Source organism: Mirounga angustirostris, unplaced genomic scaffold, assembly GCF_029215605.1.
Source record: "Mirounga angustirostris isolate CCGP_5_RB_7025 unplaced genomic scaffold, mMirAng1.0.hap1 SCAF_2, whole genome shotgun sequence".
Taxonomy (NCBI): Eukaryota; Metazoa; Chordata; class Mammalia; order Carnivora; family Phocidae; genus Mirounga; species Mirounga angustirostris.
This window is the reverse complement of record NW_026991710.1, coordinates 185,231,799-185,520,156: the sequence shown is the minus strand read 5'-3', so window position 1 is coordinate 185,520,156 and position 288,358 is coordinate 185,231,799. Positions and strand designations below refer to the sequence as shown.

Genomic DNA, 288,358 nt, shown 5'->3' with positions numbered 1-288,358 from the left:
TTTATCCCATGATCATATTCTCCCATGCGTGCTTACTTCTTCCTTTTTTTTTTTATCATGAAATCTTTTACGCACAGAAACATGCTCAGGTCCTTGTATTTCTAATCTTCTATCACCCTTTAATGCCATCTTTTTTTAAATTATAACCTCTTTTCTTTTCCCAAGTTCATCAACAACTTCTTGAGAAGGTCTAACATGGACCTCAAGGCCTAGCTGAGTTATAACTGCCTCTCTAAATGTTTCTCTGATCATTACTTGGAATTGTTTGCACCATCTAGACAATTACCTTTTAGATAAGAGTTACTGAGTGATTGTTTTTGAATTTAGTGAAGTAAAATATATGCCCTGCCTCACCTGATAGGAAAATAATTTACTATAATACAAAGTTAGAATAAAGCAATAACAGGAGTATAAATATCAGGAAGGAATAATTAGTTCTGACAAGGGTAATCCAGGAAGGCTCTCTGTAAGGAGATGAATTTAAACTGTATCTGGAGGGTGAATAAAATGTTGATGACAGAGACAGTGGGGAGAATAGGAAAGTAAGACGGTTTGAACAAAGATATTAAAATCTAAGATCCTACCTAATTTTGTATATTTAAAGATAAAATATTTAAATACATTTTCACAGTATTATATGGTCTATAATATTTTTAAATACTTCAATATATAATATATAGATTTAGTTTTAATTTACACACTGTTGGCCAGTTAATGTTTAAAGTATTCTTTTTTTTTTTCATTGCTTGCTGAACAAATTTTTATTATTGTCTTTATCTGAAAAAGCTTCATAGAAAATTGTGGTTTGGTTTATTACCTCTCAGCAGCCTGCTCCTGAGTTCTAAGGAAGCTTGCCTTCTTCTGAGCTATCTGATCTTTCTCCTGGGCAAGAGACATTTTGGCATGGTTCCACCTCTTCTTTTTAACTTCTTTCTTAGGCTTCTTCTCATAGACTGGGTTCTTTGGTATAGCAGCGTGAGCCTTCTTATACATTTCCTCCATCATGCCTGGAGTTATATTGTTCTTTATGTATTGAGAGAATTGTTTCTTATAAGCACCCTCATCTTCTTCATTTAGGTAATACATGTAATCAACTTTCTGACCCATGATGTGCTTCTGATGTTCTTCTGTATTGAATTGCTTGCTTTCTGAATCATAACCAGGGAATTGTTTGATACTGCGAGGGAGAGACAAGCTTCCATTCACAGCTCCTTTGAGGGCCCCCCAGATTTTATTTCCAGTAGTAGTTCTGGCAAACCCAGCATCCAAATAGCAGGTGAAGGCACCAGGTTGACCATCACTGCTGTCCACATTGTATTCATCTCTAAGTCACCTCCACTTGGCCTTCATACATCTTGTCCATGCCAAACCTACTGAGAAGCCTGCAGGCCAGCAACAGAGCAATACAATATGCTGCAGCATAATTTTTCAGGCCAACCTTCACACCATACTTTGGGAGTTCACGAGCATGAGCTGCACAAACTATCATTTATCTCCTCTATGGGCATAAGCAGTCGGACAAATGGTGACACGAAGCATCATCCTGTATTTAGGTGTATTATACTTATTTTATCCTGAATTACCAAGCGTTTCCAAGCATAGTGATCAGTTTATCCTCTTGTCATCTTCTAAATGTCACTTGGTATCTCTTGAAACAAGCCTTATTCTTGACAACTTTAACAAATCCCATCCTGCAGAACAGAGACCAGTGTCCTCAGCTAGCCACAGACCAGCAGGCCCAGCAACACTCTTGGGGTGGGGGGGGGTTGTTAATGTTTGAAGTATTCTAACAAGAATATTCCCTATGGGGGTGGTTGGTTAACATGTGAAAAAAAAAAAAAACCCACAATATTACACAGACAGTGACTAAAGTTGCTTCCTCTATTCTTGTCTCTCTGTCTCTCAAATAAAGCAGTATATTTTATTAGATGAACACTATTCATTTGACCAACAAAAAATCAAATATGTGAATTGGGTAGAACCTCTGTACAAGCTTTTATACCTATACTTACATATTATATAAGGATCTAGTGAATCCAGTGCCTCAAGTTCTCAGAATGGCTCTGTATGGTTAGAATTCTTGAGCCAGTCCTGGACTGGAGACAGGAGATTGCCAAGAACTTTTTGTGCCTGACTCAAAATAAAAGACTAGCTGTATATTTCTTCTATAATATTGTAATACTTGCCTGAAGTGATCTTTTCATAGAAGAGGAACTACACTGAAGCATATAAAATAGACTGTATGACTGTTTTGTGCTTGTTGGCTAATAAATGTGTGAGTGGTGGAATTCCATATTACATTTATTCTTATTGTAACATACTCCATGGTAGCAAGTTTATAAAGAGTAATTACACATCTCTCTTTAAATACAGGAGGTTACCAATGTTTACCAAAAATAATCTAACAGTTATGAACAACCAAACTTAGGTAAAGCAGTTTATAATGATAATTGTTAAGAAAGTAAGTGGTCTGTTATTAAGATCAGGCTTCTTGTTACTGTTTAGGAAGATGATAAATCCATGACCCTTTAGCATACATAAGAAAAATAATTTTTTAGCAGACTTTTCAAAATATTACTAATTTAGAATTTCTGACTGAGCCTGTTAATTTTAATTTATTCATTCAACTTGATTTATTGGATCCTACTTCTGTGCTACCCCCTTTCTAGGGGTCAGGGATAAAGTGGAGAATAAGACAGACAAGGTCCTTGCTTTTATGCACTTAACGTTCTGTGCATGACATTCAGTGTTCAAGAATTCTAAATAAGATTTCCAATTGTTCTCTTGGTTTTCCATGAGGTTATTGAGAAATGAAACAAAATTCAGTTTTGGTATCTATATTTCTTTTTCTTTAAAAATTTAGTGCATTACCAAAACACATTCACCAAAGCAACTTTTTTTTTTTTGGTTAAGAAACTGATTATTCTTATCAAACAAATAGAGACTTACCTTCTTCTTTGTGTAAATTATATATTTTCAACACATGCAGGACAGTGTTTATGGAAAGCTTTTTTCCAAATAGGTACAACCTCTGTTGCCAGAATAATTGCAGTCTCAGTAATTATAAATTAAACAATAATAGTAACATGTACAACACACTTGTATATGCAATGCACTTTCCTAAGAAAAGGGAGGATTCAAAAGTAGTGAAAGAAAATTTCCTACTCTACAGTCACTTGTACTTAAGGTGGGTTGGTGGTTCTCTTCAGGATCAGGTCTACCAGCTCACCAAGCTTTTGATCCCTTCATCAACAACATCTTAAAATTTAGCCCTTATATGTTTACAACACTGCCTTTCTAAAGTCATGTCACCTGGATCATAAGATCTGCAAAGATCTTCTTCCTTCCAGTAGGTTGCTTTTTCCTTTTGTTGATAGTTTCCTTTGCTGTGCAGAAGCATTTTATTTTGGTGTAGTCCCAATGGTTTATTTATTTATTTTTTTTGTTAGGTCTTCTCAGGCAAGGGAAACCATCCTGAAAAATGTTGTTATGGCTTATGTCCAAGTTATTACTGCCTGTGTTTTCTTCCACGAGTTATATGGTTTTATGGTTTCAGATCTCACATTTAGGTTTTTAATCCATTTTGAGTTTATTTTTGTGTATGGTGTTAGAAAGTGGTTCAGTTTTATTCTTTTGCATGTAGCTGTCCCATTTTTCCAGCATGATTCATTGAAGAGACTGTCTTGCTATTGCATATTCTTGCCTCCTTTGTCATAGATTAATTGACCATGTAACTGTGGGGGGGTTTTTTTGTTTTTTGTTTTTTTTAAAAGATTATTTATTTGAGAGAGCGAGAATGAGAGAGAGAGAGTACATGAGGGGGGGAGGGTTAGAGGGAGAAGCAGGCTCCTTGCTGAGCAGGGAGCCCGATGCAGGACTCGATCCAGGGACTCCAGGATCATGACCTGAGCCAAAGGCAGTCGCTTAACCAACTGAGCCACCCAGGCACCCCATATAACTGTGGGTTTATTTCTGGGATTTCTATTCTGTTCCATTGATCTATGTGTCTTTTTTTGTGCCAGTACCACACTGTTTTCATTACCATAGCATTGTATATATCTTGAAGTCTGGGATTGTGATACACCTCCAGCTTTGTTCTTCCTTAAGATTGTTTTGGCTATTCAGGGTCTTTTGTGGTTCCATACAAATTTTAGGACTACTTGTTCTAGGTCTGTGAAAAACACAAATGGTACTTTTGTAGGGACTGCATTGAATTTGTAGATTGCTTTGGATATTATGAACATTTTAACAATATTAATTCTTAGGATGACTTTCATTTAACAACCACCTGGCTGAGTATGGAATTTTTGTCCTTGCCTGGGAGCTGTTAGAGGGGCAGAGCTCAGACCTCCTCTCATCCTCTCACACTCTGCCTGCTGGTTTTGCACAATAGTTTGAACAAAAGCAGTAGTTGAGTTTCTTAATCCATCCTTGCTGAGTTGCCATTGCCAGTCATTAGTTCTCCTTCATAGTTTTTTTTCTTCTGTTAATGCAGATATTTTCCCATACACCTCTTTTAATAGGTATTTTAACAAAAATGAGGAATAAGAAGTTCAGCCAGAGACTTTATCTTATGCTGCCATTCTGCATTCTAGAATTTGTTTGATTGACAATTGATCGTTTCTGAGAGGAGGATGATGATTTTCCTCAAAAAATTTACTTCTTTGAAAAAAGAATATTATAAACTTTTCTAAGACAACATAAACCTGTCAAAACCCCAACTGAGCAGACTGCTTTCTATTCTTTAGTGCTTTTTTTGAGAAAAATCCTTCATATGTTTGCATATGATCTCTGATTCCACTAGCATTTATTGGCAGTTTTTACATACAAACCAACACGATTCAAACAGCAACTTCTAGTGACTTCTCTACTGAGCTACTACTTCTCATCCTAAACTGCTCACTTTCTTTTTTAAATTGTGTATACTGTTCTCTCTCTGTTTCTCTCTGTTTTGTGCCTATGTCTGTTTCTATCCCTATCTCTCCTTCTCTTCCCCTTTCTTTCCCTCACCCCAGCTTCTGAACCTTTCTCCCTTCCTCCAAAGCTACTTCCCAGGGCTCTGAGCTTATCTTTGGACAAGACAGAGAAAAGACTTGAGGCAGCTTGCCGGTGTCTTGTAGCCAAAGACTATTCTCCACCCGGTGGAGAATCATTATCACTTAGGAAACCTCACTCCAGTGACATCTCCTCCTCCCTTCTACTCCCCGTTTCCTCAGAGAGAATTACCATGGCACTGAACCCTCCCTCTTCTCACCCTCACTCATAAATCTTATCACCACAGAATGTATTTGAGTTAAACTGTTATAAGACTTAGGTTCCAATTTCAGAATTTTCCTTTAGAAATTTTTATTTTACAAATAAGTTCTTTCACAGAGTTTAACTTAGCCAAATCTCAGTTGAAGAAAAATAAAAGCAAAAAAGTAGTTATTTGGCATGCTGATCACCTTTCCCTGAACAACTTTAATTTTCTCATTCGTCTACTGGTTATTTTTTTCAGTATCCGTTGCTGTATATTGTAAAAGCCTTTCCTGAGTTCTAAAAGGCCTACTTGGAAAAACAATAGAAAACAATTAATAATTGTTATATTGACTGGTTTATATGTTTGCATAAATCCAGTTGAGAAACCCAATATGCCATTATAAAGATGGTAAGAAACACAGAACACTCATAATTATGTACAAATATGGAAGGGGGGTACTTCCATCATGATTTTAGTAGAATTATTAAATGAAGATATATATACAAGAATCTAAAATTTTCTTAACATGTTCTCATAAAATTAGCTCAGTCATCTCTTAATATAACCAAACATCAACATTACATAGTAGTATTTTCTGAAAGAATAGGAGAGGGTAATAATGGGTGATTATCACACTATAGTCCATGCTTCTCAAAGTGACATCCAATAGCTGCTTGCATGAGAATCTGAGTGCTTTTTTAAAAATGCAGAGGGGCACCTGGGTGGTGCAGTTGGTTAAGCTTTCAACTTTTGATTTTGGCTCAGGTCATGATCTCAGAGTCATGGGATTGAGCCCTGCACTGGGCTCCGTGCTCAGCACAGAGTCTGTTTGTCCCTCTCCCTCAACTCCTCCTCTCCCCTCACCCCCATTCATGTGTGCTCTCTCTCTCAAATGAATGAATGAATGAATGAGTGAATGCTTTAAAAATGCAGATTTCTGAATCTTCTGAATCTTCCCCACACCTACTGAGTCAAAATCTCTGAAAGTAGGACCCTGTCATCTTCATTACATGAGCTCCCTGGTTGATTTTTATGTACATTGAACTCTGAGACTTAGTGAATTAGGTAGTATTATGCAAAAGGTAAAATAGGGTAATAAAACTTAAGTGCTATCCCGTTTTTATTCTCCCTTTCTCCCATTTCAGAGGGAGATGTTTTTCTTGAGTCTTTTTAACTGCTTGACCAAAGAACAAAAATCGAACAACCTGTTAGAATCTCCTACTTCAATTTCAGACAATTTCATAGATAAAAATGGCCTTGAGTCTAATAGAATGACTGTTACATAATTTTCTCTGATTCTTTTTTTATGCGTTTATCTAGTCCCAATTATCCTTAGATACATCTAAGTCCTCATAATAAAGCACATATGATTTTCTGTCTTGCCGTGAACTCTTTAAATTCGTATTCTGGATAGTTATGTGAGCAGTGCAATTAATCCAACAATACTTGTGGAACACTGAAACAATTAGGTTAATAAGGATGTAAACTTGATGAAGAAGAAAATTGGATAAACTCATTTGACATTTGCAAATAAAACCACAGGGGAACTTAATAGGCCCCTTTATATATTTTAGGAAAAATAAATCCAAATTGGTCCCAAATTATCAGTCATATTCAAAACACTGAGATGCCACTTACAATTTAATAACTTTGAACACCATTATTTTGTAATTGATTATCATTTAGGTTCAAACCAATGCTGGTGTTCTCTCTAAATTCTTTTGATAAAGAAATGTCAAGTAAATTGATGGTACAACCAAGAACAACTTGTTTTCAAGCATATTTAAATATTCCAAGCAGCTGTTTACATAAAAGCAAATAACACACAAATTATACACTGTTGGGGAGCAAGAATTCCTGTCCCCTCAAAGGTTCTTCTAGATGAACTAAAAATCAAATTGACATGAGATAGATTAACAGGAGAAAACCAAATTTAATAGGTATATGAATGGTGAATCCACACAGACCTGGAAGTTCCAAAGACAGAATGACATATATGTCATTCTGAATTAGGGAGAAGGGGGTAGGGGCCTGAGATTTCAGAGGAAAGGAATGCACTTCACAGGACAATAAGAGCAGATATTGGGTAATTAGATGTTTTCTCTGCCATACACATGGGTCACTCAGATAAAATTTATCTCCGTTAATAACCCTTATTCTGGGAAAGACCCCCCAATTTAGATTCTTCTGTGTGGTTAAGGGAGGAACAAAAGTTTCTTTTGAGCCCAGGGGGTCTCAAGTGCCTTCAGCTCAAAATAATTCACATACCAAAGTGGCACATGCAGAGGGCTGGGGGGAATGGGGCAGCTGTCCTGAATCCCCCCTTCAGTGCTCTCTATCCTTAATTTTGCAATAAAAGAGAATCTTCCAGAAAGTAAATCCCGTTCCAGTTGTTTGTTCTATGAGAATTTGGTTTCAGGGTGTGGTTGGTATATAGTAAAAAGAATGTTTGTCTTCAGCTATCCCCCAATTTGCTAAATTATAAAGGACCAGCTTTTTGATAGATTACTGGGTGGATACTCTGATTGTCAAGACACTCGAAGCCAATTTTGGTCCACAGTTAGAAAGGGTTTTTTTTTAAGATTAATTTATTTATTTGAGAGAGAGACTGTGTGTGAGAGGGGAGAAAGTCAAAGGGAGAGGGAGACAAGCAGACTCCCCGCAGAGTGGGGAGCCCCATGCAGGGCTCAATCCCAGATTCTGAGATCATGACCTGAGCTGAAAGCTAGAGTCAGATGCTTAATCTACTGAGCCACTCAGGTGCCCCTCAATTAGAAAATTTTAACCCTTCTAGCTAGTATATGTTTTCCTTTCTTTTTTAAGCTGCTTTTTTGTTTTGTTTTGTTTTGTTTCAAATTTTTATTTAAATTCTAGTTAGTTAACATACAGTGTAATATTGGTTTTAGTAGTAAAATTTAGTGATTCATCACTTACATGTAACACCCAGTGCTCATCATAACAAGTGCCCTCCTTAACTCATCACCCATTTAGCTCATCCTCTGCCCATCTTCCTCCGTCAATCCTGTTTGTTCTCTATAGTTAAGAGTCTCCTATGGTTTGCACCACTTTCTTTTTTTTCCTTCCCATATGTTCATCTTTTTTGTTTCTTAAATTCCACATAGAGTGAAATCATATGGTATTTGTCTTTCTCTGGCAACTTACTTCACTTAGCATAATGCACTTTAGCTCCATCCATGTCATTGCAAATGGCAAAGTTTCATTCTTTTTGATGGCTGGGTAATATTCCAGTGTGTGTGTGTGTGTGTGTGTGTATACATACATACCACATCCTCTTTATCCATTCATCAGTCCATGGACATTGGACGTTTGGGCTCTTTCCGTAGTTTGGCTATTGTTGATAATGTTGCCACAAACATCTGGCTACATGTATCCCTTTGAATTTGTATTTTTATATCCTTTGGATAAATACCTAGTAGTACAATTCCTGGGTCATAGAGTAGTTCTATTTTCAACTTTTTGAGGAACCTCCATACTGTTTTCTAGAGTTGCTACACTCCCACCTACAGTGCAAGAGGGTTCCCCTTTCTCTGCACCCTCGCCAACACTTCTTGTTGCTTGTGTTGTTAATTTTAGCCATTCTGACAGGTACTCATGGTGGTTTTGCTTTGTATTTCCTTGATGATGAGTGATATTGAGCATCTTTTCATGTGTCTGTTTACCATCTGGATCTCTTCTTTGAAAAAAACGTCTATTCATGTCTTCTGCCCATTTTTTTAACTGGATTATTTGTTTTTTGGGTGTGGAGTTTGATAAGTTATTTATAAATTTTGGATACTAACCCTTTATCACATATGTCATTTGTAAATACCTTCTCCCATTCTGTAGGCTGCCTTTTAGTTTTGTTGTTTCCTTTGAATGTGCAGAAACTTTTTTTATCTTGATGAAGTCCTAATAGTTCATTTATGCTTTTGTTTCCTTGGCCTCCATTGATGTGTTTTGTAAGAAGTTGCTACAACTGAGGTCAAAGAGGTTGCTGCCTGTGTTCTCCTCTAGGATTTTGATGGTTTCCTATCACACATTTGGTCTTTCATTCATTTTAAATTTATTTTTTGTATGGTGTAAGAAAGTGGTCCAGTTTAATTCTTCTGCATGTTGCTGTCCATTTTTCCCAGCACCGTTTGTTGAAGAGACTATTTTATTTCCATTGGATATTCTTTCCTTCTTTGTTGAAGATTAGTTTACCATATAGCTGTGGGTCCATTTCTGGGTTTTCTATTCTGTTCCATTGATCTGTGTCTGTTTTTGTGCCAGTACCATACTGTCTTGATGACTGTAGCTTTGTAATATAGCCTGAAGTCCGAAATCATGATACCTCTAGCTTTGCTCTTCCTTTTCAGAATCGCTTTGGCCATTCAGGGTCTTTTACGGTTCCATACAAATTTTAGGATTGTTTGTTCTAGCTCTTTGAAAAATGCTGGTGGGTTTTGATAGAGCTTGCATTGAATATGTAGATTGCTTTGGGTAATGTAGACATTTTAACAAAGTTTGTTTTTCCAATCCATGAGCCTGGAATGTTTTCCCATTTCTTGGTGTCCTCTTTAATTTCTTTCATCAGCGTTCTGTGGTTTTCAGAGTACAGATCTTTCTCCACTTTGGTTAGGTTTATTCCTAGGTATCTTATTGTTTTTGTTGCAATTGTAAATGGGATTGACTCCTTGCTTTTTGTTTCTGCTGCTTCATTATTTGTGTATAGAGATGCAACAGATTTCTGTATATTGAGTTTACATCCTGCGACTTTGATGAATTCATGTATGAGTTCTAGCAATTTTTTGGTAGAGTCTTTTGGGTTTTCTACATAGAGTATCATGTTGTCTGCAAATAGTGAAAGTTTGACTTCTTCCTTGCTGATTTAGATGCCTTTTATTTCTTTTTGTTGTCTGATTGCTGAGGCTAAGACTTCCGGTATTATGTTAAATAGGAATGGTGAGAGTGGACATCTCTGACTCATTCCTGACCATAGAGGAAAAGCTCTCAGTTTATCCCCATTGAGGATGATATTAGTTGTGGGTCTTTCATATGTGGCCTTTATGATGTTGAGGTATATTCATCTACCCCTACTTTGTTGAGGATTTTTATCAAGAATGGATGCTGGATGTTGTCAAATACTTTTTCTGCATCTATTGTGGGGATCATATGGTTCTTATCCTATTTATTAATGTGGTTTATCATGCTGATTGACTTGAGAATATTGAACCACCTCTGCAGCTGAGGAATAAATCCCACTTGATGGTGGTGAATAATTCTTTTAATGTACTGTTGGACTTGATTTGCTAGTATCCTGTTGGAAATTTTTATATCCATGCTCATCAGGGTTATAAGCCTATAATGGAAATAGATAATTTGAACAGACCCATAGTAGAAATTGAATCAGTAATCAAAAATCTCCCCTCAAAAATGTCCAAGCCAGATGGCTTCCCAGGGGAATTCTACCAGACATTTAAAGAAGAGTTGATGCCTATTCTCAAACTGGTCCAAAAAACAGAAATGGAAGGAAAACTTCCAAATTCATTCTACAAGGCCAGCACTAGCTTGATTCCAAAACTGCACAAAGACCCCACAAAAAAAGGAGAATTACAGGCCAAATATTTTTCACCTCTACTAAAAACTTTGTTGTTGTTTACTGTTCTTATTGTTCTTTCAAAAGAAATTGGTTATGGTTCATTTTTAGAAAAATTAAGGTATTAATAGAGTATATTTTCATGTATGGTCCTAAATATACTACCATGATATAAGGACTTCTTGGAAACTGAAAAACAAGGGTATTTTTTATACATTTAGATACAAAAGTTAATAAAAACTTTGTTCTAATGAGTGTAGGACTTTGATAAGCATTCTTAATCCATTCAGCAAACAAGTACTGTGTACCTACAGAGGGTCTGCATATGTATGCATCCGTTTACAGTGATGCAAATGGGAAAAACAGAGTCCCTGAACCCAGAGTTGAGAGTCAAATGAGATGATTCATATTTAAAAGGAAGATGGCCCCTTTGATACTCAGACTTGGGTATCAGTAAGAAAATGGATACAGTTAGTAGTAAGGAGATGGGTTGCATATAATTACAGAAAAATGAATCAGGAAACACTCAGGCAAGGAGTTTCATGTTCTCTGAAAAGATGAACATGAAAAGATGCAATCATTTGGAGATTTATATGACTGACAGTATCTGCATGTGGCTAAAATCACTCTTATCAATTTTTGCAAAATGTATGAAATACCAAATCTGTTTCTCCTTTGAGTGGTGGGATGTGAGAATGTCAGAGGCAGCTAACATAATGAGAAAAATTTCTCTGAAAGTATGACTCGTGAAAGCCTGAAGCAAATAAAAGCTTCAAGGGGTCTTAGAGCTATAAAAAGTGGTAGAGAAGTAGTGATATCTTTCTCCTGACAAGTGGCATGGACTCATCATTTTTCTATGAAGATGTCAGAAGAGGCTGTCTGATGGTTTGAATATAAATGTCTTGTTGTCTGGCATGATGTTCACCTGAGTGTCCCTGACAAATTCATATTTAATAAAGTTTTCCCTGACATCGAACAAAAGAGTAGTCTTTCCAAAAGGCAAATCTCATCAGTGTAGATACCAAAAATAATTCCATACGGCCAAGAACTGGTTATTTTTGCCCAAGTTATCTGTATAATTCTTGGTCTGTTTAGATATAAACTGTATCCTCCAGTGTTAAACTTAGGAAAATTAAAATTGTAAAGGAAAATTTGTCTTGGAGATTTTCATCCTCCCTTTCAGGGCCCCGTATCCCTTTGGGAGATATCTTGGCCATCAAGATCTGATTTTGGTTCTTCCTCTTGAGACCAGTCATTCATTTCCTATTGTGCATTTATATTTATGTGTTGTCCTCTTCTGGGATTTCTTTCATAGTAAAACTCTTCTCTAAATATGGAAGGAAGAAAAATCAAGCTATGGAGTTTCAAATGTTAACAGGCAGCATTGTCTTGGTGCTACTAAATTTCTACACAGTCAGCTCTAGGCTGATTTATGTCTAATTCAGAACTTTCATTTGGTAAAGATCAGTTACCTTAATTAATGCTCCTTATCTATTAAGTCTAACTCAGGTTTTATTTATCAGCTTGAGTGAAAATAATCCACCTTAACTTGCCTAGAATTTCCATTTCTCTGCTTGCCAGCATGATGAAATTTATTCTTTACTGCCGTAAGTCTGGTAGAATATCACTTGAAAGTCATTCCTTCAGAAATATTTATTGAAGACTTTCAACATGCCAAGGTTTTTATGCATAGAAGTTAGGGGGAAGAGTGGCACAAGGAGCCAAAATAACTGCAAAATTAGTTTTTTGTTTCATGGGGAAATGAACCATGGAAGTATGTTAATTGATTCAGTTGTCCCTCTTTAATGGTAGAGTCTGGGCTGATAAGGAAACAAGAATGGAGAATGTAAATAGAGCACTTAAAATCTAATTCTATTTCAGTGCTTTAGGTTTCTTTTTCATTAGGATCTATCTACAGAAGTCTAATATGTTTTCAACAAGTAAATTCTATGGAGCCACATTTTCTATATTTGAATTAATAGATTGAAGTAGTTTTATAAATTAAATCAATTTATTTCTATGTATTTTGTGTGCCCTAAATTTAAGTCTAAACAGGACATGCAATAAGATGAGGGATACAGTGGCAAACAGACTTTATGTGATGCTCAAAATATACATGCTGACAACTCCAAATACTATTTTAGTGACCCCAAAACAAAGTATTTGTTTAATACAGTATTATTTATATATATATAATTATTTATATATATAATTTAATACAGTATTAAAAAACTGTATTGAGAGAAGAGTTATTTTTTTTATTTGTCTTAACACAGTGATTATCTATGCCCTACTAATATTTTAAAAAGCTTGTATAGAGTCAGAGTTCAACAATTACAAAAAAAGAATAAGAAAACAACTTATTGGTTGTGGTCTTCTGTTAAGAAAAAAAAAAAAGTAGGAGAAACTAAGGTTGGAGAGAACAGGGGATCAGGTGATTCTGGGGACCAGGTCTTTATAAGGCATGATAGCATTCTGGGGACCAGGTCTTTATAAGTCCTACTGCCTAGGACTCCAACCATTTGAGTGGCCATATTCATAAGTCACCCAGGCTGTCTCCAGCACACTGCTCTCTCCAAAACAGTGTGGAGACCACCTGGGAACTGTTAAATGGAGTCAGTTGTGCTAAGCCCCACATCACCAAACTGAGACTTAATTACAGTTCTGCTCTTCCAGAAATGGAATCTTAAATCGGTCTAACAGGAATAGCCTGGTTAGCGCTAGTGAGGTCATCTGCCTGAGAGACCCCTGCCATCCCGTAAAGGAAAGTAATCTTGCCACAGCCAATCTTCTTTGTGCTAGTACATCTTCCTTCTACTCCCTTCTGCCTATAAAAATCTTTCATTTCCTACAGCTCCTCAGAGATCCTTCCTGTCTGATAGATTGGATGCCGCTTGATACATGAACAGTTAAAAAAAGCCAGTAAGATCTTTAAAATTTACTGAGTTGAATTTTGTTTTTTAATAGGACCAAACTACATTTTGCTTCTTTTTTCTTTTATTATTTTTTAACTGAAGTATAAGTTGAACCACTTTATATGCTATGTTTACCACAAGTGTAGCTACCTTCTGTCATATACAACACTGTTACAATGCCATTGACTATATTTCCTATGCTGTACCTCTCATGCCCATGACTTATTTGTTCCATAGCTGGAAGCCTGTACCTCTTACTCCCCTTCACCCCTTTTCAACCATCCTCCCACCCACCCCCACCACTTTGTTCTCTGTATTTATCGGTCTGGTTTTGGTTTTTTTGTTGTTTGTTTTGTTTTTTAGGTTCCACATATAAATGAAATCATATGGTATTTGTCTTTCTCTGACTTACTTCACTTAGTATAATATCCTCTAGGTCCATCCATGTTGTCAGAAATGGCAAGATCTCATTCTTCTTGATGGGCAAGTAATAGTCTGTTCCACATGTATACCACATCTTTATCCATTCATCTGCTAATGGGCACTTAGGTTATGTCCATATCTTGGCTGTTGTAAATCTGCAATAAGGTATGGGTGCACATATCTTTCCAAATTCGTGTTTTCACTTCCTTTGGGTAAATACCCAGTAGTGGAATTGCTGGATCATATGACATTTCTATTTTTAATTTTTTTAAAGACTTTATTTATTTATTTGAGAGAGAGAGAGAGCACGCACGAATCGGGGAGGGCAGGGGCAGAGGGAGAGGGAGAAGAAGCAGACTCCTTGCTGAGCAGGGAGACCGATGTGGGGCTTGATCCCAGGACCCCGGGATCATGACCTGAACTGAAGGCAGACGCTTAACTCACTGAGCCACCCAGGCACCCCTATTTTTAACTTTTTGAGCAAACTCCAGACTGTTTTCCACAATGGCTGTGCCAGTTTACATCCCCACTAACAGTGCACAAGGGTTCTCTTTTCTCCACATACTTACCAACACTTGTTATTGTTTTTCTTATACTAACCATTCTGACAGGTGTGAGCTGATATTTCATTGTGGTTTTGATTTGCATTTCCCTGATAATTAGTGATGTTGAGTATCTTTTCATGTGTCTGTTGGTCATCTGTATATCTTCTTTGGAAAAATTTGTATTCAGGTACTCTGCCCATTTTTTTTTTTTAAGATTTTATTTATTTATTTATTGGAGAGCAAGCGAGAGAGAAACAGCATGAGAGAGAGGGTCAGAGGGAGAAGCAGGCTCCCCGCCGAGCAGGGAGCCCGATGCAGGACTCAATCCCGGGACTCCAGGATCATGACCTGAGCCGAAGGCAGTCGCTTAACCGACTGAACCACCCAGGCGCCCACTCTGCCCATTTTTTAATTGAATTGTTTGGCTGATTTTTGCTGTTGAGTTTCATGAAATCTCCTTTATATATTTTGAATATTAACCCTTTATTGGATGTATCATTTGCAAATATCCTTACAAATTTTAGGATTATTTGTTCTCATTCTGTAAAAAGTACTGTTGGTATTTTGATAGAGCTTGCATTGAATCTGTGGATTGCTTTGGGTAGTGTGACACTTTAATAATACTAATTCTTCCAATCCATGGGCACAGTATATTTTTCCATTTGTTGACATCATCTTCAATTTCTTTCATCAGTGGTTTTTAGTTTTCAGGGTGCAGGTCTTCCACCTCTTTGGATAAGTTTATTCCTAGATATTTTATTCTTTTTGGTGCAGTTATATAGGGGGTTATTCTCTTCATTTCCCTTTCTGTTGTTAGTGTATAGAAACATAACAGATTTCTCTATATTAATTTTGTGTCTTGAAATTTTACTGAATTTGCTTATTGCTTTTAATAGATTTTGGTAGAGACATTAGGGTTTTCTATATATAGTATCATGTCATCTTTACATAGTGAAAGTTTTACTTCTTATCAGTTTGGAAGCCTTTTATTCCTTTTTCTTGTCTGATTGCTCTGGTTAGGACTTCCAGTACTATGTTGAATAAAAATAGTGAGAGTGGACATCCTTGTCTTCTTCCTGATCTTCAGGGAAAAGCTCTGTTTTGCTCCACTGAGTATGATGTTAGCTGTTTTTCCATATATAGATTTTATGATGTTGAGGTATATTCCCTCTAAACCCACTTTATTGAGAGCTTTTATCATGAACTGATGTTGAATTTTGTCAAATGCTTTTTCTACACCTGTTGAGATGATCCTATGATTTTTAAACTTCATTTTGTTAATGTGGTGTATCATGGTGATAGATTTGCAAATATTGAACCCTTCTTGCATCCCAGGAATAAATCCTACTGGATCATAGTGAATGATCCTTTTATTGTATTGTTCAATGTGGTTTGCTAATATTTTATTAAGGATATTTGCATCTATAATCATCAGAGATATTGGCATGTAGTTCTCTTTTTTTGTAGTATCTTTATCTGGTTTTGGTAATAGAGTAATGCTGGCCTCAGAGAATATATCTGAAAGCTTTCCTTTCTCCTGTATATTTTGGAATTGTTTAAGGAGAATAAGTATTTAACTCTTCTTTGGTAGAATTTGCCTGTGACACTGTCTGGTCCCCAACTTGTGTTTGTTGGGAGTTTTTTGATTATTAATTTAATTTTGTTACTAGTAATCGATCTGTTCATATTTTCTGTCTTTTCTTGGCTCAGTTTTGGAAGATTGTATGTTTTCTGGGAATTTATTTCTTCCAGGTTGTCCAATCTGTTAGCATATTATTTTTCATAGTAGTCTCATAATCCTTTATATTTCTGTGGTGTCAGTTGTTATTTCTCCTTCTTAATTTCTGATTTTATTTATTTGAGTCCTCTCTCTTTTTCTTGATGAGTTCAGCTAAAGGTTTATCAATTTTACCTTTTCAAAGAACCAGTTCTTGGTTTCACTGATCTGTTTTATTGTTTTGTGTTGTTGTTATTGTTGTGTTAGTATCTATTTCATTTATTTCCACTCTGATCTTTAATATTTTCTTCCTTCTTCTAACTTTGGGCTTTGTTTGTTCTTTTTCTAGTCCCTTCAGGTTTATTTGAGAATTTTCTTGTTCCTTGAGGTAGGCCTGAATGGCTGTAAGTTTCCCGCGTAGAACAGCTTTTGCTGTATCCCAAAGATGTTGGATCATTGTATTTTTATTTTGATTTGTCCCAGTGTATTTTTTATTTCTTATTTGACTTCTTCATTGACCCATTCGTTGTCTACTAGCATGTTTTTAGCCTCCATATGTTTGTGTTTATTCCAGTGTTTTTCTTATAACTGATTTGTAGTTTCATACAGTTGCAGTTGGAAAAGATGCTTGCTTGATAAAATTAATCTTAATACATTTATTAAGATTTGTTTTGTGACCTAATGTGTGATCTGTCCTGAAGAACGTTCCATATGCACTTGAAAAGAATGTGTACTCTATTGGTTTTGGATGGGATGTTCTGTATATATATGTGACATCCACCTGGTCTTTCAAAGACACTGTTTCTTTATGGATTTTCTGCCTGGATGATCTATCCATTGACGTAAGTGGGGTGTTAAGTCCCCCACTGTTATTGTATTACCCTCAATTTCTCCCTTTATATCTGTTAATATTTGCTATATGTATTTAAGTGCTCCTAAGTTGGGTGCATAGATATTTACAATTGGTCATATCCTCTTTTTGGGTTGATCTTTTATCATTATGTGTATCCTTTTTGTCTCTTGTTGTAATCTTTGTTTCAAGTGTATTTTGCCAGATATAAGTATTGCTACTCCAGCTTTCTTTTCCTTTTCATTTGCATGGTAAAAGTTTTTCTATCCCTTCACTTTCAGTCTGTATATATCCTTAGGTCTATAGTGAGTCTCCTATAGGCAGCATATTGATGGGTCTTATTTGTTTGTTTGTTTGAATTGATTCAATCACCCTGTGTCTTTTGATAGGAACATTTAGGTATGTTTTTATTGCCATTTTGTTCATCGTTTGGGGAGGATTTTTGTTTGTTTGTTTCTTTTCTGTTCCTTTCTTCTTGCTCTCTTTCCTTGTGATTGATGACTTTCTTTAGTGTCATGCTTGACTTTCTGTTTATTTTCTGTGTATCTATTACAGGTTTTTGGCTTGTGGTCACCATGAAGTTCATATACAACATCTTAACATATAGCATTCTATATTAAGTTGATGGTTGCTTAAGTTTGAACACATTCTAGAACTTCATTTTTATTCCCCCTCTAAGTTTTATGTGTACGTTGTCATATTTTATATATTTTATTTTGTGAGTGCCCTTAACTAATTTTTGTAGATACAATTGATTTTACTACTTCTGTATTTTAACCTCCATACTGGTTTTATAAATGATTGTCCTACCTTTACTGTATGTTTGCTTTTTTTTACCTGTGACATTTTTTCCTTTCATAATTTTCTTACTGTGATTATGGCCTCTTTTGTTCCACTCAATAAAGTCCTTTTAACATTTCCTGTAAGGCTGGTTTGGTGGTGATGAACTCATTTAACTTTTGTTTATCTGGGAAACTTTTTAACTGTCCTTCAATTCTAAATGATAACCTTGCTGGATAAAGTATTGTCAGTTGTAGATTTCTTCTTTTTAGCACTTTAAATATATCATTCCACTCTCTTCTGGCCTCCAAATTTTCTGCTGAAAAATCAGCTGATAACCTTATGGGATTTCCCTTCAATGTTAATAGTTGCTTCTCTCTTGTTGATTTTAAAATTCTCCATTTTTAATCTTTGACATTTTAATCATTATATGTCATGATGTGGACCTCCTTAAGTTCATCTTGTTTGGAACTCTCTGTGTTTCCTGAAACTGAATGTCTCTTTCCTTCTTCCAGATTATTGAAGTTTTCAGCTATTGTTTCTTCAAATAAGTTTTTTGCCCCGTTTTCTCTTCTCCTTAAGGAACCCTTGTAATGAAAATGTTTGTTTGGTTGATGTTGTCCAAGATATCCCTTATCCTATCCTCATGTTTTTTAATTCTTTTTTCTTTTTGCTGTTCAGCTTGGTTGTTTTCCATTACCCTGTCTTTCAGATCACTGATCTATTCTTTTGCATCCCCTAATCTGCTATTGATTCCTTTTAGAGTATTTTTCATTTCAGTTACAGTATTCTTCAAGTCTGATTGGTTGTCTTTTTTATATTTCCTATTGCTTTATTGAAGTTTTCATTGAATTCATCCACTCTTCTCTCCAGCTCTGTGAGCATCTTTATGACCATTACCTTGAACTCTTTATTTGGCATATTTCTTATCTCCATTTCATTTAGTTATTTTTCTGAGGTTTTGTTTTATCTTATTCTTTCATTTGTAGCATATTTCTTTGTCCCCTCATTTTGTTTGACTTTCTGTGTTTGTTTCTATGAATTAGCCAGAATAGCTACTTCTCCTAAACTTGAAAGAATAGTCTTGAGTATGGTCATTCCCTGTGTGGACTGTGTATGCCTGGTGACTTTGGCTGACTTGCTGGAGCTGTGTCTGGAATGGGAAGGCAGGGTACTTCATGCTGGGGCCACCCTTGTTGGATGGCCACAGTTGAAATGGGCATAGGCCAGGGTGGTCCCAGGGCTCTTCACACAGCAGGCACCCTGGCAAGTGGGTGCAAGCTGAAGTGACTACAGGCTGGCAGATCCTGGGGCTCTCTATGCTGAGGGTGCCCTGGCAAGACAGCTGAAGGAAGTGGGCACAGGCCAGGGGTTTCTGGGATGCTCCATGCAGGGGGTGATCTGCAGGGCATTTGTTGTTGAGGGAGGTACAGGCTTAGAGGTCCAAGGCCACTCTGTGCAGGGATTGCCCTGGCAAGTCATCTGGAACTAAATGGTGTAGACCTGGAGTTTTCTGGGATGTTTTGACTGTGTCATCTTAGCAAATGGCTGGAGTTGTAATGAGTGCTGACCATGGGTACTCAGTGTGCATGTGCTGGGGCCACCTTTGTGGGATGTCTGGAGCTGGTATGGAGTTAGGGGACTGGGGCTCACCAAGATGATAGGCTAGCTAGGACACCTGGACCCTGCTCCCATCTGCACCATCACAGTGAAGGGGGAAAGTAAATCATGGTGTTTGCCAGTCCCTCTGACACAAGGAGAGTACCAGCATCTCCCCTGCTCTTTGGTGGAGTTCTAGGGCTGGATCTTTTATATTCTATTTGTCTTTTAAAACCATGGGTTGTTTTTTTTTTTTTTTTTTTCCTGTGTCCCAGCAGAGGTTGAATCTGTTCATGATGCTTCATTACTCTCCCTCCCCATTGCAGTTCACAATGTTGGAAGTGGAGATTCCCTTCATTACCATGTCTCTCTCTTGCCATTTTCTCTCTATGTTGTTTCTCTATCTGTTGTGCAGAAATTTTCAGTCAGCCCTCAGTTCTTTTGTAGGAGGAATCACTCTATATACAGGTATGGATTTGGTGGTTCTGTTGAATAGGTGAGTTCAGAGTCTTCCTATGTTGCCATCTTGGACCCTTCCTCTCCCAGTTTGCCTCTTTTTTGTCTCTCATTCTTATCTTCTGGTTCACACCAGAAGACGGGATTCTGATTCACAAGCTAGATCTAGAGTGGATGTACTGGCTGTAATTTTTGATTAAGTAAAACATAACCAGAAAAGTATTTTAGTTTCTACTCTTGTTCTTAAATTGTTTTTCTCAAACATATCAATACATTTTTGGTTAAAGGATGCTATGGTAGATATAATTTACTAACTATACAAGATGTGCTTTAAAAATAATTTTAGTTAGGAATACATAAATAAAAGAAACCTACTAGGATCTGCTTTTTACTTGCAGAAGAATTCTGCCACCAAATATGTGGGGTTTTTTGCATACCAACAACTAATTTTTCAACTCTCTGTATACCACCAGCTTGGGGATTTAATGTTTCGATTCAATTTTGACACTTAGTACCTGGAGTTAGGACAGACCCCACAGTTTAAGGGTTCAGACCCACAAGACTTCCCCTACTTCATATGTCCATGACAAGTCATGGGTCTCCCATACTTCTGACAAACCAGCTGTAAATTTGGGGTTCCCCCATGTCCATCTTCAGTTTCAATAATTTGCTAGAATAGCTGACAGGACTCAGGAAAGCAGTTGACTACTATTACCAGTTTATTATAAAGCACACTTCTCAGGAACAGCCAAATGAAAAAGATTCATAGGGCAGGATATTTGGGGGGAGGAGCAGGGTGTATGTGTACAGAGTTTCTGTGCCTTCTCCAGATGTGGCACCCTCCCAGCACCTCCATGAGTTCACTTATCTGAAAACTCATAGCTTAATGTTTTTTTATGGAGGTTTTATTACAACTGAAATTTCATTTCAATGATTAAGTCATTGACCACTGGTTAGAGGCTGGGGCTGAAATTTCTAACCCTTTAATCACACAGTTGGCTACCTCATTAGTATAAACTCAGGTCTCATTGACAGGGGCTTGCTATGAATAACAAAAGATACTCCTCTCACCCCTACCACTTAGGAAATTCCAAGAGTTTTAGGAGCTTTGTACCAGGAGCTGGGGATGAAGACCAAATATTTATTTCTTATTATATCTTTATATTTTGAACTAGTGAAGGTCAACCTATTCCCTTTAAAAAGTAGCAAAATGTGGAACAGTCCCAGATTCACCACTTACACCAAGCACCAATTCCTACAGCTGCTGGGGAGGCTGACAGGACCAATTTGGCTGCCTTCAATCTCCTGAAGGTATTAATCTCAAGAGCACTCCCCAGTAAACTTCCTGCACCCAAATATCTGTCTTTCCAAAGAATCTGTTGTGTATCTGAGTCCAAGCTACTAAATATAAAAATTAGTGAAGAGCAATGCATCGCTAAACTGAAGCATCTTTCAAATAAATGGGACTAAGGTGATAAACTTGAAAATGATTTTGTAATTGTCCTTAGAATATGCATCCATTTTCTCCTTGCAATTTCATTTTCCATGTAAAACATGTAACAGGTCCTCATTAATTAATTAGGAACTGGAAAAACACCACTATGCTAACACCAGGTGTTATTCTCATGGCCTCGTGTGTCTTGCTCTCTTCTTCATCACTCTCCTCTCCTTGATGGTCTCCAGATGTTCATTTAACTATAGTATGTGTTCTTTTCCTCAAGGCCAACTATTTCCAGGTTGCCTTTTATATGTGTCTCATATGCATAAATGTTGAATGCATATCAATATAAAAGTTAGATAAACTTACTGTTCCTATCATTTCATCTTTCCAAAGCCAACTTTATTTAACAGCAAACATTATTGGTCTCATAACGTCTAGAGACAATATATTGAATAAATAACTTTTCTATGTACCATGAACCAAGGTAATAATACAAGGTTATGTCTAACTACTGGGAAGAATGAGAACTCAGTATAGAAAATAACAGGATATTTGAGAAAACATAGGTATTTTTCAGGTAAAAGAAAATATTAATAAACAATGAAATGTTTCTAACTGGAAGGGTAAAAAAAATTACATGATATTTGGCTATATTAACTGAATTATAATTTCTGATAAAACAGAATCCAGATAAATAAAAAGGAAGTTTTAGAGATTCTTCTTGAATATCTGATTACCTTAAATGTAATACTGTGAGAAATGGAAATGAACTCTTTCACTACATACTGAAAGTTAAGCTTAATGAAGGAACAACTTGATCACGTGTTAAGTAGACAGTAAAGGGAACCAGAACCATTGAGCAGTCTTAATATCCCAGAAAGACAGTACCACCTATGAAGTATAGTTGCAGAAAGAAAGAAAAGAAAGGAAAAAGAAAAAAAAAAAAAGAATAGAGAAAAAAAGAAAGGAAGAAAAGTATTGAATAGAATTTGAATCTGATCAAGGTCCTAGATCTAGTCACTGGTGATAGAGGAAAATGACCACAGAGGGATATAATAAACAAAATCTATAATTGAGGAATGCTATAGGATAAATGACTGGGTTTCTTCAACAAATGGTAAGAAAAAGGAGAGAAGGAAAACTGTTACAGATTACAGCTTTTTTTTTCAGCAGTTGAATTTATTACAGTTTTTTTTAACTGTTACAGATTAAAAGGGCTTGATACATAATCACACGCATGTGATATGTGGATCTTGTTTAGACCCTGATGTAAATAAACCAACTATAAAGCAAACACTTTTAAGAACTGGAAAAATGTGAACCCTAACCAGATATTTGATTATATTAACGTTATTGTTGATTTTAGGTATACTAATAATATTGCATTTATATTAAAGAATCCTTATGTTTTAGGAATATACACTGGCATATTTGTTAATAATAAAATATTTGGAATTTGTTATTTAATAATTCATGGGTGGAGGAGGAGTAAGGAGGAAAGAGATGAAAGAGTGATCACAGGATGGCAACTGTTAAGGCTAGGTGATGGGTATGTGAGAGTTCATCTTTCTTCCATAATGTTTGCAAATTCCATGATGAATAGTTTTTTTAAAACCTCTACTGTAATTAAGACAAACTAAAAGTTTTAATTATAGTTAGTTAAATAATTGAAGTCACAAAAATGCAGTTTTAGAATCTATGCATCTGATGAACATTTAATTTAGAAATCGAACATAATTAAAATTTAAATACATTCTTTTCTAACCTAGGATGCTATTTAAAATCATTTTCTTACAGTGTTTTTCTAAGCCAAGATGCCAACTAATAAAAGCATTTTCGTTATGGTGTTTTTTTATTGCTATACTCTTATCCACCAGGAGAGGGAGTAAAAATTCACTGTAACAGTTAAAATACCAAAAAGAAAATCAGAGAATGATAGAATTAAACAGGAATTTAAATCCTGCAATTTTATAAATTAAGAATCTGAGATCATACAGGTGAAGCAAATTTATAGCAGCAGTTACATGGTTGGCTAACAGCAGGACCAGATGAAGAATTCAAATTTCCTGGCTTCCAGACCAAGGCTAATTTTCACTACAATTATCCTTTCACTACAATTATCACTTCATTATCCTTTGAATGAATACAATATTTCCTTCCTAGCCTGTTAGGTGGTCATATGAAATATTTCAGAAAGTCAAGCTTAGTTTCTTATAAGTAAAGTTGATGTAGTAGTCTCAAAGATGGGCTTTCTCTTTTCTATTTTAGTGTGTTCTGTACGTGTAATGATCGAACAAGGCCATGCCAGGGAATTTGTTATAAGTGAATGTTGCTATTTGCCCACTAGTATGTGCTATACCTTTCCTACATTTGCAATATGCTGTTAGAACAGTTTTTGTGTTTCTGCTTAAATGTGCAAAGTGAAGGAAGATAATTGTATAAACCTTTTCAGCTCACTGAGATTATTTTTTTAATCATAAAATATACAGGCAGATATTTATGTCAAGTGTGCACTTTATATTTAGTCATACTTTTTTCTAAACCATGTAAGATTATCTGAAAATGCTTCTTCATGGAAAAATTTTTAATATTAAATGGATCCAACTTACCTTATTAAATACATTGGAGGTACTTGTCTAAGCACATTTTGAGGCCAAACGGTAAGAATGGTGGTAAAATTTCTGAACCTGAAACAAAATGTAGATCTAAACACCAATTAAAAGCTGATATCTAACCCTTCCATTCTTGGAACTGCTTCCCTGCTATGGTAACTACTACTCAGGCTGGTTGTAGCATATTACTTCATGCTCAGGCTGTCAGTGAACCACTTCCCCATGATGAAAAGTGTAGACATTAGTGGTGTGATTGTATGTCAAAACTAAGGTGTGTGTTAACAGTTCCCGAAGCATTGTCTGAATAAATTCACCATACTCTTAAATATATGCACTAAATAGATAAAACATTCTTTAAAAATGGAATGTATCTATTATTTTCCTCTCAAAACAAGAAAACGTCAAACAATTCCCATTCATTTAAGATGAATTTTTATCTAGCTATGATGAAATAATTGATGGCAAATTCCCAAATAGGGGAATGTTAATGTCCCTAACGTTAATTTACCACATTCGTATACTGAGCAACTAAGTGTGAATGCTAACAAAAGCCATATTGATAGCTAAAGGGAGATAAACTTTCTCTTTGGGTCTTTCAAAAACACAATAAAATATTTGTATAGTAATTTTTATACATGTTTAAACACATGCAGAATGATAACACTGAAATAGAATATAAATCAATGTCAAATTAAATTCATACTTAATTTAATTCATATTTCTGGGGCACCTGGATGGCTCAGTCAGTTAAGCTGACTCTTAGTTTTGCCTCAGGTCATGGTCTCAGGATCATGAGATGGAGACCCATGTCAGGGTCTGCACGCAGCAGGAAGTCTGCTTGAGATTCTCTCCCTCTTCTCTGCCTCTCCCCCTGCTGGCACTCCCTTGCTCTCATTCTGCTCATTCTGTCTGTCTCACAAGTAAATAAATAAATCTTTTTAAAAGAATGTTCAAATTTCCATGTAGAATATGAAATCCATTTAAAATACTTTATTATTGGGGCACCTGGGTGACTCAGTCAGTTAAGCGGCTGCCTTTGGCTCAGGTCATGATCCTGGGGTCCTGGGATCAAGCCCCAAATCGGGCTCCCTGCTCAGTGGGGTGTCTGCTTCTCCCTCTTCCCTTCCCCCTGCTCATGTACTCTCTCTCAAATAAATAAATAAAATCTTTAAAAAATAAAATAAAATGCTTTATTATTTATTTTAAAACATACATTTTGAAATGTATTTTGGATTTTACAAATTTTCTGAAAGTGGCTTTCAATGATTTTCTGAAGCTCAAATGATAGTTTGATGCTAATATGAACACACTCCTACATAGACACCACCAGAAGCAAAGTTGTCTTAATTCACTTCAAGAACAATTAACCTCACTATTTATCAGCATTCTGTGCCAAACCTAAAGAACACCTTTAAACCAAACAGAACTAAATATTCTTTGATAATAGCAGAACCTTTATCTTCTACTGAATTGAATTATAATTCTCTTTCACCTGACAGAATTCTGATATCCTGCTTGAGTCCTAAAAATGGCCTGGCTTATTAAGCCATGGTGGATATTTTGTCTGTAGCATTAGAGTACTGTTTAAAATTTGGAGGTTCCCCCAAGATCTAGAGTAGAGAGAGGGAAAGAGTTAGGACAAATTGATATTTTACTACTGGAGGTAAAAAGGGCACATTCACAGGTCTACCTGAGAAAATTGGGCCAAAGGAAGAGTATCCGAAGAAAGAGGGAAAGAAAGAAAAAAGGAAAGAAAGGAAAGCAGCCCAGAAAGTCTCTTGATTACTAGGTTTGAGAAACCAAAATTCCAACTCCTCTATTTTTTATACTCATACTTTTACTCTCCACCTTACACTAAGCAAAAGCAAAGCCTGGCAGGCTTCTTGGGAGCAGGACTATTTATCCTTATCTATAACTTTCTTTTTTTTTTTTTTTTTTTAAGATTTTATTTATTTATTTGACAGAGAGAGACACAGCGAGAGAAGGAACACAAGCAGGGGGAGTGGGAGAGGGAGAAGCAGGCTTCCCCGCGGAGCAGGGAGCCCGATGCGGGGCTCGATCCCAGGACCCTGGGATCATGATCTGAGCCGAAGGCAGACGCTTAACGACTGAGCCACCCAGGCGCCCTATAACTCTTTCTTTTCCACAATTTCTATGCCTGAACTGGGAGGACAGACCTGTTTCCTGTTCATCCTCATTTCTATGTCCTCTCCTTTTTCTGGTGCTCACAGGAATAGGAGGTGCTATTTTCGCCTCCAGGCCCGTGCTGGGTATCCTAATCCATTTTGAGTTTATTTTTATGTATGGTGTGAGAAAGTGATCCAGGTTCATTCTTTTGCATGTGGCTGTCCAGTTTTCGAGCACCATTTGTTGAAGAGACTGGGCTCTCCCATTGTATGTGCTTGACTCTTTGGTCATACATTAATTGATCATATAAGTGTCGGTTTATTTCTAGGTTCCACTGAGCTCTCTGTTTTTATGCTGACCCCACACTGTTTTGATACTGTAACTTTGTAACAGGGTTTGATGGTTTGAAATCAGGAAGTGTGATGCCTCCAAATTTGTTCTTTCTCAAGGTGGTTTTTACCCCATGCAGGGTATTCTAATCCAGACTTTTATTAAAGAGGTTTGGTAGTTATTAGGTGCTAGCTCAAAAATAAATGAATTATTCTGAAATTCTCATCCTGCTCATTTTTTCATAGACATGGTTCTCTTGGTAAGAAAGACTGAGGGAAGGCAGGGAAGGGTTGCCTGCAACACTTCAGAGTTCCTGGAACCCAGTAGACCCCAATGCACCAGTAAAAGCCACATAATAGCTACATCTAGTCTAAGAGAGAGTAGAGATGTCAAAGATGTTTGGGAAGCACCACTGCAGGCAAGTCCTCAGCTGTAGGGTGTCAAATGAGAAAAAACAGTTCAGTAATGAGTTTTGATATCTTCTCTTTAAGGATTTTATATATGTATTTATTTGAGAGAGAGAGGGTGGGGGCAGGAGCAGAGAGAGAGGGATAAGCAGACTGCTCGCTGAGTGCAGAACCCGACATGGGGCTTGATCTCATGACCTGAGCCGAAATCAAGAGCTGGACGCTTAACCAGCTGAGCCACCCAGGCACCCGAGTTCTGATGTCTTTTATTCCAAGGGAACACAATCCGTGGAAAGAGAGCACACTTTCTGAGGGATTTTGGCCAAGAGCAGCTTTTATAGAGCTTTTTATAGAGCTTTAGAAATGACAGTGAAGAAACAGGGCATGATTGGCTGGGGTTGCATATCTGACCTTATTTAGAAAGATCAGGGACAAGGAATTAAGTATAGATCTCAGCATTGGCTTGGAGTTGGCTGGCCAGATATAATGTTTCTGGTGGAGTATTTACAGAAACACAAAAGTTCAGTTTGCTAACATGTCACCCTGCCCGGCAGGAGCAGCTCCATCTTGAGCTGAGAAATTTGTTTCCACCAGGGGCTAAAAGATTTTCAAAAGAAAGTCAAGGATTTTAAAGAGAGCACACACAATGGAGAGCAGCCTTAGGTCACCCTTAGGGTTAGGTTAAAGCTCTGAGCAGCTGCTTCCTCTGCAGGTCCACACAATCCTGTTCCTTCATTGGGAGTGGCAAAGAAAGGCAACAGGATGAGGGAGGAGAGCAGAGACATAGTAAGCACCCCAGAGGCCCCTGAGTGGCCCTTCCCTCACTAGCTGACACTGAGCCAGTATTACTCCATCAAGTCACAGGAGGGCTCAGAGGATCTGACAAGAACACACTCCTGTACACATTCGTTCTATATTTTGCGGAAAGCTAAGCACCACCCTCTGTAATATGATATTATAATTATCCCTATTATCACTCTTTGATCTCTTGACAGTGACTTTAATAACATCAGGGATTCAATAAACAATCTTCCCAACTGACTGACAAATCAGCCAGCCAGCAAGAAAGTTTCCAAAAAGACTGAGGGAAGCAGAGCGGGCAGGAGGTGAATGTGGGAGAAGTAGGGTCGAGAGAGATAATGGGAGGGAACAAAGGGTACCTGTGGACTTCCTTAAAACCTCTTCCTCCTTGCAGAATTGTGTCTCCCAGTTGCTGCAGGCTGAGCCAAGCCTGAGCAGGATTCTAACATGAGCCAAGGTTATTGTCACTTCCCAGAGTGGTTTCGTGGCTCTCCTGCCAGCTCTAAGGCTATGCTGAACCCCTGGAAAGCATCCATCTGAGGAAGTGACTTACCTTTGGAGTTAAAACATCGTGTTACCCCTGTCTGAAAAATAGCATTGTCAGAGAGGGACAAAAGAAACGAGTGACAGAATTGTGACAACTTTCTTGAGCAGGAAGTCTTGAGGAAAGGGAAAGTGATTTATGGAGGCTGTTATGAAGGGTTTTCTGTGTTCCTCTGTGAGAACCACATGCTGCTCTCCATGATTCCTCCAGGCTTTTGGAGTCACATTGCCAATGCTTTGAATGCACGTCATGTAGAGACAAGTCACCAGGAAACAGTATTATATAGACACAGTCACATTTTGAACCCTTCAGCCTTGCCGATCAATGGCCACCTTCACAGGGGAGGTGAGCAGCATGACCAGCAGGGGGCCCATGTGCACTGGCCCTTTTGTCTATCACACCCCACAGTGGGAACAGCAGGACTCCAGTCCCTGTCCTGCAACTGGGATTTCTGCCAACCTGGTAAAATCCAGCAAAGGCATGGTTCACCGAGGTAGCCTGGGACCTACATGCAAAGTGGAAATGGCCAGGGGAGCCTTCCAGGGAGTTATGGGAGGTGAGGAAAGCAAAGATTCACATGCTTTCTAAGTAAAAGCAAAAAATCAGGATTTCTTTGATTTCCCACCAGTTTTCTACTCTAAAATAGAATAAAAGAGTACAGTGATATATTAATTTTGCACCTCTCCCCTTTTCAAATGAAATAAAGAATACAAGGAAAGTCAGGAAACTGCTCAAGACCTTTTAGCAAGTGGGGGTGTGGGGCCAACTACAAAGAAAGCAAATGAGACACAAAGCATTAATTTTTGCCAAAACCATAAACAACCTTCCTATACCTCAGACTAAAGAGAAATTCTGTTTTCATCACTGCCTCCCTGCAGGAAAGTTAGCTTAAGCTGGATTGAGTGAACAGAGAGAGCATGGAGTTGAAAATTGATTGAACAGGAGCATGGTGTCCAGAACAAAAAGAGTGTCTACAGGATTCACAGACAGTGTGTGCTTAGGGTCCCCAGAGGGGCTCTGGGCTCTCAGTGGGTGGTGATTTGGACAACTCACTTCTAAAGTTGCTTTGTATTTTCAGGACAAATAAGATTAAAGAAACGGCTTTTTTTTTAAAAAAAGACAAAGCACTGCTATGTACAGACATACCTGTTCAAATCAAAGATAACATTTTATTGCCAACTATGGTTTATTCTAGGACTGTAAGATTGGTTCAACCTTTAAGTGATCAATGTAGGTTGGCATATCCTACTAAGAAAAGATAAATTGCATGATCTAAATAGATGAGCAGAAATCATGTGACATAATTCATATCCATTTATAATGAAAACTATCAGCAAATTAGAATGGAAGGGAACTCTATCGACTTGATAAAAAGTCATTCATGAAGAGCTTTCAGTTTTCTCTTTAATGGTGAAAGCCTGAATGCTTCTCCAAGAACAGGAACAGGACAGGAAGGTCAACTCTCTCACTTCTATTTCATGCTGTATTTAAAGTCCTAAACAGCAAAAAGGGCAAGAGAGAGGAAAAAAAAAAAAAAAGAAAAGACACACAGATTTGAAAAAAAAAAACAAAACACCTATGTTTGCTATGATTGTTTACATTAATATTCCAAATAATTTTTTAAATGCTATTGAAATAAGGGAGTTTAGTAAGGTTGCACAATCAAGATCAATATAAATTAAATGTCTTTCTGACAGTGAATAATTGGAAAATCCAAATTGAAAAAATACCATCTGTACTAAAAATGAGTGAATGTATAAACCTAACAAAATATGTGCAAAATTTACATTAAAGATATAAAATGTTTTTTATTATTATTGAAGTATAGTTGATATACAATGTTATATTAGTTACAAGTGTACTACTTGTCAATTCCACAATTCTATACATTATTCAGTGTCACCATAAGTGTAGTCACCATCTATCATCATACAAAATTATTACAATGTTATTAACTATATTCCCTATGCTGTATTTTTTATCTCTGTAACTTACTCATTTTATAACTGGAGTAACTCTTAATACCCTTTATCTGTATCACCTATCACCCCACCTACTTCCCCTCTGGAAACCACCAGTTTGTTCTCTGTATTGAAGAGTCTGTTTATTTGTTCTTTGTTTTTGTTTTTTAGATTCCACATAGAAGTGAAATCATATGGTTTTTATCTTTCTCTGACTTATTTCACTTAGCATAATACCTTTTAGGTCCATCCATGTTGCTGCACATGGCAAGATCTTATTCTATTTTATGGATGAATAATATTCTGTTGTATTTATACATAACATTTCTTTTTTTATCCATTTATCTATTGATGGACACAGGTTGCTTCCATACCTTGGCTACTGTAAATAATGCTACAATAAACATTGTATATATCTTTTCAAATTAGTGGTTTTGTTTTTTGGGGGTAAGTACCCAGTAGTGAAATTACTAGTTCATATGGTATTTTTCTTTTAATTTTTTGCAAAACTTCTTTACTGTTTTCCACAAGAGTTCTACCAGTTTACATTCCTACTAACAGTGCATGAGGGTTCCCCTTTCTCCACATCCCCACCAACACTTGTTATTTCTTGTCTTTCTTGTCTTTTTTATATTAGCCATTCTGACAGGTATGAAGTGATATCTCATTGTGGTTTTGATTTGCATTTCCCTGGTGATGAGTGATGTTGAGTGTCTTCTCATATGTGTGTTAGCCATTTGCATGTCTTCCTTGGAAAAATGTCTGTTCAGATCCTCTGCCCATTTTTAATCAGATTGTTCCTTTGGTGTTGAGTTGTGTAAGTTCTTTTTATATTTTGGATATTTAATCCCTTATTGGATATACCACTTGCAAATATCTTCTCCCATTTCATAGGTTGCCTTCTGTTATTTTGGTGTAGAGTCAATAGTTTATTTTTTTTAATTGTTTCTCTTGATTGAGGAGACATATCCACAAATATGTTCTAAGATCAATGCCTAAGAGATTACTGCCCTTCATTTCTTCTAGGAGTTTTAGGATTTCAGGTTTCACATTTAGCTCTTTAACCCATTTTGAGTTTATTTTGAGCATGGTGTAAGAAAGTGGTCCAGTTTTATTCTTTTACATGTAGCTGTCCTGTTTTCCCTGTACCACTTGTTGAAGAGACTCTCTTTTCCCAATTGCATATTCTTGCCTCCTTTGTTGTAGATTAATCATATATAAGTGTGGACTTATTTCTGGACTCTCTATCCTGTTCAATTGATATATATGTCTGTTTTTGTGCCAGTACCATACTGTTTTGATTACTGTAGCTTCCTAGTAATCCTGAAATGTGGGATTCTGATACCTCCAACTTTGCTGTTCTTTCTCAAGACTATTTTGGTCATTCAAGGTCTTTTGTGGTTCCATGCAAATTTTAGGATTATTTTTTCTACTCCTGTGAAAAATGCTATTGGCCTTTTGATAAGGATTGCATTAAATCTGTGGATATCTTTGACCAATGGAGACATTTTAATGATATTAATTCTTCTCTGAGCATGGTATATCTTTCTATTTGTTTATGTCATCTTCATTTTTTTTCATCAATGCCCTATTTTTCAGAGTATAGGCCTTTCACCTCCTTGTTTAAATTTATTCCTAGGTATTTTATTCTTTTTGGTGCAATTGTAAATGAGATTATTCTCTTAATAAATCTTTTTGCTCTTTTATTAATAGGGTATAGAAATGCAACAGATTTCTGTATATTAATTTTGTATCCTATGACTTTACTGAATTCATTTATTAGTTTTAATAGTTTTTTTGGTGGAGTCTTTACGATTTTCTATATATAGTATCAGATTATCTGCAAGTAGTGACAGTTTTACTTCTTCCTTACCAATTTGGATGCATTTTATTTCTTTGTGTTGTCTAATTCCTACAGCTAGGATTTGCATTACCAAGTGGAATGAAAGTGGTGAAAGAGGACTCCTTATCTTATAACTGATCTTAGAGGAAAAACTTTTTTTCACTATTGAGCATCTTGTTAGCTGTACGTTTTTCATATATGATCTTTGTTAGGTTGAGGTATGTTCCCTCTACATCTACTTTGTTGAGCGTTCTTATGAACAAATGTTGAATTTTGTCAAATGCTTTTTCTACATCTATCGAGATGATCAATCATATGGTTTTTATCCTTCCTCTTATTAATGTGGTATATCACATTAATTGATGTGCAAATACTGAATCCTCCTTGTATCCCTGAAATAAATACAACTTGATTGTGGTAAACGATACTTTTAATGTATTGAATTCAGTTTGCTAATAATTTGTGGACAATTTTTGAATTTATATTCATCAAAGATGTTGGCCTGTAGTTTTCTTTTTGGTAATCTTTATCTGGTTTTGGTATGAGGGTAATGCTGACCTTGTAGAATGAATTTGGAAGTTTTCCTTTTGGAAATGGGGTGTTTAAGTCCCCTACTATTGTATTACTGTCAGTTTCCCCCTTTATTATCCCTTTATCTGTTAATATTTGTTCAATGTATTTAGGTGCTCTTATGTTGGGTGCATAGATACTTAAAGTTGTCATATCTTCTTGTTGGATTGTTCACTTTATCATTATATGGTACCCTTCTTTCTCTCTTGCCTCAGTCTTTGTTTTAAAGTCCATTTTGTGTAATAAAAGTATTGCTACCCCAGCTTTTTTTTTCACCTCCTTTTGCATGGTAAACATTTTTCCAACCCTTCATTTTCAGTCTGTGTTTTTAGGTCTGAATTGAGTATCTTGTAGGCAGCATATAGGTGGGTCTTGTGTGTGTGTTTTAACCTATTTCATCACCCTGTGACTTTTGATTGGAGCATTTAGTTCATTCACATTTAAAGTAATTGTTGATAGAGGTATGTGCTTATTGCCATTTAGTTAGTTGTTTTATGGTTGTTTTGTAGTTCTTCTCTGTTCCTTTCTTGTTCTCTTGCTCTCATTCCTTATGGTTTGATGTTTTTCTTTAGTGTTATGATTGCATTCCTTTGTGTATCTATGATAGATTTTTGATTTGTGGTCACTATTGGGTTTGTATATAACATCTTATGTGTATAGTAGTTTATATTAAGTTGATGGTTGCTTAAGTTCAAACACAGTCTGAAAGTACTAAATTTTTACTCCCCCCTCCACATTTTAATGACATGATTTCATGTTTTAAATCTTTTTATTTTCTGTATCCCTTGACTAATTTTTATAGGTGTAATAGATTTTACTCTTTTTGTGCTTTAACCTCCATACTGACTTTATAAGTAAATAATCTACTACCTTTGTTCTATGTTTGCTTTTACCTGGGAAATTTTTTCCTTTCATACTTTTGGTCTTTTTCTTTGCATGTAAAGAATTTAAAATTTATTTTAAGGGTGGTTTAGGGGTAATGAACTCCTTTAACTTTTGTTTGTCTGAAAATTTCTTTACATCCCCTTCTATTATGAGTGAGAATCTTGCCAGGTAGAGTGTATTGTTATTTGAAGGTTTTCCTTTCAGCATTTTGAATATATCATATCACTCCCTTATGGTTTAGAGTTTTTGCTGAAAAATCAGCTGATTGGGGCGCCTGGGTGGCTCAGTCATTAAGTGTCTGCCTTCGGCTCAGGTCCTGATCCCAGGGTCTTGGGATCGAGCCCCACATCGGGCTCTCTGCTCGGCCGGGAGCCTGCTTCTCCCTCTCCCACTCCCCTTGCTTGTGTTCCCTCTCTCGCTGTGTCTCTCTCTGTCAAATAAATAAAATCTTTAAAAAAAAAAAAAGAAAAATCAGCTGATAGTCTTATGAGGTTTCCCCCTTAGGTAACTGTTTTCTTTTTCTTTGCTGCTTTTAAAATTATATTCTTATCATGACTTTCTGCCATTTTAATTATTATATGTCTTGGTGTCGACCTCTTTGTATTCATCTTGTTAGGGAATTCTCTGTGTTTTCTGAACTTGGCTGTCTGTTTCCTTCCCCATGTTAGGGAATTTTTCAGCTATTGTTTCTTCAAATAACTTTTCTGCCCTCTTCTGTCTGTCCTCTTCTTGAGACCCCTGTAAATTGAATATTATGCTTGCTGATGTCACAGAGTTTCTTTAACCTCTTCTCTATTTTTATTTATTTGTTTGTTTAGCTATTCAGCTTGATTGCTTTCCATTACCCTGTCTTCCAGATTGCTGATTCATTCTTCTTTTTCAGTTTTTCAATTCCTCAACTCTAGTTCTTTTTTAATATTTTCTATCTCTCTGTTGAAGTTCTCACTGAGTCCATCCACTCTTTTCTCAAGCCCATGATCATTACTTTGAATTCTGCATTAGGCATATTGCTTATGTCCATTTCATTTAGCTCTTTCACTGTGATTTTGTCTTGCTCTTTCATTTGGGACATATTCCTTTGTCTCCTTATTTTCTCTCTCTGTTTATTTCTATGTATTAGATAGGTCAGCTACATTTCCTGCTGTTAAAACTAGTGGCCTTGTGTAGAAGAGGTCCTGTGGTGCCCCGCAGTGTGATCTCCCCTGGTCACCAGAACCAGCCACCCCAGGGGTGTCCCCCTTGTGAGCAGCATGCACCTCCTGTTGTGGCTGAGCCATGATTGCCTTCAGCCCAGCTACTACAATGACCCACTTCATCTGCTGTGGACACACTGGGCAGGGTTTTCTCCCAACACTGTTGAGAGGCCTGGCTGTGGCTGCTGAAGCTCATTGGTAGGCAGAGCCAATAATCAGCCTAGCTGACTGCAGTTTACCTCTCTGCCACAGCTGCAGAGCATGGGAGGGCAGGGCTTGCTTCCTGTGCAGCTAGCCAAGAAGCCCTGCTGCAGGAATTGCTGGCATGCTGGTGTGAGGGTTTGCCTTCCCCACCTCCCACACACAGGAGATACTTTGGAGTGGTCCCAGCCAGGGATCCCTACCAGATGTGGTGGGGCAGGAACTACTTTGGAGGGACACCTGTCCAGGTGTGCAGGTTGAGTGGAGTGGGTCCACAGGGAAATGCCAGGACAGAGCATGCAATGCTAGCAAGGTAGATGGAGTGTCTTAGCGCCCGCTCCACCAAGCTTTCAGCCATCTAGGCAGGGGGAGAGACAAAGAAATTGTGCCTGTCAGCTCTTTTGTTCCCAGAGAAATCTACAGATCCTTGCCCCTCCAGCACATGTTATAGGATTAGTCAATAAATCTCCTTCACATATACGCCAGGTGCCTTCAGACCACTTCTTCTGTGCTGGGTCTCAGGCTGAGTTATTTAGTATCTGGCTTTTTAAGGATGGGCACTCAATCTCCTATCACCCTGTGGCTCTCCCAGAGCTAAGTCTCACTGTTTTTCAAAGCCAGACATGATCAAGACTCTTCTGGTGCAGGTGCAGTGTTAGGAGTATGTAGTGTGGGCTCTGATCCTCTTGCTTTGGTATCCCTCTCATTTTTGGTTAGTCACTCTGGGGTTTTGGTTCCCAACTACCTTGGCCACTCTTATCCCTTTCAATGTGGCCTAATCTATGATTAGCTGTGGAAGGTCTATTCTGCCAGTCTTTATATCTTTTTCAGAATTAGTTGTATAGATATAGCTCTTGCCTCCATGTGTCTTTGGGACAAGGTAAGCTCAGGATACTCCCACTCTGCCATCCTCCCTTAGCTCCACCACTATAAAACATTTTTGATAGAAAATAAAGTAGAAATAAATAAATGAAGAGAAATACTATGTTATGAATAGGAAGACTCAATATTGTTAAACTTCTAGTTCTCAAGTTGATCTATAAATTGAATTGCAAATCCAATCAAAATCCCAGTAGGATTTTTTTTTTGTAGAAAATAAATCAAGCCAAATCTAAAATTTATATAGTCCTAACTTTGTGCCATATCCAAAATGTAGCTCAAATGGATAATAGATCTAAATATAACACCTAAAATTATAACCTTTGGAAGAAAATGTAAGAAAAATCTCTGTGACTTATGTTAAGCCAAGTGGGATGTAAAATAATACGATAATTTTGGAAAACAGTTTAGGCAGTTTATTTAAGTTAAAAATACTCTTACTATTTAAGTCAGCTATTCTTTTCCTGGGTGCTTCCATTCAAAGGAGCAAATAATTATGTGTTTAATTATATTTAATATTATATATGCTATATGTACTCTAGAATACAATTAAACAGCAGAGAGAATATATAACAAAAATCAAAGATTGGCTATTTAGCACAAGAGGCCTAACTTTCTGCCTGTCTCAGCTTTGACACATTTTCCTCACTAAGCTTAGTCATTTCTAGCTTTTGATTTAAAGTGAGAGGATTTCATCTCTAAAACAGGGCACCACCTTATTCATTTTTACATATTTAGAAATGTAGTTTATCTCAGAATTCATCCAAGGAGAAAAAGACATAGAACAAGAAGCATCAAACATGGAAAGGAAGAGAGTTCTTATTTAATAAAGAACTATATTCTTGCACTCTTAAGTACTGAGAGCAAGGATATCTCTTTGGCACATCTCTATTTCCATGAGCAATCACTCTCCCTATGAGAGCCATATATTTGTTGTTGCAAACATTTGAGGGACATGTCACTGAACTATGTTTAGAAAAGTAATATGACTTATTCAAGGTTAATATAGGGAAACCTTTCAGTCCTCAGGAAGCAAAAGAAGTATCTTGTCTCCTGACTATAATCCACAGATTTTCCAAAAGACAGATAAGGCAGTCCACTCTGATAAATGGTCAGTTAGTCAACTAACAGCTTTTTTCCTATGCTGAGTAGTGCAAGAGTTCTTTGAAAGAATGATATTTTTTCAAAGAGGTTGAAATACTATTATAAATCATATCACATTTGAAAGAACAGATATCTGTTTTAATGGGTAAAACCACAACAGAAGTAAGAATGTAAGCTCTATGAAGCAGGGGTTGCGTTGTTCTCTGCTGTAACCCCAGTGCATGGCAAATGTTAAATAGTCCATAAATAGTCCATGATGTGAGTACAGGTAATGGTGCAGACAGAATTGGAGCCTCCATGCCTAGTGTCTTTAAATATAAAAAGAAAGAGAGAATATACTTAATCCTCTGCCCCCATAATTTTATATTAATTATATTTACTCTAAATTAATAAACTTGCAAACCACATCTTGATGGATGATTTTATTATTCAACCTCTCATGCACAGTGCCAGAAAGAAAGCTGTCAGTGTATTAGACAAGGGTCTACAGAGAAATAGGATGTGTATGATGATTAATTGTGTATCAACTTGAGTGGGCCAAGGTTCCCAGATATTTGGCCTGGATGTTTCTGTGAAAGCATCGTGTTTGCATGAGATTAACAGTCAAAGCAGTAGACTTTGAAGAAAGCATATGACCCTCCATAACATGGGTGGGCTTCATCCAATCAGCTGAAGGCCTTTAAAAACAAAGACTGAGGTTTCCTGAAGAAGAAGGAATTCTGCAGCTTTACCTCAGAAAGTTTTGGGACTTGAACTGCAAATCAGCTCTGCCCTGGTTTCCAGCCTGCCTGCTCACCCTGCTAATTGGGGCTTGCCACCTTCCATAATCACATGAGCCAAGTTCTTAAAATCAATATATTACCCCCTTCCCCACCTACTGTATAAGTCAGTTCTTCAGAGCTTCTCTTCAGTTTCTCTGAGGAACCCTAATGCAATGAGAGAGAGAGAATGATTGATTTTGAAGAATTGGCTCATGCAATCAAGGAGGCTGGCAAGTCCAAAATCTGAAGGATAGGCCAATAACCTACAGACCCAGGGAAGAGTTTATCTGAAGTCTGCTGGCAGAGTTCTTTCTTCTTAGGGCAGTCAATTTTTTATTAAAGCCTTCCCCATATCAGATAAGGCTTATCCCACATTATGATGGCTAATCAGCTCTATTAGGTCTACTGATTTAAGTGTTAATCTTATTTTAAAAATACTTTCATACAAAGAGCTAGAATAATGATTGACTACATATCTGGGTACCATGATCTAATGAGGTTGACACATAAAATTAACCATAACAGCACACATTTTTTACCTTTGTGAAAAAGTGCAATTAGGTGTCAAAGGCTGAAATCTGCTTTTCGTAACATCTTATTCATTAGCACCTGAAGCCACAGCATATAAACCTTATTGTGTGCCTAGACTTCAATTTTTTCCAAAGAACTTTATTACCATTCTAATCAGGTATGTTCTTCTCCAAACTCAACAACTCAGTCCAACATTTTCTTATCCATCACCCTGCGCTTTTCTACCCTTGAAATTCTTATCAGGAAATTCGAATATCTATCTTTGTGCCTCTAAAGATTCAGCATCCAAATATGATAAAAATCACTATTTTTACATTTTATCCACATGTCTTCCCATCTCTCCAAATAATTCCAATAAAACCATCATAGATTAAAATCTATCATTGCAATCAGCTGCTTTCTTAATGTAATTGAAAGTTCTGGTTCAAAATGGCATCCACCTAACATTCTCAAACCATGTTTTCTTTAGCTTCTAACTAAAATGCCAAGAAAATCAGGGAGGAAAGGTTAAAAATCACAACACAAAACAGGCATCCTAATGTCTGACTGTGCAACATGTTAACAATAATCATGAAAAAAGATGAAGCTGAATTGAGAAGAATCCAAGTCAGAATTTAGCATATCATATCGAGGTTCACTCCATAAGAAATGGGTCACTTTGAAAAGCTGAAAGGTTTATGTTTTCTAAAACTGAAGTATATGTAGCAATTGGTCCAAGTTCCTGGAAAATAGAATTAATAAAAGGAGTCAAACTTTCATCACCTTAGAAAATTTCTTTATGGACTCTGATATTGACAGTATTTGTGTCCCCCAGAAATTCATGTATTGAAATCCAAATCCCCAAGGTGATGGTATTAAGAGGTGGGTGGAGCCTTTGAGAGGTGATTAGGTTATGAGGTGGAGCCCTCATGAATGGGATTCATGCCCTTGTAAAAAGATATAAAAGAGCTTGCATTTTTTCTTTGCTGGCTAAAAAATGTATTCTGGTTACTATGGCCTTGTAACAAATTACACCAAAACTCAGATGGTAAAATACAACAGGAATTTAGGTCAGCTTTTTAGAGAGGACAAAGCTAGAATGGCTTGTCTTTGTTCCACAGTGTTTGTGGGTTCAGCTGGAAGACACACAGGCTAGGAGGTGGAAACTTCTGAAGGTTCTTTACTCACATGTCTGGAGATTGATGCTGGCTATAGGCTGGGGGCCTCAGTTCATCTCCACCTGAGCCTCTCCAAATGGTCTCTCCACACAGCCTCGTTTGGATTTCCTCACAACATGGTGGTTAGGTTCTCAGGATCAAGTTGAGAGAGTGTGTGTGAGAGAGAGATGGTATCACTACTTTTGCTGCAATTTGTCAGAACAGTTGCAAAATCTTGGTCAGAGGAAGGAAAACAGACTGTCTCTCTCTTTTTTTTTTTTTTTCTTTAACTTCCCTTCACCTTTCCCTCCCTTACGCCTGGTAATCACCAGTTCCTTTTTCTCAGTATTTATGAGTCTATTTTTATTTGTTTGTTTTGTTTTGTTTTTTAGATCCCACATATAAGTGAAATCATGGAATTTCTTTCTCTGTCTGACTTACTGCACTTACCATAATGCCCTCTAATTCCATTCGTGTTGTTGCAAATGGCAAGATCTCATTCTTTTTATGGATAACATTCCTTTGTATATGTATACCACATCTTCTTTATCCCTTCACTTCTTCTATATCAATGGACGTGGGCTGCTTCCAGATCTTCACTATTGTAAATTATGCAGCAATAAAACATGAACCTATATCTTTTTGAATTGGTGTTTTCATTTTCTTTGGGTAACTAGCTAGTTGGGGAATTACTAGGTTATATGGTATTTCTATTTTTAATTTTTTGAGGAACCTCCATATTATTTTCCATAGGCTACACCAATTTCCATTCCTACCAACAGCGCATGAGGGTTCCCTTTCTCCACATCCTCACCAACAATTGTTATTTCTTGTCTTTTTAATACTAGCTATTCTAACTGGTGTGAGATGATAGCTCATTGTGGTTTTGATTTGCATTTTCCCTGATGATGAATGATGTTGAGCATCTTTTCATCTCTGGCGACTATCTGTATGTCTTTGGGAAAATGTCTATTCAGGTCCTCTGCCCATTTTTAAATCAGATTGTTTTTTGGTGTTAAGTTGTATGAGTTCTTCATATATTTTGGGTATTAACTCCTTATAGGATATATCATCTGCAAATATCTTCTCCCATTTAGTGGATTGCCTTTTTTTTCTTTCTTTTTTCTTTTTTGGTTGTTTCCTTTACTGTGCAGAAGCTTTTTAGTTTGATGTAGTAGGTTCTGTGTCTTGATGGGAATGGAAAAATTCTGAAAGAACATGTAGGACTAGAAATCTTACTGTGGTTATTTTTGGGAAAATACAATCTGCCACATAATCCATCAACTAAGAGGCTAGATAAAGATATTTGGGGACATGAAAGAATTTGGAAAGTTTACCATAAATAGGTATTTTCTAAAACATCATTTCAAAAATCATTCATAGCAAAATACATGAATTAAGTTTAAGGAAAAAGAAGATGGATATTTGAAAAGGGGGGTGGGAATGGTAAGTTTAAAAAAAAACAGTAAATGTACAGTAATGTCTAAATAATTGCTAATACACAATGTTAAAATCAATAATCTGCAACTAAAATTCCAGATGATTTTAATGTAAACATGTTAGAGTTTTCCTTGATTTTTTTGATGCTAATTTCAGATACTAATGGGAAAATAACATAAAATATACATTAGAAAATATGAGGGTAACTACTGAAGAAATAAACATCATAAAACAACAACAGGAGAAGCAATGAAAATTGAATTAATCTAAATCAGAGGGTTTGGGGAGTGGAAAAAGAAACATGCTCGCCCTGCTTGGAACACTACTGTACAAGGCATGACAGCTGACAAATAAGATCTGTGGGGACAAGCAGAGTCCTGAACTGTGTTTTGCAGTGATAGTGTTGACAAGAAAGGTAGTCAGAAGGCTGGGTTTCTAGGGCGCCTGGGTGGCTCAGTTGGTTAAGCAACTGCCTTCGGCTCAGGTCATGATCCTGGAGTCCTGGGATCGGGTCCCGCATGGGGCTCCCTGCTCAGCAGGGAGTCTGCTTCTCCCTCTGACCCTCCCCTCTCTCATGCTCTCGCTCTATCTCATTCTCTCTCTCAAATAAATAAATAAAATCTTTAAAAAAAAAAAAAAAAAAAGAAGGCTGGGTTTCTACACCACATACACAGTCTTCAAAATTCACAGGAATTACATTTGAAAGGTGCCCTGGCTGGCAGTGGAATGGCCTGTTAACTGCCTATAACATCATCACTGTGTTTGTTGTCATTTGGATTTTAAGGAGAAACGCCATCCCTGAAAACCGGATTACATGTACCTGTAAGGGGGAAAACACTACCAGTTTCTGAAGACTATTATGAGAATGAGATGCTATTTTTTAAAGTCTTGGGACAGGTAAGGAACACAGATGGCAAGCGTGGTTGTCATAATTTTTGTAGCCGTTCTCACAATCTCTGAATTAAAAGATTGCAGGCGTTTTTCTTTTTTGCTTTCTTTTTAATTCACACAAGGAACACGTCGTGCTCAGAGAAGGAATATAATAAAAATGTACAAATTGTAGGGAAGAAAAGAAACAGGGTAAGTCAAAGGCATGGCAGAACAAGCTCAGATACTGGAGTGCTAATAACTTTAATGTTATTTACCTAAAATGCCTTACCTGTCTCCTGGGCTTCATGTTTAGGGTTTAACAAGAAAAGACCGGTTAGGGAGTTTTCTTTTTTTTTAAGGTGTCTAATTTTCTTTCTTCAGTTAGATTATTTACGATCAGCTTATTTCATAAAGGGCCCAGACTGCCTCTTGAAATTTAAGCTGTAGAAATAACTGCAGCTGCGTATTATGATAAATGCTGACTTTGAAAGCACTTGGGAAGAAAATCATATTGATTATTATGGGAAAATGTCCTGTTTGATGTATATCCCAGAGAAAGCCAGGCTGACATTGCTATATTACGTTCATCTAGAGAATGGCAAAAGTTGACTTCCATAGAAAGAAAGGAAGGAGGAGGAAAGAATATATGGCTCTAAGTTGATAAACTTTTAACATTTCCTTTTGAGAACTATGTGCAGACCTCTATTAACCTTTAATCCATCCACCTAATCTTTTTTCCTGACTCCCGGTGTGAATTATTCCAGGCTTTTTGCTGACCCACTAACCCATCAACATATCACTAAGGTTCAGGCTCTCTTTTCCTTCTGAACTCTCCCAGTCCAGCTTATTCTTCAAGGATTAGTACAAGGCTGACCTCCTATATGAGCTTTTCCAGACCACTCAGGCTTACAATGATCTCTTTTCTAACAATAAGGAACACTTCTTGACAAGAGCACTCATTTTGCACTTGTATGAGTTTGCTAGGGCTGTTCTAACAAATACTACAGACTGAGTGGCTTAAACAACAGAAATTTATTGTCTCACAGCTCTGGAAGCTGGAAGTCCAAGAGCTTAGTGTCAGCAGAGTTGATTTCATTCTCAAGCCTCTCTCATTGGCTTGCAGATGGCTACCTTCTCATTGTGTCTTCATACGGTCTTCCCACTATGTGTATGTCTGTGTTTTAATCTCCTTTTCTTAAGGACACCTAATCATACTGGATTGGGGCCCACACTAACAACCTTCTTTTACCTTAATTACCTCTTTAAAGGCACTATCTCCAAATACAGTTGCATTCTGAGATATCGGGGGTTAGGGCTTCAACATAATGAATTAGGGGAGACACAATTCAGCCCATAAGTGTTCTCCAAAACACTATACTTTGCCATTTCACCTTGCTCTTTCATGTGGTTCCTAAATGTTTATTTTCTGTATTATCCTTAAGAAGATGCAAAGCTTCAGGGACTAATATCAAACATTTGTTTCTTTTTACCCTTGGCAGCACTTTGCAGAAAGAAATGGACATCAGTGTTTTTGGAAAGAATGGTTGGAGTTTCTGCTAGTTCCAAATTACTCCTTGAAATCCTTGTCAGCTCTGGTGATACTCTCTTCTTCTGTATTAATGTTGCCCCCTTTAGAGCATTACTGACTCTGTGGGTGAGAAATCATAGAATGGTGGGGGGTTGGGGGGGGGATGGCCAGAGATTTATCTGGAGGATTCAGGAATGAAAGACGACAGTGCATTCATACAGTAATGAACGTGTTTAGAAAAGGTATGTTATTTGGTAGTGAAATAAGACTCACCAGTAATTATGTTCCCAATTAATTTTATCCTATCATGTTCCTAAAAGTATCTAAAGAAGCTACCAAGGACAGCCAAGTTGATCTCTTAAAATGGAATTCCAAGATCTAGAGGAGGTCTTTTTTAAGGTAAAGCTTTAAATGTTTATTTTTGTTATTCTTCTATAGATTGTTTATTTCTGTTGGAAACTGATGCCATGAGACTTTAAGCAAAAGCTTAACAATATTCTGTTGCTTATATAATAGGGTTTGGGTGATGAGGGCCACTTAGATAGGTCAGGGGCTAAGACAGTTTGGTGGTAGGTCTTACCACTCTCTTGGCCCCATTTTTCCATCTGACAAATTCCTATTCATTCTTCAATTAGCCACAACCTTTAGCGCACTTCTGTGTGGATTGTAGTTTATTTAAAATATGCAGCCCTGGGGCGCCTGGGTGGCTCAGTCGTTAAGCGTCTGCCTTTGGCTCAGGTCATGATCCCAGGGTCCTGGGATCGAGCCCTGCATCGGGCTCCCTGTTAGCGGGAAGCCTGCTTCTCCCTCTCCCACTCCCCCTGCTTGTGTTCCCTCTCTCGCTGTGTCTCTCTCTGTCAAATAAATAAAATCTTAAAAAAAAAAAAATATGCAGCCCCTAGCAGATTATGAAATTCCAAGGGCAAAAACAGTCTTATTCATGGTCAGATGAACACAGTGGAATGATGGGACACTGATACGGGTCAATGGATCAGTAAAAATAATTGATTAATGGTAGCCTACATTCTAGGGCAGAGCAACTCAATTTACTTAATCAGTTGCTGAATTATTTAAAATACAGAACCCTTTCCTTTTAGTTACTTGGACATATTTCTAGATAATCTTAGACTGAGGTCCCACTCCATCTAATAAAACATACTTCTTTCAACTTCATATCATATTTACTACTAATGCCATTAAATATTTGCTAATATTCCAGGAAAAGCTTAATGCCTTTATATGCCACCTTGTCACCTATGGGTCATTCTCTCAAAGTGCATAGAAGAATGCCTTCCTGTAGATCTTGTGGCTATTCCAGTTTTTCTGCAGAATAGTAGAATAAGGGCAGGGACTCAGGAGTGTGACTGCTTGGTTTCCATCCCTGCCCCCATCATTTACTAGTTGTATGCCTCTAGTAAAACTACTTAAACTTTCTGGTTCTCAACTTTTTCACATGTAAAATGAGGATAAAAATAGCCGTATGTGCCTCATAGATTTGCTGTGAGAATTAAGTGGCAGTAGATGGGCCAGAGGCACCACTTTATTTATAAGGTGCTTATTTAAAATGCCTGGTACTCAGCAAGTCATACCGATTATTTTGACTGATTGGCTATTTTGTCAGAGACCTTTCACTTGGATGATAATCTATGTACATCCAAGTCTTAAGGCTTCAGGCATCAGTCGCTCCTTATTCCATGCCCAAAGGAAGCCCTACACGCTTTCTTCCCTAGAATCAGCTCTTGAGACCATGCATGAAGTTGGACACCCACTCTACAAGTTCTGATTCCTCATTCACCATCCTTGTCCCCGATCCTGCTCTCTTTCCTTCTTCTCTCCATGGTTGTCTTGTTATGAAGCCTAGGAAGCCTTCTAGGATACAAAGGAGGTATGAGGGATGGGAGACAGGAACAGGAGCACAGAGGTTTGCTTCAGTGTCCAGGAATTGCCAGGGGTCTCTTTAAGGCATTGTTCTTAGTTTTGATTTTCAGGCCTAGGCCTGAGATCTTATATCTATATTTTAACACTTCTTCTATATATCCTGCCAAGAGACTCCTCTCTGGATGATTTTAAGGTAGAGTAGTCACTATTTTATGTCAAAGCTCTAAGGCTATTTATTCTTTTTTTTTTAAAAGGAGCTTCATTTTGTGTGTGTGTGTGTGTGTGTGTGTGAAATATTACACAGCCATAAAAAGGATGAGATCTTGCCACTTGTGACAATATGGATGAATCTAGAGGGCATTATGCTAAGTGAAATCAATCAGACAGAGACAAATACTATGATTTCACTTAAATGTGGAGTCTAAAAAACAAAACAAACAAATAACAAACAAAAAGCAGAATCAGTCCTACAAATACAGAGAATGAACTGATGGTTGCTGGGGTGGGGTGGGGGTGAAATGTGCAAAATGGTTGACAGGGAGTGGGAGATACAGGCTTCCAGTTATGAAATGAATAAGTCACAGGAATAAAAGGCAGGGCATAGAGAATATAGTTGATGATATTATAGTAGCATTGTAGGGTGACAGATGGTAGCTACACTTGTAGAGAGCATAGCATAACACAAAAAGTTGTTGAATCACTATATTATACACCTGAAACTCATATAACATTGTGTGTCAACTATACTCAAATTTTTAAAACGTCCTGAAAAGAAAAGGAGCTTCAGAACCTGGGACCTTGGAAGGGTCAACCAGTGCTGACTAAATAAATAATGGCCTATTTAATTAAAATAATGGTCTATTTTTCATACAACATAAGTTCAGTTAGATTTAAATTTTTTTAAGAAATAGTTTTTAGGGACACCTGGGTGGCTCAGTTGGTTGGGCGACTGCCTTCGGTTCAGATCATGATCCTGGAGTCCCAGGATCAAGTCCCGCATCAGGCTCCCTGCTCAGCAGGGAGTCTGCTTCTCCCTCTGACCCTCTCATGCTCTCTCTCTATCTCATTCTCTCTCAAATAAATAAATAAAATCTTTAAAAAAATAGTTTTTATAAAGAGAAAAATTGACCCAACATTTCCTAGCAGAAAAAAAAAATGCTTAAATATTTTTGGTCCAGAAGAAAGAAAACATGATTTAAATGTTAAAAACAATAATAATGATCTTTCATATATGAACCATTTATAGTTTCAAAATGTTTTTTCATAATTACCCAAATTAACATTGAACATGCCTTACACAGGCAAAGGCAGCCATCACACTTGACATTTTGCAGATGACACAGCTCTAGTTTAAGTTTACAGAGAATTATATCCCAGGTCCTCTGACTCCTGATCCAGTGCTCTTTCCAATAAATCGTACTGCAAGTGAGAGAAAATATGGAGTAAGATCAAGAATAATCTCATTAATGGCATCACTCCCCTCAAAGGTGAGAGTCTAAGAACCCAATATGTAGGTACTCTAATGGCCCACAGACAGAAAAGGGCTCTTCAGAAGGTCTTGAAAGAAAAATCTTCTGTTACACGGTTCCCTCCCACATTGAACAAACACGGGCTTCTAGTGATAATCATATCATTAGTAACATCCACCCTTCTCCAAAATTGTCCATGGAAATTATAAGGTCACTAAAGAACATTGCAAATATTATCAGTGGTTGCTAGAGTTGCAAAGTAAGAAATCCTGATGGGCTGCTCTGTGCTCCAGGGGGATTCTTTCCTATGAAGACTCATTATCTCAACCCAGCCTTTTCAGATAATACAAGAATTTAAAGGTCATGTGTGCTCATATTGGTGGGAAGAAAACCCCAGATGAATAATAAACTAGTAAAAATGCAAGATGAGAAATTTTTCCTTTCTAAGAATTACCAATATATTTAAGAGCATCTTCACTTTTAAGTTAGGAAGTGCAAAAATGTGTGCTATGGTTTAGAAAAAAAAATTATCCTTTGGAAACTTCTTCATTTTTGCAACTAATGGAGCCTTTCTGAATATGGTCAGAGACGTATATACTTGGATTTCTTATGTCATTTAATGTTTTTAAGCTGACTTTTAAAATAAATATAATAATCACATTGAGTTCAAAACCACAAATTTAGCAAAACCAGCAGAAACATGAATCGTGTATAATCAACCTAGATGCTAGAGATATAGAAGCAAATAAGATATTCTCTCTCCCTTCCTGGAATTACAGGAGTTTAGAAAGAAGACAGAAATAGAATAAGAAATTGGTGTTACTGACATTGCACTTTGGTTAGCAATCTCAAGTATACAGGCTGCTATGGAAATCAAGGAGGATTTCACATGGAATAATGTCTAAGCTGAGACTCCCCGCAGGAGTGATCTGATGACCTTTTGAAGATTGATGACTTTCCTGTGATTATTCTTAATCTTAGCCCTTTATTTTCTTCCAGCTGCAACAATGTTTATTTGAAAGAGCAGGCAGGCACGGGACCAGTCAGGAGATGGCCTGGGCATGATGAGAAGCTGTATAATCAGGATTAAGAATCCTGTGTTTTACCTCCTTAAGATCAAGTACTTAGCCTGGTTTAAACAAATTTAGATATGGTTCTTTTTAAATATTGACATAGCTCTGTTTCCAAGAGCGTTTGTTTGTTGGTTGGTTGGAGTTACCCTCTCTGCATACATTTGTAGGAATCAGTACAATCTATTAACAATTTTGGTAGAAATGGGTCAGGGTGTTTCAATCCAGTTTTGTCTCCAAAGTAAGACATTTTTCAAAGTTGTAATGCCAAAGTAACACTATTAAAACAAGGGGATTTAATCTTGTGTCTTACATGGCACAGTGACTTCTCACCTCTAGGTGGAATGTCCTTATAAGCGCCAAAGAAGTTTCACAGGGAGTAACCAAGAATCCACTGTTTGAAAATAGCCATTAATTTAGTTAGCCTATTTTAAAATCAAGAATATAGGGGTCTATACCATTTCTCCTTGCTCTATGATTTGTCTGGTATCATCAGCATATCTAGGAAGGAATTCGATTTTTTTCCTCACGAATTTTTTTTTAATTTTTAGTGTTTTATTTTTTATTGTAGAGAAATATACATAACATAAAATTTACCATCTGAACCATTTTTTTTTATTTTTTTTAAGATTTTATTTATTTATTTGAGAGAGAGAGAGTGAGAGAGAGCATGAGATGGGAGAGGGTCAGAGGGAGAAGCAGACTCCCCACTGAGCGGGGAGCCCGATGTGGGACTCGATCCTGGGACTCCAGGATCACGACCTGAGCTGAAGGCAGTTGCTTAACCAACTGAGCCACCCAGGCGCCCTACCATCTAAACCATTTTTAAGTATACAGTTCAGAGTGGTAAGTACGTTCACATTGCTGTGCCACTAATCTCCAGAACTTTCTGTCTTGCAAAACTGAAACTCTGTACCCATTAAACAACTCCCTATTCCTCCTCCCTCACCCCCTGGCAACTACCCTTCTGCTTTCTGTCTCTATGAATTTAAGTACTCTAGGTATTCGTATAACTGGAATCCTACAATATTTGTCATTTTATGCCTGGCTTATTTCACTTAGCTTAATGTCCTCAAGATTCATCCATGTTGTAGCATGAGTCAGAATCTCCTTCCTTTTTAAGGCTGAATGATATTCCATTGTATGTATAACCATATTTTGTTTACTCATTCATCTGTCAGTGGATACCTGGGCTGCTTCCACCTTCTGGCTACTGTGAATAAGCTGCTGTGAACATGGGCATTTAATTATTTAGGACACCTACCCCAAAATGGAATTGCTAGATCATATGGTAATTCTATTTTTAATTGTTTTTTTCATAGTGGCTGCACCATTTTACATTCCCACTCAAGGAAAAACTTAAATTTCCAAGTAAAACTGTCAGTGAAAGTAGAGTTGATAAAAAGTATATGTATGTACATATTATATGCACAGCTCTTTGAATAATTCTATAGTCTCTAAGTTATTCTAGAGGAATAATCAAATAAATTACATAAAATAAGACTTAAGCAATCATGTCTTTAGGGACACTCATTGAAGCAAATCCTATTTTTTTAAAAAAATGGATAGAGTACATGGATTCTAAGAACACTAAGATTCTCGTGCAGATGAATGGAACAGCAAACAGGGCCTCTGTGCTACACTGGGGAATTATACATGTGGGAGATTGGCTTTCCTGGGAGATGGAGGTTGGTGTGCAAGAAATCTTAAAGAAGTATGGTTAGAATCAGCACCTCTGGGTAAATGAAAGAAGCAGGAACGTGCACTGAATTAACATCACAACAAAGGCCTTGGGCAACCCCACAGATGGGGGTTGGATTTGGGATGGGCCTTTAGAATAGTCTCAAGTTGGCCCAAGGGACCCAGGCCTCTGTACTCCAGCAGTCATAGGACTTGGGTTGTTCTTCAGGAAGAAAGCATAATAACGGGTGAGGCCACCTCTCCTTAGTCTATGGCATGGACCCAAAAAGAGAAGCTGCTGAGAAGTGTCAACTGCTACACTGCAGTCTCAGGATGGCATGCTGCTCGGCCCACCTGACCTTAGGACTCAGTTAGTCACAGCTCCTGATGAGCAGTTCTGGGGGTGTTGTCTCTGGATGTTCCATGGGCAGCGCGTCATCGTTACTGGGGATTAGTAACAGGCCAGGAGCTCTTTTGCAAAAAGTATAGTGTTCTGCACTGCAGATAGCATGGATATGCCCCAGACCCTAGGAGTCTAAATTGTAATTATCCTACTGCGGGCTGCCATAAACTATCCTACTGGGGGCTGCCATAAACTACGCCAGCTCCCTGTTTTTTTCCACACCAGCGGTACTTCTGCCATAGCATCTGCCAAGTTGTATGACCCTCACAGCAGAATCTCTGGTCCTGGAGCCTGGACCTGCTAGAGAGCCGTTTTCTGCTCTGGAAACCACACAAAGTTGGCAGACTTGCTTGTTTATCAACTCGTGTATGGGGTAGAGTAGTAGTCCCAAGTAAAAAGTGAGCTGCCTCCAGAAACCGGAGTTGTGTTTTCTTCTTAGTGGTGAGAGTTGCAAAGTGTAAATGTGTCCTGTATTATTGAGGGGATGTCCTAACATGTCTCAGACCACTGGACCAGTAAAATCTTCACTTCTGTGGTCCTCTGAAATACATGGCTATTGTTGGGTCATCCAGTGTGCTTGCCACTTGGTGCTTACTTGGTCCATTTAACATAATACGTCAATAGAGTAGATTTAGTAGGTTGATGTGATGTTCTGTAGGATGTCCAAGTGATCCCAATCCACTTAGACTATATTATGGGGGGAGGGGAGAGGAGCCCCGGTTAATGCAACCCATAAAACAGGTAATGCAAACTGTTCCTGATCCTTTTTTATAATAGGAATGGGGAAGATTGCATTGATTAGATTAGTGGCTGCTGACTAGGTACCTGAGCCACGTCACTCTGTTCCAACTCTAGCACAGCTGTTGCAGTGGGCTACAGCTAGAGTTTGCAGTAGTCCATTGTCATCTTCTTGAACCTGGCTGGCTCTTGGTAGGATCTGACTGGTGAATTTAACACATCCCTGACAGGGATATATTGTGCATTTCCTGCATCCTTTAGGTTTTTAAGGCTGGCACTAATTTCTATTTCCTCCTGACTTAAGAGGATTCAACCTAAGACTTTTTGACTTCACAGGGGTGTGAAAGCATTCAGTAGAAACCATACTTCAGTCTTTTGATCTTTACCCAGGCTCGCAATATGCACTATGATCCTCGCTCATGATGCTGAATAGCGGCAGTGAATTTCAGCTCCCAGTCAGCCACCCAGTCACGAGAGTCAGCAACCAATACACAGACAACCATTCTGCACCCCTACAGTCATTCTATTTTACACTTTCAGTACAGTATTCAATAAATTACACGAGCTGTTCAACACTTTATTATAAATAGACTTTGTCTAAATTGATTTTGCCCAACTGAAAGCTAATGTAAGTGTTCTGAGCACATTGAAGTTGACTCTGCATTTCCCATACCTAACCCACTGACATCATAGATCATAGATGTTCAGTAGGTTAGGGATAGTAAATGCATTTTTGACTTACTATTTTTTCAATTTATGATGGGTTTATTTGGATGTAACCCCACTGTAAGTTGAGGAGGATCTGTATTGTTTTGATTTAGTATTTTGGCTTAGGGGAGGAGGGTCAAGGACAGTTTCAGATTCTTCTGTTTGTCTTTTCCCACTATAATAGCTCCTACCACTGGCCAAGGGACCAGTGTTGCGATTCTGTCAATTACAGCGTCTGTCCATTCCAGGTATATGTGCAGAACAGAGGAAATGACCACTTGGTGGCCCCCCCTTATGTTCACTCTAAGAGGGAGCATTTATGACACCTTGATGACACATATAAATGTCAGCTAGGACCCTGTATCCAGTTCTCCAAATGTCTGTATATTTCCTTTTCCCCAGTGCACCACTGATTAAGTAAATGATTGCAGGTCTCTTTGGAAAATGAGTGACAGAATCATTACCATATGTATCTGCTGAGGTGTTTCAGGTCTGCTTCTCCTGAGAATCCAGACTCTCCTTTAGTCAATGGGTTCAGAGTCTGGATTCTAGTGTGGAAACTGAACAAGGGACATGGCTTTTTATTGAGCCAGCTCCCGATCATCCATCTTTAATTTCTTTTGATGTATAGATTGGCCAATACCTTTGCTGGCTGATGCTGTGTTCATATTAATCATGACTGTAGCCCTCTGTGGGTCAGGCAGAAAGGGTGACTTTCCAACTTTGCCATGTATTGCGATGATTGTGCCCACCTTGCTTCAAAGGATTTAGTGCTGCCACCTGAACCCTATTATTTTAACATCCTGATACTCCCATTGCTGTCAGAGAGTCCAGTTCTCTATTGGCATTTCCTACCATCTGCTGAGCCTACAGATCTGGAGGCCTACACTGAGCTTCTCCATGATGCCCTTCTCACCAGTGAATTTCTACTTATAGTTTTGGTATATGATGTTTGGTTCAGGCATTCTCATAGGGCATGGTCATCTGGTAGGTTTTCTGCCCAATAATATAGCCACTCCATACCCACTCTCTGAATCCTTTCACACCTTCTCACAGCATTTGCAAAGAAAAGTTGAGCATTCTGTCTCATGCTTGCTATGAGCTATCACTTTCTTCAAGCTTCCAAGGGCCAGACTATCAGTTAGTTAGCACCATCTCCTTGGTCTTTGCCAAGGTGTTAAATGTTCACCCAGGAAAACGGGAGGATGTTGTTATGTTAATAAGCTCTCCCTTTCACAACTTAATGTTTCAGTTCCCTTGAAACAGCAACCTCAGGATCCATTGTACTCCCTGGCCCTTGCCCATACTTGGGCGAACTGCCCTATGGTTTTGGGGGGGAGATAGTCTCTTTTCTCTCTTACTATTCCTAGCATTTTCCCAACCGACTTTTGGTGTGTTTTAACTCTAATTATAAGTCAAGTGGACAGGAGAGAAGATGTGGGTAAATCCTCAGTGGGGCATTTGTTGTCTTGCAAGGCAGAGGCTCCTGCATCACCTTTAGGCAAGGGAGGAACAGTAGATTGAACATGAAGAGTGGACCATTTCTTCATGCCTCACGGAGTTAGGGGATCTGAGAATGATAAGCAGCTTCTAAAATGGCTTCCAGTAATTCCCACCCCCGGCTGGTAGCCATGCCCTTGTGTAATCACCTATCTTGAGTGTTGGCAGGACCTAGTGACTTGCTTCTAATCAAGAGCATACAGCAAAAGTGTTGAGATGTCACTTTGGAAATGAGATTCTAAAAGATCATGACTTCTTTCAGTGTGCCTTCTCCCTCTCTGGTTCTGTTCACTCGCTTGTTCTCTTGTGAGCTTCTCCATGAAAAAGGAACCCATGACAAGGAATGGAAAGTGGCCTCCAGACAAGAGACAATGAGGAACTGACACACTCAGTTCGAACAGATTACATAGAGTGGATCTTGCCTGGGCGCCTGGGTGGCTCAGTTGGTAAAGTGACTGCCTTCGGCTCAGGTCATGATCCTGGAGTCCCAGGATCGAGTCCCGCATCGGGCTCCCTGCTCGGCAGGGAGTCTGCTTCTCCCTCTGACCCTCCTCCCTCTCATGCTCTCTGTCTCTCATTCTCTCTCTCTCAAATAAATAAATAAAATCTTTAAAAATAAATAAATAAATAAATAAAATAAAGTGGATCTTGCCAACAATTCAAGTTCAGAAGTGAATGTTTTCTCCAGTCAGTCCTTGAGATGATTGCATCCTCACGGGACACTTCATTATAGCCACGGGAGAGACCCTAACCTAAAGACCCAGCTTTGACCAGCCCAGCCAAAGACCAGAATTACTGACCCACAGAAACTGAATTAACAAGGGTTGTTGCTTTAAGCCTGTAAGTTTTGGAGTAATTTGTTACACAGCAATGAATGACTGATATGCTGATGATTCAAGATATTTGAATGGACTGACCTAGATGTCCCTATCCTATTTTCTGTTTCACCCCTTCTGAATCACGGTCCCGACGTTGGCATAGCAAAGCTATTGGGGTTGAGAGTCCTACCTCCTCTAAAGCTCTACTACTCTCATAATTAATTCCTGAACCTGATCCTAAGTGTTTTTCTGTCTTCCAGGTAAAAGAGGTGAGAGTCTTGACATTCTGCCAAAGTGTCCTCTGGCTTTTACAGTTAGCTTTCAGTTGGTGTTTAACTTTTCATTGTCTTTCTCCATATTATAGATTGCTCCACTGACAGTGATCCAATTCTGTATTCCTTATAATTTCCTTGTATTTCTTAAACATCTGATACATTGCATCCACCAGTGCATTCCCTCAATAACTCCTTCAAATGCACAGTAGGAAGCAGCTACAAAAACTCTGAAGACCCAAAAAAGCTATGCTTCCAAAGTTGACTTTAGATGTGGCTATTTCAGTTAGCGAACAAGAAAGAAACTCACAAAAGAAAACAGCAATCTGTATGTCTTATATCTGGAGAATCGTACAAGACGCAAAAATTGCCCAGAATGAGCAACGATCAATTCTTGGAGGTTCATTTTAGTTTGGTTTTCTATGCAGGGGTTTTATTCACATGTATATCTGTATTTACTTTTGACCCTTGCTTGAAGCACCTGCCGGTTCTATATTTGAGGGTGGGTTTTTTACCCAGGCTGGGTGCTCCGTGCAGGGCTCAGCTCCTGGGAAGATGGTTTATGTTCTGCAGAGCAGAGCCACCTCTAAGGTCCCTAGCTTATGCTTACCCGTAAGTTCATTGAGACTAGAGTGTTATGTGAACATGAAGTATTTTCTGATAAAACTGATTGGTGTATTTTTACCTACTTCTGGAGAGGGTAAAAAGAGTATAAAGTCTATTAAATTTAAGAGTTCCTATTAATACCCATCACCAGGCTGGGTATTAAGGAGGCATGTGTTGTGATGAACACTGGGTGTTATACGAAACTGATGAATCACTGACACTACATCAAAAACTAATGATGTGCCTTATGGTGGCTAACTTAACATAATAAAAAAATAGTCAAAAAAAGAGTTCCTATTAAGATTAGTTTATGGGAACTGAAGAGTACATATCTAACAAGGAAATCTAACAAGGAAAAAAGAACTTAAATAAATGGAAAAGAAATTGAACTATTTTTTAACTTATGATGGTCCTTTCAAAAAAATAAAAACCTTTTCACAAAAGCTAACAAACCAAGAAGTGCAGCCACTAGTCGCAAAAATAATAATAAATAATGCACTAATAAATCTGAAACACTTCCAAGATGGGTAAACAAATGAATAATTGTATTTGCATCTAGATTCATTTAATACTTTTAATTAATATGAATCTTTGAACAATCTTCATATCTTGGGTTGGGGTGAAAAGCACTCATTTTCCCATCAAAATGGGAAATATGTTTTTTAATTTAATGGCCTTTCAATAGCAGTGGGGTTTTGAGACACAGTTAACACAATTAATCACTGTTTAAGCAAGGAATAAATATAATATACTCCCATATTTTCATTATCCCTTTACAAAATAAACAACTTGAGGTAAATTGTGTTTCCTCTGTGAGCCCACCCACCTTCTCACCTCTTCATTCTGATTAAAGTAAATCACAGATATATCACTTTGTGTGCAAATACTTTATTCTGTGTCTCTAAAAGACATTGCTTTTTACTTTAACTTAAAACACCATTATCACATCCTTTAAAAATGATTAATTATACTTTGTCAGTATTTAGTGTTTGCCTTTTAACTTTGTCTTATATAATTTTAAAAATTTTAGGTCGTTTTAAACAAATCCATTTATTACAAGTGGTTGACGTATCTCTTAAGTCTCTCTTAATATTTAGGTTCCCCCTGTATCTTTTTTTTTTCTTTTAATTGTGTGTTAGAAAACGTATTTTTTTCTGTAGATTTTAGTATAGTTTGAATTTTGCTGATTGCCTCCTGTGATGTTAATATGTGCACCTGTTCCTTATATTTCCTGATAATTTCTAGTTACATCAGATTCAGTTTTGAGTTTTTGGAAGACAAGACCACTTCACAGGTGCTGTGCTGTACTTTCATCTAGTTGTCTCTTTATGATGTTAGCTGCTGTATGACCTACTAATTATGTGTTACCATGCCCTTCCTATGACGTGGTGAGCCCTTTTGAGAGCAAATACTGTAGTATTCATCACTTTATCCCTGTTAGCTAGCACAGTTGCTCAAATATAATAGATGCCCAATATTTCCTAAATGTTTAGTGAATCCAGGAGCTCATGGCTCAGTTCAGCTCTAACTCTTTGTAGGTCATTGGCAATACTATTAATTTTTAATGAATCTCATTTTCATGGTCTATAAAATGAAGGGATTGATTTAAACATGGCCTCTAAGCTTCCTTCAATGATTATATGAAATGATCAAAAATATAAACTATCTTGCCCCCACTGAAGGTTGTAAGAAGAGATAAAGGAACCCAACCCATGCACACACACTAAGAAATACTGTTTTCTAGTTTTTTTTAAAAGAAGCTTTTTACAGGAGTACATTTGCTAAATAGTGCAACAAATTTGGAATAGAATATAATTTGTCAGTTGCTTCTATCAAGCTGGACCAAATAATGTTCAATTAAATTAATACCTTCTGTGATGGATAAGAATATATAAATACATGATACATGAACACATATGAATAATGGTTTCATTGATCTATTGCTTTTTTAGTTTCTCTCTATCATTTATTTCTATTCTAATCTTTATTATTTCTTTCCTTCTGCTTGTTGTTTGTTTGTTGTTCTTTTTCTAGCTCCTTTAGGTGCAGGGTTAGGTTGTTTGTTTAAGATTTTTCTTGCTTCTTAAGATAGACCTGTATTACTATATTTCCCTCTTAGAACTACTTTTGAGGCAGCCCAGAGGTTTTGAATTGTTGAGCTTTCATTTTAACTTCTTTCCATATACTTTTTTATTTCTTCTTTGATTTCTTCATTGACCCATTCATTGTTTAGTAGCATTTTATTTATTTTTTAAAATTTTTTATTGTTATGTTAATCACCATATATTACGTCATTAGTTTTTGATGTAGTATTCCATGATGCATTGTTTCTGCATAACTCCCAGTGCTCCATGCATAAAGTGCCATCTTTAATACCCATCACCAGGCTAACCCATCCCCCCACCCCCTGCCCCTCTAGAACCCTCAGTTTGTTTTTCAGAGTCCATCGTCTCTCATGGTTCGTCTCCCCCTCCAATTCCCTCCCTTCATTCTTCCCCTCCTGCTATCTTCTTTTTTTTTTTCTTAACATATATTGCATTATTTGTTTCAGAGGTACAGATCTGTGATTCAACAGTCTTGCACAATTCACAGCGCTCACCATAGCACATACCCTCCCCAATGACTATCACCCAGCCACCCCATCCCTCCCACCCCACCCCCCACTCCAGCAACCCTCAGTTTGTTTCCTGAGATTAAGAATTCCTCATATCAGTGAGGTCATATAATACATGTCTTTCTCTGATTGACTTATTTCGCTCAGCATAATACCCTCCAGTTCCATCGACGTCGTTGCAAATGGCAAGATCTCATTCCTTTTGATGGCTACATAATATTCCATTATATATATATACACCATATCTTCTTTATCCATTCATCTGTCGATGGACATCTTGGCTCTTTCCATACTTTGGCTATTGTGGACATTGCTGCTATAAACATCGGGGTGCACGTACCCCTTTGGATCTGTACATTTGTATCTATGGGTTAAATACCCAGTAGTGCAATTGCTGGATCATATGGTAGCTCTATTTTCAACTTTTTGAGGAACCTCCATACTGTTTTCCAGAGTGGTTGCATCAGTTTGCGTTCCCACCAACAGTGTAGGAGGGTTCCCCTTTCTCCGCATCCCTACCAACATCTGTCCTTTCCTGATTTGTTAATTTTAGCCATTCTGACTGGTGTGAGGTGGTATCTCATTGAGGTCTTGATTTGGATTTCCCTGATGCCGAGCGATGTTGAGGACTTTTTCATGTGCCTGTTGGCCATTTGGATGTCCTCTTTGGAAAAATGTCTGTTCATGTCTTCTGCCCATTTCTTGATTGGATTCTTTGTTCTTTGGGTGTTGAGTTTGATAAGTTCTTTATAGATTTTGGATACTAGCCCTTTATCTGATATGTCATTTGCAAATATCTTCTCTCATTCTGTTGGTTGTCTTTTGGTTTTGTTGACTGTTTCTTTTGCTGTGCAAAAGCTTTTTATCTTGATGAAGTCCCAAGAGTTCATTTTTGCCCTTGCTTCCCTTGCCTTTGGCGATGTTTCTAGGAAGAAGTTGCTGCGGCTGAGGTTGAAGAGGTTGCTGACTGTGTTCTCCTTTAGGATTTTGATGGACTCCTGTCTCACATTGAGGTCTTTCAACCATTTGGAGTCTATTTTTGTGTGTGGTATAAGGAAATGGTCCAGTTTCATTCTTCTGCATGTGGCTGTCCAATTTTCCCAACACCAGGAGACTGTCTTTTTTCCATTGGACATTCTTTCCTGCTTTGTCAAAGATGAGTTGACCATAGAGTTGAGGGTCCATTTCTGGGCTCTCTATTCTGTTCCATTGATCGATGTGTCTGTTTCTGTGTCAGTACCATACTGTCTTGATGATGACAGCTTTGTAATAGAGCTGGAAGTCCGGAATTGTGATGCCGCCGGCTTTGCTTTTCTTTTTCAACATTCCTCTGGCTATGTGGGGTCTTTTCTGGTTCCATACAAATTTTAGGATGATTTGTTCCATTTCTTTGAAAAAAGTGGATGGTATTTTGATGGGGATTGCATTGAATCTGTAGATTGCTCTAGGTAGCATTGACATCTTCACAATATTTGTTCTTCCAATCCACGAGCATGGAACGTTTTTCCATTTCTTTGTGTCTTCCTCAATTTCTTTCATGAGTATTTTATAGTTTTCTGAGTACAGATCCTTTGCCTCTTTGATTAGATTTATTCCTAGGTATCTTATGGTTTTGGGTGCAGTTGTAAATGGGATGGACTCCTTAATTTCTCTTTCTTCTGTCTTGTTGTTGGTGTACAGGAATGCCACTGATTTCTGTGCATTGATTTTATATCCTGCCACTTTACTGAATTCCTGTATGAGTTCTAGCAGTTTTGGGGTGGAGTCTTTAGGGTTTTCCACATAAAGTATCATATCATCTGCAAAGAGTGAGAGTTTGACTTCTTCTTTGCTGATTTGGATGCCTTTTATTTCTTTTTGTTGTCTGATTGCTATGGCTAGGACTTCCAATACTATGTTGAATAGCAGTGGTGATAGTGGACATCCCTGCTGCGTTCCTGACCTTAGGGAGAAAGCGCTCAGTTTTTACCCATTGAGAATGACATTCACTGTGGGTTTTTCATAGATGGCTTTTATGATATTGAGGTATGTACCCTCTATCCCTATACTCTGAAGAGTTTTGATCAAGAAAGAATGCTGTACTTTGTCAAATGCTTTTTCTGCATCTGTTGAGAGGATCATATCATTCTTGTTCTTTCTTTTGTTAATGTATTGTATCACGTTGATTGATTTGTGGATGTTGAACCAACCTTGCAGCCCAGGGATAAATCCCACTTGGTCGTGGTGAATAATCCTTTTAATGTACTGTTGGATCCTATTGGCTAGTATTTTGGTGAGAATTTTTGCATCCATGATCATCAGGGATATTGGTCTGTAATTCTCCTTTTTGATGGGGTCTTTGTCTGGTTTGGGGATCAAGGTAATGGTGGCCTCATAAAACAAGTTTGGAAGTTTTCCTTCCATTTCTATTTTGTGGAACAGTTTCAGAAAAATAGGTATTAATTCTTCTTGAAATGTTTGGTAGAACTCCCCTGGGAAGCCATCTGGCCCTGGGCTTTTGTTTGTTGGGAGATTTTTGATGACTGCTTCAATTTCCTTAGTGGTTATAGGTCTGTTCAGGTTTTCTATTTCTTCCTGGTTCAGTTTTGGTAGTTGATACATCTCTAGGAATGCATCCATTGCTTCCAGGTTATCTAATTTGCTGGCATACAGTTGCTCATAATATGTTCTTATAATTGTTTGTATTTCTTTGGTGTTGGTTGTGATCTCTCCTTTTTCGTTCATGATTTTGTTGATTTGGGTCATTTCTCTTTTCTTTTTGATACGTCTGGCCAGGGGTTTATCAATCTTGTTAATTCTTTCAAAGAACCAGCTCCTAGTTTTGTTGATCTGTTCTACTGTTCTTTTTTTGGTTTCTATTTCATTGATTTCTGCTCTGATCTTTATTATTTCTCTTCTCCTGCTGGGTTTAGGCTTTATTTGCTGTTCTTTCTCCAGCTCCTTTAGGTATAGGGTTAGGTTGGGTACTTGAGACCTTTCTTGTTTCTTGAGAAAGGCTTGTATTGCTATATACTTTCCTCTTAGGACTGCCTTTTCTGCATCCTAAAGATTTTGAATAGTTGTGTTTTCATTTTCATTGCTTTCCATGAATTTTTTAAATTCTTCTTTAATTTCCTGGTTGACTTATTCATTCTTTAGTAGGATGCTCTTTAGCCTCCATGTATTTGAGTTCTTTCTGACTTTCCTCTTGTGATTGAGTTCTAGTTTCAAAGCATTGTGGTCTGAAAATAGGCAGGGAATGATCCCAGTCTTTTGGTACCAGTGGAGACCTGACTTACGACCTAGGATGTGATCAATTCTGGAGAATGTTCTATGGGCACTAGAGAAGAATGTGTATTCCGTTGCTTTGGGATGGAATGTTCTGAATATGTCTGTGAAGTCCATTTGGTCCAGTGTGTCATTTAAAGTCTTTATTTCCTTGTGGATCTTTTGCTTAGATGATCTGTCCATTTCAGTGAGGGGCGTGTTAAAGTCCCCCACTATTATTATATTGTTGTCGATGTGTTTCTTTGTTTTTGTTATTAATTGCCTTATAGAATTGTCTGCTCCCATGTTAGGGGCATAGATATTTACAATTGTTAGATCTTCTTGTTGGATAGACCCTTTAAGTAGTATATAGTGTCTTCCTCATCTCTTATTACAGTCTTTGGTTTAAAATCTAATGTGTCTGATATAAGGATTGCCACCCCAGCTTTCTTTTGGTGTCCATTAGCATGGTAAATGGTTTTCCATCCCCTCACTTTCAATCTGGGGGTGTCTTTGGTTCTAAAATGAGTCTCTTGCAGACAGCATATCGATGGGTCTTGTTTTTTAATCCAATCTGATAGCCTGTGTCTTTTGATTGGGGCATTTAGCCCATTTACATTCAGGGTAACTACTGAAAGATAGAAATTTAGTGCCATTGTATTGCCTGTAAGGTGACTATTACTGTATGTTGTCTGTGTTCCCTTCTGGTCTATGTTGCTTTTAGGGTCTCTCTTTGCTTAGAGGACCCCTTTCAATATTTCTTGTAGGGCTGGTTTCGTGTCTGCAAATTCCTTTAGTTTTTTTTTGTCCTGGAAGCTTTTTATCTCTCCTTCTATTTTCAACGACAGCCTAGCTGGATATAGTATTCTTGGCTGCATATTTTTCTCATTTAGTGCTCTGAATATATCCTGCCAGTCCTTTCTGTTCTGCCAGGTCTCTGTGGTTAGGTCTGTTGCCAATCTAATGTTTCTAGCATTGTAGGTTACATATCTCTTCTCCCGAGCTGCTTTCAGGATTTTGTCTTTGTCTCTGAGACTCGTAAGTTTTACTATTAGATGTTGGGGTGTTGACCTATTTTTATTGATTTTGAGAGGGGTTCTCTGTGCTTCCTGGATTTTGATGCCTGTTTCCTTCCCCAAATTAGGGAAGTTCTCTGCTATAATTTGTTCCAGTATACCTTTTGCCCCTCTCTCTCTTTCTTCTTCTTCTGGGATCCCAATTATTCTAATGTTGTTTCGTCTTATGGTATTGCTTATCTCTCGAATTCTGCCCTTGTGATCCAGTAGTTGTTTATCTCTCTTTTTCTCAGCTTCTTTACTTTCCATCATTTGGTCTTCTATATCACTGATTCTCTCTTCTGCTTCATTTATCCTAGCAGTTAGTGCCCCCATTTTTGATTGCACCTCATTAATAGCCTTTTTTATTTCAACTTGGTTAGATTGTAGTTCTTTTATTTCTCCAGAAAGTGTTTCTCTAATAACTTCCATGCTTTTTTCAAGCCAGCTAGTATCTTTAAAGTGATGATTCTGAACTCTAGATCACACATCATACTAATGTCTATAGTGAGTAGGTCCCTGGCAGTCGGTACTACCTCTTGCTCTTTTTGTTGAGGCAATTTTTTCCATCTTGTCGTTTTGTCCAGAGGAGAATAGATGAATGAGAGAACAAAATGCTAACAGGGTAACAACATCCCCAGAAAATATACTCTAAACAAATCAGAAAAGATCTGAAGCCAGGGGAAAAGAAAGGGAAAGAAAGAAAAAAGAAAAGAAAAAAAAAAAAAGAAAAAGAAAAAGATAAAAATAAACAAAAACAGAACAAAACAAAACAAAAAAACAGAATATGATCAAATATGATCAGGCTGGTGCATGGATCAGTGCCACACACTAGCTTTTGGGTGTATTTTGGTCTGTTAAAAGAAAGTGCCTCCCAAAATTTTAAAGAAAGAAAAACTTATATATGTATAAAAATAAGGGTTGATATGATGAAGGGATGGAATATGACTGTAAAGATGAAAATTATAAAAAATTTTATAAAAGGAATTGATAAGAAGTTGTTTGAAAAAAGAAAGAAGAGGATTTAAAAAAAAAGGGAGAGAATGTGATCAGGCAGGAGACTAGAACAAAGCCATACACTATAAATTTAGGGCATATTTTGATCTGTTAGAAGAAACTATCTCGAGTCTGAAAAACAAACTGAGGGTTCTAGAGGGGAGGGGGTTGGGAGGATGGGTTGGCCTGGTGGTGGGTATTGAGGAGGGCACGTTCTGCATGGAGCACTGGGTGTTGTGCACAGGCAATGAATCATGGAACACTTCATCTAAAACTAATGATGTAATGTATGGGGATTAACATAAGAATAAAATAAAAAAAAATTAAAATTAAAAAATTAAAAAAAAACAAAAAAAGAAGAAACTATCTCAAAACTTTAAAGAGAGAACAACATATATATATATGCCAAAAATACGGGTAACTACTTTGAAGGGATAGAATATGACTCTAAAAATGAAGAATAAAAATGTTTTTTAAAAAAGGGATTGATAAGATGTTGGTTGAAAAAGGGAAAAAGAAAAATTCAAAAAAAAAAAGACAGTTAAAAAAAATTAACTATGAAAGACTAAAGAATCATGGTAAAAAAGCCATGGTTTCTATGTGTGGTATTCCCCTAGGGCTGGAGTTCTGCCGTTCTCATTGATTGGTAAACTCGGTCTTGGCTGGCTGTTCTCTCTGATCTTCTGGGGGAGGGGCCTGTTGCCGTGGTTCCCAAATGTCTTTGCCAGAGGCAGAATTGCCCCGCCCTTGCCGATCCGGGCTAAGTCATCTGCTCAGGTTTGCTCTTGGGAGCTTTTATTCCTTGCAAGCTTTCCCTACAGCTTTGGAGGAGGAGAGTGAAAATGGTGGCCTCCCAATCTCCGCCCCAGAGGAGCCGAGAACTCAGGCCCCACTCCTCAGTGCACCCCCAGAGAAAAGCAGTCAATCACTCCCGCCTCCACAGTTTCCGGCCACACTCCGTCCTCACCCGGCCTGTGACCGAGGGTTTCTATCTCTGGCACCCGACCCCATGTGGGATCTCCAAACCCCGCAGATCCCTGCGGTGCGCTACCACACCGCTCCTCCCAGGGGAGTAAGGGGAGTCTCCCCGGATCTGCCGCTTGTTGGGTCTCTGCTGGAGGAGCAGTGGCCCGATTGTGCCGCGGATCACGGTTTATGGCAACCCCGAGCTGAGAGCCTGCGCCTCGGCTCTGCCTTGGCAGCCGGCTTCTCTGCTCCGATCCCTGGGAGCTCTGCTGCACTCAGGCACCCCTGGTCTTTCTGTGACCCGAGGGTCCTGAGACCACACTGTCCCACGAGGGTTCCATCCCCCACTTAGCCACTGGAGCAATGTCCCTCAGTGGCGCCGACTTCTAAAAGTTCCGATTTGGGGCTCCGGGGCTCTATCACTTGCGAGAAGCGGCGGTCAGAGGCCCCTCACCCGCCATCTAGCCTCCCAAATATCGCATCAGATTCACTTCTCCGCATGACCTACCTTCCAGAAAGTGGTCGCTTCTGTTCAGAGAGTTGGTATTCTTTTCTTCGATCTCCTGTTGAGTTTGTAGGTGTGCAGAATGGTTTGATCCCTATGCAGCTGAATTCCTGAGACCAGACAAAATCCAGGTCTCCTACTCCTCTGCCATCTTGCTCCACCCCCTAGTAGCATGTTATTTAACCTCCATTTATTTGTGGTCTCTACAGATTTTTTTCTTGTAATGACTTCTTATTTCATAGTGTTGTGGCCAGAAAAAATGCATCGTGTGACTTGATCTTCTTGAATTTGTTGACCTTCGTTTTGTGGTCCAATATGTGACCTATTCTGGAGAATGTTCTCTGTGCTCCTGGAAAGAATGTGTATTCTGCTGTTTTTAGGATGGGATGCTCTGAATGTATCTGTTAAATCCATCTGTTCCAAGGTGTCATTCAAAGCCATTGTTTCCTGGTTGATGTTCTGTTTAGATGATCTGTCTGTTGTTTGTTGATGTAATGATGTAGATGATGTAAGTGGGTGTGTTAAAGTCCCCTACTATTACTGTATTATTATCTATTAATTCCTTTAGGTTTTTTTAAATCATTTTATGTATTTAGGTGCTACTGTGTTGGGCACATAAATATTTAATAATCATCATATATTCTTGTTGGATTGTCCCCTTTATTATTATATAGTGTCCTTCTTTATCTCTTCTTACAGTCTATTTTAAGGTGTATTTTGTCCAATATAAGTATTGCTACTCTGGCTTCCTTTTGACATCATTTGCATGACAGATGTTTCTCCATCCTCTCACTTTCAATCTGCAGGTGTCTTTAGGTCTAACATGTGTCTCTTGTAGGCAGCATATAGATGGGTCTTGCCTTTTTATCATTCTTCCACCCTATGTCTTCCGATGGGAGTGTTTCATCCCTTTACTTTCAGAGTAATTATTGATAAATATGTACTTATTGCCATTTTCTTACTTGTTTTGTTGTTGTTTCTGAAGATTTTCTCTAATCCTTTCTTGTCTTCCTCTCATGTTTTGCTGATTTTCTTGATTTATATATCTGGATTTCTTTCTCTTTATTCTATGCAAATTTATTAGTGGATTTGATATATGCTTACCGTATGTTTGTATATAACATCTTCTGCATATAACAGTCTATATTAAGTTGATGGTGTTTTAAATTTGAACCTATTCTTCTCTCCTTTCCTCCCCACATTTTAGGTATATGTCACTATGTTTTATATCATTTTTTGTGAGTTCCTTGACTAATTTTTACAGAAATATTCATTTTTACTGCTTTTGTGTTTCCTATATTTATACTGTCACTTTTGGTCTCTCCTTTCCATTCAAAGAGTTCAATAATTCAAATAATTTAATATTTCTTGCAGAGTTGGTTTAGTGCCCACAAACTCCTTTGTCTTTTGTTTGTCTGGGAAATTATCTCTCCTTCTGTTGTGAATGATAGCCTTCCTGGATAGAATATTCTTGGCTACAAAGTCTTCCCATTCAGCGTTTTGAATATATCATGGCATTCTCTTCTGGCTTGCCAAATTTCTGTTGAAAAATCTCCTGCTAGCCTTATGGGTTTTCCCTTGTAAGTTAAGGACTTTTTTTTTTTTTTTTTTTTTTTTTTTGCTGCTTTAAAATTTTTTTCTTTTTCACTATATTTATAAATTTAATTATAATATGTTTTGGTGTCTGTCTGCTTTTATTGATTTTGATGATTGATCTCTGTGCCTCCTGGTTCTGGATGTCTGTTTCCTTCCACAGGGTAGGGACATTTTTAGTTATTTCTTTGAATAAGTTTTCTGTCTCCCCTTTCTCTCTCTCCTTCTTCTGGAGCTCCTATACAATGTAAGTTACTACATTTGATGGAGTCATTGAGTTCCCTAAGTCTGTTCTCATTTTCCATAATTATTCTTTCTCTCTTTTGTTCAGCTAATTACTTTCCATTACTCTGTCTTCTAAGTCACTAATTCGTTCCTCTCCTTCTTCCATCCTGCTGTCCATTCTGTCAAGCGTGCTTCTCATTTTATTTATTGTACCCTTTATCTCTACTATGTCATTCCTTACCTCTGTTTTAAAGGTCTCATTCATGTCTTCCACTCTTTCCTCAAATCCAGTGAGTATCCTTATGATCATTGCTTTAATGTCTTTATATATCAGGCATGTCCTTATATCTGTTTTGTTTAGATCTCTGGTTGTGGCCTTGTCCTATTCATTCATTTGGGATAAACTTCTCTATCGCCTCATTTTGTCTGCCCCTCTGTGTCTGTTTCTGTGTGTTAAGAAAGTCAGCTGTGTCTTCTCCTCTTAAAAGTAGTGACTTTATGAGGAGGAGACCCTGGAGCGCCCTGCAGTGCCGTGTCCCCCGTTCACCAGACTCTGGCCCTTCAAGAGCGTGTTCTGTGTGTGTTCTTTACATCCTGCTGTTGTGTCTGGGTCACTTTTTCTTCCTGTGCAGTCAACTGCACTGACTCTCTGCCTGTTGAGGGCTGTGCTTGCTGTCCGTTAGTCAGACCCAAGCAGACGAGCTCTCAGGGGGCGTGCCACTGGGGAACTTGGGAGCAGAGCAGTTGGTGTTAGCAAAAGGCTGCTGGGCCACTAGTCCCCTACCAGGCTCCTGGTGGCCGGTGGCTGCATGCCAGCACACTCAGGGCCATGCCACTAAGCATGGTGGGGTCGTTTGACTCATATTGAACTGTTTTGAATTGTTTAAACATTGATTCTCTAGCTCAATGGTCACAGAGTCAGTGAGGATATTATAGCTTCTAGGCACCAGTCCTCAAGCATTCTTAGAGATTTGTTGAACTCATTATGGAAATAGAAAGTACAATCATTTTTCTATTCCAAACAAAACTATTTTTCCACTCTGTGTTAATAAACCAGATATATTTGCATCACTCACTGGAAAGTCGCAATTCTATCAGAAATTAGAGCACCTGATTACCACAAGAAAAGGCAGGATTGGTATCTGATACCTAAAAGCAACAATAATCAATTGGTTTTGAAATGGGCATATTAATCATAGACTTTCTGTCCTCAAAACACAGAAATGTGTCCTTGTAATAAACTGTTCCCTAGGGTCAGAGCATTATTACTAAAAATGTAGAACAAGGGGCACCTAGGTGGCTCAGTTGGTTGGGCGACTGCCTTCAGCTCAGGTCATGATCCTGGAGTCCCGGGATCGAGTCCCGCATCGGGCTCCCTGCTCGGCAGGGAGTCTGCTTCTCCCTCTGACCTTCCTCCCTCTCATGCTCTCTGTCTCTCACTCTCTCTCTCTCAAATAAATAAATAAAATCTTTAAAATAAAAAAATAAAAATAAATAAAATAAAAATGTAGAACAAAATCTAAATTTTTTTTTTATTCTTTAAAGCTATGGATGCTGTTCATATTCTTGAAAATCATCAACTTTAAAGATAACACAAAAAGCAGCCTATTGGCTAAAACACCCAATATGCACAGGTACACACAAACACCCATACACAAAAGTGTTCTCCCATATTAAACTCTCCAACAGTAAAAAATACTGCTTGAGTAATTGCTTTTATTAATTTAAAATGTTTCTGTTCTAGGGCGCCTGGGTGGCTCAGTTGGTTAAGCGACTGCCTTCGGCTCAGGTCATGATCCTGGAGTCCCGGGATCGAGTCCCGCATTGGGCTCCCTGCTCGGCAGGGAGTCTGCTTCTCCCTCTGCCCCTTTCCCTCTCGTGCTCTCTGTCTCTCATTCTCTCTCTCTCAAATAAATAAATAAAATCTTTAAAAAATAAATAAATAAATAAAATGTTTCTGTTCTAGAGATGGTAAATATTACAAAATATGATTAAGGAACATCATTATATGTTCCTTTATGATTGATGTCCCATAGTTGAATTTAAATTTCTCTTTGCCACTTTAAAACAAGGTGATTGCACAAGTGACTCCATTATCCTTCAGTGGTAGACAAACATGATTTGACCTCATATCCAATTAGAATAAGTCCCAGGATTTCAAGATTTGGCACAGCTAAGATGACACTCCTCTAAACATTATAATTACCAGACAACCTCCTGGTACCCATTTAGTTTGTTACTGAATTTTTACCATGTTTGTTATTGTTACATTATATGTACACTAAGATTTGATTAAACATCTCACCATTTTGGTCTTTTCCTATATCTTACAAATCTAATTGACATTCAGTCTTTGATGTTCCAAAGACCTCAGCTAAAATATGTACTCACTTATCAGCAACATAAATATTGAATATGATTAAAATCACTTTCTTTTCTTCTCTAGATTTTCATCAACCCACAGTTTTAGGAGATTTACAGAAGTTGTGATCAATATATACCATTGTGGAGAACATAGCACTTTTTGTACTGTACAGGATAATTTTTTTAATGGAGATTCTTTATTTTCTATGCATAAAAGTAGAGAAAAGTAAAAAGTGGGAAAAATAAATTACAAAAATTATTTTTAAAAAGAAAACACTGCTTATGCTTAGGCAATTCTTAAATATAATAATTTAATAATTTAAACTGACTAGAAATGTACCTATTTTATTCCAAATGTGTTTGCTTATTCACAGCGAAATATTTGATGATGCATCACAGACAGCCCAAAAAATGGTCAAAATTATTACTCATTACATAACATTCAGGCTGAATGTGTTTACTCAATGAGCAATTATGGATTTAATATCCAAGATTGGTTATCATCTCATATAACTTGCCAGAATATTTAAAATCAGGTAGTTCTGCTGCTTTGTCAGAAAAAAAGTCATATTTATACATGGAAATGATTCAAACATAAATATTTGGAAAGGAAATATACAATAGAATAGACAAACTGAAATTATTCCTCTCTCCCCCCAAACCATTATCAGTTTTAAACAAATAAAATTACATTTTATGTGATTATGTAGCTTATATAGTAAGGTATAGACAGTATGTCCCAAACTAATCTGTTCCAACAGGTATAATAAATAAAATAACATATGTTTAAAAGTGACATTCTCTGGTGGCAAAAAAAGAATCCTACATGATTTAAATTTTTCTTAAAAGAATATGATTGAGGCAGTCCTTCCAGTGGTAATATTCAAATGATATATTTAAATTAGGATGGTCAGATTCTTTGGTCTATCCACTTCAACTGGATATTAGTGTAGGAACTTAAATTGCATAATGCTAACAATTGCACATAATTCTAGCAATTGATTTTAGAAAAGACAATGATAGATGTTTTGCTATCCTTATTCCAAATCAAATGGCCTTGTGTAGATTTGCCTCTCCGGAGTTTCAGATTCCACTGAGTGCTTTGTAAAAAAAGACATTTCCTCCCTGGTATTATCACAGATACTGTTTTTAGCCTCACAAAGTGTCCAGCCAATGCAGTGAAATCCAAGCTATAGGCAAGTACAAATGTTCCTAAAATTTGTAAATATGCCACTCAAAATGTTATTTCTTTTCATTTCCAACCCTCACGTCACCACCAGAACTCTGATAGACAGAGGGAAGCCTAAAAAATTATTACATTGGTAAGTAACTCTGATAGATTAAAGAGGTTTAATTTAACAGAGGTTTATAGCTGATTAACACAACACAGCAAATTTCATTGAATTTGTTTTGAATAATGCAGCACATGTTCGGTCATGCTACCCACATACCAATCTGTACTAAGCAACAGTCATTTGATAAATAGTAATCTCATAGTCTTGAAAGAGTTAATATTCCAGGGTACAAAATAGTTTGTCCACTGGAAATCAGGTACAACTGATGATATATTTGAATTTTTCAGGAGGAAAAAAACATATTTAGCTAAGGACTTTCTACTTATTAATATTATATTGAGGAAGCCAGTGATAATATTTTGAATGTTTATAAAACTTCTACATTGAGATTCCATTAGAGGAAATCTGAGACTTTGGTCTTTATGAGTTGCTATTTCATTGTCAATATTTTACTAGATAGTATTTTGTTGTAATGAAAAACGTAAACCTTTAAGTTACATATCTGATTTTAAGACGAGGTACTCTACTTGGCACACAGTTTTTAAAGGACACAGTTTCTGTTAAGTGTTTTTGCTATTGTATAAATTAAGAAACAAAATTCTATAAAGAGCAAAGGAACATATAGTTAGCAACATAGTAGTTTACCCCCAGCATCAAGATAAAAGTATCCTACCTTTTTTTTTTTTAAGATTTATTTATTTATTTGAGAGAGCGAGAATGAGAGAGAAAGAGTACATGAGAGGGGGGAGGGTTAGAGGGAGAAGCAGGCTCCTCGCCGAGCAGGGAGCCTGATGTGGGACTCGATCCCGAGACTCCAGGATCATGACCTGAGCTGAAGGCAGTCGCTTAACCAACTGAGCCACCCAGGCGCCCCAGTATCCTACCTTTTAAAAAGAGTTTAGGTTACCATGGTTAATTTTTTAAGGTTCAATTATCTGAAATCTGGAACACAGGTTTAAAAATTATCTATACTATTTAGTGTTGGTTCTGACTAGAACATTTACACATAAATGACTTGATGGGTAAAGTTTGAGATAACTTACACACGCGCACACACACACACACGCATACAAACACATACACACACACATCTTCACTCTCCGCCACAAACTATAATTTAGTGTTTCCCAAATATGCTTGATGAAAACAGTTATCAGAGGGACCTTTTAAAACAAATGATAGAACTTTCCAAGGAGATTCTGATTATCTAGATACAGAGATATTCACAAATATATCTTATATAGATGCAAATCACCAACTCTTTCTACTATGTTATAGTTTTGTTGGAGAACTTTAAAACACAAGAAAACATGGCTCTAATTTCTGCAAAGCACTCCAGTAACAAACCTGAGAGTGGTCCTAAATAGCTTTTTTGGAGCAAACTAGAGCCATAGTTTATGAAACATAGTTTACCTGTGCATTTTTTCTTCTCCTAGACTTTTAGGATTATTAAGGCAATCAAATACTGAAATGAATTATTAAAGAATATTGCTTTGAAATATCTATAAAAGAAAAACTATCTGGTTTAGATATTTACTTGTCCAAATAGATTATCAATCTAGGACGCATTCAGCACTGTATCTAAGGATCTATAGCTCTTTGATTCTTTATCAATTATCACTAAACTGATTAGATGACTTCATAAATGAACAGAGAACAGTTCAAAACAGTTTGTCAGTAACACAAATAATAATGATCTTCAGTGACAAAATAATAAAGCCAATGTCTAATAAAGTCAAATAGAGTTTTATGTTTCACTATTGTTTTCAAATACTATGGCTATTGACATCTGAAAAAGAGTTCCGTCATATACTTAGCTCTTTATCTAGTTGAATGTGCAACTTTTAATAGAGAGAGACCACATTTATGATCCTGACTATGGTTACCCAGTGCTACCGACTGCCAACTGAAAACTTTGTTATGGTTGTTGCTATTATGTCAAGGTATTCCCTGGTTTATTTTCAGCCTTTCACTGTGTAATGAATCAATCATCCCACTTGTTTGTTTATAACTATGACACATCATTTGTTTTCCAATGAGAAATCTTCAAAAAGTATAGGAAAAAAGCAATTATTTTGTGATACTCATTTGCAATAAAAGTTTGCACACTCTTTCTCCACTTGAATACACTTAGCATTTTTATTTAAAATTACTGCCCCCGCCCCGTCCCTGAACCATATTCTTGAATTAACATGTAACTCTCTATATGTTCTGGATTTCTTTTCATAAGCAGAATTAGAGACTTATTCAAAAGGCTGATAGCATATGAGCTCATAAACGAGAGGCAACCTCTTAGAAGTGCAAGTTTTCTCAACTATGCTGTGTTTCTAGGCATCTGTCAAGAAGGAAGCAAACATGAAAATGAGTAAGACCTTGAGCAGTGTGTGTATATCTTGCCAGCAGTGCTTTGTATTTTAAACAGAGTCCACTTTTATTAGGTTATTGTTGATCATTAATGGAGAGGGTTTGCACTTAACCCTATGTGCTGCATCATTCGAACTATCCACAAAGAATATTCTGGCTGTACACAGTGAGACTATAATCCTTCTGTATTCCTTTCTGAAATTTTGGTTCAGTAGTCCATATATAATTGCATTGAGGCAGCTGTTGAAATATGCCATATAGTAACTGGCCACAAATAGCCACTCTGGGACCCTGGGCTCCATGCTGACAGGGTCTGAAGCCACGGCGAGCCCAATAAAGTTGAGAGGAGCCCAACAGATGGCAAAAAGGACAAAAACCACAAACATGGTGACAAAATTCCTCAAGTCCTGTGGTTTCATTTTGGGTTTATTGTCAGGTTTCACCCTCCATCTGACCTGAAGAACCAGGATCCATATTCTTAGGTAACAGAAGATGACTATGGTCATGGGAACTATGAAATGGAAAACCACTACGGCTATGGTATATGCTGAACTGATAGACTGTGCAAAGGTGCAGGAGTAGATCCTTGGGTCATACTGCAGGGTTCTGGTTCGCAAGTTGGGCATGACCGCCACGAGCGTCAGCATCCATATCAGGAACACGTGGCAGAGGGAATTCTTGTTACTGTACACCTTGTCGTACTTGAGACTGTGACAGATGTAGCAGTAACGGTTAATGGCAATTCCAGTGATATTGAATATGGAGCCAATGACGCTGAGGCCCATCAGGAAACCACTGACTTGGCAGTGCAAATAGCCCAGATTCCATCCATTGTTAAATATAGATGTCAGCACCAAGGGGTATGGGTAAACAGCCACCACCAGGTCTGCAACTGCAAGGCTCACCACAAATATATTTCCTAAAAGAGAAAGGTTTAGGAAGTACAGGTTATCACCAGTTTTATATGGATTGCATGGGTTTTCTTTCAAAGTTATTATTTTTTTAAAGAGCTGTTTCTGCACCTCCGGGAACCTGGCATCACAGCTACTGCGAATTTACAACTGAAATGGAGGCCACTTTCATCAGGAAGCAAGCCCCCTGTTGCCCCTCGTCAGACCAATTCTCCTGTGCACAAATTCCTGCATTCCTAAGGCAAGGTATAGTCCATGTTCAAAACTGTTGTTTATCAAACTGTTTGGTTGCTGTTCTTGGACAGCAATGAATCCTTGACCCTTGGTACAATAGTTAAGAGAAAAAGGGTTTTTGCATCGACTGTCTGGGCTAGAATATTGACTTCACCCCTTCCTAGCTGTCTAACTGGGGCAAGTTATATTATCTCACCAAATGTCAGTTTCCTCTTCTGTAAGATGGGGTTAATGACAGTACCCTCTTGATAAAGCTATGATGAGGACAAATTGAGGCAATCTGTGTCAAGTGCTGAGCAGTATCTGTCACATAAGTGCTCCATTAATGTTGTTGGTATTCTGCAACACTCTCACCTCAATCCAAAGGAAAAGGTAGAAATACTTCTAGATTTCATAAAGAACTTACGGTATAAAAAATTAAACCCTAAATATTTTCTATGTTAATATAATAACACATTTGAAAGTATAAAAACAAGGAACTCTAGTCAAATTTTCTAAGATAGTCTGCAAAGTATGTTCTTTTGTAGCTCATTTGCCTTAGTTTCTTACTATTCCTTCTGCCTTCAGTGGCTCTTCTAATTTTTAAAATGCTACCCATTTTCCCATCCATCTTAAATGGAAATGCCTCAAGCCTTTACTTATTTGCCCAACTACATGGAAGACCTTCCTCTTTCGCAGGCTTCTAAATCACTTTATTTGTATCACATTTAATTTAGATTAAATTGTAATAAATTTCAATAAAACCTTATTAAGTGCATTCAGTAGGTACTGGGTAAACAGGAAAGAACAGACAGGGATCCTATGATTCTCAAACTGAGAAAAAATTAAAAGAGAGAAAGAAGTGTAAGAGTATATGTAGAAAAAAAGGGAGCAAGGAATGGAGTGAGCTAGGAAGAAGTGGGGAGGAACATTCCAGGAGGAGTGACCATATATTTTGCCTTTTATAATATTTATTTGTAAACTTAAGTTTCCTATATTTCTATACCATAGTACCCTAAGAGTGTGTCCTCCTTGTAATCGGATCTTGAATAGTAGTTCCCAGTGAGACTTTTGCTCAAATGCTTGATGGCAGATATTAAATGTCATCTCCCAATATCTGAAATAAAACCACCTTTGTATCTGAGGTTCCTATTTGATTAATTTTATTCCACATCCCTCCAAAAATTGCAAAGAAATGAAGTAAAAAAGCAGGTGTGCCTAAAAAAAGGGAAGGTTTTGACATATAGGTAGGAATTTCAGATAAATTGTTGTAAAAACAATTTCTTTGAAAACTGGTTACATGAGACCAAATGAAAGCAATAAAAACATATTTATTTTTCCCCACAGAACAATTTCAATCACCAATGAAATATTTAAATTCTAAAGTGGTTTTGTTTTAATGAATTTTTAACTCAAAATGCATAATACTTAAAAAATACTTATAATATATGAAATTCAGCTACAAATTATCATCGAAGAAGTCCATTTTTACCCAGAACACTATGATGACAAACTGACATAGATTTATTTTTAAAGAGCTTAAAAATAAGATCATAAACAATGTCATAGATTTCTTTCATAGCTTTAATCTTCTGTTCCATTTAGTTTATAACAATATGCTTCTTTTTTGTTCAAGTCATTACATTAATTAAATCATTAGTTTACTTTTCTTTGAACTAATCCCCTTTTACAAGTGTCTGGAGAAAAAAAAAATTAAGCCATAGACTCTACTACACAGATGTGGCTATCAGGTAACTCAGCTGGAAGCTTTACCATATCTGCAGGTGTGTGTGTGTTGGGGAGGAGGAGGAATGATAAGAGTAATTAACTTCATCATGATTATACACATTATAATATCATTTCTTCTATCTCAGCTCTATGTACCTCCAGATAGATAGCGATCTATCCTTTTTACAGGCATCCAACACTCCCTATAACCAGCACAGCAATGCATTCTGAAACTTAAAATAATTTCTGTTCATGGCTAGCAATTCCTTTTTTTTTTTTTTAAGATTTTATTTATTTGACAGAGAGAGACACAGTGACAGAGAGAACACGAGCAAGGGGAGAGGGAGAGGGAGAAGCAGGGGGAAGGGAGAGGGAGAAGCAGGCTTCCAGTGGAGCAGGGAGCCCGATGCGGGGCTCGATCCCAGGACCTTGAGATCAAGACCTGAGCCAAAGGCAGTCGCTTAACCGACTGAGCCACCCAGGTGCCCCTAGCAATTCCTTTTCTGTTGGATTTACTTCCAGTCCTTACCACAGAGGAATTATGGACTCCTAGGATGTTAAGATTGAAAGGAATATTAGTGATCATGCAGATTAATTCCTACTTTTTAGAGATGAGGAAAACAGAAATACAGAGTTAAATTGGATGAAGTCATACAATTAATGCAAGACTGCAACAATGCTGTTTGTTAATGTTGCTCAGTGCATTTCCTTAAGAAAGTTCCTGTGGCCAGAAATATGTGAGTGTTGGATATTGGGCCCTCTGGCCAGGCAGGCCCGGGCTTAGAGCCTCTTCAGGCATAATTCCAAAAAAGCATCTTAGAACCAGAATGAGGGGAAGGGTAGGCAGTTCGAGGTCTCTCTTCTGGTAACAAGAAGAAACAGCTGACAGCCTCACGGTGACTAAAGACACAAGCAAATTATAAAATGCTGAGCAAACATTCATTCTGGTGAATAAAACCTTAAATTATAGGGGAAATATGGCACAGATATGAATAAAATCAGTTATTAGACAGCTGAAAAGTTGCCTTGTCTAAACTGCTTCCTTCGGAACTAGTCCCGGGACTTCCCTCTGGGAATGGCCAAAGCAAGGAGCCATTGCTTTTCTAAGTATTTCTCTTCTTCTCACCATCTTCCCATACCTCAAGCTATTAACAGTGCCCATGAGGGCAGTGCCCATCTGAGATGTCTTTCTCCCCCTCCAATAAGACCTGGCATCGAGTTATATCTTTAAACAAAATGCAGAGTGGATGTATATTGTATGGACTAAGCTGAAAGGATGTTTGAATGCAGGGTTCCAGGGTCATGTTCCCCAGCAGAGACAGCTGCGTGAGATGTAAGAGGTGGAAGTGAAGGGCAGTCAGGCTCTCTCCGCATTCCGAAGTCGGTGTGCATCTCCAGGCACCATGGCAGCTCTGGCTCTTTGACTCCTATCCACTGGCCTGCAGTGATGGTGGGGGTGGGGTGGGGGGAGGTAGGGGGCTCGGGGGTGCAGCGTGCCCACAGCTTCTGCTCCTTCTCTGAGGTCCACCCCGGCTTGGGGAAAGTGAGAGACTGGCAGGAATTCAGTTCATCCTCCTGGGTTCCAGTCCTTCCTCCAAGGTTCTCCTTGCTTTCCATTTTGACATCCATCGATTCTTCTCAGCTGCCTTATCTATGGACTTGAGGCTTGTGATGGTTAATTTTATGTGTCAACATGACCAGGTCATGGGGTGCTCAGAGAGCGGGTTAAACATTACTTCTAGATGTGTCTATGAGCGTGTTTCCAGAGGAAATTAGCATTTGAATAGGCCTGGTAAAGTCGATGTCCTCTTCATTGTGGGTGAGCATTATACAGCCCATTATGGGTTTGAATAAAACAAAAAAGTTGGAGGAAAGGGGAACTCACTCTCTCTGCCTGACTACTTGGGCTGGATACCAGTCTTCTCAGCCTGTGGACCATAACTGACATCATAGGTGCTCCTGGACCGTGGACCCCCAAGTGGTGGTGTGATCTGAAAGAGCTCTTATAGACTATGTATTGTCTGAGCCACCCGATCATAAAGTTGGCATGCACGGCATCAACTAGAAGTGGTATAGACAAAATCTGGCTCAAGTATATACTGAGGGCCCAAGTAAACTGCATGAGCAAGTGTCACAGATGCCCATGGCCCACATTCCTGCATCACTGCCCCCTTTTTCTCAGCCTGCACCTATGGCCTCATGAGAAGTCCCCTTTGGTCAGTTAATAAGGAAGAAAAAAATCTTTTGGCATGCTTTGCAGTTGGGTTTTCATGATAGGCTGGTGCTGCCTAAAATTGGATGTTGTAGCACTAGGGACAAGGTCAAATCCAGGGACAAGGATAAAGGAAAATACTCCTAGTGCAAAGAACTTTGAACAGAACTTCAAACTTGTTGTTCATTTTGCCTGGACAGAGACTGTCACAGGTACATGTTTACATTGATTCATGGGGAGTGGCGAATGGTACAGCTAGACAGTCAAAGGTTGGAAGGAACAGGTTTAGAAAACTGGTAACACAGGAATCTGGAGAAGGGGTAGGAGCACACACCTCTCAGCATGGGCACTGAGTGTGAAAATGCTTGTGTCCCACACGAACACTCACCAAAAAGCAACCTCAGCAGAAAAGGATTTGGTTTTGTTTTGTTTTGTTGTATTAGCAGAAGAGGATCTTAATGTCACAACCTGTGGACATTAATCTTTCCTCGGTCACCACTGTCCCTGACCAATAAGCTCACAAAGTCATCATGCAGCAGAAATTTAGGAGTTACTAACGGGCCCAGCCACATAGACTACTACTCATGAAAATGATCTGGTTATAGCCACTGCTGTCCTGATGAATGCCCAACCTGTCAACAACAAAGACCAACACTGATACGGCACTGTTCCCCAGGAATATCAGCCAGACAATGGTGGTAGATTGATTACATTGGACCACTTCCATCATTAAAGAGGAAGTACTTTGTTCTCAGTGGAACAGAAGCATATTCTGGATATGGATTTGCCTTTCCTACCCTTAATTATTCACCAATCTGACATCCATAGAATTACAAGGTGCCTTTTTCTTTATGATAAAAACATTGCTCTGACTGAGGAACTCAATTTGTAGCAAGTGAAGCAAGACATTGTGGTAGAATGGCTTATGAAGGTTTAGTTTCAGCACCAGCTGAATGAGCAGAGGGTGATGTCCCCCAGGGTGTAGTATGTGTTATAAATCAAGGACTAGAGTCACAGATCAGAAAATCAAGTGTGGGAATGGTCATTTTTCCTCTCATAATTATCCTAGTGACACCCTAGCAAAATATTTCCTTCCTGTCCCCACAACTAGGTTCTGTTGTTCTAAAGTCTTGGTTTCCAAGGGAGGAATGCTCTACCAAGAGACATAATAGTGGTTTCCTTAAACTGGAGGTTGAGACTGCCACCTGGCTACTTTGGGCTCCTCATTCCAGGGAATCCATAGACTAAGCGTGGGGTCGCTGTCCCAAGTGGGGTGATTGATCCTGATTCTCAAGGGAAAATTGGGTTGTTCCTACCCAGTAGGAGCCAGCGTGTGTATGTCTGCAGTGCAGGAGCTCCCTCCCCTGGAGCGCCCTGGTACTGCCATGCTCTGTGATTAAAGCCAATGGAAAACGAAGCATCCCAATTCAGGCAGGAATGCCAATGTGCCGGAGCTTTGGGGAGGGAGGTTTGAGTCACCTGGACAGGCAAGAAATCTATCTCCCCATCTCACACTGTACAAAGTTGGGGCCTTGAGTGTGTCTTCATCAGCACGTTTCTATGGCTCTAGCTATCTGGTTCCTAATTTGGTAACCGTTGAATCTGTGTGATGATTTCACCTGAGGACAATGCATTTACTTGTGTGGGCTACCCTCAAAACTCTGGCTGGGGTGCCCGTTACTATGGCAAGCTGGTTTCTGGGTTGTTTCTCACATCCTGTCTGTGTCCTAGGCGTTGGAGTAGATGCTGCCAATACCTTTTCCAAGTGCCCTCTGCCAGGCTGGTGCACTTACTACTGAACTTTGATGAGTCTTGGGTGCCTCCATTTACTTGCAGCTGCCTCCGCCAGAGAATTGCCCTCAGTTGAGTAGACAACAAATGACCAGTTGACAACAGAGTAGAAAAGGCCAGTCCCTTCACCTTTAGTGGTTGCAACTTTGTGGTCAGATTTATAACCAGAGGCCTCGGCTTGTTGGATTGGGCCAAGTCTAGGCTTCGCCTGAGATCCCATCCTTGCCTGACGCTTCCCCTGCCCTCGGCAGCTTCTCTCACCCACTACACGTTCCCCCTGAGAGCACTCCCTCAATAAAGCATGAGTAGCGAAACTGCCACCGCCCTCTCAGGTTCTGTTTGTAGGCAACCTAAGGTGGACCTTCAGCTCTGTGATGAGGTTAGGTGGTTTTCTAAAGAAGTCACCCACTTCTTAGAATAAAAGAGGGACCACTTACTATGCTGTCTTACAGAAACAAACAAACCAGCTGAAGTTCCAGACTTAAATGCTTCTTGGTCTTGCTTTTTAGTCTTTTCGTCCTTGCTATTCGTACGCATGCTTCCAACATCAAACCAACATGTGACTCCACCCATGTGCAAAGAAGTCTGTCTCCCTCTGAGACCTCTTGAGGTCCAGGACTCTGACAGCACAGTGCCTGGCACATAGTAGGTGCTCGGGAATGGTTTGCTGGATGAACTTAAGTCTCTAAACTCCACTCATACAAAAGTAGAAATTAGTTGCTTTCTTTGCACTTATTTGCCAGGATGTTAGTTTTTTTTTCAACAGGCCAGTATTCATTCCTTCTTTCATTTTAGCCTGGACTTGAACTTGGAAAGCAAGATTAGAGACCCACTGAATTATTGTTCATAACTTAAAAAATAAAACCCTGGGATGCCTGGGTGGCTCAGTCAGTTAAGTGTCTGACTCTTGATTTCAACTCAGGTCATGATCTCAGAGTTGTGAGATCGAGCCCTGCATCAGGCTCCACACTGAGCGTGGAGCCTCTTTGGGATTCTCTCTCTCCCTATTCCTCTGCCTCTCCCCCCTCCACTCCACTCACACATGCTCTCGCTCTAAAAAAATAATAATAATAACAAAATAAATAAAACCCTGACTGTGCCTGAACTGTGCCCAACATCAAACAAAGATAAAGACGTTTAAACAGGAAAACTTTGGCTAGTCTTGAAAACATTTTTCATGTGTTTTACATAGCAAATCCACAGACTCAGATCTAAAAAATTTGGCTTAAGGAAGAATCTATTTATTTTGTACATCAGAGCTCACAGGCAATGTCTTACATTCTTAAATTTCAAAGGACTATATTTGAGAAACTTGTCTTTGCAGATTGTTGAGGCAACGTGGACCTTAAGTTTAGAAACAAACACATCTGCATTCAGATCCTGGCTATGACACTTGTTAAATGACCTTGGGTAAGTCGTAGCTTCCCAGAGCCTCAATCTCTTAATATGTAATAAATCAAGATAATAATAATGACCATGGTGAGGGGGCGCCTGGGTGGCTCAGTTGTTAAGCGTCTGCCTTCGGCTCAGGTCATGATCCCAGGGTCCTGGGATCAAGCCCCGCATGGGGCTCCCTGCTATGGCGGGAAGCCTGCTTCTCCCTCTCCCACTCCCACTGCTTGTGTTCCTGCTCTCGCTGTCTCTCTCTCTGTCAAAATAAATAAAATCTTAAAAAAAATAATAACGACCATGGTGAGGGTTTGAGAGAGTGCATAGAACACCTTTGGCTTTAGATAATTACTCATTCCTTCTCTTCCATCTTGATGGAAACTGCATATCGTGCTTCTCCGAATGCTCCTCCCCTGGTCAGATAGCCCCGGCTGAGACAACATCTGTCCCGGCAAAGGCTTGCTCCTCCCCTAAGGCCTGTCATCTTGCAGAGCTCTCCCTTAGCGAATAAGCCTCCTTTTATCCTCCTGTCCTTCTAGCTATCAGCCCTTTCCTCTCCCTTCAAACATATCAGACAAGACTGTCCCTCTGTTTCCTTCCCACCTATTTTAAATTTATCTTCCTATAATATCTGGGTTCTACCCACATCACGTTGCTGAAACTTCTCTCTGGTCATCAGTACCATTCTTCCTGAGCCTTCTCTCAGCCTTCATCCTCCTTAAAGTCCTGAAACATAATACCCTATTCATGTAACACCTGTCCACATACAACCACCCTGTGTGAATAGTGGAAGATACTATGCATGTGGTACTGAGCACATCTACGAACCTCGCTCTGTTGCCTCCTTGACCCCAGGTGCCCCCCTGGCTCTTCAGTCTCTGTATCTCACTGTCTTCCCTGACCTACTCCCTAGCTTGGTGGTGACTCCCTAATACTGTAAGCATAGTTGATTTATGGGTTGTCTTGACTGTTCTGTTACTGTAGCATATGTGCAATAAAAGAGGCTAAGAAAACTTCAGTATATAATAAACAACACACATAACCCTATTGCTCTAGTTCAGTTTTCAATCAATTTTTAAAAGTGTGAAATCCTACCAGGAATTCTTCTCATTTTCTAGATCTGGTTACTCTTTTCTCAGAAGGGTGGTTTTGGGGGATATTTGTAATATGTGAATATCCACATTACAGCCAGATTGATTCAGCCTTTCATCTGTAAGCTAAACACAAACTACTGATGTCTATAGGGAGCTTGGGAAGATGGCAGAGTAGGAGGACCCTGAGCTGACTGCATACCACGTTTACAACTAGATACCATCCACATCCAAGTCAATAAATCAGAGAGTGACCTGAAGGCTGCAGAACAAACTCCACAACTAAATATGGAGAAGTTGCATCTGAAAGGTTAGGAAGGTCAGAAAGGCAGAGGGAGGCTACCTGCAGGAGAGAGGGAGCTGCATATATGCAGAGGGCAGAGAAATGGGCCCTTGCAACAGGGAGCTCACTCAGCGAAAACTAATCTCCACAAGGTTTGGCTTTAAAACCAGAGAGGCTGAATTCCATGAGTTTGTAAAAGTGAGACTTGGAGCCTGGGGCTTTAAAAGTCAGTCGATTCAGCACTGGGTGAGCCAGGAGGGCAAGTGATAGCCAGGTGGCCACCCTTAAAGAGACAGCAGCCTGCATGAAGAGGCAACATAACAATAGCAGTTTATACAACACTGGGGGCAAACGGGAGACATCTGTTCATAATAATTTGGGAGCATGTTGGGGGACTTCTTTGAAAACAAGGGAGCTGGCAGATGCCACTTTCCTCCCCTGCCCCCCAGCATAAACACAGATCCACCTACAGGAGGCAGGACTTCACACACATGTCTAGCTTCAGCAGAGGGCTCAAGGCAAATTTTATTAAAGCTCTGCACATGCCCTACCCCATCAGCAGGGCCACAGCTGCCGCTGGGTCCAGCTGCTGCTGCATGCCTAGTAGTGCATTCCCAGCCACCGTCGCACCCGGTGCCCAGACACTGGGTGCATGGCTACCTCCACACACCATGTTCCATGCCCAGCTGTGCACTCAGCATACAGCCGCTAGCCACCACTGTGCTTCAGTGGATCCAGCATAGAACTAGTGGCCCAATGCAAATTTTGCTAACACTGGTGCCCCACTCCCAAGTTCCCTGCAGACATGCACCCTCCGAGCTGGCCTGCCTGGCATGCACCCTCAGCGCTGGCCAACCAACAACAGGCAAAGAGTCCGTGCAGATTACTGCATGGAAAGGAAAAGTGACTCAGATACAATAGGATGTCAGCAACACACTTAGGTCACTCTCCTAAAGGGCCAGGTTTTGGTGAACAGGGGACACTGCACTGCAGGGGACTCTAGGACCTCCTCTTCATAGTCACTACCTTCAAAAGCAGTGTCATAGCTGGCTTTCTTCACACAAAGAAACAGACACAGAGAGGCAGACAAAATGAGGAAAAATTTACTGCAAATAAAAGAACAAGACAAGGTCATGGCCAGAGATCTAAGCAAAACAGATATAAGTAACATGCCTGATAAAGACGTTAAAGCAATGATCATAAGGATATTCACTGGACTTGAGGAAAGAGTGGAAGACATGAGTGAGACCCTTAACACAGAAATAAGGAATGCCATAACAGAGATAAAGGGCTCAATAAATGGAATGAGAAACACACCTGATGGCATAAATAGCAGGATGGAAGAAGCAGAAGAATGAATTATGACCTAGGAGACACAATAATGGGAAGTAATCAAGCTGAAGGGAAGAGAGAAAAGAATTACACAAAATGAGAACAGAATTGGGTAACTCAGTCACTCCATCAGACATAATAACATTTGTGTTATACGAGTCCCAGAAGAAGAAGAGAGAGAAATGGGAGCGGAAAATTTATTTCAAGAAACAATAGCTGTAAACTTCCCTACCCTGGGGAAGGAAACAGATATCCAGATCCAGGAGACACAGAGAACTCCCATCAAAATCAACAAAAGCAGGGGTACCTAGCTGGCTCAGTCAGAGGAGCATGCAACTCTTGATATCTGAGTTGCAAGTCTGAGCACAATGTTGGGTGTAGAGATTATTTAAAAGTAAAGTCTTTATTAAAAAATCAAAAGCAGAGAGACACCAAGACATTTTAATTAAATTTGCAAAATACAGTGATAAAGAAAAAGTCTTAAAAGCAGCAAAAGAAGTCATTAACTTACAAGGGAAAAACCCATAAGGCTAGCAGGAGATTTCTCAACAGAAACTTGACAAGTCTGAAGAGAGTGGCATGACATATTCAAAATGCTGAATGGGAAAAATCAGCCAAGAATCCTCTATCCAGCAAAGTTATCAATCAGAATAGATAGAGAGAGTTTCCCAGACAAACAAAAAGTTCAAGACCACTGAACCAGCCCTGCAGGAAGTATTAAAGGGGACTCTATGAATGGAAAGGAGAGACCCAAAATAACAGTGTAAAGGTAGGAAACACAAAAGCAGTAAAAAAGAATATTTTTGTAAAAAATTGGTCAAGAAGCTAACTATAACATATACCTAAAATGTGGGGAGAAGAGTAGAAAAGAATAAGTTCAAACTAAAATGACCATCAAATTAATATAGACTGCTATATGCAGAGGAGGTTATATACAAACCTAATGGCAACCATGTATCAAAAACCACTAATAAATATGCAATGAATAAAGAGAAAGTAACCCAGTTATATCATTAAAGAAAATCAGCAAAACATGAAAGGGAGAAAGACAAGAAAGGATCAGAGAAAATCTTCAGAAACAACCACAAAACAAGTAATAAAATGGCAATAAATACATATATATCGATAATTACTTTGCATGTAAATGGACTAAACCCTCCTGTCAAAAGAGAGTCACAGAATGGATAAAAAAAAACAATATTGAGCTATATGCTGCCTATAAAAGATTCATTATAGACCTAAAGACACCTGCAGATTGAAAGTGAGGGGATGGAGAAAACTCTATCATGCAAATGGATATCAAAAGAAAGCCAGAGTAGCAATACTTATATTGGACAAAATAAATTTTAAAACAAAGACTGTAAGAAGAGAAAAAGAGGACACTATATAATAATAAAGAGGAAAGTCCAACAAGAAGTTATAATCATAGTAAATATTTATGCACCCAACATAGAAGCACCTAAATACATAAAACAGTTAATGACAAACATATAGGAATTAATAATAATATAATAATAGTAGGGGACTTTAACACCCTGCTTACATCATTGGACAGATCATCTAAACAACATCAACAAGGAAATGATAGCTTTGAATGACACATGGGAACAGATGGATTTAACAGATATATTCAGAACATTTCATCCTAAAACAGCAGAATACACATTCTTTTCAAGTGCACATGGAACATTCTCCAGAATGGATCACATGTTAGGCCACAAAACTAGCCTCACCAAATTCAAGAAGATCGAAGTCGTACCATGCATCTTTTCTGGCTGACCACAACGCTATGAACCTAGAAGTCAGCCACCAGAAAAAAATATGGGTAGACCACAAATACATAGAGGTTAAAGAACACACTACTAAACAATGAATGGGTAACCAGGAAATAAAGGAAGAAATAAGTAAGTACATGGAAACAAATGAAAATGAAAGCACAATAGTCCAAAACCTCTGGGATGGAGCATATGTAGTTCTATGAGGGAAGTTTATAGCAATACAAGCCCACCACAAGAAGCAAGAAAATTTTCCAATAAACAACCTAACCTTACACCTAAAGGAGCTAGAAAAGAACAAACAAAACCTACAGCCCGCAGAAGGAAGGAAATAAGATTAGAGCAATAATCAAAGAAATATCAAAGAAAAGTAAAAAAATATATAGAAAATATCAATGTAACCAAAAGATGGTTCTTTGAAAAATCTATAAAATTGATATACCTCTAGCCAGACTTACCAAGAAAAACAGAGAAAGTACTCAAAGAAATAAAATCACAAATGAGAGAAGAGAAATAACAACCAACATGACAGAAATACAATCATAAGAGAATATTATGAAAAACTATATCCCAACAAATTGGACAACCTGCAAGAAATGGATAAATTCCTAGAAACATATAAACTCTCAAAACTGAAACAGGAGGCTGGGGCACCTGGGTGGCTCAGTCATTAAGCATCTGCCTTCAGCTCAGGTCATGATCCCAGGGTCCTGGGATCGAGCCCCGCATCGGGCTCCCTGCTCAGCGGGAAGCCTGCTTCTCCCTCTCCCACTCCCCCGCTTGTGTTCCCTCTCTCACTGTGTCTCTCTCTGTCAAATAAGCAAATTAAATCTTTAAAAAAAAAAAAAAACTGAAACAGGAGGAAATAGAAAATTTAAACAGACTGATAGCCAGCAAAGAAATTGAGTCAGTAATCAAAAAAGTCCCAACAAACAAAAGGACCAGATGGCTTCATAGGCACATTCCACCAAATATTTAAAGAACAGTTCATACCTATTCTTATACTATTCCAAAAAATAGAAAAAGAAGGAAAACTTCCAACTTCGTTCTATGGGGCCAGCATTACCTTGATACCAAAACCAGATAAAGACACCACTAAAAAAGAGAACTATAAGCCAATATCCATAATGAACATAGATGCAAAAGTTCTCAATAAAATACTAGTAAACTGAATCCAATAATACATTAAAAAAAAATCATTCATCACAATCAAGTGGAATTTCTTCCTGGGTTGCAAGGGTGCTTCAACATTCACAAATCAAACAATGTGATACATCACATCAACAGGAAAAAGGATAAGAACAGTATGAGCATTTCATTAGATGCAGAAAAAGCATGTGAGAAAGTGCAACATCAATTCATGATAAAAACCCTCAGTGAAATAGGTTTAGAGAGAACATACCTCAAGATAATAAAGTCCATCTATGAAAAACCCACAGGTAACATTATCCTTAATGGGGAAAAAGTGAGAGCTTTCCACCTAAAGTCAGGAACAAGACAAAGATGTCCGCTCTCACCACTTTTATTGCACATGGTACCAGAAGTCCTAGCCACAGCAATCAGACTACAAAAAGAAGTAAAAGGAATCCAAATTGGTAAGGAAGAAGTAAAACATTCACTATTTCCAGATGACATGATATTCTATACAGAAAACCCTAAAGACTCCACCAAAAAACTGCTAGAACTGGTAAACTAATTCAATAAAGCCTCAGGATACAAAATCCATGTGCCGAAACCAGTTGCATTTCTATACACCAATAATGAAGCAGCAGAAAGAGAAATTAAGAAAATAATCCCACTTACAGAAATTAAAAAAACAATCCCACTACTAATATATACCCAAAACAATAAGATACCTGGGAATAAACCTAACCAAAGAGGTCAAAGACCTGTATTCTGAAACCTATGAAATGCTGATGAAAGACATTGAAGATGACACAAAGAAATGGAAAGACATTCCATGCTCATGAATGAGAAGAACAAACATTGTTAAAATGTCTGTACTACCCAAAGCAATCTGGACATTTAATGCAATTCCTATCAAAATACCAACAGCATTTTTCACAGAACTAAAACAATCCCAAAATTTGCCTGGAACCACAAAGGACCCGGAATAACAAAAGCAATCTTGAAAAAGCAAAGCAAAGCTAGAGGCATTAGAATTCCGACTTCAAGTTATATTACAAAGCTATAGTCATCAAAACAGGATGATATTGGCACAAAAATAGACCCAGATCAATAGAACAAAATAGAAAACTCAGAGTCAACAATTACATGGTTAATTAATCTTCATCAAAGAGGAATAGAATATCCATTCGGGAAAGGACAGTCTCTTGAACAAATGGTGTCGGGAAAACTGGACAACTACATGCAAATGAATGAAACTAGACCACTTTCTTATGCACAAAAATAAATTCAAAATGGCTTAAAGACCTAAATGTGAGACCTGAAACCATAAAAATCCCAGAAGAGAACACAGGCAGTAATTTGTTTGACACTGGCCATAACAACTTTTTTCTAGATTTGTGTCCTGAGGCAAGGGAAACAAAAGCAAAAATAAACTATTGGGACTTCATCAAAATAAAAAGCTTCTGCATGGCAAGGGAAACAATCAACAAAACTAAAAGGCAACCTATGGAATGGGAGAAGATAATCAGATAAAGTGTTAGTATCCAAAGTATGTAAAGAAGTTATGACACTCAACACCCCAAATACTAATAATCCAATTAAAAGATAGGCAGAAGACATGAACAGACTCTTCTCCAAAGAAGACATCCAGATGGCCAACAGACACATGAAAAGGTGCTCAACGCCACTCATCAGCGGGGAAATGCAAATCAAAACTACAATGCGGTAGCACCTCACACCTGTCAGAATGGCTGAAATCAACAACACAAGAAACAACAGGTGTTGGCGAGGATGTGGAGAAAAAGGCACCCTCATGCATTGTTAGTGGGAATGCAAACCGGTGCAGCCACTCTGGAAAACAGTGTGGAGGTTCTTCAAAAAGTTAAAAATAGAATTACCCTACAATCCAGCAGTTGCACTACTGGGTATATCCAAAACAAAAACACTAATTCAAAGGAATACTTGCACCCCTATGTTTAAGGCAGGATTATTTACAATAACCAAGATACTGAAAGAGCCTAAATGTCCATCAATTGATGAATGGATAAAGAAGTGTAATATTAATTATATATTATATATAATATGTATAAGTATATATGGAATTATATTAATTATATTGATATATTAATATATAATGATATAATGATATATAATAATATAATGTCTTATAATTATGTTAATATATATGGATTATAATATATAAATTATATATATATTACATATTATACAATATATAGGAGAGGGAGTTTGCTTCTCCCTTCCCCCTTCATGCTTGCTCTCTCACTCTCTCAAATAAATAAAATCTTTAAAAAAAAAAAAGAACTCTGTGAACTCTATTTTGAGATAGTAGTCTTTATTTCCTTAGACACTTTCCTTAATCTTGAAGAACTCCGTGAAAGCTTATATAAGCAAATGAATGGCACTTAATAATATTTCTATTTAATTAGACAAGAGCTCTAAATTGCTAAATTCCAAAAGAGAATTACTGTCTTATTTAAACAGGTACAATCATATTATTGCCCTATTTACACACTAAAATTAAATGGGAGGAGAAATGAAATAAAAGTTAACACTACAAAATTATAAATTAAGATTTTCATAAAGTTCATTTTAGAGAATCAAAATTTGACTCTATTTTTAGGGTCTTAGAATTTAAATACCTAAACCTGTTAAACATTGTACTCTGCCTTAGAAGTAAAAATATATTCACCCATCTTAATTCTACCCAAATACTAAATAACAAAGAATTTACTGTGTTTCCCATTATGTTATATTTAAAGCACAATGAACTTTAAGTTACCAATCCCGTAATCCTTACAGTTATTAGTAGTGTCCTAAATTAAAAAGTGAGGAAATTAAACAAGTAATTTGCTCAAGGTCGTACCCACTGGATGACAGAGCCAGGATTTTATACCAGGTCCTATGGTTCCAGAGCCCACACTATTCAAAGGGTACATATCACCCCAAAAACTTGAGTCTATAATAGAACTAATTTTCCATGGATAAGGATTATTTTGTATATAAAGTGTTGTATATAAAACAACTTTATGTATGTATAACCTTTATGTTGTATATAAAACAACTTTATATATGTATAACCAATATAAAATATAACCTGTTTTGTAAATAGGCTTTTTTAAAAAGCCTATGTGGTAAGGGGCACCTGGGTGGCTCAGTTGGTTAAAGTGTCCAACTCTTGATTTTGGCTCAGGTCATGATTTCAGGGTTGTAAGATCGAGCACTGTGTCAGGCTCCACACTCAGAGGGGAGTCTGCTTAAGTTTCTCTCTCCCTCTGCCCCCCCAAATAAATAAATAAATCTAAAATAAAATAAACCAGTTTGTGTTGTAAGAGAATATAATACCTATACACACAGCCCAAAAATGAAAATAGCCCAAGGTATTACAAACAAAAATATAAGAAATAATTAAAGGTAAACTAATAGGATGAATTAAATAACAAAGGCATAAATGAAATTAAAACTATTTTTTAATTGGCAAATAAAACCCTTAAAAGTAAAAAATTAAAATTTAAGCCAAATCTTAAAATAAGAATGAATTAACTGGAATAGCATTTGTCTTGCCACAGAACTCTGCCTCAAGCTCCAAAATTATCCCAGACCTGGCACAGAGGAGACGTTCAACAGGCACTTAAAAAAAAGGGGGCGGGGGCGGAATGAATGCATGAAGGATAAAAGCACATTATCATTTACAAGATCACATAAGAGAGTTTTATATTTTGAAATGTGTTAAGAAAATTATAAAAGAGGGAATACTAGTTACTGATTAAAATATTTATCATCTTCCATTTAATAACTATGTGAGAAAATGTTTTAAAATTTAAGTTAGCAGGCTGGTTGTCAAACCTCCAAGTGGTATTTTTCCAGGCTATATTGCTTTCTTCAAAAGATACGGAGCCAATGTATTATTTGCCAATAGCTATGCTTTGTCTCCATTATTAACAATTATTTTGAAGCTCTCTCCTTGATTCTGCCCCATGTGTGAAGTAGCTTTCATATTCCCCTATTTATTACCTATTCTTTCATCCTGATGTGGTTTTTTTTTTTAAAGATTTTATTTATTTATTTGAGACAGAGAGAATGAGAGACAGAGAGCATGAGAGGGAGGAGGGTCAGAGGGAGAAGCAGACTCCCCGCTGAGCAGGGAGCCCGATGTGGGACTCGATCCCGGGACTCCAGGATCATAACCTGAGCCGAAGGCAGTCGCTCAACCAACTGAGCCACCCAGGCGCCCCCATCCTGATGTTAATACTAACATCTTTTATTTGTGTATTTTTAATTTGAATTTTAGCTATACTGCAAATAGCTTTTTTAATTATTTTAAATTTTTTCATTTTTAATTGACGTATAGTTGATGTACAATATTAGTTTCAAGGGTACAAGATAGTGATTCAGCATTCACGTATGTCACAAAATGCTCACCAGGCTGAGCGTAGTTACCATCTGTCAGGCAGCATCTTTTAAAACAACTCATGAGTACTTCATCTACCAACCAAGTTTCAAATTTCTCTCGAAAAATTTTTCTGCTAATGTTTGTCTTATTTTTTATTTGAAAATAAAAGAATTTTAAGTGCCTTGATTGAAAGTAATCTCTTTGAAAGTAGGATCCATGTTTTACACAAGCTTAGCACGTTGTCTTGTATTTTGACAAACCAGCAAGAATTTGCTGACAATTTATATTCCATCTTATACTGTAGGTGTGCAATAAATATTTATTTAAATGAATATTCAATCCAGTAAGCCCCCAAAATGCTCCAAGATCAGAGCAGGTAATCATCCTTTTAAGCCAGAAGCTCCACAACTCAAATTCAGTAAGTAGCCTGAAAAATATTCAGCACAAAGATTTATTTGTTTTTCTTTTTCTTTTCCCTTTTTCTAAAACTAATGCCTTCAGTGTGATTGCCAAACGTGGATAGCTCTATAGAAGAATAAATCTTAGAGCACCTCAACCAGAAAATCCAGAATTTTATTCCCCAATTGTAGCATCATTGAATTGCACTGAAATTTCTTGAGACGTCACATAGAGCTGTCATGTGTCAGGTCAACTTGGTTAACCAACCTATCTGAAAGGTGAGGAACTTAGGATGCTGATTAAGGAAGCATCTTAAGACTCTTTAGGAGAGTGGATGATACTGGTGATACCATGCAGAGTTCTGAGCATGAACAACTGCTTCTTTAAAAGCAATTAATTGGGGCACCTGGGTGGCTCAGTCAGTTGAGCATTGGGCTCTTGATTTCGGCTCAGGTCATGATCTCAGGGTCCTGGGATTGAGCCCTGTGTCAGGCTCCACACTCAGTGGGGAGTCTTCCTGAGATTCTCTCTCCTTCTCCTTCTGCCCCTCCCCCTGCCTGCTCACGTGCGTTCTCTCACACTCTCTCTCAAAATAAATAAATCTTTAAAAAAATAAAAGCAGCTAATTGCCTCTGGTAGCATAGAAAATCCTGAGAGTGTATGTATTTCATTTTTAGAAAATAGGGCATTTCTGTCAGCTAGGCAACTTAAAACTCCTTAGGAAAAGGGAGGAAATTCAAGCCACCTTATAAAGACCTTAGTATTCACCTCAAATATTCCAATTATCGTTTTTTAAGGATACTAATAAAGAATGAGCAGAACAAGGTACAGAGACTCTACAGAGTTTTTAAATGAGTTCCAAAGCAGATATTTTTCAAAACAGGTATTTTTTTCCAATGGAAGTATAGTTGACACACAATGTTACATTAGTTTCTGGTATACAATACAGGGATCCAGCAACTGTGTATGTGATGCTGTGCTCACCCCAAGTGTAGCTACCATCTGTCTCCATACATCATTACAGTACCATTGGCTACACTACGCTGTGCCTCTCATTCCATAACTGGACTCCTGTACCTCCCATTCCCCTTACCCATTTTGCCCATCCCCCCATCCCCCTCCTCTCTGACAACCACCAGTTCTCTGTATTTATGGGTCTTTTTCTTTTTTTTATAAAGATTTTATTTATTTATTTGATGGAGAGAGACACAGCGAGAGAGGGAACACAAGCAGGGGGAGCGGGAGAGGGAGAGGGAGAAGCAGGCTTCCCGCTGAGCAGGGAGCCCGGCGCAGGTATTGATCCTGAGAACCCGGGATCATGACCTGAGGCAAAGGCAGACGCTTAATGACTGAGCCCCCCAGGTGCCCCTCTGGGTCTTTTTCTGTTTTGTTTGGTTTGGGTTTTTTTTTTTTTTTTTAGATTCCACATATAAGTGAAATCATATGGTATTTGTCTTTAACTTATTTCACTTAGCATAATATCCCCCTAGGTCCACCCATGTTGTCACAAATGGCAAGATCTTATTTTTTTTATGATTAATATTGCATTGTGTGTGTGTGTGTGTGTGTGTGTCTGTGTATATATATATCCAGATACACTACATATTCTTTATCCATGCATTTGTCAATGGACACTTAGGTTGTTTCCACATCTCAGCTGTTGTAAATAATGCGCAGTGAATATGGGGCATATATCTTTTCAGGTTGGTGTTCCTGTTTCCTTTGGATAAATATTCCAGAAGTGGAATTGCTAGATTATATGGTAGTTCCATTTTTAACTTTTTGAGGAACCTCCATACTGTTTTCTACAGTGGCTGCACCAATTTACATTCCCACTAATAGTGCACAAGGGTTCCCCTTTCTCCACATCCTTGCCAACACTTGTTATTTCTTCTTTTTGATAATAGCCATCCTAACAGGTATGAGGTGATAACTAATGTGGTTTTGATTTGCATTTTCCTGATGATTAGCAATGTTGAGCATCTTCTCATGTGTCTGTTGGCCATCTGTATGTCTTCTTTGGAAAAATGTGTATTCAGATCTTCTGGTTTTTATTCAGATTGTTTTTTTGATGTTGAGTTGTATAAGTTCTTTATATATTTTGGATATTAACTCCTTTTTGGATGTATCATCTGCAAATAACTTCTTGCATTTGGTAGGTTGACTTTTAGTTTTGCTGATGGTTTCCTTCTCTGTGCAAAAACTTTTTATTTTGATATAGTTCCAATAGTTTATTTTTGCTTTTGTTTCCTTTGCCTTAGGAGACATTCCTAGGAAAATGTTACAAGGGCCAATGTCGGAGAAATGGCTACCTGTGTTCTCTTCTAGGATTTTTATGGTTTCAGGTCTCACATTTAGGTCTTTAGTCCATTTTGAGTTTATTTTTGTGTATGATGTAAGAAAGTGGTCCACTTTCATTCTTTTGCATGTAGCTCTCCAGTTTTCCCAGAACCATTTATTGAAGAGACTGTCTGTTCTCCACTGTATATTCTTGCCTCCTTTGTCATAAATTAATTGATCATATAAGTGGGGGTTTATTTCTGGGCTCTCTATTCTGTTCCGTTTATCTGTGTTTATTGTTGTGTTAGTACCATACTGTTCTGATTATTACAGCTATATATTATATCTTGAAATCTGGGATTGCTCTGTTCTCCTTTCTCAAGATTGCTTTGGCTTTTGTGGCCTTTTGTGGTTCCATACAAATTTTAGGATTATTTATTCTCATCCTGTGAAAAATACTATGGTGTTTTGATAAGGATTGCATTGAATCTGTAGATGACTCTGGGTAGTATGGACATCTTAACAATATGAATTATTCTAGTCCATGAGCATGGAATATCTTTCCATTTGTGTCATCTTCAATTTCTTTAATCAGTATTTTATAGTTTTTGAAGTACAGATCTCTCATCTCCTTGGTTAAGTTTATTCCCAAGAATTTATTCTTTTTGGTGCAATTGTAAATGGAATTGTTTTCAATTCAGATATTTTCAGATATTTTTCAAATCAGGTATTTTTAAAAAAAAAACAGAGCCATCAGGTGTTAGTAAGAACTAAATGCAGGAGGTGTAATTTAGGACATTTTACCTTTGATTAACTTTCAGAACTGTCAAGAGAAAAATGATTGTGCTAAGCTCCATCTTATCTGTGATTAATTTAATGCTAAAAACTGCTACTTTCTTATGAGATGAATAGCTGGAAGATCCAAAGATCAGATCCAAATTTAATCATATAGACCCCCAAATCAATGATGTATTTAGGAGTCTTAATCCACTGTCATAATGTTTCCAAGCAATTCTGAGGATTGCTTTGGCAAATTTGGATAAAATTTGGAGTCCGATAATAATATACTACACAGACCAGAAAAAAAGTCATGAAACTTTAAACAGTGGCTAAGAATGCAAGGGGAAAAAGTCAATAAAATGTCTTTATAAATAAAAAATTGCCTTGAATCAATAATTTCAAATCTCATGAAGAGCTATAGGAGGAAAACGTCAACAGTACTGACAAGAACTCTATCAGATTAAGTATTATATTAAACATTGACTTTGTTAGCATGAAATCATTTTCCAAGTCTGTACATACAGTTAGGTCATAACTTTTTGAATGGTAACATACTTGTCTGAGAAAGTAATTGCAGCTTCCAGAGCTGATTCATTTTAAATTAGAGAACAACTTGGATATTGAAATAATCAGCCTCTCAAAGGCTGGATATTGAAACAGTCAGAATCTTGGTCCTACTTGCTGTGGAGAGAAAATGTTTATTATGAAAGGGAAAATTGTAACATCAGAGAATTTGTGTAATTTCCATAATGCTGCAAAAGAGAATTAGATTCTGACTGATTTCACTTCTTACTGTTCGTATTGTCCACTTACTTAAAAAATACATTTAAAAAATAAACATAACATGAAAACTACTAATTATAGAATATATACTAATAATAACATAATAATACCATTATTTCTATAGTGTTTTGCAACTTCAAAGCGATTGGTAGATGGACAGGATGGGCAGAATCTAAACCCTGTGAGAAGAGCACCCCGCTGGACAGATGGAGAAACTAAGGCTTAGAAAGATTGAGTAACTAGATCCCACACATAGTACAAATAAAGGTATTGCAGATATGAAAGACTCAGCCTGGGTCTGATTTTAATTCCTGTGCTCCTTCCACTCTCACACTGGGTTGTGTGCTGGAGTAAGAAATACTGATCATTTATCTGTGAATTTGGGGTTTTAGTTTTTTTTATCTACCTGAGGAGTTTTTTATAAGGACGAATAAAACATAATGTGGGAAATTGCTTTGAAAACTGAGAATCACTCTGTGTACATAAATACAAAGCATAAACATTCCAAATAAGTTATTTTTCTACTTCATCTACAGAAATCAGATCAAAATAGTTGTCTGTGAAAAGTAAACCACAAACTACAATTTCACCAATTGCTTACTTTAATTTTCTCAAGTTTGAAAAATGTTTCAAACACAAATCAATAAATTTTTTTTTAAGATTTTATTTATTTGACAGAGAGAGACACGAGAGAGGGAACACAAGCGGGGGAGTGGGAGAGGGAGAAGCAGGTTTCCTGCTGAGCAGGGAGCCCGACGCGGGGCTCAATCCCAGGGCCCTGGGATCATGACCTGAGCCGAAGGCAACTGCTTAACGACTGAGCCACCCAGGAGCCCACAAATCAATAAATTTTTAAAATAAAATTGAAGGATTGAAAAAATTAAACTCCTTTAATAATTGGGGTTAGGTTGATAAGGGTGCTATAAAATACTCATAATTTTTTTAAATTTTTATTGTTATGTTAATCACCATACATCATTAGTTTTAGATGTAGTGTTCCATGATTCATTGTTTGTGCATAATACCCAGTGCTCCATGCAGAACATGCCCTCTTTAATACCCATCACCAGGCTAACACATCCTCCCACTCCCCTCCCCTCTAGAACCCTCAGTTTGTTTTTCAGAGTCAATCGTCTCTCATAGTTCGTCTCCCCCTCCAGTTTCCCCCCTTCATTCTTCCCCTCCTGCAATCTTCTTCTTTTTTTTTTCTTAACCTATATTGCATTATTTGTTTCAGAGATACAGATCTGAGATTCAACAGTCTTGTACAATTCACAGCACTTACCAGAGCACATACCCTTCCCAGTGTCTATCACCCAGTCGCCCCATCCCTCCCACCCCACCCCCCACTCCAGCAACCCTCAGTTTGTTTCCTGCGATGAAGAATTCCTCATATCAGTGAGATCATATGATACATGTCTTTCTCTGTTTGACTTATTTCGCTCAACATAATACCCTCCAGTTCCATCCACGTCGTTGCAAATGGCAAGATCTCATTCCTTCCGATGGCTGCATAATATTCCATTGTATATATATACCACTTCTTCATACATTCATCTGTCGATGGACATCTTGGCTCTTTCCACAGTTTGGCTATTGTGGACATTGCTGCTATAAACATCGGGGTGCACGTACCCCTTCGGATCCGTACATTTGTATCTTTGGGGTAAATACCCAGTAGTGCAATTGCTGGATCGTAGGGTAGCTCTATTTTCAACTTTTTGAGGAACCTCCATACTGTTTTCCAGAGTGGCTGCACCAGCTTGCATTCCCACCAACAGTGTAGGAGGGTTCCCCTTTCTCCGCATCCCTGCCAACACCTGTCATTTCCTGACTTGTTAATTTTAGCCATTCTGACTGGTGTGAGGTGGTATCTCATTGAGGTTTTGATTTGGATTTCCCTGATGCCGAGAGATGTTGAGCACTTTTTCATGTGTCTGTTGGCCATTTGGATGTCCTCTTTGGAAAAATGTCTGTTCATGTCTTCTGCCCATTTCTTGATTGGATTCTTTGTTCTTTGGGTGTTGAGTTTGATAAGTTCTTTATAGATTTTGGATACTAGCCTTTTATCTGATATGTCATTGGCAAATATCTTCTCCCATTCTGTCGGTTGTCCTTTGGTTTTGTTGACTGTTTCTTTTGCTGTGCCAAAGCTTTTTATCTTGATGAAGTCCCAAGAGTTCATTTTTGCCCTTGCTTCCCTTGCCTTTGGCAATGTTTCTAGGAAGAAGTTGCTTCGGCTGAGGTCAAAGAGGTTGCTGCCTGTGTTCTCCTTTAGGATTTTGATGGACTCCTGTCTCACATTGAGGTCTTTCGACCATTTTGAGTCTATTTTTGTGTGTGGTATAAGGAAATGGTCCAGTTTCATTCTTCTGCATGTGGCTGACTAATTTTCCCAGCACCATTTACTGAAGAGACTGTCTTTGTTCCATTGGACATTCTTTCCTGCTTTGTCAAAGATGAGTTGACCATAGAGTTGAGGGTCCATTTCTGGGCTCTCTATTCTGTTCCATTGATCAATGTGTCTGTTTTTGTGCCAGTACCATACTGTCTTGATGATGACAGCTTTGTAATAGAGCTGGAAGTCCGGAATTGTGATGCCACCAGCTTTGCTTTTCTTTTTCAACATTCCTCTGGCTATGCGGAGTCTTTTCTGGTTCCATACAAATTTTAGGATGATTTGTTCCATTTCTTTGAAAAAAGTGGATGGTATTTTGATGGGGATTGCATTGAATGTGTAGATTGCTCTAGGTAGCATTGACATCTTCACAATATTTGTTCTTCCAATCCATGAGCATGGAACGTTTTCCATTTCTTTGTGTCTTCCTCAATTTCTTTCATGAGTATTTTATAGTTTTCTGAGTACAGATCCTTTGCCTCTTTGATTAGATTTATTCCTAGGTATCTTATGGTTTTGGGTGCAGTTGTAAATGGGATGGACTCCTTAATTTCTCTTTCTTCTGTCTTGTTGTTGGTATATAGGAATGCCACTGATTTCTGTGCATTGATTTTATATCCTGCCACTTTACTGAATTCCTGTATGAGTTCTAGCAGTTTTGGGGTGGAGTCTTTAGGGTTTTCCACATAAAGTATCATATCATCTGCAAAGAGTGAGAGTTTGACTTCTTCTTTGCTGATTTGGATGCCTTTGATTTCTTTTTGTTGTCTGATTGCTATGGCTAGAACTTCTAATACTATGTTGAATAGCAGTGGTGATAGTGGACATCCCTGCCACATTCCTGACCTTAGGGGGAAAGCTCTCAGTTTTTCCCCATTGAGAATGATATTTGCTGTAGGTTTTTCACAGATGCTTTTATGATATTGAGGTATGTACCCTCTATCCCTATACTCTGAAGAGTTTTGATCAAGAAAGAATGCTGTACTTTGTCAAATGCTTTTTCTGCATCTACTGAGAGGATCATATTCTTGTTCTTTCTTTTGTTAATGTATTGTATCACATTGATTGATTTGCGGATGTTGAACCAACCTTGCAGCCCAGGGATAAATCCCACTTGGTCGTGGTGAATAATCCTTTTAATGTACTGTTGGATCCTATTGGCTAGTATTTTGGTGAGAATTTTTGCATCCATGTTCATCAGGGATATTGGTCTGTAAATCTCCTTTTTGATGGGATCTTTGTCTGGTTTTGGGATCAAGGTAATGGTGGCCTCATAAAACAAGTTTGGAAGTTTTCCTTCCATTTCTATTTTTTGGAACAGTGTCAGAAGAATAGGTATTAATTATTCTTGAAATGTTTGGTAGAATTCCCCTGGGAAGCCATCTGGCCCTGGGCTTTTGTTTGTTGGGAGGTTTTTGATGATTGCTTCAATTTCCTTAGTGGTTATAGGTCTGTTGAGGTTTTCTATTTCTTCCTGGTTCAGTTTTGGTAGTTGATACATCTCTAGGAATGCATCCATTTCTTCCAGGTTATCTAATTTGCTGGCATAGAGTTGCTCATAATATGTTCTTATAAGTGTTTGTATTTCTTTGGTGTTGTTGTGACCTCTCCTCTTTCATTCATGATTTTGTTGATTTGGGTCATTCCTCTTTTCTTTTTTTATACATCTGGCCAGGGGTTTATCAATCTTGTTGATTCTTTCAAAGAACCAGCTCCTAGTTTCATTGATCTGTTCTACTGTTCTTTTAGTTTCTATTTCATTGATTTCTGCTCTGATCTTTATTATTTCTCTTCTCCTGCTGGGTTTAGGCTTTATTTCCTGTTCTTTCTCCAGCTCCTTTAGGTGTAGGGTTAGGTTGTGTATTTGAGACTTTCTTGTTTCTTGAGAAAGGCTTGTATTGCTATATACTTTCCTCTTAGGACTACCTTTGCTGCATCCCAAAGATTTTGAACAGGTGTGTTTTCATTTTCATTGGTTTCCATGAATCTTTTTAATTCTTCTTTAATTTCCTGGTTGACCCATTCATTCTTTAGTAGGATGCTCTTTAGCCTCCATGTATTTGAGTTCTTTCTGACTTTCCTCTTGTGATTGAGTTCTAGTTTCAAAGCATTGTGATCTGAAAATAGGCAGGGAATGATCCCAATCTTTTGGTACCAGTTGAGACCTGATTTATGACCTAGAATGCGATCAATTCTGGAGAATGTTCTATGGGCACTAGAGAAGAATGTGTATTCCGTTGCTTTGGGATGGAATGTTCTGAATATGTCTGTGAAGTCCATTTGGTCCAGTGTGTCATTTAAAGTCTTTATTTCCTTGTGGATCTTTTGCTTAGATGATCTGTCCATTTCAGTGAGGGGCGTGTTAAAGTCCCCCACTATTATTGTATTGTTGTCGATGTGTTTCTTTGTTTTTGTTATTAATTGCCTTATAGAATTGTCTGCTCCCATGTTAGGGGCATAGATATTTACAATTGTTAGATCTTCTTGTTGGATAGACCCTTTAAGTAGGATATAGTGTCCTTGCTCATCTCTTATTACAGTCTTTGGCTTAAGATCTAATGTGTCTGATACAAGGATTGCCACCCCAGCTTTCTTTTGGTGTCCATTAGCATGGTAAATGGTTTTCCATCCGCTCACTTTCAATCTGGGGGTGTCTTTGGTTCTAAAATGAGTCTCTTGCAGACAGCATATCGATGGGTCTTGTTTTTTAATCCAGTCTGATAGCCTGTGTCTTTTGATTGGGGCATTTAGCCCATTTACATTCAGGGTAACTATTGAAAGATAGGAATTTAGTGCCATTGTATTGCCTGTAAGGTGACTGTTACTGTATGTTGTCTGAGTTCCTTTCTGGTCTATATTGCTTTTAGGCTCTCTCTTTGCTTAGAGGACCCCTTTCAATATTTCTTGTAGGGCTGATTTTGTTTGCAAATTCCTTTAGTTTTTGTTTGTCCTGGAAACTTTTTATCTCTCCTTCTATTTTCTTTTTTTTTTTTTTTCTTTTTTTAAAGATTTTATTTATTTATTTGAGAGAGAGAGAATGAGGGAGAACACACGAGAGGGGATAGGGTCAGAGGGCAAAGCAGACTCCCTGCCGAGCAGGGAGCCCGATGTGGGCCTCGATCCAGGGACTCCAGGATCATGACCTGAGCCAAAGGCAGTCGCTTAACCAACTGAGCCACCCAGGCGCCCTCTCCTTCTATTTACAATGACAGCCTAGCTCGATATAGTATTCTTGGCTGCATATTTTTCTCATTTAGTGCTCTGAATATATCCTGCCAGTCCTTTCTGGCCTGCCAGGTCTCTGTGGATAGGTCTGTTGCCAGTCTAATGCTTCTACCATTGTAGGTTACATATCTCTTCTCCTGAGCTGCTTTCAGGATGTTCTCTTTGTCTCTGAGACTTGTAAGTTTTACTATTAGATGTCGGGGTGTTGACCTATTTTTATTGATTTTGAGAGGGGTTCTCTGTGCTTCCTGGATTTTCATGCCTGTTTCCTTTCCCAAATTAGGGAAGTTCTCTGCTATAATTTGCTCCATTATACCTTCTGGCCCTCTCTCTCTTTCTTCTTCTTCTGGGATCCCAATTATTCTAATGTTGTTTCATCTTATGGTATCGCTTATCTCTCGAATTCTGCCCTCGTGATCCAGTAGTTGTTTATCTCTCTTTTTCTCTGCTTCTTTATTTTCCATCATTTGGTCTTCTATATCACTGATTCTCTCTTCTGCCTCATTTATCCTAGCAGTTAGCGCCCCCATATTTGATTGCACCTCATTAATAGCCTTTTTGATTTTGACTTGGTTAGCTTTTAGTTCTTTTATTTCTCCAGAAAGGGTTTCTCTAATAACTTCCATGCTTTTTTCAAGCCAGCTAGTATCTTTAAAGTGATGATTCTGAACTCTAGATCCGACATCGTACTAATGTCCATATTGAGTAGGTACCTGGCAGTTGGTACTACCTCTTGTTCTTTTTGTTGAGGTGATTTTTTTCCATCTTGTCATTTTGTCTTCCAGAAAGTGGTTGCTTTTCTGTTCAGAGAGTTGCTGCTATTCTTTTCTTCGATCTCCTGTTGAGTTTGTAAGTGTTCAGAATGGTTTGATCCCTATCCAGCTAAATTCCTGAGACCAGACCAAGTCCAGGTCTCCTACTCCTCTGCCAGCTTGCTCCACCCCTCCCAAAATACTCATAATTTTAAGTGGAAATGTTCACCAAAAGATGACCAGTGGCTTTTGCAAAATCAGTTATGGACGAGAATAAAAAAAAAAAAAAAAGGCTTAAGTTTTATCACAAAAGATTATGATTTTCAATTAATATAGCAGAGCAGATTGTTGAGGAATACCGTCTATCTGTTTTAATTGCCCATGTCCCAGAAGTGAGACCTTTGTTACAATTCTATTTACCTTTTATATGATGTCCATGGATATTAAGTGAATCACAGGAAAGCATTACTTACAGTAAGAAGAGACTATAGGATGCAAAATGAATCTTTATGAAGAAAGATTTCTGAAAGGATAAACTGCCTTATTAATAGTGTTGTCCAAAACGCATTTTCTTTTTCTTTTGGGATTTGGGCAATTGGTTCATATACAGATATTTTATTTTGTTTTTGGCTTTAACAATCCCACAGAACACTGGTTTTTAAATCACCAGTAAATCATGTAACTAGTCACCTTTGGACCTCAATAGAGACATCGTGAATTGATTCTACAGGAGACATTGTCTGATTCTTTATTTTATAATGTGGTGAAGGGCTTATCTTCCATAAACTTTTGAACACCTAAGTGAGAGTGATGTGCTCACTCGAGTGAACCCCCCATGTTCTTTAGATGTGTGTCATCACAAATGGAATGGCCAGGCTGGCTGCCAATTTAGGCTGTTCCTCCTGAGTGGTTACATTTTGAAGGGGTAGGCCTAGAAGAGCCTATCTGACCATAGGGTCACTCCCCTGAAGAGGAGTGTTCACTCACACACACCACATGTCAGCTCATCATCAGTGTCTCCACCTCATCCTACCCAAACTCACAAAAACCTGCCTAAGTCCCAGAGGACCAACCCATTGCTTCTGTGTAGTTGGTTACTTCATTCTCTTCCAAGAAGGGAGAACTATATGGGAAATTTCTAAAACTTGTGTACATTTCTTGGGAAATAAAACAGGGAAATGAGATGTCTTTTCCTGCAGAGGTCTTCTTCTCTAGCAGATATGAGACAAGTGATCCAGATAGTTTAGGACAAGTGAGGCACACTTTCATGAGCACACCATTTCCTAGGTTTGTGGTGTCTGTCATCACTGCATGTGTCTGTGTCATTGTACCCACAGTTCTTATTGCTAGTCACTTTCATTGCGTTCTAATCTCCAACTCCATACTGAGTTTAATAATCATGTAAATACAAGGATACCAGAATCAAAAAGGACTCCAGATTTTGTCCAACCCCATTAGTTTACTGATGTGAAAACAGTCCAGGGAGATGATGATTTATCTGCAGTCGCAAATCCATTCAGTAAAGACCTGGAGTCCAGTTTCTGGATCCATTCTCTCTACAAACTCCTCTCACACTTCCCTGGAGGATCTGGTATGTTTGTCCCCAACACAGGAGCACTCGACTCTGAGCAAATGGGTATACTTATACTTGTTCCACCCCATCTCTGATGCTAAACCCACTCTATCATCATGTCTTGCCCCTGAGTTCTGTGCTGACATTTCTAAGTTAGGAAAGGAAGCTTCTACCTATCCCTTCCACACCACTCTTCCTCATTCTCACAGGATCCCAAAAGGGTCAGAACTTAGAACAAGGCAGCTTGATTTCAGGAGCTCATGAATGTCCTGTGACCCAGCAATTCCAAGTATTATGTCAGCCATATTATTAGTTTGAATAATTTTCTGATCCAGCACTGAAGCCAAATACCATATCATATATTCTTTAAGACATTTATAAGTGAACTTCTAGAATAAAATATGTTTGTAAGTTTGGGACTATCTTTTTTGCTGATGCACAATAGACACAATTAGGAAACATACACATGTGACCTCTACTAAGAGATCAAATCTAATGATGGCGATTAAAAGGTATTGAAGAACAGGGAGTAAGAAACAATGGGGAAGAAGAAAAGAAAAGGCAAAGGACAAGAAGGAAAGAGAGCAAAGAAAAAATGAAAGCCAGGATACGGTGAACAGAATGGCGATGGGCTCAGTCAAGGCAGCTATGAAGACACTCACTGGGACCTTGTTCCAGTCAAGTGCACAAAACAAAGACCCTGCTTGATGTATTTTTCCTTATGTATGTACACGTGACCATCACTTCTGAGAAATGAAATGAGGCTGTTGGTAGATGGTAGTATTATTATTCTGTCCCTTCCACACCACTCCATGACCCATGGCCACTCTCACCATCAGTTTACCAGTACTCCAGGCTCCAGGCTATACTGGTGAACTGATGGTGAGAGTGGCCATGGGTCATGGAGAAGGCAGTGAGCCTCTTCCTTTAGTATCGAGCAGTGGCTACAGAGAGAGAAAGAGCCAAGTTCAATACAGACAACCATCTGCTTGCGGTTGGTAAAAGAGAAAAATGGACATGGGTGGTTTCCAGTACTTAGACTGGGCATAAGTTCTTATTCAAGTTGTGAATAATAATACTACCATCTACCAACAGCCTCATTTCATTTCTCAGAAGTGATGGTCGCGTGTACATACATAAGGAAAAATACATCAAGCAGGGTCTTTGTTTTGTGCACTTGACTGTGTTATGCCTCAATTTAAAAACAGCCTTTTTTCAGTAGGCAAGCATGCCTGAGACTGTAACATCTTAAAAATAGCCCTGGGGTATCCCTTCAGATCTCTGAGACCCTAAGTCCATGTTCTCTCCATACTCTTTGTAGCTTCTCTGAGTAGAAATGCAGGATGGAGAGAGAGAACATTCAGTGTAGGCCTGAAAGAAACAATTGCAAGCATTTTTGCAGCTAACAAGAATCACAATCAAGCACGTAACACAGTGCTGATGCTCCAGTCTTATGGTCATTCTGGGGAACTTTTTATTTTATTTTCTTTTTTTACAATACTGAGAGTCTACCCCACTGCGTACCAGATTTAAAAATAATAAACTACTTTAGATAGGTAACTTTCTAAAATCTTATGGCCCTGTCTTCTTAAAAAGAACACACTGGATGTGACTGGACCTTTCCTTGAGTGCTCAGGATCACAATTAATAAATACATTATTGGACTATGTGTTTTCAGGAGCAGTTAATTGTGAGCAGTTATTTGCTTTACAACTTGCCTCCCAAAGGTTGTGCTTGTTTTTCAGACCTCCTTTTAATGAGTCTATTTCAACCCATGTTGTTTGCTACATGTGCTGTTCCTTTAAATGTGTCAGTCATCCCCCTAATTTATGACAATCTGGACACTAGCCTCACTCTGTAGGGTACTCTACAAACAAATCAGCTATGGGAGAAAGCCTGTTATTTTTGCTTATTTTCATTTATTGGCTGTATTCTAGATAGGTTCGATTGCCAGATAATTGAATTTTGAATAGACAAGATATTATTGTACTCCTGCTTTATTTTTTTAGTAAAAGTTTTAGTTAAGCATGATGTACATAGAGAAAAGTATACAAATCATAAGTCTACAGTTCAATTGTTTTTAACAGATTTCAACAACAACAAAATAGGTTGTTTGGGAGCGCCTGGGTGGCTCAGGCTGTTAAGCGTCTGACTCTTGATTTCGGCTCAGGTCATGATCTCAGGATCCTGGGATTGAGGCCTGTGTCCAGCCCCACTTCAGGCTCCATGCTCAGTGGGGAGTCTGCTTGAGATTCTCTCTTTCCCTCTCCCTCTGCCCCTCCCCACGCACACTCTCTGGCTCTCTCTCTAAAATAAATAAATAAATCTTTTTAAAAAATTAAAGTTGTTTTTGGGACACCTGGGTGGCTCAGTCAGTTAAGCGTCTGCCTTCGGCTCAGGTCACGATCCCAGGGTCCTGGGATCGCGTCCCGCATCGGGCTCCCTGCTCCGCAGGAAGCCTGCTTCTCCCTCTGCCTCTGCTCCCCCTGGTTGTGCTCTCTCTCTCTCTCTGACAAATAAATAAAATCTTTAAAAATAATTAAAGTTTTTTTTAACATACCTTTGTTAGGTATACCTAGGAAAAAAGAGCACATAACATTACCCACTTTGTCCTTTTCAAAATATGCATCATTTTCCATATGCAAAGTATCTTTTCCCATATGTGCGAGGCTAAGAAAATAGATATTTTCTGTATTTGACACGTGCAAGATAGAGGCTTGGATCACCATAATCTACCATTATGCCAGATCTCCAAAAGAAATTTCAAAGCTTAAGATGACTTAGCATTCTTATTTCCTTATCTCATTTCTTCTATTCTCTTCTTTGCATCTTTTATCCCTAATGCCAACACAATAATTTAACTGAAAGGGAAGGATTGAACAATCATAAGAACTTTCGATAACCATCCCAAAACTCATTGGAATCAGCTATTTCTCTCCCTGTTTCAAATTACCATCCATTCTAGAAAGCCTCACATGGTTTGAATTGGAACAGTGGTACGTCTGAATAAAAAGTCCCAATTATACAAATATGAAAGCTCAAAAGCTTCACAAACTAAAGCTCACTCCAAGTCTCCCATTAGCTACAGAAAGGCATTTTATAGACTGCCCTGCTGAAAAATTGCTTAACACGTAACAGAATACAAAATACACAGTAGTGTGGAAGGTGCACTTTTTATCATTCTTTTTCATGAAACAGAAGAAGTAGAATTATTTGGGGCATGTGAATATTTTTTTAAAATGAAAGTTCCTGCAAGATTCAAACTTTCCAAGTGCTGCAATTGTTGCTACTAACAGAGCAGAATGAGCTCTAGGGGCAAGCTCTGTGTATTTTCTACCCTGCTCCACCACTTAGGGGATGCAGGACCAATCTGTGTCCTCAGTTCCTCCTTTGTGAAGAGGCTCACGGTGGCATTTCCCACCACAGGGCTTCCCCAAGAATTCAGTTAACATAGCCTTCAGAACTGTGTCTGGCCCACAGAAAACTGCTTTTAGTGCCAGAAGGGAAGGAGCCTCTTTTTTGTTTGTTTTTACAAGGGAACAAAGGAATGCATCAGACAGGTCAAAGCAAAAATCCTATTATCAAATCCTAATCTAAGGAATTAAAATAAGCGGTAATGCAACATGGAGATTGCAAAGCAGATTAACCTGTCATAACAGCCAGCTCTCCCGGACCCCAGAGATAGAAGGTACAGTGGAGACTGGCAAGAAATCAGCCATGATGAAAAAGCAGGCTTTCCCCACAGCTTCGCTCCTGGGAATGAGACAGATAATTCTTTTTTTTTTTTTTAAGATTTTAAGTAGTCTCTCCACTCATCATGGGGCTCGAACTCACAACCCCAAGATCAATAGTCGCATGCTCTACCCACTGAGACGGCCAGGCGCCCCAAGACAGATAATTCTTATACCATGCTCCTAGCACTGTGTTCTCTCATACCTTCTTTTTCTTTTTCTTTTTTTCACCCAATGTGTTTAAACTAGACCAAAAGCAAAACCAACTCACCCATTTCATCCATCTATATCTATGAGCTTGTTTTTCTATTTTTTATTTCTTAGATTCCACATCTAAGATTATATGGTATTGGTCTCCCTCTGACTGATTTCACTTAGCATAAAAATGCCCTCAAGGTCTATCTGTGTTGTCACAAATGGCAAGATTTCATTCATGTATATATATAACTTCTTTATATATGTATGTATATGTGTGTGTTCATATATGTATGTGAGTGTGTGTATATATATATATTAACATTTTCTTTATCCATTCAACTGTTGATGGACACTTAGGCTGTTTCTGTATCTTGACTACTGTAGATAATGCTACAGTGAACATGGGGGTGCAGATATCTTTTTGAGATAGTGTTTTTGTTTTCTTTGAATAAATACCTAGAAGTGGAACTCCTGGATCATAGGGTAGTCTCCTGTTTTTAATTTTTTGAGGAACCTCCATATTGTTCCACAGTGGCTGCAGCAGTTTGCATTCCAACAATTTACAACAGTGCATAGGGGTCCCTTTTCTCCACATCCTCACCAACACTTGTTATTTCTTCTTTTTGATAATAGCAATCTGATGGGTGTGAGGCGATAGCTCATTATGGTTTTGATTTGCATTTCCCTGATGATGAGTGATGTTGAGCATCTTGTCATGTACCTGTTGGCCATCTGGATGTCTTAAAAAAAAAATGTCTATTCAGGGGCGCCTCGGTGGCTCAGTTGGTTGAGTGGCCAACTCTTGATTTCGGCTTGGGTCCTGATCTCAGGGTCCTGGGATTGAGCCCCTGAGTCCTCTGCACTCAAGCAGGGAGTCTGCTTGAGGATTCTCTCTCTCTCCCTCCACTCCTCCCCACATTCAAGCTCACTCTCTCCCCTCTCTCTCTCTCTCAAAAAAAAGGTCTATTCAGATCTTCTGCCCATTTTTAAATCAGATTTTTTTTTTTTTGCTGCTGAGGTGTGTGACTTCTGTATATATTTTAAATATTAGCCCCTTATCAAATATGATTTGCAAATATCTCCTCCCACTCAGCAGGTTGCCTTTTCATTTTGTGGATGGTTTCCTTTCCTGTGCAGAAACTTTTTAGTTTGATGTAGTCCCACTTCTTTATTTTTGCTTTTGTTGTTTTGGCTTTTGGTGTCAGATTTAAAAACTCATCACACAGACTGTCAAGGAGCTTACTGCCTATGTTTCTTCAAAGAGCTTCTTCTTGAAGGCAGAATTCCTCTAGTTTAAGCCAATCATATATGAAATGAGGTTATTAAATGGACTAACTCAAATTCAGTTCATGTTATCAGGTGACAATGAAGTTACTTCTTAAGCTACTCACTGTCCCAAGCATTAAAATGAAAAGGGAGGCCCTCTTGGGAGAAAGCTAAAGAAAAATCACAGCATTGATCAACTAACTACCTTATTAGAACAAAAATAATGCTTTTGACAAACATAGGAGTGCATGGTTCCTCCTCCTCATCGCCCCCACCTCCAAAATGTCAGCTTCTAAATAACTAGGCATCTAATCATCTCTTAAAGATCTGAACATCCAGTGTCCTATGGAAAATCATCCCTGGCCTCCCACCCAAGAGAAACCAATTTCAATTCATTGCTTGGAGGATAAAGCAAGTTTAATTCAAACACAAAATTAGTTTTAGTAGTATATTATAGGAAAATATACTCTTTACTGTAGCATTTCTATTTTAAAATGGAAACTTGTTTAACTTGGAGGAGTAATAATCATGTTTAGGAGCCTTGGGAATCTTTTAAATTGCACGCTAAAAACTGAAAACTACTCCTGACAACAAAACTAAAGTAAAGCTTCTCATTTCACAGGCTTGATTATTTTCTCCTATTTTAACCAAGTTGGGGGGAAAATTATATGCAAAAGCAAGCAGTTGGTAAGTTCACTGATCTGATTTGAAAGACTTCTTGAACTTTCTGCAACCTGTATCTGATGTCTGTCAAGCCAATAAACCTCAGAAACTGATCATTGTACAGTGAGGTTTTCCCCTAAAATAAAGAGAACCTGACTCTGGCAAAGTGTTCTATCCCTTAGGGACTTAAGACTCCTAGTTTCATTGTGGGGGGTGGGGAGGAGGGAGAGAAAGAAAAAAAAAACTTACACAGGCAGGTTAAAGGAAAAGTAAACTCACAGTCTTCTCCCTCTGGTGGGAAAAAGAACTCAAAGTTCCCAGGTTTTTTTAAGAAAGAAGTCGCTTTTTTAGAAAAAGCTAATTGACAGCTGAGGAGGGGGTTGTGTTCTGGAAAGTGGCCCCGGAAAGCGGGGGAGGCGGCCGCCGGGTGAACGTTGGGGGCTGCCCGGCCCCGGGAGCCCCTACCTGCGTTCCTCAGCTTCTTGTTCCGATACACGGACAGGATGACCAGGAGGTTGCCCAGGATGTCCACCACGATGGTGAAGATGAGGATGAAGGCGAGCGTGCAGGCCCCCCACGAGGGTCGCGGCCGCGCGCCCTCCCCGCCGCCGGGCGCCCACTGAGAGGCATTGAGCAGCACGCTGCCATTGCCCCGCGGGGACCCACCCGGCGCACCGCACGGCCCGTCCATCGCGCCCTCGGAGCGCAGCGCCACCCCTTTCACCACGGCTTATGGCTCCCCGCACCTCTCCCCGCGCCTACTCCCCATTGCAAGTGCTCCTTCGCCGCCGCCCTGCCCGCTCCGCCACCTGCCGGGCGGCGGCACTCTGCACCTGCAGCCCCAGCCCCGCCCGGTGACACCTGGCATGTGCCTGGAGGCTTCTCGGCCTTGGGGCTCCCTGTCGCGTCCCCGCAGCCCGTGCCGACAGCACCCCCGTGCGGGGTGCCTGCACCGTGCGCCGCCTGCGCTCTAGCCGGCCAGGGAGTCCAGGCGAGCCAGAGGTGAAAGAAATCAGGGACTTTTCTCAGGAATTGCACCATCCCTGGAATGGAAACCATTCCCTCCCCGCCCCCCGCCGCCCTACCCCTACCCCATAGACTGAAAAGGCCAGCCAGATTTTTCATAATCTTCCCCCCAAAGCTACTTTTCTTTTGATATTTCTTGAACGCTGTCCTTAAAATTTTAGTATGCCAACTATATTTCAATTAAAATAAAAAAAATTTTTCCAATTTAAAAATTCCAAGTTCTTGTCCTCAACCTCTGTGCATGCCCCTGGTTGCTGCCCCAAGTAATCAGAAGGAGAATGAGGACACTTGAAATGTCAGCTTGATGACAGAAGAGTCTACTGGGCAGGCAGATTCAAAGCAACTCTAAACTTTTCATTTCGATTTCAAATGTCAATGGTTGAATAGTTTCAAAGTAGCCACAGTCTTGCTTCAACACCCAACACAGGCAGATATTCTCTAGCAGATTTCTTCCAGGAGTCGTACAGATCTGAGACACCTTTAGCCACCACACCCTGCTCGCTCTCCCTGTAGACATCCAAGCTTATCTCCTCCTCCTCCCTTTCCCCCTCCTCCTCCTTTTTTTTTTTTTAATGAACTGAAGATCTTTTTAATATGGACACCAACACACTCATCTGTTTAAAACATGTACATGTTAATCCCATGCATATATTCAGAAAAATTTAAAAACCCCACAACATTAATAAAAAACTAGTACTTATATATGCAAATTTGATATAAATGAACTTTTTGACTTTGGCGTTTCTGAGTGGAAGACCTGTCTTTATAAAGTCCCACTCTGGAACTGAGGCTTTTAACTTTATTTACAATGCCCTCTCTATTTTTTTTAAATAATAGCTTTATAGAGATACATTTCACATGCCCTACAATTCACCCATTGTTGGATTCAGAGTCATGTGATCATCATCATAATCAGTTTTAGAACATTTTGATTACCCACCCCCCAAATTCGGTATCCATTGGCTATTATTCCCCATTTCTTCCCAGCCCTCCCTGACCTAGAAAACCATTTTCTGTCTCAATGGATTTGCCTATTCTGGGCATTTCATATAAATGGAACCCTACAATATGTGGTACTTTGCAACGGGCATCTTTCACTTAGCAAGATGTTTTCAAGGTTTGTGGATGGTGAAGCATCTATTGGTACTCCCTCTTGTTTATCACCACGTGATACTCCATTGTATGGATATACCACATTTACTTACCCGTCCATCAGATGATGGACATTTGGGTTGTTTCTACTTCTTTGCCTATTAACATCAAACATTAGTTTTGCCACCTTGGGAACTTTATATGGTGGATCCATACATATATAAATGTTTGCTTTTGTGTCCAGCTTCTTTTGTTCAATATTAAATTTGTGAGATTGGGGGCGCCTAGCTGGCTCAGTCAGTGGAGCATACAACTCTTGATCTTAGGGTTGTAAGTTCTAGCCCCAAGTTGTCACCCTATAGCTTTTAAAAACAATTTCATTTGATCATTGAAGGTGTCCAGGAAATCTGCAACCTCAATATGTAACTACCAGTCACCAGGTCTTGGAAATCATTCCAAAAGAATTTGAAGTGTGGCAAGACAAGGGCAGCCTGGAACTTTTCAGTAAAGCAGCCAAAGACTGGTATGTCACTTACCGAGGAAATAAATAAATCCCCACCTATCCCAGGGTACTACAGCTTCCACTTTCCCTTTTAGATCTCTCCTGTATCCGTGCCTGAGCAGGACCGTCCTGGGTTAAATCAATTCCCTTGAATTCATTAATGTACTTGTTCAGGAAATACTTTACATACGTGGCTCTATGCTCAAAACATAGTCCTTACCCTCCAAATGGCAGTGTGGGTTGTGGATGCAGATGTGAGATGCAGAAGTGAAATGCAAACTCCACAAAAAAGGAGAGCATTGAGGAAGGAATTTAGAAACTAATAGACACATTAAATGAGTTGAATAAGAGGGTTTTTTTTTTTCTTAAAGATTTTATTTATTTATTTGACAGAGAGAGACACAGTGAGAGAGGGAACACAAGCAGGGGGAGTGGGAGAGGGAGAAGCAGGCTTCCCGCGGAGCAGGGAGCCCGATGCGGGGCTCGATCCCAGGACCCTGGGATCGTGACCTGAGCCGAAGGCAGACACTTAACGACTGAGCCACCCAGGTGCCCCGAATAAGAGGGTTTTTAATTAATTTTAATTTTTAGAACAATTTTAGGCTTACAGCAAAATTGAAAGTACAGAAATTTCCCATATATCCCCATCCCCACACATGCACAGTCTCCCCCACTAACTACATCCCACACCACGGTGGTACATTTGTGACAATCTGTGAACCCACACTGACTCATTGTCTGAAGTAGTTTACATCAGGGTTCATTATTGGTGTTCTACATTCTGTGGGTTTGGACAATTGTATAATGACACGTATCCACCATTATATGTCCACTGCCTAAGAATCCTCTGTCCTTTGCCTGTTCTTCCCTCCCTCTCCTCAGCCCTCAGAACCACTGACCTTTTTATTTTTTTTTATTATGTTCTGTTACTCACTATACATTACATCATTAGTTTTTGATGTAGTGTTCCATGATTCATTGTTTGCATATAACACCCAGTTCTCCACTCAGTACGTGCCCTCTTTAATACCCATCACCAGGCTAACCCATTCCCCCCACCCCCCTTCTCCTCTAGAACCCTCAATTTGTTTCTCAGAGTCCATAGTCTCTCATGGTTCGTCTCCCCCTCCAACCTTCCCCCCTTCACTTTTCCCTTCCTGCTATCTTTTTTTTTTCTTTAACATATAATGTATTATTTGTTTCAGAGGTACAGGTCTGTGATTCAACAGTCTTACACAATTCATAGCACTCACCATAGCACATACCCTCCCCAATGTCTATCACCCAGCCACCCTATCCCTCCCACACCCCACCACTCCAGCAACACTCAGTTTGTTTCCTGAGATTAAGAATTCCTCATATCAGTGAGGTCATATGATACATGTCTTTCTCTGATTGACTTATTTCACTCAGCATAATACCCTCCAGTTCCATCTGCGTCATTGCAAATGGCAAGCTTTCATTCCTTTTGATGGCTGCATAATATTCCATTGTGTATATATACCACTTCTCCTTTATCCATTCATCTGTCGATGGACATCTTGGCTCTTTCCACAGTTTGGCTATTCTGGACATTGCTGCTATAAACACCGGGGTGCACGTACCCCTTCGGATCTCTACATTTGTATCTTTGGGGTAAATACCCAGTAGTGCAATTGCTGGATCATATGGTAGCTCTATTTTCAACTTTTTGAGGAACCTCCATACTGTTTTCCAGAGTGGCTGCACCAGCTTGCATTCCCACTAACAGTGTAGGAGGGCTCCCCTTCCTCCACATCCCCGCCAACATCTGTCATTTCCTGACTTGTTAAGTTTAGTCATTCTGACTGGTGTGAGGTGGTATCTCATTGAGGTCTTGATTTGGATTTTCCTGATGCCGAGCGATGTTGAGCACTTTTTCATGTGTCTATTGGCCATCTGGATGTCTTCTTTGGAAAAATGTCTGTTCATGTCTTCTGCCCCTCTCTTGATTGGATCATTTGTTCTTTGGGTGTTGAGTTTGATAAGTTCTTTATAGATTTTGGATACTAGCCCTTTATCTGATATGTCATTTGCAAATATTTTCTCCCAATCTGTCATCTTTTGGTTTTGTTGACTGTTTCTTTTGCTGTGCAAAAGAAATAAAATTATGAATGAAAGAGGAGAGATCACAACCAACACCAAAGAAATACAAACAATTATAAGAACATATTCTGAGCAACTCTATGCCAGCAAATTAGATAACCTGGAAGAAATGGATTCATTCCTAGAGATGTATCAACTACCAAAACTGAACCAGGAAGAAATAGAAAACCTGAACAGACCTATAACCACTAAGGAAATTGAAGCAGTCATCAAAAATCTCCCAACAAACAAAAGCCCAGGGCCAGATGGCTTCCCAGGGGAATTCTACCAAATATTTCAAGAAGAATTAATACCTATTCTTCTGAAACTGTTCCAAAAAAATAAATGGAAGGAAAACTTCTAAACTCGTTTTATGAGGCCACCATTACCTTGATCCCAAAACCAGACAAAGACCCCATCAAAAAGGAGAATTACAGACCAATATCCTTGATGAACATGGATGCAAAAATTCTCATCAAAATACTAGCCAATAGGATCCAACAGTACATTAAAAGGATTATTCACCATGACCAAGTGGGATTTATCCCTGGGCTGCAAGGTTGGTTCAACATCTGCAAATCAATCAATGGGATACAATACATTAATAAAAGAAAGAACAAGAACCATATGATTCTCTCAATAGATGCAGAAAAAGCATTTGACAAAGTACAGCATTCTTTCTTGATCAAAACTCTTCAGAGTATAGGGATAGAGGGTACATACCTCAATATCATAAAAGCCATCTATGAAAAACCCACAGCAAATATCATTGTCAATGGGGAAAAACTGAGAGCTTTCCCCTTAAGGTCAGGAACACAGCAGGGATGTCCACTATCACCACTGCTATTCAACATAGTATTGGAAGTCCTAGCCACAGCAATCAGACAACAAAAAGACATCAAAGGCATCTGAATCGGCAAAGAAGAATTCAAACTCTCACTGTTTGCAGATGATATGATACTTTATGTGGAAAACCCAAAAGACTCCACCCCAAAACTGCTAAAACTCATACAGGAATTCAGTAAATTGGCAGGATATAAAATCAAGGCACAGAAATCAGTGGCATTCCTATACACCAACAACAAGACCACTGACATTTTTAGTGTCTCCATAGTTTTTGGCTTTTCCTGAATGTCCTCTGGTTGGTATCATACACTATGGGGCCTTATCAGTTTGGCTTCTTTCACTTAGTAATCTACTTTTGAGTCTCCTCAATGCGTTTTCATGGCTTAATAGCTCATTCTTTTTAGTGCTGAATAATATTCCATTGTCTGGATGTACCATAGTTTATTTATCTGTTCACCTAATGAAGAGCATCTTCATTGCATCCAAGTTTTGGCAATGAAGAATAAAGCTTCTCTAAATATCCATGTGCAGGTTTTGTATGGATATAAGTTTTCAGCTCCTTTGGGTAAATACCAAAAAGCACCATTGCTGGAGTGTATGTTAAGAGTATGTTTAGTTTTGTAAGAAACCACCAAACTATCTTCTAAAGTGGCTGTACCATTTTCCTTCCCCTGCCCAAATGATGAATCCACATCTTCATCGGCATTTGGCATTGTCAGTGTTCCAGATTTGGGTCATTCCAGTAGGTGTGTAGTTGTATCTTATGTTGTTTTAATTTGCAGTTCCCTAGTGATATATGATGTTGAAATCTTTTCATATGTTGACTTGTCATCTGTGTGTCGTCTTTAGTGAGGTATTTATTCTGGTCTTTTGCCCATTTTTTAGAACACATTATTTGTTTTCTCACTGTTTTAAGTATTCTTTGTGTATTTTAGACAACAGCCCTTTATCACATGAGTCTTTTGCATATATTTTTTTCCAGTCTGTGGCTAATCTTCTCTTTCTCTTCATATAGTTGTTCACAGAGCATAAATTTTTAATTTTAATAACATGTACCTTATCAGTTATTTCTTTCATGGATCATGTCCTTGGTGTTGTATCCAAAAAGTTGTCTCCACACCCAAGGTCACTGAGGTATTCTCCCATGTTATCTTCTAGAAGTCTTAGAGTTTTGCATTTTACATTCAGGTCTGTGATCCATTTGCGTTAACTTTGTGAAAGGCATGAAGTCTGTCCAGTTGCTCCAGCACCATTTGTTGAAAAGACTATCTTTGTTCCACTATATCTTGCCTTTACTCCTTCTCAAAGGTCAGTTGACTGTATTTATGGGTCTATTTCTGGGATCTCTGTTCTATTCCATCGATGTACTTGTCTATTCTTTCACAAATACCACACTATCTTGATTACTGTAGCTCTATGGCAAGTTTTGAAGTCAGGTAAGTGCCATTCCTCTGACTTTGTTCTTCTCCGTTAATACTCAGTTGGCTTTCTATCTTTTGCCTCTCTGTATGAATGTTAGAACTGATGTGTCCACAGACACAAAATAACTTGCTGGGATTTTGATTCACACTGCGTTGACTCTATAGATAAAGGTGGGAAACTGACATCTTGACGATATTGAGTTTTCTAATGTACAAACACAGACTATGTCTCCATTTTTTAAGTTCTCCTTGGATACCTCTCATTACAATTTTATAATTTTTCTCATATAGGTGTTGTACATATTTTTTTAGATTTATACCTATTTCTTTTTTTAGTGGCATTAATGGAAATGGTAAAGTTTTTTTCTTTTTGTTTTTTTTTTTTCAAATTTTGGCTTGTTCATTACTGGTATGTGGGAAAGCAATTTAACCTTGTAGTCTGCAACCTTGCTATAACTGCTTATTAGTTCCAGGCATTTTTTGGTGTGTGTATTCTTTTGGGTTTTCTACATAGATGATCATGTCATCTGTGAAAAAATACAGACTATCATGTCTGTATACCTCTTATTTCCTTTTCTTGTCTTACTGAATTAGCTATAATTTCCAGTATAATGTTGAAAAGCAGTGGTAAGAGGTCATATCCTTGTGTTGTTCCCATCATAGTAGAAAAACTTTGGGCTTCTTACCATTAAGTATGATGTTAGCTGTAGCTTTTTTGTAAATATTCTTTATCAAGTAGAGAAAGTTCTTTCTATTCATAGTTTACTGAGAGTTTTTATCATTAATGTGTATTGGATTTTGTCAAATTCTTTTTCTGCATCTATTGCTGTGATTGATTTTTCTTTTTTAGCTTATTGCTGTGGCAGATTCCATTAATTGATTTTCAGATGTTGAGCCAGGCTTATATATACCTGGGATTTATCCCACATATATGCTATAAATTACCCTCTAAGCACTCCTTTCAGCATATTCCACAAATTTTGATGTTTTCCTTTTCATTTAAAATTATTTTTAATTGCTCTTGGGATTTCTTCTTTGACCCATGTGTTATTTAGAAATGTAATGCTTAATCTCCAAGTATTTAGAGATTGTCCAGCTATCTTTCTATTATTAATGTCTGGTTTAATTCCATTGTGGTCTGAGAGTAGATAATGTATGATTCCTATTCTCTTAAGTTTGTTAAGGTGTATTTTATGACCCAGAATGTGTTCTAACTTGGTAAGCTTTCCCCGTGAACTTGAGAAGAATGTGTAATATGCTCTTGTTGGATGATGTAATCTGTAGATGTCAATTATATCTAGTTGATTAATTGTGCTCTTAAGTTCAAAAACGTCCTTACTGATTTTCTGCATGTTGGATCTGTCCGTTTCTGATAGAAAAATGTTAAAGTCTCCAACTATAATAGTAGATTCATCTATTTCTCTAGTTTTATCAGTTTATGCCTCATGTATTTTGAGACTCTGTTGTTGGGTGCATACATGTTAAGGATTGTTAACAGTTAAACCCTTTGTCATTATGTAATGCCCCTCCTTATCCCTCAAAACTCTGAAGTCAGCTCTGTCTAAAATTAATATAGCTACTCCTGTTTCCTTTTCAGTAGTGTTAGCATGATATATCTTTCCTCATCCCTTTAATTTTGATCTATACATGTCCTTATATTTAAAGTGGGCTTTTTTTTTATCCTCTCTGACAATCTCTTTTAAGTGGTATAGTTAAACCATATATGTTCAAGGTGATTATTGATACAGTTGGATTAATATCTACCATATTCATTATGGTTTTTCTATTTTTTGCATTTGCCCTTTGTTCCTACCTTTGTCATTTACTCTTTTTTCTGTCTTTTGTTTTAGTTGAACATTTTATGTGATTTCATTTTCTCCTTTCTTAGCATATCAATTCTTCTTCTTTTTTTTTTTTTTTTTTACTTTTTTTAGTGGTTGTCTGAGAGTTTGAAATGTACATTTATAACTAATCCTTGGGGTGCCTGGGTGGCTCTGTCAGTTAAGCATCTACCTTTGGCTCAGGTCATGATCTCAGGGTCCTGAGATCAAGCCCCTCATCCAGTTCCCTGCTCAGTGGGGAGTCTGCTTCTCCCTCTCCCACTATCCCCTCCCCCACCTTGTGCTCTCTCACTCTCTCTCTGTCTCAAATAAAAAAATAAAATCTTAAAAAAAAAATAATCCAAGTCCACTTTCAAATAACATGATACCACTTCATGGGTGTGTAAGTACTTTATAATAACAAAATATTTCTAATTTCTCCCTCCCATCCTTTGTATCATTGCTGTCATTCATTTTACTTAGATATAAGCATACATAAGTATATATGTGTACATAAGCATACATAATCAAATACATGGTTGCTCTTGTTATTTTGAGCAAACTGTAATCTGTTAGATCAATTAAGAATAAGAAAAAGAAGTTGTTATTTTGTCTTTATTCATTATTGGATACTCTTCTTTTCTTTAGGTAGATCCAAGTTTCTGACCTTCTCTCTAAAGAATGTCTTTTAACTTTTTTTTTTTTCTTTTTCAAGATTTTATTTATTTATTTGACAGAGAGAGAATGAGAGAGAGAGCACATGAGAGGGGGGAGGGTCAGAGGGAGAAGCAGACTCCCTGACGAGCAGGGAGCCCGATGCGGGACTCGATCCAGGGACTCCAGGATCATGACCTGAGCTGAAGGCAGTCACTTAACCAACTGAGCCACCCAGGCGCCCCTTTAACTTTTCTTATAAGGCAAGTCTACTGGCAATAAATTCCCTCAATCTTTGCTTGTCTGAGAAAGTCTTTGTTTTGCCTTTGCCTTTAAAGAATAATATCTCAGGGTACAGAATTCTAGGTTGGTGGTTTTTTTCTCTCAACACTTCTAATATTTCCCTTTACTCTCTTTTTGCTTACATGGTTTCTGAAAAGTCAGGTGTAATTGTTATATTTGCTCCTCTATAGGCAAGACATTTTTTTCCCTCTTTTTATCTTTAATTTTCTGCAGTTTGGATATAATATGCCTAGATACTGGGGGCATATTATATGCCCCCTAAAATTGTTGTTGTTTGCTTGTTTATTGCTGGTGGGGGGAGTGGGGTTTGTGGGGCAGAGGTTGCACTTATCCTGCTTGCTGTTCTCCAAGTTTCCTAGATCTGTAGTTCAGTGTTTGACATTATTTTGGGGGAATATCTCAGTCATGACTGCTTCAGATATTGTTTCTGTTTCTTTCTGTCTTTCCCTTCTGATATTCTCATCACACATATGTTATGCTTTCTGTAAGTATCTTACAGTTCTTGGACATTCTGGTTTTTTTCAGGATTTTTTTTCTATTTGCTTTTCCATTTTAGAATTTTCCACGTCATATCCTCAACCTCAGAGATTCTTTCCTCAGCCATGTCCAGTCTACTAATGACCCCATCAAGGACATTCTCCATTTCTATCACAGTGTTTTTTATCTTTAGTGTTTCTTTTCTGTTCTTTCTTAGAATTTCCATCTCTACGCCTACATTATCCATGTGTTGCCTCCTTTTTCCATTAAAGCTGTTAGCATATTAATCATAGTTTTAAAAAAATTCTGATCTGATGAGTTCCAACATTCCTACTATCTCTGACTCTATTTCTGATGCTTCTTCTCTTCAAGCTGGATTTGCCTTTTAGTATGCCTTGTAATTTTTTGTTCAAAGGTGGACATGATCTGTTTTATGCAATAGAGAAAAGTAACTGTGGTAAATAGGCCTTTAGTAATGTAGCAGTAAGGTGTGAGAGGAGAGAAGTGTTCTATAGGCCTCTGATTAGGGCTGTTAGTGAGCCTGCACCCCTGAACTGTGAACTTCACTCATGCTTTTCACATTCCCCAACATTTTGTGGGACAGGATGGCCCAAAGGGATTGTGGATTTGTATTTCCTTTCCCCCACGTAGAAGTCTAGAGCTGGCTGGAGTTGGGTATTTCTCTCCTCCCAGGTAGGTTAGGCTTTGATAAAAACCCCAGCAGCTTAGAATCTGGTTAAACAGTTTCTCCTGAGGGCAGGCCTTGTTAAGAAGAACAGAATGCTCTGGCCTATCTCGAAATGTTTTTTTCCCTGGCCTGTTGGAAGCGGTAGAGAATTTTTCTGTGATACTCTCTGTGAAGGCCTGGAAGGACTCCCGGAGGTAAACTCACAGAAGTGTGGGGGCCCTCTGTAATTGAGTCCTTCCGGCATTTTTAACTCTCAGACTTGTCCACACTGAGCCTCTACTAATTCAATTACAGTTCAGATTTTCCTGTTGCAGCTGGTGGGTTTCTGCTCTGCTGAGTTGTGATTCTCTGTATCCACCTGTCTCTCTCTTCAATTTTGGGGGCATTCGTTTGCCTGTGCCCTCACTTCTCTTATGGCTCTAGGAAGAGTTGCTGATTTTTCCTCTTGTTTAGATTTCTTACTTGCAGTTAGAATGGAGTGGTGACTTCTAAGGTCCTTATATGCTAGAAATAAACAATTATTACAAAAATAGTTTATTAAGGCCAAATGGGGTTAATTCCAGAAACCCAGGGTTTGTAGAGCATAAAATATATTAAAATAAGTTACCATATGGATAGATCAAAGGAGATAAACCACACGATCATCTTAATACATGCTAAAATGGATTTAAAAATTCCCTATCCATTCCCAATTTTTAAAAGTCTCTATAACTTCAATAAGAACAGAGTGAATACTATAAAGAATATTTCAAAATAATGTCTATCTTAGACTTAAAAGAGAAATGAGAGGATTATTTTCCTTTAAGTTGGGAAGAAGTAATGCCTGCTAACATCACACCTATTTAGCATTGTGTTTCTGATAATGAGATGATATTAAAAGAGAAAAATGTAAAAATCAATATTTGCAGATAGGAGTGTATGTACTTTCTTAAATTCCAGGAAAAATGAGAGCACATAATGAGCAGATCTGATATATAATAGTAATCAGTGTAAAATTACTAGAAACTGGCCTCATTAGCAGTGTGCAGGGCAATGTGTAAAATTTTTTTTAAAAAACTCAAAACTTCACTGAGAGTCATGAAAGAAACTTTACAAAGGGAGAGACACACCATGTTCCTGGATTGAAAGCCTGAAAATTAATTTCCGAAATACTTTTTGCCAGCCCAACAAAAATACCAATAGAGATTAAAAAAAAAAAAAAAGTCGTGAAGTTCCTTGAAAGAAAGTGTAGTAAAAAGGATTTGAATAAATGAGGGGGAAAGGGTGTTAGTTGCCAATATTAAAACATCCATTAAAAGTTACAATAACCGAAAGCATGTGAATGTCTTCAACAATTGAAGATAATACAAGATAAAGGTTTGATAAAGTTAATGGGGGAGGGTTAGAATATAAAAACAAAGATTCATTTAAAGAAAATGTAGGTAAAAAAATAAAATATGTTAAAAAACAAAATAAAATGTAGGTAAATACTTATGTAACCTTGGTGTGGAAAGAACTCTGGCATGGAAAAGAAGATACGACAGAAAATACTCATAACCATAGAAAGAACAGTAGTAGCTACTGTTTGCTGCACATTTAGCATGTTCCAGCTCTAGAATAAGTATTCTCCATGCATTATCCCACACAGTCTGTTAGTGGTCCTAAAAGGTTGGGCATTGCTAGGAGTATTTTATGGGACGAGAGACTGGTGGCTCTAGAAGGTCTTGTGGTGCACCAAAGGCCCACAGCTAATAAGGGGTAGAGGCAGGATTTGTATTTTGGTATCTCAGGCTCCAAAGCATCCACCCTTGTGATTCAGAGGTAGTGTTTCTCAGCCAGGATAGATTTGACTGCATGAAAGTTAAAAGTTCTTCTGTCTTAAAAAAAAAAATGCCATGAATAAGTAAAAGCCAGATAGACCAGGGAAATGATTTGCATCCTATCATACAAAGTATCAATGACCTTAATTATATAGAGGATTTTTTCAAATAAGAAAAATGATAGAAATATATTTAAAGGATGTAATTAGAGAATTAAAAACTAAAAACACACATGCAACCTCTCTTTGAGAAAACAAAAATCAAATGTATGGGAAGTTACCATTCCAGCTACCACTTTTGAAAATATTAAGAGGAATGGTAGTTCCAAGTGTGATCAAAAAAATATTAAAATCTGAGAAAAAGCATTCCTGTGCACTACATGTAAGTCTTAAAACTGCATACTCATTTGACCCGGTAATTCCACTAATAGAAAATAATTGGACACATGTTCAAATGTGTATGCACATGTGGTTGTTCCTCACAGCATTGGTTGTAACATTTAAAACCTAAACCTCCTATAATTGGGGTTTTGATAAATCAATGTAATCAATAGATGAACAGAGTGGCATAGATGGCTCTCTCTCTCCCCCACACAATGAGGTGGGGGGGGGTGCATATGGAAAACCCCACAGTGTTTCTGACTGGGGATGAGGAAAGGGAAGCTGGGAAACCATGAATAGGCAAAGAATGGGAAATCCCCAAAAGGAAAGAGCCAAGGGGGTGGATTCCCCAGACTCTGACGGCCCCCATCAGAAAGTGAGTGGTGTCCAAAACCACACACATAAGGAGTCCACTCAAAGCAGCCCAACAGACAAGGGCTAACTCAGACTGGAGCGGCCACCCTTCAATGATGCCCCTTGCTCCTTGACCTTGGCCTTTCCAGCCTTGACCTTCCTAACCATCCTTTCCTTCAGCCAGGGCATCTGGTCCACCCTCCAACACTTGAACTTTCTCCCATTCCTCAAACACCCTATTACCCATTTCCTGTTTCCCACACATTCCTTCTGCATGAAATGCTCCTTCCACACCCTTCTCTGGAATCGCTTTGCTCTCCCCATGAGGTCAGGCCCCACATCTTGCTTATGCTTTCCTCCTTTGTGCTTCTGCAGATCACAGTATGCCCTGTAACCGAATACTTACCACAAGCCATACTGTACCTGTTTTCTTGCTGGAATCCCACCACAAGGCTGTTAAGCTGGGCCTGGGGCTTGTTCTCTGTTTCATCCCCAAGACTGAGCACAGCATCTGGCCTGCAGTAGACACCAACAATTATTTGTTGAATAAAATGAGAAAATAAATGATTCCATTATTGCCTGCTGGCTTTAAGATGATGTAATTTCCATGAAATTATGTCTTTCATCATATTTGGAAACTTCTAATTTATCAGAAAAAAAAACTGCTATTTGTCAGACTAATGGATTTTTAATGCATTTGTCACCCTCAAGTAATGAGACATTTTCTCTATATTTCTCCAGTTAATAACAAGAGGGAGGAAGTATGTTTTTCAAAGAATTTTTATGTTGCATTATAATAGACAATATGGGTTTTATTTCCTGGCCTGCTCTAAGAAGAACATTGCAGTTAAGTACTCCAGAAGATGTAAAACAACACAAGAATTTAAATTTTATTTAGAGTATATATATTTTCACTAAATGTACCTGTATCCTAATGTCAAGAGCTAAATATGCCATTAAAGAAATAACTTCTTTACCATTACTTTATGTAATTCACAGTTTCATTTCATACTAAGACACGAGAAATATTGCTTGCAGAAGAAAATAAATAGTTCAAGGATTATTAGGAATAGTTGAAGTTTTCTTGGGGATGTGTGTAAAAATACCCAACAGAATAGTAACTACACGCACCATGGTGGGGGTTATAAAATAAATGTACCCCATGATTTCGGCTGGAAATCAGTGGAGTAAAGGGAAAGGTAGGTGCTTGTATGAGAACAGACCAGCTGGAATGGGAACTGGCCAGTGAGGGGTGGTTTGGCCAGAAAGTCCTGAGACTCCCCTCCTGACTCAGGGGCTTCCTGTGCAGACCCCAGGGGTAGCTATGGTCTGAGGCACCATGCTCGTGTGTTTCTTGGGTCTTTGGGAGGCAAGTTGAGAAGGCAGAGAAATGCCAGTCAATTCACGATCAAGTTCCAAAGTGTGTATTATAACATTTCCAGTAGTAGGGAGGAAGGGAAAGCTGCATAAAACTGAATGAATGAGTGAATGAATGAATGAATGAATGAATAAGGAAACTTCCCCCCCAAACTGTAGGAATATAGAAGGAGATAGGCAGAAAAGATGGGTGTGGCGCCATCTGAAAAAGAGGGGAACGCCGTTATCAAATGTGCAGGGCAGCGCCTGGGTGGCTCAGTTGGTTGAGCGACTGCCTTCGGCTCAGGTCGTGATCCTGGAGTCCCTGGATCGAGTCCCGCATCGGGCTCCCTGCTCGGCGGGGAGTCTGCTTCTCCCTCTGACCCTCCCCCCTCTCATGCTCTCTCTCTCTCTATCTCATTCTCTCTCTCAAATAAATAAATAAAATCTTAAAAAAAAAAAATGTGCAGGGCAGGGAGCGAGGTCAGTGCAGAGGGGTGGAGAGGGCTCTGTTCTCCAAGGAAAGGTGAGAAATTGCTTCATTCATTTTTTAAAAATTTACTTGCCACCCTCGGAAAAATTAACACAAGAGCGAAATACCTTAGAACACCTTTTTTTTTCTTCTGTCATCTAAGGAGAAGGTGCGAGAGGCAAAGATACAGACTTGCACACGGCCTGCCGTACTCAAAAACAATGACGACAAAATGGGTGCAAAGGCGCAAACACCCCCACACGCAGAATTCCGCACAGACGACAGTCATGAAGACTCTCCCTGGGCAACGCCACCTGCGGAGTCGTCAAGGACGCGGGCTCGGCCTCCGTCCGGTGGCCCTTGCTGGGAGCCCTGAGTTCCTCGCGGCCGGCCGAGCCCTCCTCTTCCATCCAGCCCGCGCCCGGGGCTGTGGCCCTTGGATCTGCGTGGGGATCCTGTTTCTCCAGGGGTTCTCCACCCGCTCGTATCCGGACCCGGGCCTGCGTTCCGCGAGCGATTTCAGGGCAAACACTGACTGAGCACGTGTGAGAAATTGCAGGAAGTCAGAACACGAGTAACCCAGAAAGAACGGCTGTGTGAGCGAGGTTTGACCACACGCCGCGGGGCGGGGGGAGGGGGTGCCTCTGAAACGGCCGCGCGCGCGCATGCGCCTGGGCGCTGGGCGAGGCCCCTCCGGGAACGGAGCCCGCCACACGCGAGCGCTCCGCCAGGCTACGGGTGATTTCGCGGCGACCCAGCGGAGCTCCCCGTTCCCGCTCTGCGGCTGCGCGAGCGCTCCCGGCTGGAGGGCGCGCGCATCGGCCCCGCGCCCGTGCTCCTCGTCGCTGAAGAAGAGGCGCCGCGCGTGCTCGCGGGGCGTTTGTGGAGCACGAGCGTCGGCAGCCCCGGGCCGAAGCTGGGTTTGTTGTGCCGTCGTTCACTGCCAGGCGCTGACGGACAATCCCCTGGCCCCCCCGTTACGGTCCCTGCCGAGGTTGTACAGTCAAACGCGACAGAGTCAGATCACGCTTCTTCAGCTTCGGGGCAACGTGCAGAAAACCCTGAAGTCGCTAGCAAGTTTCTGCTCTTGATTTACCCTGTTACCTCCAAACGTGCGCCTGCTGTTGCCGCCTTGACATACTCTGGTGTTTGAGGCGTTGGGAGAAGGAGCGTTCAGCTTCGTGGGTCAGTTTCTATTCGGTACGTTTCTGCGTAGCCCACAGCCCCTGACCACACTGAAATTCTTTTTCTGAAAGGCCGCATGACTGCTCGTGAGCCAAGTTTTCACTTTTATGCGAGCAGGATGTAGCAGAGGGTGGACTAGACCGATACTTGTTAATGCAACCCGGACAATAATTTGAACTGAGCGAATGAACGAACGAATGAGTGAATGAGTGGGTGGGTGGGTGGGTGGAGGCAAGGGGCAGAGTGTGAGGAGGGGCACTTGAGCCTCAGGAGCACTCTCTGAATCCCAGGTGAATGGAGAGCATTTTTTTATCTTGTTAAATGGAGCAGGTGGAAAAATAAGACACAGGGTAGGTAGGAAGCTGTAAACGTGACCCTGAACACTCATCTCATTCCTAAGGGTCGGACTTAGTCTTGTTCGTCCTTCACCGAATGGCAAACATGATGCTTCTGGCCTTCATTTAGAGCAGATACTCAGGAACAACTTTTGGATGAATGCACAGCGGAAGTGGGTCCTGAGACTTCACTTGCACCCACGTCAGCCAGTCTCCAATGTGGAATGCACGGACTTAGTGGAAAACAACCAAGATGCAAATGGCCAAACCTCTCCTGGCTTGGAGGCAATTAGTCAAATCTAAACTAGGTTAGCAAGCTTCTTGGAATTATCGCATGTTCTATAAAGGCACTAAGAAAATGAAACTTTCAGGGATGCCTGGGTGGCTCAGTCAGTTAAGCATCTTGATTTCGGCTCAAGTCGTGATCTCAGGGTTGTGAGATTGAGCCCTGCGTGAGGCTCTGCTCGGGGCATGGAACCTGCTTAGGATTCTTCCTCCTCCTCCCCCTCTGCCCCTCCCCCCTAAAAATATGAAACTTTCATATGATACATTTTAAAAGTAAACTATTAAAATACCTATTTGAAGATTGGGATGGCAGTGAGGGAGGAAACAGTAACAGCAGTTAAAGCATTTGGTGAACATTGACTTTGTGCCAGAAAGCTGGTGTGAGGAACTTCGCCGTCTGCGGGTTGGTTCCTTTCAGAGACACTTCAGAAAGAAGGCCTGGGGGATGGAGCCTTGAGACCAGAATCAGGGCTTTGAATTTCAGTCCCAACACTGACCTGTGGAGTGACCTTCAGAAAATTACCTAGCGCCTGGGTTTCCTGATCTGGAAAGTGGGAATAATGAGGGTCACTGGAGGGATTCAGAGTTATAATTGCAGAACGTTTGGAATGTAATAAGCTCTCCTAAGAACCCTCATTTAGATTGTTGGTTTGATTCCGCAGAACTCCCGTAGGGTATTTATTAGTCGCTCCTTTTCAGTAGAGGAACCTAACTAGAAGTAGTTGGTTTAACATCATTCAGCTAACGAGTGGTAGGGCGCAGCTTTGAACTGAGGTCTGTGACTCAGAAGCCAGCAGTCTCCACCTGCCACCCATGCTGGAAGGCATGGGAGTTTGCGAGTATACCCTGAGGCTCCACGGTTTTAAAATGGTGCCTTCCCGCCAGTGGAGTTAAACCAAACCCGAAGGTTGCAGAGCTACCTAAGCGGCAGTGGGGACTGCGGTCTGATCCTGGAATGCCCTGCCTGAGGGAAGCAGGGCATCTGCTGGGTGGGGCAGCAGGTCCTGGTCAGGAGGGTGGACTCTGGCCTCAGACCCCCAAGGTCGAATGGGGCTTTACTGCTTGCCAGCTTCGTCACAGACAAATGTTTCTCTTACATAAAATGCAAACAATGATAAGAGATACTCCCCCCCGACACACACACACGGTGGTCGGTCTTAAGGATTACGTAGCCACAGCTCTTAGAATAAAAGCATGGTGCAGACATCAGTGTTTGTTGCGGTTGTTAATCCAGCAAAGACCAAACCCAGCTCTGACATTCATTGTGAGGATATCTCCCAGAACCCCAGTGTGACTCAAAATTATGGCACAGAAATTAAAGGTCAGACCACAGTTTTCAATGACCGGAGGGTATTTTTAAATCTTGTGAAATTCCCCATTAGAAGTAAAAACTCAGCATTTGAGATCATTATTAAAAACGATCTCAAGCCAGTAAGAGCTTTTTAGTTGGAGAACCTTTGTACATTTTACACATTCGGTTTAAAGAAATTTTAGTAAAGTCTACAAATAAAATTTTATTTTGTTCCAACTTATCTTGAAGCATCTATTTAAAGTATTATTACCTTTGAAAGAAGAGAAAAAGACTCATTTAAGGTAATTATTTAAAAACACAAATCACAAAAAAATAAAAAAATAAAAAAAAATTAAAATAAATAAAAACACAAATCACGAGAGCATTGTCGAAAAATGTTTGCAATCCTCGTCTGCAGGGGGCTAGTATTCTGTATTTGGCAAGGAAGTGGGGCTGTGCTTCTAAGTCTTTGACAGCCGGGAGGAGGGTGACACACCATCGGCGTGGATGATTTGTTCTTCTTCCTATATTCTTCCCTTATCCTAAAACTGTTAGGTGGCATCTACAAACATTACAGTGAATTGAAGCAATCGTCATCAGACATTATGAGAATTTCTTTTTACCCCTTGAGACAACTGGATAATGGCTCTGGCTTAGAATCACGGAGTTCCTCTTTGTCATCTCGCCTACAGACACCCTGTACTCGTAGCTCTTTGTAGGATCTATTTGGTCCAGTGACCTCTGGATTCAAATGTTACACGTTTTCTATGTCTAGCATCCTTTGAAAACCTAGCCTCTCCCAGGGCCACACTTTCTAACAGCACAGGGACAAGTGCATTCATTCCCTAAGTGTTCACACAAGCGGAGGTTTTCTTGGGGGGAAAAAATTACTTGTCCTTCTTTCCGAGTCACTCATTCTGTTTGCAGTAGAGGCAGTAAACTGCTGGTGAGGAAATGAGATTCTGACGAATAACTTGCTCTCAGCTGGTGCACTAATTGAAATTGAACCTAATGCTGCTGATGAAGAGCGATCAGAAAGTACACAACACCAGACTGCAAAAGAGAATGAGCAGCCCACTTTGACCTTCAGAAAGTTACTGAGCCGAGTCAGTGGGCTGGGAGAAGGCAGAGATTGCAAGCAGAGGGGAACCTGGAACCGGAGAAAGACTGGGGGCGGTAGATGGGCGTTGGGGTAGTTTTTCCAGGTCTGACAGATTACAAACCTAACCGCTACATTTCTATGAAGTCACTGAAAACTCAATAGGAATTCAAGCTAATTTTGTGAGGATGATCCAGTTCCTGACTAGACTATTTTTCACAGAAAACAACTCACAGGAAGAGGAGAGCAGGATTTCCCAGAGTTCTCTCTACCAAAGCTTCCTCGCATCGAGATGCTGACCGTGCAGCCCTCGGGGCAGTGGGGAGGAGCCTGGGCATCACCCCACGCAGCTGGTACCTGTGGTCTTCAGCAGCCTCCCCCCTTCGCGCCACTGGGCCATAAAAATAAGAATGGTATCCTCTTCTGCCTATGCCGTGGACAGGGAGTGGACAAGGTAGGGAGTTTTTGTCTTTTCGTGAAGAATAACATAGAGTAGGTGACCAAAAAATGTGTTTGGGATAAGTTAATGAAATAGTCACAGATTTTAAAAAGAAAAATTAAGGCAGGCAACTGTTTCAGAAAAAGGGAAAGTAGCAAAGTAAATGGAAATAAACAACATATACTACACTGAGCGCAGCAGTGAATATTTATACCACCAAAACAATGAGAACCGTGTATGTGGATTAATCCAAAAGTTAGGATGTAACTACATGGAGGTGGGTTAGGTTACATGGCCTTCCTCGAACATCACACTGAATTAATACACAATTCCTAAAAAAAAAAAAAAAAAAAAAAAAATCAGTGACTAGAAACAATATAGAGACCTAAAAATATGAACAGGAAACAGAAAACAACTTAGAGTTGTAAGTGGTTATAGCAGAAGGTATGAGCGTGCTGGTTTTTTGTTATCAGAGCTAGCTCTGGTGTTTAGACTGTGTATCTAGTCTCATCTGATAAAGAAAAAAACTATCTTTCTGAAGTTCTAAGAATGCCTGACTGACACATAGTAGATAATAAATATTTGTTGGATGGATGGATTTCACTGTATACACATGGAAAATAGCTTGATTTCACACTAAATCATACACAAGTAGTTGTTCTTTGATTACAGAAGATAAAAGGCTTTCTACTTTGTTTTTGATAGAAGTCATAGGTGAAGACCATAGAAGCCTTTAAATGATACCCAATAAATACTGAGAAGATGTATAGAGTAAAAGTTTCTTGAAGTGTTGGCTGGAAAACATAAAAGAACGTAGTTTTCTGTTTCCACCTGTAGTTCTGAGCAGGCTCGAGTAGCCATGTACTGCCGCCTAGTGGCTACATCTGTAAGTACCTCCTGGTTGGGCACCTGGACCCTTCACATTTAAGGCCACAAAGAGCTAACATCTACATCCATCCAGCCTTCTCTGTCAACTCCTTAACTGAATCCCGAACGAGAGTCTAAATCCAGAGGAAAAACAGGCCGTAAAACTAAAGTATTTTATTAATAATTTATTGTCAGTAAGAAAGACTGGCTAATGGTAGTTTTCAGTAAAAACCTTTACAAGACCGTTGCATCACAAATATACAGACACTATAAAAACTGTGTCGTGATGGTTTTGGTTCTAAACAGGTATGCAGAAGGTCCCCATTACACTTTCCAGTAATGAAAAATGTTTATAATTCTAAAATACAGTAACCCATTTAAGACATGTCCATGTAGAAGATCTTTCCTCCTCCTATGTACAGCTAGAAATGAAGGACTAATACTGAAATGTCTTAATGGAATGTCATACTTCAATGGAAGAGGACACAATGAAACCCTGGTTATATTAAAAAATCAGGGTGCTAGGTAATGACGCTAACACCACCAAATTTCGGTCAAAAACAAATGCACCATATGTCTTGAAAATCTAGTTAAAACTATGAAAAATCAAATCTGTACATAAAATTTACAAAAAAAAAAGGAAAATTAAAATCAAATCTATATAAATACATGAATCATGCTAACAAGATGATAGGGCTGATTTTTCGTTTCATTATTTTAACAGACCAATGTAAATGCACACAGGTGTTCGGAAATGGCACGGCCAAAGGAAATCCCCCTCGCGTTACAGTAGGTTTGGACACCGGAAATGGCTAACTTGTCAAGAGGTGCGTGACTCAGTGCAGCCATGCCCATTTTAGCTCACGGAAAAAAAAAAAAAAAAAAAAAAAAAAAAAAAAGCACTGAAGCACTGCTGCAGAGAACGATGTGGAAGATCATTTATATAATAATCTCCAGGTTCGTTAAAGTCCAGGCACTTTGCGGGGGAGTCTGAGCGTCAGACCTGCGTGTGTTGCTGGGCATCCAGCGGAGGGACCGTCACCTCTTCGAAGTGACCGTCATCCCCGCTCTCATAGTCACTCATCATGACCTCGGACTCCGCTTCACAGCACGCCGACACATCAGAGCAGGAGGCCGTGGAGGTATACACAGACATGGGCATGTTTTCTACAGGAGGAGCTTCAAAGTTTCTGGGATACCCTGGAGGGTAGGGGGCATAGGGTTCTCTGCACGTACTGTTCTCGCCGGGGCCTGCTTTTTGAGGTTCAGACATATCGACGGGATAGAAATTGGGCAGATACTGATTCAAGTGGAACCTCTGCCGGTTTCTCGAGGAAGAGCCCAGACTACCTGCGGCGGGCATGTCTCTGGGAGGGTGTATGGACTCAAACTGGTCGCTGAATTCCGGAGGCAAGGGGGGCAGTTCGTCAGGCACGGGGAAGTCTTCTGGTGGTGGTGGGAAATCGCTCTCAATGTCGTAGCCTCCAGGGTAATAGTCTGTGTCGATGGCATTTGGATCTGCTGAGTACAGAGGGGTCTGCTCGTCAATGACCTCGTAATTGGGGAACTCTTGTATATCTGGTAGAGGAACGCTGGGCATCCAATCCGATGTATCCCAGTGATACCCTTGGTAGAAAAGAGAACAGATTTCAGTGTCTCTTCTCCCCAGAGACTGTGAGAGTGGACTAAGAGCTCACTGTAACACACACAAATGCAAAGGCTTCCCACGGGTTTTTCCCTGTGGAAACCTCTGCTCATTGTTTGAGGGCCTCCCCCACCTCCAAGTTTGACAACCTCTTTGAACTAGGCTCTAGTTCCAAATGGGACCTAACTTTCAAGGAAACAAAACAAGTCTGAACAGAAGCAGTGTGCTAGCGTCTAAAGGACATGCGCTCTTCTACAAGCGATTCCCATCACCCCCCTTCAGCTCCTGCCCGTCATTCAGAACCCACTGCTCTATATGAAGGTATCTGTTCAGGCTCAGGACACAGTGAAGAAGTTTGGTCCTTTAAACGCTTGATGCAACTGTTTAAGGTAGTAAAAGTTATCTTTAACATGCTAACATTTAAAAAAATTCCTTTATAATCATATAAGCTTTATACTAAAAACTACGAATGACATTAATATAAGTATGTAACAAAGCATGCCTCCAAATCAAGCAAAATGCAATCCGACACTGAAAAACAGAGCACAATTTTGATCAACCAGTTTTTGTTACTTTTACAAGGACAAAGGATCATTTTAGGCTATATTTTTTTAAAAAACCTCCTGATGTGGGAATGCCCCCCCCCCCCCCCCCCCCCCCCGGCAAGGATTACGGAACTCCTCTGACACACAGGCGAGGCGACGTGTTTAGAATGCAGCATACAAACAGCTCTGGACTTAGTTACTGCGGCAAACAAGTGAAGCAAGTCAGCCTTGGGTCAAATTTTACCAATGTTTTTTAGTGAGTATCAATGAACAACTGGCATGCATAAGTCACCTCTTGATTTGCTGAGGTCAGGAGCAGCCAAAGACTCTTTTGGTGGCAGAGTAGAGAGAAAAGAAAACATTTGTAATTAAAACAGAAAGACGGCTGAAAAGGCAATCAAGATCAGTACATAATACAATGCCAACTGTTTATCAAGGCCCAGTCAGCCATGGACCAGGCCTCTAAGCCATGATCTACAGAAGTTCCAAATGGCTGAGAAATGTACGTAGCACAAATGAAACGGGACAGGGGAGGACAGGAAAAGATCGGGATGAGGAACTTTGCCAGGGAACTCAAACATGAATTTACTTTCTTTTCCTTTTTTTCTGGCAATCTGAACCTGAAAGCACAGGTTAAATAATTAAATTATTATTTAGTCTAAAGTCTAAAGGCTCTCTACTAAATGTAAATAGGAACTTAAATGACACCTTCATGATACTGAGCAATATGATGACAGAATCCAAATACATCTAAAGCTACCTAAGACACACCTGACAGCACATTACAGCGCTCAAATGTACGTTACGTTCAGACAAATTCACCAACGTAGGGACTTGTGAATCGCTAGAAGAAACTCTCTGCAAACCTTGCCCATTCTGAATGTGACTTGACATTCCCATTGTCCCCTTCTCCTGGGAGAGAGCATGAGCTGTGCTTACTCCTGTCCCCAGCCCAGCACTGCAAGGCCGCTCGCTCCTTCAGAACTCCCATCTCATACCGGAACTCCAGCACGAAGACCGGGAAAGAAGATGTAAATCCCACGTCAGTCAGGGCTTTGGCCCTGGGCAGGTTGCTTACCCTGGCTAAGCTTCAGGTTCTTATATTTGAAAGGGGAGTGGAAATCCCTTTATTAGGAGGATTAAATCAGAAAATGTAGGTCGAGCCCGAACTCCTAGGATTGTCGTGATTCTCATTCTTGGAAAGTAGTAATCATGGTAGAAACAGGGTCACTGCAGTGCTTTTCGGAACAAAACCAATGCTTTCCATGCATTCTACAATGTTCCTGAAAACCCATGTAATAAATTTGGAACAAACAGGATCTGATTGATTGATGGTTCTCTTCCAGGAATTTAAAGCTAAAACTGAAACGACCATGGTGGTTCTAAAAAATGAATAAGCCAGTATTTAGTCAATGTGTATCTACAGAATTGTTCTTAAAATCTACTAAAAATGTGGTAATTTCTTTGAGAGGATTGACAACCTTTGTGACTCCAGAGGCACTCGATTCTTAAAATTCAAGCATTCAACTTTAAATACAGTTTCTATTATTTTTCAATGAAGGAGATCCCATGAAAGAACGGTTTTAAAGTTCTTTTTAAAATTCCATCAATATTTATAACTAAAATCCACTAGACAAAATACAGATTACTTTCTGATTGACCAAGACACAGTACCTGTTCTTAGGAAGGTACAACCCTCGGCCTGGCCTGCCCTATCCCGAAACCATCCTTCCTTCTCAACTCAATCCTGAAAACATACATGTCCTCCCAAAGACGATCCCCTATGCCTAATGCACTCTTGATGGTGTAATAAAAAGATAAATTCTAAACCCTCCTGGGGATGGGATTTACAGTTTAAAAGCTACTAGGCTGTGCAATTTACGTGTGATTACTCAAATTTCAGTGCATTAACAAAGGGCTGATTTAATTTAAAGTAACTTTAGGTGCAGATCAATGCCCTTTCACAGAATTGTGAACAGAGAGATAAAAGCTTCATATTAATTTTCACTAAACCATATAATGAAAATAATTACTTTCTGCCATGTTCTATCATTATCCTTGATCACACTCAGGTAATTATAAAAGCTGTGTGTTAGTGTTATTCCTATGAAGAGGGTTTAAAAAAAAGTGTTTAGCTAGAATGACTTCTAAGCTTCTTAATCCTGTGTCATGTAAAGCCAAGTTGTCAAGATCCTATGGGTCATTTCTGGTATCTACACAAATTCACTGTGAGTGGAAAAAGAGACAAAGACGCAACACACATCAGAATATCTTTGTAACGTACCTCGATTATGAATATACATACACACCTGCACAGAAGTACTCAAGCCCGTCAAAACCACAAACGACTTTTTTTATAACACTACATACAACAGGCGAAAGCACTATTCTAGTGGCAGTCAGTATGAACACAAACACACAGCACACTTATCGTGACTATACCTTCTTCATCCACCGTGTCAACGACAGCGTTGACAAGGTGTATTACAGTCACTATGGAAGCTTGTGAAAAGGTTCAAAAGGAGTAAATTAGGAAAATCTTCAGTTAGAAAACAGTGCATTAAATAGGATTTCTTTACATTATATAATCTCTACCTAATTTAAAAACATGAAAACTTTAGCATAACACATAATATAATTATGCAGGACCCCTATACTCTCGCTATTATATAGCTTAGACATTTTTCTAATCAAGCGATACATATTTGTTATTAATCAAAGGGACAGAGTAACCACATTATACTATAATTTAAGACATATTTTAGCTCTAAGTTTTCTCACCTACAGATCTAGTCATGCCAAAACAATCCTTATTTTAATATCTCATGGGCAAAAGACTTCACATTTAAACAGTAAAGTGCTTGCTAAGCCAATTTGCTGGGTTTAATGAATTTGTACATTCCAAGAAAAAGTGAGCGTTACATAATAAGATAAAATACGTAACATAAATACAAAACTGGCTTTAATTCTGTTCTGTGTGCCCCCAACTCCAAATTTCTTATCTTTTTTGCAGACAGGCTAACAGCTGGGGAGCTAACATACTAGCAGAGAAATGCAGACTGTCTGCCTGGCTGTTTCCTAGGTAAATTCCCTTTTATTTGTAGATCAGACTGTTTTAAAGCATCTACGCCAAGATAAACATGTGTGCGTATGGTAAACTGAAAAATGGCCCTCCAAGACGTCCACATCTAATCCTGGGAGACGGGGAATATGTTAGCATCCCTGGCAAAGGGACCGACTTGGCTGATGTGATTAAAGATCTGGAGATGGGGAAGATTTTCCTAAATGGTCTGCAGGAGCCCAATGTATTCACAAAGGTCCTTAAAAGGGCAGAATCTCTCCTAGCTGTGGGTGTAGGAAGCAAAGACTACAGGAGAATGGCTGAAGAGAGGCAATGCTGTCTTTGCAAGAAGACAGGCTTCTAGAAGCTGGGGAAGGTCAGGGAGCAGGATCTCCTCTAGAGGGGGCAGAAACACAGTAGCCCTGCCAATACCTCCGTGTGAGCCCACTGACCTGTGGTGGGATTCCTAAACTACAGAACTGTAAGATGATAAATGTACCTTGCTTTAAGCCACCACATTTGTGGTAATCTGTTACAAAAGCCTCAGAAAACTAAAAATATAATTAACAGACTTTATGACTGATAAAAATTAAAATACAAACACTCCTGGATATGTTTTCTTTCTCACACTGCGTTTTCCAGAAATTAACTTTCATAACTAACAGACCACAGTTTATTACAAGTATTTAGGACTATTAAGAAGAATGATGTTTCGAGGAAAACACTGACAAGATTCTGAAATGTATTTATGAAGAGCATTTTAGGAACCAAAATATAAATTACATAAACTGGCAACACTACTGTTTTAAATTAAACCTAATGGAAGAAAGGATTCTATTCTTTTGGTTTAATGAGCAAAGCTATGCTCAGAGACTCCGTTACTAAGTAATAAATAATAAACACAGGTGAACTCTGATCCGACACATAACAGGCTTGGAATCATAAATGAATGGAGTCAACTCATGGCCATCTTTAGTTTGGAAAAAGACTGCAATATATTATGAACTGTATTACTCTGGGTTTAGAAATAAATGATAATGGGTTATTTCTTTCCACCAAATATTTGAAATGGTTAAACACATTACATTTTTAAGGAAAAAAAAAAAAGTCAAACTTACTAATTCTGAGCTGCAAAAATTTCCACCAACAACTATTTTATTACTGAATATTGACCATTTTCTCTACTGGTATGTGTTAACATGGCAAAGCTGGTTATTAACGCAGTTTACCTAGGGAAATCAGATCAACATAACTGGCATCAAAGATCCCACTGTCAAACTTTCTTCATTAGAAATATAATCAAACTTACTAGCAATCTCTTAAACTGCGCTCTCAGTCAGTACGCTCTGATCCAAATGGGAGCTGGGGCCGCAGGGGAGTTGGGGGAAGAGACAAATAAAACCTTGTAATAGCGAAGGAGCTACCGGAGCTGAACATTTCCGACTACCGCTTTGCCACCCGGGGGGCACAGGAGTAGGAGGATGGGTCGGGGGCTGTGCTTAAGAAAGCTGCTGCATTTTTTTTTTTTTTTACCCCCACAAAATCTCTAGAACATTTACTGTTGTGGGGAAAAAAAAACCAAAAAGCCCTAATCAGAAAAGATCTTCAGTATATTTTCTTCCCTATTTCTGACCAGCTGCTGCAGTTCAAATGCCTATCCCGTTAGGAATGTCTGAAATATTTTCCCCCGCAGATGTTCATGCAGGTTGTACAAGGGGCTGTGGGCTGTGTACCGGTGGTCCCGAGTGGGACGTGACCACAGTCAGAGCCTCCACGAGGGCACTGGGCACATCCGCAACATTCCACACACTGCACCACGCCCACAGCGCGGCATTTCAAAACTCTTTACTCACCATTATCATCGCACGACTCGGACTGGAAGGAGCTGAGGGACTGCACCTCCGACAGGCTTTCCCGGGCGCTGTATGGGTGGGAAGGCTTTTCCTCCAGGGGTTTCTTGGAAAGACAGGGATCGAGGTCCACTACCTTAGCTAAAAGGAAGAGGTGACAACGGTCAGCCCCGTGAGGGTGAGGCCTCTGGGTGGTTCACTGCTGTGTCCTCACACAGAGCAAGCAGCACCCAAATACTGCCTGAGCCCGACCAACTATGGGAACAACTGAAAGAAAAAAGGAGCATCCGAAAAGCAAACCAAAAACCTACAAACCTGCAAGCATTCTTGCAGATTCACAGCACAGAAAAATTCTCAATAACCCCGCTTGTGGAGATCACGAGACAGTATGGGGACTTAAAACTTCCTCTTAAAAAGGCATACATAGCCATTTTTAAAGCATCAAAAGATATGGTAGGCCACTGCTATAAATACTAGCACTTCTGACTTTAAAAATCCATCATGCCAAATGCCCTTCCTAATTTGTCATAAAAAGCCCCCAAAATCCTAATCGAGAGCCCATATCCATCCCCAAAATGACAGGCTCTCTCCCGAATATTAGTGTGAGCAGGACTAGATTCAGGTCCTCGATGCCCAGGACATCACAGCCCCGGCGCTCCGCCAGGGCAAGCTTCTCACATCACACCCAGGGTCTCTGGAGTGTGAGCCTACATATCAACACCACAGGCTCCACAACGTGACTGGACCCAGCCGAAGCTCTGGCAAACTGTACAAGGTCACCGTTCAGCTCAGTGACATTTTATGCAGATGCAAAGGGCCACTCTTACTGTCGTAGTCGAAGTCCCAGCTGGGTTTCTGTATGGAGTCGCTGTCGGAAGGGGAGTTTGAAGGCGGCGGTGGAGGCAAGTTTGGGGCCACGCTGCAGACGGCCACGGCTTTCCGGTGTCCGTGCACAGACTCGGGGTTAAAGGTGCTGAACTCCGGATGCTCTGGGATGGCAGATCCTTCAAAGGAATTGCGGTCCAGGTTGTTCCTGGAGTCGCTCGGAATGCTTGGAGTGTAGGAGATAGGACGGACAGGCACCTGGGGGGGTATGTCTGAGTAAACGTTCTTATTGAGCTTTGCATCGAAATACGGTCTTTGCAAGAAAGCGGCGCTGGGGCCCAGGTGCTTGTCCTCGGGTTCAGCCTGCTGTTTCTGCTTCCGACTGATCATCTTGCGGCAGAGGACAAACACCACCACCAGCAAAAATATCCCCGTTACGAAGACGAGAATGCCTATGCCCTCGGCCAGTCCGATGTTCCAGGGAGTGGACACGTACTGATTGGGCGAGGCGTCCTCACAGTGTCTGCCCTTGTACTCTTGGCTGCAGTTGCAGTGATAGGAGCCGTGCGTGTTCTCACACAGCGCCCCGTTGCGGCAGGGGCTGGTGGCACACTCGTCAACGTCGCTCTGACACCTGCCAAGAACGAGGACAGACACTTGCCACACACGTCGCGCCAGGCCACGCCCGCGGTTCCCAGAGACCAGGGACCGACCGAACCCAAACAAAACAGAGGCGGTAACCACCAAAAACACTACCAACAACAGTCGTGACCACAAAACACCTCTCGAGGAGTAATTAAGCACGAGAGTCTATACTGGGGACGTCGGGGAGATAAGCATCATGTCACGCCCTATTTAACTGCGAGGTGACTAAACCAAACTCCCGGGCTAAGCATTCAGTCTGTGTCTGATTCTCTTTGCTCAGAATGTGCATTTGGATAAACCGTATGCTGGAAACTGTCCTAACAGGCTGGGCTCAGATTTCGCATCTCCCTGCTTGGAAATACAACAGTCGCATAAAACATGGGAAAGGTTAGAAAACTGTTTCCCATTTCAAGACATTTCTCCTGCTGAAAACCTCCCACGGCCCCTCCCCTGACGGAACCTTCCTGGGCCTCTCCACGCCCTCTGCTCTTCCAAGCGGGGGCCCTGTGCAGATGTGCCCGGCCTGTCTCAAACCCTCCCTCCTTTAATAAAGTGTATCTACTGCCCCCCCCATACTCAATGGCCATTCAACATTTGAGACATTTTTGTCAAATATATTAGGTATCAGTTGGCTGGAATTAGGAAGGTCAACTTAGGAACGGAGACCACGTGACTGATGGCAAAACTCACGACTCTAAGCACCGCTGAGCAAAAGCACAGGCAGATACCTACACGCAGCTCACACTCAGAGCCTTCACACAAGACCGACGGTGCACACTTCAGGGAGGCATGAGGCACGTACAAAGAACATGTACAGAGTCACTTTATAAACGGAATGAGTGAAAGGGCATCTGGGAACTAAAAACTCGCCGCCTTCAAGGTGTACGCAAGCCCCGCTGTGCCTCATTTTCCTCCCCTGGAAAACGGGTGCTAGATGCTAGATAAATGTTAGTTACGGCATATTCTGAAGAGAGGTCACGGTCATCCCACTCCGAAGACCGGTAACCACCTCCATGCGTGTCTGCCTTAATAAAACCATCATTCCACAAACACGTCCTGCCTGCAAGAACCTTGCTGATCCAAGATCTCTGAAGCGCAGAAGTAGGTATCCTCAGGCACTACGCTGTGTTTACCTGCTCAGTATTTTAATGAGTGAAAGGATAAAGTCTACAAGGACCTAAGGGTGGGGAACATGAAAGTCTAAAGCAACGTCGCCCAAATGAATAAAGTTCTGTCGCATCTGCGAATTGACGTGACACGACAGGGAGACGCAAATACAAATGTTGGAAGAGGCCAGTTACCTTTCTCCCCTAAAACCCGAATCACACTGACAGACAGCACCGTCCAAACTGTCAAAGCACGTTCCACCGTTTTTACAGGGCTCATCCTTGCAGTAAGGGCTAAGCTGGCACCTGGAGGACACGGAAAGAGGCATCAACGTCACACTTTCACTGCAAAGGAATCCAGCACAACAGAGAACAAGAAGTAAACGTAGTCCTACGTATGAAAGGGAGGCATTTTAAGAAGTTTCATCCGGAGGGCTACACCGACCTCTGACCGGTGTATAATCCTCTGCACTGACACAGAAAGTCCCCGTTGTCCACGATGCACGTGCCACCATAAAGACACGGGTTGGAGGAACACGGGTTGACACTCAACTCACAGTATGTCCCGATGTACAGGGCGCTGCATTTGCAGTAATAACCTGCAGGAGCGAAAGGGAACAAAAAGGTCCAATCATTCAATAACTCAAAGAATCTATCTCAGTATAATATTGGTTTTGACTTTTAAGAGAAGCCTTCGTTCTCTGAGACCCATAGAAGTTAGTACAATTCGTATTCCCTCTGGGTACGATGTCGTCGTTATCAACAAAATCTAACTTCCACTGTTGGTATAACCAAACCAAAAGAGCTGAAGAGAGAACTCATCATCAGCTTGACTTAATCATAATTTATGTAAGGTCACTGGGCCAAGCGTAGAGAGCAGGGAAAAACAGTCCTTTATTTGAGTGGCCATGCCAACTAACAACACTTACTACCAAACATCCCCATTTATTTGCAGCTCCCAAACTTTTAAAGGCTGAGATAATAATGTGAAAGTATTCGGAAGACTATGAACTACCATCAAGGGAAGGTGATTGTCCAATGTGTCCAAAGGAGCACAAAGAATGTCAGACTTTTGCAAAGACTGTGACATGGGACAGGGTGGTAGACTTTTTCCAGCTGTTTCTGGGGCAGGACTGCACTTCCCTGCTGCCTCTGAAGGTGGGCACGGCTGTGGGAGTTTCTTTGGCCAAAGATGCGATACTCTAGAGAGCTAGAAGCTTTAGGAGCCCGTGTGTGGCACCACTTTCTCGCCCTCCTGCTGCTACAGGGATCGTGCTTGCACGTTTCAAGAAAATGCTTCTCTCAGTCTCATCCCTGAGTCAACGAGGACAGCGTCCTTGCTGACCTGACTTGGACATGGAACATGAGCACAGGATAAACTTTCATACTTTCATGCAGAGTATTATTCTGGGGATAACCTGGCCTGTTCTTTGTGTGGCGTATGCACAAACACTTCCCAAAGAAAATAACACAAAGCCAAATCCTTGGAAATCCCAGTGAAGTGCTATTCTGATTTTTGCTCCATTCATTACACAAAGCTCTCTCCTGATGAGGCACCATGACTGTCCTTTCATAGCTTCTATTACTGGGAAGGGGACAAACAGGGCAGGTTAACAAACGCCACAGAGTACTCTACTACGCTAAGGCTTCAGGACACGACTGGCGACACTTCAGGAGGGCTCAAGGCATTCTGGAAAACCAAACCCCGTCTGTAGCAAGGCCAGCAGTCCCTAGGTGCTGAGCCATCAGATCTAAGGGAGCTCTCAAGGAGGACTGAGCGTACGGTTCTGAGTCCCACTGGCTCAACGCCGATGTGGTTGGAAGAAGAGTGCGCAAAACAAACACACAGCACAAGGAAGAAGAGGGCAGGGTTAGCTGTGGTTCACCAGTGGTTCCTGGTGCAGAACGAGGAGGTCCTGCAGCCTGACTGGGGGAAGAATCCTGAGTCCAGCCCTGCTCTGGTTTCCCTCCATTCCAACACTGACTGCAGGATCTGACACCATCGTGTGAATGGGAAGGGAAAACAAAGACTTGAGGAACTTGCCAAGGGCCTCCGCGCGTAACGCTCTGAAGATGACTAGCATGACGAGGCCTACCTCCAGGAGGTGAGGGGTGGCAAATGCCTCCGTTCTGGCAAGGGTCGCTTGAGCAGTCTTCGGTAGCTGTTAGTAAGCACCCAGGAGAGACGTCCACCCATTCTTCAATGTGCGCGTGGCTTCTCGGCTTGTTATTCAGAGGGAGCTCCTGCCCATTCAAGTAAATGGAGTCCATACAGCCCCTGAAACCGTTCCCGACTTGGGGGCTTCTCCCGTGCCTGGTGCCTTGCTGACGGATATGGCCACCGAAAAACACATGGTTATCCAGGTTTAGGGTTTTCAGGGTCCCGGGGGCTGTGCCTGACGCCGTGTGAACTTGGTCCAGAACCAACCTAGCATAGTTTCCATTCACTTCTAGAGACACGGCATGCCACAGCCCATCATTGACTTGAATGCTCTGCACAGACACGATGCCAGGACCACTTCCACAGTCAAACTTGTACTGTAGCCTTCCGTTATGAATCTGTGATAAAGACAATCACCGCTCACATTACCCTCGCAGGATCGTCAACGAGGAACGCTGACCAAACATCCAAAGGAGAGGTAGGTTTGGCGACTGAAGGGAAAGTGAGTGAGACTGCATTTTAAGCACTGCAGAACACACGCTCGTCTCATCACTGCGCCAAGAGTAGAAATGAACCTAACGCAAGTTCAAGTGCCAACTGCACCTCCAAAAAGCATCATGGAAATCACCCACAATTAACTGTTAACTGAATACCAACCAAAAATAGCATCAGGTAAAATCAAAAGTGGATCATGCATTTAAAAAAAAAAAGGTAATTATCACTTACAAGCACTTGTGAATACTCTCTATAAACTGTCTAACATTAATAAGATATAATACCACTTGGAGTTTGAATGTTAACTGTCACATGACCTAAAAAAGTTCTGAGACACTGAAGTCCATTTCTATACTACTGCAGAGCAAAAATAGCTTTTTAGCCCAAGAGTCTAAAACTCATAGAGATATCAAGGAACTATTTAAGTGTGGAATAAAACCATTTCCCTTAATTTTTTTTTTTTTTTCCAAAAATGGACAATGTGAACATGAAATGGAATTCCGTGTTTTTAAGGTCTTCGGGTACAAAAACGTACCTCCAAGATGCTGTAGTCAGTCCCACGTGCGTACATCACAACCGCGTGAGCCGAGTACGTTCTGAGCCTCATGGTCAGTTTCATCTCCAATTTGTTTTCATTTTCCATTAGACGGTATTTCACAAAGCTGTTTCCAGTAAATGTTACAGATGAACTCCCTGTGAATCACAAAGAGGAAAACATAAATCAGAACCAAGCTGAAGCATATTTGTAAAAGTGAGATTCCCCCCAACACTGATCCAAGTTTTAAGGTTACAACATTACAAAATTCAATTCAATGGAAAATGTCTATTTGCTTTAATAAAAAACACATCATAACTGGATTTCCTTTTGGAAGAGAATTGGACTACTGTATCAGAGAGAAATGAATTCTAGAACAATGAAAGATCTAAATATAAAAAGGTTCAATATAAAATTATTAGAAGACAATTAAGGAAAATATTTACATAGCCTCAGGTGGTTTGGGGAAACTTTTCAAGCAAAATACAATGAAATTTGCAAAAATGATGAAAATAATATCACTCACCAGAGGTGGAAATAGTTATGTAAAACTATACAGAACCGACAAAAATTAAATTTCAAAATGACAAGAAATACTGTAAACAAATCAAAACACCAATAATAGACAGTGGGATGGAGATAACATTCATGCTCACAGCACACAGAATGTTCTACACACTAAAAACAAGAAACAGACAAATAACCCCAACAAGCAAGCAAAGAATATGAACAGGCCAGTCCAAGAGAGGAAATGGTAGTAGGAATAAATAAAACTTTCACAAGAAGCTGGAGCAATGCAAACTAAAATAACCAGGTATCATTTCATGCCCACTGGATGGGGGAATTTGTTTTTTAATTGAAAACCATATGTTGGTAAGAGAATGGGGAGTGAGACGGTCACACATGACTGCAAGAAAGGAATTGGTGTAACTTTCTGGGAAACTAATATAATGGTATATTTAAAAATTAAAAATATAATTAATCTTTTTTTTTTTTTTTAAAGATTTTATTTCTTTATTTGACAGAGACACAGCGAGAGAGGGAACACAAGCAGGGGGAGCAGGAGAGGGAGAAGCGGGCTCCCCGCGGAGCAGGGAGCCAGACGTGGGGCTCGATCCCAGAACCCTGGGATCATGACCTAAGCCGAAGGCAGACGCTTAACGACTGAGCCACCCAGGAGCCCCCAAAATGTAGTTAATCTTTGACGTAGTAAATCCTAGTTTTAGAAAGCACCAATAAATAAGACTATATGTATAAAAGTACTTTTTAAAAAATTAAAAGTATAATTAACATACAATGTTATATTAGTTTCAGGACTACCACGGAATGACTCAGCAATTCTGTCCATTCCTCAGCGCCTCACCATGATTAAGTGTAGAAAAGGATTCATTTTTAACACAAGAAAACATCTTTATAACCTCAAGCTCTATGAATAAGGACAAAGTTGGAAAACCATGGTATAACCACTGGAAAGCATTAGGTTTATGGCCACGGACTTGGGAAGATGCCCACGACATACGTTAAGCCATGGAAAAGCAAACAGCAAACTCTGTGAGATGTGGTAACTTTTTTTTTTTTTTTTTTTTTGGTAAAGATAATGTGGGAAAAATCACTCTGAATGTGTACATATGGGACTGTATGTTGACATGACCACAATCACAGAGAAGGAAGAGTGTCACTAGTAACTCAGGGGTGGGTTGTCATACGTAAGAGGAAGGAAAAGTGACTACTGCTCTCGATTCATTTGTATGCTGGACTTGTTATAATAAATGCACTTTACAACGTCTGTTAACCCCAATAAAGAAAACGATGGCAAGAAACACTTGAAAGTGACTTTTAAAAACAGGAGCGTGCTTCATCACTGAACTCCTACCTGGGCACTGACCAAACCTGCCACCCGGGCAGACACAGGTGTATCTGTCGTCTCTGGGATCGGAGACGCACTCAGATCCCTCAGGGCATGGACTGTCTTCACATCCGTGATGGACAAGTGGGCATCTTCCCTCTGTTTCAAAAACAGAGGGAAAATATAGTTCAAGAAAATGATCGTTACTGTGTAGCCTGCAAAGGCTTCCCGTGAAATGATCTGTACCCCTGCTTTCATCTACTTCTGTGTGTTACCTTTGCAGAGACACACGGCTGTTCTGTGGTGATGCGGAGTCACAAAACTCAGTCTGGCCGTGCTATGCGTTGACATAACGTTTTCATCCACGGTCACCTTCTCGTCACAGAATTTCCATGGGCAATCCAGTCCTGCACAGAGCTTCTGGAATACATCCAGTATCCTGACACCAATGATTTCCTCAATATCGGTCACGGAAGAATTAATCTTGTGCAGAAGCTGTTTGGTTGAAACCGGGGCACTACCTGATTTCTCTACGAAAAGCAAGACATCCAGATGTGGATGAGGTTCAGAGGGCTGCAGACTGACAATCTGTATGTCGTTCCTTCTCACACCCAAGACGTTCCGTAAAGCCCGCTGAAAGTTGCGCCAGTAGTCACCAACAAATTCTTCCGGGGTGAGATTGGCGAAGCGGATAGCAACGGTGTGGTTCAGCATCTCCTGTGTGATCTGTCGGATGTGCACTGTGACGTCCGCCACCGTTGTAAATTTCCCATCGGTGACGCTGACGTTAAGAAGGTACTGCCCTACATCTAGCTTTTTGTGGGCTATCAGCTTACCCCCGGTGCTGGAAACAGAGAAAAGCTTGTCCATTTGGGGATCCAGACTGTAGCTTAACGTGTCATACACGTCTTGGTCCGTTGCGTGAATCTTCCCAATGACGCCGCCTGAGTATTCCTCTCCAAAAGCAGTAATGAAAATCTCTAGTGGTAAGATTGCAGGCGGATAAATGCTCTCCTCAATGACCCTGATGTCAATATATGTCAAAGATGACAAGGGAGGCTTTCCATTATCTGCCACCTGTGAGAAAATTAAAACAAAACAAAAACTTTGTCGTCTTTGTCATTGTTTACAACTTCTTACTCAAAATACATTTATATTGTTCATGTTTTAAAAAATTACCAATTACTAGTTATTTCTTCATAAGAAGCCTACAAGGAAAAGGATAAATGCTTCTTCATAGCCCTTTCACTAACTCATAAGGAAGCTTAGCTCCATCAATGTCCATGATGAAGTAACCAAATGAATAAATGAGACCCCTCAACGTGCCCTGGGATAAAACAAAGGTATGGCAAAAAAAAAAAAAAAAAAAAAAAAAAAGGACCACAATTCTATTCATTTTGTTTTATCATGAAACGTTAAGCTATTTACATACAAGGAGATAGCCCCCAAAGGATCTCTCCTCTAGGAATCCACAGCAAAATCATGAAGACTTTCATACCTTAACATGCAGTAGGTAATGATCTTTCACCTTCCTCTTTATGGCAGCTGATGTCAGGAGGACCCCTTGCTGGTTCACTTCGAAGGCCCCGTGGTCATTCCCACTCACAACAGTAAAGAAGAAGGGTGGGCCGTTATGCGAGGAGTCCTTGTCGGTCACGACCAGCTGCAGTACGCTGAAACCCACCGGCTTATTTTCCTGCAGGGTACAAGAACCAAAAACGCCTCGACTTTCAACAAAACCAAATCTATACGGCAGGAGACACAGGCAGGTTTTCTGTTACGTGATGTATACAGAAAACAAAGCCTTGCTGTGTTCCACTGGATAGGAGAAGAGAGAACAGGGGGTGGGGGTGGGGGGCAGTGATGGGGAGGAGAAAGGGGCGAAGGGGAAAGGTGGGAGCTTGGGGAGGGCACATGTGAGAAGAAAGGATGCATGGGGAGCAGAAGTGCGAGAGGGATGGAGTGGGGGAGGAGGAAAAGAAAAGTGGATTAGATTCTCTGATGCTCAAATACGGGACAGCAGAAAATCAGATGAAGGATCAAGCTAGTGAGAATGTCTTAAAAAAGCAAAGCACAAAAAGGAGAGAGAAAAGCTTGGCTGGATCTTGAAAACACTCATTTTTTAGTATTGATGGACTCATTTTACTCTTCCTGTTTTTCTAAAAAGTAGTCTTTGGAAAAGAAAGATATTTCAAACGAACAACTGAGGCCAATGGAAGAGCTCATTTCAAAAGGCATGGGCTCGATGAACCACTAAGCATCCCCGAGATTACCTGGATAATGACACTGTAGTTTCCCTTGGAGAAGACCGGAGCATTGTCATTGACATCCGACACATCGATGTTCACGGTGGTCGTGTTGACCCTGGGCGGACTGCCATTATCAGACGCCTGAACTGTGAGTGTGTAACCTGAAATCTTTTCAGACACAAAACAAAGAGAACACATGTCCACTTCACAAGGCCCAAACACAGGGTTTCATCAGAAGGGGACTGAGAGCCTGGAAGGGCAGACCTGTGTACCCGTCCTCACTTGCTGTCTTGTATGTGGGCAATTCCCCAATCTACAAACAAGCACGCTGCAAATATCTACACAACGGAACGTATGCGCTCAACAGGAAAAGTTACCAATGGTGGTTAGATTCTCTGATGCCTCTCTAAACATACTCATTCCATCTTTAAAAACCTGCAGATTAACAGAAATTACGACAGAGAAGTAATACAAACAATGAGAAAAATGTTAACAGGGCTCGAAAGCAATTGCTTTTGTAAGTAACAGGGATGGCAGCTTTCTCTAAGGCCCAAGTGGGACTGTCAGCCCAAAGCCAGAGGAAGTGGTCTTCCAGCTCCGAGGGCTCAGTCATCTTCAACACCTCAGGACACGCCAGATCACCCTCCCCCATCACTCGTACACTCAGATTACAATCCCCTGTCCAAATCCCTGAGGAGGAGTTCTTTGTGACCCCCTACAAAGGAAAGTGCATCAAGTGACGTGGGCTCTGTTCAAGGGCAGTCCCCTGTGAAGCTTTCTCCTCAAGAAGGAGGTGGAAGACACCAGAAAGCGAGCTAAACCCCGGAGTATGTTCTGCAGAATATGAGCCCTGCAAGATGCTCCAACGGGAAAGGGCAAATGGCCTGGGACACACCGCACGCCATCACACCGGACATCAGTGCACCGAAGGAGCTAAAAAGCGCATCAGTCACACTCAGTTTTGTTTGGCCAGCAGTCGTGCTTCCTAAGCTCTTGCAAAGTCCCTGCTCAGAAGTAACAGGACGCAAAAGGAATGAAAGAATTGAGACTTGACTGAGGTAGCTCATCACTATCTTCCCAAATTCCTCTCAGCTTTACCTGTTAGTGTTCTGAAACTATACTCCATTACCACCAATGTCCTTTGAATTCACTTCTGGACTTGGTGACCTCGCCAGGCAGCTCCCTGAGTGTGAGTGGACGGACGGAGAGACGGAGGGATGGAGGGACGGGGGTGCAGCCCGGCTTTCCTCTCTCCGGTTGCTCACATTTACCTCACTCCCTCCAACTGCCTCTGTCATCATCTCCAGAGGTCTGTGCCATATCTGTATTTCCAGCTTTCAGGTCTCTTAAGTTTGAGTAAAATCTCCAAATGCTGGCTGAAAATCTTTCCTTCATGCGCCACTCTCCTCTAGAACTCGACTCATCAGACCCCACCGGCCACCACCACTCCCAGGGCAAAGTCAACGGCCTCCCAACGCCCCGGCTCTCCGGGAGGGCGGGCCCCAGCCACGGCCAGGCAGGAGAGAACCGACATCTCGGACGCCACTGCTTTCTATGCGGGGCCATATCGGAGCTTTGCGGACCCGGATTTCTCCTTCACGAGGTCTCTGAATTTGTCTGCTCGCTCACTCGCTCGTCATGGCACCTCCCAACCGGGCTCTTGCTGCCTCACGGTACGGTACCCGGCGCTGGTGAACACCACGCACTCCCACTGTGACACCCTCACACCAGTCTCCCCGGTTACCCCCAGGCTCCCAACTGCTCGCTACCTCCCTGCCGCCTGCAGCATCCAGCCTGAGCCTCTGATCCGTTCCTTGCACACCTTTCTACCATGTCCCTCACTTCTTGGTGGGATTCCTCTACTCCAATACAACCCAAAATAATCACCTAAATACACACCACGTCCTCCTTGCCCCATGCCTCTGTTCACGCAGTTCCTCACGGGGACTCCCAGTCTCTCAACGACTATGTTTTCTGAGTCTCTGCCATTATTGAAAACCCAGCAACTAGCTCCATGAAGGGCCTCCAAACACTGGAGCCAAGAGTAGTTTCTTCCTGAAGATAAACCTTTTTATCCAAACTTCTATCAGCATGAAACATGTCTCTTATATTCTTGAGATTTTCCTACTGGAATTGCTTTTCCAAGTGTTTGTACCTCGCTTGTCAGTACCGGAACAAGGCTGGTTCTACCCTTCTCGTACGTCCCATCATGTGACAGATGGGAGCACAAGGAAACTCTATGTACTGATTTGGTAATTTATAAACAATTTAAGCCAAACTTTTGCACGTACTGTTTCCCGGTCTAGAAGCTTGGTCACTTTCACCTCTCCTCTGGTAGGGTCAATTGTAAATGGACTTCCTTGGTTACCATCTGTAATTGAATAGCGAATGTGGCTGTTTGAAGGTCCATCAGCGTCATCAGCCATAACCTAGAAAACATCACACTCCTGCTTAGGAGACAGCTAAGGAAGGGGCGGGAGTCTACTAAGCCAATTTCTGATATCAACAGCCAGCTGTTATAAGGCAGTAATTTATAACAGAGCCAGTAATTGATTGGGATAACAAAAGACATTTCCACATCTTCCAATTATTTTCGATTAAGGCCACGACAAAAACTGGATGGACCCTCCGGAAATTTCCTTCAAAGATCCAGAAGAAGAACATGGTAAGGGAGAAAATACACACCGTGATGACAGACTGCTCGAGAGGGGCATCCTCACTGACCACTGCCGTGTAGGTGTCTTGGCTGAACACAGGGGAATTGTCGTTGATATCGGTTACGTTAATGCTCACAGTTGCAACATCACTTAATGAAGGCGAGCCTCCGTCAGTGGCCTCGACAGTCAGGTAATATTCATGAGAGCTTTCATAATCCAGATTCTCAAGGATAAATATGGCCCCTAGATGGAAGAGCAAAATGACTTCCAGGACTTTTAAATGTTACCACTTCCTCCTACTGTGATGGGAACACACTTCCAAACAAACACTTCCATTTCTGCCTCAAAAGTCTGCTTATCATTTATTTAGGTTTTCTAATATCTTAGTTCAGCAATTAAAAAGTATGAGTTTGCCCATCCCCGGATGCTCATTTATTTCTCTGTGGTATTTAAATTGCTCCTGCAGTCAACACTACCCACATCCCACTGTAAAAATGATTATATTTCTCCTCTCTTCCAAACCACCATCTCCTATAGACATCCCTCTAATAATGTAGAAAGGAAACAGAAGAATTCTACTCTTGGGCTTTTATTTTCCTTTCCCTTCTCTCATTGTTTCTCTTTTATAGAAATGTGTATCCTTTTTTTAATATCTCCAGAATAACTATTTACATCTTGTCACTAAGAAAGAATCCCTTTTTGATTTAACAATTCCTTTAACACCCTTCTTTATAGTCCATCCTATAAAGGAGCCCTAAAAATAATAATTCTATGATATGCATTAAAAAAAGGTTTTAAAATAGCATCGCCACACACCTACTCTTCATCTGCAATAGTCACACGCAATTAAATACGGTGTGAATGGAGTGACTTTCTGCAAGGTTAGGAGACTTACCGCTGTTTTAGACCACAGGTTAACAAGACAACAAAAGTGTTTACGCAGCAAGCGTCAACAGCTCCTACGACTCTTGACCTTGTCGACAGTCATTCAGTTTGACTCAGAGTACTTCGGCTATTCTATGTAACTAGCATAATGAAGACGCCAATTTTAATGAATTATCAGATGCCCCCTATAGAAATGAAGATCAAAGGGGTCGAAACCACGGTTTCATGTAAGAAGCTACTTTCACATGGGTTCAATATGGGAGCGAGCAAGGAGCCCTTACACAAGATCCTCTTCCGTCATCTACGCTTTATCTTTACTAGTTTACGACCTCTGACATCTTGACTGAATTACTAGAGTGTCATTCTTTAATTTTCCGCTCAAAAGTTCTAAACCACTTTGAATCCCACTTAAAGTAACAACACAAAGAAAAGTCGAGTTTTCTCTTTCCAGAGTAGCTACTGCCGATGTCTTGATCGGTCTCTTTGCATCAGGTAAAGTGCTGGCGAGCTAGCCTTTGGGGTAGAATAAAGGGCTTCCTCTCATTCACAGGGTAGGTTACCTGTTTTAGAATCGATACTGAATTTTCCGTGTTCATTTCCACTTATTATCGAGTAGGTGATTTCTGCATTTGCTTCAATATCCCGACTGGCCGCGTACACTTGAAGAACTTCTGTTCCAATGAGAATGTCCTCAGACACGGCAGCACCATATTCACGGTACTCAAACACAGGAGGGTTGTCATTTATGTCCAAAACGGACACAACAACAGTGCCCGTTGCGGTCAACCTCCTTGGCAAACCCTGGTCTACAGCTTTCAAAGTAAGGGTGTACACAGCCTGCTGTTCTCTATCCAAGGGCTTTTCTAACTGAATGATTCCAGATAATTCATCAATGGAGAACTGCCCGTCAGCAGAGTTAATCAGTGAGTAGGAGATCTTCCGATTCAGTCCTGGTGACACATGACCATACGTCAGATTGTTTTATTTCGAGAAATTTAAACTTTTTTTTTTTTTGAGAAAACATGTAGCATATTAGGGAAAGTGCTAACATGCATTACTTAGACGTTCTTATGACTATCATCTTTAAAAAGCAAACGTTTTCATTAACAATTTACTAACTTAAATATGACTTCATCGTTATCTGGCTTTTTAAGACTATGCGAATGTATGCTAGAATACCCAACAGCTCTTTTTAAAATGAAGTCTATTATTTAGCCTGTGTCAAAGATCTGAAAAGTAACATTTTTGTTATTGCTCTAATTCTTCAGTACTATTATGACTTAAGAAATTATTTTTATTCTCTGCTACGGAAATGTTATAAATATGTATCCTAGAGGATTATACTCTCCATAAAAACTGTGAAAGGTCTGTAAAACTATACCAATGTAACATTTGCTTCTGTTCTATTTCCACATCAATATCTCCATCACTAATGGTTTATTCACAAAATAACACTTCACTTAATTAATTCAAATGGATATGAAGATCAGTTAATATAGTCACTAACCATAATTTTAGGGACACCACAGATGTCTTACGATAGTAAGTACACGGAGCACAATTTGGGGACTTCAAATATTCATTAAAAATGAATTCATTATTCTAAAAATTTCATTCCACTTTTAAGGCTGAGGAATTACATAATACAACAATGAGTTATTCGATATGCCTAAGGTAAGATAAGTTACAGAGACTGAATTTGGGATGTGTTTTGGACAGAGGTTCCTGCAATCTTCGAGCACGGCTTAAAGGCAAAATACATCACCTAGACAGTACCTGCGTCCGCATCTGTGGCCTGCACCCTGGTCAGCAGCGTCCCAGGCTCTGTGTTCTCAAACACGGTGATGGTGTGCGGGTCGGCGGAGAACTCAGGGGCGTTATCATTCACATCTTCTAACGTGAGCACAAGATTAGCTTGACAAAATCTGCCCCCTCCATCTGTGGCCTTGACCAGAAGGTTATAAACTGCTTGCTCCTCACGATCAAGAGGGGCCGATGTTTTCAGTTCACCTAAAAACAAACAAAAATAAATGGATTCGCTTGAAATGTAAGATGTGAACTGCAAACGCACATCTTATTTCTTCCCCTTTTCTCTTACGATGACAGAACTGGGGGGGGGGGGGGGCACGATGGTATCAGTGACAGGAGTCAACATCTGAGGGCCCCAGTGAGACCCAGGTTTCCAGACCCTGCTGGCTGCTGGCTCTTCAAGTCATAAAGATTTCGAGGCTAGGGCCTCTCAGATTATATATAATGTCACAAAAACAGGGGGAAAAAAAAAACAACACTGCCTAATTTACCAAATTTAAATATTTTTAAACTGACTCATAGCTTCATATGTTTACAATTAGTTCTGGGAAGGGTGGCTGCCTGAAAACTGTAATTTTAACAAAATACAAATTATAAGAGGGAAAACAGTCAAAGATTTACATACAAATAGAATACTATTAATTATTTTAAGGAATATGCTAAATTATTAGTTTATGCCCACGGACTCAAGAAAACAAACTATATACAAAATGGATGAAGCAGAAAGTTTGAGATATACTTAAATTTCAGAACTATTTTTTAAAAAAGAGAAGTTGATATTAATCTAAATTTTAAATCCTTGGTTCAAGTAGGTGATGTTGTTGTTAATTTTTTTTTAATCTCACCCCAAGTTTTACACAGCAAATTGCTGTGTAGATTTCTAAAAGATGCCGATTTTGTAGTATCAGAGTAAATTTTATAGGAACAGAACCTAATTTCAAATTTTACGTGGGACCTAAAACCACCCACATACGTGAGATGACTTTATTGGAACGTAGTTAATTTTGCCCCAAGTCCCATCTTTACCTGTGTCTGGATTTAGTTTGAATTTCTCTGCACCTGGACCAAACAATGTGTAAGTAATTTCGGCGTTGGAGCGGATGTCCGCATCTGTGGCAGACACCTGCATGATCAGCTTCCCGGGAAAGGCGTCTTCTGGAATCGTGTCTGAGTATAAAGTCTACAAAGATTTTAAGCAATGTCGTGAACACATAATATGAAGGGTTAACATGACTGCCAAGGGAATAACGGAAAAAAAAAGACGTTTAACTTTGGTCACAGAAAACATGGGAAATGATGGAATTTAGAATCCAAGGAGCTTTGAAAACTATTTTTCTTATAAAACACATTTAAAACAAAACGGGAGTCAGGTAACAGGTAACAACTCCTCCGTGTCACTGGAAGAGTCTAATGTGGCATTTACCTACAGAATTCTCAATACCTGACGTCTTTGAGTTGGGTTCATGTCTAAGTTAAGTTCTTGTAAGAAAATATAAGTAGTATTCCATATTTACCCCAAAACTGGAGAGTAAATGCCTGTTACATCAATGTCTCCTTTTCAATACAGAAAATCCATTACTTGCAATCCTTCCCAACACATGACCAGATATAACTGCAGTTGAGACATCGGTCATCCCCATGTCACGGGAGAAAACAAAGAATCCCCAAAGGTCCCCAGGGTGGGGGGTGGGGGGGGCTCTTGTGCTAGCCTCCATCACCCCCTCCCTCCCCAGCTGACCGACTCAAACATAATGAACGGTTAGTTCCAGTTCTAACTAATTAGAAACTCCTGCCATAAACCAAAACATAAGACAAACAGGCTGAGATTTTGTTGACTTTTTTTTCTTAATGTGAGCTCAGTTTTAGGTAAATGACATTTTATGGCTCATGAAACAGGATATTTTGCAATACTGGTGATTTCAAATGATCTAATGTCCTAATTTTATTATTCCCAAAGATCACAAGGCATTGCATCCAAGTAATATGCCAAGCGTTAAAAAAAAAAAAAAAAAAAAAGGCAAAACACACACATCGATTTTCTGTAAGACACACACAGACATCCTCCACCCCTCCACCACCCACCCACACAAAACCCTGCTGCCAGAAAGTCTGCATGTGGATCGAACTCCTCATTCCTCTGGAGCTTCCCTTCCCTCCTGAGCACACTGTACGTTCCAGAGAACAGCTCTGTCCCCTTCCACAGAGGCGACACTGCTCAGTTTCTCTGTCCCTCTTCAAGACCGTTGTCCCTCACTCTCCCCAGCCTTCCCTTAATCTACCAGTCCTTCCTTCCTCCGACTCTCCTGTGTGTGCAATTCACACACACCCTCCCTGCCGTCAGGCATCCATCCGCATCTGGATACAGAGCCCACGGTCTCCAAGCCAGTCTCCGAGTCCCGGAGTCCTGTCCCACATCTCACTCATCCGCTTGGCCGCCAAACCTCCACTCGCTGTCCTGCCTCCTAAAAGTCCTCTCCTCCTGCGCGCTCAGTACCACTGCCTGGTATGGTTCTCCTCCGCCCGCCTCTGCTGCTCCCTCCCTTCTCCCCAGGAAAGGAAATACGCCTATGGACTCTCTGTCTCTTTTTGTTATTATCCTCCCAAATGGATTCCGCTCTCCATAGAAACTGCCAAGTTTACATCTCTCCCGATCTCCATCTTTAGTCTTGCCATCTCTAAATGTCTACAAAACCTATTCCACTGAATGTCCCGTTACCTAACACCAAGTCTGAAGTGGAACACAACACGTTTCCTCTTAGACCAACTCCACTCCAGGCTTGTATCTTTGGTCTCTCTCCCTCTCACCTCTGTAGGAAACAGCAGAGTCCATCCTGATTCGACACGCCTGCCATGCTGCCCCATGCGGGCAACACCAAGGGCACCAGCTTGTCCTTTCTTCTCTTTGGCCACCTCGGCCTCCCCTCCCACCCCGTGTTCTCACACGCGCCCACCTACATGCACACGATCCCGCCAAACTCATCTTCTGTAAGGAACTCTTCGTTCAGGTCCTCTCCACCTTTCAAATACAAAAGGAGGCCGAGTCCCTCTTTTCTCTAGGATAGAGTCCCAATCCCTTTGCTTATCCCAGTACCACCTCCCCCAGGCTGAGCTGCTCCTCACCTCCCCCCCCCACCCCCCAGGCAGCAGGGAGCATCGCTGCTCCAGGCCTCCCCCAGCAGCCCCGGACAGGAACAGCTCCTCTCTAGTCTGTTCTCCTAGGAAATGGGCGCCCCAGCTGCGAGAGCACCCTCATTAACCTGTTTCCGTGGTGTGTGGAAGAGCAAGTGCCCCCCAAAACCAACTTGTTAAAGCAAAATGGAGCTTTGTAGATGAACTACTGCTCATCCCCCAAGAACGAGAATGATAAACGTCACAAAGCATTTTTAGAGTTAAACACACACTGTAAGCCTGCCCATAATTTACGGTATTTTTGAATGAGATTTTAAGCTACTTAGCAGTCCCCCAAATAGTTCCTGAGCTAACGCTACTCTTGCTCCACTGAACACTCAGCTCTGCTTAAACAGTAAGAGGTTATAAAATGAAACGCAGCTGAATTACACCCAGCACCACAGGACAATCCTACCGAGAGGGTGAAGAAAGGAATCCAAATTCATAATATAGAAACAAAGAATAGCCCACCTTTTCACACACTGGACTGTTGTCATTTGCATCAAGAACTTTCACTTCGACTATGGCTTTTGATGAGAAGGTCCCATCAGTTGCTGTGATGGTCAGAAGATAACTGTCCCTTTTTTCCCTGTCTAGAGGTTTCTTTACATAGACCTTCCATTCATTCTGTATAGTTTCAATAGCAAACTGTCCCAAAGGATCTCCTCCTATTAAATCAATAGAGAAAGAGGACAGTCAAAATTTGTTGAAATAAGGAATGATCTAAGTAACAGAAGAAATAAACTGCTCAAAATATATATGTAATATTATGGTTTAGAAGAATTAAGGTTTTTTAAAAAAAATTACTACAATTAAATTTGGTATATTAGCTTTCCCACTTACCACCCCCCTCCCAACATCAAGGCATTAAAATGAATATTGAAACACAGCACTAAGCTAAATAAAATAAAACTTAAAGCAATACTTCAGCCTATATTGAAACTAGAGTTAATTATAATATACCTATCATATGCTAAGCCTAAAGTTCAACAGAATGAGTCCTAAACATCAAAAACAGTCGAATAGGACAACTCTTCGCTTTCCTCAGGCGAAGAACTTGAAATGTAGCTTAATAGCTATTTCTACTTATTTTAGACATAACTAATTATGTCTAAATAACAGATTATTTCTACTTATTTTATTTCTACTTACTTTAGACATAACTACTAAAATCATCCCCTTAACTCCCCATTTCCCTAAAACATGCACTTCAACATGTATACCTCTAGTACAATTTATTTTTAACTTACACCCTTCCGTGTAAATGTTTTTACCTGTGATGTAATATTTAACTTGTCTGTTCATCTCTTCAGAGTCAGCATCTGTGGTACTTAAGATGGCAATGACACCGCCCGGGGGATCATCTTCGCTCACAGTCCCTTTGTAAATCTCCGCCGTGAACCGCGGGGGGCTGTCGTTGACGTCAGTGACTGTAACAGCCACAATGGCTGTGGAGGACAGTTGAACCTTCTCACCATGATCTGAGGCAACCACTTGAATCTGGTAATTGTCTCTCTTTTCATGGTCAAGTTCCTTCAGGGTTGTAATCCAGCCTGTCTCCACATTAATGGCAAAAGATTCGATGACTTCTACACTTTGTGACTGATCTAGACTGTACATGACCTGGCCGTTGGTTCCTGAATCTAGATCAGATGCCCGAATCTGGAGGACTCTACTTCCCCCTGGCAGGTTTTCAACAATAAATGCCTCGTATGGGTTCGACTCTAAGACAGGGCTGTTGTCGTTGGCATCTTTCACTTGGATGCTAACATCCACAGAAGCCACCACTTCGTAGTCATCGTGAGTGCACCTGGCAAGTACGGAAAACTGGTACCACTTGGTTGTCTCGTGATCGAGACTCTTCTCCAGCTTCAGTCTGCCACTCTGCCTGTCGATCACAAAGAACTCATCCCTGTTACTTTCGGGAGTATTCCCTTTGATCAGGCTGTAAAGAACAGTCCCACCATGTTCTGCTCGGATGAGATCGATCTCTGTCCCAATAGGCATGTCTTCTGAAACTGTGTAGGTATAAAATGGCTCGGAAAATTTGGGAAGTTGTATTTCCGGTGGAAGTATTTTCACATAGACGGGAACAACAGATTCTTTGGATGGAGACCCACTATCCACAGCTCTCACGAAGAAAGTGAAGAACTCATTTTCCAAGCCAATTAGGCTCTCTCTTGTAGTTATTACACCAGACATTTTGTTAATTTCCAAATTCTCTTTGACGCTTTCAGAATCTGCTTCGATGGCATACGTGACGTCGGCATTGGATCCCTCATCAGCATCACTCGCAAGCACTTTCGTGACTGACGTCCCTTTGGGAGCACTGGATCCGATGTCCACTTCATACTTGGTTGCTCGAAACTGGGGTGCGTTGTCATTGTCATCTGTAAGGATGACATTAATGGTGCAGAAAGCAACCTTTCCTCCAGCATCCTTGGCCATTAAACGAACCGAGATCACTTTCTCCGCTGGGGTTTCTCGATCAAGTTTCTCCAGAGTAAATATCTGTCCTCTCTCATTTGTGTAAAATCGGTCTTTGGCAAAGTCATTTACAATATGGTAAGTAATGTGACCGTAGATACCAGAATCCCCATCAGTTGCTTTAACCTCAATCACCAGGGTGTGTAAGGGAGCATTTTCGGCTAACTCCACTTCATATTCGCTCTGAAGAAAAGCAGGGCTGTGCAGATTGCTTCCAATTACAGTTATGTGAACCTGAGCTGAACTCCTGAAAACTCCATCAGAAACAGAAATGTTAAGACTATAAAATGGCTTCAAGGTGTGCCGGCGCAGGTTGGAGAGTGTGATAATCCCCGTTTCACTGTCAATGACAAAATTCTTATGATTGTTGCCAGACAGAATGGAATAGTCCAACTTGTCTATGTCTGAACTGTCTGCATCATAGGCTTTAACACAGGTCACGAAATGCCCATGAACAGCTTGCTCACTAATTCTGGCTTCATAAATCTGCTGGTCAAACAGTGGCGGGTTATCGTTGAGGTCCGTGACATCCACGGTGACAACCACATCACTGCTCAGTGGGGGCATGCCACCATCCACAGCCCTTACAAAAACCTTGTGCTGCTGGAACTGCTCATAATCCAAAGTCCTAACTAGTGAAATGAGGCCAGTGCTGCTGTCTATGTGGAAATGATCGTGACTCTTGCTATGATTCCCAAACATGTGGTACGAAATTCCCCTATTGGGTTCTGAATCCGAATCTGTCGCTCTAACTTGAACGACAGACGTGCCAATGACGGATGCCTCAGACAGGGTTGTGGCGTAAGACTGCTGAACAAAGACAGGAGGGTTATCGTTGATGTCTTCCACGATTATGTCAACAAACACCTCAGCATGGGCGCCCGTCAGGGAGTCGGTTGCTCGGATGCTCAGCTTATACGCTGGGTGGGACTCAAAGTCCAGAGGGGCTATGACATTTATGACTCCAGTGTTGAAGTTAATGGTAAACTGGCTGAAGGGATCTCCATCTGTGATGCTGTAGAACACTTTCAATCCTTCTGGACTGTTGGCTTGTATGTGGGCAACCGGACTGTGCATCTGGATATTCTCTGGAACCGCTGTGCTGTAGAAAGGCTTTTCAAACACAGGCATGGCTTTATTCATAACAGTGATGGGAACTATAACTTCAGCGGAAAAGGCTGGGTTCCCTCCATCTTTGGCAACCACTGTGATGAGGTATTCTTTATTTAAGGTGTCAGGCTCAAATTGCTTTTTCAGTGAAATTTCGCCGGAGGATCCAATTTGAAAATGTTCGTGATGTTCCTTCAGGTAGTAATGCACTTCCCCATTTCTGCCGCTGTCTCGGTCCACGGCGGTAACGTAGCGAATCACGTGGCCCACCACGGTGTCCACTTTGACGACAGCATAGTAAGGAAGGTTGACAAACACTGGTGCATTGTCGTTCTGGTCTTCGATGATGACCTTGACGACTACGTGGGCCACCGCTGAAGGCTTCTGTTCTTGGGTCACTTCTACGACCACATCAAAGGCCTCCTGCTGTTCGCGATCGAACGGTATGCCAGTGGTTGACAGGACTCCTGACGTCCGGCTTATTTTAAACCTGCGGTCTGGGTTGAGGATCTGATAAAACAAGGGCTCATTGATTGGGTTCCCAATGGCAGTAATGACAGCTAATGTTCTGGCTTCGGTGGAATTCTCTTTCACTACTGCGGAGTAGAAATCTTGGGTAAATTTCAGTTGACTTTCTTTGCTTTCTTTCACGTTAATTTTCACAGAGGTAAAGCTTACAAATCTGCCATCAGAAGCTCTCACAGTTAACTCGTACCGGCTTCTTAACTGAGTTGTGTTCTGTACGGTTATAGTTCCTGTCTGGGGGTCCATAAAAAACTTCTCCCCAATGTTGCCTTCGGTGATGGAGTACATTAACTGTGAGAATGCACTCGAATCGGCATCTGTAGCATTTACTGTGATGACTTTTACTCCTCTGTATGTTGGCAGCAAGAGAGAAGCTTCATATAATGATCTGGAGAACACAGGAGGGCAATCATTAATGTCGATTACACGGATGGTCACGTTAGCCGCGTACTCAGCGAACAAACGTGGCATCCCCATGTCATGCACTTGTACAGTAAAGTGAAAAGAACTTGTTTCTTCATAGTCCAAACTCAGCACTGTATGAATAGCACCAGTGCTAGAATCAATAGCAAAGTATTTGTGTATAGATGGTTCAACAATGTGATAAACAAGCAAAGCATTGGATTCTTTATCAGCATCAGTTGCTCGAATCACTAATGGGACATTCTTGTCTGTTAGGACCACACTGTTGATTGAAGCTGATTCGCTAACGAGTCCCGTATATTCTGCCTGCATAAAGACCGGCAAGTTGTCATTTTCATCCTGTAGGTGCACTAGAACAGTTGTGTTAGTAGACAAACCAGCCATGTTAGTTCCTTGGATAATCAATGTGTAAGTGGGCAAAGTCTCAAAATCCACGGCTTTCTGAGTAATGATACTTCCAGAATGTGGATTAATATCAAAAGCATCGGCTACATTTCCATCTTTTATTTCATACACCACCGATGACTGACTGTGGGCCGTAACCATTCCGACAAAACTCCCAATGCCGACAGTTTCACTGATTTCCACAGAATATTCTTTTGATGTAAACTTAGGAGAAGCGTTGTCCGCAATTGTGACAAAGATGTGCACAGAAGCTATTTCACTCATTGGTGGATTGCCTTGATCTGTAGCTTTTACCATTAAGTCATATTCCACTTGGCTACTTCGATCTAATTCTTTGGCAGTTTTTATAGAGCCCAAGATGGGATCAATTGTGAAAGAATTGCCAATATTTCCTAGGAGGAGGGAGGAAAAAAAAAAAAAACATGTTAGAGAAAAATACAAGGACCAATCAATACAACTCATAGTTGGAGATACAGAAACAAAGCTATCTCTAGAAGTGATTTTCTAAAATTAAACAGAAATTCGGGGGTTATCGACATTTGAATGGAACTCATTTCATTTTTAGCCACCTAAAATGCCACAGACTTTTCTGAGTTTTGTCCATAAATTATGAAAAGCAAGAAACAGAAGAAAGATTACTCTATAAACCTAAAGCCGGAACTCACTTGCTATCGGTTGAGCCAGGGATGTGTTGTGGAAAGTATGGTTATCCTTTGGTAAGGCAGATATGAATTTTCCAACAGTCCCCCCAAAAACCCTTTGAAACATACTTCTGGTTTCAGCATTTATCACCTGTAAGTTCTCAAGATTCTTATTCATTATGAAAGGGAAGCTGTCAATTCACCAGAAATTTTAACAAGCTTCAAGAGAGTTGTCCCTTATTTTAAATATTCAGGGAATTGATGAATGAGCTTGTGTATAATCTGCCCCACTATGTACATTTCAAAAATTTCAGTCATATTCCCTTCCTTAATCTTTTTCAGGTCAATCTGCTCTCTATGTCCGTGGTTCTCTCTACTGAGGGAGGACATGCAACAATGTCTAGACACATTTTTGGTTATCACTACCTAGAGTGTGCTAACGCAGAGACCAGGGATGCTGCTGAACATCCTACAAGGCACGCGCAGCCCCCACAACAAAGGATTTTTTTGCGCCAAAGTATCAACAGTGCTGAGACAGAGAAACCCCACTCCAGAACAGACTGTTGCCCTTGCTTCTCTTTGGACCTTTTCCAGCCATACTGTATACAGATATTTAGCTTCAAATGCAACTCTATAATCGTTCCTGGTTTTGTATCATCACGGAAATCTTTCGGAAGACACCAGCAGTTTATTCAAGTTTAGCACTTTACTATCTTTTTGGATAGATTCAGGCAGTGTTGTGAGGGTCCTCAGCTTTGACCCACCTACCCACGCTTCATCCCCATTCTGTTTCACACCAGAGTCCAGAATCCAACATCCTAGTCACAGAACTGAATTTATTTTCCCCAAATGAACTATTACACTTCCCCGCAACAAAGCTGACGTGCCCCTTAACTGCTTTTTCAAGTTCTGTTTTCTAGATCTGCAACCGCACGGGGTACTTCATAGGCCAGAATGACTCACCGTGTGATTTGCAAACCAGGAGACCGACCAAGCACTCCTTTCCCCACGTCATTACTAGTAAACACTTCCTCTACAGCCTTCGTTTCCTTCTGTTAATACATTTTCCAAAAATCCATGATACAATTTTTTCTGAGGCCAGGTCCAGTCTGGTTTTCATCAAGCCTGCCCGGCTCTGAAACAGTGCAGAGGCCTGGGCTTTCTCCGGGCCCCCAAGTTCTGAGCTGAACCCTCACCCACAAACGGGTCACACTGCCTCTACCATGCCTCGTAGACCCTAATTTCTGCCTGTCTGCATTTATGAGTCAACAATCCCAGATTCTCTCATTGTGCTTTAGTCACTCAGAATTCCAAGGACCTCTCTCTCATCCTACGTGGGTGTCACCCTATCTTTCAAAACCGTGACTAGTTGCCCGGGACTGACAGGGTGACCACGAAAACCTGTGGATGACAGTCTTCATCCCCACCCCTTGGGCTATCCGATGTCTGTACTAATAAAGCAGCCAACCTACCACAGTTTACATTCAATCATCTCTATCCCTTTCTCTCATTTTGTACAGTGAAATCTTAAAGCTTCAAACGCGAAAGGCCCTAGAGAACGGAATGAATAGATTTTACCTGCGTTAAAGCAAGCTGGCGGCATTAGAACCCACCACTGTCCACACAACGTAGTCCCTGCCCTCCAGCCATGCTGGCTCCTCACTCCTCAACCAGGAGAGCACATGCTCATCTCAGGAGGACTGTATTTGGGGGGTCCTCTCTGGAACAGTCTTCCCCAGCTATTCTCATTGCTTCTCATTCATTCATTCACTCAGGTTTTACCCAAATGTTCCTCTGCTTAGAGAATGTGATGGTGAAGCCTTCCTTTACCTCCCTAATCAGGATGGCTGTTTCTGTCCCCATACCCGGTTTTTTCCTCTATAGCGCATATTGCAACCTTCTTAGCCATTCTCCCACTAGAACGTTAAGTCCCCATTTAAACATGGCTTGTTTTATTCATTATTTATCACCTGTGCTTAGAAAAATGCCTGACACATAGGGGACACTCACTGATAAATTTTTATCAGCATGTAAAATTCAGAAACTTTACTACCTGGAGTATCTTAAGAAGGTTAAACAGGAACCCAGGGAGTCAATTAACAGACGGCTCCTACATACATCTATCCTGTGGCAGAAATCATCAGATTTGCAGATGGGCAAGCAACATGTTTATGTGGAAGAACACTAAGGGTCGCTGCATGGCTTACACATGCCCCTGTCTGATCCAATAACAGGTACATTCATCAAATACTGAAATACACATGCGGTATTTGTGAGGGAATTAATAGGGCAAGCGGTAGAGTCTGTACCAGGTTGGGGGCTTAGTCATTCACTTGAGCGGGAGATACTGGTGATTTCTAAATGGCCTTAGATTGTTCTATTTGAAGGAGGCAATTATCCAGACAAACAAGTGAATTTGTGCACATTAGCAAGGACTGTATTACGTACAAACACCCCAAAGGGCATGTCAGAGCCGTGCGCAGAAATCCTTTTCTTCCTACTGTGCACGTGCTGTGGACGCTCAGTGAAGTGCTGGCCGCCCAACTGTTAGCAGCCTCAAGCGGGAAACCTGAAGTTTCACCTGCAATTATATTTAACCTACGTTTGGGGAAGGAAATCAATTCTAGTTAATAAGTACATACACTGAGTGTCTTCTATTTCCAGGCATGATGATAGTTTTGAAGTTACAGCAATCTACTTTAAAAAAAGAAAGAAAACACCATACAGTCCAGAGTATGGCCCTGACTGTCTCTAAACACATAAGTCAATTGTTCCGGAAAATATCCTTTAATTAATTCTTTTCCCTAAAGACTCCCAATCAGACCAAACCTTTCGCTCAGTAAATTGTTGCTAATTAAACATGCAGTGTTACAGCCTGAATCTATAACTAGTTTTTTGAACTTCATTAAATGTAATCTGACACAAATGAGAAGTGGGTGAATATAAATAAATGAAAGGAGGTATGACCATTTTACATTTCCTATTGTTTAAACAGATTCACATACACACTTCTGCATTTTAATGGTAGCTGTTGCCTATAAAGTAATTCTTTAGCACACATTTTGTATTAACAAATCTATAAAGAATATCCTCTTAGAAGTCCAAATTCTATATCAAAAGAGGCCCTTGGTATCATCTATTCTTTGAGGGGAGATATAGTTCCATTCTTGGAATACCAAATTACTAATCCCATCAGTCATTACAAGCATTTCAAGAATGCACATGCCTTCAGTCAGGCACCAACAATCATATTTTAACCACCCAGTTGTTGAAAATTATGTGAAAGCTAAGGGAAAAGTTTAACATTTTCTCCTACACAAACCCAGGCGGTTTGTCTATGAGAAAATTATTTTGCTGAACTGCTCAGGCATGCACAAATGGAATGCACTGGTTTTTTTTTAACAGCTAAATTTCTGACCCAGTGGAAAAACCTTCATCTTTGTTCAAGGCGCTAACTATACTACATTTTAATCCTGAACCCCGGGCAGTACAGAAAATCTTATTTGTGGGTAATGGACTAAATTTGGTTGGTTTGGGGGAAACAAATGAGGCTTCAAGTGTATTAAGAAATAAAAATAGTTTAATCACATAAAACACACCAATTAAGTGGTTGTTGTTTTTTTTTTTTTAAATTACTCCCCATGCTCAGCTTTTGATTATATGACCTAGAGTTAATTGATACCTCTACCAATTCTAATGTCTAGGAAAGGCACAATTTTTAAATACGCAAAGGAATGGACTTACACAAATCAAGTTAAGTGCATGATATTCTAAAATCATTATAAAGACAAAAGAATGAGAGAGTCTATATTCTTTGTACTAACAATTACCTTGAGAAACATGGAAAAATGGAAGCAGGCTTCTTGATACTTAATCACTTATTCACTATATGTGGCATGAATAGGGAAGGTCCCAAAACAAAATGAATTCTGACCATACAAATCATATACTCTAAAGCAGATCCCTATTTCAATCAGGGGCTTCCCTTTTGCGCGAACATACATTTGTGGACCAATGATAGCCTCTGTATATATCACGCTCCTAGCACGGCACGTGATACAGAAAATATGCTTCATTAGTCCATGGAATGAATAGATGAAAGACTGAATAGCATTATAAAAGAGAACAGAGAACAAAACATTTCACTTTGATCCTCCTTGTAACTACCAGCAAGACTCTGGACCTCTTGCCCTGTCATACGTAGAAGAAATGTTGAAGGCCTTCCTTGCCCAACTCTCCAGCAGACTCCTTGGGCTTTTCAACATCTCCAGTCCAAATTGCAACCCTGGGGCCCACTGTTAACAGCCCAATTCCATGAAGAAACTCAACTGTTAAAGGTGCAGGGGGGTGAAAGGGGCAGCACAGGCATGACACCTAGTGCTCCGTCATGGAAATTCCTACTGTGCCCAAGAGAAAATGCTCTAAAAGTTAAATTACTGAGGCCAGTGGTTTCTCAAGAGTGTTTCATAGTTAACAAATAGTATGAAGGAAAATGCTGCATGGTTAAAACATTGTGGAAATACTGAATTCGATCAAACAGAGTTTTCTTCACTGCAGAACTTCTCAGAGCCTTGAACTATATGCTAATTAATGTGAATCCTTTTATTAAACGTAGGACTCTCTCTCTTTGCTTTCTATTGAGTTAAAAGCTTAAAGGACAAAAGAAGCCTTCTTTCTCCTAATATGAAAAATGGTAGCTAAAGATCAATTTAAGCAATTTTTACGGTGACATGCAGAAATGTTCCTACACACAGAACTAGTTTTAGAAAATAAAAGTACTTTTTAAAGTTAATCTACTAAGTCCTCCAAAAATACCTGATTCAATCGAATACAGCACTTCAGCATTCTTCCCTTTGTCCTTGTCCAGAGCTGTAACCTGCAACACCACTGAGCCGACAGCCGCTGATTCATAAACCCGCCCTTCATAGGAGGAACTCGTGAACCAAGGGGCATGGTCGTTCGTATCACTGACATGAACAACAACCCGTGCGTAGTTGCGTTTTACAGGGACATCTTGATCCCGCACCTGAAAGAATCAGTATGTTAGCAGTGCTGTCGGGGGTTTCCCTACAATTGATTAAAAGTCACTCTCAAACATATGAAGCCCTTCAGAATCTGAATGGTGGCCGAAGAATGAGCAGAAAGCCGTACCATGACTGTAAGAACATGCTGGTGGTTGGCTTCATGATCAAGTGTTTGAGAAGTATAGAGAGAGCCTGTTGCAGGATCAAGTCGAAATTTCTTGAGACTCAATGGATCGATGCTGCTCTGCAGAGTATAGATTAGCTTGTTTTTCTCATCCTTATCCATTGCACTGATTTGCAAAATTTCTGTTTCTGGCACTGTGTCTTCAGGAATAACAACTTCATACTTTGATGCAGAAAACTGAGGACGATGGTCATTTGTATCTATCACCTTGATAAATACCTATAAGGACAAAAATGACTCACATTATAGTAATATCCTTAATAATGATATTTTATTATTTACAGAATCAAGGGGAAACATGAGATGCATATTGAAAAAAACACCGATTTTTTTTAGCAAAATGAAACAAAATGAGAAAAGCAACAAAAATTTAGAATAAAAAAAATCTTTAAAATTTTCCATTGATATACTGCCCATATGAGTTAAGATAATGAACTTTCTTAATTCTTGAAACTAACTTTGGAGGACATATGTAACATCTTTCACACACTTCTTTCTGACTGCACACTTAATTTCTCTCAGGTCTCCACAGTAGAGAGATTTCTAGAGTACTCATTTAAGGATAACAGAGAATTTACTTGACCAGGATTTACAGAAGATAATTTCCTGTATCAGATTTGAATCTGCAACTACCAAGCTAGCAAGGTGAGTATGGTACTAGATAAATACCATATTAAAATTTCTTGTTCTAATCATTGAGACTCCAAATTCCTACCAATAAATTAGAAATGTGCTTTAAAAATCTTTACTACATTTTTGTGATCATAAAACCTACATATAAATAGTAAACACTTTTTTTTTTTTTAAAGATTTTATTTATTTATTTGAGAGAGAGAGAGCACATGAGAGGGGGGAGGGCCAGAGGGAGAAGCAGACTCCCTGCCAAGCAGGGAGCCCGATGTGGGACTCGATCCCGGGACTCCAGGATCATGACCTGAGCTGAAGGCAGTCGCTTAACCAACTGAGCCACCCAGGCGCCCAGTAAACACATTTTCTAAAAGCAATTTAAGTATACTGAAAAGATAAGCTCTCTTAAATAAATAAAAACCTTAAAGGGGGGGAAAAACAGTATTAAAAAAAATAGTCCTAAGCTGAATTAAAAAAATTTTTTTTTTTTTTACTTTAACACTAAGAGGATTCATTTTCAGATTGAAAAGATGTGTGTGGATAAGGCATAGTAGAAATCAGTACTGATTATAAAGATGGTTTATAGTTACGAGCAAGAAACCTGAGCTTCACTGGCACGCATGAAGTAAAGAGTTTTGCTAGTCCAAATGGCACAGGAGGCCAAAGTCGCAGGAATGCACAGGTTAAGCTATTAACCACCCTGGTGCGGGCATATGAGCTGCAGGTCTTTCCACGAAGACTACACCAGTGTTCTCATAAAACACTGCAACGTCAGTGATGGATTTGTAACGTTAAACTTTATATACACACTAAATGCATTTGCTAAACCACAGAAAGGTTTTATGTGGAAGTTATATAAACATTTAAAACTACAGACCATTTTTAAAGGTCAATGATGATCCAGAAGGGATGGCTTTATAATTTCTCTAAGTTAAATCATTATATATTCATTTCCACTATAAATTTATAGTACTTTTCTAATGGAGTGAGTGTTGGGTAGAGGTAGTTTAATCCTGCTGTGAAGTCAATTAATCACAACTAAATAGGAACAAGGAAGGTAAAAACAGCCAATTTTGATACAACAATTCAAATTAAGCACATTCACAGGGCCCTTATACACTCAGCACGTACCTACACATTACTGGGGTACAAATAAAATGAATGTACAACAATCCCTGCCCTCAGGAAGCTTTCAAGCTTGGCAGGTGATGTCTTACACATACGAGGCATAATGAGGTTCCACATATTTTTTTATTTTATTTTATTTTTTTAAAGATTTATTTATTTATCTGAGAGAGAGAATGAGAGACAGAGAGCGTGAGAGGGAGGAGGGCCAGAGGGAGAAGCAGACTCCCCGCTGAGCAGGGAGCCTGTTGCAGGACTCGATCCCAGGACTCCAGGATCATGACCTGAGACGAAGGCAGTCGCTTAACCAACTGAGCCACCCAGGCGCCCCAATGAGGTTCCGCATATTATCAAATGAGTTATCAAGTAAGTCTTTACGAGTCCAGAGACGGCGTGGGACGTTCCGAAAGCTTTCAAGGAGGAGGTAATAAGGCTTTGCTTGTGTAGGTCTTAGGTTGGTGGATCAGTGTATACTGAGATGGGAGGCGGGGGGAGACCTTGGTCAGAGACATGAAGGCAAGAAGTGGCATCAAACACCCTGTCTTTCTGAGACTGGAGAGAAGGACGTGGCACTAAGGGATGGTAAGGGAGCAGGGGGAAGGCGGCATCCAGGACGCGGAGCCTGGACTCCCAAGCAGAGGCCCGAGAGCTATATATCCTGTACGCCCTGAACTAGCTGATGCGAGGAAATTCACCTGCCCCTCCTCTTCCCAACCGGGCAGACCCCTCTGGTAGTGGGCAGTGCGAGATGAACTGCAGGGACAGAGAACGGAGACAGGGAGGGGACTGAAGTGTCCAGCAGGAGTCCACACCAGTGCTCTGTGAGCATGCGCGGACACTTTCAGCGCCAGCGCCCATGTGCTACACCTCACTTACCCTCAGAGTGCCTGGGGGGACAAAATCACTAAGCCCAGTTTCCCGATGACCAAAGGGAAGCCCAGAGGGTTCCAGCCACCTGCCCAGGGACCGGGTAAGAGGCAGAGCCAAGATTCCCAAACCAATTGACCTGGGCGTAATGCTGACGCTCGAGAGAAACCAAAAGGAAACACGGAAGCAAAGCTGTTTTCAAAGAGAGGAACAAGCCCTAACTGGATTTGGGAAGTTACCTCGAGACACGAGATAAAGCGCAGCGACTTGAATTAACAGTGGTCAGCATCCCGAGCAGCAAACGGCAGGACAGGAAAGCGAGGAGCAGCGAGCACTGGGGACCGCACTGGGACCCCGCACCGCCCCTCTCTGCTCATGGTGCAACCATGGCTCAACCCCACAGCGCTCCTCGAACCTCCGACCTGCCGTCCGCTGCTCCTGACCCGCCCTGTTGGGGCCCGAGTTTTACCTACAAACCCGAATCCACCCCATGGTCCAGGTCCTTAACCCAATTCTTAGCTCCGCGTCGCTCTTCAGGCGACATTTGCCGTGCTGTTCTCATCCCCATGCCTACCGCCCTGTCCTCGGCCCCATGTGGAAATCGAGACCTAATTACTGACCGTCTCCTTTGTCCCACACCTCCCCAGGTGAGTCTGGAATCTGGGACCACTCCTGGAGATTCTGAATCCCCCTCCCTGCGAGCAAGTCATGAGGATATTATCAAGACCCTCTGAAAAGGACTCAAAAGAATTTACAAAGTATAAATGAAGCACTAAAACTTAAGATACTTCTATGTCCCTGGAAAGACTGTAATTTCTTTCCTGGGTTTTATGAGAAATTTTAGTCAATCTACTCCACGTTTCATTTGAAGCTTTTAGTGGTACTCGCTAAAAACTACAATTATTGGGGAAGGGGCACACTGCTACTTAATTATTTATGTAATAAGCGATAAATGCCACAGGTAAATAGATCATCTTCATTAATGAGAATGCTTGGCACAGTGGGGCATTTCTACTGCTTATTAAGTTCCTTTTGCTAGATTTCTAGTTAGATTATTTGAACTGATCCACATACAGTTACACTCTTTAAACCTTTCAAAATTTATCCTGTTACATTTACTACAACTCCGTGTTTTTCTCATTTTCATGCTCTAAAGTCTAACTTCTATAATGAGAAGTTACCAACAGAAATGAAATTTTAATACTGTACTAAAACTTTTACATGCAATCTCAAAATGACCCCAAAGCATCATACATGTGTCAATTTTAAATACACTAAAAATCACAACCATGTGGAGAAAGGAAGAAGGTCTTTTCATAACTGGCTCTGAATCATCTACTCATTTATTAATTGAAAAGACATCACAGACTCTAACTTTTATTCTTCAGTGCAACTAAATGATTTAACAGATGATCTCTCTCATTTGAGATTTAAAATAGTATCATCTAAAGATAAAAAAAAAAAAACTGGAATTCGGAACATTTTATCTTCTAGTATTTAATTTCTTCTTTTGTTCTTTAGGACATAGCAGATTATATGTAAATCTCAGCTTCCACCATCCTAAGGTAAGCTCTATGAGGGTAGGATTTTGTTTCCCAGTATTCAGTTTCTAGAACAATACCTGGCATATAACAAATGTTCAACAAATTCTCAAACAGTCCACACTGAGAATCAAAGAGAATTTAATGTATTCGGGTTTTAACATTTAAATTTGAAATCCCAGTAATCTGGCTATCTCTTAATCACCAGATAGGAACAAATAAAGATGTTAAAGGAATTATGAGAACAATTTTTATCAATCATTTTCTACAACCCTCATTAAAGTAGTCAAAAGGGAAAAAAATTCAAAAAAGTGATTTAAAAGATCATTAATCACTTTAATGACCTTTAATGAAAATGACTTGGACAACTCATCCTCAAGAGTGATACAATTTATACTAACACTGTTCAAAATCAACATAAAATTGAAAGATTCTGATGATCAAAAGTGGGTTGTTGGGGCGCCTGGGTGGCTCAGATGGTTAAGCATCTGCCTTCGGCTCGGGTCATGATCCTGGAGTCCAGGGATCGAGTCCCACATCGGGCTCCCTGCTCGGCGGGGAGTCTGCTTCTCCTCCCTCTGACCCTCCTCCCTCTCCTGCTCTCTGTCTCTCGTTCTCTCTCTCTCTCAAATAAATAAAATCTTTAAAAAAAAAAAAAGTGGGTTGTTGTTTTTAAGTCTTCTTTCAAAATTTCCAAAACTGGTTAATTACAGGCCAAACCTACACCAAGATTTGCAGTCAATTTCCTTTCCCTAAACACAAGTCCTTGGTGTGCATATGTGTAAGCTCTATCAACATATAGTAACTCTGCTTGGGAGCCTCCGAGGGCTGAATCAACCGCTCACGCTGCCTGTGCATCATACAACCAGAAAGTTCTATCAGTCCTCCTCTGACGAATGCATCGTCGGTGATTCACTTACCTGTGTAAGGATAGTGGTGGTTCCATCTGTAGCTTCAACTGTGAGGTTATAGTTTGATTTCTGCTCTGCATCCAGAGGTTTGGCAACAATGATGGTCCCGGTGCCCTTGTCCACATCAAAGTGACTGTCGTAGTTGCCACCTAGTTTAAGTTAGGACATACAGAAAAGTATGAGAAAAAAAAAAAAAAGAAAAAAAAGAAAAGTATGAGAATCTGTCATTTCTTTTGTGGTCTTCTAATTCTTCAGGACAGGGGGAAAAAAAAAAGACCCACTTCTGATACACTGCTTAAGGGGATTCCAAGGAGCTTTCATTTTGAAAGGCAAGAAAAGAAGGGCCGATTAGAAAGACAGTGGCGGGCGCCTGGGTGGCTCAGTTGGCTGAGCGACTGCCTTCGGCTCAGGTCATCGTCCCAGGGTCCTGGGATCGAGCCCCGCATCGGGCTCCCTGCTCCTTGGGAGCCTGCTTCTCCCTCTCCCACTCCCCCTGCTTGTGCTCCCTCTCTCGCTGTGTCTCTCTGTCAAATAAATAAATAAAATCTTAAAAGAAAAAAAAGAAAGACAGTGACTACTATGCACACTTGAGCCCTAACTGTCAAGGGAAGCTACTGAGAGGAAAGCTAGAAAGCAACTCCCAAGACGGAAAACCACTGCCAATATTGCCAATGAGTTGCTTTCCATTTGCTTTTTCAGGGGTTCTGAATAGGTCTTTAATTTATATATCCCACTAGCTATCTATAACATCCTGTACTAACCAGAGTCAGCCATTTAAATGTTTAATTACTCAAAAAAAATCTGTGACACTTGAAGCATTCTGCCCTAATAAATTAACTATTAAAAACAAATGTTAACTCTGGAAAAAAATCGTGGCAGTTAACATCAATTAGTCCTGGCTCTTCTGTACTTAAAAAGAAATTTTGGCATCTTTGTTGCCAAACACCAAGTTAACGAAGCAAAATTTTCTGTGCTGCGGACATTATCCAAATGCATTCCCAATTATGTTCTAGATAAAACTCTTTCCACATCCACTAAACTTGAGATACTTTTATCAATGAAGTGACATGGAATGAAAATAAAGTCTTAATGCCATGATGAGGTTCTATTACTCAATCTTACCAAAAAGTAAAACGACACACACATAAAAAAAAAAAAAAAAAAAAATCTTCGGTGAAACTTAAAACTAAGGATGATCCCGGGATGTCTTAGCAGTCAGCATGTTTGCAACTGGAATGGGTGACCATGGGCATGCCACGAAAACAAGGGCAATGGAAGATAGTCACTGGAAATAAAAAAGGTTTTAAAAACTGATGCTTTTCTTTTAGATCTCATAATCTGAGGCAAATTATGGGATCTCAGCAGATACCTTCTGCTGTACAGTTCGGGTCACAAGTCATCTGAAAGATGGAAAACACTTCTCTAGCAAGTGTGTCTCCTGGCATAGCCACAAAGAAGCAAGCAAGCATGGAAGGCAAGCACAGAACAAGGGAGAGAATCAATCAGACCAGTTCCAAAGGTGGTCAGCATTACACATGGCACAACGGGGAGCCTGGCTCGCCTGCAAGTGGACAGGAGTTAACAGGGAGCAAACAAGCGATTCTGGTTGTAGTTCATTGTGAAAATCACCTTTCTTCTTTAAAACTGAAGTAAGGGATTCAGAGGTGTGGATGACCTCAACGATTGCATACAACGCCCCAAGCTGGGCATGCAGCCGAACCATGTTGGGGGGGGCGGTAAGTGGGAGAGGTAAAGCCCGCACCCCCGGCGCCCCCCGGCCCCACGTCCCAGCCACTTCAAATGCTGATACGGCAGTTCGCGGGGAGGGTGGCTAAGGGCTGGAAGAGGGAAAAGGAACCTAAAGGACCAACTAGAGATGAGTCACAATCCATACTTAGGCTTTTAAAGATCCTGATGATTAAAATAACGTAAGGAAATAGCATTTTAAAAACGAAGACGTCGAAGTTTAATGTGAATTTCTTTTAAGTATGGGAGAGTAAGGGAATACGTTCTATGTCTAAACTCAATTAAATGAAAAAGAAAAACGAAAAACTGACGTAGGCATATGATCTTTATCACAGGGTCAATGAATCCCCTGACCCCTGCTTCCCACATTCCCAGAATGTGGTAAATAAAACTGAGAAGGCCATAGTTAGCACTCTCGTATAAGTTACGCAACTAAAATCTGTAAGATTATTCCCTATAAAATACTGACATGTGACAGTCACAGTTACTTCAAGCATTCAAACCATATTCACTAAAAACAGCAATGTGCCATATGTTATGTATCAAGAAGGAAAATTAAGAAGTTGTGCTTTTGGACCAAAACACTCAGGTTTCTAACTCCTTCATGCACTTTTAAAAACCTTATTTTTACATTAAGGATATGGTATATGCACAGCCCCAATTTTAAACAAGTTTAGTACACGCTGGATATTATAAAACATTTTGCAATCAAAATACTGCAATTTAAGACAAACTCTCCATTTCTAAGTCTGACTCCCAATTTTAAGTCCGGAGATGTATACAAAAGTCAGGAAACCAAAAAACAGGCTCTCCTCAGCGTTACCTGTGCAAGGATGGTGAGAACTCTGAGGAACACTCACCAGTGATGTCAAACCACAGAGGTGTGCCGGGAGGCTCCGCAGATATCACGCCGATCATGTGAGCCGCCGGGTCGCTCTCCACGACAGTAAAGGAGAAAAATGGTTCTTCAAATGAAATCGGCTCCACTGATGGTTTGGGTTTGGAGATCCATTCAATATGGAGTCGAGTGGTTGACGACTTTTGGGGGCGACCATTATCAACTGCCTTAATCTATGAAATAAGCAGAGGGGATGAAGGGAGCAAATTAGAAGTTACATCCTATAACCAAGGCACAGATTGGTTTGGTCTCAAACCGAGCCAATTTCAAACACTTAAGTTTCTGTTATTCGTATATTCCCCATGTTTAAGGTTTGATTAAAAAGAGCAACCTCTTCATGCCACACGCAACATAGGTAATAACTGGAGCGACAGCTGAGAAGGCAAAACGAAAGCCACATTTCCCGATGTTAGGTCACAAACACCGAAGCCACTTACTGAAGAGAGAGAACGTTTTCAGAGAAGTGACATTAAGACCAGATGAACAAAGCACGTGAGAAAATCAAAGACTAGATCCTAACTCACTGAAAGAATATCATATTCTCCAGCTCCAGAAAACTTCTTGGATGAAACCACTCCAGTTTTTGGCTCAATAAAAAATCTGCCATGTTCGTTTCCATCTTCAATGCTGTAAGAGATTTCCGCATTGGGACCTTCATCTTTGTCTGTAGCTATCACGCGATAGATGGGCTCGCGCTTGGCGTTTCTTTCTCGTTCTGGTCTTTCCCGCTCTGGGAGTCTGATTTTGTAGAACTTCTGTAGGAACTGAGGTTTGTTGTCATTTTCATCAAGGATTTTCACAATCACTCTTGCAATGGTGGATTTGGGGGGGGTACCGTTGTCGGTCACAGTAACCTGTTTTTGAAACGTAACAGATCAACAGATGTTTTTAAAATACAACTATATAAAAAGTGACGATCTTCCTCCTAATGAATGATAAACCGCATCTGCAGAGACCTGCAGAGTTCACACACAGTATGACACACACCACCTTCTCTCCTCTGACAACAGCCCTGTGGGGAGGCAAGACGACAATGTGTCCCGTTCCAGACAGGACAGGGGGAGCGAGGCGAGGGCCAAGAAAGAGGCAGCGTGAGCCCTTGGCTCTCCCCTCACCACACCACCTCTCCCTGCACTCCTGCAGCTATAACATGAATGTCGCCGAAATGGCAAGCTATCAAAAACAACTTATTTTTATGCCAAACAGAGTCGGCTAAAGAATAACATACACTCTATGCACTTAAAAATCAAATCTCCAGGGGCGCCTGGGTGGCTCAGTCATTAAGTGTCTGCCTTCAGCTCAGGTCGTGATCCCAGGGTCCTGGGATCGAGCCCCGAGTCAGGCTCCCTGCTCCTCCCTCTCCCACGCCCCCTGCTTGTGTTCCCTCTCTAGCTGTTGTCTCTCTTGGTCTGTCAAATAAATAAAATCTTTAAAAAAAAAAAAAAATCAAATCTCCACATGCTGCATTAAAAACTTTCATTTTTAAGCCTCAACAATAAAGCAAGCTAAATCATTAATTTAAAATATATGTGAAGGAGCATGCCTTTTAATATTAGCTATCATTCTGTTTTGTTTGACTCTTTTCTTGTTCAGAAGTCCTCCACATTTAGTACGGCAGATACAAAAATTTTCATTTCAGACCCACTTAAGATTTTCAGTAAAAGAAATGTAAAGTAATGGTCATCCTAATTATTCATGTATTCAGTTTAGGAATAAAAATCCGAGTCTTAAGGACTACAGTGGTGAATGCTTCCATATGCATGGTCTCCACCCCCCCCCCCCCCGCCCAATCAAATGTCCACTTTTACTTTGGTGTGGACATTAAAGCAATGACCTTTGGAATAGCTATTTTTCCCTCACCACATCCTCCAAAAATAATGGTTGAAATACTAAAAATATTAAAGTATACTGAAGTTTTCCGTGGCATTTTTTTTTTTTAAAAGCTTGGTGAATATAAATCCTGTTGTTTATAGAAATGTGAATATATCCTGATGGTACTTGCCAAGACTATTTAAGCAGTTGCTTCAAGTACAGAATTTACCTCTCCACATTCTCAAAATAAAACAAAATGTACAATTATTACTTCCTTTTGATCAATTCTCATATGATCTTCAGGGAAAAGAGCGAAAATTAAAGAGAAATAGAAGCGAGCACTATGTTTTGTGGTAATCATCACCAAAATGTTCTTAAGGCTGGGTTCAAGCATCAGAAGCCAGTAACACAGCTTTTAACATGGGATTGGGGAAAAAACTCTTCTTTAAGACAGTCAAATCAATGCTGCCGTTGGCCCTCAAATCCACCACCATAAAGGACTACAGAAAACATACAACATACGTATGTGACAACCCATTACAAAGGCTTATTTCCCATCAACATCTTCATAGTATCCACCAAGCCCTAAGTATCTTGTACTTGCTCCCATCCAGCCTCGGACATTTCCTGCAAAAAGGCAGCTCTGGAGGGAGGCACACAACAAACAGGTGTCCAGTGTGGTTCTAACCAGGGTGCGGCCGCAGCAAGAGGCCAATGCCTGGCACCTGCCACTCAGGACAGCGCACCACCTGCTTCCTTTCTTCGGGAACCATATTTTCCTTCTGTCAATCACTGCAGGGACCAAATCAAAACTCTAAACTCTGCTCTAACAGAAAGAAAATGAATTTAAGGGAACTAACGGTACGACTTATGACTAACACTCAGATGTAACACATGAAGAGATCACGAACTGTAAGGGCGCCTGGGTGGCTCAGTTGATCAAGCATCCGCCTCTTGATTTCGGCTCAGGTCATGATCTCGGGGTCCTGGGATCGAGTCCCATGTGGGGCCCTGCGCTCAGCAGGGAGTCTGCTTAAAGATTCTCTCTCTCTCTCCCTCTGCCCCTCACCCTGCTCGTGTGCTCTCTCTCGCTCTCAAAATACATAAAATCTTAAAAAAAAGGCAATTACTAACTGTAATGGTGGCTGTGAAACCACCTTTTCTAGACAGGATATTCATGTGCACACACTATAGAGCTATAAAAAGTAAATATTTTATTGACAAAGTTAGAAAATTGACTAAGGATGAAATGAAATTAAGCAGGTAGCATTATGAATAGCGATAATATAAAAAGGGAGAAGTATTAATAAAAATAATTTAATAAACCACAGTTATGGACTTTCTGAAGTACCCACACTAGTAGAATGGAAGACTCATGCAGGTAACTCACAACTCAACAAGCACTTGGGTCTTCTGGCTCCCATGATCAACAGTGGCCTTTAACGTGCGGTGGAGGAAAGTCAAGAGGTTATATGTCTGCTCTGCTCAGTTTCCCTCTCCAAAGGAAATTCTCCCAACTGCCTCTTCTCAGCCTCTTCCTGGCTTGTAGATCCTGGCACCCAGCAGTCACATCACACCTGACCTCCACATGACCCTCTACCTTCCCCTCCACGTGATTCCTATCCCTGCTCCTGAAACGTGCCTACCATCCACCAGCAAACCAGTATATGGCAAGCTGTGTTTCTCCTTTCAGGGACTAGAAAGGCATTTTAAATTAGCCATGAGAACGAGAAGCCCATCAGAAGAGACCATCTTAGGGCGCCTGGGTGGCTCAGTCGGTTGAGCGACTGCCTTCAGCTCAGGTCATGATCCCGGAGTCCCGGGATGGAGTCCCGCATCGGGCTCCCTGCTCGGCGGGGAGTCTGCTTCTCCCTCTGACCCTCCCCCTCTCATGTGCTCTCTCTCTCTCATTCTCTGTCAAATAATAAATAAAATCTTTAAAAAAAAAAAAAAAAAGAGAAGAGACCATCTTAGAAAAGCACGTATCAGTCTTCAATCTTTTATTTCAAAAATGTTTAAAAATCACAAACTTTCTACAATTCAGTTTAAAATGCAAAAACAATGCAATTATTTAAGATCGACGAAAACCAGAAACCACAGCTGAATTAGATCTATTATTATCATAAAAATATCCCGAAAACAGAATACTAAGGAAAAAGATGAAGAAGGCATAAAGAAAAAGTATCTCTTATGTAAATGAAAAGAAAATGTAAATAATATTGTTTCCAGTTTGTTTGCTCTGTATGTGCGCACAAAAACTACAGCGGAACTTACCCAATGATCTTGTGTTTTGGGGATAGAAAGGGATTTAAGGGGACATGAACTACACTCACAGAAGTTTCCTTTCCCTTTTACTTCCCTTGTTAATAATGACCAGGAGCTAACATAACAAAATCATAACAGTTATGAATACTAGTGATTGTGAAGAAGAATGCTCCTTCCCATGATATTTATAAAACTTTTAAATAAGTAAAAAAAAAAAAGAAATGCTTACTTCTAATATATGTTCATCTTGCTGCTCTCGGTCTAGTTTCCTTGACGTCGTTGTTATAAGACCTACAAAACGATAACAGTTCATTAATCCTTACAGATAAAGTCAATTTTGTAATTGACTCAAGTGTCACTGACACCACATTGAGTTTAAAAGTCTGAGCAAATCTCTGGATTCTGAAGGGGAAAAAATTATTAATCCAGGTTCAATTATTTTATTTACAAACAACATACTTTCTCATTTTAATGATTCTTAAACACAGTAGACAAATGACAGAAGGATGAAGAAAGTGGCAAAACTAACATCAGTTACATTTTTTGTTTGTTCAGTGGTTTGAATAAACATTTTGTCACAAGAGATTTTTAAAAAGATGAAGCTATCCAGGATTTCAGATTTCTCTAACTGCTGCAGTGATGAGTAACAGTTGACAGAAAAATCTTCTGTAACTATATTAAAAAGGACCACCGGAAAATCTAATGTTGACTATGATTTATTACCTTTGAATCATTTACCCTCATAAAGTGAAGAACGGTTATAAAAGTAATGTGATTTTCCAGGAAATACTGCTCAAGTATCAATTAATTTTCAATGAAAGAAAAAACATAAATACTCCTCAAAGAAACATTTTTCTATCAAACTAGAAAATCTATAGTTTCACTCTCTCTCTAGAACTTTAATAACAGTCGGCTAAACTGTCAACATACGTTGGATCCTGGAAGACCATTTAAACTGATTAAATATGTTCTCTACTTCACAAAACACAAACAAAATTCCCCCAACCGCTAAAATATCCTCTACAGCCTGTGTTGAATGAATCCAATGTCAGATTTAAAGCTCAGGTAAAACCTTACGTGGCAAGACAACTGCCAAGAACAACCTTTCTCCTGCCCAGCTTTGTGTTTTATTCCCCACAGGGAAATATTTCAAATAATTTATATTTAAGAACAGACTCCATCGCTATAATTTATTTTCCCCTATTATCCTAATTTCAGGCAACTACCAATTAAAGGCTATTCAAAATGCTTCTCTAAAATTTGTAAATGAAAGGTTCGTGTCTTCATTTAACTTGAGGTATTTTTTTTTCTCACATAGTTACGAAGGATCTCAATCAACATTATCTTCCCCACAATTCAACGAAGCAACGCGCTCTTGTTAACAAGAACGACGAAAGGCTATATTGTAGACTAGAATCTGGGGTTTTTCCCAAACCATCCTTCTAGATTAAAGGGGTTCGAGGAAAATGCTTCGCCGTGCTTAATGGTGTGAAAACGCTGCTTAATGTGGCATGGGTTTGATTTTCATTAGTCAAAAACCTTTTACACTTAATCCCTCTTGTTTCCTATCAAAAGTTTACCATTTCTGATTGTGATTTTAAGTAGTTCGAGGAGGACAGGAAATCACTGGGATTAGTCCCCTCTAATTGTCCTAATGTGCCCATCAGAAAGTTGTTGTTATCAACGGTAACATCAAGGGCAGCAACTTGGCATGTTCACAGCAAAACAGTATCCTGCTCCGTAGAACATAATCATTCCTCGCACGAATATCTGAATATCCATCAGCAAGTAAGTTTCTGCAGCAAGTAACTCTCCATTAGCAAATAACATTGGCCACTTTACAGTTTACTTACAGCACACCAGACAGCTCGCAAAGGAAGTGCCCACCTCCCTGCTACAAATTCAACATAGACACAAAAAGCAAACCCAGGTTTGTAGTTACTTGCACTCTCCATATGTTTCAAGTTAATTCTCCTCCGTTAACGCAAATGGAACATTAATTTCATTCGAGTGCGATGAATTCTAATGTTCCTTTCTTACACACTTTTTTTTTAAAGATTTTTTTTATTTATTTATTTGAGACAGAGAGAATGAGAGAGAGCACATGAGAGGGGGGAGGGTCAGAGGGAGAAGCAGGCTCCCTGCCGAGCAGGGAGCCCGATGTGGGACTCGATCCCGGGACTCCAGGATCATGACCTGAGCCGAAGGCAGTCGCTTAACCAACTGAGCCACCCAGGCGCCCCTTTCTTACACATTTTTTTTTTTAAAGTATTTTATTTCTTTATTAGAGAGAGAGAGCATGAGCAGGGGGAGGAGCAGAGAGAGGGGGAGAAGCAGCCTCCATGAGGATCATGGAGCCGGAAGACATGGGGCTCGATCCCAGGACCCTGAGATCACGACCTGAGCCGAAATCAAGAGTCGGACGCTTCACCGACTGAGCCACCCAGGCGCCCCTTTCTTATACATTTTTTTAGCCTAGTTGCTGCTATCCACTCCTTCCCCTCTCAGCTTGGACACCATTTCTGAGGCCTGCCCTGACAGGTGCGGCCTGGGGCCCTGCTGCTGAGCGCCGGGCTCTGACATTCGCTCTATCGTAACCTCATCCCACAGTACTACAGTCACTCATCCCAAGGTCTTCATGAGAGCAGAGACTGCCTTCCTTGTACGTCCTGGTCATCCTGCTACATCTCTGTTAGCCTAAAAAAATACTTAAACGTGTGAACACATGAATTCCTTAAAACCATAAAAGAGCAGCACTAAAAGTACGTGTCTGAGTGACACACACGCAGAAACTGCATGTGGAAATAATGATACACATTTATAGCTTATACGTGAGCTCACAGAAGATGATTTAATGTGCATTTAGAGGCCAGGGGACACGGAGAGACACTGACCCCAAGTGCAGGGTAGCAGCCGGAGGTGGACAGATTCAGGTTACACCACAAGAGGGTGTGAAGAAAAAAAGAGAATGGTGGGCCAATCTCACGAAAGTAGGGGAGGCCATGTTTAGAAGCCATGAAGAAGCCGAGGAAGCATTTGGCTGAAAGAAAACCATGTGTCCCAGATGCCAGGGACAGAGAATCTGAGGGAGGAAGTCCCACCGCCAAGTACGCCAGAGAAGCTTAGAAGAGAAGCTAAAACGAGAGCCAGGGAGGCAAGAAGGAAGGAGACCAGGAAAGGGAGTTCTTTTACGAAGAGGAGACTGTTCTGCAGGCTCACGTGGAGCGATGTTATGAGTGAGCACAAAACCTGGAGATCTAGACCCGAGCTAAGCAATACGGGAGCCACCGGCCTTGTGTGGCAACTGACATGTAAGTTACAGGTAAAATAGCTCACGAACACAAAAGACATTTCCGACTGACAAGATGACCTTTTCTCCTAGATTCACAACACTCCTGCCAACAGAAATCCCACCGAAAGTGGCACCGTGTTCTTTTCCTAATACTACCCCCGGGGGAGGCTGGGCATGTGCGTTTGGGGGGGAGGTGGCAGCAAGACGTGCTGTGCCCCCTAAGAGAGGGGGAAAATTCATGCCTCTTGTGGAATTTGCATACAAAATGAACCCTAATGAGAAAACACAATTTCCTAATGAAGCAGGACAGTACCAGAGGAAAACTGTGGATACTCCTGGGAAGTACGTTTTACCTTACAGCAGTGGACCGCACCACGAGCCTCTCAAATATGCCGCACTCTGGCCACAGCAACTCAACGGTGGAATTAGTCGTGCATCTCACGTTCCTTTCCACTTTAATTCTGTACCTCTCAATCCTGCTAATCCTCCCGCCTGGCCTACTCGACAAACACCTGTATCAAAAGATGAATCCAAAGTATACTTTTCCTAGAGCTACCATACGACCCAGCAATTGCACTACTGGGTATTTACCCCAAAGATACAAATGTAGGGATCCGAAGGGGTACGTACACCCCGATGTTTATAGCCCCAATGTCCACCATAGCCAAACTATGGAAAGAGCCAAGATGTCCATCCACAGATGAATGGATAAAGAAGATGTGGTGTATATATACGATGGAATATTATGCAGCCATCAAAAGGAATGAGACCTTGCCATTTGCAACAACGTGGATGGAACTAGAGAGTATTATGCTGAGCGAAATAAGTCAATCAGAGAAAGACATGTATCATATGATCTCACTGATATGAGGAATTCTTAATCTCAGGAAACAAACTGAGGGTTGCTGGAGTGGTGGGGGGTGGGAGGGATGGGGTGGCTGGGTGATAGACATTGGGGAGGGTATGTGCTATGGTGAGTGCTGTGAAGTGTGCAAGACTGTTGAATCACAGATCTGTACCTCTGAAACAAATCATACACTATATGTTAAAAAAAAGAAGAAGATAGTAGGAAGGGAAGAGTGAAGGGGGGGAAATCGGAGCGGGAGATGAACCATGAGAGACGATGGGCTCTGAAAAACAAACTGAGGGTTCTAGAGGGGCGGGGGGTGGGGGGATGGGTTAGCCCGGTGATGGGTATTAAAGAGGGGCACATACTGAATAGAGCACCGGGTGTTATACGCAAACAATGAATCATGGAATACTACAGCAAAAACTGATGATGTAATATATGGTGATTAACATAATAAAATAAAAAAATACAATCTTAAAAAAAAAAGTATACTTTTCCTACATACCCAGGACATGTTATTAACCCTGTAGGTATTAAATATCCCAATAAGTATATCCATTTCTTTCATTTTAAACAGTTGTGCTCATCTGTAATGTTTAATACAAAATCCCAGGAGGACATATATTTGATAGAAACAGCCCAATGATAGAAACAGCACAATACTTCAGAGCTAGAGAGAAACCTTCAAGATTATCGAGCCCAGCTGCCTGAGCCAAAGAGAAGTTAAACCGTCTCAAGGCCACCAGCAGCAAGTCATTATCAGAGGCGGGATTCGAGTTTAGTTTTCCCGAGGCCCTGATGAGAGTGTTTGGGGTTTCTTTTCCTCCCCATCACCTCACACTGCATAATTTCCTGCACTTTGGTATTTCAAGGATCCATAAACTCTGAACTACGACTTATATAAAGTTTGAGACACACACACACACACACACACACACACCAGCAAGTTAATCATTATTCATGTAGTAGGTCAAAAAAGCAAATCAGAAAGTAAAATAGAGTGGACAAAAGCAAGAAAACGTACGTTCAAGTGCTGCCTTTGGTAACTCTGTGCTTTATCTTTACTGCGGAGCACTATGAAATTAAAAATAGAAATGAAAAGAGAGAAAGTTTCTTTCCTTGGCCTAGAAAAACATCACATTGTGTAGACCAATACTATTACAAATGTAGGTGAACTGAGGTAGCAAATACATAATCAACCAGTAGCAGCTACCAATTTACCCCAAAAATGTATGTAAAACTAAGAAGCCAACCTTTCCTGTGTTTGATGATCATTAAAAAAACTATTCATAGCTTTCCAAGGCCACATTAGAATTTAGAGAAGAGAATCCATTTAAGAAAAGAATGTTAGATTAATGTTTCAATACAAAATTTTACTCTTTGACATTTCTTATAAATACCAAAAACCATCTCCAAACTTCCCAGAGTTGAAGAGATCAAATGGACGTCACAAAGCAGGTAGCACAGAAAAGTGAACAGCACAGGATTAGTAGGTGAGGATCATGTGAGACGGTCCACAAAGGAGGAGCTGTATTTAGGTATTCTTTCAACTGTTCTGTGCGGTGCACTAAGAATGCAGAGATGATTAAGACAGTCTTGTTTTCACGAGACAAGGGTGAAGGCAAAGACCACATTCAGGAAACAACACAAAAGTTAGACTAGAGTGTAGGGTTCATACAGAACACAGGGAGAAAGCAAGGGCCCTGTATTCCAAGAAAGCTTTAACTTGGCAGGATGATGAGACACTTACAGTCTAGCCATCTACTGTTCCAGCAGACAACCAGCCCACCACTCAATATGCAAGTGAGGCCATCCAGGACCAGGCAGCCTCAGAGCCAGCCAGCCAAGTGACCACCACTGCATGAAAGACGGGTCAGGCCTGGACAAGACCAGACTGCCCAGCAGAGTCCTCCACTAAACGTGGCTGTTTTAAGCCACCAAATTCTGGGACGGTTTGCTACACAGCCAGAGCTAAATAATGCATCCGATGACCTCATCTCCAATTGTTACTGGACTTACTACATGCCCAGGTATTGTGCTAGGAGCTTTAAATAAGTTATCTCATTTAATCCAGATGTATATAAGTGGTGATATCTGTATCATAAAAAATAAATTTTAACATTTTTACTGGCTCAGAGAGATTAGATTGCTTACTCAAGGTCTTTCAACAAGGTGGGGGAGTTGGGAGTTCAATACACCCAGAGCATCAGAGTCTGAAGTCCACAGTAAGAATGAGAGAAACGTGGAGAGGAACTGAAAGATTTGGTTCTATAAAAAATGGTTTGAGGCATCAGTGCTGCAGATGTAACTAGATAAAAGCCAGAGAAGAAGGAGGGGGAAAACATTTCTGAATAGGCTTAAGGTGCAACCACAATGAGAGCGCAAATACTGGTGATCAGTGATAGGAGTTTTTAAAGAAACAACACTGTGGGGGGGGGGGGGGGGAGTCTTGGTTTTAGAGGGAAAAAAGTACGGCCTTGTGTTCACCTTGCTTGGCAGGAAATTTACTTTGAACCATTTTCCAATTACTCTACTTGAGAATAAGCAGAGGAAGGGGAAAGATCATGGAATGGGGGGAAAAAGTCTACTCCCCTAATTCACATTTCCCATTACTCTGATTATTTTCCTCTAACCCCTGCAACTACTTTGGCTTTTGTATCCTTTTGCTCATTTTATAATAGTGCATGAACTACAGCAACATATATTCTAGAAAAGCAGGTGTCCAACAGAACTTTCTGTGATGGGCAAGTTCTTCAATTTGCACTGTCCACTATGACAGCCCCCAGCATGTGTGGCCACTAAGCACTGGACATGTGGCTGAATTTTTAAGTGGGCTTAAATAATTTAAATAGTCACAAGTTATTTCTGCTCTTTTAGGGAAGATCCAATTTTCAAAGTATCCCTGTCAAAACCAAAAACTGACCCCTATTAATGCCCAAAATCTTGTCCTGTGGTTAGAATTTGAAGCATTCATTCAATGGCAAATATATTTGCTATCAAAATCTAAATTCTGGGGCGCCTGGGTGGCTCAGTCGGTTAAGCGACTGCCTTCGGCTCAGGTCATGATCCTGGAGTCCCGGGATCGAGTCCCGCATTGGGCTCCCTGCTCAGCAGGGAGTCTGCTTCTCCCTCTGACCCTCCCCCCTCTCATGTGCTCTCTCTCTCTCATTCTCTCTCTCAAATAAATAAATAAAATCTTGGGCGCCTGGGTGGCTCAGTTGGTTAAGCGACTGCCTTCGGCTCAGGTCATGATCCCGGAGTCCCGGGATCGAGTCCCGCATCGGGCTCCCTGCTCGGCAGGGAGTCTGCTTCTCCCTCTGACCCTCCCCCCTCTCATGTGCTCTCTCTCTCATTCTCTCTCTCTCAAATAAATAAATAAAATCTTTAAAAAAAAAAATCTAAATTCTGTAAATATCGGTCTTAAAAAGTGAAAAAGCGAACGTGTCCAAGATTCGGACATGCCATTGCCACCACGCCACAATGCTTCCCCCTTCCTTACATCCCTTCCCTTTCACTGGTCTCCTTTCTCACGGGCTCAGCTGGGGACGAAGAAACCTGGTCCTTGCTGGTAGTTTACAGCTTTACCTAAACACCTAAAAATCAAGTCTCTGTGTTTAAAGACTTTGGGGGTGAGGGGGGGAGAATCAATATTCTACCAACTTATATTTTTGGTTTCTGATGATTTCTAAGAACTAAAAATTAACCAAGGACATGTGTGTTCCTAAGCAGTGATGATGCTGTCATAGGCTTACTAACTCCAAGTCACCCACTTGTTCAGTCTGTTTTAAAAGTTATTCAAACTGTTTTTTTCAGACGTCTTCCCCAAACATATCACTCTGAGACACACATATAAAAGCCATGTCCTTGAAGGCATGCAATTCATTTAAGGAAATAGCTCTTACACCTAAAAGGTACAGACAAGTATTAAACTATGGTCTCACAGCTCACTTTTTAGGCAACCTAATGGTGTGCGCTTCCAGGGATCTGGCTCTGGGCTAAGCATTTTATATAGGTCATTGTCGATGAATAATCACAGCAACCCCACAGGGGAGCTACTAATAGACTATATTAAGATATTTGAGGCTTTTGAGGGGGTAAAGTCACAAGGCTAGTAAGTGGCAAAGCAAAAGATGTGACCCTAAATCCATCTGACCCCAGAGCCCAAACTCTTAGCTCACACAAATAACTCTTGAGTGTGTAGATCATAATTACCTAAGTTAATATGTATAATGATCACACCACAAAATTCTTCAGTGAACACACAGGAGTTTCTTACATTATTCTAGGATTACCTCTAGGCATCCAGTCTGGCTCCTTTTGTGGATGTCCTCAAGACTCTGTATCCTTTTCACAATGGTTTACTAATCACAGCAGTATTGTGACTAGCCCTTGACTGTAGGCATGCAATTTAGGTCTATTATTTTCAACCGTTTTCTCCACTGATTTTGCTGGAACACTTTAATATATTCTGTTCTTTACTAAATTTAAGAACTTTAATGTGGCATATCTGGTGGTAAAACGAGTATTTAGTTTAAGACTTGGGCATCTTCAGTGAGGACACGGTGGTTTCTTGTGGAGTTGTTACTACTACGATCTGGAAATCTGATTTCTACCTTTCTACTTCCAACCCCTACCTTAGCAAGGATTGCTCCCAGGACATTCAGTGTGCTTTAAGAATCAGCAACACTAAGTACAATTAAAATAAAACCGTAATACCCCAGTGAGTAGGCTATAAAAACAACATTGCTCAAGCAAGTTTTAGACAAGATTACAAAAACTAGAAAGGTAATATACGTATCTATGATACGTAATATGTGTACACACCTTCATAAAAGGCTAAACCCCAAATTACTAGTGGGTGCCCTCTGAGAAATGGAACGAGAGCCAAAGGAAGAGAAGAGAAGGTACTTCCATGTTTTACTTAATACAGTTCTTTATTATGGAAATCTTTTATTTTTAACAAGTGTATTATTTAAAGAAATTTAAACATGAAAATAGTTTAAAAAATCAGTGTGAGACGACAGAAATGTTTATTGGTTGAAAACTAATTTAAGGCTGGAAGGTCTTAAATAAAGGATTTGCTTTTTAAATCTGGAGTATCCAGCCACATATATAATAAAAAAATAAAACTTAGAAATATGACAGTAGTAGATCTTTTATCATTTTCCCCAATACTTCCTTTTATAGAGAGAGGGGAGAGATGGAGGGAAAGGGAGAGAGCGAATCTCAAGCAGGCCCCACACACCCAGGGCAGAGCCCGATGTGGGGCTCAAATCCTACAACTCATGAGATCATGACCTGAACTGAAATCAAGAGTCGGAGGCTCAAGCGACTGCGCCAAGGTGCCCCTCTAATACGTTTTTTAAACAAAAATTTAATGAAGTGTATCATACTTCCTAAAATGTACTCTTACTGTAAAAACTAAGCTTGCTAGAGCCAAAGGGTGTTTTAAAAGGAAGGGGAAGCAGGCTCTCAGTTCTGGCGGGAACCTCTTAAACCAGTTTGAGAACCACACGTGAGGGAAGTCTTCTATTTAATTAATAATATAAAATATGCAATATAATAATGTACATCAGTTTTATCTTTATATTGTTTTTCATAGTCTTTCCTCCCCCATAGTAATAGTGAAATACAAAAATGCCTAAATATTTTTCAATAACCCTATTAATAATTATAAATACGAGCTTAATGCCTATAAAATAGAAAGTCCTATTAGGAACTTGTTTCAACTAAAGACCAAGATAGAAAAAAACCTTTTATTCTGAATAAACCAGAAAAATTTCTCGCTGCCTTTTTCTCCCCCCTCTCTTATCTTCCTCACTGCTAAGAGTTCATTTAACAAGCACCACGGGCCTCAGGGTACCATGAGAATAATAAGAGAAAATGTTTCAAAAACCATTTACCGAGTAAAATATTCTTTATCAGAAAAAATTTACCTGTGCTTGCCCTAGATTTGCCACAACGATCCTTTCTAGTTTAGCCATAATGATCTCTCATTCCTCTGAAATATATTATAGACTAAGAAAAAAACCAAAACAGTAAAATGCCTACTACCAGGAAAAATTAACATAAACCCTACAAAATAAATAGAGAAGATATGAGAGGTCAGAAGTTAAACAAAAGCATTTTAGAACTTTATGGGGTATTAGTGCTAAATTCTGGGCTCCTGGATGATTTTCTTCTTTTTTAACTTCCACGGTGCACTACTAAAATATAGCCTGCTTTAAGTTCATTAAGCTACTAAAGAACTACAAGGACTAATCACGCATACAGAACACTGGGGAGGAAGCACACAGTACATATTCTCATTTTTTGTTTTTTTTTTTTAAAGATTTTATTTATTTATTTGACAGAGAGAGACAGCGAGAGAGGGAACACAAGCAGGGGAAGGGAGAGAGGGAGACGCAGGTTTTCCACTGAGCAGGGAGCCAGACGCGGGGCTCAATCCCAGGACCCCAGATCATGACCTGAGCCGAAGGCAGCTGCTTAAAGACTGAGCCACCCAGGTGCCCCTTTATTCTCATTTTTTAAATGAAGTATTAAAGCCAGGCCAAACAGTGAGACAGGGAAGCATGAGACAGTAACCACAGAATGTCATGTAGTACATGCCTGTCACTCAGTAAACGGTTTTCCATAGAACATTCTACCTCACAGATCTGTTCCCGACCAACTTTAGGAAAAGGAAAATGTGGGGCACCTGCGTGGCTCAGTTGGTTAAGCATCTGCCTTCGGCTCGGGTCATAATCCCAGGGTCCTGGGATCGAGTCCTGCATCGGGCTCCCTGCTCAGCGGGGAGCCTGCTTCTCCCTCTCTCTCTGCTGTTCCCCCTGTGGGTGCTTGCTCTCTCTGCCGAATAAATAAAATCTTAAAAAAAAAAAAAAAAAAAGGAAGGAGAAGAAAAGGAAAGAAAACAAAAAGAAAAAAGAAAATGAAAATGTTCTCAGAACAAGGCTGATGACTGCAGTTTACAAAGATCCCAGCTCGAGTCCTGAGGACTGCCACGACGTGGGTAGACAGAGGGTACCGCAGGCAGAAGGGAGGGAACCTAGACCAAAGATAGCATTTCTCTGCTCCAACTTTAAAGACTCCCCTTCCAACAGGTGAAATGAAAACCATTTGAATTCCACCATTTTTTAAATCTTTGTCGACAGTCAAGGGAGTCTGAAGCAGCAACCACATACTCGGTACCACATGTGGTTCCAGGACGGATATAATAAATGAATACGGGTTGGTCCCAGCCCTCAAGCCCTAAGCCAAGACTGAATGCCCACCCCAAGCCGGCAGACAAGCACCCACATTGACAAGGCAGAGTGGACTTGGAGAGACAGGCAGGGAGGCTGGGCATTGCTACCCCAGCCCCATTCTAAAAATACAGATCTCCTGCTAGGCCGAGAGAGAGCGCTCCCTTTCCCCCAGACTTATCACTCCACGTGCATCCCCTTGGAGCTTCAGACCATGAGCTCAGAGACCCTCTGCGGGACTGCGCCGCCTTTATTTAGGTGGTGCTGGAAGACGGGGCGTGTAACCGCACCCTGTCAAGCCCCCCTGGCAGCCGCGGCCGTCTGAGCAGCTACTGTTGTGTCACTCGGGTCCTGGTGCTGGCAGAGGTAGGCTCAGAGCCAGGAATGGAATTCTGTTCACAGGCTGTCAAGGCTGTCAAGGCCGCAAAGGTGCTCGGAGCTCACTCCGCTCAAGTTTTCGGAGTCGCAGAGAAAACCCTTGGAAAATGAATCAAACGACCAATCTAAAGTCACACGCAGGTAGTGGCTGGGTAGGAATTTATACCAGTTTATACCCTGACGTCTCCAAGACTTCTCTTCTGGCTTTAATGCTATTTCACTAACTGTTGTTTCTTGTTGAAACCTCATGGTATTAAAACCTAAGGTAAACACAAGATCAAAAGCCAAACGCAATTTATTGGGAATTGCCTTCGACATTCCTATAAATGTCCGACAGAGCAGAGGCAGAGAGGGAAAGAAACCCAACCCATTTCATAAGGTTCACATCACGTTGACAAAAAAGGCACGTAAATGGAAAATCTTAGAATAGTGGTCCTTAAGGTAATTTTAACAAATGATATTCAGCAACATATGGGGGAAAAAAAAACAACCCAGAATACCCCTTAATAAAACTTATCCTAAGGATTCAAGATTAACAGATTTTAGGAGGAAAAGCATATCTACTTCAACATGTGCAAAAAAGGCACTGAATAAAACTTTACTTCTTTCAGGCTCTTTCTTTTTTATTTCACTATAAAATAAAAAATAAGCAGGAGGAACAGATAAGAAAAATCTTTTAAAATATCTGCATGTCTTTGGCAAAAGACCACAAATAGGTAAACTTTTTTTTTCCCCTCCTTAAATGAATTCCTGCCTTTGTAGAGTGACTGGCCCTTTATTTCCTTCCTTTGTGGCTAACAAATGTTACCGGAAACCCTTGGAACTTGTTTGCAGCTGGAGCGACTTCCTATTGCACTTTGTTCAGACTCCGTTCCAGCCACCATAAAACGCCATTGACTTTGACGAGGAAAAAAAAAAATAGAGAGAGAGAGAGAGGGGCCGTGTGCTACTGGACTAGAACACGGATGAGTACCCAGCATACCTGCAAACCTGTGAGTCACAGAATTTTAAGTCTTCACCACACGTTACGGATTACTAACACATAAACGACACATGCACATACACACATATATGTATGTATCTGATTTATATAAACACCACCAAATCTATCTGTAATCAAATAAACGTCTCCTACTGAACTTAAAATAATTCTATGTTAAATAGTCCATCCTACATGTAAATACATGAATGAGAAACAGGGCCCTGTATAAAGTGGTCCTCTACAAAGCCCAAGAAGCTGTCACCTGGTACTGGGAGCCATGAATTTCTTAACTCAGAATGAGGGAAGGAGAACAAAAAACAAAAATGGAGGAAGTGGTCAAGATTTGATAAGTATACATACAGTCAACTCTGAGAGCTGGAATTTCAAGCTCTGAAATACTTTTAACAGGATACAACACCCTCAAGAAAAAAAAAAAGTGTGAGAATCTCAAAACCTGGAAATACTTTTTAATGAGAAACAGTTTTTTTCTCAGAGGAGATCTAACAGTCTGTCATCAACTTGCTAAATCCTACCTGAGCTTTTACCTGTGATAACTAATACCCTAACTACTATTCTTTGAAGAATAATTTTAATAACCTGGAGAAGAAAAACACAGATTGTTTTGTAAGTATTCACTGCTTAGCAGTGGGGAAAATTCTCAATTTTTACTTGATCAAATAGTCTACCCTGAGAAATAAATCAACAACTTAACTAGTCCAACCAGTAAATACTTCAACATATCAGGAGCCAGAAAACTACCTCAACCTGTTTTTGAATGGCTTGCAAGCTAAGAATGGCTTTTACCATTCTTAAAGGGTTGGGGGGGGGGAACACAAGAAGAATATATTGAGATACATGAAAAATACATGAAACTCAAATTTCAATGTCCATAAATAAAGTTTTATTGGAACACAGCCGTGCCGTGCCCATTCATTTGCATTTTGTCTATGGCTGCTTTCACTCAGTGACAGAGACAGGATGGCCTGCAAAGCCTAAAATATTTATTACCTCGCCCTTTACAAAAAAAAGTTTAATGTTCCTTGCAGTACACGGTTAATGAAACTAAGTTTAAACATCTAGTGCTATTTAGGAACTTCATGCTTTTTGGTCTAAAAATATTACACAAATAAGATTAGCCTAAAAAGCAACCATTATGTCATGCAGGAATTCCTCAATACAAAGAACAGAGAAGGTACAGAAAAGCTGGCGCCCAAACCATATTTACACCCCAAACCCAAGGGCACAACAAGTGAACGTGGGAGGGACCGTGGTCCCAGAAGCAGGAGTTATGGAATTTGTCTTTCTGGCGCCAACCCCCAGGTGACCTTTACCTCTCTGAAGTCGTAGAACTATTTGTAAAATGGGAAAAATACAAATGGGGAACACAGCCGACTCTTGGTAATGTTGGCGGTCTCTAGCCGCCTCACAGGGTTTTTCTTGTAAAGTATGTGAGGTTGTTTGTAATCTATAAAGCACAATGCACCTAATACATAATAAGCTACACTTGTCACTGGTTCTCTGACTCCTAATGGAAGTTTTGTTCCAGCTTGATCTAAAAGTGAGGTCAAGGGACGGCAGCAGGGTGGAAGAGGGGTCCAGGAAAGATCAGAGAACAACACAGAAGGGGACAGAAGAAGGGAGGCCACAGTCTGCTGGTTTCTCTCTGGCGGTCTTTCTCAAGCTTGAATCTCAAAGGTAACAGGCATGAGAGCGCCTGATGGAAATCAGCCGAAAGAGAGAGAACCAGCAGGACTTACAAGCTCCAGATCCAATAATGAGACGAGATCAGCCTCGAAAGGAGATGACATTTTAGCTCTACAGAACTGATAAAGGAAAAGCTAAGAAATAGCTGAAAGCCTCTAACTTTTTTTTAAACCATTTAAAATCCCAAGTGGATGGAAACGGATCCAAAAGCTGTCAAAGAGCCTAAACCCTTTTAACTATGCACATGTAGACACACACAAATCACATCCACTCACACGCATATATTCAAAAAGAATGCCTCTACTTTGACTTAACATTTCTGATGCATTTATTTTTAACCATAAAAACTGTTTTCAGTGTATTTGTTCCCAAACAGGAAGATGCACATCAATAGATGAGAAGATATTAAAAATATATTTACTAGACAGCGTAAAACCAGCGGATCAGCAAAGTGGATGGTGAAATTGACACAGATATGCACATATATTCCTATAATACGGTGGCAAAGTCCATCGATAAATAACACCGTTTTCCTAAAGCACAGCATCATCTACTACGGTTAAGAGAAAAACCCGAGATGAATATCACTATGGGTCCGATGCCAGTACCTGTTTAGAAAGAGAAAAAAATGTCTTCTTGCTTGTATAGGAGGGAAAGAAACTGCAGATACTAGTTGCCTCCAAGTGTTTCAAAATGATGATTTTATTATTCAAGTATGGCCAGGCCAGCAAGCCAGGAGACCAGGGTCACTGAAGAGATGGTTACAATTCCCAGAGAGGGGACACGCCATGCCACACCATGCCACAGGAGGGCACCCCAGGGACGCACCAGGTTGGCCAGGAGGAAGGAACGAGGAGAAAGCCTGGGCAAGAGATTTTGTTGTGGGTTCCACAAAATACACAAGCAAAGCAGCAAAAGCAGCTTTAGGACTGGCTAGTTAGAATTATTTCAGTGGGCCCTGGAGCAGAGAGGGCTGTGCTGCCTATCTGGTACCTGAGCCTGGGATATGAAGGCAGGTGGACAGACAGGGGCTCGGATAAACAGCAGCTCTATAAAGGAAGTGACTCCAAGTACGGGTTCCAGATTGGCTAGTGTGCCTACGAAAAGTGGGTCCTTTGCTATCTCTAAAGCCGGCTAGTCCCGTGAGGGACAGTCTCTGCCCAGGTCAGGGGGGCCCTAGACACGAGAGCATTAAGGATACAGAAAATAAAACATAGTTAACATATTAAGGAAGAAAACAGGGTGTCTATGGAACTTGAAAAGGAACAAAAATTTTCACTGGATGTTTTTTGTAGCTTTTGAATTTTGTATTCTGAATGCATTACCTATTTGTAACCAGTAATGTAATTTTTGAAGTATGTTATACACACGCAGGCATGCACGTACCACACATAGGCTTTCCAGTCCTGGTAAACAGAATACAGTGATAATGAATGGTACCAGCCAGAACTTGAGAATCACTGTTCTGGGCATTAGGTACAATACCGTGATACAATTTTGTGGACAAAAGTGTACAGTGATCTGTATTTCTATAAACTCTAGAAACACACCCAGGATGTTGCTAAGTTTCTGCTTAAGATAAATCTAGAAACTCAATTTTCACTCCTTAAAACACACACACAAAATGGTTAAGAAGACTCCTGCTGGGGCGCCTGGGTGGCTCAGTTGGTTAAGCGACTGCCTTCGGCTCAGGTCATGATCCTGGAGTCCCGGGATCGAGTCCCGCATCGGGCTCCCTGCTCAGTGGGGAGTCTGCTTCTCCCTCTCCCTCTGCCTGCCTCTCTGCCTACTTGTTCTCTCCCTCTGTCAAATAAATAAAATCTTAAAATAAAAAAATAAAAAATAAAGAAGACTCCTACTACTTATTACATAAGGTTTTAAAGGTATAGACATATTTATGGCAGTTCTAAATTTAATAAGCCCTTTTTTTCCTTCAATTAAAAATAGTTGTGGGGCGCCTAGGTGGCTCAGTCGTTAAGCGTCCGCCTTTGGCTCAGGTCATGATCCCAGGGTCCTGGGATCAAGCCCCGCATCGGGATCCCTGCTCAGCCAGGGGCCTGCTTCTCCCTCTCCCACTCCCCCTGCTTGTGTTCCCGCTCTAGCTGTCTCTCTCTCTGTCAAATAAATAAATAATAATAATAAAAATAGTTGAACTTCTGCTTCCAGCCAGGAGATGAGATTTACCCTCCTATCAGACAATCATACCCTTTATTATCAGACAAAGATAGCAAGCCATCCCTGAGATGGGAAACAAAAGGAGGCAAGACCTACAAATGTCCCAGCTTAAGAGCCTCAGAAGTTTCCAGACCGCTGTCCACTCCCAGGCGAAAGCAAAGAGAAATGGAGGTATATGTCCGCATGGAGACTTATTCTCAAATGTTCACAGTAGTCTGTAATAGCCATAAAGCGCAAGAACACAAATGCCCATCAACAGGTGACTGGATAAACTGTAGTGCACACCTATGCAAAGGATATTCAGCAATAAAAAGGAACATACTTTTGGTACTCACTACAACATGCGTGAATCTCAAAGTAAATACGCTAAGTGCAAGAAACCTTACCAAGAAAAAAGAGTATACATTCTATGAGTCTATTTCCATAAAATTTTAGGAAATGCAAACTAATACGCAGTGACCAAAAGCAGATGAGCGGTTGCGTGGGGATGGGGGCAGAGGGGAGTTGGGGGTATACAGACAGGCCAGGGAATCTTCTGGAAGAGACGGACGTGTTCACTGCTTGCGTGTGGGAATGGTTTCATAGCCATACTGTTACGTCAAAACTTATCAAATGGCTGACTTTAAATACGTGCCAGTTATAGTTCAATACAACCTCTTAAAAATAAAGAGCACTCCTTGCTTCACATCCAAAACTTGAAAAAGCAAATACACAGATAAGAGAATAAAACTCTGGTCTTTTCTAAAGCACGCCCACGCACAGAAGTAACACTGCAAAATCATCTGCCGATTATGAAAGTAGCATATCTATCACTCCTCAGAAGTTAAATTGTTAACACTGAGTAAGAAGATATTTTGCTGGGGTGGTTTCAGTTTCCTGAGGCTACTTGTGAATCATGAAACCTGTGAGGTGCACACTGGTCCCTATTGTTCAGGACCCCCCTTCTTCTCTGTCCTTGACCTGAGAAGCTGTAAGGTATCTGCAGAAGGAGGCTCAGACAATTTAACAGTCTCTGCTCTTTTCTGTCTCCCTCTTCAGCAAGGGCAGGATTTATGTTAAGAGCACCAAATTTAACAAAGACTCTTAAAGACAGAGAACGGATGGTTGCCAGAGGGGAGGTTGTGGGGGGGGGGGGGGTTGGTAGGGAAAGAAAAAAAAGAAAAGGAAATTTACCTAGAAATTGGACATAATCAAACAAAACATGTTACAAAAATTCACGGTGTCAAAGAAGTGTGTGCTCAGAAAAGGAAAACAGATCAAGTCTCTTCTGCTTGTTCACCCTGAGAAAGAAAAGCCCTGCCCCCCTACTTAACGTCTGAAGAACCATCCAAGATGCAGGAGGATAGTTCCTGGCACCATAATCAAGCACAAAAACAAAACAAAACAAAACAAAACAACTTTGAAAGATTTAAAAAAACCATTCAAAAATGTTCAGTCAAACCTGCCGCCTAGAACCCAAAACTCAGAGCATCAAATCCAGTCCTGGGAAGGATTTTTTGTTTTGTTTTTCAAAAAAAAAAATATTTTGTCCTACTGTGACAAAAGGAGGGAAAAAAAACACCAGGGACAGGTTTCCCTCCTTCCCAAAATGACTTGGTGATGTCATCGGATTTAGATTTCTATCAAACGTTCTGAGGAATTATAGCCACGTTCTTGAAAATAGGTCATTATTTATAAAAATAAATATTGGGACTCCTGGGTGGCTCAGCTGGTGAAGCGTCTGCCTTCAGCTCAGGTCATGATCCTGGGGTTCTGGGATCGAGTCCCGCATCGGGCTCCCTGCTCAGAGGGGAGCCTGCTTCTCCCTCTGCCTGCCACTCTCCCGCTGCTTGTGCTCTAACAAATAAATAAAATCTTAAAAACAAACATAAATATTGTCTTTGAGCCGTTCTGCTGGTTTTGATGGTTTTCCAGCACGCGTAGCCATTCTCCCACATACTCCTCTAACTTGACAGCTTGGCCGCTGATAATCATCACGCCATCAAACTGTCCCCCAATATGACAAACACCCCCTACCTCTTCTCCAGCCATCCACTTTCACCACCTTCAAAACCAGCCCCGTAACCTGTCCAAGGGGCCTCATCCCCCTAACTACACCCACCCCATCAGTCTGTTTCTCACTTCCTCCGGAGGCGTTCATCCGAGCCCGGGGCCACACTATCCCGTACCCCACAAGTTTCCCTTTGCCATTTCACTTGAGCAGACTGTGAACTTTCAAAGCGTCTCTTAACGTGCTGTATACAGAGGAGAGGCTCAGGAAGTTCTTGATGGGAAAACTGACCGAATGGCAATGGATTTAGGCTTTCTCTAGTCTGCTGGACATTCTGATAAATCCAGGGTCCTAAACTGATCTTTACCACCAAGGAGCAAGTAGTTTCATTTTACTCCATCCAATGTGTTTATCTTGGATCAATCTACTAAAATCTTGATTATCTTATGCACAGCGAATAGAGCAAATGTAGCACATGCAAATGGAAGAGGCAGAAGCATCTTTCCCATAAATGATTCCAAGTGGCCTGCACTCTGCGTAGACATCCCTCAATAGGCATGCAAAACGCTCATCACTAATCACATGACGGAAGGACCGGGAAGCCAGTTTTCCCCATGATCCCAGAGGTGTAAGCCTCACTACTGCCCAGATCTCTTATTTCCAGCCCAGTGATTTTCCCACTCAGCCATTAATTATTAAGGAACATGATTTAGGGTCTCCAGGTGGTGTTATGGTCAGTAAATCATGGGAACATTCTTCTGCTAGACTCTTTCATCAGTTTCCACAATCTGGCCCCCAATAATACCAATCTACCCATTAAAAACAGGTCTGCTTTAAATGTTTTGAGCAAGATGTACACTTTGAAACATTGCTATTTGGGCCCTGAGGATCAGGCTCAAAGTTTCTGCTGAGTTGGGGGGGACAGAATCATCTGGAGAAAGGCCTTGTAAAGCTCTTATTTAATCTTTAATAATGCCCAAGCTAAAAGATGCTTATTTCTTGATCTTTAGAGACTTTACACAACGTGTGAAATCGTTAGACTTCTTTACTAACCATACAGTTTGTAATATACTTCACAACAAAAACATTCTGGGTTCTGACGGTAGTTATCCTCCACTCTTATCTGTCTTCAACTCATAAAAAAAATAAAGCCTCCTTGTAATCCTTCCGAATTTGCTCCCGTCATTCTGCCAGCAGGATCATGTGCTTCCCACCCAGGGGTTGCGGAGGGGCTGTGGACTCCTGGAGGGGATCTATTCTCCCTGAAGATCAAGAAGTGTCTGCCGACATCCCTGCCTAAGAGCGGTCAGAATCGAGAGCTGGGAGAGGAAGCCCCAAGGCCACACGAATCACATTTCTGTGACACCCGACAGCAGAGCAATGGAGTGGTCACTTCAGAGGCCCCGGAGAGAAGCAAGGTTTCGAGGCTGTCCTGCAACGGCTCTAAGCAACATCAGTTCTTTGCCTCCTTCCTTCTCGGTAATTACACATCATGCCCAGACCTACAGTCCTGGCTCAGATATTCAAAAGGACATTTATTGCTCACTTGTCTGCCTGTCTCTGCCCAGAGGACTCACCCTAATCTAGAAGACAGAGATAAGACATAAAAGCATTTTAAAGTCTACTTCATTGAACAACTGTAAAATTAGAGGTAGTTCTATTCCTGAATTATCACCTCAAGGCTTTAACTTCTAGATTTTTCTCGTCTCCCAGTTTGACTCCGAAATCCTGTGAAATTTTTATAAACTTACCTTTCTCCTTTTAGATTTCATAGTGCCTTCTAATTTTTTGGCTTCGTTCTCTTTCATTTTATTTCACAAAAATGAAGCTGAACTCGGTTACCACTTGTGCAGTAGAAAAAATAGTAGGCAACTAGGCTGCCTGAACAAGCCTCTTGTGAATCATTTACAGATGCGGATTCTAGGCTTCATGTTCCTATATAATCTCTTAATTCCAGCCCTCCTTCATGGGCTTGGGCTCTGGCACCCTCCCCCCAACTCTTCCAGAACAACTCTCAGATCCCGTTTCTCTCTTCTGTAATTAAATTTCTAGATGGCTCAATTATTCTTTTTAAATTTATTTTTTGGTCTTTATTTTATTCTATTTCATCATGATAAGTGTACTCTTTAATCCCATCACCTATTTCACCCATCCCCCCACCCACCTCCCCTCTGGGAACCATCAGTGTGTTCTCTATAATTAAGAGTCTGTTTCTTGGTTTCTCTCTCGCTCTGTTTTTCCTTTGCTCATTTTTTTTTAAGTTCCTCATATGAGTGAGATCATACAGTATTCATCTTTATCTGACAGATTTACTTTATTATACTCCCTAGCTATATCCATGTTGTTGCATATGGCAAGATTTCATTCTTTATAGTTGAATAATACTCCACTGTGTGTGTGCTATTTACAAGGCCTTTCTTCATCCATTTATCTACTGATGAACAACTGAGCTGCTTCCGTGGTTTGGCTATTGTAAATAATGCTGCAATAAACATTGGGGTGCACGTATCCCTCTGAATTAGTGTTTCTGTATCTTTTGGGTAAATACCCAGTACTGCAATTGCTGGATCATAGGGTAGTTCTATTATTTTTTTAACTTTTTTTTAATATTTTACTTATTTAGGGACACCTGGGTGGCTCAGTCGGTTAACCGTCTGCCTTCGGCTCAGGTCATGATCCCAGAGTCCTGAGATCGAGCCCCGCGTCAGGCTCCCTGCTCAGCAGGGAGCCTGCCTCTCCCTCACCCTGCTGCTCTCCCTGCTTGTGCTCTCCCTCTCTCTCTGAGCAAATAAATAAATAAAATCTTTAAAAAAAAGATTTTTTCCTGTTTCTAGGAAACACTGTTTTCCACAGTGGCTGCAGAGTTTGTATTCCCACCAACAGTGTAGGAGGGTTCCCTTTCTCCACATCCTCACCAACACCTGTTGTTTCTTGTGTTGTTGACTTTAGCCACTGTGACAGATGTGAGGTGATGTCTCATTGTACTTCTGATTTGCATTTCCCTGATGGTGAGTGATGATGAGCATCTATTTTTTTCATGTGTCTGTTGGTTATCTGGATGTCTTCTTTGGAGAAATATCTGTTCATGTCTTCTGCTCATTTTTAAATTGGATTATTTGTTTTGGGGGTATTGAATTGTATCAGTTCTTTATATACTTTGGATACTAGCCCTTTATCAGATATGTCTTTTGCAAATACCTTCTCCCATTCTGTAGGCTGCCTTTTTGTTTTGTTTCCTTTGTTGTGCAGAAACTTATTTTGATGTAGTCCCAACAGATTAGTTTTGCTTTTGCTTCCCTTGTCTCAGGAGACACATCTAGAAAAAAGTTGCTATGGGTTCCTGCCTGTGTTCTCCTCTAGGATTTTTATGGTTTCAGGTCTCACACTTAGGTCTTTAATCCATTTTGAGTTTATTTTTGTGTATGGTGTAAGAAAGTGGTCCAGCTTCATTCTTTTGCATGTGGCTGTCCAGTTTTCCCAACACCATTTATTGAAGAGAGTGTCATTTTTCCATAGGGTATTCTTTCCTGTTTTGTCGAAGATTAATTGATCATCCAGTTGTGGGTTTATTTCTAGGTTTTCTGTAGTGTTCCAATGATCAATGTGTCTATTTTTGTACCAGTACCATACTGTTTTGATGATGACAGCTTCGTAATATAACTTGGAAGTCTGGAATTGTGATGCCTCCAGCTTTGCTTTTCTTTTTGCTATTCGGGGTCATTTGTGGTTCCATACAAATTTCCAGATTGTTTGTACTAGTTCTGTGAAAAATGCTGGTTGGTATTTTGATAGGGATTGAATTAAATGTGTAGATTGCTTTGGGTAGTATAGGCATTTTAGTAATACTTGTTCTTCCCATCCATGATCATAGAATATCTTTCCATTTCTTTGTGTCATCTTCAATTTCTTTCATTAGTTTTTTATAGTCTTCAGAGTACAGGTCTTTCACCTCTTTGGTTAGGTTTATCCCTAGGTATCTTATTATTCTGAGTGCCACTGTAAATGGGATTATCTTCTTAATTTTTCTTTCTGCTGTTTCGTTATTGGTGTATAGAAATGCACTAGATTTCTGTACATTGATTTTGTATCCTGTGACTTTGCTGAATTCATTTATTAGTTCTATCAGTTCTTTGGCGGAGTATTTAGGGTTATCTAAACATAGTACCACATCATCAGCAAAGAGCAAGAGTTTTACTTCTTCCTTACCAATTTGGATGCCTTGTATTCCTTTTTGTTATCTGATTGCTGTGGTTGGGACTCCCAGTACTATGTTGAATAAACACAGTAAGAGTGGACATCCTTGTTTTATTCCTGACCTTAGGGCTCACCGTTTCACCATTAAGAATGATATTAGCTGTGGGTCTTTCATATAAGGACTTTATTATGTTGAGGGATATTCCCTCCAGAGCTACTCTGCAGAAGGTTGTACGTTGTCAGCTCAATCATTCTTAAGTCATTCTTAAAAATTTTTTTAGAGTGTGCATGCACGCATGGGGGGAGGGGCAGAGAGAGATCTCAAGCGGACTCCATGCAAAAGTAAATCTCATATATTCAAGATAAATCTTGTACTTAAGTTTACTTTCAACAATCAAGACAGACTACGAATGACAAGAGGTTTAAAAAACCAACATTTTAACTTGTTTTTTAAGAGACAAAACATACACACTGATCTCCATCTGGTATCTTACAGTAGCTGTGGTACCCAGACACTGACCTCAGGCTTCTTTCTATCTCAAGAATTGCTTTAAGTTCAACAAAGAACATTACAAAGTAAGAATAATACAAAAAGAAGGGAGGGGGACAGCAAAGACTGGTAAAGAAGTGGAGAATACCTCCTTAATTTTGCTTTTTGTATATTACTTCCTTAATACATGAAATAGACAATCCAGTAACTGAAAAGGCCAGCGCCCCCCTCCCCCCCGCCCCCGCCACCAAGAATAAGGAAAGACAGAATTAGCAAAGACACGATGGGGGAATGTACGTGCATTACAGTCAATCTCCCTCTTCAGAATTTTCTGTTAACTAGATGCTACTGAAAAGTACCGCATCACTGAAACATCCCTGAGTTCAAAGGCAGTGATCTGATAAGAAGTTTTCTTTCCTACAAGTAAACTGTCCTCTCAATGTCATACGGCGATTCTGTCTTAACTGTGATCAGGAAACCAAAGAGTAGGACACAAATGATAGCTAGGTGGGAGCTCTTTTTTTGTGTGTGAAATGAAGCAAGAAAGGAGGAAAAAAAATCAGAGGTGCTGTCAAATGTAAAAGAACAAAGATTAAAAGTTGATAAGGATTTTGGAAGAGGATTTTGGAGTCAAGGAGCTAGCCACTTACAAGCAGGGGGTCAGACCCTGGGGAAACAGAAGGAAAACTTGATGTGTCAGTTCAAGAAAGTAACTGCTCCCGATTTGAAAACTGTTTAATCTTGATCCCCTCCCGCCTGCAGAAACACAGCACTGCTCTACGAAAAAATTCTAAAACCACACAGAAAAATACTGTGAATTGTGAAATAAATTCCTCTCATAATTCTTCATAAAAGCAAAGTTCAGAAAATTGGAATACTTAGCAGCAGAATTTGCAGTGAGTTTAAGACAGATCACTAATTTAGGAGCTTTTATGGCAACACTGTATTTGTTTTTTTACCTGAAAGTGAAATTCTACTAATGAGCAAAGCCATAAAATAAGCTCTATAAAAACAAGTTCAAAGGGGGGAAAGGAAAACATCTGGACTAAATTCTCATCAGGAAATAAAGCCTTGTTTTGAATAACTCAGAAGGGAAACGACTTATCAAAATAAAGAAAAGTGGTAAATTAAGAAAATTCTTAATTTCCCCGTATCAAGAAGTGTAAGCATGAACATTTCACACAATACTATTACCACGTACCTGTTTTAGGATGTATTGAAAAAAATCCTTGTGGATTTCCACTCGTAATTTTGTACATCAGCTTGTCGTTAGAGCTAGAATCTGGATCAAATGCCTCTATTTGGACCACAGATACATCCTTGGGGGAATTTTCTATTATTTCTGGATAATAAACAGGTTCTGACGTCTGTGGTGCATTGTCATTGACATCCTCAACCTCTATGTAGATCTCTATAAACGAGGAGAGAGGCACGACACCCCGATCCGCTGCATAGACGGTGAGCCAGTAATGGGAGGTGGACTCCCGGTCCAGTCGCTCTGAAGTCTCTAGGACACCTGTAAAGAAAGACAATGACATGTCAACAACCAACTGCTGCGCCACCCAGGGTCAACCCAAATAACAACTCTCATTTCTCAAGGGCTCATGCGTCACTTAGAGCTGCGACCTTGGGCAAGTTGCCTAACTTCTTCCTATATGTCCACAGGCTGATTAAACGAGCAAATACATTAACCATCAGAAGAGCACTTGGCACGTAGCACTAGCTATAAAAGCGTCCGAGCATTAGGCATCAGGCACTATGCGGAACACTCCACAAAGAGTATGTCATTTAAGTCTCAAAACCACCAAATGAGATGGGCACTAAGAGATCAGCTAATGGTCCAATACTCTTGTGTTTCCAAAGACGAAATTTATGACCAGTTGAGATGTACGGATTTTTCCAGAGGTTAATCAGGGACCCAGAAACAAAGTCAAAAGGCAGTGGCCGAGCTCAGAGTCCGCACAGTCTAGCAGCTCCTGCTTCCCACACTGCATTCCCGTGAGCAGGGCTGGAGTTTACAGATAAACAGGCTGCATCAATCCTCCCCGACACGCCCTAGTCTGGTATACGCACCCTTTATAGTGGCCAAGAAAACAGAGCACAGCATTTCAGAACCCAGAATAAAGGTTTGCTCGAGTCTCTTGTGCACGGAATGAAACCCTCTAATCCCCTTAGGCTAATGGCAAGACAACCAGTGTGCTAAAAATATAAATTCTCCCACCACAATATGAGCTCCACAAGGGCAGAGGCCACATCCTTCTTGAATACCTGTACAGCACCTGACCCAGAGCCCAGTAATTATTTATTAAATGAACAAAAATTAACAGATGCCTTAACTGAAGGTGGTACAGAAAGTCCCTCAACTGGGACCCAAGCTAGAACACATTTCCTACTAAGTCCACCAGTAAAAGGTGAGTTATGGGATTACAAAGACGACGGTTAAGGGGTCGGTCATGTTCTGGCCTAGCCACTAAAACCAGTCAAAACCTTACTTAATCCCAGCATTAGCCACTTCTCAGGATGATGATAAAATGGAAATATCCATTACTCTAAGGCAAATCCCATCTTTTTATTCAATGGTGTGATCCTGTCCTTTGGCTTTCCCAAAATATGTCACTGCATTTTTTTCCTTGTGCATTAATCATTCTGAACGAATGCTACTTTTGGGGTTTCAACACTATGGTCCAGGTTGGACTTTGGAAATCCTACAACTCTAGCGTTACCGGTTTCCCATTTAATGCAAAATACTACAGGAAAAAGAACAAATGTCAATTTAATCTGCACTGAGAAATGAAACAGTATCTCAACCAAACATAAATCTGTATTTACTTTTTGATCGCTGCATAAATGTAAATCTGTTTATGTGAATTAACATCACAAAAACTCATTTGTTTTGAATGTCAGATCACTGTATCTAACACTTCCCAAAAGGTTTACAAGTTATAAATACCAAACTCAACTAAATATTAAAATGTGAAACAGATGATCATGAATGAGTACCGCTATTCAGAAAGCATTATTATTTACAATTGTTTCATTAATTCTTAGCAAATGCTCAAAATGGATCTGTAATACTCCTAGAAATAACGAACAAAGCCTCACAACTCTCCCTATGCAGCAGAGGTAAGAGTCAGAAAAACTGAACATATTTTCCTTTTTGTCTCTTCCAAACATAGTCTATGCATACCCAATCTGTTCACGAAATTAGTAAAGTTCTACCTGTTTTTAGCCTGAAAGAAGAGCGTCCTTAGTGACCAAGGAAAAATAATCTTTTCCAGTTTCTCTTTTCATCACCCCCATCAAGGGATACAAAGGAGGTCAGGGAATAACAGAATGTTCTCTCTACTAGGACTGCATATTAATAAATGAGTATACATATGTTCCTCTGTGTTCTGCCATTAAAATGTAACATAATTCATTTGACAGGTGAAGTGTTAGCAAATCTCAAGAAGACAGCTACATGGTGCTTGTATTCACCTCTTTCTGATTCTAATACTCAATTCATGCTGCTATCCACTTTTTAAAATTGTGTCCCTTTTAATAATAATGGTAATTACAGAAACAAGTTTGTTCAGTGTTTACTACCTACACACACTACCTTATTTAGTCATTATAGCCAACCTAACTAAACATGTGGTCTTATTATGCCCACACCACAGATGAAAACCTCAGATTAAGAGAGATGAGCACCTTCCCCAGGGTCATAATAAATGACAGAACCAGAGTTCAAACACCACAAGTCTCTGACCTCAGGGTCAACAAAATGCCACCAGTCCATGGTAGTATGATGAAAGTGTAATAAACAAAATTTAATGTGAAAACTCTAAAAAGACAAGTGAAACCTCTTACTCATTTTTTTACACATCAGGATTCAGAAGGACTCTATTAAATGTTCATTCACATATAATAGCTTTCTCCAGTTTCAAGATGGAAAGAAAAAAGGAAAATATATAATATTTGCATTTTATAAATAAGTATATAATATAAAATGCAAGTACAAGGTTTAAATCACAGACAAAAGCAGCTATTTCTTTTCCATCAAGTTCTGCTTCGAGGCTAGTCTGTGAGCACCCAGACTGCAGTGTTCAGTTATAGGATGCGTTCTGTTGGGGGCTACCCTTCTCTTCCCTATCACCTGGCAACTAGAGGATCAACCATATCCTTCTTTGCAGGATCTCCTAGCCACCGTTAGGAGGGGAAGTTTCCAAGACTCAGGTTAACTTCCAGATATTACTAAACATTAAAAGTTACAGAGCGGGGGTGCCTGGGTGGCTCAGTTGCTTAAGCGCTGCCTTCAGCTCAGGTCTTGATCCCAGGGTCCTGGCATCGAATCCCGCATCAGGCTCCCTGCCAGCGGGGAGCCTGCTTCTTCCTCTACCTGCCGCTCCCCCTGCTTGTGCTTGACAAATAAATAAATAAAATCTGGAAAGGAAAGGAAAAGGAAAAGGAAAGAAGAAACACAGCCCCGGTCAACAGTTACGAGGCAGAAGCGGGATCTGAGTGGGTCTGACTCCAGAACTCATGGTCTTCACCACAGGCTGTACGGTCATGATCGGGTCCAGCACCACAGTCACACGCTCCACAGCACCAAGGACGCTGGGAGCCACAAGGGGCTGAGGCCACGAAGAGAGGCTACAAGTTTTCAATTGCTTAAGTAAGGGTCCTCCTTAAAGGACAATAAAAGAGAGAAGATTCAAGGCCCCTGCTTGGTCACAGATGTTCAAGGGCAGTGCCCAAGTACTATTCTAACTGCTGATTGGAATTCTAAGCACTATTTTAAAAGCAGAAAGTAGGTGGGAAAAGACCACACATATGCAAAGCTATTTTATGTTCTGCTTTTTCATCTGTCTGCTCAGTCACCAGATACATCTGGTGTATCTGAAGACACCTGTATGTGCCCAAAGGCATAAAGCACCGTACTGAGGTCCACCTTGAACCTAGAAGAGCAGACCACTGGTCCAGGACCAGCTAGAAGCCGTCCACATAATACAGCAAGAGAGACGGAGTAGCAGGTCTAGCCTTGGCACCCTCAAAAAAATCAACAACGGTAGACCAGCAAGCCCTCAGCAATCCAAGAGTGCAACTCCCTTGTTTTTACAGAAAGCTGAAAGGATGTGCCACGTGTAGGAAGCTAAGCAGGTACAGAGTTTAGAATCCAGCATGAGGCACAGAATGATCATCAGAACTGATCATTCTTTACAGGGGTCCTGGGCTCTGAGATGACCTGCGGCGTCCACCCTTCCAGTCACGGTGTCCATATTCCTACCCGTGTTCCCAGTCCTTCTGGGAGCCACTACCAGCGTGGACAGACGGACTTCTGTAACTTCGGCAGTACCTTCATTCATTCATAAAAGTCTTCAAAATTCCGCACGGAGGGCTTCGAGTTAGTACCTTTGACTCCCTGCCGGCACTGGAAGTGAATCTCCGGTTTACTCTCAAATCTCCACCTCCCCCCTCCTCTCTCCCCATGACCCACCTTCCAATGACCACTTCCAACAACCAGCTTCCAATAACCGCAGTTTCCGCACTCGTTACAAACTCCCTGAAGCAATTCTCTCAGGGACCAACAACAATTATAAATATGCACACTCCAGTCCCTAAGGTACTTCTCACTAACACATACCACAGTGATGCCATACTCAATGGCACAAACAGACACCGCACACAAACTCTTCCCCAGTGGTCTTCCCCGGGCCTTCAAACTTCTTCCCTTCCTTCTCGGTCGTCTCTGCTCCTATTTTTTTACTCCGCTCTCACTTCCTGAGAGAGCAACAACGGCATGCAAGCAAACGACCTGTGAGCCCATCCTGCGAGAGAGAGAAGCGGAAGCCCAGACTTCCACAGCCGTCCCTCCAGCCAGACAAGGAGAGATCAGTGCCCTAAGTACCAGTGCAAAAGGTAACGTGAGAAGGACACCTCTCTAATCACCAGGTTCTGGTACACGAGCGGTGGATGAGGTAGGGGTGCTGCTTCGTGATTCCGGGGTGTACATTTTGAGTACGGAGACAAGTTTAGACAAGCCTGTTATGTGCACCACCCAGCAACGTTACAAGGAATCATCCCTTTGCTTTAATGAAACATGACAGAGGCAGTAAATGACTCGCTTTCGAACCTCAAGAATACAATGAAGACATTTTCAAGAAAGGTTGTTAATAAGCTGAAAAATTTGAAGGAAGCCGGAAATCTGGAGCTATTAAAGTAAAAATGTTTATCATTCCAAACATACTCTCCAGGATTTCAAAGCCACCACCAGATGTCACTATGGAAACTGACTTTAAATGTGCATACAGTGGAACAGCTAGACTGAAAGGGGGAATAAATGCGATGTAATTGCTAAAAGAGCTTGACCAATGTGGCTGAAAATGGAGCTCACAGCAGAAGTTCTAGAAGATTCACGCCTGTCCATATATAATAATTTAGACAGGTACTGACGCTGTCTTTCCACAGCCTGATTATTCCAAGGTCAGAGTGTACGGTATTAGTTGCTCAAGTAAATGATCCATAAGTAGAGAAAGGTTTCCAAGAATAATTCCTACTACCCACCACTGATGGCTAATGATGTCGTTAACTCGAATATTGTCCTTGAATAGGAAAGGCCAGCGTGTCCTCCAGCCGACATAGGTGGAACAGGGTGCTTTCAACACAGTCATTTTTAAGGCAAAAGTAAAATTATACAGAGCCACTTTACTGCCAAAAGTATTTGAACTAACTCAAATTTCCATGGCCACAGAACATCTTTCTTCCTGGAATTTTCCTATTTTCTTTGTTGAACAGGTCTTGGCCCCTTATCAAGCCCCAGTGCCAGAAGTTTCAACAAAAACTTGCTATTTCAGATTCTTCAGCTACTCCAGCTCAAAAATACTTATCATCAGAATTGGCCTGGCAACATAAATTTGCAAACTTTACTCTTTTTGGTAGATCATGCCACATGATTGTTATTATTTTTTTTTTTTTAACTTTTCTAGAACCAAACTTAAGACAGCAACTATATGAAAAGCCTCTTTAGTCAATCACAAGAAAAACTTAAACATGAAATATAATTTTGGATAATATGTTCCCTACAGGGAACAAGCAACTGGTCACTCCTTCTTCCAATTCTTAGTCTTCTCATACACAGGGCAACTCTTCTGGAGATAAATGTTTTCCCAAAAACAAAAGCAATACTCAATTTTTTTTTTAATTTTCTTTCAACAATACACACTTTAAAAGAACAGATACCTTCTACACACTAGAGATGCAACATCTATGTGTCTGCAATTAATCCATAAATGGTTACTCAATTTTTTCCTAACTAGGGAAAAATCAGAAGTCCCACAGTTGTCACATTCAGCATTAATCTGCTATGAAATTAATTTTAAAAAGTAGACTATAAGCTCCCTCTTAAAATGCAAACCTTTGAAGGCAGAGATGTTTTGCCTGTTTTGTTTAGGGCATGGTAAATAGTGGGAGCTTGTTAAGTGTGGGTTGTTGAAAAACGGATGTCTATCACCAACCAGGTAATTCTGATAGTCACAGACAAAAGGAGCCGAGGAGACAAGGGGACTAAATGTAATGGGGGAGCCTGCATAGGATCCTGGACCAGAAAAAGAACATTAGGGGGCGCCTGGGTGGCTCGGTCGTTAAGCGTCTGCCTTCGGCTCGGGTCATGATCCCAGGGTCCTGGGATCGAGTCCCGCATCGGGCTCCCTGCTCGGGGGGGAAGACTGCTTCTCCCTCTCCCACTCCCCCTGCTGTGTTCTTTCTCTCACTTTGTCTCTCTCTGTCAAATAAATAAATAAAATTCTTTAAAAAAAAAAAAATTTCTACTGGGGCGCCTGGGTGGCTCGGTCGTTAAGCGTCTGCCTTCGGCTCAGGTCATGATCCCCGGGTCCTGGGATCGAGTCCTCATCGGGCTCCCTGCTCGGCGGGCAGACTGCTTCTCCCTCTCCCACTCCCCCTGCTTGTGTTTCTGCTCTCGCTTTCTCTTTGTCAAATAAATAAATAAAATCTTTAAAAAAAGAACATTAGGAGAAAGCTAAGGAAATCTGAATGAACTATGGGCTGTAGTTAGTAAGAATGTATAATATGTGTTCATTAACTATAACAAACAGACATACTAATATAAGATGTTACGAGGGTGAACTGTGTGTGGCCACAGGGGCGCTATGGGAATTCTGTACTATCCACCCAATTTTTCTGTTAATCTAACTGTTTCCTTCTTTAAATGATAAAATTTTTCTGAATCTGTTTTTATCTCATTTTCATGAAATACTCAATTTTATATATATACACGGATATGTGTGTGTATACACACACACACGTAAATCCATCTTTTTTTTTTTTAAGTAAGCTCTACACCCAGCATGGGGCTTGAACTCACGACCCTGAGATCAAGAGTTACAAGCTCTACCAACTGAGCCGGCCAGGCTCCCGCCCCTATAAATCAACTTTTTAAATACAAATAAAGTATATATCCCATGCTTTTGATAATAAAAAGGTCAAAATAAGTAAAATGAACTAACCACACAGCACCCCTCACGGACCAAGCCAACTGCCAGGCAGCGCACCAGCAGACCGCACAGCTCAACAGGCACCTCTTTGCCCTCTTACTGCTAAAAAGTAAGTCGTGTTGTAAAACTCTCTCTCCAGTTCACTTAAAGACATGGTCCTGATATTGCCATGACCTGATCTTTCAAAACCAAGGACCTGCTGTGTCATTTGAGGAGAAGCCAGTGGAGACTGGAAATACAGCAAGCTCAGTGAAATGTTAAGGACGCTGCCAACGCTTCTATAACCACAAATACATATGCAGGGCTCATGATGTGCCAAACACGATTTCAAACACTTCTCCTATATTAATTCATTTAATCTTTACAGCAACTCTAAGGAGTAGGTAATGTGATCAACCCTATTTCACAAGGGAGGAAACAGTGTCAACAACCTGCCGAAAGTCACCGTTTGATCATATGGAACTGGGATTCAATCCCAAAAACACTGGCTTCAGAGAATCATGCTACAGCACCTCCCAGTCTCTGTCTGTGTCCTCTAATTAGAGAGAAGCATGAAAGCAACTGAACACAGCCTGCAGTTTCCAGAGAAAAAGCCTTGGCTTCAGTGGAATGTAAAAAATGTAATGACCAGATGGAAAAAAAATTGGTTTTGCTGTCTTCACAGCATTTGGGGATCTAAGTAAAATACCTGATGCTACAGAAACCTTGTTGTTCTGTGCCATTAAGACATTAAGCACATTTCATAATTTCAGGAGAAAAAGGAAACCATTTTATACATACTAGTATGTATGATATAGCTTTAAAAAGAAAAAAAAGATGTGTATTGGGGTCCCTGGGAGGCTCAGTCAGTTAAGTATCTGCCTTAGGCTCAGGTCATGATCCAGGAGTCCTGGGATAGAGGCACATGTCAGGTTCCCTGCTCAGCGGGGAGTCTGCTTCTCCCTCTCCCCCTGCCTCTCTCCCTCCCCACTCATGCTCTCTCTCAAATAAAATCTTAAAAAAAAAAAAAAGAGGTGTATATTAATTACATAGAAAAATGTTAGTGATATACAAATTAAGAAAACAAATGAAAAACCTTTATAAAAGTATATAAAGTATTACCTTAGTTTTGCTTAGTTCTGTTTTAAAAATAAAAACCGCACAAGGGGTGCCTGGGTGGCTCAGTTGATTAAGCGACTGCCTTCAGCTCAGGTCATGATCCTGGAGTCCCAGGATCGAGTCCCACATCGGGCTCCCTGCTCGGCAGGGAGTCTGCTTCTCCCTCTGACCCTCCCCAGTCTCATGTGCTCTCTCTCATTCTCTCTCTCTCAAATAAATAAAATCTTAAAAAAAATTAAAAAATAAAATAAAAAAAAATAAAAACCGCACAAATACACAATTATATGTGCGGGGGGTGGGGGTAGGCCTACAAATAAACAAGATGATGGAGGGACAATAAAGAAAATCAACCCTGTGAACCAATTTTTTTTGGTCTTTAAATTTCTGTAACAATGACTTTTAAGCCGTATTTAAAATGCACATGATAAAAAGACAAACCGTTGAGTACCAGCAGTCCTTTAAAAGTTTTTCTAGTATAACCTTCCCATCTTATTTTCCCTTTATATTTTTAGATATACATTTTCTTTCCAAGTATTTATCTGTTTCATTTAATGTAAACAGATGTGTAACAATGGACAGTCTGACAACTTCAACAACTAAAATTCAAAAGTATTTATATATGAAATAACTTACAAAGTTTTAGGTCTAGGAAATTCTGTAATTATATTGCCCAGAGTTAGGTCATAAATTAATGATTAAAGGGAAAGCTTTTTATGCAGTAACTGCCAATCTGTTTTTTCATTATTTAAACTGCCTATTTAAATCATCTTAATTAAAATGTAGATCTATCAACTCTTTCAATTAAAATTGTTGCAATAACTTTAAAATTAGCTGAGGAAGCTTTCTGACTTGCAAACTTACTAAAACATATTAATTAAGTTCATAATCAGATTTTAAGCATCATGTTTCAAGTCCAGGGATTTCTCTAGCTTTGCAAAGAGTCATTCCCATGGCAAGCTCTGCTAAACCATGTTTTCATGCTTTGTTGAGAAATGATTCCAAGTTCTGATCTCCATGTCAGAATCATTAATATTGTTAATGAGGGCTTTCATGGATAAGCTCTCTTAAAGAGGATCATCCTTGGGTATCAAAAGTAACATCTGAATACACATTAATTGGATAAAACTACATACATAAAACAGCCTTTGGAGGCATTAAAATTCAAAGGATATATTTCACATACTTATGCCAATGTTCCTAGTAGTTTGTCGTGCATGTTAAAAGCTGTACAAGTTCACTGTTGATTAGGGAGAGGGGGAAAGAGAGAACCCCACGCGGACTCTGTGCTGAGTGTGAAGCCCGAGCCAGGACTCGATCCCGGGACCCTGACATCATGACCTGAGCCGAAATCAAGAGTCAGATACTTAATCAACTGAGCACCCAGGCACCCCCGCCATATTATTTAATCCTCACAATTACTCTCTAAGCTGGGTGGTCATTTCTCATGCTCCAGATGCAGAGGTTTTGAGCTGAACAATCACCTGTCCAAAGTCATTTACTCACCATCCTAAGAGGAATACATTAATCAATGAATTAGTGAATTCCCTTACCAGTTAGCCATTACAGCACTTACATTTAATAACTTGTTTAAGCCTCAAAAGTTAAGAACATTGCCTTAAATTACCCAACTAGTTGCAGAGAATCCAAAACTTAGCCTACTAGCTCCAGAGCCCAAACTCCTAAGCACCAGGGTGATTTCCTCTGCTTTTCTTACTCCTATGGGGTAGCAGAGCTGTGATTCAACAGGGAGGTCTGACTCTCAAGCCTTTTGGCTCTTTTCTGTAAGCTTATGTAGGTGATCTTCATTAATCCATCACTATTAATGAAAAGAAAAATTAACACATAACAGAAGTTTACCCGCATTTGCCCATGGAAGGACGGACGGACAGGACTTAAAGTATAAACCCAACTAAACGTGGGCCAAACAGATCCCTACACAAAGTTTAAGAATTCCATCTGACTACGTTTAGGATAAAAAAGGAAAAAGGACATGAAACAGAATCTAACACTGTTCTAGATTCAGAAAGTTAAAATATACAGTTGACCTTTGAACAACACAGGTTTGAAATGCACAGACCCCCATTTACATGTGGATCTTTTTCGACAAATGCAGTTTAGTGCTGTAAATGTATTTTCTCCTCATGATTTTCTTAACATTTTCTTTTCTCTAGGTTACTTTACTATAAGAAAACCATACGTAATACATGTAGCACACGAAGCATGTGTTAAATAGACCACGTTATCGGTAAACCTACTGGTCAACAGTAGGCTTTTAGTAGTTAAGTTTTGGGGGAGTCAAGTTATATGTGGATTTTCAACTGCCAGGAGGCTGGGGGAGGGGGGCGGCAGGACTCCTAATCCCCACCTTGTTCAGGGGTGAACTGTATTTTTCCTATCATCTTGCTACAAAAAAAAAAAAACCAGACTAAATTTATATTACATGAAACATAATAGAGGGTATATAAGGCATTATGTAATACTGAAGATCACTGTGAGATCATAACTGAGCTGTGAGTGCAGTTAGTAACTTTAAAATACTGAGTGGTGGGTAGTAGGGCCAGAATTCTAAATGTTAAGCCAGCTATAACTTTTATATCAGATAAAAAACTGGTATTTTAAGGAATACCCCTCTTTGCAAAAGAAATCTCAATGACTTTTTAATGTTTGCCAAGGATGGTATGAGGTGCTAAAGAAACCAAGACTAGTAAAATAGGGTCTTGTGAGGAAGATAGTTAAATAGAAGAGTAATTTATTCCCTGGAACAGTGAAGAGAAAAGGGGAAGAAAGCACAAGTATTTGAGAAGGGCAACAAAGTAATTTAACAACTAGGTATATCTTAATATTTCTATTTATTTTACAAATACGTTTTACACAAAGGTCAGCTAAATTTTTTCTTAGGAGTCCCTGCCTGAATTTAATGATGCAACATGTAATTGAGTAATTAAAAAAAAAACAAACCAGACTGAAACAATTCCATTTTGTAAGCTATCTAAAGACAGGGAGAAGAGGTATGTACACGCTAAAAATGCTGGGCTATAGGGATGAATTTTCTGTGATAGTATTTTCTTAATTTTTCTACAAGAAATACACATGCAGTGCATAATTTTTTAAACCTGCATTTGTGAAGGATGAATCCAAAGTGTCCTCAACAGAACTTAGGAAATGTCAGCAATGTCAACCTTTCAAAGTGAAGAGTGACGGACAGGTTTCCATAAGCGGTAGAACAACTGCCCGAAACATTTGTATTGCAAAGTATGTTTAGCCTGAAGAAGACAAGGCGCTATTCAGTGATTAAAATGTCAGTTGAAATGACGGAGCCTCATGCCAAACTCCTTCCAGCACTCCCTGGCTAAAGAAGGAAAGGAATGAGCTCCCTCTGCTACAGTGGAGGATTTACACGGGTCACTATATAAACACAGCTCTTTCCAAAAGGGACAGTTGTCTCCCGAGTCCTAGAATGCACCAGGCTGGTAGAAGAGCAAGTTTTCCTTTTTCTAAGGTTTGTTTAGGCTTTCTATAAAACAGATTCTAAACACAGAAAACTGCACTATTTGTTTTTCTTAAAATAAAACCTAAGACCCACATGCAGTTCAGCTCTGCCCAAAGGTAGGTACATTTTACATGAACTGAACACCAGTGGAAGCAAATACCAATCCCCCCTCCCTTTCCTATCCATTCCAAAGTCACACTTTTCCTCACTTTTGATCCAAAAAAAAAAAAAAAAAAAGTTCTGTAACTTCTATTTTAACTCCAAAGCAGTTTTTAAATTTTAAAAATTCAAGTTATTTTACAAATTTAAAAGGTGTAATTTAGAGGCAATATTCAGCTACTTTAAATATCCACTCTGCTGCCAAACCCAATACCTGTAAGAACCCCGGAACTCAAGTTATGCCTCAGTTCCCTCATGTATAAAATAATAAAGGTAATTACTACTAATAACCTATTGTGTTGCTTGAGAAACTAAAGCAAAGTCAAGATTGAGGAAGACTCTTACCGGAATTGTAACACCTTAATTCCCAACCCTCTGTACTTACAAAGACACTACCAGTACTCTAGGGAGTAAACTGGCTAATAGAAACTCCATCATGATAAAGTAGTATTTGAAACAAAACTGTTAGAATCACTTAAAGACCAGGTGACCAAAATACTCCTAAGTTGAGTTCTGAACTGAATGCTGCAGAGCCAAAGAAAGTTAGACCACTGTGGCAATATTTTCAATAGACACATAAATAATTTCCATTGATGGTATAAAAAATATGTTAAACGTGTGCACAGCACGCATCAGTGCTGCTCAAGCAGCTTTGAGATCTGTCATTAACTCTCCCCCAAGCCCCAATAAAGTACAGAATGACTTTTACGAGACACTATAAAGTCCCAATTTCAAATATGGCATGATAGTCAAAACTAGGAAGAATCCAATTAGAAATGGCTGGAGCAAAGAAAGGACATTATGTCCATCTTTGCCCCAAATACTATCTCTTTCCCCACTTATTTTCATCAAATTTTGATCAAATTTCAGCAAGGTTCCAGTAGTCATTACAGATTTATGAGTTAAAACTAACCAAGTTCAACAGAAGTCACTGCTAGAATGCACCATGATCGCTAAAAAAAAATGTATTTGAAGCATAAACCTTTTATTTACATAACAGTTAACCCTTAATCACCATATCTATGGAATGATTAGCATCATATGGAGATGAGGCTCGTCTGAGTGCCTCCTTAACTAAGACCTGGAAAGAAAAACCTAAGATCCCCACCCAGGTAAAAGAATATGAATCATACACCTCCTAAGATTTCTCTCAAAATATCAGTAACTTACATACTGAACTGCTAAAAATCGTAAATGTTTCTAACTCAAAGTGTTTTATGACCTATACGTGCAAAGACTTTTTTTTTTTTAAACAAAAAATATGCTTCTTGAGAGAAAAGAACTGGCTTTTAATGATTTCCTTTATACGTAGTTAGAAACAGCAATCTCATCCAAGGGTTTTTATCCAAAAGAAAAAGAAAGTCTATTACCAAAGAGGAAAATTGGTTTGGCAAACCATCAGAATTGACAGGAGTGGAAAGAAAAAGAGGAGCATTTTCCTTCCTTTCTCCTTGTTACTAGTGATTACCTGCTATCACAGCGGTCCCCAAGGAGCCAAGTGTAAAGCCTGGACTGGGAAACACAATGAGCAATAGGACTTGCAGAACGGTTAAGACGTCAGCAGTAGGAAAAAAAAGGAGGAGCATCTACCACAAAACTGGAGGGAGACAAGCGGCTGGTCCCCCCTCCCCTGTAAGGCAGGGCTACTCCCATCCCTGGGACTGAGCGCCCTGGACCCCCGCCATTCACCTTCAGTCACAGACCACATGCCTCTGCATGACCTGGCTCCTGCCTTTCTCACCTACCTTATCTCAACTTCTAGCCACACAAGCCTCTTCATATTTCAGGGGCTGCTCTTCCCTAGGGTCAAAAATTGCCCTAAAAGGCCGGTTCTCCACTCTTGTCATTCAAGTCCCAGCTCACACTGCCTCCTTAGAAGTCTTTCCCTGACAACTCGGTTTTAAAGAAAGTCTCATCAACAGCCTACAAAAGCCACCATGCTGCCCTGTTTAATGTTCTCCATAGCACTTGTAAGCTGAATGTGTGTGTCTGCATCTTCTTCGGCGTGTGTTTAATTAGCTGTCTCCTCTCTCCAGAAAGTTCCACGGAGTCCACAGGATTGTGTGCGTACCTTGTACGGTACAGAAACCCCAGCACCTGCACGCTGGCGTGTGGGAGACAGTCACTAAATGGTCATCGACAAAACAATAAAAAATAAATAATCAATGGTTTTCAGCAAGTGAATGAATGAAGGAACTCGTCATCAAGGCCTTTTTCCACCACCTGTAATCTTGCTTCTATGAAATTCTCCCAAAGCTTCACTTGCAAAGGCCACTGGTGATTTCTCCAAAGTCCTCACCCTTTGGGGAGCCAAGCAGGATCTGAGACTGCTGATGCACAGACTCCCGGGCCACAAAGACTTTCTTTCCATCCCCTTTTCCGTCCCCACGTTCTCATTTCCCCACAACCTCCTGCCAGGCTTCTATGAGGGTCCAATAAACTCGTTCTTCTCCCTAACAAGATCACAGACCCATCAAGGATCCTGAGGGCTTGTTGTCTGGTTCTTCATTCTCTGCTCACCCTCTAGAGTTATTAATCCTTTTAACAATCAGTGAGTCCCTCTGAAAATGGTTACATTCCCGCAGTGACACCCAAAATTTTCACTGAAAAAAATTTTAACAAAATTTTTAAGAAAATACTGCATATCAAATTTTAAAAAACTATTTTCCTGTTGTTTTCAAGAGTTATAGCACAGTAAGAGGACTACTTAATTAATTCCACTGAGCTAATACATAGGCATTCTGTAATTCACTTAAGCAAATAATTGAATAAACAAATAATAGTTTAGTAAACTACTGATATATGCTTACCTACTTAAGAAAATAAGCTAAAATTAATCATGTTTATTTGTATTTAAGAATGTATTAAATCTAGGGGCACATGGGTGGCTCAGTCGGCCACTCGTCCATCTTCGGTTCAGGTCATGATCCTGGGGTCCCGAGATCGAGCCCCATGTAGGGCTCTCTGCCCCGCAGAGAGTCTGCTGAGCCCTCTGCCCCTTCCCACCCCCACCTGTGGTCTCTCTGTGCATGTTTTTTCTCTCTCTCAAATAAATAAAATCTTAAAAGAAAAAAAAAAAAGAACGTATTAAATCTTTAGGAAATTCTTCATTCCGTAGGAGCCCTATCTACCCAATTAGGTCATTATGAACCATGGGTCTTTGACAATAATAAACTAGATCATCTCCTTTAAAAAAAACAAAACAAAAAAACAAAAACAAATTTTTAAAAGATGTTTTTAATTACACCTTTTTTTTTTTTTTTTTAAGTCTGTGATCTGGACTGAACCCCCTCTCCAATTATACAATACCCACCCCAGATGGGACGTTCCACCACACAGTACATATTAGTGCTTTGTGCTGGACACTGAAATGAGTCTGCAGAAAGGCCACGCCCGGCTGTGAAAAGGAGAGTATGCTTCTGCAAATTTCCTGTTGGCGCTCATACAAGACTCACTAGCTACTGTTACCTGTGCTTCCTCCTGAGAAGAATGTGCCTGCCTTCCTTCCACACCTGAACATTCCAATGCACAGAACGTAGAACTGACATCTGGCCTCTTTCCAACAGGATGAAATAACTATGAAACTTCTTTCAGAAACTTTAAATAATTACCATGTATTTTCCAAAGCAATCAATATTCTTTTCACAAGTCAATGACTATACGTTAATCATCAGTTTGGGGTTAACAGGGGAGGAAAAAAAAAAAAAAAAACCCAACACAGGTCCCTTTACCCCACCAGTATTAATTGCAGCAGGTGACATTTCAGATACATAATTTAAATAGGGTAACAAAACAAAAATGTAGTAAATCTAAACTTAAAGGGTAACCTCTGGATACTGGAGCTGTGGTTTTCATTTACCATTCTGTGTTCAGTTTGGACTAATTGAAAATGTCAATCTCTTATTGTTGTTGGCAACTTCTTTCATGTCCAAAAATCAAGTCATGAATTTCAGGAATTCGGCAAGCAAGCCCCATCTGTGCATGAAACACTGTATCTAAAAGGAAGAAAAGTCAACCAGCATCCTAATCCCTTGGGAAAAAAATATAAAGTAGACAGCCAAAGTCTCAAAACCAAAATGACAGAGAAGTAACCAAGAAGCACATACCCTTCTTATCTGGCCTGTGATTGACCTCACCTTTCTTTCATTCCTGGAAGGGCACTCCAAGGGCATCACCCCTTAGATGAAACAACGCATTCCAAAAAGGCAGAGGCAATCACATGAAGCTCTTTTCACAGGGACAGCAAGAACAAGTCTTACATTTCATGAATGAATAAGCTGTAATGAAGCATTTCTGTCTGTCCTCAAATAAAATTTCAAATAGCTGATAGAGCGTGGGATGGCAGAGAGCATTAAATGACCACGACGGTGAGAACATTAATAGGAAAGCCAAACTTCCTTAAGTTTCAGTTAGAACATAAAGTATATGAAGGCCTACAATTTACTTCAAATGAAAAATCTTCATTGAGATTTTCTTGAATCACAGATTGACAACCAGCAAAGAGGCGCCTGGGGGTTGCTTGACCGCTTCTAGTTACTCCTCAGGTAAGGACTATGTGTTTAAAAAAAAAAAAAAAATTTTTTTTTTTTTTTTAACTTCAGTTAACTTTTCCTTTGAATACATCCCAGAAGTTCTTTTCTTTAACTTTTTGAAGCATTTAGCCAGTAATTTTCAACCTGAATAATGCTTTCTATATATGGAATTCTGTAATTAACACAGATTTCTGATTTCCATAAAGCCAACCTACATTTGGTTACTTTAAAAAACAGGGAAGACTTTTTTGTTAACTTCTACAAGAAACTACCTGATTCCCTCCAACTTAGGTAAGAAGCACAGGCCCTCTACTAAAATGGCAGACCCTGTTCTATCTGGTAGGGAGGCTGCACCATAAACCCATCCAAGTTCACCGTATGTATTCACAGACAGAGGTCCATTTCTAAGCAACCAGGTTGGGGGGATCTGCCGCTATAAGGAAATCTACTTCCCTTAGTTAAACAGTCTAACTGTAATGTTACCAAAAAAACTAATATTAATCAAATCCCTACTCTAAATTCTTTGACTCTCTGACTCACTTTTAACAATCCCTAAAGCTTGAATTCAAATATGTACAGGAAGTAAGCACTGGAAGCATTGGAAAATAAAGCCCTGAAGAGCTGTAATCAACCAACTGTTCCATTAAAACAGACAACCACTGTCTGGTTTAGAAAAATAATGGATTTCTTACTTCCAGATGATTAAAGATGCATCCATTCTGTACGGCCGCCTTAGAATGAGTCCCCCAAGGCAAATAAGGCAGAAAGTTTGTGTATCATAATTATTTGTGAATCCTCTTCTCCACCAAACTCTGAAGAAACCATGTAGATATTTTTTTTTTTTGCCTCCCGACTTCCTCCCATCTTTACCCTTTTACTAGTAAATTGCACTCTAAAAATACAGTTTTTGTAAGTTAGTGCGATTATAAGTATGCAATATGAAGCAAACAAAAAATAAAATATTATTGGATTTCTAAATGAGTATTCTTTTTTCCAAGGGCTCAATAAAATCACCTCCGTATATTCAGATCAATGTATTAACCTCATAATACCTGGGCCTATATTATAATTTTAATATTTAACTCTTAGATCCATTGCCTAAATCATCAACTAAAACTATCATTTTTTTTTTAACTGTTACTTGCCCAATTATGTTTTGAATAGAAACCTGTGTGTTTTACCTGCTTCATACTCTTTCCTGGGTCCTTCACTTGAGTTACTAGCTGACAAAAATTGCTTGTTGCCTGATAAAAGATCTTTGATAATTTGTTCTGAAATCATCCCATGAATAAAATAATTTGTCTCGATTCAATCACTATGGACTTGGGTTAGTGAATCAATTTACAAGGACCACTTAGAGAAGAAAGACAGAATCTTGGTTCTAACAGTAAAATCATTTTTTTTTTGAAATTACTGAAGCCTAGCTGACATGCTTGTTATATCTGTTTCAGGTGTCCAACAGTGATTTGACGATTCTAAAGATTACTCACAATGCTCACTCACCACAGTAAGTGCAAATCACTGTCACCATCCAAACTTATTACAGTATCACTTGACTATATTCCCTATGCTGTGCTTTTCATCTCCGTGACTAATTTTATAACTGGATGTGTATACCTCTTAATCCCATTTTTAATCCCATTTATTTGGAAACCCTCACAGCAGCTCAAATTAGAAATTCATACTAAACAGAGGCTTTTTATAAACAGTAGCTAACCAAGTGAAATAAAAAGTCTCCATTTTGAGAGGTCTCCCCCACAGGACAGTTATCTGACACACAGGAGACACCCATTTTAAAAAAAGACAAGTTCGGGGCGCCTGGGTGGCTCAGTCAGTTAAGTGTTTGCCTTCAGCTCAGGTCATGATCCCAGGGTCCTGGAATCAAGCCCTATGTCGGGCTCCCTGCTCAGCAGAGAGCCTGCTTCTCCCTCTCCCTCTGCCTGCCGCTCTGCCTACTTGTGCTCTCTCTATCTCTGTCAGATAGATAAATAAATAATCTTAAAAATAAAGTAAAATAAAATAGACAAGTTAAAGAAATAAGTCTTAAGAGGTCAAAAAATGGGGACAAAATTGGGGACAAAAATCCAAAAAAAGCTAAGCAAATCAGAATATGGTCTCAAAAAGTTGGTTTATAAAAAATAAGAATTTTCAAACATACAACCAGACACAAAACTAACAATCCCCATTTCAATTATGATAGTTCCCTGAAGTTTTTTCACCAAAAATAATGGCACCTTTCTGGTTCCTGTTTTTAAATCCAAACAGTGTCAGCAAGAATGCAGAGAGATTAATATTCTCAAACTGCTAATGAGACTTTTCTTTCTGGATGAAAATGTGGCAATTTGTTTTGTATCAGAAAGCTTTTTAAATTTTTATTTTCTTTGACCCAGTAATTCTGCTTCCTGAAATTTACATGAGGGCAAAACAGAAATACACCAACAAGAAAACAATTTAAATGTTCTAAAATTGGGTGTTATTATACATATGAGAGTTTATCTCTCTGATGACATTCCATATAATCCAGAATCACATTATGTAAGAATACTTAAGAATCATAAAAGCTGTGGGTATGTTAAAAGGAAGTCAACAATATATGTGCAATATATATTTACTTTTTTTTAAATCTAGTACCTGGAGCTGTAGGGGTGTGTGTGTCTGTGTGTGTCTGTGTGTACGCAATTTAACAAAACTTCTATGGTGCTCTGGACAGAAGAATTTTAAGATGATTTTTCCTTCTTTATAATAGTCTACATTTTCCCAGACTTCTACAATGGTGATATATTGTTTTATTGGAAAATAAAGCTCATTTTAAAATGCGGGTTAGGTCTCTGCCAATTTTGCCCAAATGCTCTAACAGAGAATCAACTCTTCAAAGAGAAAAAAAAAAAAAAAAAAACATTATATAATCATTTTCAAACTCCCCTTCCATGACCTTTAAGGGGACTTCTAAAGCTAACAGACTCCCCGGCAGGAAATAAATCTGCTGCTGAAGGGATGTACCCACAGAGATAGGGCAGGATGCACCATCAGTGGCTTTGGCAACAATTTCCTTTTATTATTCCTTTGCTCCCAAGTGCTTTTCAATTCCAGGAGAAGCCTGAGGAAGTTAATAGGTCCTTGATATGTGCTCTGCTGCCTGAATGGATTCCTGTTCACAAGGTAATAGTTGAGACCCCCACGTGGCCCTTTCACATGGGCTTTAGCAAATACCCTGCAGAGAGGCGGCCCCAGGGCATCTCTGTTTTCTGCAGACCGGGCTGTGACCTAATCAATGGGGTCCCCAGGAAGACAATCCCTACATTCAACAGTCCTGAAGAAATGAATGGGGAGCCAGGAAGAGTTCAGGCTTTACTGAGGAATGCTATTTACCTGTCACAGTGATGGTTCACCCAACAGGGGTTTAAGAAAAAAAAAAAAAAAAAAGAAAGAAAGAAAGAAAAAACCTCCAGGCGTTTCAGCAGATTCCTGGTCAGCAGCCAGCACAAAATAAACATATTTGCTTAAGCTTCATTCACAACTTTTGATGTAGAACTGTGGTGGAAGCCCAAATGGAAACAGGTAGATCTGTGATCTCTAAGGGCAGCACTGCTAGGACAGATTTTAAGTCTGTGGCCATTTAAATGCCATGAAAAGGGTCATGACTAGAATAAATACAACTAAAAAGTCATCTCGGTGCACACATCCCAAAATTTACACAGAAAACTCCAAAATCTAAAAATGTGACTTTAACTCAGAAAAGAACATGGAAACAACACAAAGAGCAAGTTTATGTAAGAGGGACTTCTCATGACTGCCCATAATTCTAAAGAGATGTATAAAAAATAAGGGCTTTGAATTTTACTTACACAGGTTAACAATTCTGTAAACCCACAGGAACTTGTTTGTTAAAATTAGTAAAGGTTGCTTTCACTTGGAAATGGCAGGCCTCATCTAATCAAGTCTTGTGGAAAATAACTGTAAATCTGTCTTAAGACATCATACTTTCAGAGAAAGATTTACATCAAATTAGAATTTCTACCAACCCCAAATATGTCTGCGAAAAAGCAATCTGAGTGGGGCAAACTAAATGACAGATGTGTATCCTAAAAAAAAAAAAAGACCCCTGATTGAGTCAGAATTTTATAAAAGCTATCACTGGACAATTTTTAATTGAAAACAAAATTCTAATTTGAAATTAACTGTTAGGTTAGGTTTTTCCTGCATCCATTAACACAAAGCAAGAGAGAGCCTGAGTCAAATGATTGCAAAATGAGTTTCCATCTGGCTCTGACGCTAGTTTAACATCACAAGAATTGCTTTACTGTAATATTTTAAAAGCCATGCCAGGATCTAGGCCATCAGCATCTTTGACAAAGAAATTTTCTGCAACACCAGCATAATGGGTTTTTAACATCCTCAGTGAATACCATTAGAAGAGGGTATCTGACTCCCACGCGGCACTGAACTCAGCATGCAAAGCCACTTAACCCTTTCCACCTGCCCTTCCCGCAAGGGCATGCCAGCCAGTCTTGGAGGGACGGACCACAGGGGCTGCCCACTCACCCGGGGGACTGAGCCTGGCTTTACATCCACAAATAACTCTTTAAAGAGGCTGAACTCTACACAGGTCTCTAAACCTCTGCTGTGGTAATGGACACTGGAAATGGGGCTGGGCCAAACTGAGATGTGTTCCTAACTACAAAACACACACTGACTTAAAGAGGTCACGCGCGTTCAAAAATGTAAAAGATCTCATTAATACTTTCCTATGTTGATTTCAAGCAGAAATGACCCTCTTTGATCTGCTGGATTAAATAAAATTTATTATTAAAATTAATTTCACCTGTGTCTTCTTTAGAGTGGCGACTACAATATTTAAAAACACATACGTGGAACGGTCTTACTGAGCAGTGCTGCTTTAACTTGGCAGCACTAACTCCTTCGGAGATTTGAAAAATAAGAAGTAAAAGTAAACACCGCCAGAACTTACACAACTGTGCTAATACAGACCGTGAAAATCCGCTCACTTCTTTCACATGGATACTTGGATCTAAATAACAGAATCTAAACAATGGAATACTTCCAATAAATGGTTTAGGGTGCATTCTGGGACAGGAATTGTTCTGTTGTGTTTCTTGTCATTTATCCAGGCTGTATGGATTAGGTATCTATAATGCAGGATCATCTCTAATCCCAAAACAGAATTTAAGACTGTCATTCTCTTAGATACTCTGCTCTTCTGTAGACCATATTCACGATTCACTATTCATTAAAGTATCAAATTTTAGGTCAGCACCTCTAGATTAGGTTTCTCATGAAACCTATATTTCTGTTATAGAACCTCAATTTCAGCCCATGAAAGTGTTTTACTTTTTTAAGATTTGAGAGAGCCTGCACACATGTGCACGCGCACGCGCGCACACACACACACTCGTGTGCATACACCCATGCGGGGGGTGTGGGGGGTGTGGGAGGAGCAGAGGGAGAGAATCTTCAAGCAGACTTCCCACTGAGTGTGAAGCCCCAGGCAGAGCTCAATCTCAGGACCCTGAGATCATGACCCGGGCAGAAGCCAAGAGTCAGTCACTTAACTGACTGAGCCATCCAGGCACTGCCCACCCCCACCACCCATGAAAGAGTTTTATTAGAAACTTGACCGTTTTGATAATGATCACTGAACTCTCTTGGGCAGTAAACAATGGCAAACACACTTTACTGAGGTCACTTATTTTTTTCATCTCTAACAATATTTTTACTTGCTTGTTTTTCTAATGTCTTTGAGATAAAAAATACTAACTGGGGTTTCATTATATCTTCTCTAGAAGAACCCTGTGAAAGATACAAATTTCCTTTTCCATATACAGGTCAACGGGTTCAAAGACATTAACTCCCAAAATTTCCAGACAGAAACATCAGAACATTTAGTGCATCAGTGCAATTAGGAGTTACTGTTTCAAACCCTGTGATTTCTGTTTCAACTCATCATGGAGCCCTATTTCCTATTTATTCTGTTGCAAATATGTCCCCTAACAATTCTAATACAAGCCAAATTTAACACAATAGTAAGCAGCACTAAAATACAATTTTATTTTTAATACAGCCACTGAAGCTGAAACTCAGCAGAGATATCAGGATGTGTATAAAGCCAAAAGACACCAAAGCAACACTCTGGTATTCTCCCCTCTATTCCGGTTTCTATCTTCATGTCCCCCACATCTTCCACCTACTTCTCATTCCATTTCCCCCACGTCTTCTCTAAGAAAAAGCAATAAGTGAGTGAAATAATTTGTGACAAATTAATTAGCAAGAAAGGCGGTGCTAATGAGCAAAAACAGGATCTGCAAGAAAAAGGCCATTATGAAGAACTCCCTGCTGCCTCTTACTCCTCAACCCATCTCTTCCTTTGGCATTAAAATGCCCTTCAAAAACTGGGATCCTCTCAGGGGCAAGAAACTTAAGAAATCTTTGTGATATAAAATGAAATAGAGAAGGAACAGAGGGCCACTGCCTTAGTATCTTTAGACCTCATGCAATACTCCTGGTATCTCTTACTTAAAAAGTTCTAGCTTAAGTGGAAACATATTAAAAAGAACTTCAAGTATTTAATACCACTAAATGTTTTAACAGTATTAAAAACCTGAATACACAGCTAAGGTAGAAATTTTTTAAGACACCATAGATATTTTCACAATTTTTTTTTTTTTAAGATTTTATTTATTTATTTGAGACAGAGAGAATGAGAGAGAGAGAGCACATGAGAGGGGGGAGGGTCAGAGGGAGAAGCAGGCTCCCCGCCGAGCAGGGAGCCCGATGCGGGACTCGATCCAGGGACTCCAGGATCATGACCTGAGCCGAAAGCAGTCGCTTAACCAACTGAGCCACCCAGGCGCCCCGATATTTTCACAATTTTCAAAAGCCTTTAAATTCTTGTGTACATTTAATATCCAAAAGGAATGTCCTCATCAAAGGGGAAAAAAAAATCAGATAAAGTGTCTCTGCGGTAGATTGATAAATGAACCCAATACTTTGCAACTCCTCCCATCAAGAGGAGCAGCCTATTTTCCCACTTGCTGAATCACCTTACTCAGCCAACGGGATGGGAGAAATGAGTATATATGAGCTCTGAACCTAGGCCAGGAGATCTAGCTACTTCTCTCTTCCAGCTCTTGGAACCCTGACGTACAGGCTAAGCAGGTGAGCGACACAGAAACAGGCCCCAGGAGCACCTGCCCGCAGCCAACATCCAGCCAACTCCCAGAAGCCAAGCCACCAAGCTGATTGGCAAGGGACCCAGCAGGAGCAAATCCAGCTGAAACTACCAAAGGACACACCCAGCGGGGGTCCAGCCCAAACGGCCAACCAACTGAATTGTCACCTAAATAAAAGGTGGCTGTTTAAAGCCACTACATTTTAGGGCAGTTTATTTCCCAACAAAAGGCTAAATAACACAGTTCTCTATAATTTCCTTCACAGTATTTATTAGCAGCCCACACAGAATAAAAGTCCCAATTGAGATTTGGACATGCCTGCACTAATCTCCCTCATCAAATCTAGAACCTAGCTATCATCTCTCCGTTTCTGTAACGCTCACCTGTTCTCAGGTGCCAAATGTGCCTCCTCAAAACAGACCTCTACCCAAATACACAGAGAAAACTTCCAAAAGGGTTTTCAGACCTTCCTTTGATCATCCTAAGGAGTTCCTTATAAATCAGAAAAACACAACTGACCAAACAGACTCTTGCTGTCGATTCACATGGATGAAAGGTTCACAGAATTAGAGGCCCGGGTAACAAAGGCAGACTAAGACCAAGCAAGAGTTTTTTAAAAATCTGTTATTTAGATGCATTCATTTAAGTGAGAAAAATATTTTTAGTTTTTGCATACTTTATTCTCCTTCAAATAGCCTCATCATTGGATTTCCCTTAATTCAACTAGGCTTTAAAAGAAAGGTTTGCTTATCAGTAAATAGCACCCCATCAAGAGAAACAACCAAAGACTTACAATGAACACAAACAGCTTTTTACAAGGTTACATCTATACTGCTCAGTTTAATCCAGGAAAGGGACAGTTTTAAAGACTCTGTGAATCTCTAGAAGTAATCACTTCTTTGAAGCTTTAGGAAATTCACCAATAGTGATACTAACAAAAATAGATCCTACTAATCTGAGAGTCTTTCAAAAGTTCAAAATTTTGCCATATAATGTATGATGTAAATGGAGATTCATCTTTTATACTTAGAAGCAGAGGCGTCTGAGTGGTTCAGGCGGTTGGGCGGCTGCCTTCGGCTCAGGTCATGGTCCCAGGGTCCCGGGATCAAGCCCTGCATCGGGGTTCCTGCTCAGTGGGGAGTCTGCTTCTCCCTCTGCCACTCCTCTCTGCATGTGCTCACTCTCACTCTCTCAAATAAGTGGATAAATAAAATCTTTAAAAAAAAAAAAAAAGTGAGGGGTGCCTGGGTGGCTCAGTCAGTTAAAGCATCTGCCTTCGGTTCCGGTCATGATCCCAGGGTCCTGGGATCAAGCCTGCGTCTCCCTCTCCCTCTGCCTGCAGTTCTCCCTGCTTGTGCTCTCTCTCTTAAAAAAAAAAAAAAAGTGAATAAAAGTGGATCTTAAAAAAAAAAAAAGTATTTTTCAATCTAGAGGATGCTAGAAGCAATAGCGTCACTTTATAGCCCAAGAAAACAGCAATGCCTCACCCAGTATTATGTACCTGCAAAGTCACAGATTTTAAGATGTCTAATTCTAGGCTTTGGTACTCAGTCTGACATATATTAAGTTGCTTCTACAGAGAACGAAATATAAACAGAAGGAAACTGCATTGCTATATTGTTACAGAGTGTTGTTATGGATGTTGTAATTTTCTTGTTGTGAGCCATTTCAGAGGTACAGAAAAAGAGGACATTTGAAGGGGAAGAGCAGTTTTAACTGCACTAAAAGAACATCCAGCACCCATGACACTTCCACTGGATACAGAAAGGAAATTCTAATTGGGAACAGAGAACAAATTTAAAAGGTCTTTCCCAGTCATAGTTACTTTTGGGTTTCCTTTTAATACTCTGGAATCCTCTAACTCACGTTCAAATTGGACTCATCTGTCAAGTGCTTGCTGGGGGCCTATCACGTGCCAGGGACAGTTCCAGGCACCAGCAATCGGAGCTGAACAAAGCAAAGTCCCCACCTGTGCTCATAAGGCTCACATTGTGGAAGAAAATGACAAAAGCAGATTTTTAATATGCTAAAATCACTCATGACATATACTATATGTAAAACACCATGTAAAAAATCATGAGCCTTAAATTATAGAACTTTATATTCTATAGACATGATGATCCTTAGTTTGACTTCTTTCTAAAATCAACAGCACCGAGCTAATTGAAGCCAAACATGGGTATTCATGTTCATGCTTTCCTAATCAGCTTTCATCTTCTACATGAGGCTCATACACTATTAAGAAAAAATACTTGTTAAAAAAAAAAAAAATGTTTAGATCAACCCCTGAAAAGTAACGGTGTTCCATTCTGACACTTCACCCAACAAACCAACTCAGTATCCACAAAGCAAATTCATCTTTCTTCCATTAAAAATGTAAACACCTTCAGCTGAGCAAGAGATCAAAAGAACAACATTATGGGACAAACATTTACTGGGTTTATCAAAAGATGAACATCACCAACTATTTACTAAATACCAGCTGTGTGCCAAGCACTGTCAGAAGACAGAGATGTCTGGAACTGCCTGATGTCAAGCAGCTTTAGGAGTAAAGGCACAAATAAAAATATTAAGAACTCAAAGCAAATGAATTTCAGAGGACCTTTTAACTAAGAATTTATGGTGGGACTGCTTTAAAAATAAAGTTAACCCAACTTTAAAGTCATTTTCGGGGCATCTGGGTGGCTCAGTCGTTAAGCATCTGCCTTTGCCTCAGGTCATGATCCCAGAGTCCTGGGATCGAGCCCCCCACACTGGGCTCCCTGCTCGGCGGGAAGCCTGCTTCTCCCTCTCCCACTCCCCCTGCTTGTGTTCCCTCTCTTGCTGTGTGTCTCTTTCTCTGTCAAATAAATTTTAAAAGAAACTTAAAAAAAAAAAAGTCATTTTCCAAAGAGCTGTTTTTGCTTTCAACTAACAGAATGTCTTCAACTTATGATAAAGAAAACATGACTTCCTGAAAGATTCCAAAATCGCTCTTTACAAAAACTCATACTGAGTTTTCAGGGTCAAAAAACATACTGACTTGAAGTGGTATGAATATCAAGGCCTGGAAGTCACAGATCAGAACATTTTGCCACATATACATTATTCCATCTATCACTATAAAGTTGTTTAATGCTCCTTTTACAACAACAGGAGAAAAACCACCCTTTCATTATGAGAAGAGCAACCATTAAGGACAGGCACCATTTTTCAATTTTTTTCTTTTGTACAGAATGAGGGACTATTTACACAAAACTAAAATGGTTTATTAATTCCCAAATACTCTGATTTTTTTTAAGTCCATTTAAATAAAGTCCAGTCTGTGAAGAAAGTTAACTTTATGATCAAAGTCTGAGTTTGCTGACAAGATTATTTTACCTTAATAGAGGCATACTAGCCGAGCAGCAGGTTTCCATGGTAAACTGGCAACACAACAGATCAGATCCTGGCCTGGAGGGCTGCTTAACTTAAAAAATGGGTATCCTGTGTATTGTGTGTATTGCAATTATTTTATTATAATTGTCTTGTACACTTACACAGGGAGACAGGGCTGAGGATGCAGGTTTGTAGAGAACTACAGACTACTGTATCACTTGGAAGGAGTCCTGAATGACAGACTGTCTTGAATCATTTCCAACACACCTGTAAGTATACAGGAAAGTGGCTGCTACTCATCTACTGTGCAGGCTGATCTACCTCACTTATAAAATAGCAGTGACGCCTACCATGTAATACGCACATGTTAGACTAAGAGCCATGAAGTGTATATAAAAATAGGTGCAGGCTGTTGAGCCTTTTTCAAATGCATGTCACTACTGTTGTCATTGTTGTCGTCATCATCACCACCACCACCACCACCACCATCACACCACCATCACCACCACCACCACACCACCATCACCATCACCACCACTACCACCATCACACCACCACCACCATCACACCACCATCACCATCACACCACCACCACCATCACACCACCACCACCATCACACCACCATCACCATCACACCATCACCATCATACCAACACACCACCACCATCACACCACCACCACCATCACACCACCACCATCACACCACCATCACCATCACACCACCATCACCATCACACCACCACCACCACCATCACCATCATCACCACACCACCACCACCACACCATCACCATCACCATCACACCACCACCACCATCACCATCACACCACCACCACCATCACACCACCACCACCACCATCACACCACCACCACCATCACACCACCACCACCACCACCATCACCATCACACCACCATCACCATCACCACCACCACCACACCACCACCACCATCACACCACCACCACCATCACCATCACACCACCACCACCACCACCATCACACCATCACACCACCACCACCACCATCACACCACCACCACCACCATCACACCACCACCACCACCATCACACCACCACCACCACCATCACACCACCACCACCACCATCACACCACCACCACCATCACACCACCACCACCACCATCACACCACCACCACCACCATCACACCACCACCACCATCACACCACCATCACCATCACACCACCATCACCACCATCACACCACCACCACCACCATCACCATCACACCACCACCACCATCACCATCATCACCATCACCATTATCATCATCACCACCACCATCACACCACCATCACCATCACAATCACCATCACCATCACCACACCATCACCACCACCACCACAATCACACCACCACCACCATCACCATCACCATCACCACCACCATCACACCACCATCACCATCACACCACCACCACCACCATCACACCACCACCACCACCATCACACCACCATCACCATCACCATCATCATTATCATCATCATCACCACCACCATCACACCACCATCACCATCACCATCATCACCCCACCACCACACCATCACCACCACACCATCACCACCACACCATCACCACCACCACCACCATCACCACCACACCATCACCACCACCACCACCACCATCATTTTCCTTGCTATCTGGTCCTCCTTCAGGAGTACTCATGAGGTCTGGCAGCCCTGGAACCTCTAGAACAGAGGGACATAAAACCAGGGATCCAAGGACACAGAGGTCAGCTCTTTACAAGCCTCCCACTATTACAACCAAATCGTGGTCTCTGAAGACAGAATGTACAGCTTTCAACAGATTTTCAGAAGTTTCTGTAACATCAAAACGATTAAGAACCACTGCCCAGAAGTCTAGAAATAGGTGGTAAAGGAAAGGTTTCTCTCAACCTTATGTCTACCATCATTAACACGGGACAATCAGTTTGTTGAGCAAACAAGGGCTAAGCACTGCCATGTCAGCCACTGCACTTAGGAGACGCTAGGAAAGGAGTTAAGACTACTCTGTCCTTGAGTTCGGGGAGGCAGACAAGAAAGAGAAAAACAATACCCCGACATGTGACAGAAGAACATATGGAAGGTGCTCCTGGAACAAAGCAGACTACGTGTTTCAAGAGAGGCAACAATGGCTTGTGAGGCCGACCTAACCAGTATTTATTGAGTGCCTCTTCTAGGAGTCCAGTGGTTAAAGACTTAGCATCCACCCACACAAGAAGCTGACAATTTAGAGGAAAAAGGACAAACATTCACACAAGAGTGATACTTACAGTAATATTAAAAAAGTACATACAAGAAAAGATGAATGAGCTCCATAAGAAGGAGAAGGCTTGTCAGGAGAGATTTATCATGCAGAGTCAGGGTTAATAAGAGCCGATCAAGTGGTCAATGTGTCACCCAAGGGCAGGGAGGTAGGACACAATGGGGTGGAGCCGGGGGGAGGGCCTGGCTCCACTTGGCTAAAGCACAGGGGATGAACGGGAGCACAGGAGTGAGCACAGACAAGTGGCAGAGGGAGGCTCGTCAGCCTACGCTAAAAACCTTGGGCTTTATGTAAGGGAGACACCAATGGTTTTAAGAAAGATCCGATGAGAGATGGAACACCTCTGCTTCAAAAATCATGTCTATACTACCACAATACCCTCAAAGCACACACTTCAAACCACATCAATCTCTACTACATCACTTACGCACACTCACACACACACGATTTCAAAATTCAATGGCACAAGATCAGTATGTACCATCATCCCTATCACTGTCCTATCTTTAGAATTTCATACAGGCCCTACATGAACACAGCCTGCTACCCTCTAATTTTGCTCACGAATTACCGTGACGATCTAGGGAGACAACTTAGGAAAAGAGATTGAAATAGCACTCATTTACAGTAAAGCATTCAATTAATGTGGCCTATAATTATATACGGATGATGATAAAGAAGAAAAAGCTCACCAGCGATCAAAAGATAATATGGTTAAACAACCACAGACGAGAAAGAAATCTTAAGAAACTATGGAAATTGCTGGGTAACTTTTATCAAAAAAAGAAAAAAAAAATCAATTAGGCTGAAACTAAAAAGACGACAATCCTGAAGAATCTCTTCCAGGTCGGCTCAGGCAGCCACGCGGAGGCCTCGCCGGGCAATGGGTTCCCCACCATTCTCGGATATTCTGGAGAGGTCACCGTGTAACCGGCAAGACAACTTCACCGGGAAGTCTGACCCTGGAAGTGCACGTGTGAATCGTTTCCTAGACTTACTATCACTACCGTGACACCGGGTAACTGCCAGTTCAGCATGTACAGGCTTGTGCCCTCGCAGAGGAAGCATTCCAAGACCAATCATTGCCAGTAACAAAGACATGAGAGACGGTGCTTCATGGCATCATGTCTTGGGCAGCATGCACTATTTATAACCAGGATGGTTTGATTTTTTTTAAAAAGTAAGTGCCATAAAGGTAAATGCAAAGTAACAGTGTACAAGATACTAGCGAGTAGGTAATCAAATCTTGACAAATCCAGCCTTATGAATTAAAATAATCCATAAAAGTCAAAACAACAGGGACTCAATGGTTAAAAACCAAAATCCAACAAGGGACAAACCCCTAAAGTTCTAAGATCTACTTATTTTTCATAATTGGGCAAGGCAGGCAATAGGGGGAAAAAAAACAAACAGGCCAGATATTAACTGAGCATTAAATGTCTATACACACAGAGGCCACTCATCAAGTTATGAGCGCTCAAGTCTTCAACGAGTCTTGGAATGTAAAAATGATTCCTTGCCAAGAGGGCTGAGAAGGAAAACAAGCTCACTGGCACAAACCAGATGGCCTGTGAGAACAGCTGCTGAAGCCAAGACCTCAAGGAGGACAATGCCAGAGAACAAGGACTATCAGGAACATGATTCAGTGGGGAAGTGGGGGCCTGTAAGCTAACGTCAGCTTCAGTGGGTTAAAATTAGTTTTAAAGGTTAGCCAGGACCCTAACAACCATCTAAAACATCATCTTGACGAGAAAAGGTTCCAGTTAACATCCTGTACAGTTCAGACCAGCAGCATTTTTATTTATGAGATGATTGGACCTTCACAATTGCAAACCCGTCCATCTCCACTAGACGGTGAAACTCACTGAACTCAGCATGATTCCCCCACTACTAATCACTTCATTGGAATAATCTTAAATTGCTTAAATGCCACCCTATGTATTTCTTAAATCCTGTTTACTTCAATGTGGTAAAGACCACTATGCCACCTTGAGAAGAAATGATCGAAGAAGATCATTACATGCAGTAACTTCTTCAAGACCAAGCCTCAAATCTAGGATTCAAGTCTCCAGCCCAGCGCGGCTCAACCCAATGCAGCCCAGAATCCCACTCAACTAGTAGTTTTCAGAGGCAACCTGGTGGCTCAGTTGGTTAAGCGTTTGCCTTCGGCTCAGGTCATGAGGTCATGATCCCAGGGTCCTGGGATGGAGCCCCACACGGGGAGCCTGCTTCTCCCTCTCCCTCTGCCCCTCCCACCCTGCTTGTGCTCGCAAATAATTCATTCAGTCAGTCAATCTTCAACTAGTAGTTTCCATTTGGGCTCCCTTAGAGCATCTTCAGATCACTCTATAAAGGGTGAGAGGCAGTAAAGTGTACTGTTGGCATGCCCAGGCCTGCTGGTTCTGCCACTTAGTACCCAAGTGGCCTTAAAAACAAGTGACTTAGCTTCTCTGTGAATGTTCCCTCATCAATAACATAGGGATAACAGTCTCTACCTGGTAGTCATGACAATTAAATAAATGAATACACACAGAGTGCTTAGAACAACACCTGGCAGTAACAGTAAATATCTGTGGCTTATTTTACTGACGCCCTTCATCCTTATCATCATAACCACTGAAAGCACACAGCCAAAGAGAGCATGTTTTAAGCTGTTTCTACTCCATCCGGCCCAGGTTCTGGCCCTTACACATGCTTCAGGACTATATAAAGGCACTGCAGAGCTCCCCCACATGTATCCAGCCCCACCTGTATCTCAGCCCTGAGAGAGTTACAACCCAACTCTTCCCCAACCAGGATTCAGTCAGGACTTAAAGCACCAACTTGCTAAATATCACACAAATAACCAAAGAAAAGCGTGTCCTGTTTTCTCTTAAAACAAAAGGAACTTCCTTAGGATTCCTAATTAAATTCTATTTTCACCTGAACATTCTCCAGCTTTAGAGGAGGCTCCTGTCCCCAGTAGAAATACCATGCCCTCCTGCCTGGACACCGATTCACTCACACACGCACACACGCACGCGCGCGCACACACACACACACACACACAGATTGTTACTCCTAAACACAGCAAGAGCACATTATAACATAATTTCTGCCAAGCCCTGATTTTCAACCTTTCTGTGGCTAAGAAATTGGTTTCTTGTCTGTTCGACTTTCTGAGGACGAGAACAAAAAGTAAGAACAGGCCAGCAGCTGCGGCCACATAAGACAGGAGATGCCAACACCAAAGTCCCTTCCCCGACATATCGGGGAACTCCCTTACGGGGCCTCCCCCCCAGTCTTGGTTCAAGTTCCTGCTGCCAGGAATTCCAGACCCAGCTCCAGCAGAGGTAAGGGGTCCCTCCACAGTAGACCACACTCCAAGGACTGCCCAGCTTTTAGCCACTCTTACAGACTTTTGGGTCCTAACACTTGGGGCCATTAATAACCATCCTTTGCATTCTACTTCCTGTCAGGACAACAGGCCCGGGGGAAAAAAAAAAAAAAAAACAGGTCCCTGGTTGTACGCATGATATCCTACTTTAAAAGTTGGGGGAAAAGTTTTGTTGTTGTTTTTTTTTTTTAACTTGGTAATTAAGATAATAATTAAAATATTCAGACTTCTGCCAGACCAGAAAGAAGCCCGAGAAACACTGTCCCCTCTCACTGAGGTCAACAATAAGGTTAGCCTGGATTGGCATTCCCTTCCGGTCCCACTACACAAATCTGTTCATTCTGTGTCCCCTAACAAAGAAGAGCCAGGAGCTAGTCCCCAAATGGGTAATCCAGGAACCGTGCAATACCACTCCCTCACGATGTGAATGTAACCATGTTCTCTTCAGAAAAATGTCCCTATTTTCCCTCCCATATTTCATGAACGGTGATTTATCTTGTTGCAACAGCTGTACTTCCATATTAATTCTTCCCAAGTCTTTTCACCGAAATGTAAATTTCAATTCTGAAACCACAATTGGGATTCTAAGAGCAACACAGCATTAGTACGTTTAGAAATTGGTCTTATCTTAATGAAAAACATGGTCTCCCCAAATAAGTAGAAGTGGAAGGGGGAAACACTCTTACTGGGCTGCGTTATACTAACAGCCAAAAACTGAACCAAAGTACCCTAGAGACCAATGGGAAAACATACTTCAGGCATCCCATTACAACACATACACCAGGGGACTAGACCCCAACGACCAACAATTAAAAAAAAAAAAAAAATCTTTTGGCCAAGCATTTTTCCAGACATTACCTCAGGTTAAAGACTAACAAGAAGCTGCACCTTTTTACGGATGCTCAAGTAATAATTAACTTGGCTATGTACCTATCGGCCAAGAACACTAACCTGAATTTATTCCATAAATCTGCAAGAGGGATACTCCAGATTCTATTCTGCTCAACTTTGAAGCTGACAACAAAGCAACTTGCACATACTTGAAGTGACAATGGGGGTGAAGGCTGAGAAGCATAAAGTCAGACAAATCAAAATCTGTGAAATTACACATGCTTCAGAGATCCTCCACTAACATTTCAGTTAAATCTGCTTTATGATCACCCCTGTAGATTTTTCAGCAGACAAAGGGTGGGGGGGGATAATTTTAATTAGAGCCCTGGAGATTGGCTCTCTAACAAGACCACCTATTTCCCAAACTGTTTTTCATGGAACCTCCAAACCTGAAATGGACGAGCAATCACGTGGGCACGGATTTGTCAGAACAGTTCACCAACACCCAGAGGCCTCTCCAGGAAAGCATGTGATACAGTGAGAGATTATCAGAGAAGTCAAATGACTATCACCCCCACACTGCTAATCTATGTTACCTCCCTGCAAAAGCCAATTAGCAAAATATGTACAAAATGCAGAGCTAACAGGACTGTACATTTGGCTACATATTTTAGGTAGTTCATAGAATTTCTAGTTCAAAAAAAAAAAAACCCACAAAAACTACTTTTCAGGGGATGTTTCAAATTTAAGTAGATTTTTTTTTTAAAGAACAGGACCATAAGAATAGTAAGAACTAAATTCAGATTGCTGATTATATTCTCTGTTCTATGAAAAGAATGCAAATGATACACCTATTTGACAATGCTAAAATAGGTACAATACCCAAAAAACTTATTTATATTATTCAACCAACACTATAGTTTAAAGTCAAGTCAAAGGCAAAAAGCGAACAGTTAAGTGGGCAAGTTCTTGGTCCTGCACCTTGTCAATCAGCCCAGTATAACACGCGTCACTAGAAGACAAAGTAACAGCACAAAAGAAATGGGCAATGAAGAGCATCCGAAGTTCTAGAAAGGTGTTATTAAAGCTGACCTGAGCTGGGCCATCTCCAACTCATGCTGACTTCAGTGTCATGTCCTATGGGCACCCCCCACCTTGTTCCTGAACTTCTCCTACTTTTCTTCATCTGACAGGTACCTCTCCTTACTTTCGACCTGCACTAGGAATTCGTTGGACAAACCCCCCAAAAGAACATACCAAATTTTACTATTTTTACTGCACAAAACATATTGACTTTCCCTGAAAGAATTCTATACTACGATGCCAACTGTCTTGCCAAAAATCTCTAAAATAACTTGGGCTGATAATTCTATTGCCTCCAAAAACACATCTTACAATGTATAACAGGCCAATGTGTAAGTACGATTAAATCACTTTGATTCAATTCCAAAAAATACACAAACATTAATCTACTGTAATATTAACTACTTTTTTCTGTAAAGCCAAAGACTACAGAACAGGTGACCAAGAAATCTCCAACTTTGCACCTTCCAATCTCAGTATTTCCAGAGATGCACAACAGTTTCTGCCCACAGTCTCACTTACTTCATCCCCTCATCCCCCACTAAGTTACCACTAGAAAACTCCAGCACTGCCATTCAGCTCCGAAAACTACTACAGATTTCAGAACACGGCCTTGTTTGGTTGTTTCCCCTTTCTTCCTGGTAGTAAGAATATCCCAATCTCTTAAATTTATATGCAAAAAAATACTCATTTCTAAATGAGTCTTTAAAAAGCAACAAAAGGGGTGCCTGGGTGGCTCAGTCAAGTGGCTGACTCTTGACTCCGGCTCAGGAGATGAGCCCCGCACCAGGCTCCATGCTGAACGTGGAGCCTGCTTGAGGTTCTCTCTCCCTCTCCCCTTCCCTTGCTCACATACGCTCTCACTCTCTCTCTAAAAAATCATACATATATAAAAAGCAACAATAAAAATACTCTTTCCCCTTGAAAGAAAAATCCAAAAGAGGCAGTGCTCACATAATTTAAGTCATCAGGTAATGTGTACATTAATATGGTTCTATTTTCTGTCTCAACTTTAACTTGTACCAATTCTTTTTAGGCTTTCCAGAGCAAAAAGGAAAAAGGAAAAAAGAAAAAAGTAGGACTAACTGTCCTTGGGAAATTCACAAACATATTCATTGTTTCAGCTGCAGTTCTTAAATTTTGGATACTCTTGCATGTTGACGCTGTACCTGAAAATTCGAATTAATATTGGAGAGTATGACAAAATAGACATATATTCTCCTCCTCAGAGGAGTGACTAAAAGAAAACAGCATAACCAACAGCAGTCCGTTAAATTATTATTTAAAAATCTGGCTCTAGTAGCCATCTGTGTTCCCCAGGGCTGAGCACCTAATCTCAGCTGGGCCACCTGAGACCCACCCTGAGCACTAACCCTAGTGCCCCGTCCCCGTGTCGTCCCCCTGCCCCCCACAGTCCCATTTCCACTTCAGCAAGATGAAAGAAAGGCTCGTGAACCAGAACCCGGAGAATTCCACCAAACTGGAAGCACCAGTGTGCATCGGTGGGAAAGAAAAGGTGGTTCACAGAACAGCTACAGCAGATGATAAAAAACTTCCGTTCTGCTTGAAGAGGTTAGGGGGAAACACTACTTCCAGTATTAAAGAAGTGACTATGGGGCGCCTGGGTGGCTCAGTCGGGTGGGCAACTGCCTTCGGCTCAGGTCATGATCCTGGAGTCCCGGGATCGAGTCCCACATCGGGCTCCCTGCTCGGCAGGGAGTCTGCTTCTCCCTCTGACCCTCCCCCCTCTCAAGTGACTATGTTCACAAACCGAGGAACAGGGATCCAGTTGCCCAAAGCTGCCGGGAAGGCATGCCCGTTACAGACCATACTGACACAGAGCCGCTGACAGAAACGCTACCCAGCATCTTAAATTAAAGCAACTGGGTGCAGACGGTCTGACCGGCTCAAGACGACGGGCTTACGCTCTGCCCACACAACCTGTGGACGGAAAAGCACCACTTGCTGCTGGGGACCAGCTTGATGGGGACGTTCCAGATCGTGTGCAGAATTAAGAACAAAGCGAAGGGAACGGAGTCAACTGCTGAAGAAGACAGAACCTGAAGAAGTTACTGGCAACTGCTATTTTATATTAGCACTCCTTTTTAAAATGTTGTTCAGGGGTCCGATAAAATCTAGAGCTCTAATACTTTTAAGACCAAGCCCCTTGGACACTGCAGCTCTTTTCAGTTTTTGCTTAGACACAATTCATTCTTTGCAGCTAATTAAACTGAATAAGCCTGGGAATAAAGTTTGAAACAAGGTTAATAAAATTCTTTGCCTAGTATAAGGTTTTATTTTTTTATGCCACTGACACTGATTTCTACACAGAAAGCAAAGTTGTTTATAGAAAGCTAATCATGGCATGTCATATGGCTGACAATCTCATGAAATTTGATTAAAGATTTTAAATGGCAGTATAATGTGAAAAAATTAAAATGTATTTTATACATTACATTCAAATTAAAAAATAAAAACAAAAAACAAAAAGAAAAAATCTCTGGAAGGAAGGAAGGAAGGAAGAAAAAAAGAATCTGGTATTTTAGATGACTGGTATATAATCCATAGATACATCTAACACATGCGAGTGGTATAGAACTCATTAGAAAAAGAATCCCTTGAATAAACAGAAGTACATTAACAATATTATAGCCTCTAAAATAACTCATTTCCAGGATAATTATATGCTTCTTGTACTTTATACATATTAGTGAACGCATGGTTGGTGCAGTGGGTGGTAACTAAAGAATTTATTTGTGGTATTACTGAGTATAAACTTAAAAGTTTCAATGTATTAAGAAAAGCACCTTTTTTAGAATGGATATGTTCATCGAGGAAACATTAAGGAGATTAATAAACTGAACTCCATGTAGGGCAGTTCATCTAGCACTGTGATTACTACCCAGTTTCCTTCTATTTCCACTACCATTCTCAGAGGGCAGGACATTCAAAGCCAAAATAATCATTAATTTACTCATTTGTTCTTTTAACATTTAATGAGCAGTTTCTACCTGCCTGGTACTTCTTGCTAGGGCTGAAGACAGAAAACGTAGGAGCTAAAAGCCTGTCCTGGAAGGTGGTTTGGGGCTGAACTGTGTCCCCCAAAATTCATGCGTTCAAGTCCCAATCCCCAGTACCTGAGAAGGTGACTTGGAGATAAGGCCTTAAAAGAGATAAACAAAATGAGGTCATCAGGGTGGTCCCTAATCCAATAGGACTGGTGTCCCTATAAGAAGAGATCAGGACCCAGACATACACAGGGGAGATGGCGTGAAGACAGGGAGAAGACAAGCCAAGGAGAAAAGACTCCGAGAAAACCATGCCAACACCTCCAATTTCGACTTCTAGCCTCCGGAACTGTGAAATCAATGTCTGTGGTTTAAGCCACCCAGTCTGTGCACTCTGCTATGGCAGCCCTCAGCAAACTCATACAAAGGCTTGTACTCCACCAGGGAGACGGACATACAACCGTAATATCCGTGAAAAGCAGCTACGTTCGAGATCTGCACAAAGTGCGAAACAATACACACTCTAGCCTACACCAGCTGTCTTGGATGTTCTGGTTTCAGGCTCTTATTCCAGGTGGAAGAGTATCGTAACAAAGCATTCCTACCATTTCCAAGACATGAACAGACTAACACATGCTGGGCAGCCTCCCCATGTCATTTCACTTTATCTCCCATTCATCTTGCAGCCGTTGAGTGTCCCCATCTTACAGATGAAGTCCGTTTCAGTGAGATGACTAACTCGTCAAGATCACCCTGGAAGAGCCACGTCCCTTCAATTCAACATGGCACTGCCCTGCTTCTGCCTCTCCCAACAAAACCTGAAGGACCTCCCAAGGAAAGCAGCCCACATCATGGAAGTCAGCAGAGCGTTCTCTCTGTGCACGGCATCGCTTCACAGGGGTACGATGATCTCTGGAAGGCATGCCAGGTAGTGGGAAGGGCTACTCTAAGTCTGCAAACAGTCTGCAACAACTTCTCAAAGTTGCAGCAAAACCACCATGATGGTTCTGATAATACAGAGCACAAACGTAAAAGATCAGTATCAGTGGTGATGATGTCAATTTTCTCCTGGTTGTTTCTGTTTTGTTTTTTTAACTCATTTTATGCCAAGTCAGTCAGGTTCCTTTGGTTCCAAACTCACTCCTTACTATGCACAGAGACACCTGCAAAAGGACAAAAAGCATGCACACTCACCTCTGTGTTGAGCCCTGAGAGGCCGAAAGGGAAAGGTAAAGCAGGTAGCACAGGGCAGATATTTCCTTTAGGAAAACCGGACTAAAAAGAACATATTTACCTGTTTCTTCATCTATTTTGAAAACACCAACACCGGACCCATCTCTAATAGAGTAGCGGACCTCCCCGTCTCTTCCTGTGTCCTCATCGTGAGCAGATACTGTCATTACGGAGGAACCAATAGGCACATCTTCTTTCACTACACCCTTTTCCACGAAGCTGGAAAACACCGGTGGGTGTAAGTTCTCATTCACGTCAATGACCTCCACTTCAACATAGCAAGTGGAAGACAGAGAAACCGGCTTCCCTTTGTCTTTGGCCCTCACAGTGAGATTATACACTTGCTTCTTCTCAAAGTCCAAATGCTGTACAATTCTGACTGCTCCGCTGAGTTTATCCACATCAAAGTGTCCTTCTCCGTGGTCCAGAAGACTGTATCTCACTTGGCTAGACTGACCTAAATCAGGATCATAGGCCTCCAACCACATGATAATGGTTCCTTCCGGAAGGTCCTCTCGAACTTTCACACGGTAATTAGGTGGGATGAATTTAGGTGGGTTGTCATTAACATCCTCTAATGACACTTTCAAAAGCACAGTGGAAAGCAACTGGGGCTCTTCTCGGGCTTGATCCCTGGCCTCGATCTTTAAGTAATGCACATGCTGTACTTCTCGATCCAAAGGGTACACAATTTTAACAACTCCAGTCACGCTGTCAATGGAAAATTTATCTGTGTCTGTAAGAATAGAGTAGGTCACGTGTCCATTTGGCCCTAAATCTTTATCTGTGGCTTCAACCTGGATGATTTCGCTATTTATCTCTTTGTCTTCGCTCACTTCAACAAAATAGCTCTCCTGTAAAAACTCCGGAGGATGATCATTGGCATCCAGAACTCTGATGTCTAGGAGGCGCCAAGCGGCCTTCTGTGGTATACCAAGGTCAGAGACTGTAATGTTCAGGGTGTACTTGTCTGTTGTTTCACGGTCAAGGGGCGATAAAATCTTTAGCATGCCAGTTTCCATGTCAACAATGAAGCAACTATCCTCATTTCCTCCAGAAATAGCATAGACCAGTTTTCCATTGAAGCCAGTGTCAAGGTCACTAGCATTCATGAAAATCATGTTGGACCCCACTGGATGGTTTTCCTTTACCTCCATGCCAGCTGGAAGGGTACTTCTGAACTGAGGCGCGTGTGCATTGACAGAGTGGGAATCAAAGAAAACATCCTCGACGTCTCCCTGACTGTGTAACTTATTTGCCTGCAGGAGTTTCTCCGCCAGCATTTTGGCAACACCAGTCTCTTCACACTCTAAGTGTACTGGCTTGCGGGTGGCCGCCACGGTTAGGTTGATGTATAACGGTGTGGCGAAATTTTCTCCATCTGTAGCTGTGATTCTCAGGCTGTGAAAGGACACCCTGGTCCCTAAGCCATCCATGAGCGACTGCTTTAGGGACAACACCCCAGAGTTGGGGTTTAAGCTAAACAGATCTAGTTCATTTCCGGCTTCGATCTGGTATCGGACCAACTGAAGTTCGTCGGCATCGATGGCGGAAACGGTGGTTATTTGCTCCCCCACACCCAGATCCCTGGGAATCGTCCCCTCGCAGTTGATTTTCTCAAACAGGGGTGTGTTGTCATTCAAGTTATTGAGAGTCACCGTGGCAAGGACTTCTACTTCCCGGCGGTAGGGCAAGCCCCAGTCTGACGCTCGAATCCTCAGAGTGTAAACTCGAGGCATCAGCTCATAGTCCAAGTCTTCTGAAGTACTCACAGCACCAGTGAAATGGTTAATGACGAACGGCACGTGATTTAAGTTTGCAATACTGTAGGTCACATACCCGTTCTCACCCTCATCGGGGTCTGTGGCAGTCGCACTCATGACCGTCGTCCCAATGGGCACATTCTCATCAAAAGATGCTTTGTAAGCGGTCTGGGTAAATTCAGGGGGATTGCTATTTGCACCCAAGACTTTAACCAAGACTCTAGTGGAGGCTATTCGGTCACTTGTTGTTACCTCAAGTTCAAAATGGGACGCCTGCTGTCTTTTAACTGGTTCTAAAATAGAAATGAGACCCGTGTTGTGATTTAAACTGAATTTAGCTTTTCCGGGTGTACTTTTAAAAACATACCTCAAATGAGAATAACTAGGCGTGGCCTTCACCATGACCACGGGTGTATTGGAAGGAGCAAATTCACTGATCTCTGCTCTATAAACATCCTTTTCAAACTTGACCGGGCCGGCTTTGAACTGCGGAGAAGTCACACGAATGACTTTTACAGAAGAGAACTGGGGAGGAGTCCCTTTATCTTTAGCCTGGAGTGTCAGACTGTAGCCAAAGGGATGACTGTCCCAGTCGACGGCACCCACTGCTTTGACCTTATATTCTTTGCTCCCCGGGGAGGACCTCACCGTTCTAAACTGTTGAAGGAGGTCACCGGCCACAATGCTTAAGGAAGCTATTTCCCCATTGGGACCCTGATCGCAGTCATCCACGGTTATGATTGCGTATGTTGGGTCCTTGTCCAGCTCTGACGGGGACAGCGTCACCGCCGTGATTACGGGAGCACATCTGTTGGCCTGCTCCACGTGCACGGTCAGCTTGGCCAGGCTGCTGATACCACTGCTTCCGTAGAGTTTCATCCCACGGTCCACGGCAAGAATTTCCATCTCATAGAGCTTGGTCTCTGCGTAATCGAGTCTACCAGTTAAAACGACTGCACCGCTGGTTGGGTGAATCGCAAACATGTCTGTTCGGTCTTTGAAGCTGTAGTAAAACTCTCCATTGGTTCCTATGTCTGCATCCGTGGCACTGACCCTTGCAACGCTGGTCCTTATGGCTGTGTTTTCAGGTAAGGAAACACTGTACGAAGTGGGAGAGAAGAGAGGTCTCAAGTCATTTGTATCCAGCACTTGCACCCTGACCTTTGCTCGGGCTTCAGCATTTGAATTTTTTTCAATGGCTTTGACGATCAGTGTGTAATGGTCTTTCACTTCTCTATTCAGAATAGCTGTATTTCCCCCTTTGGTCCTTATTCTTAAAAAGCAAAAGTCCCCAAGAATGTACTCTTCAGCTTTGAAAAGGTTTTCATTGTCTCCGGAGACAATTTTGTACCTTAACTCCCACAATGGATTTGTAAGGTAAATACCCATCTTCACAGGATGCCCGACATAGGTTTTCGCTGCGGAGTTCTCATGCACCGTGACGTTGTACTGGAAACGTGTAAACTGGAGAGGCGTCTGGGCAAGTGTTTGGCTTCCGTCACCATCTCCAAAATGCTGCAGGAGGAGCAGAAGCAGAAGCAAGACCAGGGGTCTCCCCATCGCTTAACCCTCAGGAACCTAAAACAGAACAAAGAAATAAGAATCATGACCTCAAAGAAATAAAAACAAACAAAACAGTGTAAATTTGTTCTGTTAGTTTGTCTGGGACCTTACATTTTAATAAAGTATTGTACATCTGTATGAAATGTGAATAAATGCAATAGTTACTAGGTTGTTTTTTTTTTTTTTTCTGTTTTCCAAGTATCAATACCTCTAACACGTTTGGAATTACTAAGTTTAGGAAAAATCTTTTTCTCATACTTCAGTGACTCGAGTTAAAGAACTATAAGGAACATCAGATCAAAGACTGCCAAGTGTAACAGCTAAGTTGTATTCGTATTATACTTATATCTTCAAAGCAAATATAACCAATTGTTAACAAAGCGAGACAACAAACATTTTTTGGGTTTACTCATATACAATAAATTAAATGCCCCAAAGCTCACAAATTTAATGCCATTACAGTATCCTAAGCACAAAAGCTTTGATTAATTTAGAACAACAAAAACTCTGAAAGGTGGTTTCATATGACCTCCTATAATGACATTCTGTCATCTCCTTTCAAAATGTAGCCTGAAATTATTTCTTTAGAAGAGTAATTAAGTTCACTCCCTACAAAATGTAAGGGTTTATTGTCTCATTTAGCACTATATAACTACTTAAGAGTATTAAAATAATTATAAAATAAATAGATCATTTTGATACTGAGATCACCCCTAAACCAACATGAGTCAAAAAGGAGTCCAGGGCGCCTGGGTGGCTCAGTTGGTTAAGCGACTGCTTTCGGCTCAGGTCATGATCCTGGAGTCCCTGGATCAAGTCCCGCATCGGGCTTCCTGCGGCAGGGAGCCTGCTTCTGCCTCTGACCCTCCCCCCTCTCATGTGCTCTCTCTCTCTCATTCTCTCTGTCTCAAATAAATTAAAAAAAAATCTTAAAAAAAAAAATTAAAAAAAAAAAAAAAGGAGTCCATTTAGGGATGCCTGGGTGGCTCAGTCGTTATGCGTCTGCCTTCGGCTCAGGTCATGATCCCAGCGTCCTGGGATCAAGCCCCACATCGGGCTCCCTGCTCAGCGGGAAGCCTGCTTCTCCCTCTCCCACTCCCCCTGCTTGTGTTCCCTCTCTCACTGTCTGTCAAATAAATAAATAAAATCTTAAAAAAAAAAAAAAAAAGAGTCCATTTACCAATGGGAAACCAGCAGCTTAATATCAAACAGAACTTTTAAGTCAGCAAAGCAGATTTCACCAACCACATCAATGTTTTCTCACCACTGCTGTCAACAACCAGTGTTCACAACTAAACACAAGACACACACATACACACACAGCTAAAGCATCTAAGCTAAACACATGGAGAGGGCCCATCAATGCAGCAAGATGGCGGGCGCTGTGGGAAGGTTGGAGGGTGAGAGAGAAGGCAAGGGGGCATTTGAGACAGGGTTGCCTTTCACGTGGGAAGAAAGGCAGGCCACTGGGCTGGCCTACCAGGTGAGCAGGACGATTTCTTCAGACCAACTGTTCCTCTCCATGCCAACAAATTCACCCTGCAAGTCAACGGAGCCTCACAAAACATCCCAGTACTCAGTAGAGGACAGCACCGCACCTTGGCAAAGTAACTCTCAGATGAAGATTCACGGGATGGGAGTCCCACCCAAAGGTGAAAGCGGCAGGAGACTGGAGGGTTGGTTTAAAGGTCAGCTGAAATTAGCACCGCGGCATTAATTTACAGTATCCTAACTGCATCACTGCCAACACTGGCCCAGTAGTCATTTCATGAGGGGAAAAAGGAGAGAAGCACTGCTATGCGCAAAGCAGTAAGAAGCCTGACCGACACTGAATTACGCAGCAGTTGCGCACCCTACCTGATTCTTTGGCCATCATGCCATATCCTCAGCGGATAAAGTCAGGAGATTTACACAGATTTTTGGCTTCCAGGAGAACAAACATCATTTAAATAAAATAAGAAAATGGTTTTCTCCCCAATCTCTTCATTTGGTCCACAGTTCTAATATTCAGGGAAGTTTTAATTATGTAATGACCCAATAATTTTATCAAAACAAGGGAAAACTTCAACCTACAGGTATTGAGAATCTGCTACCATGTAAGATACATGGAACTAAAGACTATTTCCTGATCCTGAGGCATTTACAAACTAGGAATAATACGTATGTGTATATATATGTATGTGTGTGTGTATATACACAAACATAGAGAAAATACTTTTAAAAACACTTAAAAAGCTGTTAAACAAGCACGGTCTATTGTTTTACAGGATTTATTACTGCTATCTACTTTACAACAAAGTATTATCCCCGGATTCTACTGCAACCAATTAAAACTATTTTTGCTTAATTCTACATATAAAATATTATGTAGCCATTAAAAAGAATAAGACAGCACTCTACATGTTGCTATGTGAAGATCGTCCAGATAGGTTACCTGGCAAAACGAAACTGATCCCATTTATGTTTGTAAAAAGGGACGGGAGATGAATTATGTGCACAGGACACGAATGTGCTGAGAAATGAACAGAAAAATTCTGGATGGATAAAAAAATAAACTGTCAACAGTGATAACTTCTGGAGAACAGGCAGCTGGGGGAATGTTCACGCTTCATTTTCACTTTCCTATCTGAATTTTTTAGCATAGGTGCACGGTATCTGTATCAATCATTCACTGCCCTCGCCCAATTATTTGATTCATTCAATGAGTATTTAATGAACCCCTGCTATGTGCTAGGAATAGTTGTAGATGCTGGAGATACAAAAGTGAGCCAAACTAGCAACAAATCCTCATGGAAGACATGTTTCCTGGTGAGAAACGAAGAAAGAGTGTATCACACGCTGATGATGAGGCAGTAAGGAGAAAAATAAAGAAGGGCTAGGGACTATGGTCAGGAATCTGAAGGGAAAGAGAAAACCCTAAATTCAAAAGGCCTAGGATGCATTTTAGGATGTTCAGTATTATCCTGGTCTCTACCCAACTAAAAGCCTGTTGCATCTCCTCTATCTCACTCCACACTCCCCCCACCCAAAAGAAGTTTCCAGATATTGCCAATGTTCCCTGGGGCTCAAAATCACCTCCAGTAGAGAAGCAGCAGGAGTTAGAGAAACAGCAGAGACCACTGTGGCTAGGGCATCGGGGGGGGGGGGGGGGGGTAGCAGTAAGGGAGATTTCTTTTCTATAAAGTTTTAATTTTAGAAGCATTTTAGATTTACAGAAGAGTTATGAAGATAGTTTCCCCTGCTGCTAACATCTCACATTATTATGGCACACTCGTCACAGCTAGTGAACTAGTACTCACACACTGTTACTAACCAGTTAGAAGGCTATTGCACTAATAGAGGTGACAGGCCTTGGTGGCTTAGCCCTGAAATGCTAGTGCTGGAGGTGGGGAGCGGCAGTCAAATTCTGGATAAATTGGAGGGGCAGCGAGGGGAGGGGAAGGAGCAAGAGGAGAGAGAGAGAGGGGAGAAAGGAGACAGGTATCAAGATTCCAAGGACTGGGTGCTGAGCATGGAGAAAGGAGCTGCCAGGCACTCCGAGAGGAACAGAATCTAGAGATTAGGATCAGGAGATCAGTTCGGGAAAGCTGAGGTGGAAATGCCCACTGTTACCCAAGTAATGATTTCAAGTGGGCAGGGAGATGGGTGGGAGAGGTCCAGCGTGGAGACACAAATTTGAGAGTTGCCCGAAAATACAGAAGATGCTATTTAAAGCCACAAAACTGAATCAGAAGACCCAGGGAGCGAGCACAAAGAGGGAAGAGAAGAAAACCAAGCCCTGATGCTCCCCAAGATTTGGAGGACAGAGGAGGAGAAGAACCAGCACCAGAGACAGGACACGGTCACTGATGTAGAAGCAGAAAATGGTGGCATGGTAAAGGCAGGATAGGTCCAACAATCTTTGAGTCGCCGAAGCCTAACGTGGAACGTGGAAATGACCCATAAATACTGGCTGGTCCTGGATGCCCTCTCAGCCGGTGAACCCCGCCCAAGGGGAGACCCAACACATCCCCCCTTATTGCATCTGTTCTCTCCCCACCACAGCTCGGCCACTCGGCAGGACCACGGGCTCCGCCCACGCCACTCCTCTCTCACAGCCCCGTTCCCACGCCTGGACCACCCTCCTCAACCCACCCGCCAGTTCTTCTCAGGGACGCCTCAAAGCTGGAGGACACCTGCTGGACCACACTCATCACAGAAACCTTTCCGACCCCGGAACGGACTCTTGACAACCCGGCTGACAGAATGCCGCTGTGACAGAATCAATGTTAAAGGCAATCCTTTTGATCAGCGGGGGAAAAAAATCCACTTTTAAGCAGGAGATATTGTTAACCTTTAGTAACACGCCCCAGAACTGTGAACTCAGGTTCTGCTATAAAATGCCACGATCCAAGAAACGGTGGTTGTTCCTCTATGCTAAATAAACCGTAAGGTTGAAGGGGGAAGGAAAAACCCCAAAAAGATACTAACACCATTTCATCTGAAAAGTACATTACCTAGACTTCAGGCTTATGAAAATTAAAATGATTTTAGCTGAAGGCTACACTTTGATATTCAGAAGGTGATCATACTCCTTGAACTCACAGTAAGTTAGGATTTCTTCTATGCATTTTCCAAAGTGAAAACCAGGAGTGTTTCCTTAGTTCAGCCCTCACAGAAAAGGGCCTCAAGTCCAAAGCTGAAATATCTTTAGCATAGATTTCTGAAAATCCATAAATAAGAGAGAAAAATGACTTTTCTAGTAGTAATCAGGTATTAAGATGCTCATATTTCTTCATTAGGGAGACCTTCATGTCAAGTATTCCAAGTCAATGACCGTGACCGCACATTCTTCACAAAACAGAACACAGCCCCAGCCCCGGCACTGAGAACATAACTGCATCAATTCAAATACTTAGATCTAAAGCTGAAGATTCAGAAACGTTTCAACTGCTCCCGAAACAGGATTAGGTGGGGTGCAGCATTACACAAGCATAAATTCTATTAAATATTGTACATTTTTTAGAGGTCCCAATTCTTAACAGCCCGTGAGTCCTCCACGGCATAGGGAAACAGTATCAATTCCGCGCGTGATGACAAAAATACACAAAAATATTCACACGAAGAACCGTGTTCTCCCTCAGCGTGCTCTCCCACATACTCCCATTTTGTATCAGTAGCAGTAAGAGCATCACTGAGTTGAACTATTACCGAAATTCAGAGCTTGATGTTCAGTTTGACTAGTGTCAGATTTTTAAAGTATTTTTGAAGAGGTCTAAACTGCATGGAAGATACCCACATTTTCAAAGAAAAATGTCCCAAAGTTGTTAAAGAAAACAACACGAAATGTACCTGACTCTTGTTTATTAAAAATATAGTACATTAAATAAATATTTAATGGCCTCTAAAATCATTTAATAAGAGTCAGAAAAAAAGATTGTGTCCTAACTAAGGAAGTCTGTTATTCAGCTATGACCAATTCGCAGCTTCATAACATTGACAAGAGGAAAAAAAAAAAAAAAATCACTTTCCTAATAAATTATAATAGCCAAGCACAGGACTTTTAAAAGTTTTCATTGTGGGGCGCCTGGGTGGCTCAGTCGTTAAGCGTCTGCCTTCGGCTCAGATCACGATTCCAGGGTCCTGGGATCGAGCCCCGCATCGGGCTCCCTGCTCTGCGGGAAGCCTGCTTCTCCCCTCTCCCACTCCCCCTGCTTGTGTTCCCTCTCTCGCTGTGTCTCTCTCTGTCAAATAAATAAAATCTTTAAAAAATAAATAAATAAAAGTTTTCATTGTTACACTGAAAAATTAATGGGTGGGTCTTTATTTTCTGGGTGCATACCAGATCTTTTTTAAAGCCATGTTAAGACGTCTGTCAGTAAAAATAGGGGTGGAGGGCCCAGCTTTGAATCCAGAATGGAAAAGCAGCCTTATCAGGCTTGGTATATATATCACTTAGCTGCTTCTGGTAATTCTGCATGTTGTTAGTTCTGATTGCAGCTGCAGTACGTCTGATTACTCTAGCAATGACTTGATTTAAATATTGCCTTCAAATGATCAACAACCGATTCCAATCTAACTCCGAGTGGTCTCCAAACAACTAATACTGACAAGTGAGAACTCCACGTCTCTCCCCTCAGCACCTGAGAACTCTTTTCCAGTACTTAAAACCTTAAGCTAAGGAGACCTTTTAATTTTTAAGTAGCCTCCATATAAAATCTGCTATGTAATTCGCCTTCTGTACGAATCTATAAAACATGTCTGTGGGTCTCCTAAGAGGATGATCTCTGGCTGTTCTGAGCTACTGTGACATAAAAGACAAGCCAGGAGAACACCTGCGGCATATACATTTCCGGATGGGCTAGGGATGCCTCGCTATTCACTTCTCTCTCCTCTTTTTCCAGACATGACCACTACCCGTTACTCACCCTCCAACCACTTTCTCCCCACCCACGCTCCAGGGCAAACGGTGCTCACCGAGAAGCTCCAAAAACACAGTTCACCCCGTGATTTAAGATCATCTCACCTAATGTATTTTTCTCTGCAAACAGAAATCACTTAAATGTCACCTTGGCAGGGTAGCCAGTAATTAATACTGGCCACTTCCTCCACTCCCAAATTAGTAAAGTTTTACTCCTGGCCAAATTAGGATTATAATTATTTTCAAGTGAACGTACAGGTATTTCACTAAATAATGGATCAGGAATGTGAACGGTTCCCTATACAGTAAGAAAATGCAAAGTCACCAGGGAGACATTCCCTCCTCTTCCTCTCCTTAAAATGCTCTCTTCCCGGGGCGCCTGGGTGGCTCAGTCGTTAAGCGTCTGCCTTCGGCTCAGATCATGATCCCAGGGTTCTGGGATCGAGCCCCGCATCGGGCTCCCTGCTCCGCGGGAAGCCCGCTTCTCCCTCTCCCATTCCCCCTGCTTGTGTTCCTTTTCTGTGTCTCTCTCTCTGCCAAATAAAGAAATAAAATCTTTAAAAAAAATTTTTTTTAAATGCTCTCTTCCCCTATTCTCCCTTCTTCCCACCTCTCAGAAGAGATGGGACCCACCCTAGCTACAAATAAAGACACCCTGTGAGGCCATAAAATTCTGCCTCTTCTGATGCTCTTCCCTAAATTATCACTCCCTCTCAAGCATCACTCAAATGACCCCTTCTCAACAAGCCCCTTTCACAGAGTCCACACACACACACACACACACACACACACACACACACACACACACAGTTTGTCCCTATTTGAAAATAAACTTCATTCAAACCTTCACTTCCTTCAAACTCACATCTTAGGTTTCTCTTTCTTGTTCAGGCAAAGTTTTTAAAAACGTACCTGCTCAGGGCTACCTTGACTTCTGCCTCCTGTCAAGAGGCCATTTCTCCCCTCAAGGGCTCTCCAGGGCTTCACAAACAGCTTCTCCCGGTGTCACAAGCCAAAGCCAATGTCAAATCAGATGCCCTTTTCTCAGCACTCCGACTCAATGTCACACTACCCACACCCTCCCCAATACCACTGTGTCCTTTACGTGTCACAAACTGCCTAAAACATGGCAATCCACGACACGTCAAACGATGAATGACACTAAGTTTTCCTCATTCTCTTCAACACTCTTTCGCCTTCAAGTTTGTCATTACAGACTTCTGTCTTCCGACTCTTTTTACACATGCACAAGGTATCATCCTTAAAGACCTCACCCACTACACCCTGGCTGTAAAGGATCACTTTGGAATCCCACATTCCAGCCTTAACCTCCCTCAAGAGCAGGAACACCCCTCCTGAGATTACCATCAGATCTCTGGGACCCAGCCTTTCACCCACTCCCAATTGCAAAATGCCAGCCATTCCACTCTATTATTCCATTGCACATTTCTAGGCCAGTGAAGTTTCACCACTGCCCAAGTCACAAATCACTCAGGCTTGCGACCTAAGAAATCAAATAAGAAAAAAGGGCCTGGCAGACATAAAAACTGTGATCTCGCCCAGGCTTTGAGCCCTAACCAACTGTGTGGATTCAAGGAAGTTACCTAATCCTTGGATTCCATTTCTTTATTTGGAAAGCTGGAGACTGTACTAAAATCTTTACAGCTTCCTCCCTCCAGGGAGACACTTCTCTCCTCCCTACGCTGCCCCCACCACTTCCCTCTCTCACACACAAGCTGATCTTTTATTTCTAACTACCAAACCTCCATACCTAAAGTTATCGAGACTGGACATTTGTTTCCGCTCAATTTCTCAAAATTGTTCCCTTTCCGTTTCAGCTGCTGCCACCTAGTTCTTATTTGTATTTGCTCAGGCACAGCATATCCTAGCTTTCCAGTATTCCCGCTTTCTGGCCCCCTTACTAACCTAGCCTGTCAACGCTGGGCAATCACATTAATCTCACAAAAACTTCTTTGCGACATTAGTTCCTGGTTTGCAAATATTCAGTATTTCCCCCTAGCCTGCTTATTAAATACATTCTTCTTAGCCCTGTATCAAAGACCTCTGATAATTTTACCTCTACCTACTTTACTAACTGAATCTCTAATTAATTTACTTTCTATTTCAAACGAAAAAGGCATACTTCCACAGGCTGGAACAACCAAGCTGTCCGGAGCAGATGACACCACCTAGTGGTGAGGGTTCTAAACCTGCAAGATCTCCATCGCCTGCCTTCTTATAAAAGATAAACTAAACATTGTTTTTTCTGCCCTTCACTCCTCACATTTAGTTATTGTCACCTCTGTCTTCTACATTTCTTTCTTTCCTTCCCTCCTTAACACCTGCCCCCCCAAAACTACCCTCCCTCTCTATAAACCAATGTAAGCCCAGGTCACGGATTTTCTATGTTCTACTTGCACCAAAAAAAAAAAAAAAAAAAAAAAAAAATTCTTAAGTCATGTAAAAACGGGATCGAAGAGGCATTTATAATCAACCAACCAACCCTTTTCCTAACGATAACATGGTATGCTTCAGCATGCCACAAATCATGTCACAACTAAGGTTTCTACAATTTGTTTTACACACGTCATTTCCTGTCCTTGAATTATTCCCTTCTGATTCACTCTTCCCTCAGAGCTCAGCCTAATATCCACCTCCCCGCCCCTACCCAGCTCACCAAGGTGCTAGGATGAACTACTCTGCTCTTATCATGCTGGATATAACCGACTGCTTATTTGTCCTTCTCCCCCACTGGACTGTAAGCTCCATGAGGGCAGGAAATGTGAGCTCTTCACCCTGTATCCTGTGTCTGGCCCAATATTCGACACAGAGGAGATCCATAGTTGCTGAGTTCATGAATGCATGAAGAATGGGAGGCAGGACTCCAGGAGGGGAGGGAAGGGAAGGAGGGATAACATGGGAAAATATATATCCATCCTTCTGAAATTAACAGAAAACCCAGGTGCAACCACCAGGCCAGTTACAACAGTGCAGATGGCTACCCTAGAGATAGCTCTGATTTCTAGCAGCTGAGAAAGAGGTCACCACCCACCTCAAAATGCTTCCAAACTGGCTACAGGAGATGCCAGATCAGTTTCTGCGATGCAGAGCTTATGGAAGCTCTCTGTTCGAATAGTCTATGAAGGATAACGATTAAATATTGCCTGATTTTCCTAAATACCTTGTAAAAGAGACAATTATAAATATATATCCACACATATAATAAGCCTTTGGGATTAAGCAAGAATTTTGGCAATATATTTAAATCTGGGGCTTAAAGAAAGGTTACGTTTTTTAAAAAGTTTAAAATGTGAAATACACAGATTCTTCATCTGATGGACTACATTTTGAAATCAGAAGACAAAATGGCAACGTATGTATCTTAAATGAATGACCTAGATCACTCATTTCAAAAACTCCTTTCCAGTGCCTAAGGATAACCTAACACTTGCAAATTGACCAATTAAGTGAGACCAAAAAAAAAAAAAATAGTTTGGCTTCATCATCTATATAATTTGGTCAAAAGAAAGCTTACCTACTGCAATTTCCCACTCATAAAGATTAAACAGACACCTTGCCTTATGGCTTCCTGCTATTAAGTCAGGTCCTTTAGGCCACAAATTAGGCCACTGAGACAACATTTAATGCAACAATGCACTAATTTGTTTCAGTTTACTGAGTCTATGTAAAATCAGCCAAACTTGGGTGGAAAACAGGTGGTGGCCAACTTGATAGGGAGGTTAAAATAACCGGTAAGATCCCTTTCACCTCTAACATTCAAAGAAATAACTGCTTCAGAGGTGGCTCAAGAGCTAAGTCTACAGACATACACACTAGAGAGGCAGGGGAGCTAGGGACCGAAAACAGTTGACGCGTAATTTTCAGATTCCCCTTCTGGCACTTGTCCACACATGGACTAAATGATCTATTAACGTGATGATAACCCACTGCAGGGACTTTAGTAACTAATTAAAAGATACAAGGAATATACAGGTGGCCTGAATGCTTTTATTAAGTCCTCTAACAATCTTGCTTCCTTTCAGAGTTACAAAAGAATCTGGCTCATTTAAGATATTCCTTTTTCAAGAAATGGGTACACAAATGCACACTTTATTGAAATCCAACCTTATGCTGAGCTTATTAAATGCCATGTTTGGTTTAACTTAGAGTTATATCAATTGTTTTTTTAAAAAAATTATGTAATGCTTCAAGTATTTTTAAATCCATCTTGAAGTTTAATACTACAATAAGGAGGAATAGTAATTCTAATTGTGGAACCAGAGCTCTTCTTTTAAAACTCAAAGCCAAATATCATATATTTTATATATACTAACCTATACAACTGCAGAAACACATTTTCATGAATAACTAACAACTGGACATGTTGGGTAACAACCACAACTCTAAGAATATGAAAAAACACTACCATAGCCTACTTTTAACACGTGCAGATACCTCCAACTATTGAAACCCGAGTCCGAACATACAAAGCCTTAAGAAGCTGCCTTTATTTAAAAAAAAAAAAAAAAAAAAAAAAACTGCCTTTATTAAAGATAAAAAATGAAGATCATATGCCTTTTAATTTTTTTTCCGATTTTAATACTCACTATACATATCCGGTAAAAAATGAAAATAAAATCTACCAAGCATCAGAGCTGTTTAACAAAAGACACTTAATGAAACCGTAGTTAAAACACATGCAAAAAAAAAACTTAAGTGCATAAAAAATAGAGTTTACTTTCCTAATGCATACAATTGCGTCCTTGTTTTCAATGTTCTGCAATTCACATCAGTGGGAACAAAACTCACGGAGACAACAAAAAGTTAGCTTCCTGGAAGAAAGCACTGTAAGAAAAAGCAGTGAAGAATGAAATTCCCTTTCTTTAAAAAAAAAAAAAAAAGACCTTACAAGTTTCTCTTCTAGAAAAAAAAAAAACTAATAAAAGTTCAGCCCCGCAATTTATCAATCGCACCTATTCTATCTACATTCAACCAGTTCGTACTTAACCCTCAGAGCGGCGCTCCCTCGGGGCACAAAACATCGGAGAGGACGCTGGGACTCCATTTCCAAGATCCCATCTCTTTGGCTACTGGCCTCTTTCATCTCACCTACGCTGGGACGCTCTCATAAATTGGAAGAATTAACCTAGGGGCGAGGTCAGTTAAGTCCTTAGCAGGCACGAGAGTGACCGGGGACGGCGAGCGGGGCGCGGCGGCCAAGTTTCCAAGCTCCCGGGCGCAGCGGGAGTCCTCGCCCTCCGGCCGCCCCGCAGCCCCGCGCCACGGCCGCCGCTGTGGTTTCCAGCAATGGCTCCGGGACCGGACCCCTGCAGCCCGGGCCGCCGCCGCAGCCTGCACCCGGCTCGAAAATTACCATTCGGTTCACGCTGCAAATTACCCCCCCCCACGCCTCCGCCCCCGCGTCCTCCCCGAGCCGTCCGAACCCCGAGCCCGCCCCGAACTCTCCAGCGGGCAGGCGCCGCCGCGCTGTACCACCTTCCAGCGGAGCTTGGCTGCATCCCCTTCCCAGAGCCCCCGCGGGAGCGCGGTCCTGGGCTGGACAGCGAGGGAAACGCACCAGTGCAGCCCAAAGTCCGCCACCCCGAAACAGCGAACCGCATGCCTCCCGGGCATAGACGGCCCCGGCCCCGGCCGCGCACTGGCGGCCCCGGCGCCTCGCTGCGCCCCTCGTTCACCCGCCCTCCGGCCCCAACTTCGTTTCTAGCGAACTTACAGCAAAGTTGGCCCCAAGCGGCCGCGGCGCTCTCGAGGACGCGCGCCTCGTCGCCTCAGCGCGCCCCCGAGTGGGGGCCGGGTCCTCAGGGGGCCTCACTGGGCCGGCGGGTCCGCATGGTGTCTGCGGCCCTCCCTCGCTCCCCGCGCGCCCCGCTCCGAGGCCGCTGCTCGCCGCCCGCGCGCCCCGCTGCTCGCCGCCCGGCTCGGGAGCGGCGCCTCACGCGCCCGGCGCGGAATATATCCCTCCGCCCGCAGCCACGCCCGCGAGCGCCGGCGCTCGTTTCTGCCGCGCGGAAACTCGATCTGACTTTCCCTGGCGGCCAGACTCTGAGCTCGCGGGCCCGGGGCAACGGCTCCCCGCCACGGGTCAGTGATCCCCTGCCGCTACAGCGCCAACTCCTCCCGAGGAGAAAAGCGAGTGTCCAGGGTGATCTTGCGACACTCCGAGGAACAGTGTGGGGCTTGCTCTAGTGCGGCTGTTAGTTACGGCTAGTACACAGATTTGGGCAGGGAATTAGTATGGAGTGTTTCCTGCTAGGAAAGGGGAAACAGTTTAGCTTTAAAAAAGAAAAAAAAAAGAAAAAAAGCCAGCTAAGGCTACTAAAGCTTCCCCCGGCTCCCTTTAGATTCTCTAGCACCTTCAAGGAATTCCTAAATCTGCATTTGAAAGCCTCTGTTCTGGGTCTGCAATTGCTCCGTGGAAAAAAAATCTTCCAAAAGGTCTCAAAAAAGGAACGCGGTTAGATCGAATCTACTTCCTTCTTCAGTCTACATGAAGATCCAGGGAAAATGAAAGCGCTTCCTCCGCCTCTTCATTGTGCAGAGGTAGTTAAACCCCATAACCTCCCCGACCCTGGTTACGAACCCCAATGCCGGCCTCTTCCGGCGGCCACCCCAGACTCCCACGTCTGCGGGACAATAGGCTGCTGTGCCGCCTCGTGCGCTTTGCCAGCCGGCAAGTCCACCCCACAAACTGTGAACCGAGTCTAACGTGAAACTACAAGTTCCCTAGGGAGAAGGGGAAGCCCCGGGCGTCTGGACGCCCCACTCCGGGAAGGCCCCCACGCCCGAGCGCGCAGTCCCGGGTCGCGGGGCTCTGAGCCCATCCTCAGCGCCCGCAAATCTCCAGACGCGGGCTCCGCACAGCTGAGCCTCGGCCTAAGCCCGGAGTGCTCCTGGGCATTGGAAAACAACCCAGACAAGAGGGCGGACATGACCTCGGAAAGTTTTTGGGACTCGAACATTTAACACTGTGAGGACAAAGAGATCTGATTTCCCCGGAACCGGTGGAGGGGGCTGCAGGGGGAACTGCGAGGCAGATGCGGGCGAGGGAGTCTAGGGTTAAAGAGAGAAATTCCTTGGTTCAAAGTTAATGCAGTGTCTTCTTAAACCATCCTAAAGAAGGTGTTCGAAAAAATAAAGGTGTCTAGCAGGTTATGGCTGCGAAGGAAAAATAATGCCTGCAGAATGAATGTGCTGATTCGCAGCACCAAGAGTATGTGAGTATGTGGTGTATTCCCTGCACATGATTTGGAATACAGATAAATTCACACACCCAGCAAACACCATCATCCAAACACTTGGCCATGGCCATAAATGCGCAAAGTGCTCCTGGAGGTACAGGTCAATTTTATACTTGGAACACCTCGAAAATAGGTGACCTGATCTCCAAGCTCTACCGGTTTGCGCCCCTTGCCGAATTCTAACTCAACAAATCGCAGACGCCAACAGTTTGCTGGGGGAGGGAGGGAGAGTTGGAGGGGAAAGAAGAACAGTAAAAAGTAAAAAGACATCATCCCGTAACATAAAATCACAAGATGTCTTAAGTGGCACACACACAAAAAAATTCCTGAAGAAAATTACCATTCATTAATAAATAAAAACCCTCACTCGAACTAAAACGTGTTTGGGAATCCCGATTTTCCAGGCTCACTGCGAAACCTAATTGCCTGGAAGAAGTTGCACTTTTTCGCCACAGGAACAGCCGAGAGCCAGAGATGGAGATTTCAGACTCTGGCGCTGCTACGTTTTTCTACTCCTTTAGCCCTAACGAAACGAAATACCGATGCCTCTTTGCTACCATCGAATTACCTTCACAAGAGAAATGTAGTTCAAGCGCCACGTTTGTCCTTTCGATTGTTGGCCCTCCCTAACCCTGTCCCCAAAGGCTTTTGGAAATTAGGGGAATAGGGGACGGTTCCTGAAAACAAAAACGCTTTCCTCCAGCACCGCCTCTCCAACCAGTCCACCCAAGCTAGTATTTGAAAATTAGATAGCGAATGGGCCGGAGTGGGTGGTAAGTGAAGGCTGCGAGCTCACGCCCACGTCCCAGGAGCGCCCGGGAGGTCCAAGTTCTCTGTCCGCGCGCGGAACCCGGCAGGGATCGCGCGCCTTGCCGGGTGTCCGGACTAGAGGGCGCTGCGCCACTGCAGATCGCGCGGCCCCGAGTTGCGCCCTCCCTGGGCACCATTTCTATAATAAGTTACATTCAAACTAACGCACAAACAGCATAGCTTTTCAAGTTCTTTTGAACAGTGCTATGTATGTATTTTATGAATTCCAGAACCTGTGCAGACTGATCTTTCCATTCCCGAGCCATGTACAACCAGAGGGGTGTGCGGCTCGCCAGGCAGAGAGCCTGTAGGATGCACACGCTTCCCCGCACTAGCTCAGGGTCAAACACCCCATGTAATTTCATTTACGTTTAAACTTAAATACAAAAGGCTTACACTAAACAAAGAACTCACCAGTCCAGCCACTCGAGTCCTTGGGTGCCGGCTTTAAAGTCCTCGGCAGCTCCGTAATCCCCAAGCAATTTGGATATTTGTTAAAAGCCGTCTCTGAAGTACCAACTTTGCCTCCCTCCGATCTTCAGCATGTCCCCAACGAGAGTGCGATCCGCCCGCGCTGCCCGGACCCAGGTGGCCACATCTCCGGAGGCTCCCGTCCTGGGTGGAAAGTTGAGCACTAAGAGGAGGCGAAACGAGAGTGCGCGAGGGCGACGGAATAGGGCCGAGGAGAAGCCAAGTTTGTCAGGACATGTCCAGGCAGCAAGCCCCTGAGTTCTGGAGTTGCGACCGGGAACTGCGGCGGATCACTGCCTCTTTCCCCACTCCCTCCCTCTTGGTGAAGGTGGGGGAGGGGAGGTGACGTCAGCGCCCCGCCTCGCCCCCCGCCCCGCGGCGCGGACGGGATTCTCCTGCGGGGTCCGCCTCCCCGACAGTAGCAGCGAGCGAGCTCGGGGCTGGGGCGGCCTCCAGTGTCGCAGCGCCGTCTACCCGGAGGCGTGTATCCCTCTCCGCCGTGCGGCGTCTCCCCGGCTCCGCCGAGCGCTGCCGTTCCTCGCCCTCGGCACCGGAGCTGCCCCGGAGCGCCGCGGCGCGCACCTCTCTGGTGCCCTTTCTCGCAAGCCCCTTCCCGCAGCGTTTCCCACGCGTCGAACTGCAGGTGATGCTCTTCCTCTTCTGCAGCTGAAATTCGTCGCGGCGTGTCGCCTGCCGGGTTTTTGCAGAGCGGAAGCAAGAACAGTCTCTGCAGACTGGCCTGGACGACTTGTACTTTGCAGCCCTCCAACTTCTGGATGTGATCTATTTTTAAATAGTTCTTGTGCTCTAGCGCTGTTTGTGGTCTTTGTGTTGAAAATCACAGAGCCGTATTTTAATTTTCAAATCCTTTCCCAAAGCGCCTGTTTTTACACGGTACTCCGAAGCGTGTAAGGTTCCGAGGAGTGTGGGGAAGAGATGGAGGAGGAGCCAATTTTTAATGTGTCTTAAAAATCGTCCCTAGGGATAGGGGCCAATACAAAAATCAGTCGTCTACTCGTAATGTAGACTAAGATAAATGCAAACAACCCTGAAATAAAATTTATAAATGAACGCATCGTTTTTATGTAAGCGTCCAGACTCCAGGAAAAATATCTACTGTGGAGTGTGTGTGTGTGTGTGTGTGTGTTTAATGCCGCTGAAGTACCAAAATAAAGTCAGGAGAGATCAGCGTGAAATTCCCAGGGAGCCATTTCCGTGAGTTGACACTGTCCACATTAGGTTGGCATTAAAATTCAGAGAACCCTGGAAAGGGCGAGGACGCTAGGAGTGGGTTCTATCAGTACATTTGCAGCCATTGATGTAAATCTTCTGGTCTGTTTAGCTGGTCGTTCTCTGGGCAGGGTAGAGAGCAAAACCCTGAGGACACAGGAAACAAGGCAAGGGGTTAAACAGTGAGGACACAAGGAAGATGAAATGTTGGAGTATTGTGTATGAGGAAGTCGTATAACTTCCCTAAATTTCAGTTTCCTCATCTGTGATAAGGGATCGTATTTGTTTCACACGGTAAGAATGCATTCGTGTATTTATTCATTAAAAAACAAATGTATTGAATGCCATGTGTTTATCAGGGAGAGACATCCATTCTTGCGGGCAACGCTTTCACTGAGCATCATCAGAAGTGTCTAGCAAGCCAAGCACACAGTAGTCAATCAATAGCCGTTTTCTTACTCTCCGCATCCTTCGCGGTGTGTCAGCTTTCTCATCTCTAAAAATCGGAAGAGTAAAAGGGAGGTTATCACAAGTAATTCAAGATACGTTTTGATTTAAAAGGGAGGAGAGAGGGCAGTGAGAAGCTAGGAGACAGAATTTTGGAAAAGGACCTTAGGGGCCTCTGCAGACCAGAGGGCAGCCGGAAGGTGCCAGATTCCTGAGGAGGGAGGAGGCAATCAAAAGAAAGACTGGTTTGGGAGGCCACCCTGTCAGTGCAGAGGACACACTTCTCATGCTTCACTATTTCCAATATACAATGTTGATAATGACTATAAGTACACAGGCTCACTCCTTTTACGTCAATAGTTGAAATTAGAAATTGATCACATATTACAAGTTCTTATTAATGAGGCACATAAATTTTTCCCAGATGCTGCTCTGCAAGTCAATTTGATCTTTAGAGTTATCATAGTTAAATCAAAGTATTTCCATTAAAAAAAAAAAGAAAAAAAAACACAAACAAAAGGAACTTATTTAGAATTGATGGTATCAATCAAAATAGCTATTTTTAAAAACAAAGTGAGAGGGGCAGAAAACGTTTAACAACCTCCAGACCTGCATGCTCCTACACCATAGGTAGATACTAGCCACAAGTGGTTGTTTAAATTAATTTAAAATTCAGTTATTTTGGTCTCACTGGCTACATTTCAAGTATATAATATCAGCTTGTGGGTAGTGGCTACCTATTGTCCAGGGCCGATGAAATAATATTTTCGTCATGACAGAGAATTCTATTGTACAGCATTGTTATAGACTTTGCTATTGTTTTTGGAACACTACATCAAGTATTACAGTTTTTCATGCACCCAATATTAAGTTACTTCCAAAGTAAAACACAAATGAAAACAAAAACAAAAACAAAAAAAACAACCAGAATCACAGGATTCACTCATTCTGCAAATATTTATCAAGTACCAACAAAATGCTATGAGAAATTACAAAGGACTCGAATTTTAATGAGTTAGGTGTGTTTGGTGATTAAGAAATATTAACATGACCTAACATGGACTTTTAATTGTTTGCTTTCGTTGCCAAATACTAGAACCAGGGAAAATCACTACACTTAAAGCAGAAAAGACTTCTAAGACACTTTTAGGCCTAGTCCTAGGATTAAATAATTCTGAGTAGTCTGATTGACTTCTCTGTTCCTTGTCCCTGCTCTCACATCCACCTGTGCTTCCTTTCTGCCTACACTTCCGGGAGTTAATACCCTCTTCTGCCCTCTCCGCTTCCCCAGCTTTGGAATTATTTCACTCTTTGCATTCAAATACAGCTCTCCTCTGGGATCGTCTTGTACTCTCCAAGGGGGCCATTAGAACAGACAACTACTCAATCTGATGAGAATAAGTAGTGGTTAACTATGGGTATGAATATGTTACTATTCCTAGCCCCTTCCAAGTGCCCTGTAATAAGGGCTTTCTTAAAGCTAAACCTCAATTGTAAAATTTTATTCTAATGGTGAAATTCCAGATGCTGTGGCCAGTTGGGCAAATATTTGGAGGCATTACAAACCACTTACTGGATGACCATTAAAAAAAAAAATGTATACCTGCATTTTAGGAATAAATACATAGTAGAATAGGCTGGTTGTGGACATTCGGTCCCTATAAAGATAAAATCAACATCCCCAAGTGCTTTGGGAAGGGATCTGGCTGGATAAATGTAATTCTTAACAATGTTTTCTCAGCTCAGTGACTGAAGGATCCCAAGTCTACCTTTTTGAACAGTAAGCAATGAATCTTTCAGAAACTGTTAAAACACTTTGTCCAAAAAGGTAAGAGAAAGAACATTGCACTCAAGGTCAGTAGATCTGATTTGAGTCTAATCTTTGCCACATAAAATCTAATGTATTTGGTTATAACTGAATTTGGGAGTCTCACTTTCCTTTATAAAGGTGCATCTCCAAGAAAGCCAAAAAAAAAAAAAAAAAAATCTGCCTTGACAGTTGTGAGAGATACCAATATACAATGTTGATAATGACTACAGTATCATTATTCTCCTCAAATTTACCCACTATTTCTCACCCTACCACTCCATCCCAGCTATGAGGCTTTGTATCCAATAGTAAAAAGTAACCTTGATTGAAGCCAATTGTGCCCCAGACTCTGCTCCAACTTCTTTATATGTATCATCTCATGTAATTCTTACAAAATCCTATAAGGTATTATAGGATCACCTTGTTCCAGATGAGAAACTAAAGTTTAGGTAGTTTAGGTAGATTAGGTAACACTCTTTATCAATTTAATACACTAATCCCTATGCCCTGCACCTCGTTTGAGCCCTTTATGAACCAAGGTGGTTGTTGGGGTTCAAGAAGCAACCTAAGAGGAGAACAAAAATCTATCAAATGATGGCTGGAGAACGATGCTCCTTTGCAGCAGCTACACTAAGTATGGAGAAGAAATTGTTTAAAAGTGGGTCCTTTAATCACAGAATGAGACCATCACTGATTGTGTTTAGGAGTATCTATATGTGATACACCCATTATTTGTTTGGCTTTCCTATTTTTCTAGGTAGATATACATACTCTTTTTTTTTAAATTTTATTTATTTATTTTTATTTTTATTTTTTTAAAGACTTTATTTATTTATTTGAGACAGAGAGAATGAGAGACAGAGAGCATGAGAGGGAGGAGGAGCAGAGGGAGAAGCAGACTCCCTGCCGAGCAGGGAGCCCGATGAGGGACTCGATCCCGGGACTCCAGGATCATGACCTGAGCCGAAGGCAGTCGCTTAACCAACTGAGCCACCCAGGCGCCCAGATTTTATTTATTTATGAGAGAGAGAGAGAGAGAGAGAGAGCGCGCACATGAGAGGGGGGAGGGTCATAGGGAGAAGCAGACTCCCTGCTGAGCAGGGAGCCCCCTGTGGGACTCTGTCCAGGGACTCCAGGATCATGACCTGAGCTGAAGGCAGTCGCTTAATCAACTGAGCCACCTAGGTGCTCCTAGATATACATACTCTTAAACACATTTTGATTCAAAATCATTGTCTGGCTTTTAACTTGTTTAGTCTGAACAGCAGAAAAATACACACCAATGGTTCTCAATGAATTCTGACAAGGACTATCTCACAGGATTTCCTGATCAGCATTTCAATTTATACTTCACTTTTCCTTTTCCTGATCTGCAACTATGACTGTGTCCTTTCTTTTTTACTTTCCCATATGACAATGTGGGAAATTCCCTCTACTAATATTTCTTGACCATTATGAACCCATCCCTTTTCCCCGTGGAATTTTTTTGGTCATAAAAGCTAATATGAGACTAAAGGATCCCATTACTATTGGGAATGGGATCCTTTAATGAGAATTGTAATAGTCCCGCAAATCCGTTCTCTAAAAGATGATCTATCTAAGCCCAAGGGGTAGTTCTGTAGCCTTGGTCGTGGGTACGTGGACCAATTGCAGCCAATGAGATATTAGAGAAAGTTTGCCGGAGGCTTCTGGGGAAAAAAAAAAAATGTTCTCTCTCCTCAGAGAGATCCACAAGAGACATTATGTCTTTCTTTGGACATTGTCAGATTAGGAAGTCACGCCTGGGACTATTATAGTTATCTTACTTGCTGAGGATGAGACCTAAACCAGGGAAGGCAAATAAAGGTTCTCAATGACATAGAATCAACCATCTCTGAAGGCCATATTAACTCAAGACTTCTTTAATGGGAGATCATAAGTTTCCATTTTATTTAATCTGGATTGTGTCAGGATTTGGGGTGCTTGTACTTGACATCATCTCCCACAGCTAGATAATCCTTTTTAAAATATAGGTGGAATTGTTTGAAAGAAAAAATAAGTGAATATACCTCCTCAACTCATTGGTCAATAGGAATTGAGCCTAACTCTAATGACAAGATGAAAGGACGCTTGGAGATTTTTCTTTAATGGTGAGAAAGAAGTTTTTAGATACAAAATGATTCAGTCTTGCACACTGTCCATTTTTCTACCATAAGGAAGATGAATATAAGAACATGATATTTTATTTATTCAACTGAAATATTTTCCTTCATTCCTACTGTTCTTTCCTCTCAAGTGCCAAAATCTTTTTAGCATATTTCCCAATATTTTTTGTAATTAACTCCCAGAAGTAATTTCTTAGAATCTACAGTGAATGTTAACCAAACTAGAATTTCAAATAATTATCAGAGGATAAAGCAGTCAGCTGGATTGCCCACTGGCAATAAATCCGTGACATTTGGAATTTGTATCTATTTGTTCCTCTAATTGCCAATATCCCAAGCCAAGCCCAAAAGTAAAATCAGTTTATATTCACCATGGCCCACTTCGTCCACACTTTGCCCTTTATTAAAATGGAATCATTTAAAAAAAATTTTTTTTTTAAATTAACATGTGTTATGGTTGAAGATATGGTGATCATCAGCTTTATTGTTTTATATGTTTAGGAAAGAAGATAGTCTCCCTTTCCTAAGCAACAATGTGTAAAAAGCCTCTTCTGTTCTCCCGTGTGAGTAGACAAAGAACAAAGCAATCTTTGTAAGGTAAGGGGAGTGAGAGAGGATTCTGGCCAAATGGATGGGACAGGATTCTTGCTGAAGGCAGCCAAGGTGATCCAATATTACCTGGGAGACGGTGGGGATGACGGCATTTGATCAGATATCCAGGGTCGGGGATTCTGACTAAGCCAACTTAACAGATTTCTTGCTACAACTGAGTGATGCTGGCCTGACAAGGGCAGATTCCAAGGTCGAGGCCTAGAGGGCTTAAAGAAGCCTGTCTAGAGTTTGGCCCAGGAGGGAGTCTGTCAGTAGCAGGCTCCTTCTGTTGTTTCTACTCTCCTGTAATCATTTTTCCTGGATAAAGCAAAGGAGAGGACAACTGTTATTAATCAAGCTTCTAAGACCTTTTGAATCTCAGCTGTAATGTTTGCAGGTTAACGTTATTAGTCTGTGTCACTGGTTTATAAAAAAGCCAAACTGTTTGAAGAGGTTGAGACAGTGCCTAAATGGCTGGAGAAGAAAGAGGATTTAAGTGAGGATTTTGCCTCTAACATTTACTGGCCAGTTGCTGAGCTTCATAAATAGCGATGTGATTTGCTGAACTACAAGATGGGCCCCAGTGATCCCCACTTCTGACATTCACACCTTTGTGTAATCTCCTCCCACATCTTACCAACCAGGGTCTGTGACAGTAGAATAAGCCTACGTGATGGTATGTCACTTCTGAGATGAGGTTATAAAAGACAATGAGCTCTCTTTCTCTCTCTTTTTCATTATTTGCTCTGGGGCAAGCCTAAAACCCCACAGTGCAGAACTGAAGGCTTCTTCCAACAACCACGATTCTAACCAACTTGGAACTCCAAGACTGAGGTGGATCCGACAGCCCCAGTTAAGGCTTTAGATGCATGCAGCCCAGGAGATAGCTTGACTGCAGACTCATGACTGACCCTGAGCCAGACCACCCAATGAAGCTGCTCCCAGGCTCCTACCCCTCAGAAACTATGTGAGATAATAAGTGTTGGTTAATTTAAACTGCTGTGTTGGGGGGATTGTGTTGTTCAACAACAGATAAAGAAATTTGGAAAAATGGCTTCCTAGCAATAACACAGTGAGGGCTCGGTAGAAGCATGGATGAGAAAACCTTAAAGTACTGCGTGAATGTTAGAACCATACAAATACAGTGGAAGAAAATGTCTAGAACACCACTATCCAAAAGAACTTTGTGTGCAGGTGGAAATGTTCAATCTCTGCCATTCTGTATGGTGCTGAGTACTTGACATATGGCTAGTACAGGATGAGGGACTGAATTTTTTATTTTATTTAATTTTGAATAATTTATATTTAAATAGTCATAGGCGGCTAATGGCTACCATTTTGGACAGAACAGGTCTAGAGGTTTCTAACCCAACAAATGCCTATTCCAAAACAGAGTCAAAAGGGACACAGTATATAAAAATCGGTCTTTACTAGTTACGAATTTCTAAAGAAAGTCTTGTGTTTTTATGAAGTCCAGAAATTATGGGTTGAGTTTAAGTAATATTTCCTTCCTTATATGAAAAAAAAAAAAAAAACCACAATGCATTTTGTAAAACCGGGTTTTTTGAGACCTCAGATAGATTCCCCCTTATGTGTATGCAGGCAATTTATTAAACATGAAATTATCGATTCAGTGGACTGTCTACACAACTGGCTAATTTGCATGGTTGACTGAACAGGCATGAAATGAACCAAATGTGCCCACGGTTACCTTAACTGCACAGGGCACTGCTGACTCATTCCCCTGATGGGTGAGAAAGAGTTAATGACCTCAGTGTTTCTTGGCACCACTTTATTTAGTGATGTCATTTGGTAAATCTGAGACTCCAAATTCCAAAACAGCTATTGTAAGTTACTTGCAATGATAGTTACACCTAACGAGAGACAGACTTAAGTGTATACAAGGTCGTATTAATTGGGGCTTGTAGGACGACATACATGTAATGCTGTTAGTAGAGCAGGAGTGGATCTTCTTATTTCTAACTGAAATATGTTGAATTGTGCTCTGTAATAAAGCTGAGGTCACTCAAATGTTGACTGTATCCTTAACATAAAATCCCTTTGTCATGTCAGATCATGCCTGATAGCCTCAAGCTCGCAGTCACGTGATGGTAAGCGACCCGCTCCTGTTCCTGCCACTGAGACAGGATGAAGGGGAGTGGTTATCCCCCTCCGCAGAGAAAAGTACAATTAGATTCTTAGCTCCTACTATGCACAAAATTTTTCCCTTGATGAATTAAAGATGTAAGGCTCTAAGGCCAATTGTTAAAATGTTTAGAAGAAAATGTAAGAAAAAAATTTACTTAGGGCTATGGAAGGATTTACTAGATGAGACACACTATGTTCTAACCATGAAAGAAAAGATTGAGAAATTAATTCATAAAAATTAAGAACCTCTGTCTATCAAAAGACATCATTTTATTTATTTAAATTTATTTATTTATGTATTTAAAGAGAGAGAGCACGAGCAGGATGGGCACAGGCATAGGGAGAGGGAATCTCAGGCAGACTCCATGCAGAGCGCAGAGTCCAACTCAAGGCTTGATCTCATGATCCTGAGATCACGACCTGAGCCGAAACTGAGTCTGACGCTTAACTGACTGAGCCAGTCATGCGCCCCAAAAGACATCATTTTATTTTAGTATTTACTTATTTTTAAGAATTTTATTTATTTATTTGAGAAAGAGAGAGAGGGCATGAGCAGGGGGAGGGGCAGAGAGGGAGGGACAAACAGACTCCCTGCTGAGCAGGGAGCCCCACACAGGGCTCATCCCAGGACCCAGAGATCATGATCTGAGATGAAGTTAGATGCTCAACCAACTGAACCACTGAGGCGCCCCCAAAAGACATCATTTTAAAAAGTGTAAATACAATCCATGGGTTGGGATAATGCTCATTTAATAAATATAATTAAAAAATTAATATCTTTAATATAAAGAAGTCCTACAAATCGAAAACAAAAAGACTCAATAGAAAAGTAGGAAAGATTCAATAGAATAATGGGGAAAATCACAAACCGGTAATTCGGAAGAAGACATGAATAGTGATCGTACATGTAGTGGGTTAAATCGTGGCTTGCAAAATACCTGTCCATGTCCTAATCCCTAAAACCTGTGAATGTGAACTTTTTGAAAAAGGGTCTTTGCAGACGCAATTAAATGAAGCATCTTGATCGTTTCAAATCATCCTTGATTGTTCCGGTGAGCCTAAATCCAATGGCAAGTGGATTTATAAGACATTCAGGTAAGAGACACACGGAGCTAAAAGACCACAGGAAGGCAAAGGCAGAGATTGGGTCCATGCAACCACAAGCCAAGGAATGCCTGGCGCCACCAGAAACTGGAAGATGCCAAGAAGGATCCTTCCTGAGAGCCATCAGAAGGAGCACAACTCTACCGACACCTTGATTTTGGACTTCTGGCCTCCAGAACCATGGGAGAATACATTTTTGTCATTTCAAGCCACCCGGTAATGGTAATTTGTAAAGGCAGCCCTCCGAAACTAGTACAGTACCTAAGAAGAGAAACTTTCATTCATTATTAGAGAAATGAAAGTTAAGTCCTCAGTGTAATACCCTTATACACAAACCATATTGGCAAAAATTAAGATGTCTGATCGTATCTGAGGTGGTGAAGATATGGCTCAATAAGAACTCTCATCCGATACTGGTAGGACTCTAAATAGGTGCATGTATGTTGGAGAACAATTGGGTCTTGTCTTGTGAAGATGAATCTGCACATATCCTCATAATTCAGCAATTCCACCACCAGTTTAGCCCACCACAGGGGCACTCTAAAACACATACCCAGGAGATACCTATGAGAAAATTTACAGCAGTTTTTTTAAAAAGATTTTATTTTTAAGTAATCTCTACACCCCACATGGGGCTCAAACTCATGACCCCGAGATTAAGAGTGGCAGGCTCCACCAACTGAGCCTGCCAGGTGCCCCCCAAAATTTATAGCAGTTTTTTTTTCATAATAACAAAAAACTGGAAGCATACATACAACAAGAGAATGCAACAAGAGAACAAAAAAATAAATTGCAGCATCTTCACATTGTGAAATTTTCACTGGGAAAATGAATGTACTATTGTTACATGTAACAATATGAATGATTTTGAGAGTATGGAGTGAGAAATAGAAATTGTAGAAAATTTGTTCAAAATCCAGCAAAGCTAAATAATATGTTGCTTAGGAAAATATGCATAAGGTATACCATATGCCAAAAGGTTGGCTACTTGAGAGAAGGCTGGTGGATGTGATGGGGAGATATATTCTGGTACAGAATATTCTAGTCCTGAGACAGGGAATGGGTTCCTAGATGCTTATATTTGTTCTGTGCTTATTAGCTTAAACATATTTTATGCAAGCTCTTAAAAATATTTTACTTTTATAAAATAGGTAATACCAAAATGAAACAAGCAATGGAAAATGCTGTAATAATTAGGGCCACATAGAGATCATCTATAACCTAAAGCTATCAGTGTGTCTGTTGAATACCTTTTGACAGGTATTTGGAGAAATGGAGGGTAGCAAGAAAGGATATAACCTCAAGTTCAGAAAAGGAGAGAAATAAAATGACCCTGTGCCCATGTGTTGAAGTGAGAATAGGCTGTTACTGTAGGTTGTAGGGAAATGGGCCATAGCTCAGACAAAGGGAGACAGGACTACCCAGATAAAAGTCCGACCCATCACAAAAAGCTTTCCTAGACACTGAAAATCCTACGAGTCATGCTTTGAGTAAAGATGAATTAGTGGGATCAAGAGGCCAAAGCTACCAGGTACTCTTAGGAAAAAAAAAACCCAAAAACAAAGTTGCAGAATATACAGCTAGGCTACCTACCTGGGCCTTTCAGCTGGAGTACAGATGGATGTAACCTCTTAACTTGACCTTGTGTCAGCTATTTTAAATGAGTGTGTGCGGGGATGAGCAGAGTTCAGGTTTTTTACCTGTGTGCTTGGGTCTTCGGTACAAAACCCCAGGGCCTAACAAGCTTTGCACGTTCACGTACTGGCTGCAGGGAATTATCCTATTTGAAGTGTTCCATCTGTTTCCATTTGGGACCCTAACTGATACAAGCAGGCCTATTAATTATCTCTCTCAAACCAGCTGTTGGCAACCTTGAGCGTGGTTCCCTGGCAGCTATTAGCAGACCCCATTTGCCTATATTCTTTGTAAACAAAGGTGTCAGTACAGAGCAGTGATCCTCAAAGTGCGGGCTCCGACCAGCAGCATCAGCATTACCTGGGAACTTGTTAGAAATGCAGAGTTTGGCTGCACCCAAGACCTACTGAATCCAAAACTCTGCTAGTGGGCCACGCAGTCTGCTTTAATAAACCTTTCAGGTGATTCCAGTATGTGTTAAAGCATGAGAACCATTAGCCTACGGGGATCACAGTGGACAGTGCAGAATCCTGAAACTGATAGCAACTGAACTTTTAATTTTAAAATAAAAGCTGTATATTGTGTACATCATGATGCTTTGATATACGTGCACATAGTAAAATGATTACTAGAGTCAAACTAATCAACATACCCATCTCCTTGGGGCACCCGTGTGGCTCATTGGCTTAAGGGGGCTTTACCCTTCGGCTCAGGTCATGATCCCAGGGTCCAAGGATGGAGTCCAGCATCTGGCTCCCTGCTCAGCCGGGAGTCTGCTTCTCCCTCTCCTTCTGACCTCCCCCGGCCTTCCTCGAGCTTACTCTCTCTCTTGCACTGTCTCTCTCAAATAAATAATCTTAAAAAAAACCCACAAACAAACATACCCATTTCCTCACATAATTACCTTTTTTGTGTGTATGTGCTAAGAGCACCTTCTGAGATCTACTCTGAGCAAATCTCCGCTATACAGTAAGTACTGTTAGCTCTAGTCATCATGGTGTACATTAGATCTCTAGAATTTATCCATCCCACAAAACTTAAACTTTGTACCCTTTGACCAATATCTCCCCAATTTCCTCATCTCCCCACCCTTGGTAACTATCGTTCTCCTCTCTACTTCTATGATTTCGACTTTCTGTAGATTCCACGCCTAAGCGAGATCATACAGTATTTTTCTTTCTGTGTCTGGCTTATTTCACTTAGCAAAATGTCTTCCAGGTTCATCCATGTTGTTGCAAATGGTAGGATCTCCTTCTTTTTAAAGGCTGAATAATATTCCTCATATATATAAACCACCCTTTCTTTATCCATTTAGCTATCAATGGAGACTAAAGCTGTTTCCATATCTTGGCTGTTACCAATAATATTGCAGTAAACATGGGCATGCAGATATCCCTTTGAGGTATTGGTTTTTTGTTTTTTTTTTTTAAGATTTTATTTATTTATTAGAGAGAGAATGAGAGAGAGCGAGTACATGAGAGGGGGGGGTCAGAGGGAGAAGCAGACTCCCCGCCGAGCAGGGAGCCCGATGCGGGACTCGATCCAAGGACTCCAGGATCATGACCTGAGCCGAAGGCAGTCGCCTAACCAACTGAGCCACCCAGGCGCCCGAGGTATTGGTTTAATTTCCTTTGGCTATCTGCCCAGAAGAGGGATTGCTGGATCATATGGTGGTTCTACTTTTTATTTTTATGGAGGAAAACCTCCATACTGTTTTCCATAGTGACTGCACCAATTTACATTCCCACCAACAGCACCCAATGGCTCCTCTTTTTTCTCCACAGCCTCACCGCATTTGTTATCTTTTGTCTTTTTGATAACGACCACCCTAACAAGTGTGAAGTGATCTCTCACGGTGGTTTTGATTTGCATTTCCCTGGTGATGAGGGATGTCAAGCATCTTTTCATGTGTCTGCTGGTCATCTGGATGTCTTCTTTGAAAAAAAAGTCTACTCAAGTCTTCCGTCCATTTTTTAACCACCTTATTTTTATTATCATTATCATTCTTGCTATTCAGTTGTATGAGTTCCTTATATATTTTGGATACTAACCCCTTATCAGATATATGGCTGGCAAATATCTTCTCCCATTCTTTAGGTTGCTTTTTCATTTTGTTTTCTTTGACATGCAGAAGCTTTTTAGTTTGATGTAGCCCTTGTTTATTTTTTGCTTTTGTTGCTTGTACTTTTCATGTCATATCCAAAAAATCATAGCCAAGTCCAATGTCAAGAAGCTACCCCCCCCCCCGTGTTTTGACCCGTTCCAGGTCTTATGTTTAAGTGTTCAACCCATTTGGAGTAGATTTTTGTGTACAGTGTAAGATAAGATCCAATTTCATTCTTTTGCATGTAGACATTTAGTTTTCCCCAGCACCATTTATTGAAGACACTCTCTTTTACCCATTGTATATTCTAGATGTCCACGTTGAAAATTAGTTAACACTGGGGCACTTGGCTGGCTGGGTCAGTGGAGCATGCGACTCTTGATCTCGGGGTTATGGGTTCGAGCCCCATGCTGGCTGTGGAGATTACTTAAAAATAAAATTAAGAATAAAGAGTGAACACTGCATGCTTGGGTTTATTTCTGGGCTTTCTGTTCTGTTCCATTGGTCTGTTTTTGTGCAAGTACCATAGTGTTTTGATTACTATTACTTTGTAATATAATATAGCCTGAAGGGAGGAGGGAAGTGGGATGTTCCGAGAAACCAGGAACCTTGAGAAAGAAGTGACTTGCCATTGAAGAACACAGGCAACCCAAGGTAACTGCACAGGGAGGGAACCAGAGGAACAAGTACCCTGGCTTCATTAGCCTCCCTCCCCCAGTTTCCATCTGAGCTCCTCAGGGAAGCCAAAGAGCAAGGAAGGCCATTGATATAATCCACAAGGCCCAATCTCTGGGACACAGAGCCCAGTGCAGAAAGGTAGCTGGTAGAGGGGCAAGTGAAAGACACGAGGTTCCTGCCAACTCACTCTTTTATTTAGCAGCCCTAACTGCAAGTGAAAGTTAATGGTGAAATGATGGGACCAGAGACAGGCAACACACATCCTGGGTTCTTGTCCCATTTTCTGCTATCATGTTAGGAAATAGCACAGTCTGAGTCCGGGATGGCTGGCATTTATGGAATTCTCCAGCACTGCAGAGGTAGAAGAGGTTAGGAGGGAAGCTTAGACACCAGGAGAAAAACATTCCCTCTAGATTAATTTAATGTGGGGTGAGTCTCAGGGGGAGCATTATACCATTGTGTTTAGTGATCAAGGCTATTCTGACAATGTCCTAAATAGATTACTTTATTGGAGATTAATGAACTGAAGGATCCTGTTGAAGAGATTTATGTTAATGGGATCATCATCTAATTTGACAGCTCATACCCTCCCCAAATTTCATAGTGAGTGGAAAAAACAAAACAAAACAATTTCAGTGTGAGATAATTACTCTCCCTGCAGTAACAGGGCAGAGGCAGGCCAGGGTCTAATAGCTCCAGTTCAAGGAAGAACTTGCTAGCTTATTGGATGTTTATTATGGGTTTGTTTTTTTTTTTAAGATTTTATTTATTTATTTGAGATACATAGAGAGAGAGAGAGTGAGAGCACAAGCAGGAGAAGGAGAGGGAGAAGCAGGCTCTCCACTGAGCAGGGAGCCCGATGCGGGGCTCGATCCAAGGACCCTGGGATCACGACCTGAGCCGAAGGCAGATGCTTAACGACTGAGCCACCCAGACACCCTGGATGTCTACTATGTTAATTTTAACATGTTAAGTTAAAACTGTGACAGTGGGGAGAAAATTGTCTTTTATCTTGCAGCAGGATTTACCATTGGAGAGAGCGCTTCAAGGGATCTCAGTGATCCCTTCTACACTTCAGTACATTGTTGAGAAGTGACAAGCCAACAGTGTAAGTGGGTGACATCACCGTGTTGGGGAGAATATTATAAGAGCTCAAGGAATGGTTCTCTAAAGCCCTATACATCTTAGATAATAACTAGAAATGATCCTATGAAAAACTAGTTTTGTCACGACCTCATAAACCATTTATAGCATAATATTCCAAGATTGCTACCACGACCACCTGGTCAGCTCCTAGGAAGTACGATCTTTTAGGGGTTCAATATTTAATGTCTACCGCACAGCGCATAGCGCTTATGCAAAAAACCTATCAAAAACCTCATTGCTCAATCTTTAGTTTGATGGGAGTTACTGGTTATTCATTTTTAACATTTCTTGATTTTTTTTTTCTTGGAAAGCCTCCTTAATCATGTCTCTTAATGATTCGCTGAGGTAAAGTGCATTTTGATTAAACAGTCTGCCATAAAACACGTTTACATTGTGCTTCATTTGGCACTGACTCCCTGATATCATATTGCTTGGATATGAAATGAAATGTTCTGGAAATGAATGAAATACTTTGACTACAGAAGCCAAAGTGACTGGCTTACCTCTGTTTGTTTTTTTCTTTTTCTTTTTTGAACTTGTACATTTGTCATCTATGGTCTGTTTATTTTCACTATGAAGAGACAACAAAGAGATAGGTTTCTAAATTTTGTCTGGAATAAAGGAGAGAGATATAATACATACAAAGATATTTATATATATAATAGATAAGGTTATATATATTATATATTATATATAATGATATAAATTATATTATATAGAAAGATATAAAGATTATATATACTATATTATATATTATAGTATATATATGTGTGTGTGTATATATATATATACACACAAGGATACCTATTTCCCCCAGAAATGTTCTGCTTCTGAAATGTTCTATTTAAGTAAAAATGTATATAATTTGCCTTTAGACTATGTGTATGTATTTTGGACAGGTTTAGCGATGGGAATGTATTCTGGACTACCTTTAGGTCCAGATACTTCCTGCTGAATAGTAATTTTTTAATAGTGTTTTTATTTTAGTGCATATTTTAAATATAGTAAGTGCTTCTGTTTTAAATATAGTAAACACTAACTTTTTGGTAGACTTTAGTCTACCAATTCAAGTAAATCCATTTCTGAAAATCTTCAGGATGCCCCAAACTCTTTCTTTGTAAGTTTAATGTTCTTCTGAAATGGATAAAAAGTTAGTTTTTGAATTCCACTATAAAGGCAACTTCTATTCCATATTGCATTTTATTTTAACCCTTTATTCTGTCAAACTTCAGCTTCACTGCTCCTATGGGAAGCAAGAGTTATTATTAACAGCATAGCATTTAGATTGCTGAGTATCACCTTTCCTTGTGCCGTCCCAGACAGGCCTCATGCAGAGGACACAGTGACTCTGATCACGATACTTCTTGAGAAAGGACAAGGCAGACACAGCATCCAGGAGAGTGGCCATGAATCCTTGCCTTTTCTCATTAAGCAGCTTTTTCAGAACAAATTGTGCCACTGTAATCATTATCTTGACATGCTGCACTAATTCATTTTTGGACAAGATTACATAGCCAAATGTAGAGAGCTAATTTGAATGTTTTTCATTTAGTGTTAGAAAGTGGTGAATGTTTTTACACATTCTATGAACTCACCTACCAGTTAACTTTATTTTAGGCTCAGATTTGACCCTTTGGTTGGCTAAACTCGTGCTGCACTTTCCATGTGCCAAGACTCCTTTTTTAATGCATCTACCCAGTCATTATTCATTGAAACGTCATGGAAAAAATGTTTTGTTGAAGTATACAAGTGATACAGAGGAAAGAACACGGGATTTAGGCTGCCACTTGTAACATGGGACAAGTTACTTCGCGGCTTAGAGCCTTAGTTTTCCTAACTAAACACTTCCATGATAATATTTAGCCGATAGATTATTGAAATAACATGTGTAAGTACCCAAAAAAGTCTGAAACGTAGCATGTCCTCAAATATAGGTTTCCACTTTCTCCCTTTTAAAATATATTTGTTATCTATTAACTGTTGTAAAATGTATTCAGTTTCTATTTATTTGAGCAATAACCTAAAAGTCTGTTTTATATCTTTTAAAAGCATGGATTAGAAAATTGTTATATAGGAAATTTTATCTCCTAGCATAATACAACTCTTCATGCTGAACTCTAATATGCTTCTTCCAAAGACTTGGGCCTTTTAAACTATCTTTAGCCCTGTTATCAGTGTTTCAGATAGGGCCATTTGGATGCAAATTAGCCAGAAAATGAACTCCAGTGGAAGTATTCATTTAGAGACCAATATTGTAGTACTCTGATCCAAAGAACTTCCTCACAAAATGGGATCACACAAAGGTCAGTGGTAATAAAAACAAAAGCATAAATCAAAGTAGAATCTTCCTATAAATCAAGAGCAATACACTCCGTTATCACATCAATCAAGATTATTTATAAATATGTCGATAGGTAGTGTAGCATCTCTTGGTTTCTCTTCATGTTTCATAGTTTATACAATTTGAATACTTTATAATGTAATCCATAATGTACAAAAGAATCCCATTGTTTGATAAACATCCATCCGTTCACCTACCTTAAGGAAATTAAAGGGAACCTCCCGTAGGATGTTAATAACTGTTCTTTATTCTTCTGTGCTGGTGGTTCTCAAACTTTTATCAGGTATCAGAGCCACTATGAGCTTGTTGAAACACAGACTGCTGGACTGCACCCTCAGAGCTTCCAATTCAGTAGGTTGGGGTTGGGGCCTGAGAATCTGCATTTCCAACAAGCTTCCAGGGGTTGCTGAGGCTGCTCTTGCTGTGAATAGGAGCGCAGGAAAGGGAGTGCACATGCTCAGAGCGAGGAGCGAGCCCCGCCCCTTGTTTTTCTCTCCCCCGCCCCCTTTTTTTAAAAAATGATTTTATTTATTTGACAGAGAGAGACACAGCGAGAGAGGGAACACAAGCAGGGGGAGTGGGAGAGGGAGAAGCAGGCCTCCCGCAGAGCAGAGAGCCTGATGCAGGGCTCGGTCCCAGGACCCTGGGATCATGACCTGAGCCGAAGGCAGACGCTTAACGTCTGAGCCCCCAGGCACCCCTCTCTTCCTTTTCTGGGCGCTCTCCTGCCCTGGTCTTAGAATGGAGCTGTAGCTGAACCACTGTCCCAGTGATAGAAAAATAAGTGTTTTGTGTTGGAAGCCTCTGAGATTTGGGGGTTGTTTGTTACCCCAGCATAAGCTGACCAATGCATATCCGTTCATTGTGGCGTTGTTTTAATAGGGACATTTGGAGATGATCTAAAGATTCTTTAAAAAGAATAAATAAATTGTAAAATATTCAGAGAGTGGAATAAAAGTTAAATGGAGTGAACAATCGCCTTCTATACGAATATATAAATCTTAAAAACAAGGTTAAAGAAAAAACCCTCCCTGCAAAAAGCTACATACAGCATAATATAACTTACAGAAATTTTAGAAAATGCCAAATATTAGTCCATGTTCCTTATGGATATGTATGTAGTGAAACTATTATAATGTGATTAAATAATAAATTCCACATTCAGAGAAGTGGTTACTTCTCAGAGAAGAGTGAAAAGAATGATATTGAGGGGTAGAGAATAGAGAGCTTATTCTATATCTATGAAGTTTTTGTTTCTTAAAAAACAGAAGAAGAATAGATGTCAAATCTAGTGGATGTGCTGTCCTACTTGCTTTCCTTTATGGTTGGAGTTGTTCAGCACAACAAAAAGTATCTTTTAAAGAAAAGTGCTGGTTTATTGACAGCTCCTTGGGTCCAGCAGCTTTCGGCGGGTGGCAGGTGAGTAAGGCTGGGATTTTGAGATTCTCAGATTAAAAAACCAAAACAATAGAAATAAGCAGTTCAGACTATTTGCGGGTTGGCCTTGTATGTTAAACACGGACAGATCTCAAGCAGTGTAGTGTCAGTAAGCATTCAGGACCCGTTATCTCCTTTTTCTTGAATGCTGTTTCACTTACTTGGTTGGAAAATTTGATTTGATTTGAAATCGGTAGAAATGCTCGGACAGGCTTTGAGAGATTATACTTGATGCCCAATTTCCCCTCATTTTGGTTTAAGTGAAGACAAGAAAAGAGAACAACTGGGGTGGGTGTGATTATTTCTCACCCACTCCTTCACCCACTCCTTCCCTTCCCTTCAGGAGGAAGGCAAAGGTATAGCATTGCCTTCAAAACCCTATAGCACATCAGAATAATCTGGAGAGCTTTGGGGAAGCCCAATTTTCCAGGTCCCACCTCGGATCCTATCAAATCTGAGTTTTCCAAATAAAAGGCAGAGAATCTTTACTTTTCTTTCTTTCTTTCTTTTTTAAAGCTTCCTACAATTACTGTTATCTTCAAGGAATCACAATCCCCCAAATCTCTACCAACTGAGAGTTTCTCTTATGGATTTGTTCTTCACTGCTGGATATTGTCCATTTTATCTATTATATAAAGCAGTAAGTAAGTGTTAAAAACAAAGCAAACCAAGAAATACAAAATTATTAACAAAAGTAATAACATTATATAAAAATTGATTTGCGCAAGTATTATAAACTTATGTGGATCTGTTAGAAGAAGAGCAACCCAGTTACAGAGTTACCCTACTGAGCCTTGGGTTTTGAGTTTCATTTACAAGTTGGCATGTGTTAAAGATTTCCTCATAGCTGTGCTAAGAGTATTTGTGTTCCCTGGGTGTGTATGACTTCTACCCAAAGTATGTACCATAACTCCTACTCAAGGTGTAGGATATGGAGATGCAAAGCCTGGGAGAACATTATTTTGGCAACTGGTATCTTTCAAACTGAAATTGTTGTAATGATAACCTTTTACAGGTTTTCTTTTAAAGATAATTGTGTTCTTAATTGACAATGTTTTTCTGGCATTTATTAAAATATTAGTATATTTGTATCACTCAAACCTATATGCCAACTCTTAATTGATGTGTGTGTGTAAGGGTTGCAACCCAGGGAAGCAAGAATAAAAATAAAACAGAGAAGAAGCAGAAAAAGGAGGGAAGTAAATACAAGATAGTGTATCACCAACGAGCTGCAGTTCCACTAGAAGACACAGCTGGTCGCCTGGTCATGAGGGATATCTTCTGAGAGGCCATATGGAACCACTGCATCTTGGAACAATGTCAAGGAGGAGGAAGGGTAAGGCATTTGCCAACTCCTTCCCTTCTCCCTTCTTGCATTGGTCAGAGTTTGCCTGAGTACCTGGTTCTCTAACTGAGGCCCCTCAAGCATCCTGGGTAACAGAGCCACAGGAGGCAAGGCAAACTTGTGAGCAGGCGCAATTTATGACACCACTGTGGGTAGCCTGCAGCCTCGAGGCCAGCTACGTGAGCAGGTGCACTTGAGTGATGACCTCGAAAGTCCAGGTGGGAGGGTAGAGGCATGCGGTCTGAGGCATAAGGTGAGGAGCTGTGGGGTCATGCCCCCAGTGACTTGGAGGACCGGGAGCCCAATGAGGCAGTGCGCTCCAGTGATGGGCCTCCACCATGCAGCTGCTGATGAAACTTACTGAGCCTGTCCTCACCAGAGCCTCTCTGCGCTTTAATGCCAGCTTGGCCTTCTTGGATGGCCTTCAGTAGCATCGAGCCAAAAACTTACAGCCAAGCAAATCCAGGGAGGCACATAAGCAGGGTCTGCAACTCCAGATCTGCAGCACAGGTGGTAGAGATGATGATTCTGAGGGCATCTTGTGTCAGAAAGTAAGGAGGCTGCCAAACCGGGGCCTTGTCAAAAGGACACAGGTGCCAATTGGAAAGTGCCTGTTGGCCAAAGACATGATAGTTTCAGCAGCGAAAAGAAGTACAATGGATTGCACCACATCAAATATATAAAATAAAAATTCCTAAGTTAATAGTGATACTCCAAAAAATTAACTGTGGTTACGAGAGGCAGGGGTGGGGGTGGTGAGAATGGGTGAGGATGGTCAAAAGGTAAAAACCTCAGTTATAAGATAGATAAGTACTGGGGACATAGCGTACAACATGATTACAGTCAGTGCTGCTAGATGGTGTATTTGAAAGTTGCTGAGAGGGCAGATCCTAAAAGTTCTCATCGCAAGAAAAAAAGTTGTAAATATAGGAGGTAATGAGTTTGGATGAGACTTACTGCAATAAATGCATGTCATTTTGCAATATATGCCTGTCAAGTCATTATGCTGTACACTTCAAATTTATTCGGTGTGATATGTTACTGATATCTCCATAAAACTGAAAATAAATGAGTGAATTAATTAATAAACAAATAAAATGCAGAAGAAATAATAGAATATGAGAATGTTCATTTTGCAAACTTTAATAAAATAATGGATCTAGGCAGTAATAAACAAAGGCTCCTAAAACCATCATGTAGAAACTTAAGGGGAAAACTTTATAAGGGATGGAGCAGCCTGATAATATCTGAACCCATGGATCAATCTTATCACTAAAAATGCAACAATCAGACATTAAGTATCTCCTATGCAGTATTCGTGTCTCAAAAAATTGAGCCTGAATCTAATTAAGCATCTTGATCTACCAGTTTATAAGAAACACGAGGGAAAGAGGAACATATAAATTGATACCTTGAGGATACAATCTGCCAAATTCAGAATAAGGGAAATCTTCAAAGACAGAATAACCCATTTCTCAACAAACAAATGGCATAAAGAAAATGAGAGCGGGGACAGGGAGACAGTACATATCTAAAGAAGCTGAGAAAACATGTCAACCAAATACATTTTTAGGATCTTGTTTGGATTTTGATTCAAACAAACCAACTTTAAAATACATCTTAAAAAAATCTGGGAAAATCGAACACAAACTGGGTGTTAGATGATATTAAGGATTTGCTGCTAATTTGTCAAGCCGTGAGCATGACACTATGATTATGTTTTTTGTTCAGAAAGTCCTTATCTGTTAGATATATGTAACTATCTCTGTAGGTGAAATGATATAGTGACTGGAATTTGCTTTTAAAAAAACAGAAGGGGGCAAAAAAAATGGGGGAAAGATAAATAAGAAAATACGGACAAAATGTGGCTGGCTTGTTGAACCAAGGTGGGGACATGGTGGCATTCATTCTACTGTGATTTCTCCTTTTGTGTATGTTTGAAAATGTCTATAATAAAAGGCTAAAAAATGAAAATACACAAAGAAGTTCTTTTTAAACAAACATACAAGTGCCCCAGTTGGTCCTGATGAACCAGCCAGCTTTGGGAATCATTTAGGTAGAGAAGGCCTTGGAAGGGAGGAGAGGCAAGTGTAGAAAAGCTGAAACAGGCCCCCCCACCCGCTGTTCGCAGGTGCTTGCCCACTTCCTGTGACAGCCCTCCCCAGAGTTGGGCACCAGGTTATTCTCAAGGACTCACAATCTCAGTGATGGGAAGACAATGTAGAAGAACTCAGGATGCTTGATGTGATAGCTAGCGGTTCTATTAAAATTCCTTCTCAGATATAAGAAAAAGATTAATGAGTGTTCATATTTAGCTCCTATTTCCATGAGAAAGCCTGTGGAAAAGCATCTATGATAATCAATCTGGAAAATAAATCAAATTAGTCACAGTTGAGGCTTGCATTACAATCCAAAATAAGATATCTTTTGTTGTTGTTGTTGAGTGGCTTAGCTTGAGGGTAGAACTTTATGGTGGGTTTTATGACACAAAATTTACTATTAAGTATTTCAGAGTTAGTTTAGTTCATACTCTAGTATAATTCTATGGAAATAGCACTGAGCTGGATGTCTTGAGACCCAGGTTTTGATTCTGGGTCTTCCCCTGACAAGCTGCGTGACTTTCTTCAGTTTACCCTCTCTGAGGCTTAATTTTCTCATTTCTAAACCAAAGAGGTCTGGGGTCCTTCCAAGCTTTAAAATTCAATTTGTGAATAAATTCCTCATTCCTCATTGCTCAAAGAATCTATTTTATAGAAATGCTCTTATTGTATCATACAAATGATGGTTTGTATTGAGAGGCAAAATTATTATAATGGTTAGAGAAATCCAATTTTTCTAATGTTTCATTCCTCATATTCCGTTGTATGAATGTTCTATAATTGAATTAAATTTTCTTTATGGTTGGGAATTTTGGTTATTTACAGTTTGTTTTCATAACTAATACTAATTTCAACATTCTTATGTAGACCTCTAGATGTTTTCCTTAGAAAACAATTTTATCCTGAAATTGTTGGGTCAAAGTATGGGAATATTTTCAAGAGTTTCTCACTACTAATCTATAAAAAGAGGAAATTTCACAAAATCGTTATCAATGCTTACCATTATCATTTTAAAAGTATTTCTTCCTCTAAAAGCAATAAAAAAAATTCTAATGGGGGCACCTGGGTGGCTCAGTTGGTTAGGCGACTGCCTTCTGCTCAGGTCATGATCCTGGAGTCCCGGGATCGAGTCCTGCATCGGGCTCCCTGCTCGGCGGGGGGTCTGCTTCTCCCTCTGCCCTCTTCCCTCTCGTGCTCTCTGTCTCTCATTCTCTCTCTCTCAAATAAATAAATAAAATCTTAAAAAAAAAATTCTAATGAGATCTAGCTTAAAAACAAATGTACTCATTCCTTTGCATGCACTGTTTCATTTACTCCTAACAACAAACTTATGCCGTACTTGACAGATGTAGAAATAGAATTAAAGAGAATAAAATTCTGATGAAGTAGATTCTCAATAGATGTTGAACAATGCAAGTTTAGGGGTGCTCCAGTTTTTATTCTCATAGAAGTATCCAGTCATTGACTTTTCATGTGTGGTAGTATTCATTTTTAGTAGTTGAGACTCAAAGGATTTAGACATTTGAAGTCTTTTGAAGCTCTGAAACGTTAGAAAAATTGGATTTCTCTAGCCATTATAAAAATTTTGCATCTCAATACAAACCATCATTTATTTGTAAGACACAATAAGAGCATTTCACAGAACAGATTCTTTTCCATCTGGAATTTGTGTGTGTATGTGCATGCATGGGTATAAAAGTAAAGTCCTTAAAATTTCAAGGGAATTAAGTGAATCAATAGTATGCATTAGGGCGCCTGGGTGGCTCAGTTGGTTGGGCGACTGCCTTCGGCTCAGGTCATGATCCCGGAGTCCAGGGATCGAGTCCCGCATCGGGCTCCCTGCTCGGCGGGGGGCCTGCTTCTCCCTCTGACCCTCCCCCCTCTCATGTGCTCTCTGTCTCTCTCATTCTCTGTCTCAAATAAATAAATAAAATCTTTAAAAAAAAAAGAAAAGATTGGGGCGCCTGGGTGGTTCAGTTGGTTAAGCGACTGCCTTCGGCTCAGGTCATGGTCCTGGAGTCCCGGGATCGAGTCCCGCATCGGGCTCCCTGCTCGGCAGGGAGTCTGCTTCTCCCTCTGACCCTCCTCCCTCTCATGCTCTCTGTCTCTCATTCTAAAAAAAAAAAAAGAAAAAAGAAAAAAAAAATAGTATGCATTAGGTCTAAGGTGTCTTATAAAATAAGTGAAAGTTCCCTAAATTTAAAAAGATGAAATTCATTCATTTAACAAGTATTTAGTAAGCATTTACCATGGACCTCTTTGTTCCAAGTGAATCTAAACCTTTAGTGTAGTTCAAGAACTACCTGGACAGGAGTGGGGTCAGCTCTCGTGTAGGTGCCCTGGGATAGAGCCTGGTGTTACCTGCCTGATTTCCAGAGCCATTGTCCTTTAGACCACACACTATGCATTTTGGCCCTGTGGGCAACATCCCGGCATCCATGAGAAAGTTCGAAATGCCGAACCAATTGTGGTCCAGAACAGAACCTTGCACATAATACAGGTACTCCGTGAGTCAACACTGAATTAAAGCTAACATGAAGATTTGCTTCTCGAGGAAAAAAGCTGCCAAATCAAAGGCCATTCTAGCAGGTGGGGTTTCAGATGGCAATAAATCATGTTATTATCATAAGGGCAATACACATCTGGTTCTTTGTGGCTTTCCTTGTGCCAAACCAAGCCTGTGCTGTTCTAAAGATTTGATTTCCTCAGTGACAGTGAGAGTAAAGATTCTTGTTTTTCACTTTATACATTTTTGTTGTTGTTGTTTCTGTTAACAATAATGGGTAAGCATCGACTGTGTTGTTTTTTTTTTTTTAATCAGTGACCGGCTGCAGGAATTGATTACCAGAGATGATTACTTCCTTTTTTTTTAAAAGATTTTATTTATTTATTTGACAGAGAGAGAGAGCGCAGGGGGAGTGGCAGGCAGAAGGAGAAGGAGAAGCAGACTCCCCACTGAGCAGGGATTCCCAAAGCGGGGCTCGATCCCTGGACCCTGAGATCATGAGCAGAGCCGAAGGCAGCCACTTAACTGACTGAGCCACCCTTCAACATGTTGACCACAATATTTGACACTGGGGAGGCTTCGGGAGCATGAGCCCGGGCTTTGTTGTCTGCAAATCAGCCCAAGAGCTGATGGCTTTCAAGGCAGCTTTCAAGCGGCCCCCTCCGTAGCTGGCACCAAGTGCGCTTGGAGTAAAAGAAACAGAGAGAGTCTCTAACCTTGAGGAAGTTGACTGGCATCAGTGCCATGTGGATGAGCCACAATGGGAAGACGCTTTTTGAAACTTTTTATTCTATGCTTGTTAAAGCACTTTGGTTCTGTTATCTCATTTGATTTTTAAAGTCAATTCTTGAGTGACACTTGCAGGCAAGCGTTGGCTGAAATCTTATGTAGAAAATGGTCCAACCTCATTTTCTTGTGATAGCGTCTTCCTGCGGAAAATTAATGTAACAAAAGGAATTGAAGTATACCGTGAAGGCGGCACTGGCTTATACATTATGTGAGTGGTGTATAGTTACAACACTGACATTGTTGGCTAAAAAAATCCGAAATCCTGGAGGGGTGCGGGAGACTTCTTTCATGCTAATGTCATCTATTTAGCTCTGGATGCTCTGGTGAACCGGAGGGGAACTTTGAGGGCTGTTAAATTGACAGGCATGCTACTCTGTTTTAAGTTGTATGACCATGAAAATTGTAAGTCTTTACAAAACCGTTTTTCTAATTTACAGTGCATTTTAATAAGCATAATTCAGTTACTTAATTCCCAGTAGCACAGAACAGAAAGCAACACTGTAGGTGGCTGATTAATAATTTATGTTTATCTTTAGTAACTAACCATGTCAATATGTGAAGATGTTCTGAAAGAAACAACATATTCAAAACAGACTTTCTTTGCTATGTAATTTCTTTGGGATAGTTGATTTTTTAAAAGTGTTTATATGAAAGACTTAAAAATGTGCTGCCTATCCAAATGGTATTTGTACCTTACATTTAATGCAATTTATATAAATGGTTAAGGGTGGAAAATTATCGGCTCAACGACTGTTTAAGGAAATTTCTTTCCTGTTATCATCCACTATGTTGAAAATATCTTTTTGAACATTGTTTAAATCTTTACACTTTAATATGCTTTGGTATAAGATATGTAGGTCCAGGTCATTCCCTCCTAAACTTCTCAAAGTTATTCCAGATATTCCTTTATGTTAGCAACAATCATGTTATTATATGGCTAATTTATGTGTTTCCCAACTCCTCACAAATTGCTGGGTGCATCAATTCTTCATTTTTGTGGTGATACATATTATTTAGTAGAAGGTTTGATCTTTCTTAGAGGAAGTAACTCTGGTCAGTATCATCACTAAGATGCTTTAGGTAAACTTAGTGATGAGAAAGACCATATTTTATAAATATTTATAAAATATTCCAAATATTTAACAACTGATAAGGCCAGGACACTGGCCAATCAGAATAGACCTGAGCCATTAAGCGGAACAAAGTCCTGCAAGGCCCTTTAGGAACAGATGTGAACCCTTTAGATGCTGGATCCTGAGGAGGTGGGGGGGGGGGGGTGAGCCAAGTGAGAGGCAGAGGAGGGATGGGAAGCTCTCAGGGGACTTGTAACAGTGACTACACACCACGGGTTCTGAACGCTTGACATTTTGGGACTAATAATTTTTTGTTGTTGGGAGCTGTGCTGTGCATTGTAGAAGGTGTAACTGCATCTCTGGTTTATATCCACTAGGTTCCATTGTCACTTCGCCCTCAGCTGTGACAACCAGAAATATCTCCAGATATTGTCAGACATCTCCTGGGAGGCAAAATCACCCTAGCTGAAAACCACTGTTTATATGCCATCTGGTACAGAAATATTTTAATATTAACAACCATTACATTCATATAGTCACCCACAGTTTCTTGAACTCTTGCCTGCCTTGTGGTGCTTAATAGAGATTTGATGAACAAACAGATGACTCATTCAAGTAGCTAACCCAGTGGGAATGACCTTTGAGGAAAGATTGACTCAGAAGTTGTCTATTGTACTTTGAGTGCGGGTACATCTTGATTTATGACTACACCGGTTTTTAGGGAGACCCTTCAACATGTTGACCACAATATTTGACAGTATGGAGACTTCTGGAGCATGAGCCCGGGCTTTGCTGTCTGCAAATCTTCTCCCTCTGTACACTCTGGATTGTCTCCCCCACAGTCCTGGTTTTTACTTCCATGCAGATAGAGTCTACATTTGCACCTCTATCCCTCATCCTCTTTCTGAACTTAAGCAGCATTTCTTCTGTGCATAGTAGACCCTACATATGAAACCTAGAGAGCTGAACTCAGCTTTTGCCTCCCCTCCCTATATCAAGACAAACTCCATCTCTTGCTTTGTCTAAATGAGTTAGGTCTTTATCACCTCCCTCATGGTGGTGATCTAGAGAGAACACTTTCTCTTGCAATTCCTACATGCAAACAACAATCACCTAGTCCACTTAACCCACCAAACAGACTGGATTTTCTTCTCTTCTCTTATTTTCTGCCCATTTGGATTAATTCTCATCTCCGGACTGGTCTTGCAGACTCTGGTGTGATCTCTCTCAAATTCAAGCTTCCCACTGCCTCTGGTGTCACCTATCTAAATGGCAACTTAATGTCATGTTAAAATGCTTCTGTTTTCTAAAGGATAACTTCGAAGCTCTTTAGCAGAGCTTTCTAGACTTGGCCTCTCCTCAGACTTAGAGCCTCCAACGTGGCCTTTCCAGGTCTTGCAATTCTGAGCCGTTGTCAATTCGCTCCTACTCTAGGATCCACTTGTTCCTTTGATCTGGAATGCCCTCTTGGCCCTTTGTCACCAAACCAACTCCAAATCCTTTAGTTCAGGTGACACCTCCTCTGAGCAGTCTTTCTTGAATTGCTTATCCTGGACTCAGTGGCTCTTTCATTTATGGTACTCTGAGCCCTCCTTAATTGTAGCATTATCATCCTGGGTTGAAATAATCTGTTTAACTATTATGTGGTTTATCACTATGTCTTATTCATCTTTATATATTTGGTCGCTGCCATAGGTGGACTGATATCTCAATTCTGGAAGAACGAAAAAAGCTAGACATACAGAAAAAGAGACTGGAAGGATACCCATGTAACATAGCTAGATTCTATACTTTTGACATTTTATTGGAACTTCCTCCCACCTTGGCCAAAAGAAGTATCAGGGTGAGGCTTATTCACATTACCATACGACATACAGAAACGCAGCTGCTTTGCAAACCTGGGGAAGGCTGGAAAGAAATGAGGTGAACGGGGAGGAAGGGAAGAAGGACCCAGCAGCAATAACAAAAGCATAAGCTCTGTTAATTATATCACAGTAAATCCGTGTTCTCCAAACCTATAACCCTCCTTCTAGTGAGAAGAATTTAAAAAGCAGAATGCAAATCCAACTATAAGAGTTCTGCTCACTTCCTTTGTAAATTGTTAACAATGCCCACCCTCCTCTCTCACCATCCTGCATGCCCCCCTCCCCCAAATCAAACTCACAATTAAGTTTTGTGATTTTTTTTTCCCCCTGCTGTTTTCAAGGACTCAAGCTCAATTGAGGACATAAGGCTAGCAGATGGCATAGTTTTTAAAGAAGTTATAATATTTGGGTTGAAATTCCCAACTCTGTTAATTATGGCCCCGAAGACTTCTTGTCACAAAAGCAAAATTTTACAACCCCTTGACATTAAGAATGTTGATACTCAGGCCCTAGCGCAGCTGCCTGTGCATGAGGCCAACAGATGGGTGTAGTGTTCTTAAAGAAATAAAAGGCTGCATTGCTAAGGTTTAAATTCTCTAATCCACGCACTGAGGCTCTGCAAGCTCACTGCATGAAAAAGGGGGCAGCTGCTTCCTCATTTGAAGAACCTACTGGCTCTTCAGTGCCCTTCCTCTCCCAGCCCAGCTTCCCAATTGGAGCCAGTGGGAGATGAATGTTAAGAAGCCATAACCAACTCAATAGTGTGTCATGGAAGATATTCCTGTGGTTGGCTCATTATCACGAGCCTAACCCTCACCTGGCGCTCTTCTGGAGGAACACTTAGGAATAGAAGTAAAGGCAACAATGTGGAAAACCAACAAATTATCATATTTTCATATTGTTTCTAGAACATGGCATTACATTTGCAACTCAATGAGGATCTATTTATAGTCTGTCAACAAACAAGATAAGCATTGCAGATCCTTTTATTTACAACAGCCTTTTAAAAGAAACATTTCCATGCAATCTATGTGCAAGTTGACTGAGGTTGATGAATATCATAAAATATGGGGTGATGAATATAGAAATGGAATGTCTGCAACCTAAAGGAAGCCCAATTGAATCACCAGAGAAGCCAAGTTTTTGCTTCAGCAACATGGTATGGTGGAAAAAGCCTAGCTTTTCAACCAGTCTGGCCTAAGCCCAGATCTTGGTTCTGGCACATACCAGCCATGACTTTAAGTAAATCACTCCATCTCCTGACCCCTGGTTTATTTATATGTAACACTGGAGAACTCATAACTACCTGACAGACCTTGCTGGGCTTGAAAATTTGAGTTTAAGGTATGGCTGCTCATTAACTGGTACT

At 40.6% G+C, this 288,358-nt stretch overlaps 2 protein-coding genes, 1 long non-coding RNA gene and 1 pseudogene across 7 annotated transcripts; 1 reads left to right on the top strand and 3 right to left on the bottom strand.

Annotated features, from left to right (window-relative positions):
• Window positions 1-841: 841 nt before the first annotated feature.
• Window positions 842-1,690, bottom strand: LOC123847376 (large ribosomal subunit protein uL18-like; annotated as a pseudogene).
• Window positions 1,691-71,603: 69,913 nt separating this feature from the next.
• MTNR1A (melatonin receptor 1A) lies at window positions 71,604-108,861 on the bottom strand. The gene is made up of 2 exons (XM_064583997.1): window positions 108,409-108,861; window positions 71,604-72,550 (listed from the first exon to the last, which is right to left on the bottom strand). The coding sequence occupies exons 1-2, from the start codon at window positions 108,632-108,634 to the stop codon at window positions 71,682-71,684; spliced, it is 1,095 nt and encodes a 364-aa protein (XP_064440067.1). The 5' UTR covers window positions 108,635-108,861; the 3' UTR covers window positions 71,604-71,681.
• A 15,092-nt stretch (window positions 108,862-123,953) lies between these two features.
• LOC135363703 (uncharacterized) lies at window positions 123,954-129,600 on the top strand. The gene is made up of 3 exons (XR_010409724.1): window positions 123,954-124,436; window positions 127,654-127,885; window positions 129,462-129,600. It is a non-coding gene; the product is annotated as an uncharacterized LOC135363703 (long non-coding RNA).
• On the bottom strand, window positions 128,908-258,820 carry FAT1 (FAT atypical cadherin 1). Of its 5 annotated transcripts, XR_010409723.1 has the most exons (29): window positions 258,441-258,820; window positions 240,293-243,572; window positions 201,308-201,622; window positions 177,040-177,101; window positions 173,258-173,587; window positions 172,696-172,906; window positions 170,099-170,238; window positions 164,962-165,237; window positions 164,626-164,836; window positions 155,494-159,561; window positions 154,691-154,887; window positions 152,078-152,231; window positions 151,019-151,252; window positions 149,803-150,192; window positions 148,386-148,600; window positions 147,992-148,129; window positions 145,725-145,868; window positions 144,950-145,147; window positions 143,727-144,528; window positions 143,479-143,610; window positions 141,606-141,763; window positions 140,511-140,973; window positions 138,860-139,013; window positions 138,610-138,720; window positions 136,666-137,297; window positions 135,842-135,979; window positions 135,298-135,350; window positions 131,220-131,255; window positions 130,270-130,363 (listed from the first exon to the last, which is right to left on the bottom strand). XR_010409723.1 is itself a non-coding variant. In XM_064585662.1 (28 exons), exons 2-28 carry the CDS (start codon window positions 243,552-243,554, stop codon window positions 129,735-129,737), a joined length of 13,800 nt encoding a protein of 4,599 aa, XP_064441732.1. In that variant the 5' UTR covers window positions 243,555-243,572; window positions 258,441-258,820; the 3' UTR covers window positions 128,908-129,734. The 5 variants fall into 5 exon arrangements, 4 of the variants coding, with proteins under 4 accessions (XP_064441732.1, XP_064441733.1, XP_064441734.1 ...); XM_064585662.1 differs by lacking the exon at window positions 135,298-135,350 and having other exon boundaries at window positions 128,908-130,363; XM_064585663.1 differs by lacking the exons at window positions 135,298-135,350; window positions 258,441-258,820 and adding an exon at window positions 255,692-255,880 and having other exon boundaries at window positions 128,908-130,363.
• Between the last annotated feature and the right edge of the window lie 29,538 nt (window positions 258,821-288,358).

Coding starts and splice junctions, on each gene's coding strand:
- MTNR1A (XM_064583997.1), bottom strand. CDS start 108,634: ATGGACGGGCCGTGCGGTGCGCCGGGTGGGTCCCCGCGGGGCAATGGC. Junction 72,551..108,408: donor CAAGAAGCTGAGGAACGCAG/GTAGGGGCTCCC, acceptor TTTCTCTTTTAG/GAAATATATTTGTGGTGAGC.
- FAT1 (XM_064585662.1), bottom strand. CDS start 243,554: ATGGGGAGACCCCTGGTCTTGCTTCTGCTTCTGCTCCTCCTGCAGCAT. Junction 154,888..155,493: donor AGTTAAATATTACATCACAG/GTAAAAACATTT, acceptor TTGATTTAATAG/GAGGAGATCCTTTGGGACAG. Junction 135,980..136,665: donor CTGGGACTTCGACTACGACA/GTAAGAGTGGCC, acceptor TCTTCCTTTTAG/CTAAGGTAGTGGACCTCGAT.